This window comes from Sturnus vulgaris, chromosome 21 (genome assembly GCF_052056855.1).
Source record: "Sturnus vulgaris isolate bStuVul1 chromosome 21, bStuVul1.hap1, whole genome shotgun sequence".
Taxonomy (NCBI): Eukaryota; Metazoa; Chordata; class Aves; order Passeriformes; family Sturnidae; genus Sturnus; species Sturnus vulgaris.
This window is the reverse complement of record NC_142263.1, coordinates 10,837,494-11,117,522: the sequence shown is the minus strand read 5'-3', so window position 1 is coordinate 11,117,522 and position 280,029 is coordinate 10,837,494. Positions and strand designations below refer to the sequence as shown.

General features: G+C 50.9%; 11 protein-coding genes and 1 long non-coding RNA gene across 28 annotated transcripts; 2 read left to right on the top strand and 10 right to left on the bottom strand.

The window, feature by feature from the left end:
* Positions 1-67,709: 67,709 nt before the first annotated feature.
* On the bottom strand, positions 67,710-69,750 carry LOC148221526 (protein SLFN14-like; the record flags this gene model as incomplete). Its single annotated transcript, XM_088176831.1, has 3 exons — positions 67,710-68,224; positions 68,799-68,909; positions 69,342-69,750. Coding segments are annotated over 3 exons (900 nt in total), but the record flags the coding sequence as incomplete, so codon positions are not given.
* A 1,236-nt stretch (positions 69,751-70,986) lies between these two features.
* On the bottom strand, positions 70,987-75,230 carry BCL7B (BAF chromatin remodeling complex subunit BCL7B). Of its 4 annotated transcripts, none has more exons than XM_014881516.2 (6): positions 75,016-75,230; positions 74,626-74,701; positions 73,790-73,886; positions 72,674-72,859; positions 72,389-72,468; positions 70,987-72,008 (listed from the first exon to the last, which is right to left on the bottom strand). In XM_014881516.2, exons 1-6 carry the CDS (start codon positions 75,105-75,107, stop codon positions 71,916-71,918), a joined length of 624 nt encoding a protein of 207 aa, XP_014737002.1. In that variant the 5' UTR covers positions 75,108-75,230; the 3' UTR covers positions 70,987-71,915. The 4 variants fall into 4 exon arrangements, with proteins under 4 accessions (XP_014737002.1, XP_014737003.1, XP_088032980.1 ...); XM_014881517.2 differs by having other exon boundaries at positions 72,674-72,844; positions 75,016-75,200; XM_088176854.1 differs by lacking the exon at positions 70,987-72,008 and adding an exon at positions 72,065-72,307 and having other exon boundaries at positions 75,016-75,197.
* A 450-nt stretch (positions 75,231-75,680) lies between these two features.
* Positions 75,681-81,036, bottom strand: TBL2 (transducin beta like 2). Its single transcript, XM_014881513.2, has 7 exons — positions 80,590-81,036; positions 80,381-80,508; positions 79,942-80,126; positions 79,169-79,320; positions 77,974-78,100; positions 77,191-77,343; positions 75,681-76,233 (listed from the first exon to the last, which is right to left on the bottom strand). Exons 1-7 carry the CDS (start codon positions 80,717-80,719, stop codon positions 75,777-75,779), a joined length of 1,332 nt encoding a protein of 443 aa, XP_014736999.1. The 5' UTR covers positions 80,720-81,036; the 3' UTR covers positions 75,681-75,776.
* A 289-nt stretch (positions 81,037-81,325) lies between these two features.
* MLXIPL (MLX interacting protein like) lies at positions 81,326-99,214 on the bottom strand. 5 transcript variants are annotated; one of them, XM_014881465.2, is made up of 17 exons: positions 98,736-99,214; positions 92,588-92,694; positions 92,365-92,447; positions 92,098-92,187; positions 91,860-91,904; positions 91,415-91,613; positions 90,688-90,765; positions 86,767-86,939; positions 86,090-86,684; positions 85,509-85,582; positions 84,964-85,138; positions 84,227-84,339; positions 83,950-84,069; positions 83,619-83,746; positions 83,204-83,327; positions 81,947-82,076; positions 81,326-81,563 (listed from the first exon to the last, which is right to left on the bottom strand). In XM_014881465.2, exons 1-17 carry the CDS (start codon positions 99,023-99,025, stop codon positions 81,436-81,438), a joined length of 2,652 nt encoding a protein of 883 aa, XP_014736951.1. In that variant the 5' UTR covers positions 99,026-99,214; the 3' UTR covers positions 81,326-81,435. The 5 variants fall into 5 exon arrangements, with proteins under 5 accessions (XP_014736951.1, XP_088033096.1, XP_088033097.1 ...); XM_088176970.1 differs by having other exon boundaries at positions 86,767-86,981; positions 91,415-91,904; XM_088176971.1 differs by having other exon boundaries at positions 84,964-85,135; positions 86,767-86,981; positions 91,415-91,904.
* Positions 99,215-106,447: 7,233 nt separating this feature from the next.
* Positions 106,448-113,965, bottom strand: LOC106856267 (fibrinogen-like protein 1-like protein). The gene is made up of 4 exons (XM_088176830.1): positions 113,935-113,965; positions 113,265-113,411; positions 111,271-111,306; positions 106,448-107,298 (listed from the first exon to the last, which is right to left on the bottom strand). Exons 1-4 carry the CDS (start codon positions 113,963-113,965, stop codon positions 106,670-106,672), a joined length of 843 nt encoding a protein of 280 aa, XP_088032956.1. The 3' UTR covers positions 106,448-106,669.
* Positions 113,966-114,146: 181 nt separating this feature from the next.
* Positions 114,147-123,948, bottom strand: LOC148221525 (uncharacterized). The gene is made up of 2 exons (XR_015807913.1): positions 123,721-123,948; positions 114,147-123,576 (listed from the first exon to the last, which is right to left on the bottom strand). It is a non-coding gene; the product is annotated as an uncharacterized LOC148221525 (long non-coding RNA).
* A 368-nt stretch (positions 123,949-124,316) lies between these two features.
* Positions 124,317-167,505, top strand: BAZ1B (bromodomain adjacent to zinc finger domain 1B). The gene is made up of 19 exons (XM_014881485.2): positions 124,317-124,477; positions 130,635-130,751; positions 132,752-132,896; positions 133,720-133,918; positions 137,362-137,483; positions 138,287-138,484; positions 139,600-141,295; positions 142,650-142,788; positions 143,268-143,398; positions 144,708-144,819; positions 151,265-151,363; positions 151,781-151,958; positions 152,403-152,588; positions 156,672-156,819; positions 158,327-158,474; positions 160,622-160,740; positions 163,019-163,167; positions 164,802-164,905; positions 165,425-167,505. Exons 1-19 carry the CDS (start codon positions 124,365-124,367, stop codon positions 165,789-165,791), a joined length of 4,470 nt encoding a protein of 1,489 aa, XP_014736971.1. The 5' UTR covers positions 124,317-124,364; the 3' UTR covers positions 165,792-167,505.
* Positions 167,506-171,043: 3,538 nt separating this feature from the next.
* FZD9 (frizzled class receptor 9) lies at positions 171,044-173,202 on the bottom strand. The gene has a single exon (XM_014881486.2). The coding sequence runs from the start codon at positions 173,142-173,144 to the stop codon at positions 171,390-171,392; it is 1,755 nt and encodes a 584-aa protein (XP_014736972.1). The 5' UTR covers positions 173,145-173,202; the 3' UTR covers positions 171,044-171,389.
* Positions 173,203-188,242: 15,040 nt separating this feature from the next.
* FKBP6 (FKBP prolyl isomerase family member 6 (inactive)) lies at positions 188,243-217,684 on the bottom strand. 5 transcript variants are annotated; one of them, XM_088176995.1, is made up of 8 exons: positions 217,190-217,684; positions 206,597-206,686; positions 205,827-206,029; positions 204,561-204,680; positions 203,432-203,626; positions 203,034-203,143; positions 199,658-199,745; positions 188,243-188,772 (listed from the first exon to the last, which is right to left on the bottom strand). In XM_088176995.1, the coding sequence occupies exons 1-7, from the start codon at positions 217,236-217,238 to the stop codon at positions 199,670-199,672; spliced, it is 843 nt and encodes a 280-aa protein (XP_088033121.1). In that variant the 5' UTR covers positions 217,239-217,684; the 3' UTR covers positions 188,243-188,772; positions 199,658-199,669. The 5 variants fall into 5 exon arrangements, with proteins under 5 accessions (XP_088033121.1, XP_088033117.1, XP_014736955.2 ...); XM_088176991.1 differs by lacking the exon at positions 217,190-217,684 and adding an exon at positions 208,025-208,300 and having other exon boundaries at positions 188,243-188,664; XM_014881469.2 differs by lacking the exon at positions 217,190-217,684 and adding an exon at positions 208,025-208,299.
* A 68-nt stretch (positions 217,685-217,752) lies between these two features.
* NSUN5 (NOP2/Sun RNA methyltransferase 5) lies at positions 217,753-221,088 on the top strand. 2 transcript variants are annotated; one of them, XM_014881464.2, is made up of 10 exons: positions 217,753-217,873; positions 217,992-218,114; positions 218,201-218,375; positions 218,454-218,562; positions 218,822-218,960; positions 219,320-219,435; positions 219,763-219,941; positions 220,022-220,226; positions 220,298-220,450; positions 220,604-221,088. In XM_014881464.2, the coding sequence occupies exons 1-10, from the start codon at positions 217,781-217,783 to the stop codon at positions 220,707-220,709; spliced, it is 1,398 nt and encodes a 465-aa protein (XP_014736950.1). In that variant the 5' UTR covers positions 217,753-217,780; the 3' UTR covers positions 220,710-221,088. The 2 variants fall into 2 exon arrangements, with proteins under 2 accessions (XP_014736950.1, XP_088033116.1); XM_088176990.1 differs by having other exon boundaries at positions 217,754-217,873; positions 218,201-218,562.
* Positions 221,089-221,310: 222 nt separating this feature from the next.
* Positions 221,311-234,067, bottom strand: LOC106856243 (nuclear envelope pore membrane protein POM 121-like). Its single transcript, XM_014881463.2, has 13 exons — positions 233,798-234,067; positions 233,511-233,714; positions 233,091-233,255; positions 230,899-230,979; positions 230,448-230,619; positions 229,436-229,527; positions 228,651-228,721; positions 227,836-227,960; positions 227,331-227,433; positions 226,942-227,112; positions 224,895-226,631; positions 223,943-224,071; positions 221,311-223,731 (listed from the first exon to the last, which is right to left on the bottom strand). Exons 1-13 carry the CDS (start codon positions 234,043-234,045, stop codon positions 223,637-223,639), a joined length of 3,393 nt encoding a protein of 1,130 aa, XP_014736949.2. The 5' UTR covers positions 234,046-234,067; the 3' UTR covers positions 221,311-223,636.
* Positions 234,068-235,707: 1,640 nt separating this feature from the next.
* HIP1 (huntingtin interacting protein 1) lies at positions 235,708-250,128 on the bottom strand. 5 transcript variants are annotated; one of them, XM_088176988.1, is made up of 29 exons: positions 249,727-250,107; positions 249,190-249,246; positions 248,667-248,747; positions 247,936-248,012; positions 247,726-247,787; positions 246,399-246,539; positions 245,964-246,021; positions 245,099-245,174; positions 244,540-244,671; positions 243,862-243,959; positions 243,634-243,706; positions 243,228-243,411; positions 243,045-243,133; positions 242,839-242,955; positions 242,651-242,752; positions 241,743-241,937; positions 241,478-241,625; positions 241,300-241,386; positions 241,086-241,193; positions 240,577-240,713; positions 240,369-240,479; positions 240,192-240,250; positions 239,990-240,083; positions 239,542-239,642; positions 239,324-239,429; positions 239,071-239,194; positions 238,533-238,594; positions 237,901-238,012; positions 235,708-237,286 (listed from the first exon to the last, which is right to left on the bottom strand). In XM_088176988.1, exons 2-29 carry the CDS (start codon positions 249,202-249,204, stop codon positions 237,270-237,272), a joined length of 2,766 nt encoding a protein of 921 aa, XP_088033114.1. In that variant the 5' UTR covers positions 249,205-249,246; positions 249,727-250,107; the 3' UTR covers positions 235,708-237,269. The 5 variants fall into 5 exon arrangements, 3 of the variants coding, with proteins under 3 accessions (XP_088033114.1, XP_014736985.2, XP_088033115.1); XM_014881499.2 differs by having other exon boundaries at positions 235,708-237,600; positions 249,727-250,105; XM_088176989.1 differs by lacking the exon at positions 240,192-240,250 and having other exon boundaries at positions 239,542-239,635; positions 249,727-250,128.
* Positions 250,129-280,029: the final 29,901 nt, after the last annotated feature.

Sequence of the window (280,029 nt, the reverse complement as noted above, 5' to 3'; positions counted from 1 at the left end):
CCTAAGGCTACACTAAAGCCCTTTTTACCTTGCGGGTAAGAAATGCCATTGTTCTGGTGTGCAGCTAAAGGCGCAGCACAGGCAGGCCAGGGCAAAAGCTGGGGCAGTGCCCGTCTTCACTCCTTCGCTGTGCTGTACTCCATGCAGCTAGAGCGAAGCGAGAAGGACGCGAGGAAGTAGAAGGCCTTCTTAAAGTAGCCCTCTGGCAGAGGCCTGAAAGGCCGCATAACACACGGCGTCTCGCTGCCCTCCGTTCTACATACTCGCGGCTCCCTTTGCTGACTTGCAAAAGTTGCTACCAGAGCAGAGGCGGCCAGATTGAAGAGGCACTGCTTAGGTTCACCTTTTCCTTACTGCACGTAAGCCACGTCCAGCTCCTCGCTGCACTCTGGATTTCCCTTCTCCGCGGCACTTAGCGTGGTGCTGTGTGTGTGCAACTCGGCGCCTAGAAGTGACCGCCAATGCTTTCAGAGCGGGCTGCAAGGGAACCAAGGAGCAGCACAAGCAGCAGTGCTTCAGCTTGCTCCTTCCGACTGCTAAGGGCACTTGGGAAGGCAAGCGAGAGTCAACCACCTTCCTCTCCTAGTAGCCTCTAACGTGGTGCACACAAGCACGGCGCTTTTGCCGCTTCGTTCACCGCCCTCGCCCACGCCTACGCCTGGCTCCGCTTTCACTTGTCGGCGGCCAGAAGCCGCTGCAGGGGCGCCACATACCCAGCAGTGTGCCGGCAGCCAAGAGCTCGAGAACGCTTCTTCTGCCCAAGCCAGCCTAGGGCGTGCACCTTTGTTCTCAGAGCTCCGTGTAACAGTCTGCCTCTCTCGCAGTTCGAATGGAAAACGAAAGCTTTTCGCCTACGCCCTTCACAGAGATCCGTTGCCAGGACGAGAATGTCTTGTGGCTGGGGCTCGCCCCCGCCGCCAGGAAGCTGCTCTTAGCACCGCGTTGCAGGGACACGTCTCGCTTCTTGACTTCGTGCTTAGCGCTCTCCGAATTCGCTGCTAGCTCCGCGGTCCTTCTCAGCTTCAAGTAGCTGCGCTCGCAGTACATAGAGCTTCGCAAGGACCGAAGACCCGGAGGGACATATCGCACACGACAACGTGCCAGGACAGAGACGTGTTCTACATTGTCCCTTCTCGTCATCCAGTTTGTGCCCCTGCTGCTTCTGCTGTTAGGAATCGCTCCTTGAAAGACGAGCGAGAGCGTCTTTCTGGGTGCATTGCACTGAGTGAGTGCTCGCTAGGGACTTTGCACTCGGAGCCAAGGCAACAGGGCGTGCTTGTCCGCAGAACTGAGAGCACGCTGTTGGGCAGAGCTGAAACTGACCGCTGCAGTTCAGCTCTCTCCGGACGGCAGACGCCGAAGAACGAAGCCGCTTGCGAGCGGCGCAGTGCAGCGAAGAGCACACGAGCAGCCAAAGAGCTCCTTCACAATCGCTTTCACTTCTCAGTGCTCTTGCTGCTTGGAAAAGCAGCACACAGCCGTTGCACGCCAGGGCAAAAGCTGGGGCAGTGCCCGTCTTCACTCCTTCGCTGTGCTGTACTCCATGCAACTAAAACGAAGCGAGAAGGACGCGAGGACGAAGAAGGCCTTCTTAAAGTAGCCCCTTGTCAGCAGCCCTGAAAGGGCGCATAACACACGGCGTCTCGCTGCCCTCCGTTCTACATACTCGCGGCTCCCTTTGCCGACTTGCAAAAGTTGCTACCAGAGCAGAGGCGGCCAGATTGAAGAGGCACTGCTTAGGTTCACCTTTTCCTTACTGAACGTAAGCCACGTCCAGCTCCTCGCTGCACTCTGGATTTCCCTTCTCCACGGCACTTAGCGTGGTGCTGTGTGTGTGCAACTCGGCGCCTAGAAGTGACCGCCAATGCTTTCAGAGCGGGCTGCAAGGGAACCAAGGAGAAGCACAAGCAGCAGTGCTTCAGCTTGCTCCTTCCGACTGCTAAGGGCACTTGGGAAGGCAAGCGAGAGTCAACAACCTTCCTCTCCTAGTAGCCTCTAACGTGGTGCACACAAGCACGGCGCTTTTGCCGCTTCGTTCACCGCCCTCGCCCACGCCTTGCTCCGCTTTCACTTGCCGGCAGCCAGAAGCCGCTGCAGGGGCGCCACATACCCAGCAGTGTGCCGGCAGCCAAGAGCTCGAGAACGCTTCTTCTGCCCAAGCCAGCCTAGGGCGTGCACCTTTGTTCTCAGAGCTCCGTGTAACAGTCTGCCTCTCTCGCAGTTCGAATGGAAAACGAAAGCTTTTCGCCTACGCCCTTCACAGAGATCCGTTGCCAGGACGAGAATGTCTTGTGGCCGGGGCTCGCCCCCGCCGCCAGGAAGCTGCTCTTAGCACCGCGTTGCAGGGACACGTCTCGCTTCTTGACTTCGTGCTTAGCGCTCTCCGAATTCGCTGCTAGCTCCGCGGTCCTTCTCAGCTGCAAGTAGCTGCGCTCGCAGTACATAGAGCTTCGCAAGGACCAAAGACCCGGAGGGACATATCGCACACGACAACGTGCCAGGACAGAGACGTGTTCTACATTGTCCCTTCTCGTCATCCAGTTTGTGCCTCTGCTGCTTGTGCTGTTAGGAATCGCTCCTTGAAAGACGAGCGAGAGCGTCTTTCTGGGTGCATTGCACTGAGTGAGTGCTCGCTAGGGACTTTGCACTCGGAGCCAAGGCAACAGGGCGTGCTTGTCCGCAGAACTGAGAGCACGCTGTTGGGCAGAGCTGAAACTGACCGCTGCAGTTCAGCTCTCTCCGGACGGCAGACGCCGAAGAACGAAGCCGCTTGCGAGCGGCGCAGTGCAGCGAAGAGCGCACGAGCAGCCAAAGAGCTCCTTCACAATCGCTTTCACTTCTCAGTGCTCTTGCTGCTTGGAAAAGCAGCACACAGCCGTTGCACGCCAGGGCAAAAGCTGGGGCAGTGCCCGTCCTCACGCCTTCGCTGTGCTGTACTCCTTGCAGCTAAAGCGAAGCGAGAAGGACGCGAGGAAGTAGAAGGCCTTCTTAAAGTAGCCTACTGGCAGAGGCCTGAAAGGGCGCATAACACACGGCGTCTCGCTGCCCTCCGTTCTACATACTCGCGGCTCCCTTTGCCGACTCGCAAAAGTTGCTACCAGAGCAGAGGCGGCCAGATTGAAGAGGCAGTGCTTAGGGTCACCTTCTCCTTACTGCACGTAAGCCACGTCCAGCTCCTCGCTGCACTCTGGATTTCCCTTCTCCGCGGCACTTAGCGTGGTGCTGTGTGTGTGCAACTCGGCGCCTAGAAGTGACCGCCAATACTTTCACAGAAGGCTGCAAGGGAACCAAAGAGCAGCACAAGCAGCGGTGCTTCAGCTTGCTCCTTCCGACTGCTAAGGGCACTTGGGAAGGCAAGCGAGAGTCAACCACCTTCCTCTCCTAGTAGCCTCTAACGTGGTGCACACAAGCACGGCGCTTTTGCCGCTTCGTTCACCGCCCTCGCCCACGCCTACGCCTGGCTCCGCTTTCACTTGCCGGCGGCCAGAAGCCGCTGCAGGGGCGCCACATACCCAGCAGTGTGCCGGCAGCCAAGAGCTCGAGAACGCTTCTTCTGCCCAAGCCAGCCTAGGGCGTGCACCTTTGTTCTCAGAGCTCCGTGTAACAGTCTGCCTCTCTCGCAGTTCGAATGGAAAACGAAAGCTTTTCGCCTACACCCTTCACAGAGATCCGTTGCCAGGACGAGAATGTCTTGTGGCCGGGGCTCGCCCCCGCCGCCAGGAAGCTGTTCTTAGCACCGCGTTGCAGGGACACGTCTCGCTTCTTGACTTCGTGCTTAGCGCTCTCCGAATTCGCTGCTAGCTCCGCGGTCCTTCTCAGCTGCAAGTAGCAGCGCTCGCAGTACATAGAGCTTCGCAAGGACCGAAGACCTGGAGGGACATAGCGCACACGAAAATGTGCCAGGACAGGGACGTTCTACACTGAGTGGAGACAGAGACAGACCGAGAATTCTACACTGCCCCTTCTCGTCGGCCATCTTGTGCTCTGCTGCCTCTGCTGTGACGAATCGGTCCTTGAAAGACCAGTGAGAGCGCCTCTCCAGGCACTGAGTGTGAGCTCCCTAGGGACTTTTTCCACCTCCAAAAATACATGGGTAAGTCCTAAAAGTTTTGGTTTGATCAAGAATAGTTACTTCCATGTATTGCTGTTCTAAACACCCTTGGTTTCAATCAGAACTTAACTGCTTGTTTCTGTCTTTTTGCCTAGTGGCAATCTAATTCTAAGGTAACTAGATGTGTTGGATATCCATAAATTACATCTCAGGTTAGGTGGGATAATTGGCTCGGAAGAAAATGGAATTGAGAATTTGGAAAGAATCCAAAGTGAGCTGATGTCACAATCCGAGATTCCCTTGGGTTCCAAATCCTTTCATTTGTGTTTTTGTGGGCTTTTTTGAAGGCGGTGTGCAGTTGAAGCCATGATTTAGCTGCGGTGAGACCTGCTCTGCTTTAAAAGCATTATTTTCTCAGTGAGCATGGACAACAGTTAGAGTGTCGTCTTTTAAGATTCCCTGCACTCCACTTATGGTGGCAAAAGCAGTGCCTTGACTGTAATCATAAAAGTGATTACAGCTTCATTGCTTTGACATCATGGAGGATGCTTCCTCCATCTGCTGTGGTCAGCATTAAGTAACAGATTTCTCAGTTTCTAGGAAGAGTCTAGCAAACAATCACCTTGCTCCTTCTCTTGCATTTATTCATCACTGTTATGCTGCTATACAGACAGATAGTCTGTTTATGATTCAACAATTCAATGGGACATCAAGTAAATAGCAAAGCAAAACTATCTACCGAAAGCACTATAAGGGCCAGAGATTAACTTGGATCAAAACAGGTATTCTCCTAGCATTGTTTACAAACGACTCAGCATGTGAAACAGAAGGCACAATGTAGTTTGTGCCTTGTTTTGGGCATGCCCGGAAGAAGGAAATTCTGATTTCACATATGGGAAAAGAAATGTTGACATTTGAATGAGATTGTTCATACCCCAGAAAAGGTTGCTTTGAAAGGTTGTGGAAGTCCTGTGTGGAAACACGGCTTTACAAGTCCTTTCCACCAGGAGACAACAGCTGCAGAACATCTGGGTGTGCCAGTGTTGAGAGCACCAGCAAAGATCAAAGTGGAGAAGTTGGTGAACAATGGCAGTGGCCTGGGGGAGAGCAAGTGGGGTGCTGGCTGTGGGACCAGGGGAGTCCTGACTGATTTAGGAGGCGTGTGATGGTCTGTGCCAGCAAGCGGAGTAGTGCTGTGGTCTTGGCACACTGCGAATACTGGAATTCAGTGGGGTCACTGGGCAGGCTGAGTGTCTGAGCTGCTGGAGGGACCCAGGTTGCCCACATGTAAACATCCAGTCTCACTCTTGCCAGCCACAGAAAGGAGCAGGATGTGGCTGCTGGCGATGCCTGTCATGTATATGTAGTGTATATGCGTGCTATCCCAGCCTGCTGGGAACACTTCTTCTTTGGGACTGCTTGGGCTGAGGGAGAGAAAGCAGTGGTAGTTTCTGAGGTTTCGAGTTTGCTCGAGTTTCTCAGGCTGTTTCTGGAGCCACCCAGAGTTCTCTTCCTTGAAGCATTTCAAGTCCTGCTAATTTTCAAAATTCAAACAGACACAGCCCTAAGCTAGTTGATCTGACTTCAGAGCTATTCTTACGCTGAGCTGTTGGATGATCTGATCTCCTGAGATGTCTTCCATTTCAGTTTATGACCTGGTTCTTGTGAAAAATAGGATCTTTTAGCCTGGAGAAGAGAGGTTTCTGGAGAGACAGTATTGTGGCCTTTGAATATGTAAAGAGGGTATAAGACCAATGGAGAAAGACTTTTTAGGAAGGTTTGCAGAGAAAGGACAAGGGGACATGCTTTCAAACTGAGACTAGGTTTAGATTGGCTAAAAGGAAAAGCTTTTCTACAATGAAGCTGGTGAGACACTCAAACGGCTGTTCCAGAGAAGTTGTGGATGCCCCATCATTGAGAGTGCTCCTTATCAGTTTGGCTAGTCTTGAGCAATTTGATCTACTGTAAGATCGACCTGGCAAGGAAGTTGGACTAGGTGATCTTTAATCACAGACTGTTGTATGATTCCGTGAAAGACAGAATGCAATAAAGTTCATAATTCAGATTTTGGCGCAGACATATTTATAATTTCTCACTTTATGCATCATTGCAATGACAACTTGTTAGCTTTTGAAATGATTAGCTGAGATTGATTTCCTTCCTTAGTTTCATTTTCCCTGTTATTCCTTCACTCTTGGACTTTTTTTTTCAATAGATTTCTTCTTTCAGTAAACTGCCCTTAAGTATCACTTTGCTCCCCACCTGGCTTTTTTTTTTTTTTTTTTTTTTTTTCAATGACACCTTTTCACTGGTTCGTTTTGGGCCTTTGCTGCTTGAAGTCCAGCAGCCTCCTTGTCAGAGCATTACGGAGCTTTCTTTACAGCTTCATCACTATGCAAAAAGCCATAAATTACTGTGTTCCATCTCACATACCATCAAGTATCACACTAATATTCCCTCTGCTGAATAGCTGGTTGGCTTACATAGACCAGCCAAAAACCAGGAAATCCAGATGGCAGCAAGAATCTTGTAGACTACTCCCGCTGTTCATTTAAATTCTGGAGAAGTCACGTGAGGTATCACATTCTCTTGAAAGAAGTGTCTATCATCTCGGACATTCTAGAATGGGCTATTAATATTGTCGTGAGTTTCTGGCTAGACTTTTTAGTATGCCAATTCAAATTCAAATGATCTGAAATGATAGAACTTCAAGAATTGTTTTTGCCAGAATCGAAGTATGATGGAGTTATATAGGGAGAATCTTAATCTTAGTTATTCTATTCCATCTCACATCATGGCTGGGGGCAGGGAGAAGGGAGTATCTTTGGGGGACAATGGGTTGCGGTGTAGTCAGTAAGCTGGGCAGAGGAGCCATCAGGTATTGTCTGTTGTTGGGGGGGGATTCATGTGAACTCTTCCTTTCTTGTACCCTGCCACCAGTATTGTTGCTAAAATTGTTTGTTTTCTCATCCAAGTGACAAAATCAGCACACTTAATGAGGGATGAAGAGGGAGCAGCGACCTCGGAACAGGAGGAAGAAGAAGCAGAGCCTGCTGTCCTCCAGAAGAAAAAAAACGCTACCAGCCAACTTTGCATCATCTGTGAACTTCCTGGGCGTGTACTCTATCCCCTTGTCCAGATCACTGAGCAAGATATTAAACAGGACTGGGCCCAAGACTGAGCCTTGGGGACCAGCTGGATGAACTCTATTTCCCACCACTCTGTGGGCCTGGCCATCACCCAGTTTGTCACCCAGCAAACAGCCCACCCATGCAAACCATAAGCAGACAGTTTCTTCAGGAGAATGATGTGAGACTCATTGCAAAAAGGATCAGGGAGATGCCTAGGAAGAGTCTCAGGTGAATCCAGGAGACTATAGTGGAGGACTATTCAGTTTTCCAATCAATTTGCTTAAAAAAACTCTACAAAACCATAATAAAAAACAAAGAAACAAAGCAGACCAAACAAACACACAGAACCCCCCAACCAATAATCCCCAAAGAGACAAAAAAAGCCCCCAAAAAAGCCCACCAAAAAACCCACCCAAAACCGGGAAAAAAAAAAGCCCCAAACCCAACACAAAAAATCAGGGTGAAGGTTTTTAGTAACTTTAAAAATAACAAAACAAAACGAAACAAAAAAAACCCAGAAAGTCACATTTCTAAAGGTGCTGTCCCAGCCTCTTCTCTCAGCAGGGAGGACATCCTGAAGTGGAGCCAGTTGGAAGAAAGCGGGACGGGGCAGCACCTGGGCCATTGTCACAGGACGGCCCCGTGGCTGCTCCATTGCCAAAACCTGGACACATAAATCAAACACAGGTATGCACATGTGCTTAGACACAGCAAAAATGTATTTGTCTGAAAAGAATACAGGTCCATTTCTATCACTGGAAAGAGCATAATGCCTCGTCTCAGCTTTCTTTTCAGTCATTACAAATGTTTCGAAAATAAAGGAGTGCAGAAAATGGAAATATCCAAGATCAACAGGAGGACCAGTAACAAAGATTCCATTTTTGAAACTGCATTGGGAATCCTCTGCAGAAATTGACTCAGAGCTCTAAGATTTACAAAAAAGACCAAGAGGATTGGAGTCAATACAACACAGTGTCTGGAGACTTCAGCTGGTTGCCTTGATTTCTCAAATATGATGGAGGAAGCACCTTAGCAACTACAGCTGCCAGTTCTCTCAGGGCCCTGACATGCCTCTGGGTGGGTGCCATGGTCTTGCATGCTCAGGTTCCTCAAGTGGTCTGAAAGCTGACCTGCTACTATGGGTTAGAATCAAGTCCACCAGTCCAATAACCTGAGAGATGTGGAAATAGTGACTGGCAGTAAAAATTGAGACCAACACTTGTTGAGTACCTCAGCCTTCTCCTTGTCTGTTGTCACTAGTCCTGTCTGGCTTATGGGGGTGGGGGGGGGAATAGGGGAGGTGTGATAGGTTTCTTTTCATCTTCCTTTTCCCACTGAAATACCCGTAGGTGCCTTTATTATTCTTAGTTTTGGCATGCTTTTCCAAATTCAGCTTCAACTGAGCCTTAGCTATACTGATCCCATCCTCACACACTCATGTGTTACCACTGTATTTTTCCCATGATTTGTCTCGCTGTGTATCGTCTGCATATTACCTACTTGCATCACATCTATTAATTTTCAATAACCTTCTGGCTTTAACTTGTTTTCAAAAAAAAACCTTTTTGAACCTTTTCACCTCAGAAATTCACCTGGGAAACCCCAAATCCCCAAAATTCACTCCGAAGTCCCCCCTCGGATGCTCAGCACTCACCTGGCAACTCCCAAAATTCCACAAATTCACCCCAAAATTCACGGGGGACCCCCAAATCCTAGGGCTTCACCCCAAAATCCCACCTTCAACCCCCAAAATCCCTCAAATTACCCCCAAGACCCAGTCCCCCCAACACCTCCCAAATTCACCCCAAAATGTCTCCAATCCCCCTCAAAACCCGCCCAGATACCCCCAAATCCACCAAATTCACTCCCAGACCCATCTGGGACTCCCAAAAATCACCAAAATTCCCCGGAAAAGCCACCTGCATCCCCCCAAATTCATCCCAAAATTCTCCCATGACTTCCAAATGCTCACCTGGATACCCCAAAATCGACAGAATTCACCCCAAAATACGCCTGGCATCCCCAAAACTCACCTGAGAACCCTAAAATTCACACGTATACCCTAAAATTCACCAAATTCACCCCAAAATTCCCCTGAGATCCCTAGAATTCCACAAATTCCCCCTAAAATTCAACTGGGACTCCCCACATTCCACAAATTCACCCCAAACCTCGCTACCCGGGATCCCCCAAAATTCCACAAATTCTCCCCCAAAATCAACCTGGGACCCCTCAAAACTCACCTGGATCTCCCCAAATCCCCGCCCCTCCCCCCCCCCCCCCCAATTCACCTGGGCACTCCCAAATCCCCAGAATTCAACCCAAAATTCACCTGGGACCCCAAAAACCTCCAAATTCGCTCCAAAATGATTGGCAACTTTACACACTCCATTTTCCCACAAAAGGATCTAGAGCCCTGTGCGCTTTGTATACAAACTAAATGCAAAAAACCTTTCTATTCATTCTCAGCAAAAAGACGTCCTATTCCTCCTTCTTTTGGACAAAACTGCCTTCACTTTCAAACTTATTCTCTTGCTCGCTTACCTGCATAATGCTTAGTCCCTGTTCTGCATGCTCATTTTCTTTACTTTTACAAGGAATCCTCTCCTCATCTTCTTCTTCCTCTGCTTCTTCCATTTCCTGTGCCAAGATCACCTGTTTCTCTGCTAGATTTCTTTCTCCAGCTGATTTTTTGTCAACTATCCCTATCTTCTGGCACCGCTCGCTCGAGAGAGGCGATTGTCCCGCTCTGCTCTGGGCTGGGACTGCGCTCTCTTCAAGCCCTGGGGGCAATTTTGGATGCCACAGCGTCAGAAAGACCTCAGGCTATTGGAGAAATGTCCAAAGGAGGGACACAGGGATAGTGAAGAGGCTGGAGGGAAAGCCATACAAAGAGTGGCTCAGGGCATTTGGTTCAGCTGCAGAGAGGACACTGAGCTCACACCTCACTTGGGACCTCTCAGCTCCTCCCAAGGGCAGCACAGGGACAGCTTTGCTCTCTGCTCTCTGCGACCAGGGACAGGAGCCAAGGTAATGCCAGGAGCTGTGTCAGGGGACGATTAGGCTGGCTATCAGGGAAAGGTTTTTTTCCTCAGAGGCTGGTCGGGCACTGAATAGGTTCTCCAGGCAATGGGCACAGCCCCAAGGCTGCCAGAGATCCAGGAGCGTTTGGCCAATGCTCTCAGGGATGCAGAGGGTGGGACTGTTGGAGTGTCTGTGCAGGGCCAGGAGTTGGACTTTGACGATCCCTAGGGGTCCCTTCCGACTCAGGAAACTCTTCCCATTTTCCCCTCTTTCCTCTCCTTGCACAATGCTCTCAGCTTACTGTTCCACTTCTGAAACCTCCGCTACTTCTTTCCAGTTCAAGCACAGTTCTACTGGTTACAATCCAAAGATAGAAAGGTTGAAAAACAACCAAAAAGAAACACCTGTTTGGAATGTCGTGGTCTTATCTGCATCTCGAACTATGAAGTCGATTGTGCCTTGCAAGTTCTAAAAGCAAAACGACAACAAAAAACACCCACCACACCGTTTTAACATAGGGATTTGCCGCCTTCTAAGAAATCCATATCCCTTCTCAAAATGGATCTATTTCAGGAAGAGATCATCTTGAATAGATCACTTACTATCTAAAGAACCTGGAACACTCAAATCCGTAATGATAAGCCTGTTACCTTGTCGTTTTCTGTTCCAAAGGCAAATGCATTTGCTCAAGTGCCGTTTGTAACAAGGACAGAGCTCAAAGTGTGGCTCTGAGAAATGTTTTGGTTTCCCTCTCCTATCTCCATCAAAAACACTTTCTTCAATGGCTGAAACAATACTTGATACAGTCTGAATTTTAAAGGTCATGAAAATTTTCTCCAAAGTGAAAAATTAATATAGCAGTCAGGTTTGAAACCAACGGGAATTTTTGTTTTACCTGTTTGAAGATTCCCTTCACACTAAAATGCTGGCTGATGGATACCTAGAAGAAATCAATTCCCACAAAATGCTTCTGGGTAAGCCATTACGTCATCCATTACAATTTGCTTCAGTGTCCCGTTCCTGTCCAATTGAAGGTCCCTGTTTAAGAGACTCAAGTACGGAGAGAAATAAAATTAAATATGACTACAGTGCCTTTAAATCTAAATCGAACTTCCTGATCAATCTCATAAAACCTTTAGGCTAAATGTTGCCATTGATCTGTTTCTACTGAACACAATCACGTCCTGGCTTGTTAGAGATTAGTTCATTACAAAGAAAGAAACGCAGAGAAGTTAAAATATTTCCAGAGAAGCATTTGACATCCTTCCTTTTGGATGGGGAACCATTCCAACACTGCTTACATAAGAGGTCAAATGACTGTCTTCCATGTTAGTTCTGCACTGTGCTCAGCGGAGCCTTTCTGGTTTATTTGCCTTTGACTTGGACATAAAGCTGAGTCTTGATTCAAGAAAAATCAATATTCACACTTGTTTTCATTTACACAGACATTGGCTTGGTCTCCTAAACAAAGAGAATGATTGGGAATTTTTGTACGAGTTCAGATAGGTAACATTCTCTTTCCACCACCTGGCATTGTATTTTCACTTGGTCTGTTACCTCTGGCTTTGTTTTAACGGCTCAAATTATTAGGAAGAGTATCAAACCTCCAGCTCTAACCACAGTCCCACTGCGAGGTGTGTGAAGGTATGTGCATCTGCCCCTCAGGTCCACACTGCTCTTCTAATGTGCCTCTGATCGAGCAGGTAGGAAAGACCTCCTGGCTGTGTGAACAGTGCTGCTTCCTCTACGGCTTCAGAGCTGCTGCTAAGATCTTCAGGAAGGAGAGTGGCATTGTACCCATTTTTAGATGGTTTTTAAAGTTGCCGGTGCTTGGCTGTCTTAAACGTCTGAGTTCCTAGAAGTTTGAATGAGATCAAATCTATGAGTGAAGAGATGATGGTGCAGACCAACTTCTGATTCCGGTGATCCAAGAATCTGCACTACTACTTTTACCTTCTGAATAAGGCATGGATGTGATGGTATGCACAGTAATACTGATGTGCTATGGTTTTTGAATGATAGCAGTCTTCCTTTGTCCCATTCCTAAAGCGTGGGCATTATTTGCCTTAACCTTGTTCAGTAGGGACATTATTCTATATTCTTACATGAAGTGAAAAGCACTCTTTTTCCATACCTTCACACAACAGCATTAAAACAAGGCCTAAGTAGTACAACCAATGTTCAAAGATGCTCTACCTTTTAAGTTTACAAAACATACCAAATTCATACCTTGTTCTAATTTGATCTCAAGAAGAAAGGGTGTTCTCCAAATACTCCTTCAGCTCTTCCTCTTGCCTTTTTTCTAAGATTGTATCCAGATCACTTTCATTATCTAAGGCCACATAAAAAAGCTAGTAAAAATGGTTTCGTAGATACTAAAATCTCCCCAGCTCTTTAGGATTCAAGGAAGTTAATTATGCACATATCTTCTACACCCAGAAGAGAAAGCTACCTCAGCAAAACTCATCGCCTATGAAAATCTTCCTAGATAATGAACACCTCTGACACTGCCACCCCAAGTTGTTCTGAAACAATGAGAACCTCACATCCAATCAGACTCTAGACCTGCACAAGATCTCGTCATAGCAACTTGCAGCCACTTTCTACAGAAAGCAGCAGTGATCTCTATCACTGTTGCCATACCAACAATAAGACAGGACTGTCCATTCAGCGTGAATCAAGCAGTTAGCAAAAAAAATGCACCTGACAGAATGAAACTGAAGAGGAGAAATTCCCATCTAAAAGTCAAAGATTATATTTTTAATTTTATAGCAGGTATTTTGAATTTCAGAGGGCTCTTTGCATTAAGAAGTCCTGTCTTTATAGCACACCCTTGTTTTTATGTTTCTACCTGGATTATGGCCATTTAGCCGTCTCCTTCAAATCACTCCAAAGAAAAACATTCAAGTGAACAAGTTCTTTCTAAACTGCTGGAAGGTGAAATGAATGAGTAAGAGGATATGTAACATGATAAAAGGCTGCCTGGAATTTTACGACTGGTATCCAACATGGTGTCTTCTATCTGGAGAGTAAAAAAAATCAGTCTCCAAGTAAACTGGTAAGAATGCGGATTCTCAAAACTTCTGTTTATTCTGGCACCATAAAGCACCAAATCACATTCTATCATTTATCCCTTTAGAAACAGCTGCCTGACTTTTTTTATGTATAGAAAAGATTGGAAGACATTTGGGAGATCATTTCCAGCTCTTCCTGAAATCTGATCTTAAGCAGACTGGGCCATACGTCATTCATCGCTATCCTATGTATTTCAGATAGAAATTATCATAAAAATACAATCTATTTCTATTACAAATAATAAACACAAGAATTATGAACACTTCCACATGAAACTCTTCCACACCAAACTGTTTCTCTGGAGTGTTTTGTCACACTATGGACCTCTTTCTAAGGTGACATCAATAGCCTACCACGCAGAAGGCATTGCAGGTGGGAGCACAGGAAGAACAGACTAATCCCAAGGAGTGATGAAGATATATGTCATCAAATAAAAGAAACGTACATCCACGTGCTCCACTTCTTCTTCAAACCTACATTTTCTTTTCTCAGTCATCTGAAGCATGTTGGAGTGCACAACTTCAGCATCTTCTGCTGTGCAAATGTTCATATCCAACAGGGTCATCTGAAGGAAAAGAAGAACAAATTATTGACATGCACAGAAGAAATACTGTGTGGCTTTCAGAGAGCCTGGCTAAACGTAAGTGTTTCTTTTCTTGTGATGGACAGTGATAGACTCAGCCCCCTACATGCCATATTAGATTACTAAACAATACCATCTGGTTGGACACAAAGGGAGAAATTGAGGCAGAGGTGGAATTTCTTTCCCAAGAGAATACAGATTTAGCACAAGGGCTGAGGCTCCTTGCATCTTCCACATTCATGTAGGACAGCACTCCCTTCATTACTGGCATTTGTTACGGCTTTTCCACATTTCAAGTACAAATACCAACTACTACTGTGAAACCAAATGGATGGCTTACTTTTTGAACAGAGTAAGGCGGAGGTTAAAAAGGAATTCCACTTGTTATCTCACTGTCTGGTGCATCCTCAGACGCACTTTACTCTAATGACACATTGGACCACGGCTATCACAGCCAAAAGCTGTGGCACTCAACTTGCACATCTGCCCTTTCTCCTGACATTTGCCCTCGACCAGCTCATACTGGATGCTCATTTTCTCCACGCACTCCACATTAGGGCTGTCTGAATGATACAGAACAGACCACAGTCAAAATTCCCATCTTTCATAGTGCAGTGTGACATGGAAACATGACAGAGGCCTTGTGCTGAATCTCAGCACAAGGAACAGATGCCAGCAGTGCCTACAGACACCAGACACTACCAGCCAAAGAAATCAAGACATTTTCATACACAGCTGTTTATCATTATGCTTCAAAGTAGCAAGGTACTTACAATCGCTACCAACTTCTTTGCTACCATACAGGCTACAAACATCCCAACTGGATGTGCTCTGGAGCAAGAGAAGGCAGACACAGAGAGGGAAGGCATGCTGCAAGGACACAGAGAAAGGAAGTATCTCCAATACTTCCCCTCTTCTTCTCATACTTCCCCTCTTCTTCTCCAAGAGTTAAAAAGGAGTATTTTTGTATGATTGAGAAGGGATCCACGTCAAAATTAACTTTTGATTTCCCCCAGATTCATTCTAACCGAGCCAGTTCCTGCTAGATCTCCCCATGCACAGGTGTTTGTACTGGCCAAAGGAAAGCCATGCCACAGGCAGCTTCTTTGGCTCTTACTGCCACCTCCAAGCAACTGAGAAGGTATGTGGCAACACACGGAACAAAGAATAGAGCAAACATGCACTCTCAAAGCAACCGTCTGCCTTATCGTTGCCCAGGAGAAAAGAAAATATTGCTTGAATTCCAGACTGTTCTTAGGATTTCCCGACCTACCTAGACTTTTGCTTCAATTCTCCAGAGTTCTGCACCATTCGTTTCCATCGGATTTGGCACGTGTTGGAGGCAACAGGGTGCTATCAAAGTAGGAAACAAGAGTCAGGTATCCTAAAATACAAACCAGTCAGTACTTCAAATATAAAATTATGAATCCGAATATCCATACTACTGGGCTTTCTTTTATTTACAGCCATCTTGGCAATGAAAATAAACCTGAGATTGTTGTTGTTCAAGGCCAACTGTTTACTGCCCGATAAGGAACTAACTGTCATCTACCTTGTTCCTCCATCCACGGTAAAAAACCTCCCTGTAAAGATCGTAATGCATTGCACCCACACCTATGTGTCTTGTGTTCAGGATGGATATTCAAACGTAGCAACGTTAGATTTCTATCCAGACTCCTCTCTTCATTTATTCTGCAAATAAAATCCCACGCCATGGAGAAAAAAAAATGCCTTGACAAAAGCACCAATTTCAAGCTCTCCACCCATCTTTACCCATTTCTACTATGTTTCAAGATTTACTTCTGCATTCCTCCATTTTTAGAGCCTGATCGCCACCTATTAAGTGTAGCTGGGGCACTGAAAATCAAGAATGCATTTTTTCCATTCAAAAGGGCTGTACAGAAATAGATGTAGACCCTGCCTTACTGCTGCATTTAGCAATCACACATTGACAGGAAGCAAAGTGCATTTTGTAGCCAAGTCCTTCATTAACTCCAGCAACAATTGTTTTCCTTTATGCTATACCCTCTTTTGCCATACCCGATATATTGCAAAACCTTCAGTCTCTCTTCACTGAGTACCATCTGCTCCTTTATCAACTTTTCCATTTCCATATTCACAGTCGGGGGATTCTGTATTTCTTCACTTGCCATAAATTCTCTGCAGGATGGAAAGTAGATATGTAGAATGGAATCACATGATATATGTGATATCATACGTGGTATCACGTAGAAAGAAAAAATGATCAAGTATTACTTTGATAGAAACCAAAAATGAACACTAGCCTCTTGGTGTTGCTCATTGTCCAAAAGAAGACTGCCAAATTTCTGACCTGAAACTCTGAACTACACACTTCTTTTGCATGAGCTTCCAGTCCTTGACTCTCCCTTGCCATTGCAGTTGATGCCATTTTTCTTTCTCAAGCTCTGATTGCATTCGATTCAAGAGTAGCTTGGCAGTTGCCCTCTCATTATCCAGCAGTGCTCTCTTTATATTCTGTGTATTAAAAAATAAAACCAGAAGTAGAAGCAGCATACAACATGCAGGAACAAAAAAGGAGTACAAGCAGCATACAACATGCAAAAACAACAAAAAAAATTTTCTTCTACAGAAAATGAGTGGAAAAAATGCACAGCTCTTTCTGGTTGTGTGTTTTCATCTCAGCAGAGTATTTCCTCCTGACCATCATGTGCTATGGCCACTCCGTGTCCATCTGCAAACCCCGGCACTACGGGACCCTCCTGGGCAGCTGAGCTTGTGCCCACATGGCAGCAGCTGCCTGGGCCAGTGGCTTTCTCAATGCTCTGCTGCACACGGCCAATACATTTTCCCTGCCCCTGTGCCAGGCAATGCTCTGGACCAGTTCTTGTGTGAAATCCCACACATCCTCAAGCTCTCCTGCTCCAAATACCAACTCGGGGAATTTTGGCTCATTGCTGTTTGTGTCTGTTTAGGACTCGGTTGTTTTGTGTTTATTGTTTTCTCCTATGTGCAGATCGTCAGGGCCATGCTGAGGATCCCCTCTGAACAGGGAGGGCACAAAGCCTTTTCCACTTGCCTCCCTCACCTGGCCATGGTCTCTCTGTTTATCAGCACTGCAGCATTTGCCCACCTGAAGCCCCTCTCTATCTCCTCCCAGTCCTTGGATCTGGCACTGTCAGTTCTGCACTCAGTGGTGACTCCAGCACTGAACCCCCTCATCTAAAGCCTGAGGAATCAGGAGCTCAAGGATGCTCTGATGAAAGCGATGACTGGACACTTTTCAGAAGTTAAAATCTTTGTATTTTCCTCTTCTGAGCATTTAATGTAACACATTACATGCCAAGCCTGCCTTCTAAAGGTTTTAAGAGTGCTACAAAGCAGGGGGGGGTGGGGATGACAACAGAGTTTTCTACTTTTTCCTTGTGATCATTTTCATAATGAAAATTTAGTCATCTTCCCATATTGAGTTCACGATCTGCCTCTTTAACTTGACTCACAGACTGTGTAAATTAGGAATCATGCTCTGTGTGTGTTTAAATAAAGTAAATGTTCTTGCAGAGGCTTATTTGTCAAAAGTCTTCCCTCTGTTAATGTCTTCTTCAGCTATAGAGGCAGTGTCTGTGTGCAAAGGTCGAAAGAGAGTCCCAGCACAGCAGCACTGCCAGGGAGCAGCAGCACTTGGTCTTTTGAGAGCTGCACTTTTTCCACTTTCACCATTCCCTTTATTATCCTTGTCTGAGGCCTGAGTGCTCTGCAGTTCAGTCCCTGTCCTGTGTGTCTGTGGTGTGACTGCAGGCAGGGAAGGCCATTGGCACAGCTGGGACACAGCCGGGCTCCAGCACAGCAGTTCCATCAGCAAAGGGGGTTTCCTCAGTGCAGTGCCCAAAGGGTTAGGTCTTTTTACTAAGTTAGTCTCCAGGAGAAGCCCAAAGAATGGATTTTGCAGAGTCTCACTGCTTTGCATGTTTGTCCCTGGAGTCAGTACCATGAGATCAGGGTCCCACTGTGGTACTTCAGGTACTTCACTGAGGGCAGGGTCAGACATTTTCTGTTAGTGATCAGTGGCCATGGAGATGACAGATGATCTCCAAGTCACCTGCCTGGGGCTCTGAAACTGTGATGGCTCTGGTGGCAGGCAAGCACTTTTCTGTAGGAAATCAGAACCTGCCAGGAGAGCACAGAGGATCTGCAGGGACAGCCTGTGAATGGAGGCCTAGAGCAGAATCCTGCCCATGGTGGGGTCACCCAGAGATAAAGGCCTGAATGTCTGCTGGGAGGCAGGAGAGCTCTGCAGCCCCAGGGACACAGTTGGCACGGAGAAAGGAGTCTGGGGACTGACTCCTCTGAGCCTCAGGGAACTTCCCCAGGAGGATGCAGGGCAGCCCCAAGGCCATGGGGCAGCCCTGGAACAAGGCAGGCAGCTCTGAGCCCCTGCAAGGCCCCAGCAGAGCCTGTGTGGGAGGGGGTCAGTGCAGGGAGCACCATCAGCTGCCTCTGTGTCCCAGGCTGAGCGGCAGAGCCCAGCAGAGGCAGCCCAGGGCCCCGGGCAGCACAGCCCCCGTGCTCTGCAGAGCAGCAGCCCCAGCTCAGGGCTGCGGGGAGCAGGGCAGGGGCTGCAGCAATGGCTGCTCAGGCCAGCACAGACATGTTCCCCTGGCAAAGGCTCTGTGGACAGCTGGCATGTGCCAGGAGCAGAGCAGGAACCTGTGGGGGTACAGAGGAGCCCTGGCAAGAGGCTGCCCTGTCCCTGGGGCAGCAGCAGCTGCCTGAGGAGTCCTGGGGGCAACTCTGCTGCTATGCTGGGCAGCGGGGCTGGCCCTGGGGTTGCAGCAGCTGCCCGAGCAGAGGATCTCCTGAGCATTCCAGACACAGAGTGGCTGTCCCTGACCCGCAGTGCCTCCAGTTCCTGCTGCAGGAGGTTACCATGACTGGGTCAACTGCACTGCTGAGCTGGGGCAGAGGCAGGGAGAGAAAAACAAGGGACTCTTGGTAATATAAATCCCTGCAGTGTCAGAATGGTCCCCATGGTTCCATGGAGCCCGACAGTGTCACAATGGTCCCCTGGTCACAACAGGCCTTGCAGTGTCACAAGGCATCTTTGGTTCTATGGGGCCCACAGCATCTGCTTTGCTGGTAGGCAGGGTCAGCACCAAAAACACAGACACCAACTTCAGGAACTGAGTAATTTATATGATGCAAAAGTGCAAAGAATTACAAAAGTAATTATGCACAGCTATGTTGGTTTGAAAGTAAAACCAGTGCGAGACTCCAAGTCAGTAATACAATTTAATAGGAGAAAAGAGAAAAAATAAAATACATGCAATAATATAAAAGAAAAAAACACCGACAAAGTCAGAAATACAACCTGACACCCTGTCAGTCAGGGTGTTGGTAGCAGTCCGTATAAATGGTGGCTGCAGTCCTCCTGGATGACAGATGTAGTTCAGTTGAAGCAGTGCTGCTGTAGAAGGTGCAGTTTTCCTCTGAAGATCCAGCGATGATGTGGAAATGGTCCGACTTTCCTCTGGGATGCAGTGGAAAGGTCTGCCTTCGCGTCCCAAACCCCAGTTTTTTATCTAGGTAGGAAAGGCTTGGCTCCTGCCCCTGGCTGGGGCATCTCCCAATGGGATGATGTAATCTTATCAGTCACACAATAGGACTTAACGGCCCATTAACAGAATATATCTTGTGGAGGAAGGATGGGTTGTGAAAAGATAACGATGATCATCCCCCTGATCTTATCAGATGTCCCAATTGCAGCGGATATCTCCCACAGAGATAAGGATCACCACCCCTCCCACATTCTAACAGATGGTGATAGAATACACATTTTTGCATTGTACCCCAGGACAACAGCAAAGCACATAATCATCAGAAAATAATTACAAAAGGACAAGATCAGCAACGCACCCAATCATCACTACCAAAGATTGCCTGTAGTGATTAAAAAACAGACAGCACCAGTTACCCCCAGACTTTACCAGCACCCAGATGTACACATCAGCTGAGGGAAGCTGTCACAGCCAAGGACTGGAGAGCCCCTCCCAGACACTGGGAGTTCCTGCAGGTACGCCTACCTTTGCAGGCAACGAGGCTCCAACCTCACTGTGAGAGGGCCCAGCTTCTACACTGTTAAACAAACTGACATCACTTCTAGTGTGGGAACACCTGGGTTCATTCTCAATTAGGTTTCTCCCAAAGCCTGGCCAGGGCTCATGGAGAAACCAAGGGAGGTGACTTTGATCATACACGCCCAAATAAATGTGGCCAGATGTGACCTTGTCCGGTTTCTAAATACAGAAAGATAAATCCATGTTTCACCAATGCACATATACAGAGACCATATTGCTAACAAAGCGTCATTAATGAGCAGATAAAAATATAACATTTGGTTGGAAGATTCATCTAGAGGACAGCTTTAGCTCAGGGCTGTTGTTGATGCCTCACTCAGAGCTGGGTGTTCAGGCCTCAGTACTTCAATCAGTGCTTTGACCTAGATATGAACTACAACCTTCATAACAATCCTTTCCATAATACAGAACCTTAGATTTAGGTATTAGGCATGAAGGTATCGCCTCGTGTTCTTCAATTAAGTGTTGTTCCAGTTCATTACTCAGAGCTATAATTCGTATTCCTTTTAAAACGTGCCTAATTAGTTGCTATTTTCTAGGTTCTTTGTCAAATCCCACTTTTCTTGAGACTGTGTCTCTTGGTAGAAAAGTCTCAGTACTCCATTTCCCAGCACAAAGTGTCACAACAGCTCTAGCATGGAATCATAATACACCAAGTGCTCACGCTTCAAAGATTACAGTGACTGCCACAAATTCATTTCACAGCAACCTCCAATTTGGAAGCCAATCCCACCATGAAGAATTTTCTTCTTTCTGCCACTCTTCTGCTGCTCTATCGAGGGGATTCCTGATTGTTGGACTTCAAACCCAGCACTGATAGACATTCCTGCAACATTACTGTCCTAGAAAAGCACAGGTTCCTCCCTGGCCAGCAAGCAAATAATCCAAGGCCATGTGGCTCTGTAGAGCCCCAATATGTGTTTGTTGGAGCTCAGAGGATGTGCTATTGGATATTTTAACAGCATCACTTTTTACTTCTTCTAATAATTGATTTAGCTCGTTAATGTAAACTCCACAGAACGAGGCAGCGCACATGGGGCACAGGGTGATACAGAATCTTTGGCTTTCTGAAATCAAAGGCACCCTTTGGGTGGAAAATGTTCTCCTGGCCCCAATTCTTCCTAGTGCTTGTTGCCAAAGTACCTTCAAGGGAGGCATCAAGACTGCCTGGAAACAGAACCCGAACTATCCTTTAGGAAGCCGTTTAGAGGCAGTCTCCACACACCCAGCAGCTCCCATTCCCAGTACCAAAGGTCTGATTTCCTGTTTCCCACTGTGGGCTGCTGACGGATCCAGGGCTCCTCCCTGTGCTCCTGTTGTGTCCCTGGTGCCTTTGGGCCACAGGAATTTCACAGTGGCCCTGCAGCTGGGAGCGCTGTAACACTGACTCTGACCAGCTCCAGCACCCCGAGTTCTACTGACATTGGGAGCGATGGTAAAGCACAGAAATCCTTTCACATTGTGGCCTCTAACTGTAACAGGGTTTGGTTTCTCCTGAAGGGAAATCATAGTGAATCCTGTAAAACTGGTAATTGTATTCCTTTGTTCCACAGCGCAGTTTCTGTTATGAGTTAGGAGTCAGAGCCCATTGACAGATTTCTGGCTGCCCCACAAAGTGGGCCCTCCAAGGGAACCCCATTCCTCCCAGCATCAGTTGAGAACATTCCCAGCAATTAGTTACATTGAGTATTTTGGTTACTTTGATCTTTAAATTTTCATAGGAATTTCATGACTCATCCCTTGGAGAAACTCTAGAGGTGTTTCTGGCAAGCAAAGATTCTGGCTGACTCTCAAGACACAACTTGAACAAGACAGTACTTTAGTGACAAGGTTATTCATTCTTTTTCCTCCATCTCATTCAGGTTAAGAACAATAATTCTGTTGTCCATGGAGTTGGCACCTTTTTAATTCCACACTAACGTCCCCAAGGTCCTTTGCTGTCCAGCTTTACCGCACTGTCTGTGGCTGACAAGGCTTGGTGGGGTCCTTTCCCCTCTGGCTGGAGAGACGCCGGGTCCCAGCTCCTGAGGGCACCCAGGCTCCTGGATGGAATTTGTGTGGAGGTCCCTCAGTGTCACATCAGCCTTCACATGGAGCCCCGTGGATCAGAGCATTTTCCAAAGGGGCCTGTCTTGGTTTAATTTTGACTTTCCCGGCCAATGCACCAAATTAATGTCTTGAGTTGGAATAAACTTATTTTTCTTGTTGTGAGACAGAACCAGGAGCAAAAGAGCAAGGCAGGCCTAAAACTTGAGAGAGTATAAAAGAAAATTTATTAACTACACAAACAAAAGGAGAAGGAAAAAAAAATTCAGAAAAAGATTTCTTTAGATCACTCCTTCCCTCCCTCTCCCAATCTTCATAACAACAAAACAAACATATAACAAATACTTCGGTCAGTGCCCAATTTAGTCTTTCTCAGTTCACTCCTGGAGAGAGAAGCTTCTTCTTGTTGAAGTTGTAGGGATTTTTCCCACAAGAAGGAAAAAAACCAGTTCTCTTGTGGTTTTATCTTTCACGATTTGCATCCGCCCGGGAACCTGCAACCGTGACCCTCCTCCCAACTCTACAGCCGTCCCAAAGCTGTAGATGTGGGCCATGTCTGCTCCATGGGGTATTATTTTTAAGAATGAAATGTTCAACCGCAAAGATTCTCTCTGTCTCCTTTTTCTCTGCTCAGGCTTTATCTTTAGAAAACCAAAATCCCCTTCTTTTCTCAGGACAGAAATTCTCAACACAGGTGCTCTTTAGTCAAATCATCTATTAAATGGAACATTTCCATCCCCCCATGTCTCTTTCCATGGTTTATAGGAATATTCAGTACATCAGTTCATTCCTACAATTTCACAAAAAGATTTTCAGCCATTTCAGCATCTTCTCATTCTCCTTCCATCTTAAAAACTTAGCTCTTACATCACTGACTTCAGAAATCTTCTTATTCCCTTTCATATTCAAAGGAAAGGCTGGAGGCTTTGCAAATCTTATCTGAGCACTAAAGAGTTAAAGTTTAACACAACTACTAAAGTTGGGCCAGGCTCAGGCCGTGCTGGGAGTGGCAGCTGAGGTGTCAATCAGCCTTTCTGGGGCTGGGCTGCAGCCCCCACACTGCTCATGGCCACCCGGGCAGGCCCGGCCCCTCCGGCAGCAGCAAGAGTCGGCCTCCCCCCACGCCAGAGCCGCAGGCCCGTGGAGGAGGAAGCCGTGAAGGTCTTAGCACACAACTTTTTCTCCCCCCGGCCATCGGGTCTCCCTCGTTGGCAAACGGGGCCCAAGCGGCCTCCCGAGCCTCCCCCCCCCCCGCATGGGGGAGGGGGAAGCTCGGGTTGATGTTACCTGCTCAGCCACCGGAAGACCAAGAGGGTCAGTTCCGGATTACCTCCTTCAAAATGTGTGTTCACGGAGCGAACTAACTTTCTCTAATTGGCTGTTGCAGGTATCCCAACCCCCACAGAGGAAATTCCCTTAGGGAGAATCTCTTCTGAGTTTCTTCTTCCTAAGTCAACCTATCACAGGGCCGTTGGGGCAAATAGGGAGATTTGGTCTGGCAGGATCTGTAAAACAATATCCCATAACATTCACTTGTTCTGGCACAGAGCACTTGGCTGCAGAGACACATTCCCATTGCTTCTGCCCAGGTTTCAGGATTCAAACAGTGTTGTCTTTTCCCCAGAGCTGTTCCTTCAGCTGGCTCGGGAGGGCCATTGGGCCTCTGGACCCACACTCTGGCTCCATTATTAGGACCGCTGGATCCAAACCCTCTCTCTCTACAAACAGAGGTGGATTTGAGGTGGAGCTCCTTCTTTCACAATTGTTGTTAAAACTGCAATATCAGTAACTGTTCCACCCCGCCATGGGGCTGAAAAATCCAATCTTGTTCACTATTACTTAACAGAATTACTTAAATTTCTCCTAGATAATCTGCATCAGTTCTTCCTTCCATGACATGAACGCTTTGTAAGGCCAAGCTCCAGCGAGCAGTTATCAAACCAAAGTGTCCTGGAGGAATCTGAATTCCTGTTCCTGTATTGTTAAGTCTCATTTGCTTCTGATTTATCCTAATTAATTCCAATGCATGAAGGCCCAGCCCTGCAGCCTCTGGGGGGGGTCTTGTCAGGGGCCATCGCACCCAGAACCATTTCCCAGTCAGTCTCAGTGTCCATGGCTGTATTTGCAAATTGGGTGCAGCCATGCACAGCCAGGGGGTTTCCATTTCCCAGTGGGCCCACTGTTAAGGGTATGGAGCACATCTGTGAGATGGGTTCTCCACTGGGACAGGTTCCTAATCTCCTCATATCTTCAACTACTCTTTTAACAATCCCTTCATCTGTTCAACCAATCCTGCAGCTTGTGGATGATCGGGTATATGAAAAACCCTTATGTCTTATTCACTGTATTTTTCAAAGGAACACACAAAGCATTCCACATCACAGTACCAGCAAACCCCATAAAAATAGCCAATTTCATCCCTTCCTCCTTTATTCCTTGTATACAATTCCCAAAGTTTACCACTGATGTTTGGGTCTTGGCTAGTCCTTTTCTGTACGGTATTTAGTGTCACAGTGAGCAGCCAAAGGAGACATATTAGCATTGTCAGCATTATTTCACATTATTAATTTTTAATGATATCTAAAAAAAAAAGATCATGTTATATTTTTATATAACCATTACTATGAATAATAATATTATATTTCACTTGAACAAATGAACCTGAGCTCAAGATTTAAACCCTCCTCTGTCACTCCCTGTGGGAGTGTTCCAAAACCAATTCTTCCTTCTGTTGGTGCTGTTTCCAATGTGCTGTCAACAAACTCCATCCTTGTCTTCCCAAACCTACAAGTTCTTTTCCTTTTCTGAGATGCAATTTTTGGATGCTTTGATAGTGCTGAATAAACAAACTGACAGCGCTTTTAGTGTCGGAACATCTGGTTTCATTCTCATCTTGGATCCCTCCCAAAACCTGGCCAGGGCTCAAGGAGGAACCAAGGGAACTGACTTTGACCATACAGCCCCAAACAAGGCCAGATGTCAGATTTCGTGGCCTTGTCCAGTTTCTAAACGCAAAAAAGGTCAATCCATGTTTCGCTAAGGAGTGGATGCATCTATCACAATGCTACTGATCCTGCATATTTCAGTCATGAGTGGATACAAAGACAACCTTTGGTTGGAAGGTTCATTGAGAGGTCACCTTTGGCTCAGGGCCTGTCAGGCCTCACTCAGGCCTTGGCACTTCAGGACTGGGTTTAGTGCTGAACTTGACACTGCTGGGCTGGACTGGATGAACTCACAGGTCTTTCCCAACAGAAAGGATTCTATCTGCTGCATTCAGCTAGGTCCATGTTAGCAACATTACTTAGGTCCAAAAGTCCCCTCTTGGTCAGCTCTTGTGGCCTAAGGCTTCAGCTCCTTTAGCTCCTGGTGCTGAGCTGCTCATGCTGAACAAGATGGTTCAGCGAGAAGAACACAGTTCATCCAATTCCTTCTGGGATACTGAGGGGCTGCTGCCCAGGACTGTGGAACTGGCACAGATCAAGGGCTCCAGCCCCTTCTTTTTCTGCCCTTGGAGCTGCCTGCCCACAGCAGTCTTTTCCATCTGGAAGCTCCACACGGAGAGCGAGTCCTCACCTCTGTTCCCTTGCACAACCTCAAGGAGCCCAGGGCTGCCATCTCAGGTCCCTGCTGGCCCTGGGGGCTCCCAGGTGCCCCAGGCTGCTGTGACACCACTGCACACGGGAGGGAAGAGTGGCAGAGGCTGTGCTGAAAGTCAGGTCCATGTGCTGCTGCTGCTGCTGCTGCTGCTGCTGCTGCTGTGGGGGTCATTTGTCCAGCCCTGCCCCAGAGTCAGGGATCAGATACAGGCACTGCTGCTGCTCCCTCGGGATCAGCCACAATTTGGGTGCTGTTGTCAGTGCCAGCAGAGATGTTGGCTGCAGCAGCTGGTGCTGAGAGTGTCCAAAGCCCTGGGGCCAGAGGGACTGGGGGGGAAGCTGCCCCTTGTTCTCCCTCTGCCCCACACAGAGCTGGGCCGGGCACAAGTGGGGCAGCACAGCAAACAGGGAGCCTGTCAGTTGCTTCCAGCCATGTCTGCTCAGAGTTTGGGCCTTGGAGCTCCAGGTGGACAAAGGCAGCTGCTCCTGGTCCCTCTATGTGTCCCCGTGCTCTGCAGTGCTGCTCCACCAGTCTGTGCCCAGCAATGGGGAAAAGCCTCAGCCCTGCAGGGCCAGGAGCTGCCGGGCTCTGCCTGAGAAGCTCAGCCAGTGGGAAGGAGATGCTAAACATGGGAACCAGAAGCAGAGGACACTCCTATTGTATGGCATATTTTCTGGTTTAAGGAAAAGAAAAAGGAAAAAGAAAAGGAAAAAACCTATAAAATGTGAAAGATAAATCAAAACCCAAGTGTGCAGGGAAAAATCTTCTGTAACTTTAAGAGGTAACTGATCTTTTGCAACAGAAAACTCAGTTATTCACTTTGCAAATGAGTCAATGGCATTGATGCATCTTACTGGCCTCTGTAACCTTTTTAAAAAAGATTTTGGGATTTGTTTCCAATATTGTTATTTTAAATTGTGGTGAAATTGGTGTGAAGCAAGAAGAAATTGCTTTGTGTCCTGCCAGCTCCTGGCAGGACTGGCAATCTCAACTCTGTCACCACCCAAATCTTTTAGAAGATGCCCTTCCTTCTCACCCTGTGAATGAGCTGCACATTCCCTTTGAAACTGTCAGAGGCTTCTTAAAGACGCAAAGTCCCACTTACGGCTTTTTGCTTGGTTTGGAAGTGCAATTCTCCACCATCAGCTCCAGACTGCACTGCCTTAGGAACACGGCCCCCTTGCCAGGTTTTGCCCACTCGTGGCACTTCTAGAGGAGGAAGGAAGTGCAATTGCACAATTCTAACCAAAAAGGAATGACAAGTGGGACACTCTAAACATCTTGTGGAGATCCAGGCGTTCAGCTGGGACTATGGAGAGTTTGGGTTCTTGCCAACTGGATGTGTGTCCCTAACTGCAATCTCTTGGCCTGCAGGAGAGTCTCACTCACCTGCAGAAGCACAAAGCTCAGGTGGAGTGCTCAGAACGGGCTCGTCTGAGACAAAGCTCTCAGAGCAATGTGAGGGCAGGGCCGGCCCAGCTGTGCCCAGGGCTGAGACCAGCAGAGCCCTGGCAGAGCCCAGAGCAGCCTCAGCATCTGCTGAGCCCGGCTGCAAGGAGAGAAACCAGAAATCACCCGTCAGCTGAAGGATCCTGTCCCCCTTGTCCCAACAGCCCACAGTGCCCAGGCCATGCTGGCCATGCCCAGAGCTGGGCACAAACCTCCCAGTCACTGCTGCCTCTGGGAGTAGAGCAGGAGGGCAGGACTGTGCCCAGCCTGCAGCCAGCCGTGGCACACCCAGCCCCTCAGCAGCTGCCCAGAGCCAAAAAGCAGTTTGGCAGCCACTGAAGAATTCATTGCATCTGTCCCAGCAATTGGGGAAACCTTTGGTGCCCGGCCAAGCTGTGCCATGCCCAGATCTGGCAGCATCCCCCTGGCTGTGGGCTCACCTGCAAATTGGGTGTGGAGTGTGTCTGTGAAGAAGGTGCCAGAATCAAAGTCGATCATCTTCAGCTGGCCAGGCTGAGGAAGAGATTCTTGTCATTGAGGGTGTCCTCAGTGTCTCCGGCAGCAGCCCCACTTGGAACAGCTTCTCTAGGGGCTCCTTCTCCTTCCCTGGGGGCCAGAGCAGGCTGTCAGTGTTCTGCCCAGGGCCCCAGCCATCAGTGAACCAAACAAGCAAACCTAGGGGGGATGGTGTCCACCAGTGCTTGCCACACCAGGTCTCCAGCTCAGCTCCAGCCCAAGAGCTGTGTGTTTCCTTCTGATGATCCCTGCTCAGAGCTACAGGCACTCTGGTTTGCTTTGCCACTGATTGCCAAGAGATGTGTGCAGCTGTTACCTGCCAGGCCTCTGGATCCAGCTGTGCACGTGGATCTCTCCCATCTTCTAGGGCAGATGAACACCCTGAATCCAAGGATCGCGCAAAAGGTCTTCTAAGGATGGCCTGTCCAACGGTTGCATGGACAAACACCTCTTAGTAACATCTTGGCACTCTGAAAAGAGAAACCAGAAATCACCAGTACGTTGCAGAAGTTGCCGCCCCTGCCCCATTCCCGTGCCCAGGCCATGGTGTACACCCAGGCCTGGGTGTACCCAGGGTTGTGCCTAAACTTCCCCATGGATTTACTGTTTGGAGGAGAGTAGGAGAGCAGGACTTGTGCCACCTCCTCAGCAGCTGCCAGAGCAGGATGCTCACAACCCCGCTTCTGTCTCCCAGCACTGCTATTCCCCCCTGCCCAGAGATGAGGATCCACCTTGAGAGAGCCCTCGTGGGAACAAGATCCGTCCCCAGATGATCTCCTGGCCCCTCCTGAACGGCTGCTTCCCCACGACCAGGTGGTACAGCAGGAGGCCCAGGGACCACATCGCTGCTGCCTCGCCGTGGTAGTGCTGGTGGTGGATCCACTCTGGTGGGCTGTAGGACAGGGTTCCTATGGAATACAGATGGAGTTCAGAAGGATGCTGCTGCTCCCAGAGCCTCGCCCCATCATCCCTGGGCATGTGGGAGATGTCCTAGTGGCACATGGGGTGACTCGCTGCCCTCTCACCAGCACTTGGGACTTGCCTACAGACTCGGGACTGGAAAAGAAGCCACTGGTCCTGTAAGACGGCAGCAGAAGCCTTGAGAAGGTCCAACCACGACACGCAAAAGAAAAACCCTCCCAGGGGTGGAGAAAACCCACTCTCCTCCCCGCCTGCACGGCCCTCAGAAAATGTTAGTAAGCCAAGGCAAACAAGGGGAGAGGTGCAGTTCGAGCCCTTCCTCGCCTGCACACCAAACCAGCCAGGGCACGCAGTCAGACCCACCCCTCTCTGCTACCTCCATGGGGGTTTCTGTCGGCCTGGCTGCCCCAGCTCCAACCCCAGACCAGGGAAGAGTGGGTGATGAAGGCTGTCGGCAGGGCTGGGAGCCGGCCCCCTTCACACCCCCACCCAAATCAACTTGGCTCAAGCATTAATCCCATCCCGGCTCTAACAGGCAGAAACCTCGGTGCTGCACCCCGGCTGGGCCAGGAGATGCCCAGGAGCATCCCCTGGGAGGGCTCACCTGCAAACTGGGTGTAGGCTGTGTCCTGGAGGAAGGCGCCACAGCCAAAGTCGATCAGTTTCAGCTGTCCGGTGGCCAGGTCGAGCCGAGGATGTTCTCGGGCTTGATGTCCCTGTGCAGGACCCCGCAGCTGGTCTCCAGCACCTGGCGGAACAGACCCCGCGCCTCCTCCTCCGGCAGGAACCTCCGCTCCGCCAGCAAACACGAGAGGTCCTGGCACCGCTCCGGACGCTCCAGCACCAACAAGAAGCTGTTGGGCAGCTCAACCCACTCCAGGAGCAGAATGACAGCAAGACACCCAGAGGACACCTTGTCCATCAGCACGATCTCCAGGGGCGCACGGGCGCCGTGGGGCTGCACGAGGACCACGATGCCGTCAGTGGGGCTGAGGCCGTGCCAGGGCTCTGGGACCCCTCAGCCAGCCCGGGATGCTCCGCATGCCCCGCTCACCCCACGCCCGCTCTCCCTGCAGGGCTCCCGGCGGCTCCCACCCTGCCGGGCCCCAGCTCCTCGCCGCCCGGCACGCCCCGCCTTCAGCCGCCGGCCCCGCTCACTCACCAGCTCGCCCCAGTGCCGGATGCGATCCCGTGCCACGCATTTGATTGCCACCTGCGAGCAAGGGGCGGCAGCGGCCTGAGCTTACCGCCCGCTCCGCTCCGCCGCGCCCCGGCCTCCTCCTCTTCCTCCTCTGCCTCTCTTCCTCCTCCCCTTCCCTCCTCCTCGTCGTCCTCTGCTGGCGCCGGCCCCGCCACTCACCGGGGCGCCGTCCGCGAGGCGCGTCCCCGAGTAGACGCTGCCGAAGCCGCCGCTGCCCAGCAGCGAACCCAGCCGGTACCGCTCCTGCAAGGCCTCTTGCGCCTTCCCTGCGGGCGACACGCGGCCGTCAGCGCTCGGCCCGGGGCCAGACACGGCCCCCGAGCGCCCCCCGACCGTCCCGGTCCGGGCAACCCCACCCGCCCCGGGCCCCGGCGGCTCAGGGCCGGCGGCCGCGCTGCCGAGCGGCGGAGCTCGGGCCGGGGAACCTGCAGCGGAGGCGGCGGGAGCGGCCACGCCGCGTGTGTCCTCCGCGGGCCCCGGCAGGAGGACCTGGAGCAGAGGTTTTTGTCTCCTTTCGTCGCTTCTCATACTCATGTGGTTTCCTTTCTCTGCGTTGGGCTGGACAAAACCATATTTTGGGATACCATGAATTCTGATGAAGGCAGGCCTTGGTTTAGGAAAGCTGGTATTGAGATGTATTTTTCCCCGATTAATCCTGGGTGCTTGGCCCTCAATGTCTGGGTGTTCTCTGGACTGTCTTCGAAGAGAGCCATCTCCTTGTGGCCACATCCATTAACTTGTTAATTTGGGCTGTCCTAGGGTGATGTTATGGTGTTTGTATCTCCAATCGTGTGTCCTGATTATGTTTGGTATTATGTCCTGTGCTTCCAGGACTGACTCTGAGAGTGAAGCTTTGTTTTGTCTTGTTATCAGCCGGCTCACCTCCCTCATGGTCTATGTTTAGGAGAGGTTTTAGCTCGGCTTGCTTGCTTGCTTGCCTGCTTGCTTGCCTGCTTGCTCGCTTCTGCCTCTTTTTCTTTCCTTCGCTTTGCCCTTGCTTTTTTTCTTATTAGTTAGTTCAGCTAGGCAGTCCAACTTTTTCCCTGGACTGTTTTCTCTTCCACCCCGTCCCCTCCCTCTCCTGGATACCATCTGAACCTGTTCCGGACGGGGACCTGGGAAACCCCAAGAAACACCGGGAGTCTACACTTTGTCACCTGCAGCAGTCATCCCCAGCGCCAGAGACTGATAACTGAGCGACCACTCGCCAGAGAGACTGAACTTGTCATCCCTTCAGAACGGTGAAAGAGTTTTTTTTTGTCAGCTGGTGTTGTCTTTTTTTCCCTGTGCTGGGGAGTGTCTTGCTTGTTAAATAAACAGGTTTTTTCTCCCACTCTTCTCCGAGGAAATTCTTCCCGAACCCGGTGGGGTGGGGGGGAGGAGTCGTGGGGTTTGCTGTCTGGGGGCTCCTTCTGGAGGTTTTCCCCCAAATTTGCCCAAAACCAGGACAGTTGGCTGCTACAATGTTGTGGTGAAGCAATCTGTGTTGTTTTCTTTTCCCCGCTTGTGGTTTTCTTTTTGGTTTCTGAGTTTATTTTATTGATACAAACACTTTATTAATTTACAACTTTACACGAATTACATCATATATTACACCCAGAAGAAGGGTATTTTTTTCTAATAATTACTAATCTATTCCCTTGGCTTTTGGCTTTCTTAGCAAGGCCATTTCCATCCCAGATTCACCATGAAGTGAGAACCCTGAACTTGTGGAAGTGCCTGAAAGATGCCGTGTTCCTCTGCAGGGACGCTCAGGCTGAAAGAGGAGCCTGAGGCCTGTGTGGGGAAGCCTCCTGGGAGCTGGAATTTGTGCCGTGCTGGGAGAGGAGGAGCAGGGGGAGAAGGCTGGGCGCTGTGTGGCAGGAGCAGGAGGTTTGGGCTCAGGACATTCCGCCTGCGCCGCTGCCCCGCAATGGGCGGCCGTGCCCGGGGCTCTGGGCCTGGCCCCGCGTGCGCTGAGCTCCCGACACTGCGGGAGCTGCCCGGGCTGGGCTCAGGATCCCGCTGGGGCTGGGCAGCAGGCTGGGCTCCCACTGGCATCAGCAGCAGCTGGAAATACCTCTGGACATCTACATTTCCTGCTGCTGGGAAGAAGCAATGAAACTAGTCGAGAAGTTCTGGTTTCTTTTCCCTGGTGGATTTTATAATTTAATTCCACACCACAGAGGCAATTTCTATGATGGCCTCTGTCAGTTCAACAGCGCCAGCAACAGGGCTGTGTTTGGGCACTGCAAACGTGGCCTGTGTGGCTTTAATTCCCCTTGATTGAGTGCTCAGGGGCTGGTAGGCATTCCAGTATCTGCTGATCTTTATGCTTGTGTTACGAATGATGTTCTATTTTTCCAATTTACCAAGCAACAAGATTAAATTTAATAGTAAATTTTTAATAGTAACAAAATGAATACAATCAAAGTATTGGAGATGACAATTAAAATATTGGAGATGAATACAATCAAAGTGCATATATTTAAGAATATACAAAATCTGGCAGTAAGTAATTTAGTATATTTGAGGTTCGTATAAAGCATAAGCAAAACCGACCTGAGAGGGGCCCCCCTCCGACCAGGGATATGGGGAGTGGCTCGCCATTCCTCACGTTCCGAAGCATTTGGGCTAACAATCCCACTTATATACTGTAGGCTACAGAAGTTTCCAGAAAACTCCTCCTAGTTTCTATTCCTAAAATCTGTGTCACTATGTTGTAGGGTGCATGCTCTACTAATGGGTTAGGGGGTCTCTCATCCTTTTGAGGGTCTTATTTCTGATGAAGGCTCATCATCTTCGTCAGTGTCCGCTGTGTAACCTGCAGGTAACGCAGGTGCACTATGTGACTGAGCAGATGTTTTCCATAGCAAGGCTTTGAGTCCCATGCTTGGAATCATCCCATTTTGGCCCATTTCAAGGTCGAAACTTTCTATTTCTAGATGTTGCTTGTCAGACCTATGTCCTTCTACTATTCTTGTTTGACTGTCTTCCAACCTCCTTCTTCGACTCCCAACATCTGGAAGATGTCCTTTGCCCTGTCTCACCCATTTCCCCCCCCCTCACTCTGTGACAATTGTCTTCTATTGATCTAAATACAATTTTGTTAATATAGTTACAATTTAATTAGCACGAATCACATTTATCACACTTGGAACAAAAGTACTGACTTCACTGTCATGGAAGCACTGTGGATAGCATGAATTAAAAGGGGCACTTTCAGTTTTATGGATTAAATTCAAGTGGCAAGCAGAAGAGGGGAAAGAGAAGCCATGATCTACAATTCTCAAGGCAAAGGCAACAACAGCCTCCTGCTGTCAGCTCAGGGTGTGTAAAACAGGGCTGAAAGCAGCGCTGGAACCCGACCCTTTCTGTCTCTGCAGGCTGGGTCAGGGCAGCACAGGCGGGCCCTGTGTGTGGGTGGGGCTGGGTGTGGGTGATTGTTGCTGTACTCCAGAATTGCCCTGGACAAAGGCCTTGGAAGCCGAGGCAGGAGCAGGTGGGAAGGGGCCGGCGCTGCTGCTGCTCCTGCCCGGGAGCCCCGGCTGGGCCGGGCCAGCGCCCACTGCGCTGCGGCTGCTGCTGCTGCCAGAGCCGGGCAGGACTCGGGGACAGGGAATGGACACGGGGGGACAGCAAAGGCCTTGGGGGCTGCAGGGATGTTGGTGCTGGGGCAGCGCCATCACAGAGCTTCAGCCTGCAATGAACCCTCAGGGAAACGCTGGGGAAAGGCTCCATTTCAGCCTTTCTTTACTCATTGCTGTGAAGGGACCGAAATAAAAGGAGAACAAGCAGGGCCCGACCCCTTCTCCTTTGGCAGGGGCCCCATACCTGGGGCTGTGAGTGCCCACAAGGGACCATGGGGAACTGTGAGGAGCAATGAGGGCCCATAAGGGTCTGTGAGGGGCTGTGTGTTGCATTCCTCAGGGATTCTCCCCTTTGCGACAACATTACCAGCTTAGATAAATGATAGCATGGCTCTAAAATAATAAAGGGAGGGGTGCAGTGGTCTGCCAGGATATCCTTTAATCCACATGGTCCATGAAGCAGTTTCCAAAAGTTATGTTATCTAAGGATAGGCAGAAACCAAAGACAGGTCAGGCTATTGGGTTCACAAAACACAGGGAATACCTGAGGGCAGAGGTCCAATCCCGAAGGACTTGGCCTTTTATGGCAAAGGTCTCAGACCAACCAAGAATCAGGGCTACAAATTAAATTTACTTTGGAATGTGCTAATTAACATCTCACAGTGCCCGGTTTGCCAGGGTTTCAGGTTTATGTCTCCTATTTCAATTGATTCAATTATTACAGCTATGAGAGGCCAGGCACCTCATGGAACCAAGGGGCTGTTGTGGCACAGCAAGGCCTTGTGGAACCAAAGAGACCATGGTAACACTATGGAACCTCATGGTACCACAGATCCATTGTTACACGGCAGCCACAGCAGGGTTGAAGAACCAAGGAGATCATTATGATGCTACACAACCTCATGGAATCAAGGCATCCATGCTACACTACTGAACCTCATGGAACCAAAAGTCCATTGTGACATTGTGGGAGCTCATGGAACTATGGAGACCATTATGACACTTCAGGATCCACTGGAACCAAGGGGCCGTTGGGACAATGTAGGGCCTTGTATAACCAAGGGGTATAACCATTGTTGCACGGTAGGGCCTCATGGAATCAAGGGGATCATAGTGACACTGTGGGGCTCCATAAGGGGCCGTGGGGCTCTATAAGGGGACTGTGGGGCTCCATGAGACCACAGGACCATTCTGACTCTGTGGAACCAAGGATACCATTGTTACACTGTGAGGCATCATGGAACAAAGGAGGCCATCGTGAACCAGCAGGGGAACCCACTGAGATTATTATTATACTTCAAGGGCCATTGTGGAACTGCTGAGCCTCATGCAACCAATGAGACCATTGTGACATCACAGAGCCTCATGGAAGCAAGGGGCCATTGTGACACTGTGTGGCACCATGGAACCAAGGAGACCATTGTGAAACTACAGGGCTCCTTAGAACTAAGAACTCATATAACAGAGGGGCCCAATGGAATCAAGGGGCCATTCCATACTTCAGGGCCTCTCCACCCTGTGGGGCATGCTCCCACAAGCCTAGGAAAAGATACTCCACTCATTTTGTCAGATAAGGAATGGCCCCAGAATAAGCTTCTTTTCCTGTACCCTCATTGGTTTAAATTTGACTGTAGTGTTCCCACCTTAGTTCTTCCCATTGATTGTCCTCCTCGACCCACCCCTTTGCAGTCCCCTGCTTCTCTCGTAATTGAACCTAAACTCCACCCATGCCCTGGCATATAAAACCCATGACTCTACCCTCATTCTTGTCTTGGTCCCTAGTTCAATAAAGGATCCTGGGTTTTGCTAAACCAAGACCCATCCTGTTTACGTCTTTTCCTGTTGGTCATTAATGGCTGCCTGAGGTCCAAGACTCCAGGGCCCAGGGAGTTGTTGCGCCCCTCACTGCAGCGGAACACAAAACCAAGGGACAGTTGTGATGTCACGGCCCAAGGGTACAAGAACATGGAACAGGTCTGGTTGGCTGGGCCTCCTGAGGGCTGCCTGACTGGTCCAGGTGACTTGCCATGTTGGGGGCTATTTCTCATCAGCCCCTGAAACGCTAGAGTTCAGTGCTTTCCTTCCTGTGGGAAAGAGCTGTCCTTCTCCTCCAGGGGTTCATGGCCAAAATTGGGATACCTCCTCCAAATTTGCTTTTATCCAAGGATTATTCCCATATGAAACCTGCCAGAACAGACAGCTCTGGCTGGCCTTGGCCTCTTGGGGGCCACCTCTTATCTGCCTTCAAAACACTGGGGATCTGTGCTTTTCTTCCCATGGAAAAAACATCTTTCAAGTCCGGGCATCCATGGCCAAAATTGGGAATCCACCTCCAAAATTCCAAGGATAGGTCCCAGACAAAAGCTGCCAGGACTGTTTAGGTTCCCTTGGCTTCCTGTGGGCTAGCTCTTGTCTGCCTTTGAAACACCAGGGCTCCCTACATTCCTTCTTAGGGAAAAGTCCTTCTCATCCAGATGTCCATAGACAAAAGTGGGATTTGGCCTCCCAAATTCTGTCTGTTCAAGGATTCCTCCCTGACAACAGGTCTGTCTGGCCTTGGCCTCCTTGGGGCTGCATCTAATCAGCCTTTGAAACACTGGGACTCTACCCTTTCCTTCCGATGGAGAACTGTCTTTCTAGTCCAGGAATGCATGGCTGAAATGGAATTCCACCTCCAAAACTCCCCATATATCCAAAGGTTGCTTTTGGACAGAAGCTGTAAGGACAGACAGGTCTGGCTTGCTTTGGCCTCTGGTGAGTGCTTCTCATCTGCCTTCAAAACCCTGGGGTTCTGTGGAACCCTATGGAAAAGAGCTATCCCTCTTGTCCAAGGGCTCTTGGGCTCAAGCACTTGACCACTGTCTAGGGACAAAGAAGCTCTGTGCTCAGTGGAGTGGAAACTGAGGACAGCAGAGGAGAGCCCTGGGAGGGATTGAACAGTGGTTTCAGAGATGGTGGATCCTTTTGACATACTGGAAAACAGCCTGAGAAAGAAAGAATTAATGCCAAGGGCAGCTGGGGAGGCCCAGGACACCAGGAGAAATTTCCCTCCTGTGTAAGGGCTGTGGTGCAACATGTCCCCCAGAAGGAATCTGGAGCAGCCCAAGGCTTTGTGTGGGCAGGCAGAGGCAGGCAGGAGGCAGAGCTGTCAGCAAAAGAAGGGGCCAGCGAGGTGGGGCAGCCGGGGGATGACGACAGCCTGCAGGGACAGAGGCGCAGGGCATGGACACCGTAGGACAGCCTGGGCTGCAGAGGGCACAGGGATGGGCAGCAGCTGAAAGGTCCTGACACAGCCAACTCCTGCAGCACTTGGGCCATGCAGGCTGGCCCTGGGCCTGAGGCCAACAGGGGACAAGTGAGCCTTGCTGTGCTGGGGCCTCATTGCCTCCTTGTCCCTGCTCAGCAGCCTGGCAGGGGCCGCCCCATGGTGCTGCTCTTGGCATTGCACATCCCCAGAGCCCAGTGCCCCAGGAAGAGCCCTGAGCAATGAGGAAGAGACGGGATCTGCCTTACCAGGAGCTGTGGCTCGGTCCTTGGCCCTTTGGATTCCTGAAATACATTCAAGTGTGCTCAGTACCAGTGACACATTTCTCTTGCTTGTCCCCACGTGTCATCAGTGCCTCCAGTGTTCTGCTCTAACTGGAACCTGGGGACAATTTCACATGAGTTGTGTCCCTCAGTGGGACCCATTAAAAGTTAAAGAAACTTTGGGCTTTGAATCTGACTTTGAGTTCTTGAGAAGTTTTTTGAGCGTGGTCTGAGTGACTGAGTCTGATACAAACAGCACCAAAGTTCTGAGAGGGTCATTAAAGTCCTTGTGGCTGTGCCCCTGAGCTAGGCAGGGTTCCTGGCACAGAGGGAACTCTCAAGTTCTTGGCAACCAACAAGAGCTTCAAAGAGGCAACTCTGCCCAGGAGCAGCTCCTCTGCACAGCCCAGCAGAGGTGAGGGCACTGCCTGCAGGTACCTGGGAGGAGTGAAGCAGAGAGGTGGTTAAAGCAGCTGGAAGGACAACTCTGAACTCATTCCTGGAGAAATCTTCACAGCTTTTGACACAGTAAAACTCTGGTTGCAGGGATCTTCTAAAGCCAACCCATGACACGACTGATATGAGTGTAAGGATGGCTCTGCTGCCATTTCTGGTCTGGGGCAGGATGTGCTGCAGAGCAGGGCTGCCCTGGGCACCATCAGAAAGACAGAGCAGGACGGCTCCTGCTGCCAGGGATGGCTGCAGGGGGTGAAGCTTGGGCTGCAGCCAGGGCTGCCCAGGGCTGTCTTGCAGAGCAGCTCCTGCAGCCCTGAGGGCTCTTGGCCAGTCCAGGGGATGTGCCACCTGCCAGGGGCAGCTCTCAGCCTGCCTGGGAACTCCCCATGGATGGTGGAGTGAAGCTATGGGTGCAAGGAATGAATCCTGTCAGGGCAGGTCCTGCTGCTGTGCAGAGGGTGCTGTGTAGGCCAGGACTGCTCAGTGCTCCAGCTCATGCCCAGATCATTTCCAAGGGAACTTTTCATGAGCTCATTCAGGGCAGTGGTTTCCTGCTTGTGTCTCTGCTTTCCTTGTTCCCCCAAGGCCTTGCAGTTGTAGACAGGGCACTATTTGTTGGGATGTTGCTGTTTTCTTTAGAAGAGCCAAGCAGCTATTAGTTGCTATAAAGTTGTTGATTGTAAAGGCAAGTCAGTTCCAAAAGGTAAAGAGTCAAAAGCGTTAAAGTCTATGCTAAAAGTGTTGGTATAGAATCTTAAATAGAAATAAAGTTTCAGTTAGAAGTAGAAGCTGTTTTTGTTGAGATCCTGGGAGTGCCAATGATGCAGCTGCAGCTCTTATTTTTTTCTTGGGATGATGATAGCAGTGAAGGGAGACGAGGAAGAGAGAGAGAAAAAGATGTGTTTCTCCCTAATGCAGATTCTTATAAACAAATTACCCAATAAGCTAAAAACATGAATCCGAAACATTTCTTCTAAACCTATTAGAATTCTAGCTTCTTAACACACCAGTTTACATATAAACTACACATATAGTCTATTTGTTCTACCTAAAAAATGTGATCAATATTCTTACCATATTTTTATTATGTATAAAATTATGTTCTTCGAGCCTTCACTGAGACTTGTTTTCAAGACTTGTTTTCTACACTGATATTTAGGACTATGTTTTTGAACTCTCACTGAAACTTGTTGATGTCTCTCTGAGGAGCTCAGAGTGGCCTCTTTTTCAGACTCCAACATGCAGTGTCACAATGGATCCTTGGTTCCAGGAGGTCTCGCAGTGCAGCAATGCTCTCCTTGGTTCCAGAGTGTGTCTTGGTCCCAAGGGGCACCACGGTGTCAAACGTGTTTCCTTCATTCCATGACTCCCTGAGGAACAACATTGGTCACTTGGTTCCATCGGGCTCTGCAGTGTCACAATGGCCTCATCATTATATGAGGTCCTGCTCTGTCACAATGCTCTGCATGGTCCCACAAGGCCCTGCAGTGTCACAGTGGCCTCTTGGTTCCATGAGGCCTCTGAGCCCACCATGAATTCCTTGGTGCTGCAGTGTCACAGTGGAGCTTTGGTTACACAATATCCTGCAGTGTCACAAGGGACTCCTGGTTCCAAGGGGCACCACAGTGTCACAATTGTTCCCTTAGTTCCAAGAGTCCTTGCAATGGCTCTCACAAGGCTCTCCTTCATTCTGCAGTGGCACAATGGCCCCTTGGTTCCAAAAGGCCCTGCAGTGTCACAGTGGCCTCTGTGGTTCCACGAGGACCCAGACTGTCACAATGGACTCCTTGCTTCCATGTAGCCCCACAGTGTCACAATGGCCCCTTGGCTCTGTGGTGCCATGTCATACACAGTGTCACTGTGGTCCTCTCAGTTCCACGAGGCCCCGCAGTGTCACAATGGCCCCTTGCTTCCCCAGGGCCCTGCAGTGTCACAATCATCACAGAATCACCCAGGCTGGAAAATACCTTTGAGAGCATCAAGTCCAACCTGATATGTATTATCACCTTGTCACCCAGACCATGGCACTCAGTGCCACATCCAGTCTTTCCTTAAACACTTCCATGCATCCTGGGTAGCCCATTCCAATGGCCAATCACCCTTTTTTGAAGAGTATTTCCTAATGTCCAGCCTAAACATTTCATAGTGCAGCTTAAGGCTGTCTCCTCTTGTCCTAACACTGTTCCCTGGGAAAAGAGCCCAACTCTCACCTGGCTGCACCCTCCTGTCAGGGAGTTGTAGAGAGTGATGTCTCCCTTGAGCCTCCTCTTCTCCAGCATAAGCAACTCCAGCTCCCCTCAGGTGTCTTTCCTGAATTGTGGGTCCAGAACTGGACACAGCACTTGAAGTGCTGCCCAAACAGTGCTGAGCACAGGGGAAGAATCACTGCCCTGGTCTTGCTGGCCACATTGCTCCTGATCCATAGGAGTCCTGGGTGTTGGATGAGGGCTATGGCGGGGAGGAGATGTGGACAAAGTGTTACTGATTGTCAGCCATGAAGGGTCTTGATTTTCATATCTATTCAGACTGCATTAGAGACTGCTGGGGGTCAATATCAATTGAACATTGCTGATATCAATCTATAAACAGGAAAACTTAACAGGATAAAACAGTTCTCTCTGCTTTGTTTTCAATAAAATATTTTCACTTTGAAGACACTCCTGAAATCTGTCTAAATAACCACAGAAGAATTGAAAAATTATTCCCAGGGGCTTTTCTTGCTTGGGTTTTAGAGCAAATGTTAATGAGTTTTTCTCACTGAATTTTTCAATTGAAGAGCTCGAGAAAGAAGAGGCCTCTGGAGTAGTAAAATTCATCAGCAACCTCCAAGTGGCTGAGGATCCATCCTCATCAGAGCAGGAAAGAACAGAAACGGGTACAGCTTTCTGGCTGCCCCAGCTTTGGGATGGGCTCTGGACCTGGAGCAGGAGCAGCTCTGGAGGGCCCCAAGGCTGGGGCTGTTGTCCTGGCCTGGGCAGATGGGATGGCAGGAGGGGCTGCAGAGCTCTCAGGAGCTCAGGGAGAAGGGAGCAGGGCACACAGGGAGCCTCCTTTTGCCTTGGCCAAGCACCTTCCCCATGGCTGGGGCTGAGTCCTCTCTGAGATGCAGCTGCTGCTGTGCCCTTGGCAGGGGCTGAGGCCGTGGGGCCACTGCCCAGAGCCCCCTGGCCTGAGCAGAGCTGTGGGGCCAGAGCCGGCTGGGCTGTGCTGGGGAGAGGCCCTTGGTGCTGCACAGAGCTCAGGGCAGCTGGCACAGCTTGCAGGGAGCTGGGCTGGCCTGAGAGAGCCTGCCAGAGAAAGCAGCAGTGTCCATGTCAGCCTGGCTGAGCGGGCAGGGGCAGGACTCAGCCCAGGCCTTGTGGGGCAGGGCCAGCACCTGTGGAAGGCATTGGAAACAGGCAAGTGGCCCAGAGAGGAGGCTGCTCTGTGCCCTTGGTGGCATGCACAGAGCAGGGAGGGGGCCAGGACATTTGCAACCTCCAGCCTCTGTCCCCAGCCCTTGCCAGCCCTGGCTGCTGAGCCCAGCTTTGCCCTGGGCTGAGTTTGGTGTGGCCCAGCTCCATCCTCCTGCGGGGCTCAGGGCCTGTTGCCGGCCATGGCCAGCCCTGCCCGGCCTCTGTGCTGGCCCAGAGCCCGGCAGAGCCCGGGGCAGGGCTGTCAGTGCAGACCCACAGGTGCCACGGGCTGTGCAGGAGCTGGCAGAGGCTGCCCAGCAGGGAGGCCATGGGGCACAGTTCCCACCTGCAATGCTCCTGTCCTGGGCTGGGCCTGCACAGTGGTTGGGCCACCATAGCTGGGCCAGCGCTGCACAAAGGGGCCACGGAGCCGCTTCTGGGGCTGACAGCAAGGCCAGGCACACACAAGGAATTGCTGAGCATGGCCTGTGCTGGGCAGGGCTCAGCTGGCCTTGGTGGCTGCAGGAAAAGTCAGGAGCCCAAAGAGCCTCCATGGCTGTGCTGGAGACCAAGGCTGGAGGAGGGAAATGCAGAGCTACTGTGGAATCGGGAGGGGATTGAATTCCAGCAGACACATCAGTGTTCAAGGTGCTCTGCTCTCCCTCATCTACTCTCTGAGACATCCAATCCCAGCTCAGCACCACAGGGTACTGGGGCCCTACATGTGGCTCTGCCTGTTCCTAGGCACACAACTGATGTCTGCCTGGAAAGGGGCACAGGTTTTAGCATCTGTACATTTCATAATATACAAGCAAATCTTTATTATGTGGGTCATTGAGTACTTTTAAGAAATGACAAGGTTTTCCCACCAGGAACAGGAATTTCCTGGATCTACTGGATTCTTCTACTGATGGCAAAAGAAGAAATATTGATCTTCCCCTCTGCTTGTGTCACCAGTATTCAGTTTATTATTTCCTCCTCCTCTTCCTTCAGGTATTTCCAGTTCTGCTGTTTAAATAGCCATTTCTAAGGACATCTCTTCACTAGACCAGCTGGATCCCCATACTTCCCCTTGCTCCCAGATTTCCTCCTGCAGCTGTTTTCTGGATATTCAAGTGCCTCTCAACTGACTGGTTTTGTGCTTTGAGGTTCAGGAAGATGCCCAATCCTTCTGAAGTTTAAGAAAATCATATTTGTCGACATCTTAATTGTGTTTATATCTATCACAGGTTTTCCTTTTTTTATGCCTTTGTCTAAGGCTGTTCCTACACGGAAATCCCCTGGGGAAGGTGAACATGTCAGATGCTGCTGGGACATCACAGAGAGCTGAGGGAGGAGCTGTGATGGTTATTAAATTGTATCATGTTCAACTTCTGTTGTTTGTTGGCAAGAAACCTTTTTTGCCTCTGAGTCTCACCAGTCCTTGGGCCCCAAAGGACACAAACCTGATGAGTTGTGGTTTCCTCTCCAGTGGCACTTGGACCTTGGCTCTGCACAGGAGAGCTCTTCAGCCACTTTCTCTCTTTTCCTCCCTCTGGGTATGGAGGGAGCTCGTGACTTCAGCATGTGACTCGTGTGTACAAAGAGAAAATCTGGGCAGCATTGGGGCAGGGAGGTTTTGGGGCATCTTGGGATCTGTGCTGGGCGCAGAAGGTGTTTTCCATTGGTCTGAGACGGTCTGCTGTGAAAAGTGGATTTAATATTCAGCAGAGGAATGACTTTTGCATTTTATGGAGCTGTGCCTTCCCTTGGTTTTGTTGGCTGACAATAAATGAACATCCCTCTGTATCTCGGGTAGCTCCTTCTCCAAGGAAAGCAGGATGGAGTTGGAGCCAAGGAGCTGAAAGCTGCAGGTCCAGCCTGGGGTGGAGTGAGCTCAGATTTGCACAAGGCTGCTCTGAGTTCCAGGGGTTGGATGGGGGAAATGGTGGGGTGGGGGTAGGGACAAAGTCTGATTGATTGTCAACCATAAAGGGTCTTGATTTTCATATCTATCAAACTGCATGAGGAGGTACTTGGATTCAGTGTCAATTGGAGATTACACATATCAATGAATTAATAGGAAAAAAAGAATAAGCAGGACGTAAAAAATCTTTTCTCTTGTCTTTGTAGATATAATACATTCAGTTTGAATACCCTTCTTAAATCTGCCTAAATAACAACAAAAGATTTGAAAGCTTAAATCAAATTATTCTCAGAGCCTTGGCTTGTTAAGGTATTCTGAGTGTTAATGAGCTCTGGGACACTGAAGTCCTGAACTGAAGAGCTGAAGACTGAATAAACCTCTGGAGCTGTAAAATTCAGCAGCAGCCTCCAAGTTACTGAGGATGTCAGCAGCCCCCATTGAGGCCATCCCTGACCGTGGGGGAATGGGCAGACAAGTATAGTGTCCCTGTGAGTGGGGAAGCAGAACTCAGAGGCACCAGTATGTCCAGAAGGGAAATGGAGTGTGGAATGTGGCTTTGAAAACCCTGCTTGGGCTGCGTCAAGCAGGACAGACAAGCCCTGACTCCCATCCCCCAAGCAACTCTTTCAAGGAGACATTTAAAAGGAATTACAATTGTTTGTGTCCTCTGAGTTGGGTGTACTGGAGAAACACCAATAAGAGATTCTCAGGAGCTCAAAACAACAAAACAGACTTTACTGGCAACTTCAGAAAATCAGAGAAATTTTGGCAAAAGGTTTAATATGACATTCAATAAGAAAAAAAACCCCCACACCTCTCAAAGCATTAACTTGGCCCATTCTACTTCAGAAACTCAAAGCCCATTCAATTCTAAGTTACTCAAAATTTGCAAGAGGAGGGAAATAGAAGAAGACACAGAGAGAAAGACAAAAAAGATATGGAGAAACACACATACAGCTACGAACTTCTGGATTCCAGCGGTGTTCAGATCGAAATTCCAACAGGAGTCAGGGTCAAGATGTGTGCTTGCCTTGTGTTCAGCCTTAAATACCCTTTGGCCTTTCTGAGCCCTTCCCTCAGGTGGGACTTCTGCTCATTTGGTCACTCAGGAGCTGGGCTGGGGCTCCAGAGGTGGCTGTGGAGCATTGCCTTTGGTGTGCCAGGGACTGGCAGACACTGCTGGGCTGGGATAGAGGCTCTGGGGGATTAGGGTTACAGGGCAGTGCAGTGCTGGGGTTACAGGGCAGGGCAAGGCTGCACCTGCCCCTTCCTTCCCCACACACGAAATGTTTCAAGCCAACAATATCCTCTAGTCTTTCACAATAGACAATGTTGGAGGTGGAATAAAGGCTGAGAAGGGCAGTTCTTTTCCATAGGAAGGAAAGTACAGAGGCCCAGTGTTTGGAAAGCAGGTGAGAGCCTCTCTAGGCCAAGGTCAGCCAGACTTGTAAGTAATGGCAGATTTTGTCTGGGAGCAGTCTTTGGATATAGGGAATTTTGGAGGTGGAATCCCCATCTCAGCCATGAGTGCCTGGAGAAACAGGGCAGTTCTCTCCCATAAGAAAGAAAGCGCAGAACCTTCCCCATTGTTTTGGGACAGATGAGAGGTGACCTTCTTGAAATCATTGCCAGACAGATTTGTCCTGGCAATGATCCTATGGGAATAATCCCTGGATATAAGGAAATCTGGCAGTGAAATCCCAATTCTGGCCATGGGTGCCTGGAGGAGAAGGACAGTTCTTTTCCATAGGAAGGAAAGCAAGGAAGCCCCAGTGTTTCAGTAGCAGATAAGAAGAGACCCTGAACATGCCAAGGTCAGCTGGACCAGTCAGGTGGCTCTAGGGAGGCCAAACCAGCCAGACATGTTTTGTGTTCCTTTGGTTTCATTGGGCCCTGTAGTGTCACAATGGTCCCAACAATTCTATGAGGCCTTGCAGTGTCACAATGGTCTCCGTGGTTCCACAGGCACCACAATGTCATTTAACTCCTGTGTTCCATGAGGCTCGCAATGTCACAATGGACCTTTGGACCAGGGGGCTTTGTGGTGTTACAATGGTCTCCTTTGGCTCCACACTGTCCCAATGGACCATGGATTACAGGAGGCCCCTCTGTGTCACCCTGGAGCTTTAGTTCCATGCAGCCCTGCAGTGTCACAATGAACCCTTGGGTCGATGGGGTTCCACAATGTCACAATGGCCCCAAGGTTCCATGAAGCCCTGCAGTGTCACAGTGGTTTCCTTTGGCTCCACAGTGTCACAATGGACCTTTGGTTCACTGCAGCCCTGCAGTGTCACAAAGGCCTCTTGGCTTCACAAGGCCTCACAGCATCACAATGGTTCTCTTGGTTCTATGGGGACCTCCAGGGTCACAATGGTCTCACTGGTTCCATGAGACCTCACAGTGTCACAGTGCTTTGCTTATTCCATGAGTCCTCACAGTGTCACAATGGTCTCCTTCATTCCATGAGGCTGTGAAGTGTCTTAATGGTCTCTCCATGGTTCCATGAGGCCAGCAATGTCACAATGGACCTTTGGCTCTATGGTGTCTCGCAGTGTCACAATGGCCCCTTGGTTCCATGATACCCTGTCTTGGTTTAATTTGAATTTCCTGGCCAATGCACCAAATAATGTTAGAGTTTTGATTTGCCAATTTAAATATACTCATTTTCTGTCGTGAGACAGAACCAGGAGCAAAAGAGCAAGGCAGGCCTAAAACTTAAAAGGGTATAAAAATAAGTTTATTAACACAAAGAAAGAGAAAATAAAAGCAAATTCAGAATAAGATCTTCAGACCACTCCTTCCTTCCCTCTCCCAACCTTCAAAACAAAACAAACATAAAAAAACTGCTTCAGTCAGTTCCCAACTTAAATAGTCCTTTTCAGTTCACTTCAGAGAGAGAAGTTTCCTCTTGTCAGGCCATAGGGACTTCTCCACAAGGAGGGTAAAAAACAGTTCTCTTGTGGCTTCACTTCTCACGATTCGCATCCACTCAGGAAAAGAACTTACAAATCATGAGGCTCCTCCCATTTTCACAGCTTTCCCAAAGCTGTTCTTATGGGCCATGTTGAACTCATGGGGTATTTACTTTTAAGAATGAACTGTTTCAAACCAAAAATTCTCTAAATCTCTCTTTCTCTCTGTTCATGCTTCATCTCCAGAAAAAGAGATCCCCTTTTCTCCTCAGGGTGAAGGATTCTCAACACAGATGCCTTTGGTCAACAATCTATCAAATGGAACTCTCCAAACCCCCCCTGGTCTTTCACCATGGTTTATAGGAATATTCAGTGAAATATCAGTTCATCCCTACAACTTCACAAAAGGATTTTCAGCCAACCTTCATAGCATCTTCTCATTCTCCTTCCAGCTAAAAAACTTAGCTCTTGCTTCACTGACTGTATCTTTTCTGTTTTTTCTCTTTCATTCAAAAGAAAAAATGGAGGTCTGTAGGTCTTATCCAAACACTATAGAGTTAAAGTTTCACACAGAAGCTACAAAAGCTGGGCCAGGCCCAGGCCCAGGCCAAGCTGGGTGAGGGGGCAGCTGAGATGTCAATCAGCTTTTCTGGGGCTTGCTGCAGCCCACACTTCCCATGGTCACCCCTGCTTCCCAGACAGGGGCCTGGCTGCCTCTCCCATGTGGGTGGCTGGGTAGGCTTGGCTCCTCCAAAGCTGCTTTGAGCCAGGAGCAGGAGCTGGACCCCCCAGAGCCACGGGCCCATGGGGGAGGAAGCCGGGCTAAGGCCTTTCCTCCCCTGGCCATCAGGTCCCCTGGTTTGCAAATGGGGCCCAACGGTCTTCCGAGCCCCCCCTGCATGGGAGGGAGCCCAGGCTGGGCCAGTGTTACCTGCTCAGCCACCGGAAATAAAAGAGAACTTTTTCCCAGGTTACCTCCTTCAAAATGTGTGCTTACAGAGTGAACTAACTTTCTCCAATTGGTTTCTCAGGCTTTCAGTAACCAAACCAGCCTTCAATAGGTCCCATCAACTCACAAAGGAAGTTTACTCATAGAGAAAAACCTCTGAGTCTGTCCTTTTCCAGATGAAACAACCACACACCCCAAAGTGTCAAAATGGTCTCCACAGTTCCCATGAGGCCACACGGTGTCACAATGGACCCTTGGTTTGATGGGGTCTCACAGTGTCACAATGATCCCAACATTCCATGGAGCCACACAGTGTCAGTACAGTCCTCTTGGTTCCCATGAGGCCCAGCAATGTCACAGTGGTCTCCATGATTCCATGAGGCCCCACAGTGTCAAAAAGTCCCCTTGGTTCCATGGGGCCCCGTGCTGGTACATACCCCCCTGCCCTTCTCAGGCCACGCTGTGAGCTGAGCAATGCTCATTGGGCCTCACCCTTGGCCAACAGCCCCTGGGCTCAGCTCCTCTGGAGCTCAGCACAAACACTGTCTGCTCCCAGGCACTGCTGCTGCCCAACGAGCTCCTGGTTCCTTTAGGAGCAGCCCTGGAACAGTTTTTGTTCCCTCAGTGGCACAACATCCCTGTTCTCACCCTTCCAAATAAAGCAGCTAGAATGAATCATTGCTGTGTCTAAACCCCCTCTCTTGGGACCCTACAGTGTTCCAAAAGGAGCCCCTTGGAGCTCTCCTAGGCCAGCACCTCCCTCTGAGTGGGGCCTCTCCGAGCCAAGAACTCTCCTGTTCACTGCACTCGGGGCATCCCCGAACAACGACAGAGCCTGGGTGGATCCTTCCACTCCTCAAGGCTCAACCTTTTGCCTGCTGAGGAGATGACAAAGCGTTTCCCTGCCCTCCAGGGAAATTCCTCACAGGTCCCTTGCACTGACTCTTTCTCTCTGTGTGCACACGCATGTAGCTGTGCTCTGACAAATACGGCAGAAATGCTGCTCTCTGAGAGGTTTCAGTGTCTTGGATATCTGAGTCAATTAGGCCTGTAAGTAAGTTAAAGTCACAAGGTGTAAGCCAAGTTAAATGCTGCTAGGAGTTGTTCTTCTGCTGCATTCTGAAGTTTAATATAAGTTACACGCTTAGTTAAATACTCTCTGTTAAATTGTTACACCATCGGTTATAAATTAGGTTAAATACTGCTAAGTGCTGTTCTTTTGCTAAACTGTGAATTTGAAGGTATCAGTTAAGGTGAAGGTATCAGTTAAGGATAAGGTATAAGTTAAGTCCTGTTAATTTTGAGTTCTGTTAAGCTTTTAGACCATATTCCTTTTATTCTTACCCTCACTGTCCTTTTGTCATGCGTACACGCACCTAAACACACACGTGTGCACACACACAGAGGGGCAGTTGTCAGTTAATTTCTGGTTTGATTGCCTAGATATTGTTTGGTTTTGTCATTGCTTTGTTTCCTTGGTGTGCCTGACGTGTCCAGTCAGGAGTAGAGCGACTCTTGCCAAGGAACTTTGTTGTGCTGTTCCTTAATATTAAATCTAGTTTTTGCTGATCCCTTGCCAGGGATTTTTTAAGCACCCTCAACCCCTCATTTGTTACAGGGTGAGGGAGCCCTGGCCCAGACTCTGGCACTGGGGGACATGGGGATAATGCCAGGGGGTCCTTGTCCCCCTGTCCCACCCCCCACGGCCCCGGCCCCCTGTCCCCGTGTCAAGCTCTGGGGTTGATTTTGTTATGAATGATGTTCTATTTTTTCCAATTTATCAAGCAACAAGATTAAATTTAATAGTGAGTTTTTAATAGTAACAAAATGAATACAATCAAAGTATTGGAGATGACAATTAAAGTATTGGAGATGAAACAATCAAAGTGCATATATTTAAGAATATACAAAATTTGGCAGTAAGTAATTTAGTATATTTGAGGTTCGTATAAAGCATAAGCAAAACCGACCGGGGAGGGGCCCCCCTCTGACCGGGGATACGGGGAGTGGTTCGCCATTCCTCACGTATCAAAGCATCCAGGCTAACAATCCCACTTATATACTGTAGGCTACAGAAGTTTCTAGAAAGCTCCTCCTAGTTTCTATTCCTAAAATCTACCTAACTATACTGCACGGTGCATGCTCTACTAATGGGTTAGGGAGTCTCTCATCCTTTTGAGGGTCTTATTTCCGGTGAAGGCTCATCATCTTCATCAGTGACCGAGGTGTGACCTGCAGGTAGCGCAGGCGCCCTGTGTGACTGAGCAGATGTTTTCCATAACATGACTCTAATTAAGTCCCATGCTTGGAATCATTCCATTTTTGACAGCTTCAAGGTTGAAGCTGTATTTCTAGATGCTGCTTATCAGACTTCCGTCCTTCTACTATTCTTATCTGACTTTCTTCTAACCTCCTTCTTCGACTCCCAACATCTGGAAGATGTCTTTTATCCTGTCTCACCCATCTCCCCCCCCTTTCACTCGGTAACAATAGTCTTCTATTGATCTAAATACAATTTTGCTAATATAGTTACAATTTAATTAGCACGAATCACATTTATCACAATTTCATGGAACATTCCTCCTCTGAGGGAGGCTGTGGCACAGGGGGTGGGGAAGACCCGAGGGGACAGGGGACTCCGCTGTGCACAAGCAGTGTTGGACTTTTCTGAGGGGAATTGTGAGACGGGGCTGGGGTGGAGTGACCTCCCCAGTGACTTCACACAACCCCTGTTATGTCACATAGCCTCCATGTGATGTCACACAGACCCTGAGATTTCACGCAGCCCCTGTGATGTCACACAGCCCCTGTGATAGCACACAGGAACCTGTGATGTCACACAGTCCACTCTGTTATGTCACACAGGCTTCTGTGATATCACACAGCATTCTGTGATGTCATGTTGAGTTCGAACAGCGTGGGATCCGAGACAGAAAAATTCCACATTCCGCGATCCATGTAGCAAAAAGCCTTTATTTAGTTTTGACCTCGCTTTTTATACCCCTTTCAATGTTCCCAGGCAAGCGTCTGTGATTGGCTCACAGATCAGGCTGCACAGCCCTCCGACCAATAGCTGTCTGCAGCCAGGGCTGGAGCTCATTGGATTAAATCCTTGTCTGTCTCAAATTTTTGTCCTATCTCTGTTCTTTTGGGGCTGGCCTTTTAAGCCAGGCTGCTTATCCAATCAGTAGTTAGATTAACTGCCCAGTACAGGCAGGCCAGCTGTGACAATGTCGCACAGTCACTTGTGATGTCACACAACCTTGGCACAGTGCTGGGGAGCCCTGGGGCCATCCCAGCAGTGGCCTCTCCCTCCTGTCCTGTCTATCAGCTGGTACTGCCCTTGGGTCACTGGGCCTTTGGCTTCGTCTTCACCCTGGGCATCCCCTGCTGTCTGCCTGCCCAGGGTGTCCTGGGGAGCTGCTGGCTTCTGAGCCAGGTGCTCTGCTCTGCTGCACTGGGCACCCCAGGGCTCCTGAAACACCCCATAGACAGGGCAGGTGCCAGAGTCTCACAATGTCCCCTTGTTTCCATCAGGCCCCACAGGGTAGCAGTGCTCCCTGCACACCCTGAGGCCTACATCGCCCAGGCCATTGTCATGGTTCCAGTCATGCCCAGTATGGTCCCAGTGCCTCCCAGCCTCTCTCAATATATCCCAGTTGCACCCAGGATGCTCCCAGTCACTCCCACTTCCTCCCAGTTGCTTCCAGCAAGATTCCAGTTGCCCACGGCCACTTGCAGTCAGCCTCAGTGTGGTTCCAGTTGCTCCCAGTATATCTCAATTGCCCCAACTAATGCTGGCCACGTATTTATGTACAGAATCACGAATGGGACGGGACTGCTGTGGAACGCGTCTCAAGCTGTTTATTTTCCAGCATCAGTCTCATTATGGTTAGGACAACGGGAAGATGCCAGCAGCTCACATCCTTGGCATCAGCCACAGAACTCGGTATTACAACTCACTTAAAAGTTTTTGACCAATCACAAAAAGCAAAAGCATATTGACAGTAGTTTTATCCAACTACTATAAGTACATGTACCTTCAGTTAAAACAATGCTTGCTTATTTTGAATACAATACCTGCTTGTAAGCCTTAAAATACAATACACAGAGCTCCATTATTAAGCTTAGAACTTCCTAATATCTTGCTAGATATGCTTTTCTGCAGCTTAGGGAGTTATTCTAGCCAGGCGTTAATAGAGAGACCACTGTTCTATTTGTCCTTGCCTTCTACATCTCATATAACTTTTCTACTGACAAATCTTATGGCTACTGCTTAGCTCTAATTGCATTTCTGCTGTTTCTGAGGTCTGTTTTTTGCAGCTTTCTCAAAGCCCTCTAATTTTAAGGATTCCCACACCCAACATGGTCTAAACTGCCCTCAGCCTACTCCTAGTCGCACCCAGTGTGATCCCAGTCACCCTCAGTGTTGTCCCAGTACTACCCAGTATGATCACAGTTGCACCAGGTTGCTCCTGGTAAAGTCCCAGTCACCACTAGTATTATCTCAGTGGCACCCAGTATAGACATAATCACTCCCAGGTGTCCCCAACATGGTCCCAGTTGTTCCCAGTGTTGTCCCCTCCAGCATCATTCCAGACACTCCCAGTATATCTGTCACGATCCGCTGTTAATACAGAGCGGGGGTCGTGATGGTTCTTTTGATCTCAAAGGTGCAAACAGGCAAAATGCATGGGACAAAATCAGTTTATTCAACAACAGCAATGCATTTCATCAAATGCCAACAATTCAGTTATGGTCTAGGAAACAAAGTATAGGGAGAGAGGAAGGAAAGAAGGGGATGGGAAAATAGCTACCAATAGATGAGACGGGCGTCCTCACGGGCCAGCCAACAGACGAGTCTTCGTCCGTGGGGAGATCTCAGGGGTCTTCTCCAGAGGGTAGACGAGTCTTCATCAGTGGAGAGATCCCAAAGAGTCTTTTCCAGAGGGTTGCTCTCTTACAGCCCTTCTCCAAAGCGAGTGGCCTCTGGCTAAGAGGTGGGAAGATTTATGGACCATTGTGTGGTGCTGCAGGAGACAGGTGCGGTCAAGCAGTCCTCAGTTGGTGGTACAACACAACCTCTGGTTGTTGCCATGACAGCCCAGTCCAGTGAACACAATACACCAGCACACAGTCACAAGTATCCACCTTGGCCAGGCCAGGAAACCATTGTTCAGAGTCAGCCTGGGTGGGGGTCCTCGAAGTCGCCTTGCGATGGTTGGGAGGCAAAATCGAGGGGAACTTCAGACCAATCCTTACAATATCCCATCTGCCCCCAGCATGCTCATTCCCAGTCGCCCGAGTCCCCAGCATGGTTCCAGTTTCCCCCAGGATGATATCACTCATTCCCAGTATATCCCAATTACCTCCAGCATGCACCAGCCATTCCCGATTGCTCCCAGATGCTCCCAGTAGCCCTCAGTGTGGTCCCAGTCACTCCCAGTATTTCCATGTCTGTGCTCCAAGTGCTGCTCCCATCCCAGATCCATGGGGATGGGAATGTCCCTCTCCCTTCCCAGGGCAGGGTCACACCTGAGCCAGGTGTGCAGGACAGGACCTTGCCCTGAGCCCAAGCACTGTCCCACCTGCAGGATCTGCTTCCCCTCGGCCTCTTCCTCCTGCAGCCCCAAGTCCTGCTTGGTGCTGAACAAAGGGCTTGGGCCAGGGTCATCCCCTGGCGGGGGCTGAGCATCCCGTCTTCCCCCTCCCCAAATTCCCTTCCAGGGACAGCAGGAGCTGGGGCAGGAGCCCTGTGGGGAGGGAAAAGGGAGAGACTCCAGGATGGGGGTTACACACGCTCTGAGGGGGAGATACATACAGCCCCTGGGGACCCCCACTCACCTTTTCCCACAGTGCCAGGAGGATGAACCCCAACATGGAACCCTCAGACTCCAGCAGCATTTTTAGGGTGGGGTCTAGTGGTAGCTTTTTGGATCTATGCGAGTCATGAACACTGAAAACTCCCCTCCCAGCACCATAGCCACTCCTGGACCCCTCAGACCACCATACAACTCCTGGCTAGGACCCTATCCCCCCTCATCTACTAACAGTAGTTGAATAAAATGCACTTACTCATCCTTTCCACTCACCCTTTGAATAATCAATGACCTTTCTGACAATTTCCCTCCCTTAGGGATAACATTTAAGGTGGGTCGAGTAGCCCCTGTATCTACCAGGAAACACACCTGCTCTCAATCTGGACCCACCTTAAAAGTTAGCAAGGGCTCCAGTGTTGTGGGTCCCTGGTATAATGGGTGTCCCTGACAATCAGTCTCCATTATCCTCTGGACTTCTTCTAGTCCCCTTCACTACTCCCTCAAGGTATTCATTTTTCCATAGCTCACAACCATTTGTTTTTCCACTGAGCCAAACAAAACCTTTAAAAAAAATCCTAACTTTTTAACATACAATCTGCTTTTCCTGGATATTCTTTTCTCCTTGTGCTCACTCTCCTTATCATAGCCCATATCCCAGAGCTGGTCCCTATCCTGCCACAGTGTCCAAACGTGGCTCCTCCCCCCCAGCACTCTATCTGTCCATGATTCCATTGTCTCCCCTGTCTGCTCCTTTCTCTCCTTTCTCTTTTCTCTTTCTTCCATGCAAACCTAACTTTACACTTTCTACACATTTCCTCCCAATTTTCTTCCCAAATTTCCCAACTCCAGGGAACCAACTCCCTTCTTCCACACACTAAGGCAACAACAGATGCTCCTCATAATTCTCATACTCAGCCACTCTCCTCTTACTCTAGCATTGTCTCCTCCTTCATTATCTTTATTATATTATAACATTTATTATATTTATATTGTATTTTATCTATATTATTGTACTCACTCAGGGACCAGGTTGCATCTGGTGGGTGATGCAAAAGGATCGAGAGACCCAATGCATACCCCAAGGAGACCTTGTTTTAGGGTGAGCTACCTATGGTACTGTGCCTGTATCGGTAACTGCATGTATGTATATATAATTAAATGGTTTTAATTTGATGTAGCATGTTAATATGGGAAAAATTCAGGGGTGGATAATGTTGGGGGTAAGTTTTTCCCTTTTCTTTCTGTGGAATTTTTCCCACTGTTATGCTAAGTATTTGTGGCTACACCCTGGCTCAGATAGCTAGTAACAATTTCTCTCGAAGGGGGTGGGTAGCGGGGGAACGTTGGAAAAGGAGACGTGGGGCAGCTGCCTGCTCTCTCACTCTTTCAGTTGTAGAGTCGGAGGAAGACAGCCGGTACTGCTACCTACCACCCTCCCTGCAATCCCAACGCCAGGAGCCACATTCCATGCTGTCGAACACCACCCTGCTCCTCTCCCAGCTCACCCTACTACTTCCGGACACTCTACCGAGCACCACGACCGACACCATGATGGGGGAGTCGCTCCTCCATCCCTCTCACCCCTGGGCCGCTGCCGCCATCACCCAGCCCTCTTTGACTGCGCGGGACCTGCCCTGCCCCCAGCACCGGTAACTGAGCACAGAGGGAGAGGGAGTCTGCGGCCAAAAAGGGACTGGAACTGAGTTACGCTGTTCTGTATTGTTGTCAATTTTTATAGCTGTTGTTGTTTCTTGTGTTTGCCTTGTTAGATATATTAGTAAAGAGCTGTTATTCCTATCCCCATATCTTTTGCCTGAGAGCCCCTGATTCCAAAATTATAATAATTGGAAGGGAGAAGGTTGCACTCTCCATCTCAGGGAAGGGGCTCTTGCCTTTTCTTAGCAAATACCTGTCTTTCAAACCAAGACAATTATTTATAATTAAGATAATTTTTATAATTATGACAATATTAATAGTTATAGCTGTTATAGTTACCCCTGCTCTTTCTTTTCTCACTCTCCCAGCAGTTTGGACACCACTTACTCATTTTAGTGGATGTACAGTACCACTTTCTCTGGCAATTGACACATGCGCACAAAGTTCAAACCTCACAACTATTCCTACACCTTAAACACGGCATTTCAGAAGGAGCCAGGATGGAATGAGATGGGATTACATCAGAAAAATATTGGGGTCTGGGTGTTCCCAATCAAGAGCGAAAATTCTGCCTTGCCAGACAAATGACTGGGGACTGCAACCGCAACCCTGGGAGACTCTAATGCCAACCCTGGGGAATCTAACCCCAGCACTTAGGACTCCAACCCCAACCCAAGGGACTCTAACTCCCACCCTGGGGTTCTCGAACCCCAACCCTTTGGACCTGTAACCCCAACCCTGGGAACAATAATCCTAACCCTAGGGGATTCTAACCCTAACCCGAGGGGCTTTCAACCTCAAACCAGGGGACTCTAACCCCAAGCCAGGGGACTCCAATCGCAAGCCTGGGGGCTCCAGCCCCAAGCCCAGGGGCCTCCAACCCTATCAGGAGATCAAAATCACAAGAGAAGGGACAACTGAGAGACTGTTTAAAGAGATAGCTTATTGCCTCATGGTGTCAATCTCATAGAAGGGTGAGACATTAAAGGTGTTACATTCAATGCCATCATATCAGAAGCCATCTAATTCTTAGTTACAATGCCTAATGTTAGCTTTTTAGCCGATCACATACTTCTAAAAAACTTGGTAGCATCTTTTTACACCAGTCAGTACTTGTTTTGCTTTTCGTGGCTTTGCTGCAGAGTGATTTTTTAACAAATCATATAACACTTTACAGACCTACATTGATACATCTTAATCTTCTATCTATAACAGGTTCTATTACTAAACTTTAAAATCTTTTGCTCTCTTATTTAACAGATTGCTTTGCTTACATAATGCATATCTCTGTTTGTTTGAAACATATTTCTTCTTAAACTACAAACTTATATTCTTGTTTTATGTCTGCTTCACTTTCAATGTTCTAATTTTCCAAGCCTTCCTCAAGGTCTTAGGTCAAACATTGTATCCATCTCTATCTCTGAGTCGGTATGCACAAGGCCCTGCGAACTCTCTGTGCTTGCAATTCCCAGGTAACCCCCTTTCTACTGAACCAGGAATACTCCTTTGATAGCTTTGTCAGTCATTTGCCGTATACATTGAAGCAGACAAGGAACCATCATTAATACAAGTCTTAAGACAAGCAATATATATAGACCCAATTTTAGAACTTCTTTTAACCAAGTTTTTGTTAACCTTAATTTTGGACATCCTTCTAATTGTTGTATGCCTTTATGGATGGATTCCGAATGATCAGATAGGTTCATACAACACATTCCATTAAAGTCTTCACACCTGTGTCCATGTGCTAATAAGGGAAAATCAATTGCAGCCCTGTTTTGCAAAGTTGCATGTCTCACGTCTTTGACATTGGCTAACAGACCACTCAGTGCAAGAGAAATAGTGTTGGTTTGCTTACTTAGCCAACAGCCCAATCTATCAAATTGCTTTAATGCTACTGCAGAGGCAGGTTGAGGTAAGGGTACAGATGCTGAAAGTATTTTTCCAAAGCCCCAAAGTTTAAAGTCCTCTTTACATTCTGATTGTTGGGGGTTGGTTTTTCTTTTACATGTTGCCTGTGGAGTTTTTCCCATTGACTTGCTAAAGAGGCACTGATGGCTATTGAGACAGGGGAGGGGGAGCCAACCCCTCTGGTTTTTGGGAGTTTCTCTTGGAGGGAGGGACAGAGACTCCATGAGATGAGAAGAACGTAAAAGGAGAGAGGGGGCAGTTGCTAGCTCTTGCTCACTCTTAGATTGAGAGGAGGAGGGTCGCTGCTACCACTGCCATAACCTAGCTGGGAGCTGCATTCTTCTGCTGCTGCTGGACCCCCGCATCCCTGCTCTGCCAGGACGCCTTGCCATTTCAGCTTGCTGTTTCCGAGCATCCTGCTCGTGCACTGGGACCGACGCTGCCCCAGGGTTCGTGAAGCAAAGCCTCTCTTTTCCATCCCTTCCTGCGTGGGACACAGCACCCATTACCGCGTGCTCCCTGAGCCCGTGCCACAGCGCCCCCTGCTGCCATCTGGGGAATCATAGAACCTGCCCCGCCTACCAGGAGCCACCAGCGCTCCCTGCCGGCTGTGAGAGTAACTGCACCAAGGGGGAAAGTGCCCATGGCCAAAAGGACTGTTACTGGGTTCCCGGTTCTGTTTGTTATTAATTCCATATTAATAGTTGATGTTGTTTTGTTTTCCTTGTTATACATACTAGTAAAGTGCTATTATTCCTATCTCCATATCTTTGCCTCAGAGCCCCTTAATTTCAAAATTGTACTAATTCAGAGGGAGGGAGTTTACATTCTCCATTTCAAGGGAGGGCCCTGCTTTCCCTAGCAGACACCTGTCTGTCAAACCTACACATGCATACTGATGAACAAACCTTTTTCCTCTGTGTCTATTTTCAGTGAATATTTTTATACTCTGTTAGCAAAGTAAGCCTCCCCAAACTACATGGACTACCTATGATATGTGATGGAATGGCAGGCCAGGCTCCATCTTCACAAATAAAAATTATCCCTTGTGGCAACTGTAAAGGTATGTCAACAGACCATGCAAGTACTGGGGAAGTGTAGTTACACCAAGAAGTTTAATTTCTATGCACTTGGTGATGGGGGGAAACATTTTTGATCAGGAACGACTCTTTTCCTGTATAGCCGAATTTAACACAAAAATCTGCTTTTATTGAGCCAAGAAGATCTATCTCCTGAGGCTCTGAGAATGCCCAGGGAAGCTTTCTTGCCCAATAATTCCAGGCATCTACAGGATTATGATCCCAATCCCACATACTGCCAGTGCTTTTATTTCCTAAAGCACAAATGGTCTTCTCTTTTATTGGCCATGCATCCACAGGAACCCTACTAAAAAGTGGAAAAGGGATTTTCTGGAGTTGTGGTAGCTAAACATACAGTGTCCAAACCTGATCTATTTGCTGAAGTCACCCAAACATTTGTTCAGAGCTGATTAATGGGCAAAGTCTCACTACTAAAAGCAAGCACAACAATAAAAAAAAATAAGCCTAATATAATATTTGATTTAGTTCTGTGCTTCTCTTTTATCTCTAGCAAATCTTTTAACACATTCTTTTTTTTTTTTTTTTTTCCCCAAACTTGCTCTGGGACAGACCAAAGATAAGGCATTAAGTTATAGTTATTTCGTTTGCATTCAACTTTACAAATGTGAATATTTCCTATTTCTTTCAAAAATTCTTTTCTGAATTCTTCTGTAAGAGTGGAGATACGGGGGCTATTTCTTTCTTTGTGACCTACTACAACCAAAAATTCAATGAATTTATACCTTGTTTGTGGCTCTAAAATATAACATGATATACAGCAGGCTTTTGCTAAAGTAATTCTATGATACCAGTGATTTCCACACTTTTTACATTGACATAAAATCCAAGGTACACAATTTTTGCAGATAGGGCAAAAGATGGTTATTAACTACAGCCTTTGTGTTTCTCATATCTGAATGCTGATTTCTCTGCTCGTGGAGTTGTCAGCATCCTTCTGCACGTGATATGGCTTCACATTCTTTGCTGGAATACACGTAGGTCCTGTTCCTGTGGAAACACAAGCATACTCTTTACCTCAGCTTATTAGAGAAAACAGACCCTCAATTTGTCCTGTTCCGGGGTTTCTAATCAAAATGAAGGGATTTTCTTTCAACTTTGCCTGTGTACTATTAGAAAAATGTTATCTAATTCATACTTACAATGCCTTAAAAACTGACATATTTGGCTCTGCAAAGGAACTGTTTAAAAAATTAAAAGCATACAAAGCTTTATTTAAACACATCTGGGGAGTTGCCAGAGTTATTCCCCCTCTCTGTTTATCTAGAAGAAGTTTTAAAGTGTGATGTGCTTTTTCAATAATAGCTTGACTCCTGGAAGAGTAGGGAATATTAAAAGTGTGATGAACTCCTCAATCTATTAAAAATGTGGCTAATTTTTGAGCTGTATATGCAGGACCATTATCTGTCTTTATTTCCTGAGGTACTCCTAACGAAGCAAATGCTTGTAAAAAATGTTGACAAGCATGATTAGCTTGTCAACAATTAAATTGCCTCCTGTGTGTAAGGAGGCAAAAACTGCACTAGAAAAAGTATCTATTGATACATGGATATTTTAAAATTTTCCAAAATACGGATATTTGGTAGTATCTGGTTTTTATAATTGCAGGCTTTGCAACCCTTGTGGGTTGTCAGCTCCTGTGGACATAGGAGGTTGCACGGGTTGAAAATCAGGACAAGCATTTATAATTGCTTTTTCTTGATCCTTAGAAATGCAAAACATTTGCATAAGTGCTTGTGCATTTTGATGAAAAAAGGCATGACTTAATTTAGCTTGTTCAAAAATGTTAGGCCAGGTACCTGTAACAGTCATTGTCAATTTATCTGCTCTTGTGTTTCCTTCTGCTAAGAATTCTGGAAGTGAGGAATGTGCACTAATATGGGAAACAAAATATTTGTCAGTTCTCTGTTGTATAATTCTGTAAAGACATGTAAGATACTGATACAGATTATCATTACTATCATATTTTAAAACTGATCCTTCTATTCTTCTAAAAATATTAGCAACATAAGTGGAATCTGTAATTAAATTGAAAGATGTGGACACACACATTTAGAGAGCTAGGGAATTACAGCTTGGAAATTCTTTTCAGGCCTGGATTTCTCCTGACTCTCAGCTCCATTCCCAGGCTGACAAGCTGACTGCAGCTTCAGTTAGGGAGGAGTCTCCCAGGGTGATAACATGGTGACAAACAGAGTGGAATTCAACATAAACGTTAACACCTGGTGTCTTTCCCGTGGGATACATCCTGAGGTGCTGTCCCAAGGATGTTTTTCCCAATTGTCCAATGAGCTCCTGTCCTGTCCTAGCTGCACATAACACACTTTAAATCCGGGCTGTCTGTACAATAACGTTGGCCTTTTTTCCCCAAAAGAGCTCCATGTGTGTTGCTGTCCTTTCTCTCTCTTTTTAGCGCAGTAACCAGAAAAGGTTCTTGAAAAAACGGAAAACTTCTAATCACTGCTGCTATCTCATCAATTTAAGGAGAGCCCTCTACTGTTTGAATGTTAGATTCCCATTACTTAGTTTTTTGATTTTGCCATACTATTACTGATGTGTGTGTTTTCCCTGAACCATCAGTAAAGATTGTTAAAGCATCTAAAAGCACCTCACTCAACACAGGTTTTTGTCTAAAGCTCAGCTTGGCTTGCAACAACCTCAGAAAGTGGTTAGAACAAGCACCTGAATAACCTAGCAATTTTTAAGTCTTCTGAATTTTGTAAGGCCCAATCAAAATATTATTTTTTCAAGGGAAAATAAATCACTACAAACTCTTGGCCTGCTACAGTTAGCAATCATGCTCTAGCTTTGATTATGATCTGACTAATCATTTATAATGTTGTTAAAATTGTCTCTGGGGACCTGCAGGGCAAAAAAATCCATTATATTATCAGCAAAGCATCTGTTTCAGAAACGCCCTATTGAAAAATGAAACCATATAGTTGCAATTGTTCTCCAAAAATCCCTAGGAAGAAAGATTTTTAAAAAATACATCTGTGTGCTTGTCTTTGTTGAAGAACTTCAGTGATTTTTTCAAGAGCTTTTTGAGCTTCAGGCATAAAAGTTCTAGGAACTTTAGTATTGCAGTCTCCTCTTAACAAATCAAGAAGTGGTTCAAGTTCATCATCAGTAACTCCCAAAACAGGTCTAATCCAATTAATTTCTCCTAAAAGTTGCTGTAAATCTTGCCAAATGGTAACACTAGTATGAAGTTGTATTTTTTTGTGGCTTAATGGACTGTTCTGATATTGGCCATCCCAAATATTTCCATGGTGAGGTTTCTTGTATTTTTGACGTAAAAATTTCTAGTCCAGCAGTCTGAACTTCTGTAATAACACAGTCACGAGTTTCTTCCATCTCTTTTTTGTGTCAGTACTGCAATTAGCAAGTCGTCCATAAAATCATTGCTTAACGATATTTCTGTCTGGCATTCTGTTAACATAACCTTGGAAAATTCTCAGGTTGCTCAGTTGCTGCTACCTGTGTTGTTGCACGGTGGCACTGCGTGATTTTTGAGTTTCCCGAAAAGTTAGCATTCTGTCTCCTGTATCTTACTGGCATAGCTAAAAGTTTTTCATGCGCTAAATCAAGGTCACCATCTTTGATCACTTTATGCCTGATATCAACCCAATCTATACACTTTAAGTTGTGTTTTGGAGACTCTTTTACTTATACAGGAGTCAGGGAGTCTCGGGAACAGAAGAAAACAAATCAGTCTCTAGCTTTAAATCAATCTCTTCTTCAGAAGTAGAATCACTGTCTTGCTGTTGCATACCCCAAACAGATTGATAGTTTTCAAGTTCCTTTTCACTTTCCCCTTCATTAGCATTGCAAAATTCCAGCAACAGCTCGTTCACAATTACAGTCAGCTAAGATTGCTCTTGCCGCTTGAAAAAGTAAAGTGCTGTCGTTGGGATTTCATCACACAACTTGGAGATTAGCTCTTTTAAAAACTCTTAGTATTGTAGTCTGTGATGACCCAGTTCATAGATTTCCCAGAAAGATGCATTTTTGAAAGCATTCTTGAAATATCCCTTCTTTAAGTAGCCATGAAACTGTGCACAGCAGAGCATCTCTGTATGTTCCTTCTCAGATAGATATGTCATCATATTTTCTACTCTCACAGCTCCATTGCCGGCTTTCAGCACTCCTCTCATAGAATAAAGTTCTAAAAGCAAGTAAAAGAGAGTGCATAGCTGCACCATCTGCTTGCCTCACATAAACTGCATCGAACTCATAGATGCATGTTATTCCTACCCTCCACCACTGCATCTATTATTGTTTTGCCCGAGTCTCGCTGTCTAAAGTAAGTGCAATTTTTTCACAGAGGACTGGAAGGTAGCAGTACAAACAACTCTCATTGAATTGCTCCTGACAACTACCAAAGTCAATTCGGAAGCCACGCTCTTCTGGCAGCCAGCACACTGCACCCAGAAGCACAATGTTCTGTGGTTTCTCTCTGTCACTCTTTCATTCTCCTGTCACTCTTTCATTCTCCTGGAGGCAAACCGCTGTCTACTTCTAGCACAGAACACTCTGTTGGCAGCGAAGACCTCCTAAGTATTGCTTCTGCTGAAGCTTGCCTGTAGCTTTCCCTTAAAACTTGAGGAAATTGCACCACATTCAGTGGGCAGTCCTATTTCCTTTGCAATCTGTAAACTGCCACCAGATAGCTGCACTGTGCACGGTGCTTCTCTGCTCAAAGTACTCAGCTTCGTGAGGACTAAAGATACAGAGAGACGTCTCACACAGAAAAATGTGTCTGGACAAAAACATGTCCTGCTTACCCTCTTCTCGTCACCCAGATTCTGGTGTTGTGTTGAATGCCTTGAACATAGAATGACTAATCCAATATGTGCTTCCCTCATGCCACATTTTGCTGAGCAAAAGTTACTCGGATAGAGTGTACCTAAATCTGAAGAAAAGCCGTGCAGAAAACCCAGTAGTTCTGTACAGTATATGCGGTGAAAAGCAGCAAAGCTGAATGCCATGGCTGGGCTTCAGTTCTGTCCGGATCACATAAGGTGAAGAATGAAGCTTTAGTGTGCAAGCAGTCCCTGGTACCATTACGTTTGGATCCTGACTCTGTGAAACTGAAATCTTAGGACAGTAAACCTGAGAAGGAAAGTGCCCATTGCAGGGTGTGTGCTTTTAATTTGATGGGTGCAATAGCAATTGTAGGGAGCAAGATCTTTTTCAGCTAGCACTTTTGTGAGCTCAGTTTTTGCCAGATCTTTTCAAGTTCGTTAGTGGACTCTCGGAGGATGAAAATTTGTTAAAGCAAAGGAGTTTGTGTTTCCCTTTGAGTGTGCTGCAAAGAAGAGTATGGAGTTAGATGGGGAAGAGCAGTGAAATCTTTTTGTGCTGGCACTGTAGATTTGAGAGCAGAGATGTTTCCAACTTGACTCTGCACTGCAGGGTTTCGAGCTGGGCACGTTTCCTTCTTTTGAGAGTCGACAGCGCCATCGTGTGGTTGTTTTGATGAGCACTGACAGTTCCCAGGAAAAGCCAAGCGTTTCCTTGTCCCGGCCCCATTTATGTGGGGACAGTGCAGGGAAGAGCTCTGCTGTGGATGACGGCTTTTGGAGACTGACAGAACGGGCTCCTGCATGTAGCGAAGAAAGAAGAGGAATCTCTTCATTGTTGGCTGAGCAGTTTATAAGCTGCAAAAATAAGGCAATTGCAGCACAGCCTCTTCCTTCTAGAATGTTTTCTGTGTGATCAGCTATGTAACTTGCATGCATCCACTTGGAATTGCATCCACCTCCCTGGAGATATGCACTTTCTCTCAAGCTCTATGTACCATCCTACCCTCCCAGTCTCGCAGATGGCAACCCCCTTCAAAACATTGAGCAGCTGCTTGCAAAGAAAAAGTCCTACAACAAAAAAAAATAATGCTGGCTTTCATAGTCCCTTTGCAATCTGTAAACTACAGAAAACACACTAGTGATTGGCACTTTCCTTCTCAGCTACAGATTTAGCAGCAGTACATTTTCCCACAGTGGCAGTGTCCATTGTTACAGCAAAACATTTCCAGCTGCAGTTCAGACTGAGAGATGTAGCAGGACAGAAGGCATTTGCTGTCCTACCCTCTTCCCTGCGAAACCCAATATAGGCAGCTCAATCATCTTCACACATTTTCAGTGTTGCTGAATCCAGGCAGCTAGAGATCACATGGAGGGAAGTGTTGGGACAGAAGTAATTTTTTAAGTACCCCCTTCTCTTAGCAGCATTTAAGTTGAGCACCATGCACAGCAGCTCTGTATCTTCTTTTCCAGCTAGACCTGCTGTCACATTTTTCACTCTCACATCTTCGTTGCAAATGCCCAGCAGCTGCACCTATAGATAAAGGCTATAGAAGTAAAAGCCAGAGCAGAGCTGCACCTTCCCCTTGCTGCACATAGGCCACATCAAACTCACCAGTGAACTCTCTCTCTATCCGTTTTTAACTGAATTCACTAGGGTCTCCTCTGCATCTCAGGGTCTAAATGTAAGGACAATTTTTTCCACAAAGGGCTGAAAGAGGAATAGGTAGCAGCAAAAGCACCTCTTGTTGAACTTCATCCTACTGATTGATAATGTAAATAAGGCAAGTAGGGCAGAGGCAGCCACGCTTGTCTTGCAGCCTGTACACTGTGCACACCAGCCTGGTGCTCTCCTGTTCATTCCTCACTTTTGGAACCTCTCTTTCATTCTCCCAGACGCAAATCGTTGTCTACTTCTTGCACTGAACACTCGGCCGGCAGCGAAGGGCTCCAGCGAAATACTTCTGCCAAAGGACACTCGGTCCATGCACTTACCTACTCAGTGCTATGTATCCCCTACTGCCACTGCTGTGCTGTCACAAAGAGAGGGACGCTGGGGCTGACATCACTGTGGTGTCAGAGACAGGGGGAATGTTGAGGCTGCAACCGCTGTGGTGTCATAGAGAGGGTGACATTGTGGCTGCCAAAGCTATGGTGTCACAGCCAGGGAATGCTGGGGCTGCCCATTATTGCAGTGGCCAACAGCTGACCTGAAAGCCTCACAGTTATAATGAATCCTGATTTTATAACTGAAAGGGAACTAATTATATAAGCACCTTAATTATATAACTTGACCAGTGTGGACCGATGGAGAACAGGCCTAGACCATTGGGGATGTGAGCAGGTATTGGCTGGTTGACTGGGTGGTAACTGGTTCAACCAATAAAAAGTTTCAATTTTAAACAACGCAGGATCTTATGGAACACTTGGATAATGTCAGGGCATGTGGAACTCAGTGTCCATTGCGACACAGCACAGCCTCATGAAGCACAGCAGACTATTGGGACAATGGTCTGGAACCTCATGGATCCAAGGCTGTATTTTGACAAAGTGGGGCCCCATAGGACAGGTGCCACCAGGACATTGCCAGGTCTTGTAGAATTCAGTGTCCCCTGTGACACAGTGCAGCCTCATGGAAACAGGGGGATCATTGTGGTACAATGGAATCTCATGGAACCAAATGTCAGTTGTGAACACAACAAGGCCTCATGGAGCCCAGGGGCAACTGGGACCATGTCATGGCTTGTGGAAACAAGAGGCCATTGTGAAACTGCAGCACCTCTTGGAACCCAGAAGAACATTGTTGGGCAATGGGATCTCAAGGAACCAAGTGTCATTTGTCAACACAGCAGGGCCTCATGGAACCCAAGTGACCCCTGTGACTCCATGGAACATCATGGAACACACTGTTACTTGTAATACAGCATGCTCTCATGGAACACAGGTACCACTGGGACCTTGCCACTGCTCATGGAAGAAAATGCCCATTTATGACACAAACAGGCCTAATGGAACACAGGAGACTGTTGTGACGCAAGGGAATCTCAAGACACCAAGGCTCTATTGTGACACAGAGGGCCACCATGGAATTAAGATAACCATTGTGAGGCAATGGAATCTCATGGAAAAAGAGTAAGTTGTCAATACAGCAGGGCCTCATGGAATCCAGGTGCCAATGGGACATTTTCAAGGTGACCGCAAGCAAGTGTTCATTGTGATATAGCTGGAACTAATGGAATACAGGAAAATATTGTTAGGCAGTGGAATGTCATGGAAGCAAGTGTCAACTCTTTGACAGCAGGGCCTCATGGAACACAGCAGACCACTGTGATGCAAGGAATCTTGAGGATTTCAATTTTAAACAACATGAGGCTTCATGGAACATAGCCAGGCCACTTGGGTACTGCCAGGGGAAGTGCAACTCAGTGTCCACTGTGACACAGAACAGACTTTATGGAACTCAGCAGACCATCGTGATGCAATGGAATGTCATGGATCCAAGGTTCTACTTTGATCAAGTTGGGCATCATGGGCTGCAGGTGCCAATGGGACATTGCCAGGCCTAGTAGAAACACTGCTCCAATATTGCACATCACATCCTAAGGGCACCTGGGAGGCTACTGTGTCACAACGGAATCTGATGGATACAAGTGTCCACTGCAAAACAGAAGGGTCTCATGGCACCCAGGAGACCACTGTCATGCAATGCAAACTGTGGGAACCAAGTGCCAACTGCAAACACTAACCCTAATCCTAACTTGACTTGTATGCCCATGCCACCATCTTGAGTGTACCTATAGTGACTTCTGGCCATTACTGCCATCTTGAGTGTAGCGTGATGCAGTTTCCATTAAACCCTCACTGTCTTGAGAGTAGCACAAGTTTGTTCTGGATCCGCCATCTTGACTGTTATAGCATGTGATTTCCTGTCATGCTTGCCGTCTTGAGAGTGGACTGATGCCAGTTCCTGGCTCCTCTACCATCTTGAGCACCTTATCATCACAGAATCACAGAATCACTAGGTTGGAAGACCATCAAGTCCAACTCATGCCCTAACACCACCTCAACTAAACCATGGCACTGAGTGCCACATCCAATTGAAAGGAATGATGGATTTGTCTTTACAAACAAGCTGTGGATCTGCTGGTAGATAAAACCAGCACTGAGAGATAAAAGAAACAATGGGAAGGATTCCATGGATTGATGAATGGAAAAGAAGATATTTGCCTTTACAAACAAACTGTAAGTTTGCTAATAAATGAAATTGGATATTGAAAGATGAAAGAATAATGGAGAAAAAAAGTGAATTTCATAAGAATTAAAAATTAAAAGAGAGGGTTATACATTAGAGGGGAATCCTAAGTATCAGGTGTTCTGGGAAGTCTGTACCTCTCCAGTACCTCAGCCAATGGGGAAAGAGAGAGGGAAATGCAGCTGGGAAATCAGGATAAAAAGGGAGGCAGTGTCCTCCAAAAATTTGAGAGACCCAGGGGAATGTTTCATGACCTCTCCCTTTGTTCAAATAAAGTAACGGGACTCCTCTGTCTCCTTTTTGGACATAAACCTCTGGTGTTTGTGGATTAATTTTCCTGACACAATCTTTTTTTAGACACATCCAGGGATGGTGACTCCACCACTTCCCTGGGCAGATGATTCCAGTACTTCATCCCTCTTTCAGTAAAACACCTTTTCCTAACATCCCACCTAAGCTTCTGTTGGCACAGCTTAAGAATGTGTCCTCTCATTCTGTCAGTTGATGCCTGAGACCAATGACCACCTGACTACAACCACCTTTCAGGTAGTGGTAGAGTGATGAGGTCACTCTGAGTCTCCTATTCTCCAGCCTAAACAACCCCAGCTCCCTCAGTGTCTCCTTACAGGGCTTGTGTTCCAAGCCATTCAAGCCCTTCCTGCAGCCAAAGCCCAATGGCACACAGCAACAGCCCTGCTCCTCCTTTGGCTCACTACAAGCCTCATCCGCCACTGCTGCTGCAGCTGGGTCCCACACCTGGCGCTCCCAGGCACCACGTGTGCGGCAGGGCCAGCAGGAGGCAGCGGCAGGCACGGAAAGAGCCACAGCAGCACTCCGCTGACTCACTGCCAGTGTGCCCATTTCTTAGCTGCAGTAACGCTTTTAGTCTGCAGGTGACAGTACTGAGTCATTAAAGAGAATATATGCGCAGTGTGCTTCTCACAAGGTGGCAGCAGCAATTTAAGTCCCAACCCAGATCTCAGACAGTGGCACACAAAAAAAGCTCTGAATACACGGAGCTGTTACTATTGCCTTCATAGAGATAATATTTTCTCCCATTTTCAAGCCCTTTCTTGTTTAAATTATATATACAGAAGGTACATTTGTATTTTCAAACCCATATATCTGTACTTAGAATTTCTTACACTCTTAAGATCCGGCATATAAAACAGTAAATAAAGGGTTGCATTTGGAAACCAATTTTTATTAAAATTATATATATATATAATATTTATATATTAATTTATACATACATATGTATAAAATATAAGAAAAGTTACCATTTTTACTACAGTAACTACTACCCTAATCATTACCCCTTACAACTAGACTTAATCCAGCAACTCATTATCTCAGGAGCAGTTCAGAGGCAGCTCCTAGGAGCCCAAAGAGCCAGAGCCATAATTCCTGCTGGCTTTCATCTTGTAACAATCCTCAAACGTTCACAATTTCAGGAGGCAGAATCTCACTTTTAGCCCCAGAAGTGTGACTGTGAATGGCCCATAGGAAGGAAAGCCTCGCAACCCACTGTCTCAGGGGTTATTGAGATACAGCCCCTAGGAGTCCAAGTCCAGACAGAGCCTGGCACCTTTCATCTGGAAGGAATCCTCTGATATTCACAAATTTAGGAGACAGAATCCCATTTTCAGATTAGGGCACCTGACCATGAATTGATAGCCTTTTTCCACATGAAGGAAAGCCTGACAACCCAGTGTCTCGTGGGCAGTTGTGTTCCAACCCAAACCACTCCATGATTCTATGATTGGTAATGCTTACAGAAGTCCTGTTGAACGAGTTCAGGGATAGGGGTGCCATTGCAGGCCAGTAACAGCACCATTATCCCAGTGCCTGTGGCTGGCAATGGGTCAAAGGGCCCATTCTAAGTTTGGTGAGAACACTCAGAAAACAAGTTCATCTTTACTCCTGAACATTTACAGCACAACACAGAAATTAAGTTGACACTAATATAAATGCAGGTTTTATCTAGGTCTACAGCTGTCATGAGCTCAATCCATTTCCTGATGCTCAGCCTTTTGGTCAATGCCCTGTCCCACTCCCCCACACTCTCCTTCCTGTCAATGGCCAGCACCATCCAGGATTGAGGGTTACCATCAAACCCAGAGCAGCAGGACGGTTCAATGTGCACGGCACAGGCATAGCCCTGTGAACAGCCTGCTTGGTCATAAACACCTAGGATGTGCATCTGGATCTGCACGCCAACCCCAGAGCCACAGAAGTGATGAGCAGACACTGAGTGATGGCATCAATGGTTTGTTCTAAGGCTACTTTCTCCATGTTACTTTGGGTCCTGGTGACTTCACATTGTCATCCACACCAAAAAATAAATATCCACCATCAATGTTTGCAAAGACAGAGACATATTTAGGATGGTTTTTTCCTAATGTATTACAAGCTAGTCTTTCTACTGCATTCCTTAAATTCAATATGTGTTGGCTCTGTGAAACCCAGGACCTCCCCAACCAGCATTTCATCTCTTTTTATAAAGCTGGCCACAGCATCTTGGATGTTGTGCTCTTGGATGTTGAGAGGAGTCTCTTTTGCTCCCCCATCAAAACTCAGCTGAGCTCTTGTCGCGGTTTAAAAGACAGGTGTCTGTTAGGGAAGGCAGGGCCCTCCCTTGGATTGGAGAATGTAAACCCCCTCCCCCTGATTATTATGATTTTGAAATTAAGGGGCTCTCAGGCAAAGATATGAGGATAGGAATAACAGCTCTTTACTAGTGTGTATGACAAGGCAAAACGAAACAACAACAACTATGGCACTAACAACAAACAAACAAACAGATCCAGGGACCTAGTAGCAGTCCTCTCACGTGCAGACACTTTCCCCTTTGGTGCAGTCAGCCGGCAGGAATGAGCAAAGAATCCCGGGGTGTTGGACGGCAGTAGCTGCAGAATGTCCCGGGAAGGCAGGTGAGTGCTGGCTACGGCATGGAGAAACCCAGAGCAATAGCGAAGAAACAGCGGTGTTGGGCCAGCAGGGCCCGGCTCTGAGCAGGGCAGGGAGAGGCGAAGTTCAGGATTCCCGGGGCACACGAGCAAATGGTGACAGGTCCCTCAGGTGCTGGTGAGTTCTCCCCGCAGTAGGTGACAGCCTGGATGTCCTCCTCCAATGCCAAAGAGCGAGAGCAGAAAGATCCACAACTGCTCCAGCCCCTGTCCAGTGTCTCTGTCCCTCCGAGAGAAACTCCCAAAAAACAGAGGAGTTCCCTCTCCCCACTCCTCAAGCACCCAGCCATCAGTGCTTCTTAGCAACTCAATGGGAAAAAATTCTACAAGTAACAAGGAAAGAAAAGGAAAGAAAAAGATAAGAAAACCCAATCCCCAACAGCTCTCTCGGGGATTAGTCCATTCTCATTGTGGCACTTGGCACAGTTTTTCTTCCTCAGGAACTTCTCTGGAAGTCACAGGATAAACCAAAGTGTCGGATCTATAAAACAAACCAGTGGTGAAGCTGCAGAAGTGCAACTTTGTGGCTGCACCTCCCTGCTCCGGGCCTCCACAGCTCCGTGTTTTAACAAAAACCAGCAGGTTACTCCCCTGCTGCATCCATGCAAAATATTCAGAGGCCTTGTTTCTGCCAGTGCAATCCCGGAGATTCGTCTCTATGTCCCCACAAATGCCATGCTCCTGGAACAAGTAATTCTTGCTCTCACTCTCCATTCTCACTATCCCTCCTCTTGAATTCAGCAATGCACACACTGCTATGGAAAAGACCTTTTGTTCTGATTTCTGATTGCTAGACTTCTTTCTGGAACTCTTTCCTTAAAGTATTTTGCCAGTAACTACCTCCACATCAGGACTGTGTTCAAATCAATTGGTAGCTGCCCCTCCTGGCTGGCCATCCTGCTCGTGAAAGGATATATTATTAAAAACACTTCATGATTATCACAAAATTGTTAGGGTTAGGAAAGTCCTCTGAGACCATCGAGTCCAACTGCTCCCATAGCACTGCCAAGGCCACTGCTAACCCATGCCCCTCCCCATGTGCCACATCTACACATCTGTTAAATCCTTCCAGAGATGGTAATTCCACCACTGGCCTGGGCAGCCTGTGCCAGAGCTGGACAACCGTTTCACTGAAGAAACTTCTCCCCAGCGTTCGACCTAAACCTCCTCTGAGACAACTTGAGACTGTTTCCCCTCATGCCAGTCCTTGTTCTGTGGGAGCAGAGCCCAACCCTCACCTTGCTGTCCCCTCCTGTCAGGGAGTTGTGCAGAGCAAGAAGATACCCCTTGAGCCTCCTTTTCTCCAGACTGTGCCCCCAGGTTTCTCAGCCATTCCTTATCAAACGTGCTCCAGACCATTCCCCAGCTCCACTGCCCTTCACTGGACATGCAAAGAAGGGCACACACACGGTATCGGGACCAAGAAAACTTGGGGAAAAGGAAACATTGGAAAATAGAAGTGAAAAAATCATTTATTGCAAGGGCAGTCAGATCTGAGTGGGCTGGTGCGGAGACCGCGGGTTAATGATGGGAATTGCTGGGGCGCTCTAGCACTACCCTGAAGTGGCGTCCAAAGCACATCCCCGCTTCCCGCAGCCGCGGCGCATTCCTCCAGGCCCCTGCGGTCCCTGACGGCGAGGAGCAGCGGACAAAGCCCCCTGGGCGATCAAGGACCCTGGGGAGCGGGCAGAGCCCTGGGCCGGGGCCGCGGGCGGAGGCGCTGCACAGGGCGGAGGCGCCGCCCCGGGCTCCTCTTCCCTCCCACCCGCCCCGAGCCGGCTCCGCCGGGCGCTGCTGCCGCCTCGGCTCGGGGCCGTCCCCCGGCCGCTCTGAACAGCGCCGGCCACCGGCAGGGAGGAAAGTGTGGGGAACGGGGACCGGGCGCTGACCGAACTTGCCGGGGAACCGGGCTCAGGGCCGGCTCAAGGCCGTGGGCGCAGCAGGCAGTGACTGCCGGCACCGGGACCCGTTTAGCAGAAATCTCCCTACCCTTCTCTTTCCGCACCGCCCCTCCCCACCCGGCCCTGCGCGGCCGACATCGTGCTCTGCATCTGTATTTCAAACAGTTTAATTTTAAAAATATTCTATTCAGTGCTAAAATAACTTTCCACTTCCACGCGCGGCCGCGCCTCCAGCTTCACCAGGCTCGATCACGGAATCGGCGGGACATGCAGTGGCAGCGGGGGGAGAGTGGGGCTGGGGAGGGCAGCGGGTATTGGGGGGCGGCAGAGCCCCAAGGCCGAGAGCTTCCCGGGGGCTCCAGCACCCTGCCGCTTCCTTCCCCATCCCGGGGATAGCGGGTACCTAGGCCGGGGCAAGGGCCCCCAGCACAGGGCAGCGGCTCCCCATGTTCTGCCGGCTTCAGAGGGACCACAAATTCCACCCGGCTGGAGTTGTGCCCCACGGCAGAGCTGAGGCCGGTAAGTACCTGCCCTCTGGGAGGGGAAAGTGCTCCCCTCTCTCCCAGTATGAATGGCTTAAACTAGCAGCTTATTGCACAGCGTCCCAGTGGGTCCCTGCCGGCCTCCCCTCACTGCTCCCCACAACCACCTGCTCCCACAGCCGAGTGGACACATCACCCGGAGCAAGTGGAAGGTGGCTCTCTTGTTGCCAGCACCCAGGGGAAGGGCAGGCAGGGGAGCCACGAGCAGGCAAAGAGCATCTGCCAGTGTCCTGGGGACCATGGAGAGCAGGGAGCCCCATGGAGAACCCGCCCACACATGCAGCCCACCCAGTGGAGACCCCCAGCTCTAGGGCAGGGAGCAGGGAGAGAGGGAGCCAATAAATAGAGGCAAATTTGCAGGTACTGGCAGCAGCCCCATCCCTCGGGCAGGGCAGGGCAGGGCAGGGCAGGGAAGGGTGCACTTGATGCGAGTGGTGGGAGCCCCGACTCTGGGGAAGGGGCAGGCTGGAGGGAAGCGCTGGTCCTGGGGGGCCAGATGGCTCTGCAAGGGGCTGACAAAGGTGCCGGGCCAGGCAGGTTAGCTCTCCGAGGCCGTGTGGCACACAGAGTTCTGGTCAGCACAAAATCTCTTCAGAGGTGGTGCACCAGAGTCCTCCTCCTCTTCAGTTACCTGCAAGAGCCAGAAGGTCACAGGTAGTGACACCGAGCTATGCACACCTAGACAAGGTTGTGTCACACCATGGGGACACCCCCGGGTGGTCACCTATGCACAGACCCCAGGGCACCAGGAATGGAAACCCACTCCAGCCAGAATCGTTGTTTTCCCACACCCCCATATCCTTCCCTCACACTTCAACACCTGATCTGAAGCAGGGGATAAAGACGAAAGCTCAGTAAACCAGAGGTTCTGGGAGCTCCCGGGGGGCACTCTGGGACTGCAGAGCAACTCCATCCACCAAGATGCTTCTGCTACAGAAGCAGTAACAAGGGTCAAAGGGCCAATCTGGATCCATGCACATTTAGAGGTGCTTTCAATCCCCCTTCCTTTACCTGAGTCTCAAGGGGGACCGGCTCTTCTTTTGTGAGAGTGGGAGGCTCATCTGCCACTTCTGAGGAAGGCAGGGAGGGCTCTGGGGAGAACAGGTGGGTCAACAAAAATGCAGGCCCAGCACCCAGCTCAGTGCTGAGCCAGAACAGAACACCTAGCAAAAGAAGTCCCCAGCGCCCTGTCAGCTTGCAGCAGTGCCAAGGTCACCCACCGGACCACCAACCGCCCTGGAGGGGCCTTCCCTGAGCCCAGTCATCTGCCTCCGCCCTTCCCAGTTCAGCACCCACCTTCCAGGGTCTCCTGCCCCAGGGTGGGAGGCTGCGAGTCGTCCGTGCGGAAGTCGGACGTGTGGGCAGGACTCATGGACTCGCTCTGCTGAGGACTAGGGCTGGAGTTGGGGCTGCTGTCCACCTTGAGCTGGTACACATCAGACAGTGAGCTCTGGTTGCTGTTCTCATCTGCAGAAACAGCACCTGGTGAAGAAGAGCACCTTGACCCAGGGGCACAGACAGCCCAGGGCAGCACTGAAAGCTGGGGTCTTGCTGAGAAGGCAGAGCACAGTCAGAGATTCAGTCAGGGGATTAACTGTTCCCCATCAGCCCAAGGGCTGTCAGGCACAGGACTGTGCTCCAGAACACAGTGGGAATCATAAGCACAACTGGCCAATGGAGAGAGAATGCTCCTGCCCTGGGAATGAGAATGAGCACTGCCAAATCCCACATCTGCATCTTGGGACGGCCCTGGGCATCCGAGTGCAGGAATCTCCTGCTGTGTACCAGGGTTTTGTTCCTCCTCTGTGAAGCAACATGTGGATTAATGCTCAGCACCTGTCTTCCAATGAGGAGGCAGGCTTGGCATACTCCTCCCCAAACTGCTGACCTGCAACATAACTCCACCACATCTCCTCGAAGTAGCAGCATATTCCTGATTTTCCTTAGCAGAGCAGGGGTTGGGCAGATGTGTACACTCTACTTCAGCAGTGAGTCCAGCACTGCCAGAGCCTCTCCTGGCTGTACCACAGTGCCCAGACCAAGAGCAAGGCAAGGGACATCCTCTGTCCCTTCACCCTTGGCTGCAGGTGGCTACTGGCCTATCCCCAGCAGAGACTGGAATGGGGGGAGAAGAAAACCCCACTTTTCCAGTTAGCTGTGAAGCTTCCCACAGAAGATACCAGAAACCATTAAGATTCTCTGACAGCAAAAATGAACAGTTTGGACAGGGACAATCCAGAAGTGGATCAGCCCAATTCCACAGCTCAACTCCACAGCTCTCCACTCCACACCAGTGCTCAGAGGCAAATACTGCTCTTCCCCATACAGGCAGCACACAGAACCAGCAACGTCCCAGCTGCTGTACAGCCTTGGAGTCTTTCCCCACGTTGAAGGGAGCTCAGCCAGACCTACCTTGGAACTCCAGAAGGAGGGAGGAGTTGGCAGAGGTGTCAGCTGGGAAGCCATTGGGCTCTCGGGCTGTGCTGCTACTCGATTTGGATTTCTCTTTCTTGAGAAGAAAAAGAAAAGCACAAACACAATGTCAGAGAAACACATGCTGCTCCAGAGGAACCATTCCCCTTTCTGTCTCCAGAAGCCCAAAGGGATATGCTCCAGATGGTCTCCTCCCTTGGCTTTGGGGGCACATTCCTAAGTCAGAGGCAAAACTCGATCTATGAAGGGACTGGGAATCAGGAAAGAGACGCCCATCTAGGAATGACACCGAGTAAAGCCAGTCCTTGGAGGAGTCAGGCAGAGTCTTAGGGGGAGCAGGACGGGGTTCAAGGAAGCTCAAGGGGCTCGACAGGGGCTTGATAGTTCGGGGGGGGGCTCAGATCGGCTGAAGGTGCTCTTTGGAGCTGGGGGAGGGGGCCCAAGAAGGCTTGATAGGGGCTCATGGCGCTTCAGAAGGGACTCAGCGGGGTCTGGGTGGGTTCGGGGGTCAGCTTAAGGAGGGATCAGGGGCTTGAGGGTCTCAGAGGATCTCTACAGGGCAGGAGGGGCTCGGTGGGACCTCAAGGGTGCTCAGCAGGGCTGGGAGGGCTCAGCAGGGACTCGGGTGCTGGCTCGGGGAGGACTCAGAGCGGTTTTGTGGCGCTCGGCAGAACTGGGGGGCTCGGAGGTAGCTCGGGGGGCTTCGGTGGTCGGTAGGGCTGTGAGAGTCAGAGCTCAGCTTAAGCGGGGTTGTTAAGGGAGTTAGGCTGGCCGTGGGCGGTGACTCCGGGCTCGTCTCCACGCGCGGTACCCACCTCCTTACTGTCCGCCACTGGCACCCACTTGAAAATCCGCAGGGATGTGTCGCCCACCGTCACCCACTTCTTCTCCCTGCAGGACACAACGTTGACGGGCCGGACCGGGCCTGGGGCACCACGGCAACAAACCCCGCCACTCCGCCACGCTCCGGTTGGCCCAAAGGAGCGTCAGTTCAGCACCCCGCAGCACTTTCCCCGCCCCCCGCACTGTGATTGGCTGGACCAACCGCCCATCACGCTGGCTTCCGTCCCCGCCCCGCTCCCATTGGCCACCGCCCCTCCGCCTACACCCGCTGGTTGGGCGCGCACTCCCGGGTCGCACCCTGCGGCGCGGTGATTGGCTGCGCGCGGGCGGCGGGGCCCTCCCCCCCGCGGGCCCGCCCTCACCATCTGCGGACGCGCTCGATGGCTGCCATCACCTTCTTGATGTCATCCTTGGCGCGGCTGCGGGTCTCGGCCCGCACCGAGCGCCCCGACATGGCGCGCGCAGCCCCGCAGCACCGGCCCCACTGCACCCGCCGCCGCACCCGGCCCCGCGCACGCGCCCTGTGCGGCCCGCCCGCTCGCTGCGCGTTCTGCGTCACCACGCCCGACACGCCCCGGCTGCTGCGCCTGCGCAGACGTACACGCCCCACAGCGGGCACGGAAACGACGCTCAGACGAGGCGAAAGTGCGCTACCATCTTCCTTTGCGGCAAGTTGTGCTCCACGCCACCCTGAGACCGCGGGCCTGGGGCATGGGGCCACCCTAAGTCCGCTGCACCGGTATAGCACTGCGCCGTCCCCTGCAGCAGAATCCCCACCGTTTAGCATCTAAGAAGACTGAGCTTTGGCAGGTCCTCTGGAAAAAATAAACAACCAAGCAAAAAACCTACCCCAAATCCATACAACTCCCGTTTCTAAGCTCAGGAAAACTCATAAGCAATGCCTTAGCAATCACTTCCAAGGGATACTGATGATCTATGCCCGGGGAGGAAAACAACACAAGACTGTGACAATGGGAGACCCCACTGTCCCCAGCCCTGTCCCGCCCATACAGAGCACGAAAGGAAGGACTCGGGCACTCTTTTTTATTACTGATGTAACACAGCTATTAAAAAAAGACATCCCCAAAGGCAGAGCACAGCTGCCTCCGGGTGTACGGGTAGCTTAGTGCTTCTTGCCATAGATAGCAGCCAATGCTTTGAGAGCGCTGGAGATCTGCTGCTCCAGCCTCTCCCGTGTGGCTTTGTTCCCAGTTTTTTTCAACATGGCCTCCATCTCCTCCACCACAGCGCGGTGCCCAGCAGTGTTGTGGAAAACACGGATCGTGTGGTCCCCACAGGACACAACATAGCGGCCAGTGGTGTCAAAGGCAAGGTCGGTGATACGGTGGCTGTGCACTCCAAGAAAACGCTCCTCCTCCTCGCCACGCCGAGTGTTGCACACCACAATGTCTGTGCTGCCTGCCACAGCGACCGTGCGGCTGTCAGGAGACAGGGCAATGCGGCATGGCTCCGGCACTGCACACTGCCCTGTCAGAAGCAGGTATGGGTCCTGCTGCTTCTTGTACTCCACATCTGTGCCCCAGAACTTCCACGTACCATCCTTTGACACAGTCGCCATCCTGCAGCCAAGAGAGAGCCTGATGAGTGCTTGGAAAAAGGGCGGCACCTCTTACCCTGCCCTGCCCATGAACCAGGAATCCTCTGTGGAGAGATATCTCTTGGGAAGGGTGAGTCTGTACACACATACAGTCTGTGTTCTCTTTCCAAAGTAAAAAAGCCTACCACTAGACCAGGCTGCTCCAAGCCCCTTCCAATAGAGCCTTGAACACTTCCAGGGATGGGGCAGCCACATCTTCTCTGGGCAACCTGTGCCGGGGCCTCACCATCCTCACAAACAAGATTTTTTTCCTAATATCCCATCTAACCCATTCTGTCAGCCTGAAACCATTCCCCCTTATCTTGTGACTCCAGGCCCTTGTAAATAGTCTCTCTCCATCTTTCCTGTCAGTTCCCTTCAGGTCCTGGAGAGCCACAATTACATAACCTGAAGCCTTCTCTTTTCCAGGCTGAGCAATCCCAATTCTCTCAGCCTTTCCTCATAACAGAGCTGCTCCATCCCTCTGATCATCTTGGTGCCTCCTCTAGACTCACTCCAGCAGTTCCATGTCCTTCCCATGCTGGGACCCCAGAGCTGGAGGCAGCTCTGCAGGTGGGGTCTCACCTGAGTGGGGCAGAGGGGCAGAATTCCCCTGTCCCTTGTTGTCCACACTATGGGATCAACCCAGGGGAGTTTCTGGGCTGATCATGTCCAGCTCTCACCCACCAGTACCCCCTGGCTGCTCTCAATCTGTTCACTCCGAGCTTGGATTGATACCGATGGTTGCCCTGTTCCAGGTGCAGCATTTGGTCTTATTAAACCACATGAGATTCCTACGAGCAGGGAATATAGAGGAGTCAGATTTGGCTGCCAAGGGCAGTGCTTTACCCCCCATAGCTCAGTGGTGCAGCTGGTTAACCCTGGAAGAGATGAACTTACATGTCCTGAAGGTAACTCCGAGCAGCTAACACACACATACCTTCTTGAGTCGTTGGAGAAGGAAAAGGATTGTACACCAGCAGTGTGGCCTTTCAACTCAAAAGCCCTGGTCACCTCCCTGAAGTCTCCATTCTTGCTAAAACACACCTCCCACACCTTCACATCAGGGGTAAAGCCACAAGACGCCACAAACCTGCGTGAAGGAACAAGCAGAGACAGAGAGGTTGCCTCTTACAGAGGACCTGAACAAGGCAGGGCCACAGCTCTGCAAACCTGTCCTGACCCCTGCACTCAAGTCTGGCCCTGAATTTCCACTTTTCCCTGAAACCTGCCCTTCCCTGAACACTAAGAAAAGGTACCAGAACAACTCAGGAATGAGAAACTCTCCATCAAAGTAAAAGAGTTAAATGCTTTTGAGCCCAAAACTCCTCACGCCAGGAGCAAGGCAAATCAACCTACAGCAGCAAGTGATTTTCCTGATAAACAGATCTCCCAGAAATAAAATCTTTACTTTTATAATTAACCTTTAAGAGGTCACAGACAAGTTCAAAATGCTGTTTTCTTTGCATAGGCCATTTGCTCTGTCCCACCTCTGCTACCTGAGGCCAAAGCTATTCTCAGGTTACCAGAACAGCAGCGCTGAGGCAGAATAGCAACACACGAGTGCCTGAGCCTACAAAGCTCCATCTCCCAGGGGGCCAAAATACCTTTTTATACTGTGGAAGCCTCAGAAAACTGCATTACAGTAACAACTAACTGCCGATGGTCTGAACTGATGCTATTCTGAGCAAAGGAGCAGTCTGGCATCCTGCTTGTCACTCACCTCCCACAGGGTGACACTGTGGCATAGGCATTGTTCATCTGGTTGGTGTTAATGCTGGCCAGGACTTCTCCCTTTGGGGTCCAGATCAGGATGGTCGTGTCACTGGAAGCTGTCATGATAAACTTCCCTGGAGAAAAAAGGCAAAGATCAGGGGAGCCCCCAGACCCAACGCTGCCACAGACTCAACGAACCCCCAGGACAACCTCTCCCTGCAGCTGGAGAAAACCAGCAGCAGCACCGAAATCCAAGGAGTTTAAGTCTCCTAGGATAAAGAGCAGTATCGGAAGACTCAGCTCCTGGTTATGCCTCAGTACTCCTCTGGCTCCTGAGCAGGCAGCAGGCACTGAGTCCATGTGTGCCCTGTACTCAAGACCCTGAGCACCACGAGCAGAGCTAGGAGCCCCATTGTGTTGTGCCACAAACAGGAAAAAGCACACTCCTCCTGAGCTGCACGCCCAAAATCAGCTCGAGGATAAGCACCTTTCAAGCTGGGGATTGCAGGCAGGCAACTGAATCCCAGTCACACCACCATGATCCATGATTGCTGGTTGTGCCTATGCTGGACTCCTGCTTGTTCCCACTTCCCCTTTGCCAGCTCAGCCCAGGCAGGGAGTTGCATGTTTACCTTCCAGCTACTTGTTGCAGGTTTAAGTTTTCACTTTCACAGCTCCAGTCTGTTAACATTTTCCCTGCTCTCCTATTAGAGAGGTGAATTCACATCTACCTGCTTCCAACTGCCACTGGCACATACCTGATGCATTAATCCATCAAGCCCTTACTAAAATGTAATTTCCACCCACCCACCCTCACCTCTGTTCTAGATGATCCCAGAAGTTCAAGATAGACCATATGAACTCACTAGAGAGATTTATGACTGGTTAAAGAGAGACTGGCGGCCCAGAGAACAGCGATCCTCTCAATACTGAGACCAGACCTCTTTGCAACAGCATCCCTGAAAATGTAAATTAAGAGACTGTGCATATCGGGGACCTGGTTACAGGGACATAATTGGTGTGAAAATAACACCTTTTGGTTCAGTCGGTAGCAAATTATGTAAAAAAACCTAAGAGACTACCGAGTTCAGTAGTGGTGCTGTACACACACCTAAGAATGCCAAAGCTCCAACACCTTGAATCCAGTAGCTTCACAAGCAATTCAGAGCTGATCTGGAGAGGTGAGCAGGTCATTTCCATACCTGTCTCTGCAATTGCTATGTTAATGACAGGAGCCTTGTGCTTCTTTGGGAAGTCCCCAGCAGTCGCACTGAAGGTGAAGCTGCCATCATCCTTCTTGGTCATCTTGTAGACACGAATAGTCTCAGCATTGGCCAGCCAGACAATGAAAGCCCTGTGGAGAGACAGGCTCTGAGCCCCAGCTCAGCCCAGGTCACTCAGGGGCACCTGGGAAGAGGGATATGCTGGCAGGTAAAAATATTTACAAGGGCACCAAGTTCTCTCCCTGTGTTGGCTCAACTGCAACACTGAACAAAAAAGAAGGGAATTTATTATCCACACCAGGAAACAAAATCCCTTCCTCTCCTTCTAAAAGAGACTACCTCAAAAGGCAAAACACACTTTTCCACCAAATTTCGCACCCAGCAAGAGCTCCCCTGACCACCGGAGAGACTCAGCAGCACATTCCAGCTGCAGAGTCAGCTGGCAGTGACCTCAACAGGCACCTTCCATGGGTACAGCAAGCTGGGCACTGGGATATTTGCCCTGAAAAACACATTAACACACCAGGAGCTGGACTAGATGATCTCCAGAGGTCCCCTCCAACTCGAACTATGGTGATTCTGTGATTGAGTGCCAGCTGCTCTCAGGCCACCAATCAGTGATACTGTGATGACCCAGTGAGAGATGCTGCCTCCACCCATCCCAGAGCAACGCCACTGATCCCATCACAGCTCGGCCGTGAGACTGGCGGCTCTGCAGGACATCCCGGTGCCAGTACAAAGTCCGGCCGTACCGTGAGTCAGGGCTGAGGCGGACGAACTCGGCGTGGTCCAGCCCCACGTTGGCGCGCAGACAGCGGTGCTCCCGCCCCGCCAGGTCCCGGGTGCTCCACAGCCGCACCGTGCGGTCCTCAGAGCATGACGCCAGGTACTTGCCATTGCTGCTGAAGTCCAGGCAGGTGACCGGGCTGCTGTGGCCCTGCAGATAGAGAGTGGTCACGGAGGACGCGAGGGGAGGGAGAATGAGGGGAAGCGCAGTGAGACACCGGCACAGGCGAGACGCCAGCATTGACAGGGACACCTGTTTCGACCCCAGCAGGACAGCGGCAGCAGGTGGGACAGCGGCACCGGGAAGACACCGGCCTGAGCGCCGGCAGGACACCAGCATCGAGGGGGACACCAATACCGAGAAGCACACTGGCATCAGCAACAGGGAGGCACCAGCCCCGGTACCTTAAGGGCAGCGACCAGCAGCCGGTGTGCGAAGCTGTGCTGCTCCTGCGGCTTCTCCCTGCGAGCCCTCGCCGCCGGCTTCGCCTTTCGCGGCTTCTCCGGTCTGACGTGCCCGTTCGCCCTAAGTCCTGCGGGAGCGGAGGGGTCGGTGGGTCCGGTTCAGCTACGTCCCGCGCTGCCCGGTGCCCCACTGTCCGCACGGTACTCACCGTCCTGCGGGGCAGTGGGGGTCTCCCACGGAGCGGAGCGGTGCAGCGCGACCGCCAGCAGCAGGACGAGGATGAGGAGGATGAGGGCGCCCGGCAGCCCCGACCCACCCAGCGCTGCCACTGCCTCCATATTTCCGCCGCCGCGTCAGCGACCGGTACCAGGAGGGGGGAATTTCCGTGTGCGCATACGCGGCCCCTGTGATCCGCGCACAGGGCGGCCCCTGGCGCTGGTACTGCACCCTCCGTCCCGGCCGTTTTCCCTTCAGCCACAGACACCCCCGACCCCCTCCTAGCCCCTTTTTCTTAGCCCCTGCCTCCCACAAAGCCCCGTCAACCCTACAGACCCTCTTCTAACACACCACCCCAGCCCGTGCCTTCCACACAGCCCAGACTCCCCTCATCCCACCCCCAGCTTCTACGTCCCTCCCACCCCGGTCCCCCTCCAGTTCCTGCTCCCCCAAGCCCCGGCCGTCAATCCTCACCTTAACTCCGCCCCCTGCTCCCACCACCCCTGCCCGCACTGCCCTTCACCCCGCAGCCCCGGACCGCCCCCCCTCATAGCCTCTTCTCTTTCACTTGCCCCCAACCTCGGTTTCTCTCATCCTCCCCAGCCCCTGGCCCCCCTCCGAGTCCCGGCTTTCACCCCTTCCGGTCTCACCCCCCATCAAGTCCCGGTCCCCCTCCGCCCTTCCCGGCCGTGCCCAAAGTGGCCTCGGGGCTGAAGAACCACGCGGGGTCCGTGGCACAACAAGTCCTTTATTGCAGGAGGCCAGGGCGGGACAGCCCACGTGCAGTCCCAGCTCCCCACGCCGGTGCCCGTAGGACACCCCAGAGCCTCCGAAGCAGTCAGGTGGAGGAGGAGGTGCCGGGGCGTCCCAGCGCCGCCACTGCCCGCGCCGCCTGCTCGGGGACACGGGCCGGGTCGCTGAGGATGGACGTGGAGATGCTCAGCTGCCGCAGGGAGCTCAGGACGGCTGCGGGGACAGGGGACAAGGGGGCTGGAAGGCGGACCCATCCTGGGGGAAACGGCGTTGCCCGGCCCCGCTGCAGCCCCCGGAACGGTGGCACTGGTCGTTCCCGCAGCCCCAGCTGACGCGGTGAAGGGAAACCCACCCTGAGGGGCTTTGGGGAGGGCTGAACCTGCCCTGCCAGGACACGGGGTTAGGGCACTTCGGGCTCAGCTGGGGCATGGGTATGACAGGAGCACGGCAAATCACTGACCACGAGCTCCATTACATCCCGCAGATCAGCCCTGCCATCCCCCGGGACACTCCTGTCCCTTTCCCCTCTGCGTTTCCCTCAGTCCATGCCAACACAACTTGCTCAGGGTGCCACAGCCAGGCACAGGGCCACCTACTTGGCCGAAGCGCTGGGAGGGAACAGTGCTGGTCCAGCCAGGTGAGGGATGTTTGGGTGAGACTCTCCATGCTGGCTGTGGACACCATGTCATTGAAAGACTCGAAGAGTGGCCGGATAATGATACTGAACTGGTGGGATCAGAGGAGTTAAGGACCAGCTTTCCTATGACAATGGTCTCAGTCCTCCCAGGTGTGGGCATCACCCTCCTGTGTCAGCAGGAGAGACCTTCTTGTCTGGACATAGAGCAGAACTGCTGGGGCAGCACAACAGGCCATGGAACAGACCTGCTGAATGCCTTCCCAGCAAAGCACCACACCTAGCACCAGCCCAAGCTGCTGGGGGTGATGGAATGAGTGTCACCTGGGTAGGCAGTGGAAGAGATGCAAAACCCTGCATGGCTAGGGCTGCCAGAAAAGGTTGCTGAGACACAAGACGTGTCCTCCAGAGCACCTCAAGGAACCAGCTAGCAAAGTGCTCAGAGGCAATGCAGGACATCAGTGTGTCCCATAAGCTCCCCTGTTGCTTCCAGCCTGCAGGGACCAGCCTGGTGATTTTGTGCAGGCAGTAATCCACAGACACCTCCACCCCAAGCATGTCCTGGAGCCCATGTTTGCTTTATGAAACCCCATGTCCTGAGGAAGGAGCTCCCCAGCTCTGCATCAGAAGTCACCTCTGCCTTCTCCAGATACCCTGTGCTGGATGGCACCATCCAGGCAGCAGTGCCTTTTATCACACTGCCACTTGGGATTTCACAGACCTCACAGACTCTGCCAGTAAGTCCCAGTGTGTCTAATTCATGCTCACAGAGGAGCAGATCCAGCCCTTTGCCCACAGGTTTCTTGGCCCTTGCTCCTCTCCATCCCTATGTTTCCAGGGTATGCCATGCAACCACGAAGACCAAGCAATCAGGTCCCCAGCTTTGTGTCTGCACCTTCCCTAATCCATGGCTGCTGCCTCTCAGAGCCAGTTCCTTGTTATCAAGAGCAATTTCCTCTATAAACTTAGCTCCACTTCCATTCTCTCTGAGGACTATTTATCCAACTGTTTTTGATCCCTAGGATCAGAATATCCCTCCTAACCATAGAACATCAGCATGTTTCCACCATGTGACTTTGGCTGGGAAACATCTCCCTGTGGTCCTCAAAGCCTCCTGATCCTGAGGGACCCCAAAGACCCAGTAGCAGCAGATGAATCAGAGAACCTGGTGTCTGGTGGAGGGTGAGAGGGAGCAGCAGGCACTGACCCCAAAGGATACGATCCAGAATTTCCAGTTCTGCAGTGTGGAGGAGCAAACGTACTCGTCAAACATTCTGCGCATGTGGTCAAAGCGCTGGCGCGTGATGGGCACTCCTGTGGCTGGCAGCTGCTCCTGGCACAGACTGTGGGGCACAACCAGTGTTGTGGGGGCATGTTCGGGAGGCTGGGAGCCATGGAAGCTCAGCAGGAGTTGCCAGCCAGTGTACCACTCCCAGGGCAGGTGTGGGACCTGGCCCTACTCTGTCCTGCCTCTTAAGCATCAGCCTTCCCACAGAAAGGGTTTGAGGAGGGACAGTCAGCTGGGAGGTGCTCCAGGGAGACCTGCTGCTGCCCTGGCGCTGCTGCTTGCCCTGCCTGGCTACCCCAAAGCAGGCAGTGCTCTCCCTCATCTCCCCCAGCCACAGCCCCCTTACTTGATAGAGCCATTGAGCTCCTCGATCTGCTCCCGCAGACGCAGTGCCTCATCCTGCAGAGCTGCCCGTTCCTGCTGCAGCTTGCAGATGTACTCGGCTGTCTTCTGCAGGGTGGTGGCCTTGCTGACCTGAGGGCCATGGGGTGAGAGGGGAAGGGGGCCCAGACCACCCTCACACAGCCACACTGTGTGCCTGCTGTGTGCTCCAGCCTCCTGCACCACAGGCTGGGGTGCAGAAGAGGAGCTCTGTGCTGTGGGTCACAGCAGGGATGCAGTGTCTCTGGGTGACGTGCCATGTCCCTGCATGCCCAGGGCTGGCCATGGGTGCTCACCTTGATGCTGGGCTGAGCACTCAGTGTGCTCACCAAGCTGTGCAGCGTGGTGAAGCCAAGCTTGATGTTGAAGCGTCTCTTCTGCTCAGCGGAGATGTGTGTGATGCGGCGGCTCTCCAGCTGCAGGTCAGTGCCATTAGGCACCTCCCAGCAGCAGGGACAGCCATGGGCCACCAGCCCTACTGAGGACTGGCCCAAAGCTTGAAGTGAGAGTGAATGGTGTTTTGGGGGGAGGAGGAAAGAGGGGTGCATATGAAGTTGGCAGCTCCTGCAATACCTTGCTGGACTCAGGCCTTCCTGGACGGGTCACAGTCTGCTGTGGGGAGATGCTAGGGCCCAGCCTTGCAGTGGGGCCTGGGGAAGCCTGGCTGGGCTTGGGCCAGTCACTGCCTGAAAAAAGGAAGGTGCTGCTATAAAGAGAGAGATAGCAGACAAGGTGATGTCTCAGCACCTGGGACAGGCAGAGAGGAGCATCCCACAGTACTGCCCCCACCCCAGGACAAGCCACCCCACTCAGCTGATGGAGATGCTCCACTTCAGCCTCCAAGCACACATTATCCCAAGTCCCACTCATTTTACAGCTGCTCAGAAATGAGAACATCTGGCATTTGACATTTTAAATTCCCAGCATTTCTTGGGGTGGAAATTGCATGGAAAGAGTTGCAAGGGTAGCAAGGTTGTGGTGTGCAGCACCAAACTGAACTGGGAACAACACCAGAGGCTGGTTTCCAGCAGCCATGCTGGTTACTGCGGGTGAAAGCGGATGCTTCCTGCTCCAAAACCAAGCTCTGGGGTTTCAAAACCACAGTCCGACATTTTGCTCCATTTTTGTCTTTCCCTATTTCTGCTTTTGCTGGTGGAGAAAGAGGCAGGTGAAGGGGCACAGAATGCTCATCTGGATAAAAGGAAATAGCCAGGATTTAAGCCAAAATGAAAATTCCCACAGTGTTTGGTCCAAGCTCTCTGCAGGAACCCCAGTGCCCTCTGGAGCTCCTTGGGGTGCTCCAGACTCACCACAAGCCGAGGTGGGGGACAGTTGCTCTGCCTTGGGGACTTGCAGAGGGCCTGGCTGCATGCCCACTGTGTGCAGCAACACTTGGGAAGGGCTGGAGCCAGGAGCCAGTCCTGGGCTCATCTGGGCCATTCTGGAGAGGAAGGTGGCAGGAACTTTGGGGACAGTGCTCTGCTGCTGGGAGAAGGCAGAGGGGAGGGGAGTTGGGGGATCACACACACCAGGTTGGCCATTGCCCAGGCACTGGCAGCCAAACCCCCACGAGGGGATGGGGAAGGGGGATGTGCAGCCCCATGCCACCATCTGCAGGGGCAGCCCCAGCACCTCAGGAAAGGGGCCCTGCAAGCAGGATGTCTCTCACCTCTGCCCTGTTTTTTTTACAGGAAAAGAAACTCAGGCAACTCCTGCCATCCCCAGACACGTGGCCCCTCTTTCCCTCCATTTCTGTCCAGCCCATAGCAAAGTGTGACCCCCAGAGCCCATCTCTGCCCCTCCCCAGCAGCCAGGAGAAGGAAATTCCCAACCCAGCAAGTTGTTGAGTGCTTACCGGGGAGATAGGGGCTGTGGGCATGAGTCCTGTACCCATCGGGCGAGGGGTATCCAGCACCAGGTCCTGCTTGGCTGAGGGGGCAGGGAGCAGATGGGCACTGCTGCATGGGGCTGTTGGGGCGGGGTGACCTTCCCTGCCCAAGGAGACAGCCAGCCCCAACCTGCACCAAAACTCCTGCAGCCCCTTTCTTGCTGGATTGCCCCAGAGAACAGGGATGCACCTCTGGAGGAGGAGACTGTTCTCTTCACAAAAAGGATGTTCTCAGGAGCCTCGTGCAGGCAGGGAGCCCCAGCCCTTTGTACCAACAGGGCCATAGAGACCAGACTGGGGACACAGGAACTTCCCAGCAGTGCCCGTAGCCAAGTCCTGGCTGGGCTGAGGCCACTGAGGCCAGGGCAATCCCTCAGGCGTGGCTTCACCCCTGGGTTTGGAACTACCCCGCTATGGGGACCGCCATGTGCCCTGCCCAATATTCCCTGTGTCCCAACCCCAGGGAGAAATAGGGTCCCCACTCTGATCCCCACCTCGTGCCCCCCACCTCACCCTTCTGTCCCCCCACAGCCCCCCAACCCTGTTACCTGTGGTCAGGAGCTGGCTCGAGCAGGGGTTGGGCTCGGGCAGGTGGGACAGAGGATGTCCTTGCAGCCTCCTTGCCTTGGTGCCACTAGGCTTCGCCTTGGGTCGCCCATTCCCACCCTGGGGCAGGCCCTTGGTGGGGGCAAACCTGGGGTTGCCCAGCAGGGTGGGGGGAAGGAGCTGGGAGGCAGCAGGGCTGGGGTACCCCTGGGGCCCCATGCCTGTGGCACAGGCCAGCCCTGGGACGTAGGGGGCGAAGCAAGGGCTCGAGAGAGGGGAGGCAGGGTGGGTGACAAGCGAGGAGTCAGGTGAACTGCTGTACGGGAACTTAAAGCGGGGGGCCGAGGCAGGGGAGAAGGGGGGTTCTGGACTCAGCAGTGGTGCCCGGGGGGATGGGACAGGGGGGACGTAGTGGGGTGCTGGCGGCTCCAGGCTGAGGCACTTGCCAGGGAAGTCGTACTGCAGTGTGGGCTTGTGTCGGAGCTGGGGGCTGAGGCTGCTGGGTGCCACGTCGGGGGGATCGGGGGGCAGAGGGGCCAGGGGCAGCTCAGAGCCCGGGAAGGTGCTGTGGAGGCTGAGCTGGGAGGCGCCACTGGGCTGCAGAAAACATGGCAGGGTCAGGGCAGGTGACTGGTACACCACCAGTAAGCCACAGGCTGCAGGCTGGGATCCCACTCACCTGGAGGAGGGGGCCAGGTAGGAGTGGGGCCTCGGGGTTCACAGGCAAACCCCGGGCACCCATCAGGGACCCCCCACTGCTGAACAGGGGTTCAGCCATGGGCGAGAAGCAGCATGGATCCTGGTAGGCTGGTTGTGTCTGAGATGGGGGTGGCCGGTGGCTGGTGAAGATTTCTGCAGAGCCAAGTGGAGACACAGGGACTGGCATAAGCGGACCTGCCCGGAGAGGAGGGCAACACGCTGGCACATGAGGGGTGGAACCATGCGCTGTTACTGGCACTCTGCACTTTTTGGGACCAGGGCAGATCCAGCACATTTTTATCTAGGGCCAGCATTGTCACATGCATAAGGGCACGAAAACCCACTTGGAATGCCTTCCAAATGTGGGGACTCCATCCCTGACACCCAGCTGAGCTCCATGTGCTCCAGCCCCAGAGCTGTTCCCAGGGGTGTGTGTTGCTGCATCAGCCCCAGGCTGTGGCAGGGATTGTGACACCCTGGCTGGGGGGCAGCCACAGCAGAGGGGATGGACAATCAGGTCATGGCATCCCCAAGCCATGGGGATGGTCCCCTGGAGCGGTGACAAGTTCTGTGTTGCCCTCTCCAGTGCTGCTGTGCGTGCAGCCTGTGGCTAACCACATCCCATGGCCTTCCTGAAGCCAAGCCGCGTGACCCTGCCATGACTCCCCCTCCCTTCCTCTCTCCTTCCCACAACCCTGGTCCTTCCGCAGGCCCAGACACCACAGCACAAAGGGCTGGCCCCATACTTTTGGCAGCTGTCTCCCTAGGCACATCAGCCCCCTGAATGCCTTGGCTCAGTGCCTGTGTCAATGCTGGTTCTGGCATCGCCACGGGGCGGGTTTTTCATCGAGAGGATGACTGTGGGACATGGATGGCATTGCTGGATGCTTCCCTGTAGGACGGAGCAGGAGGGTTCACTGCATTTGCTGCCTGGAAGCCCCTGGCACAGGTGCAGTGTCTGAGCAGCCACTGGGGACAGGCACTTGCATCTCTTCTGGGAAGAACCCAGATGTGCTCTCCAGCCCTTGGCTGGCACTGGCAGTGCCAGCTCCAGGCCCTGCTGCTAGTGCCTGCCTGGTGTGGACTCCCATGCTCAGGGCACCATCTGTGGTCCAGGGTCCCTGGCTGGGACCCACAAAGCCCTGAGACCCTGCTGAACCTACACCAGAGGAGCAAACATGCCAGCACTGTAGGATGCCACGGGAGTGGGCACGGTGATGATTCCAGCATGCCACGCACTGCCATCTGAGGAGAACAGTGATGTGAGACAGAAGAGAGACACTGCTGAGATGTCCCAGTCAGCCCTCAGACTGCCCCTTACTCCTGCCACAACCATGGTGAATCCCTGACAGATGTCAGGGCCATCCCTGCCCCTCCACAGGCCAGCACTTTGTGTGTGCTGCAGTGCTGCCAGGCAGGAGCTTGGCCTTCCTGGATGCAGTCCATCTCCACATTGCCCCCACCTGCATTGGCATGCCCACTCCAGGATGTCCCTGCCACCAGCACTGAAGCTCTGCAGGTATCAGACCCTCTCATGCCTCTCACTGTGCTACAGGGATGGAAGGTGGCTGGCAGTCCCTGGGAGCCTCGTCCTCCCTTTCTCCCGCCCCTTCCTCACCCCATAGCTCTTGCCCATGCTCCTCCTCACTGTTGTATCACCCTGTTTTGCTCCGGGCAATGCAGCATGGCCAGGGCACAGCCTGCTCAAGGGAGAAGAGCCTGCATGGTGAGCAAACCATACCTTTGGTATCTTGCTCAAACCTGGGGATGCTCTCCAATGTGATTGGGCCTTCCCAACCCAAAGACCCTCCAGCACTTGTCCCAGGCTTTGGGGAGAGCCCTGCAGTACAGCAGGGCATTGCCACCCCATGGGATGGACAGTCCAGCCCCAGTGCCCAGCACCAATCCTACCTGGAGCACGGTGCCAGCAGGGCACAGGGTCGGACTGCTCCCTCGCCTCTGCCGTCAGGACTTCTCCATCTGCCTCACACCGCACTCCAGCACCCACCGCAGACACGAGATGCTTCCTCATTTGGGGATTGGTTTGCAGACACTGACTGACAGGCACTGAGCTGTGCCACACCACCCCACGCAATGACAGCCCTGTGACCCCATGGTGCCCACCCCACATGTCTGCCCTGTGTAGCTCTGCATGAGGCTTCTGGGTGATCTTTGGTCCCAAGTTGCCTGCCCTGCTGAAAAAGGGACCTTTTGGGACATAATTGGGTTGGCTGGCACCCAGCACCCCAATCTCCTCTCCCTACTCTCCCCACGGCCCCAGGGGTACCTGGCACGCACAGTGCCCATATCTAACACTTTATCACCCAGGGAGCTGCTCCACCCAGGACAAAACTCCCACCAACAGGTCTCCAAGCACACCATGGGATGCTGCTCTGTCCCAGGACACACTTGCCTGGCAGACCAGGGGCCACAGCCAGACTTGGGACCCTCCCCAGCCCCAGCAGTGTCCCTGGGCTGAGGCACTGCACGTGGTCAGAGCAGGAAGGGATGTTTCCTTGTGATGTTGTGGTCTGCAGTAAAACCCATCCCATTGCCAAGAAGCACCCTGAAGCAAAATACAAGCTTTTTCCTAGGAAAAAAAGCCAACCTGATTGACATATTGGTTCAGAAAGGAACCACTGTGCTCCTGCCATCTCCTACTGAGCTTGAGGCCATGCTGGGCCCTCAGAAAGGTGGTGGAGCTGCTGCTGTGACACCATACAGAACCTCTCGGGATAAGGGACACTTATCAAGTGTCAATTTGACCCACTTGGAGCTGTCACACCTTCCAGCAAGTGATGCCCACTTGGGGCACCAGGGGACAGAAGGTGAAGCACCAGCAACAGATCCTCTTCCCAGCACGCCTCATTCTGATGTGATCTCTGGTTGGAATGAGTTGAGAGGATGCTGGCAGGAGTCTTCCCACCTCATCCATCCCAAGAGCATCAATCCCAAGGGCACTCATGCCACCACTTGCCCTGGCACATAGAGTGCGCAGCCTGCTCCCTACCAGCATCTGGTCTTGCAACACTCCACAGCCATGGTGCAAGTACCCTCTTTTCCTGGAAGAAGTGGAAGTGGAGATGGGCCATGGAGCTCCAGGGTACTCACAGCTGATGCTGCCCAAGGCCACTAGGTATAGCTGGGTAGCCACCAACCCCCACCGGTTCCCACCCGGCACAATGTGTACAGGCCATCAGCTCTGGCATGTTGGAGGGCAAAGCTGGTCCCCAACAGTGCCTTGCCCTGGCATTTGGGGACACTGCTGGGACCAGGACATGTCCCAGCTGACTGCATGAACATTCACAGCTCAGAGCCCGCATGGCAGCATGGGGGAGTTTGCCACTGCCCACTTGCTGGTGTTACCTCAGCAGCCCCCTGCCCCAGCTGGACACCAGCGCCAGATTTGTCTTTGGGCAGCCTGGCAGGGACAGTGACTTGTCCCCAGGGGATGTAGCACAGCCCAATGCAGGGTCCCAGCTCCAAGCCAACCACCTAGGCTGCATGGGCAGTAGGTGAGGAGGGGACTCAGCAAAACCTACTCTGTAGAGGTTTCCTCTTCCTCTAGGGTACAATTGTCCTTCCTCTATCTGCAGCCAAAATGAGGGATTTTGGCACTCCTGGAAATATCCTCTTTTTGTAGAAATCCCCTCCCACAGCTCCTGGCCAAGCCCTTCCTGACCTTCTGTGACTCTTTCCAGAGGCAGGCAGGCACAACAAGGCTCTGCCCTCAGCCCCTGCCCATCCATGCTACTTTTCCCATGCCATTGGATGTCCAGTGCTTTCTGCCTGTCTCAGCACCTCCCACTGCTGCCAGGCCAAACATGTGACAATCCATTTTAGGCAGTCACAGGGTGCAAGGCTGGGTGGGATGTGGTACCATATCCAGGCTGTATCTTACCTGATATGTCCATGTCATCCAGGCTGGGCTGCAGGGGTGCCAAATCCGGCTGTATCATGTCAGCATTCCCAACATATGCTGGAAAAGGGCAGAGCTGGAATATCAAGGCCCAGCCAGTGCATCCCCAAGACCCACCCTGAGGGCTGCTCCCACCACTGCCCTGACACCTTACCTGGCTGCCACACCTCTGTGTCACCCCAGAGTCACCCTGTACCACTGCACCCTGCTCTGGGCAGTGAGATAAGTGCCTGTAGAGATCCAGGGCCATCCCATCCCACCACCGTCCATCAGCACCCCTAGGGCCTCATCCAGTTCCCAGGAACCCCAGTGAAAGGCTGATCCTTGGCACAGATTGGAGCTGCAGACGCCCAAGGGACAAGGCCAGGTAGGGACAGTGAAGAGTGGCCATGGAAGCAGGACCTTCCCTGGCAAAGTCCTTCATGGTGCCGGTGGTCCCTGGGGAGCTCAGCCCTGGGACAGCGCACACTGGTGCATAGAGAACCACAGGAGAAGGGAATGATCCCACCCTGCCTAAACACTCCTTAAGCATCCACTCCCTGGGATGTCCCTGGGCAGGACAGGAACATCCCCCTGTCCCATTAGGGCAGATGCCAGGGGACCCTGCCTGCCCAAAAGGACATGGCTAGTAGCTCTCAGGGGCTTAGCCAAGATACAGCATCTGGATTCCTCCTCCACATCCTGCTGAAGTATAGTCTGCAGCACCTACCATCCTCGGGGAGTGCCTGGTGGGTGCTGGGCATCTGTGTCATGGTGAAGAGGGTGTCAGATATGTCCGAGAGGAAGGTGTCCAAATCGAAATGCTGCCTGCTCCCGCGCTCCTCCTCCTCATCCCCGAGCAGCATGGGCACTACGTTGCAGAAGAGCTGGTTGCACCATTTCTCTGTTGGTCTCCAGGCATCCTCATCCTGCATGAGATAGAGCAAAGAAGCCGAGTGGATGCCTTTCGTGGGTAGGGTCCCTGTCTGGCTCCCTGGCTGCTCCCCCAGCAGCTTCCATTTTAACGCCTGGCACGTTGCTGCTCCCAGATGCTTAGCATCCCATTCCAATGGGCTTATCATGCCCTGGGGCTTTTCTTTGCCCTTCTGCCCACTGAAGGGGTCCAAATCGTGCTCCCCTTTCTCTCTCTTCCCACTCTTTCTCAGCAGACTCACCTTCTTTGGACTGGAGATCTCTCCGTCCCGTGTGGACTTCCGGAGCTGGAAGGAGAATGCCTATGTCAGCCCCCAGGCAGGGCGAGCTCAGGGAGCCAGCTAGCATCCCCCTGCCGCTCTGGCAAAAGCCTGACATGTCCCACCCTGTCAGCCATGGCTCCAGGTTTCAGGGCACACTGTTCCATCCCACAGCTGGCACTGCCACAGGACAGTGAGCAGCTTGGGCAGAGGCACTCACTCGTTTCTTGTAGTAGATCCTCCATTTGTGGTACTCCCTCATCACCACCTCAATCCGGCGTTTCCAGTAGTTGCCCTCCAGCACGACAGCCTGAGAGGCAGGACAGGGGGTCATGGCTGAGCTCCTTGGCCCCAGCACCTGCTTGCCTTGTGCCATATCAGAAACACCTTTTCCAGCAAATCCATGAAATGCAACATGTCCCCAGATCCCCACCGTGCCACACAGACCTGCTGCTGCCCCAGAGAGCTGCAAGGGACCCTGGCCTACCTCTGGTTTTCGGTGCTCATCAGCCTCCATGCCCTCCAGAGGGGTGATGAAGCTGCACACAGGGTTTTTCCTCCGCTCTACATCTGCACAGGGGAGAATACAGCTGGCTGTATCTATGCCCCATCCCTATCTCTGCACCTGTACACGGTCGTTCTGGTGCCAGACCCATCACACTGGCACAGCTTGGCATCAGCAGACAGAGTGGGATCTGGCCCATACTCACATTGGATGTACCACGCTCTCCAGATCACATTGTTGAGTCGAATTTTATCCCAGCAAAGCAGCTGCAGCCCCTTGAAATTCTTCCACTTTGGAGATACTAGCTTCCCACTGAAACATCAAGCAAAGGAGAGGCTGAGGGGCACCACCTTGAAAGATGCCCAGGGAGCAGGTACAGCCACGTGGCTCCACTGCAGGTGCTTGCCAAACACCTGTGGAAGCACCCACAGGAGCTTTCCAAGCTCCTGCACACCCCGGGAGCAGCACAGACCTAAATCCTGAGCTTCACAGACCCACAGGAGGCTTCTCAAACCCCTGGATTAAAGCACAGAACACCGAGGCATTGATTCCTTGACATTTGAACCCCACCTTCAAGGCGGGATCCTGCTGCCCCTGACCAAGCCAGCTGTGTCCTGGCCCTAAGGGACAGGAAGGCAAGTCTCCTGCCCAGGTGTGATGTGTGGTGACATGCACTGTAGTGGCTCTTGCCTCATCACAGTGTTTGGCAGCTAATTCTGACCCTCCCTTTAACACCAGGCAAGGCTTGGAAATGATGACTTCAGCTGGGGCAGTCAGGGGCAGCCATTGTCCCAGAAGAGTCTGGGAAGGCAGGACAACACTGGAGGATGTTCAGGATGTTAAGGAACACTTGCCTGTGCTTCAAGACAGACACAAAATGACACCAGTCTTGCCGTGAGCCAGAGCTGCCCTGGCCTCTTCTCCACACCGATCCCTGCAAAGCTGGCCCCCAGCCCGAGCTAGGCTCCCTGCTTCCCATTTCCTAGTTCCCAGAGGCAGCTATGCTTGTTCTGCAGCTCATCGTGGTGGTGGTGGTGATGTCCCTGATGGGACCTGCAGTGCAGGAAGCCTCATTTCGCTCCTTGTCTTATTTCCATCCAGCCGGGGGACACAACTGAGGGGTTCATGTGCAGCCACTGAGGAGGTCCCGAGGACCCTGCTGCCCCAGGAGCTCTGCAGGGGAGGTCAGGGTCCCTCTGGCTTACTTTGGGGTCCATTTCACCTCTCCAGCTCTCCCAACAATATCGCATGGCCTCGGGGCAATGCCAGGTGCTCCAGGTGTCCCTTTCAGATCTGGCTGCAGGCTGCATGGCATTCCTGCCTGGGAATCCATATCCCTCTCTAGCAGACAGTTTGCACCCTAAATATCTTGGTGCTGCTTGGACTCCCACTTTTCCTTGGTACATGTGTGGAGCAGGAAAGGTGGAGGCTGAGCTGATGTCAGGGTGCTGTATCCCCTGTCCCCAGCCCCTCCAGATGCCACCAGGCTGTGTTCCCAGGGAGTTGCTGGGGATAAGAGTGTATGAAGCCTCTGACTTGCTCATTCAAGCTTGTGAAACCTCTAAGTGTTCTCAAATAATGATTTTGGTGGGTTCTGTTCTGACCTGCCTTGAAATCTGGCTCTGGCAGAGGGGGAAGACTGGGAACCCCTACAATTCCAGAGCAGGGATGTGTCTAGGAGCAGGTGCAGGATTGCATGGGCATGGTCTCCCTTGGGAGATCAGCCTGACACATGGTCTCAGGGGCTGGGGAAGGACCTGTGACTCCAGCCTGCAGAGAGTTAAGGCTGATACTGACCACTCCACTATCACCAGGATTTTGAACTTTCCCCAGGCACACAAGGCAAACAGCAAGATGGTGCCAAGTGGAGGAGCCAATGGAAGGGACAGGATTCCTGGGCACATGGCCAAATCATGCTGGTCAAGGCCATGTTCCTCACTCACAGCTAGCTGAAAAGAGCAGCCTGAGCCTGTGGGACACACCTTGGCCTTGTGTGAGGCCAGTGGGCCATGGCTACGAGTTGCTGTGGGGCCTGGAGGCACCAGGGAGATGCCTTTCAGTTTTACCACCAAATGCCTTTTTTCCTCCCTTCATGATCCTCTCAGTTTTGGGGCTTAACACGCTGATCTTTGCTCCCTGCTTTGCCTTGAAAAGGGCCCCACCCTTCCCTGCAATTATCTCCACTGGGGATATGGATGCAAACTTCACATTGAAGTGTGGGAAGGGTATAGGGTGCCCCAAACAGGCTGGGAGTCCTGCTGCCCTACACTGTCAGAAGGAGGAAGACACAGATCCCGCCACTGTTGTGCTTGTAGGGGTGCTTGTCGGATAGGGTGAGGTGGCAACAGGGCTCAGCCTGGGTCCAACACTGGCATGGATCCAGCAGCACCTTGTTTGGTCTATGACTCATTTACCTATGCAGCAGTTTCAGTTGTTGCAGTCCCTGATTTCATGGCAACATGGGAACTTTCCTCTTCATCAGCAGCAAGAGGAGCAGGGAAGATAGGAGTGATCTAGAAAAATGTAGGACTGCACTAGCACACCAGCCCAGCCCCTCTGCACAATCCTTTAACAGGATCAGCTGCAAAACCTTGGGGAATGACAGAAGAAAAAAGTGCAAATCTTTGCCACAAATGACAACAGAGCCACAGTGCAGCACAGTAGAATGGAGAATGGAGGTTGTCTGCCAGAAAAAAAAATGGGGTTAGATGATGAACGCCAGTGAGTGCATCCCTGGAGTCTCTGCCTGGTGTTCAGTACCCCTGTGTGAGCATTTAAGGCAAAGAGATTTAAGAGAATCAATGCAGCAATTCCACCTCTCCCAGGGGAGACATAGGCTGACAAGAGGATGAATTAGTAGGGAATTGGCACACAAGATATGTTGTTTTAAATCACAAGAGAGGCTGAGTGTATACTCCAAGTCACTTCCCAGTCTGATGTCGCTGCCTGCCAAATCTCCTCTCTGGAGCACAAGACAGATGTTGCCAGGTAAGACTACGAGTGACTGCAGTTTGCATCTCCCAATCTGCCCCCAGTTTTCCTTTCTTTCAGGAGGATGTTCCCCAGGTCAGTGATTCCCAACAATAAGTCGCAGGAGGGGGTGTGAGCCCAGCAGGTCACACTGTGGTGATGGAGAGAATGGAGAGGATGGAGACGATGGAGAGGATGAGCCTTCTGGTGCTAAGGCCAAAGTGCGAGCAGCTCCTGAAGGAGCTCAGCTCCATCCTCAGCTTTTTGGGTAATGAGACACAGCCAGGTGGGCTGCAGGGAGAAACAACATTCTAGGAAGGGATTTGAGGAATGCAGGATGTTGCAGTAGAAGGAGTGAAAAGGATCATTAAGCAGGAAGCTGCTCTAAATGTCCTGGAATACAGGTAAAAAGGAACTGCTTCATCCTAGCCTTAGGAGGAAAACCTCAGAGAGGGGAGTTGCCTCTCTTTGGGGGAACTGAGGAAACAAGTTACTGCTGGAAGCAAGCCTTGATGTGGAGAGAACGTTTCTTAACCAGTGAAGGGTGATGCACAGTCCTGCCCATGGAAGGAAGGTAAGTCATATCCCCAGAATGGTTGCTCAGGCTGAGACAGGGACTGCTATAATGTCTGTGAAATGCAGGGAAGGAATGCTGGAGAGGGATGGAATTCTAGCTGTAGCCATTGAAAAATATTTAGGGAAAGTTTAGTGTGTTGCCTTTAAAGCGATGTGAGCCCAGACAGCAAAGGATGGGTGTCTGCAGCAGTCACAGCTCACCAGGAGACAGGATAGTTTTCCCCTTTGCTCCACACTGTTATGGCCAAGTCGGGACACTGTGTCCAGTGGACAAAGAGGAAGGTTTACAAACTGGAGTGATCCTGGAGGAGGATATCACGGTGGTTGGGGACTAATATACATGACAGGAGTGTGAGGGATGGGTTTGTTCAGCCTGAAGAAGATGAAGAGAGAATTACTGCCATCAGCTGCCCAAAGAAGGAGATGGAGCCAGACAGTTCTCAAATATGCACTGAGAAAGGCCAAGGTAAAATGGACATAAGAATTGGAACAGGTAATCTCCAAACTAGAGCCACGGACAGCAGTTCTCTGTGGGAGAGGGGCAGCCCTCGGCAGGCTGGACAGGTAGTGGGCTCGCATCCTAGAGCTCCGTCTGTCAAAGCAATGGCCCTGAGCAACCTGACCTGGCTTTGGATCTAGTTCTGTCCTGCACGAGGGTTGGATGAGGAACTCCACAGGTGCCTCCCAGATGACAGCATACAGTGGTTTCTCCTTGGTTAGGAAGTTAGTCTGAGCTTAACTGTGGGTGCTCTCCTGAGGGTTGGAGGATATTGGGCTAGTGACCCCAACTGAGGCTGTACTGCCTCTGGGAACCTGGCTGGGAGGGGAGCTGTGAAGTGGCAGGTGATGCAGAGAAGTATCAAATCAGACACTAAGTGTAGAAATGCACCAAGAACACTTAACTCCGTTTTCCCACCCCGATATCTTTCTCCAGCTGCTGCCCACAAGTGTGTCAAAAATGTATCAGCAAAAGAAAGGCTGACTGAGCTGAGGTTGTCCAGCCTGGAGAAGAGAAGGCTCTGTGGACACCTTAGAGCCTCCCCCTCCAAGTGCTTAAAGAGAGTCTGAGACAGCTGGAGAGGGCCTGGAGTGACAGGACAAGGGGGAATAATCTCACAGTGTCAGAGGGCAAGGCTAGATGGGATATTGGTAAGAAATCCTTCTCTGTGAGGATGGTGAGGTCCCAGTACAGGATGCCCAGAGAACCTGTGGCTGCCCCATCCCTTGTCCCAGGCCAGGCTGGACAAGGCTTAGGTGAGTGTCCCACTACACAGGAGCCGGTATCTGCACTGCCATCTCAGTGCAGGAAGGAAATGAGCCACTGAGAGTCCAGGGGGTAGGGAGAACTGGAGCAATGGAGCCCTGACTGCAGTGGAATGGCCAGCCCCCAGTCACACACAGTACTCCAACTGTCAAAGCCCTTGTACACTCTCCATTTCCCCTCTGCCTGGGAGTTCTGGAGCCCAGGGGTACACTGAAGCTGCCTCACACTTCATGAGTCTATAGCTTGAGCACCCTGGTGTGACAGTGTCTGTTTCTCCAGCCTCAAAGCTGCAGGGCTCAGGTATGGAAAGAATGGGGCTGGACAGGAGAGATCAAGGCCACCAGTGTCTCTATGTCCCCTGTTTGTGGCACTCAGGGGGGAGTGCCACATGCTTCCAACCAGGAAGCATGATCCTCACCTGGGTCACCCCACGCTGAGGCTCCCTGTGCTCCCAGAGACCACTGCCTTCCCCAGCCCCTTGGAGAAGAAGCTGTGCTGTGCTGGCTGCTGGCAAACTGGGATGATCGCATCCACCACCTGGAATATGGTGACGGGTCAGATGTGCACAGCTATGTGGGAACTGGTACCGTTGGAGTGCTGTCTCTGCCCCAAGGATGTCCTGGAAGTGACTACATTCCCTATTGCATCAAGCACTCAAGGACCCCAAGGCAAACCTGAGAGCTCAGCCACTGGATGAGATCCTGGATGAGGCAATGGGCACCTTTTCAAGGCTGCTTTGCTGAGGTTTTGCTTGCACATGGTAGGATATCATCATCTAGGTTTTCACATTTGGACATTTTGAGAAAGCTATGCAAGCAGTTTGGCACTGACTCCACCAGAGCAAGTCATGGCGATGCTGTGCTGGAGAGAACTCAAAATCTCGGGGCTTGGCAAAGGAGGGGAATGCCTCCAAGAATGAGGACTGTGGGCATAGGAGACACGTTGCAGTCTGTCCTGTTGACACCAAAGAGCTGTCACTGGGCTTTGGCAATTTGTGTGGCAGGGGAACAATGCAGTCACCCATGTGATTTTGCAGGAGAGAAGGAGGAAAGCTTTCAGGAGACCTTGGTCAAAACCTGTGCAGCCATTCCATCTCAAGTGCTACTGCATGTCATGGAATAATCTCAGGACATGGGGACAGAGTCAAGGACAGAAGGCAGGACTGCTGCTCTGGGATGGATTGCTAAAGAACTGAGTGTTAGTAGGGTTACTGTTGGTCTACAGAATGTGCTAGGTCTGGCCCTGGGGGAAATACAGCTGGGCACAGTGACACAAGATCACATGGGAAAATGGAGGCGACTCAAGCTACACGTGAACAGAGAAGCTTCTCACCTGGATCCATAACCAACAACCCAACATCAGCTCTTTCTCCCTGAAACTTTCCAGAACGGCAATTTCTGAGCATATGGCACAGCACAGCCCATGGAGAACAGGAGGAGGTCAGATGGAAACAAATTCCTGGCTGGGGAACAGGGCTCAGCTAGCCTCCTGCCTTCAGCTAGCTGGGGGTCCATAAGACACATGCAAGGGCTCTGGGACTCACCTGTACTCCAGACTCATGCACTCAAAGAGTCGGGTGAGGGTCGGGTCGATACTCCAGGGATCAGCCGGCTCGGGCTTGGCACAGCGGTGCCGTCGCCGGGGCAGTGAGTCGCTGTGTGGGCACGACACCATGAAGTGGCCACTGTGGATGACCTGGGAGGAGTTCTGTGCCGCAGCACTGGGTCCTGTGCCACCCACAGCTGTATCCTCTGAGTCAGAGTCAGAGACGGGGCAAGGCCTAACTGGAGGCTCCAGGAAAGGTCCCGGTAATCCCACCTGAGCTCCTGCCATTCCTGCTGCCTACTGGGAGCCCTTACGGATCCGACCCAGCAGGGTGATGCAAGTCCTGGTTGAGCTGAAGCCCTATGGGAGCTGCATTGGCATGGAGCACATGCTGCCGGGCTCCCCAGTCCAGGACTCTGGCACCTCCTCCTGGGCGCCTCCTCCACCTAGCACACACCGCCTGCTCCTCGCTCCAGGGCTCAGCGTTTGCTCCCCGGGGCGGATTCGCTGCCAGCCCTATTTATAGAGCTGGTGGCTGATCCCGCCCATGGCACACCAGCAGCAGGACACGTCCAATGGTGACCAGGCACCAGCCACGGGAGCTTCAGCTCCGCGCCACCGTCCAAGTCCAGCTTTCACATCCCCCACACACCTGGGGAGGAGCACTGTGGGTCCCCTGTCCCCCCTTGCTGTGGCCAAGGGTTGGCTGGCAGTCGGCTCTGTTTACCCGGAGTTAATTGCTGATCCCGGGCGCTGGTGGAGTGAGGAGCAGGCAGTATTTACCCAGTGCCTCTGCTTTAATGGATCTCCCTGCACTTTTAAGGGAACAAATACAGATTAAGGGACACAAACAGGTAAAATTATAGCAACGGACACTCAGCTCAGCACAACAGAGGCCAAGGCACTGGGCCAAGTGTCGAACTGAGAAACAGCCCCAGGAAAACCTGCTCAAAGCTGTGACCCAGCAGGAGAGGGGACACAAACAACAAATGTGACAGAGAACAGCTGTCAGCTTGGGTATGGTGGGATTGACACAACTTGTTGTCACGTAGTCCTTAAAGAATCGTCAAATCCTAGAATTATTTAGGTTAGAAGGGACCTTAAAACTCATCTCATTCCACTCTCCTTCCACTAGACGAGGCTGGAGCCTTCCTCTAGACCAGGGACACCTTCCACAAGAACAAGTTGCTCAAAGCCCTTTCCAACCTGGCCCGGAATACTTCCAGGGATGAGGCAGCCACAGCTTTTCTGGGCAACTTGTGTTGGGACCTCATCACCCTCACAAGAAAGAATTTTTTCTTAATATCCAGTCTAAATCTACCTTGGATTGCCTTCACCTCTGAGGTTTCCTGAGAGAGGCAGGCAGGCAGGGCTTGATGCACCAATCCCCTGCTCCATGACAGTGGATCTTGGATAAATACAGGATGTGGAAAGTGCCATCCCAGCCAGACTTGTGTTGCAAGCATCTGCTTACTGACGTGAGCCACAGAGGGACATAGCACATATAATTTCAGACTTAAACCACTTCTTTTCTCTCTAGTTTCTGGCAACTTCTTTCACAGCCTCACATCCTGGAAGGAGCACGCATGCCTGGAAAACACCCAGGCATAAATCTTAGGTACCTCCAATGGAGATACAGTATAAATGGCTGGGATAATCTCAACATACGTGGCTGCAGGCATTGGAATCCTAATCCAGTTTGTAGATGGAGCTGAATACTTTCCATACCACCCAGGTGAGTCCAAGAAGGGTCAGCAGCTATCCAGGGTATTTTCCAGAGCTGGAAGAAGAATATGCACAAAAAGCTGGTTTGGACAGCTTCTACACTGGTTGGTGCAAACCTCCCTTTGGGACCATTTCTTCACTTGAGAACCATTTCTTCATTTTCCAGTCAGATTTCTGTGGATCTGTAGCTTTTTGTCCCCTCTGTGATTCATTATAACCACCTCAGCCTTTCCCAAGCTGCCTGCCAAGATGTTGAAGAGAGAAGTAACTTTAAAAGTACTGTCTGTATACATTTTAAAGCAGTAATGGGCATGTGAGTGTCCAGGGAAACTAAGAATTAAGCAAGGCACAAAGAAACAAAAATATCAGAGATACAGAGGTTTTCTGGGCACATTCCACTCATGCTGTGCAAAAGAGATTTACCAGGATTTTGACAAAAACCACTTGCTATCTGTTCACCAGCCGCAGGCAGACTTCAGTCCTCTGGGACAACATCTGTTTGAGGGAAACAGAGGAACATCAGTGAGGCTTTTATGAAGATCACAACTCCCTCATTCCTGGTCTAGTACCTCTCGTGATACAGAGAAAGGAAATCCCATGGGCAAAGGGCATCCAGCCCAGAGAAGGGAGTGACAGATCCTTAGTCAACCAGAGAGCAGAGCAGGAGTCCTACACAGGGGCAGGTGGGCTGCAGAGCTGAGCAATTTTGTAAAAGGCTGTTTGGATCCTAAAATGTGTGATGCCAAGCACAGCTGTAGGGATGCAATACAGTCTTGGAGAGAGTGTGGCAAGGGAGATGTAGTCCAGAATGCAATGTAAGATGGGTGCCCTAAAGTTGTCCAAAAGATGTCCCAAAGGTGTGCTGACGCACGAGTGGTTAGAAACCACAGTCCCCAGAGCAGTCCTCCAAAATTATCCTGACATCACGCTCAGAGGTGTGAAAAAGCCTCTGCCTGTGAGGGGAATGGCTAGTACAGAAGGGTTGGATTTACTAGTAGCTGAAGAAACTGGGATTGAATAGGACATGAACAAACATGAAGATCTCCATGTGATCCAGACAGCACCAGGGCACTGGTGTGTGCAATCACAGAAGTGCTGGGTGGGAATGGTTGGGCTCAGACCTGCAGGGTTCAACAGATACAGAGGAGCACACAGCTTCCAGTCTGTTCCCCACAGGATGGGGATCCTTGGAAGTCCTAAAAATTAAAAATTCTAAAAAAAAAAAAAAAAAGCACTAAGAATGGAACTTTTAGCATTGTTTCCAAAACAATGTAGAGAGAAGAAATATATCATGAAAGCTTTATTAGAAAACAAGCAGCAAAGTGGTGGCCTGAGTACATCTTCATCAGGCGGACCAGGGAGACCGTATGGGTAGAAACAAGGAGAGCTTGTTAAAAGGAGATTAAAAGGAGCAGGAAACAGCAGCTCATCCATTTCCAATCCCCTGCTATGGGGACACCCTCCACCAGACCAGGTTGCTCCAGGTCCTGTCCAGCCTGACCTGGAACACTTCCATGGATTCTCTGGGTGACATGTGCCAGAGCCTTACCACGCTCACAGGGAAGAATTTCCTCCCAATATCCCATCTAACCCTGCCCAATGGCAGTGGGAAGCCATTCCCTTGTCCTGTCACTCCAGGCCTTTGTCCCAAGTCCCTCTCCAGCTCTCCTGGGGTCCCTTTAGGCACTGGAAGTGGCTCTAAGGTCTCCCCAGAGCTTTGTCTTCTCCAGAGGAGCACCCCCAGCTCTCCCAACCTATCTCCAGGGCAGGGGGACTCCAGCCGTCAGAGTATTTAAGTGGCCTCTTTTGGACTTGCTCCAACAGGTTCAGGTTTCTTGTGCTGAGGGCTCCAGTCCTGAAGGCTCAATTTGTCTAGAGATCTCCAGAAGTCTCATTACCTACTGAAAAAATAGCAATAAACACCAGATTTGTAGGGACTTATGAATAAAGGGAAATGGCAAGGCAAGTGGTTATGGACCAAAGGCTGCCAGAGCTCAAGGAACATTTGCACAATGCTGTTTGGAACAGGGTGGGATTTTGGGGTGTCCTGTGCAGGGCCATGAGCTGGACTTTGATGATCCTTGTGGGTCCCTTCCAACTTAGGATATTCGGTGAATCTATGATTCTGTAAATACAAAAAACTGAGGAAGAGTCAACATAGCTTTTAGCAGAATATTGTGGCTCGGAAATCTGTTCCAGCTGTTGCAAGAAGAGGTGGTGTGTGTGGACAACAGTGATCTGGTCAATACAGTGCCATCCAAAAACACTTTTAAGAAAGTCTATCATAGAGTTTTCAAAGACACTGAGCTGTAACAGATCAACAGCTTGCAAAGATAATGCAAACTGGTAAAAATTCAGATTTCCTGTTGGATCTCCACTCGGGCTGGAATTTTCAGCGTATTCATTATATGGAAAAAAGTCTGCAAATAGGATGATGATGGTGTTTCTGCTGGAGAAAATAGTTCAGAACTGTCACAGCTAAAGGTGGCTAGAGAGCACTGCAGAAGTATTTCAGGCTTCAGAGCTAGTGGGTGATAACATCAGAAATGAAAGTCAATACTGATAAGGGTAAAGTAAAGCACATCCCTCACTGCAGACTGGGGAACTCTAGATTAATGCCAGTCAAGTGTTAAAGGTAACTGTAAGCAGTTCCCTGAAAACATCAGCTGAAGGTTCATGAGTACTTAAAAAGTAAAAAGGGCTGCAGATATTGCAAGGAAAATATTAGTTGCCCTGGTATAAAACAAGCTCACAAGTCTGTGTGGCTTTGGTGCTTGGCTCAGAAAAGATGGAGAAACACTGGAAAAGGTCACAGAGACAAAGAAAATGGGTGGTCAGAAGTGGGAATGGCATCCTTGCAAGAAAAGCCATCAGGAAAGAGGTGTTAGGAAAGAAGTGAATGAGGTGACAGGCACTGACAGTGTAGACATGGATGCAGTAGGAACAGGGAATGGTTAGAGGTGGTTATTCAGCACTTTTCAGAGCTAGAGGTTGGAGTGGATGATCTCCAGAGGTCCCTTTGGACCCTGACTGTTCTGTGATTCTGGGGGCACCGAGCAAAGGAAGGGCTGGCATGTTCATCTCAGGAAGTTGTGAAAACAAAAGTCTAATCGGCCTTAATAAGGAATTGGATAAACTGATAGAGGACTGGAACTATTAAAATTCTTTATGTGTCCAAATCAAAGCTGACTGATGGAAACTTGGCACAGAGGTGCAAGTTCACCCTTGGCCTTCCCTTGCTCAGGTAGGTGTTTTTGGGCATAGAGTGAAATCTTCCAGACTGTCAGGGTGAGAGACATCCCTGGCTTGTCAGAGCCACCCGGGCAGCTGTTCCTCAGGCCCAGGCAGAGAAAGTCTTTGTACTTTCCATCTTTGGCTGCAGATGAATAAAAGATCTGAAAAAAATAAGGAAATTATACATTGTGCAAGCTTACCATGTTCCCTAGGAAACAATTGTGAAGTCCATATTAAATCCTTTGAAAAAGGTTGAAAAATCCTGATTCAGGGAAACATGACGTATTGTCTCTGCCTGGAAAGAAATTTTCTGCTATATATTTTCTGCTTGCCCAGAGAAGCTGTGGCAACCCATCTCTGGAAGTGTTCAAGACCAGGTTGGACAGGGCTTAGAGCAACCTGGTCTAGTGGAAGATGTCCCTGCCCTTGGCAGAGGGATGGAACCAGATGAGCTTTAATATCCCAAACCATTCAGTGAGTCCATGATTCGAGATCTGTGCAATGAAATTCTTGGTGCTTTTTTCCTTGGATGTCCTCACTCCCATTCTCTGTCTCAGGGAATCCTGTCCTGGTGCTGACAGGATCTCAACACTCCATGCAGAAGCAGGACAGAGTAAGGAACATGGAAAAGAAAATTGCAACCTGCAGCTAGACTCCTTATAGAATATTTCTAGGCTCTCCTTGTCTGCCAGACTTCCCACAGGAAGCTGCCTGTGGGACAAACCCTGGGCAAGAGCACCCTCTGGGGACCAACAGAAATGTAATGGTGAGATACACTTCTCAAATCCCTTCTTTTCACACTGATGTTGCATTTTAAGTGGGTTTCATGATGGTGATGCACGCCAGGTTGTTTGCCCAGAAAGCGGAGCCTGCTGGGGAGGGCTGGCTCACTACACCCCATCTCTGTACTGTGGGACAAGCTGAGCCTCCCTGGAGAGAGCAAGAGAGGCCTGAGGAAACACAGCAACCTTGGAGCTTGTAGGAAAAGTGAGGTATCACTTCAAAATATCATTAAATGGTTTGGGTTGGAAGGGACCTCAAGCATATTTCATTCCATCCCTACTGTCATCACCAGGGACATCCTCCACTATCCCAGGTTGCTCCAAGCCCTGTCCAGCTTGGCCTTGGGCACTCCCAGGGATGGGGCAGCCACAGCTTCTCTGGGCACCCTGTGCCAGGGCCTCACCACTCTCCCAGGGAACAATTCCTTCCCAATATCCCATCCATCCCTGCCCTCAGGCAGTGGGAAGCCATTCCCCCTTGTCGTGTTACTCCAGGGTCTTGTCCAAAGTCCCTCTGCAGATCACCTGGAGCCGCTTTATGCCCTGGAAGGAGCTCTAAGGTCTCCCCAGAGCCTTCTCTTCTCCAGGTGAACACCCCCAGCTCTGCCAGCCTGTCCCCAGAGCAGAGGGGCTCCAGCCCTTGGTGCATCTCAGTGGCCACCTCTGGACTGGCTTCAACAGCTTCACATCTTTCCTCTGCTAAGGACCCCAGAGCTGGAGGCAGCTCTGCAGGTGGGGTCTCACAAGGGCAGATGGGGACAATCTCTTCCACTTGACAAATGTCACACTGGTTAAAGATAAAGAGGGGACACGGTGCAGAAGAGATTTTACTGCATCTTGCTAAGGAGATGCACCATGAGGATGGATTATCCAATGGAATTGTCTTTCCTGTCATGGAAGGGAATTTGGTGCTGGGAGCAGAGGTGGGTGGCACTGCCCCTGAGCTGCCTCTCACCCTACCTGGATGCATAGTGGGTGCCCAATCTGGGGGGGGAGGCATTAGCAGAGGGTTCCTTTAATCATACATCTCCATGTGTATCTCAAGGAAAGAGACTTAGCCAAGAAAAAAAAAACAAAAATATTTCTAAACATGACAAGAAATTCCCAAGTTTGACAGCCAAGAACCTTTTATTTTGGTTATTGTCTCCTACACTGGGTTTAGTCTCCATTCTGAGCTGGCAGATGCCTACTCCCTCCTGTCACACTCCTCATGACTCACTGCAGAGGAGCAGGAGGCAGCAGGAGGCAGGGAGAAAAATCCCACATTTCAAGGCAGACATGCAGTAAAATGACAGTGTAAGAAAATCACACACAAGCCCAACAAAGTAATAGAAGATTTGTTATTGATGATTTTTATTTTCTAGCTTATGTCTCTATATTGATGAGGAAATAGCTTTCATCTCCCTGAGCCAAAGGCACTCCAAGACTCACATGCCACTGGAGGTGATTTTAGTACATAAATACCATGGAGGCTGGAATGGGTGGCATCTGCTGAAGGGTTCTGCCCTCAAAGATGAGGATGTATCCTAGAATTATGAGGGCTGGAAAAGTCCTCAAGTCCTACTGTTCTTCTATCACTGACTCTGGGAAGTCATCATTGCCCTGGCTCAGGGAAAAGCTGATCTGCAGTGCTAGAAACCCTCTAATGCATTAACCTCTTTGAGCACTTCAAAGGTCTGAAATAGACTTTCACAACTCAGACAGTTCTTTGAATACCAATTTATTTGACTATTTAACATCTATTAAGCGTTACATGCAGGAGGTTCGGAGTGGCAAGTTGCCTGTACACTTTAGTATTTGAGCAAGATCGTCAGCAAAATTAGGTTGTTTTCCTGAAACTAAAGATGTAAAATAATTGACAACACCACAGAAGTCTACTGGGTTGACCATTTCACATGTTACATGAAACACACTACCAGCATGGAAACTTCTGAGTTTCCAGGAGACTGTTTCTATTATTAATGCAATTAAAATTATCTGACTCTGAACTAGAGGACACAGGCGCAGCTGAGAAGTAGAGAAAATCTACAGGAGGAAGAAGAAGTGGAAAATGCCTTATTTTATTCAGTAGCTACATATGACCAACCTCTGCAAAGACCCCGTGGAACACCCAGTTTGGTTTTGCTTTGTTCCAATTCTTTGGAGAGCCAGAAGAAGCCCCAAGTTGGACAGAAAGGAAATGAAAATGCAACTAGCAGTAGGTGGTGGGCTTGATGAGGATGGCTGAGGCTCTGCAGTTCCCTGGGCAAAGGTTGCCCCATGTCAGGGCCCCTTTGTAGTTCAGACGCACAGAGTAACACGCCGAGTACCACCACCCGCCCCCGGAGCTGGCAGCACAGTTCCCACTAGAAGTGTCCTGATCTCGATCTTTAGCAGAGAATTTCATGTTATCGTGCATGGTGGTCGTGCCCTTGGAGGCCATGGCATCCTCTGCTGTCCCTGAGTGCGCTCCCAGCCTCAGCTGGTAGCCCTGGGACTCATCATCCAGGCTGAACAGGTTGTAGTCTGCGAACTTCTTGTTGTTTGAAGAATCCCAGATGACAAACCTGACCTGATAGACCTTCTGCCTGGTGATCTGGTGGATGTACTCGGTGCCCAGCCAGAACTCAGTGTGCACATTCCCAAAGCCGTGTTTGTAGGTGCTCCAGGACTCATCCCAGCTGACTGGTGTATCTTTATTGTTCCTCTGGATAACAGTCCAGCCTCCATCCTCCTTGCTTATCTCACAGTAGACAACAATGGTTTGCTGTTCTGTGGGCTGAATGATGTAGATGCCACTGGGGCTGCTAGCAGGGAGCTCACTGCAGTCCTTGGGCCAACCTGGGGCATGAGAGAACATTGGAGGACCAACGCACAACATCCCAGTCTGCTGTCCCTGCAACCCTGGCACCCACTGCATCCCTAGGGTCTGGAAGGAGGAAACCTCATTCCCTTAGCATTGGACCCTGTGGTTGGCTATGAAAGCCCAGCTTTGCTCAGAAGGGACATCCTCTGTGGACTTGTGGCAGCAGAGTAATGGCAGCAAAGTAATGGTAGCAGAGTCCTCTGAGATCACAGAATCCCAGAATGGGTTGGCTTGGAAGTGACCTTACAGCCCATCTTATTCCACACCCCCACCATGGCCAGGGACACCTTCCACTAAACCAGGTTGCTCCAAGCCCCATCCAACCTGGACTTGGATGCTTCCAAGGATGGGCCAGTCACAGCTTGTCTGGGCAACCTGTGCCAGGTCCTCACCACCTTCGTTGTCTGACATTTCTTCCCCATGTCCAACCTGACCCCACCCTCATTCAGTGGCCTTCAAGTTTGGAGGAGCACTTGGAGTTCTGCTGAGGCACTGGACTGGCTGCTCCCCAGGCTGAGTGCCAATCTGCCACCACTGTGCCTTCATTCCCTACAGCCCTCCCAGTTCCCTGGGGGATGTGGGTGCTCACCACTGCGGCCCTGTTCCTGCTGAGGGTCAGCTGCCCGGTTCTGGATGATCCCTCCAGCTTCACCTGCATCAGGAAAACAAGGAATGAGAAGAGCAGCTCTGTGCCACAGCACAGAGGTAAGTCCAGCCCCCACAGGATATTATTTCCAGCACTAAGTTTTTTGTAGGGCATTTCAATGATGCCACTTGGCTCACTTTTCTTCCTGTGTGTTAGTTTTTGGTTGGAAAATCTTCAAAGAGATCACAGACTAGGAATGGGAATGCTGCAGTCATTAAGCAGCTGCCTATTTACTCCTCTCAGCAAGGAGCAGATGGCATATCCAAGTAGAACCATGGAATCATGAATGGTTTAGGTTGGAAGGGACCTTTAAAAGACCACCTAGCCCAACCCCCCTGCTATAAGCAAGGACACCCTCCACTTGAACAAGTTGCTCAGGGTAGTGTTGATGAGTAGAAGGATGTGCAGGAGAGAAGGATCGAGAGGGAAGTAGACCATGGGTGCTCTCAGGCCAAGATCAAACAGCTGGAAGCTGTTCCTGTGAACCTGCTTTTCAGTGATGAAGGATTCATATGTTTGTTCAATTCATAAAGAGCTGCAGAAACCTTCAGAGTGTGAGGGAACTCATAGCTATGAGCGAACAATGCTCTGTTTAAGAGAAATCCCAGCACCCATCTCAGTCAGACAGTTTCCCTGAGAGCCTCTGGAATTGTGACCTCCATCAGTGGTGCGATGAGCTTTTAGAACCATTTAGCCAAGTGCAAGCTTCAGCAAGCATTCTGGTTATTCATTTATACAAAGTCTCTCTGAAGTTTCAGGGCTCTGAATGAACTATGCAAATATATATGGGAAGAGAATACATAAAGGAACAGAAACAGTCTATCTAGAAAAAGCTGCCACATACAATCTTGTCAATAACAAAGAAGATTGAATTACCAAATCTGGTGAAGTTTGGTTAAGATATTAAATTAGAGGAAGATTTGATCAGGATCCTTTTATTTCCACAAGAATATTTTCCACACGTCCCTTTCTGTGCAGAGGAGAGGGCTCCTGATATTTGCATGAACAGAGTTCAGGGATGTAAGACAGAAAACACATACCAGGAAGAGGCCCGTTGGAATGGATATTAACAATTTCATCTAAATTTACTTTCAATCTCTCCAGGTTTTCAATGTGCAGAGCAAGAAGCGGGGATAGCAGGGCCAGCACGGACATGAAGAACAGAGGACTGTAGTGATGAGCAGCTGGAGAAAGAAGATACACAGTGAATCTGGAGGAGAACTGGCATGTTGGGTTGTGGGCATCGCTGGTACCTAAATGTACTCAGGATCTACTACAGGAGGGATAAACAAAGCACAAGGGACCTAAGACCTTGGAAAGAAAGGCAAGGATGCCCAGCTGCACACAGAATTCATGCCATGCCATGCCATGCCATGCCATGCCATCCCATCCCGTCCCATCGCATCCCACCGCACACTTACCCATGCTGTCTCTGTTGAGACCCTGTGGAGTGGGGAGCTGAGTAGGTCTGGTCTGGTGGCCAACACTGATGTTATATAGAGCTCATTGGTGAGGTGAAACAGCTGATCAAATAGGAGTACTCATCCATTCCTGGAAATTTAGGGTCTGTTTGTCCTCTGCAGGTATCTCTGCTCATGCACCATCTGTCGTGTGTCTGTGGTAAGGGTTCCCAGCTGCTGGGGTTCACACAGAATTCCACGAAACCAAGAAAAGCTCCTGATAACAGCTACCAGGACCATGGCAGGGGCCCCTGGGGTCGGCCAGCAGGTCAGGGGGGAGGACCTTCTGGTGCTGCCCAAGCACTGAATGAAAAAACCCCACAAAACACCCAAACCACTTTTAGGAGAAACATGACAAAATGTAAGCACAGGCTGCTGCATGGTGCAGGGAAGGGGCTGATCAAGAGGTGACAAAGCCATTTCTCACCTTGCTTCAGGCCTGCACGGGCTGTCCCAAAGCTGCAGCTCCAACTACTCTGCTCCTGACTGTGCCCCGGCTCTGTCTTTCCTGCTCAAGCATCCCGAGGGCTGCTCAGGGATCCTGATGGTGATGGGCACTTTGTTCCCCAGAACTCCAGGTTGTGGCACCCTGGCTCCACCAGGACCTTGTCCTCCTGCCCACCGTGGTGGTGCATGAGCCCAGTTTGTGTGACCAGTTCCTAGGGCCGTGAACTGGGCACTGGGGCACAGTCAGGTTAGGGTGCAGGTGGTACACAGGGATAGTACCAGGCAGTGGTGGTACAACAGGTACAAGAAATCCTGCTCAATACTGTATGGAAAACCACAGTATGAAAAGCCAGTGCCCATAAAGGAGACAGAGTCCTGCAACTTCATTCGAATAAAGGAAAAAAGTTCACTGTGTCACACACCCATTGGGTTTTTTCTCTCAAGGTTTTGGAGGACGCAGCCTCCTTTGATCCTGTCAGGAAAATTAATCCACAAACACCAGAGGTTCATGTCCAAAAAGGAGACAGAGGAGTTGTTGGGGGTTGGATCTCCCGGTGGAATTTTTCCCATTGTAATGTTGAGAGGTTTGCGGGCTACATCCTGGCTGGTGATGGGGGTAGCGGGGGGGGGGGGGGGGGGGGAAGAGGAGGAACACCGCGAGATCGGGGGCAGCTGCGCTCTCTCGCTCGTCTGGCTCGGGGAAGGACGGTCGCTAGAAACTCCGCTCTGCCATCCCGACACAGGGAAACTGCCTTCCTTGGCTGTGGGATCCCGCAACCTCCCTGCTCGGACGCTCTCCCGCTGACTCCAAGCCTCCTGTTTGGCACACCGGGACCGACACTGCCCTGGGACCTGTGAGCAGTGTGATAAATGTGATTCGTGTTAATTAAATTGTAACTATATTAGCAAAATTGTATTTAGACCGATAGAAGACAATTGGTACAGAGTGAGGGGGAGATGGGTGAGACAGGGCAAAGGACATCTTCCAGATGTTGGGAGTCGAAGAAAGATGTTGGAAGGGAATAGTAGAAGGACGTAGGTCTGACGAGCAGCATCTAGAAATAGAAACTTTCGACCTTGAAATGGGCGAAATTGGAATGATTCCAAGCATAGGATTTAATGCTTTGGAAAACATCTGCTGAGTCACGTAGTGGCCATGCGCTCCCTGTAGGTTACACAGAGGACACTGACGAAGACGATGAGCCTTCACCGGAAATAAGACCCTCAAAAGGATGAGAGACCCCCTAACCCATTAGTAGAGCACGCGCCCTACGACACAGTGACACAGATTTTAGGAATAGAAACTAGGAAGAGTTTTCTAGAAACTTCTGTAGCATATAGTATATAAATAAGATTTTTGGCCTTGATACTTTGGTACGTGAGGAATGGCGAGCCACTCCTCGTGCCCCTGGTGGGGGGGGGGGGCGGGCCTCCTCGGTCAGTTTTGCTTATGCTTTATACAAACCTCAATTATACTAAATTACTTACTGTCAAATTTTGTATATTCTTAAATATATGCACTTTGATTGTATTCATCTCCAATACTTTAATTGTATTAATTTATAATTGCTACTATTAAAAATTTGCTGCTACATTTAATCGTGTTGCTTAATAAATTGGGAAAATAGGATATCATTCATAACAGCAGCTTCTCCCCTCCGCCCTTCTCATCCAGGACACAGCCACCATCAGTGCAGCACCCATGCAGCCACGTGCAATTGCCACATCTCTTCCCTGCAAACCGGGAGTTGGCCAGGGCTGCCAGCTGGGATGGTAACTGCACCACAGGGGAAAGGTGTCCACAACCGAGAGAACTGCGGCTGTGTTTCTGCTCTGTTGTTAATTTCGTCGTTACTGTTATTGTGGTTTGTTTGCCTTGTTTTATATATATATATATATATATATATATATATATATATATATCAGTAAAGAACTGTTATTCCTACCCCCTATATCTTTGCCTGAGAGCCCCTTAATTTCAAAATTATAATAAATTTGAGAGAGGGGGCTTTCTTAGCAAATACCTGTCTTTCAAACGAAGACAGGAGTCCCGTTACTTTATTTGAATAAAGGGAGAAGCCATGGGACATTCCCCTGGCATCTCTCCAATTTTTGGAAGATGCAGCTTCCTTTTTATCCTAATTTCCCGGCTGCATGTGCCTCTCTCTTTCTCCATTGGCTGAGGTACTTGAGAGGTACAGACTTCCTGAATTGCCTAATACCTAAGACCCCCTTCTAATGTATTCCCCCTTTTGTCTTTTCCTTGTGTCATTTAGAGGAATTCCTTATGGAATTTATGGTTCTTCCCATTGTTTCTTTCATCTCTCAGTGTCCAATTTTATTTATCAGCAGACCTACAGTTTGTTTGTAAAGACAAATCTCTCATTCCTTTTATCAATGAATGAAATAATTCCCATTTATTCCTTTGTCTCTCAGTATCTAGCTTTATTTACCAGATCCATAGTTTGTAAAGACAAGTCCGTCATTCCTTTCAATCCTAAACTCCTGGATGCATGTTGCTGTTGCCATAATTATTTTTTGCTTTTATATAGCCTCTGTGTTCTTTACACATATATTCTAGCTCTATTGTTGTGTAGTTATATGGTTCCTAGCCAGCCCCAGTACTCCCCCCCCCTCCCCCCGATAGGCAGAAAGACAAAACACATTCCAAGGCCCCTACTCTATCTTGGTTCTTCCTGGGAACTAAAGCTGAGACCAGCTATTTGAGACATATTTTCATAAACAAATTTTCGTTCCCATCTGAGGAGGGGGAGGTTTAGAAAGGGGTTGAACCGAGGAGGAATTGACTCACCACTTTGTGCTCCTAATTGGTGATTTTTGTCAGATAAGCTAATTTGCTAAACTTATAAAACTGCATTCACCCTGTGTGGGGGAGGGCATTTTTCATATCTGCCCCTTGGAGGCCTCCAATAAAGACCAGCCTTTATATTATCTCCTACACTAATATTATCTTGAAAGTGCATTGTTTCATTTCGAGATTCTTAAAGGCATCATTGACTTCTTCGTTTCCCGGTTGGCTCAGGTACTAGGAAGATGCAGCCTTCCGGAGCCGCTGATCACATATTCCTGAACCTGTCATTTTCTCCCAAAGTTCAGAAACTCAGGCTTGTGCCGACCCATTTGTCCGTTTCAAGAGTCAAACTGTCTGGGTTCTGTAACAAACCTGTGTCTCGAAGTTGATAGAGACATTAAGACCCATTTCAAAGAGGTTAAACACCCATACTCTCACCCACGGAATTGTTTGTAAAGACATTAGCACACATCTTTCCTATCAATGCCAAAAACTACATTGTCTGGCTGGGATTCTGCGATAACAGAGACTGCACACCCTCCTTCATCCCAGTGAAACCCACAGCCGTGAGCTCACCGCGCCCAGCCTCCCAGAGCGAGCGGAACGGGGGCTGGGGCAGGGGAATGCGCCGCAGTGTCGAGGAAACTTCCCACTGCGACCATTCACGACATTCTCTGTCAGTCACACTCCCAAAGCCAGAGACTTTCATTGCTGAGACAAAAGCTGCTCCACAGGGGGCAGGTTCAGAGGGCCAGCGTGTCTGTGCATTGACTCCACACACACTCCACTCACACGCAGTCAGACCCGGTTTCCTTACCGGTTCAACTCAGGTCTCCTTTAGCAGAGTCTCAGCTGTCTCGGTTCCATAAAGCCATTTATTTATGGCACAGTAACACAGAAACAGCTCGAGGAACCATCCAAGGAGGACATCCAACTAAGGAACCCCCGTGCTTTTCTACCCTCTCAGTTCTACTCACGCACAAGTTTCACTCTTCCTCCTGAGGCTTCTGCTCCTGCTCTATCTCGCAGTGACAATTCACTGACGACACCAGTCTTAGTCCCTTTTATCCAAAAGATTGGCAATTCCCGGTACCTGCAGTGTCTCTCAGTGTCCGTTCACTTGACTGGTGCCTCCCGTCTTCATGCCCACTGTTAACCAAAAGGTTGGCAGCTCACGGCGTCCTGTCTCCGGCTCCCACCCACACATCAATCTGCATCTCAATCTGCAGATTGAAAACCGACCCACCTGCACCAGATGTTTTCCTCACCATCCACATCGGTGCCCCGTTTCCTTTGCAGTCCTGGTGCACGTTCTGCTCTGCCCACAGCTACTGCGCCATCAGCAGCCGAAACACAGCTACGCTGGGGCTCAGGACCTATCACCCAAAGCACTGAGCACATGGACAGCTTCACCTGATGCCTGGAAAGGCTGACCTGGAACAGAGACTAGACAGGGCAAAAGGGATAAAACAGGTATTTATTGAAAGGATACACCTTGGGCAGTGCAAGAGCCCGGCCGTGGCTATACCCAAATCAAATCCAAGATGGATCCTGGTCACAAGTCTTTACACTTTTATAAGTTTTGGTTCATCTACACATTGGAGTCAATGATCCACCCACAGCCCCAGGCTATGAAGTCTCAGCCCCCTGGCTTGCCCCCTTTCCCTCGCTGTTATTTCTGCTTTTTGGGTACTGGTTGTCCTCAATTCTCCAGCTAAAAAGGAATTGTTTTGTCTGACTCCCCTGTGAAGAGAACTTACTTACATTTAATATGAAGAGTTACACACTAAGCAGCAGAGATTCTGAAAAATATAAAAGCTAAAACTCAAGGCATCATTTTCCCCCTTTAGAGGCTTGACAAGACCTTTACCTTGTCAAGTTTCTATTCCAAAGATCTACTAATAATAGGTATTTAATAACAGATAAGTATCTAACAATAGTAAGCAACTAACAACAGATAACGATCTAATAGTAAATAAATATCTAACAATGGATAAGTATCTAATGACAGTACATATCTAACAGTAAGTAGGTAAGTATCTAACAGTAGTTAACTAACAATAACAACAATAAACAACAATGAACAGTAATAAATATCTAACAGTAGTAGTGTCTTGCACAGTTGGCTATCATGTGAAGAAAAATAATGATTATCATGAATAGCTCTTTAGACACAGAAGAGGAATCATTTAAAGCATGTTTTCATCTGCATCAGTCTCTGTTTTTACAGTTGTTTCAGGAGCAGAAGCTTTCTAAACTCTGGAGTAGTGAATGTAGGGTCCTTTGCCAGCAACTTTGACTGTAGTGAGGTTGGTCAGCAGGATTTGGAATGGTCCTCTCCACTTGGTTTGTAGGGGATCACTGTCCCACCACTTCACACAGACCCAGTCTCCAGGCTGGAAGGGATGTGCAGGTGTGTCCAGTCCTATAGGTCTGCATAACACGATGTAATTCTGGAGCTTCTGCAAAGTGGAACCTAAAGCCATTAGATATCTCTGTAAATCAAGTTTCCCCTTCATGTGAATTTCACCAGGAATGTGTAGAATTTGATATGGCTGCCATACAGTATTTTATAGGGACTGATGCTATCCCTCCACCTCGGCTCGTATGCGGATTCTCAGTAAAGCTTTAGGCAAGGCTTGAACCAATGTCATGGATGTTTCCTTACAATTTTTGCTTATTTGTGTTTTGAGAGACCCATTCACACGTTCAACTTTACCACTCGCTTGGGGTCTGTAAGGTGTGTGCAGATCCCAAGTAATTCCCAAAATCCAACTAACTTCTTTAACCACTGTAGCAACAAAGTGTGGTCCCCTATCTGAGGACATCCCCAAGGGAACCCCGAACCTCGGAATTACATGATTGAGCAGAACTTTCACCGCTACCTTGGCTGTGCTAGTGTGACAGGGGTAAGCTTCCAGCCGTCCACTGAAGGTGTCAGCTAATACCAGTATGTACCAGTATCCCTCTCTGTGTTGTAACTCTAATTATCTAAATCTAATTGCCAGTAATCTCCAGGAAGATCCCCTGCCTTCGTCACTCCTTACTTTGTTACTCCTTTCCTTGTGTCGGGGTTGTTTTTACAGCCGATTTCACATTTACTCACTATTGATTGTACAATGTCAGTCATCCCTTTTCCTATTACTACCTTTTTTCAGATGTTCCAGATTTTCAACCCTGAAATATGTGTTTTCATGTTCTCTCTGAGCCAGCTCCCGGAGGATCAGGGGTGGGACAACAACCTGATTTGCTGGTGTAACAGCCCATCCACTTTATGTGATCTCAGCTTTAAGAAACTGTTATCGTTTAGGCTTGCTGATTTTAATATATTCATTTTTTGTTGTGAGATAGAACTAGGAGCAAAAGCAAGGCAGGCCTAAAACTTAAAAGGGTAAAAAAAAACTTTATTAACAACACAAAGAAAATAATAGATTCAGAATAAGATCTTCAGACCACTCCCTCCTCCCCCCTCTCACCTTAACAACAACATACAGAGACACTTCAGTCAGTTCCAGTTTAAGAGGAGTTAAATTAAAAATGTTAGCCAAGTTCTCTAAATCTATCAATTTTTCTCCCTTATATGCATATGTAAGCACTGTGATAAGCTTTGTTACTTATCTGGTGTCGTCAACATCTGGACATCATTGATCTCTACCTGCACCTGGCCAGGTTTGTGATGTCACCCCTTGGCACAGAAAGCACAAAGTCACTGCAGGGACTCAGAGATGAAACACAAGGACATTCGAGTTTGCCACTATTAGTGGTAAAATCAAGTTCTCCAGATGAATCTTTGTCATTCCAAACCCAAGGAAGGAAAAAACAAGATGATCCCATCATCCTGGAGACATCTTCCAAACAGGCACTTCTAACACACTTTTACTTTCAAGCCAGTGAGTTTTCCATATGCACTCGTGGTGAGTGCAGCCCCATAGCAACGCGGATTCCAGGACTCATCAGCTCAGCAGAACAGCATTTGTTTTGCAGCACTGCAACACTCGACAACAGCATCCTCTTCCCTCTGCTGAGAGCTTGGAAATATTTTGAGGTCAAGGCTACTTGTCTCATGAAATACCTTCCCAGGTGTTAGGCAACAAAGTGACTTTTCTTCCTACCCTGTCCTAATAATTTGTCTATGGCTGTAGGCTTGGCAGGTCTCAGATAGCTACAATAGCAGCAATTACTGCCCTTTCCAGTTTCCCACACAGGGAAGAGCCTGCAGGTCCTCTCTAAACTTTCCTCAGGAGGAATTCAATAGCGTTGTGGTCCAGCCCCATGGTCCTGCAGCGACAAGAAGTGATGGGTGGCCTAGGAGAGGCTCTGGTTCCTGGGGAACCTGAAGCAATTCTTTAGCAGCAACCTGGGACACCATGCCAGGAGGAGGCACCATGTCCCTCAGCTGGGGTCACCAAGCTTCCCCAAAAAGGGAAAACTGATGGAATAGCAGCTTGACATTGTCTCCCTTTGACCAGCACTGAGTGCTGCAGGGAGAGCTGTGGAACTGGGCTCCTGGATAGGTGTCTCTGGCGTCTCTCAATTCCCCAGTCACGGAAACATAGTGTATGTGAAGGAGCTTCCCTGCCCATTCCCCAGCCTAAAAAAATGCTGGTTTTAGGCCAGAGCAATTTTTCACCATGTAGAAGACAGCAAAGAGAGAGGAGAGGACCCTTTCCCAAAGGGATCGTTGGGTACCAAAGGGAAGGTGCAGATGCAAAGGCCACTTCTAGGCTCAGAAGCCTACAGCACTCTACTTTTTGCCCATATGGGTACAAAGGAGCTTCCAGCACATGCAGGATGCCCCGTGGCTGTAACTGATGCAAGGCAGGATTTCCCCTTGAAGACGTGCAGCTGCGAGCAGGTGTTTCCTACCAGGAATTTGGGAGGATTGGAGTTGAACTGTTGAGTAGGGTTTGGCTGTCACACACTCTTGGTGCAACTGCCTGTGCTGCAGCGCCAGTCCAGAACCCTTGACTCAGGAGCTACCAAAATGTGCTAACAGGAATGGCATTACTGGTGTGATAAATGTGATTCGTGCTAATTAAATTGTAACTATATTAGCAAAATTGTATTTAGATCAATAGAAGACTACTGTTACTGAGTGAAAGGGGGGGGAGATGGGTGAGACAGGATAAAAGACATCTTCCAGATGTTGGGAGTCGAAGACGGAGGTTAGAAGAAAGTCAGGTAAGAATAGTAGAAGGACGGAGGTCTGATAAGCAACATCTAGAAATACAGCTTCAACCTTGAAGCTGTCAAAAATGGAATGATTCCAAGCATGGGACTTAATTAGAGTCATGTTATGGAAAACATCTGCTCAGTCACACAGGGCGCCTGCGCTACCTGCAGGTCACACCTCGGTCACTGATGAAGATGATGAGCCTTCACCGGAAATAAGACCCTCAAAAGGATGAGAGACCCCCTAACCCATTAGTAGAGCATGCGCCGTGCAGTATAGTTACGTAGATTTTAGGAATAGAAACTAGGAGGAGCTTCCTAGAAACTTTTGTAGCCTGCAGTATGTAAGTGGGATTGTTAGCCCAAATGCTTTGGTAGGAGAGGAAGGGCAGGCCCCTCGCCGTACCCCCGGTCGGTTTTGCTTATGCTTTATACGAGCCTCAATTATACTAAAACACTTACTCTCAAATTTTATCCATCCCAAATTATACAACTATAATACTTTACTTCGATAGTATTTAGTTTCAATAATTTTTGTAATCATCTTTAATACTTCTGATTGTATTCATTTGTAGTTGTTACTATTAAAAATTTGTTGTTACTTTTAATCTTTGTTGTTTGTTTAATTGGAAAAATAGAAAACCATTCATAACACTGGCTTGTCCTAGGGTGACTTTATAATGCTTTATAATCCCCAATTGTCTGTTCTGTTTATGCTGGATATTAAGTTCTGCAGCTTTAAGACTGGTTCTGAGAGCAAGGAGTGGGAAAAGAAGCATTATTTGTTTTCAGAAACTGCACTTGCTTCCCTGCCTTCTCACAGACTGTGTTATCTGCAGCATGGACAGCAGGAGAGAGCTCTCCTGTACTTTTTAGTTAGTTTTATTTTAGCTAGCTGAGGCAGACAAATTCCTCAGACTGTGGCTTTTCTTTTTCTTGGAACTGATCGGCCCTGCTCTGGACTGAAAACCCAGAAAAATGCCAGGAGCTCACACCTGTGGCCCACTGGGGCCTGGGACACAGCATTTTCCAGTGCAGGAGAGACAGATAAGAGACTGAGCAAACAGTTACAACCCACAAAAAGGACTTTGTGGAATTGCCATCTCTTCAGAATAGCAAGAGGTTTTATTGTTTAATATTATTAAATTTTTTATGCTTGTGAACATTTTGCTTGTTAAATAAACAGTTTTTTTCCACTTTTCTCCAAGGAAATCTTTTCCTGAACCAGTAGGGGGACGGGCTGCTTGAATCTGCTTTCTAGAGAGACCCCTTTGAAAGTTTCCTCCCAAATTTGCCCTAAACCAGAACAGGCTTTGATTGTGAAACTGTGACCAAAAATATATAAAAAGATGTATATTTGCACCTGGGATGGCCACGTACTGCCTCAGCAAGACCACCAGCCGAAACACATGCTTCAGGCTCACAGGTAAAGCCAGAGCTTTCTGGTCCAGTTCAAATGTTCACTGATGTTAGAAAGGAACAAGATTCCATCTAGCTCTGGATTAACTCCAGGCTGCAGCAGGAGAGTTGACTCAGAGACACCTGGGGATGTCATCACCAGCAGCAAAGAGAAAGAGCATCTGCAGATGTCCCATGGAATCTGCAGCTGTAGTGTGTGCTACAAGCCACGACCTGGGCAGTGCTTGCTGCCTCACTGGGAGGTCAGTAATGCTGGGGATGTTTGGGGACATTCCCTGGAAGCCTGTTGTTTTCCCACCCCGGGAGGTCCTCGTGTGCTGCTCTGCCCACCCGAGCAGGAACCTGCCTGCCTGGCAGGGACACAATGTAACCTCAGCATCAGGCAGGCAGCCAGCTCTATTGGAAGTGATTGAGTGAAATCAATCAAGGAAAATAGTGTCAGAAACTTTATCACAGTCTCCTCGGAATATATCAAAGCAGCATCAGGTTTCTAGTAGAAAAAGTACTGTCAGCTGTCCTGCACATAGAAGCAGTAACGGAGTATGGCTTTCTGCAGGAGATGGTTTGATATATCTGGGCCATTTCTAACTAAATCCACTCTGAAGTCTCCTCTCTGTGAATCTTCCAGCTCCTCCAGGATTAATCAGCTCTCTCTTTTTTCTCTGAAAGACACAAGGCTGCTTGCAGCTCCAAATGCAAAGCCCTGCGGGAGCTCCCCTCCGGGGACATCAGTTGGGACAGCAGGGTGGCAGCCTTGGCAACCCACCCATAGCTGTGTCCTGCTCCCAAGTCCTGTGTTACTTATGAAGGCTCTTGTCAGCACAATGTCCAGACAGCTGGCATTGAGTCTAGCACTGTGTAGTCCAGCAGGCACTGGGGTGAGGGCAATCCCTGATTTTGGATCCTGGCAGCTACCTGGGGCGATGGGAGAGGCATGCTACGACCCACATGGCCAAAGTCACATTTAGGATCAAACTGACCTTGGAGCACTTGGGGCAGAGTTGGCTTCTGCTGGTTCATCAGCCCAGAGAAGCAGTATGGGGTAACTGGGAAGTCTGGATTGCCATGGGAAGGATGAGAAAACTGAGAAATTGCTTGAGGGTGTAGAACACAACAGGAAACAGTTTTCAAGCACAGATCCCAAGAACAGCTGACAGATCAGCAGGATGCTGTCCCCAGAGATTAGGCACATTGACTCTCTCCTGTGTCAGTACAGAGAAAGTCCATGACCCAGAGAAAGGGTTTGCAAACCACCAGGTCAAACACCTCCTAGTGTGTTTGGAAGCGGCTAGGAACAGCATCAATGCAGCACTTCCTCAGGTGCCCTCAGGCCAGGCAAGCCGGGACAAGAGCCCTGCAGCAGTATGGCCAGCCTAGACAGACTCATGTGTCACCTCTCCCACCACTCACCAGCTCCTCACTCCTCTGGGTCACCAACGCAGTCTCACTTTCTAAACATGCATATACCAAACTTGAAAATCTGCTTTTGTTTCTGAAGAGGGAAAATCTGAGAACATCCCCAGGGATGCAGCTTCATCTCCTAACTGTATTCAACTCATTTGCTCAGGTAAATCCCCTTAGTTCCACCAGTGTTTAACAGGAATGGAAGATTATTTTACATGAGTCCAAATGCTTCTATTTCCTCTATGTACACTGCTGATGAAGGCAAGGGAGGGTGAGGATTGAAAGGAAGGGCAAGAGCAGTTGAGGGCTGTAAGGGAGGAGCAGGGGGTCCAATGGCAATTTCCATCATATGCTCCCTGCTGGAATGCTAAAGGCACAAGCCATGGCTGAGAAGAGGCAGCCAGTGGCAAGGCTTCATCTGGGCTCCATCCTCACAAGGGTGCTTTCATCTGGCTGTGATTCAAGCCTTCACACATGGAGGAGCTGCAGCTCCATGGACCTCACATCTCCAGGTTCTCTCTGGTGATAACTACCTAACAGTGACATAACCAATATATTGCTGGACTTTGCACCATCAATATGCACCAGGAACGCCTGCCTGCTGAGCAGAGACTGTTCTCACAGCTCACCACCCCAGCTTTGGTATCTCCCAGAACAGGACAGATCACCAGACCCTGCAAATGTGGCCACTTCCCTCCCCAGTAGAGCCAAACAGGCAGCCCATGACTGGATTTTCCTCTTCAAGCAACCTCTGGTGCGTCTGTCTCCAGCTGCACACACTGTCCAAATGCAGGACTGCCATCTCCTGGGCACTGGGAGACGGTATACAACAGCCTCGGAAAACTACCCTGAAGTAATTCAGAGCTCTAGAGGCTGAGAAGCTGCTGCAACAGGCAGGTACTGCCCATGAAGATAAACCCAACCTTTGGGTACCTCAGCAAGCAGCTGTAGGGTCAATGAAGAACTCTCTAGTGAGTGTGTATTTAACCTGTGCCAGGAACTACACACGATTTCCCAGCCTGAAAAATGACTGGGGGACACCAGACCTTTACCAGTCCTGTATCGACACCAGAGGGTCGCCATGCCTCAGATCCCAATGGTTTGCTACGGAGGAACAGGCACATGGCTCGACGGTGGATGTGCAGGGACAGGCAGCTCACCCTTCCATCCCTCCCTGTGGTCCTGCCTCCCTCAGCTCCCCGTCTTGCCTATGGCTCCCCTGCCCAAGGACAAGCCCTGTACCTGCCCCAGTGTCAGAGCTACAGAGTAGCCGTATTCACTCAACACGCCTTTCAGCTAAGCATGTTCTTCCCAAATTATGCTGCTACACAGGTCTGTGTCTGCTCCCCATTCTCCCTAGGTTCATTACACTCCAGTTTTCCTTTTCCTCCCCACTTTGCCCTGTAAGCCAGAGAGGGAGACATACAGCACATAGAATTTCAGCTCAGGTGCTCTAATCTCAGCTTAGGTACTAACAAAATTTCTAATTTCTAACAAAATAACATGCAATGAAGTCAAGCTCAGTAAGTACCACAAGAATCTTTTTCACTGGCTGTGAGCTAACTGTGCTTTCAAGCAACTCCTACAGCACCTTAGAGGGGTAATGGGAATCCTCAACAACCATTCTTACACTCACTGATGGATTTATGGCATTACATATCTGTTCTGGTACTAAACAGAATCATAGAATCATGGGATGGGATGGGATGGGATGGGATGGGATGGGATGGGATGGGATGGAAGAGACCTTAAAGATCATCTTGGTCCATCCAAATCATGGACAGTGACACCTATCACTAGACCAGGTTGCTCCAAGCCCTGTCCAGCCTAGCCTTGGACACTTCCAGGGATGGGGCATAACTTCACTGGGAACCTGATCCATTGCAGAATACTACCACTACCACCAACAATAATGTAAGAGTGAACACGTATGTTACAGCATTACCCTTCTTTCCTGCCTGTTTACAATGCTGTGAAACATACAGATTTCCGATTCCAGCAGACACTGTGCTCTGTGCTCCATTATGCAACTGCTGTGTTCCAGGGACACTCACAGCACAAACTTCTTCCCAGAATTACACAACCTGTCAAATGAGTGTTCCCTCAGGGAAGTTAAATGCTTTTAATACTTCACTAGCAGAAATGATGGGATCCTCATTCCTATAATGCAATCTAGTAAACACACAACAATAATCTGATGATTACATCTGCAACCTGGAGAATACTGTTTAAGATGCAGTTACTCTCCTGTCTTCTAGAGAAATGAATGACACCATTAATTCTGTTGCTCCAGAGCAGAACTGATCCCAGTTCATACATCCCCTTGGGTTAAATCACCCAGCATAAATAGCTTTCCACATGCAGGGGGAAATCTGAGTATCCATCTGCCTGACACAGGGCATGGTTAGACTGGGTATCAGGAAAAAATTATTCCCTGTGAGAATGGTGAGGTTCTGGCACAGGGTGCCCAGAGAAGCTGTGGCTACTCCATCCCTAGAAGCGTCCAAAGCCAGGCTGGACAGGGCTTGGAGCAACCTGGTGTAGTGGAAGGTGTCCCTGCCCATGGAAGGGGTTGGAACAAGGTCCCTTCCAACCCAAACCATTCTGGAATTCTGTGATTCTAAGCAGCTTCTCAGGGCTGCTGCTTCTCATCCTGAAGCAGCCACAACAGGGCTGTATAAAGCAGACCTAGTCCTCACTAGGACAGAACAGAACAAACTCAGGATCCCTAGAATATATTTGCACATTAAACACAAATCTGCTTTCCCAATCCCTGGGAAAGATGCGTGAGATCACAGCTTCTGCTTTGACTGCTTTAGCCAGGCAGTGCTCGAGTTGCTGCCCCTCCAATCCTCGGTAAACGTTCACGCCACAAAAACTCTCCACACGTTTCCTATAAAGAAAAAATAAAACCATAAATCCATAATTCTCGAATTTTTGTCTTTCCTCTATTCCCAGGAGGAGCACCCACGGGGTGGCCGGGCCTCCCTCCCCACTGCCCCTGCAGCCCCCAGGCCGGGGCTCCCGCCTCCTCTACCTCTTCACCCGCCCCGGAGGCCGGCCCGCCGAAGCTGCCGCTCCGAGTCCCCGCATGGCAGAGGGACGTGGCGCCGAGGGAGCGCTGACAGGCCGCACCGGCGGGCCTAGCCCGGGGCTTCCTTAGAGGGCGGCGGCGCCCGCTACACAAACCCCAGCAACCCCACAATGCCCTGCGCCAGACGCGGAGGACAAAGCCCGGCGCGCAGCCCCGCCGCGGTACCCGGAGGGGCGCGAGGAGGGGCGGTGGCCGGAACACGCTCTGATTGGTGGCCGCGGGGCTGGAGGGGGCGCAGTGCGCTGTGATTGGCTGTCGCGCGGAAGGAGGGGAGGGCAAATAACGGGGGGCCACAAAATGGAGCCGCGCGCTGCGCCGCCTCTTACATAACGCGACCTCTCACCCCGCCGCGCCGGCGGGGCGGGGCGAGGCGGCGCGATCGACCGGCCGCGCGACCAATCCTCAGCTGGCGGAACCGGCGTCCAGCCAATAGACTGTCGGCGCCGCGGCACGGGGGGTGGGTGCTGTGGGGCGGGGCGGCAGGGTCGGGGCGCGCGCGCGGGGCCGGTCCCGCCGCCCGCCGTGAGGGGGAGCGGAATCTCCCGCCATTTTTCAACCGTCCTGCCCGGGCCCCGCTGGGTCTCATCATGGCGCCGCTACTCGGCCGCAAGCCGTTCCCGCTGGCTAAGCCATTGCCGCCGGGGGAGCTGGGCGAGCGGTTCGTCATCCCCCACACGCAGGAGGCCTTCCGCACCCGCGAGTATCCGCCACGCCGGGGGCGCGGGGGGGGCTGGGGTGGGTCCCGGGGCAATGGAGCCGAACAAAGCGACGGTGGGGCCGGGCGGGCAGCGGGACCGTGAGGAGAGCGTGGCAAGCGCTGCAGCGGGGTCGTTGTTCCCTGAGGAGTTCTGGAGCCTATTCCAGGCCGGCGGGGGAAGCGGGACAGCAGCTCCGCGTGGCTGGAGCGGGCGAGGAACGGAGCTAACGGGGACCGGGGACCTTCAAAGTGGCCCATGAGAGCAATTCAGGTGCTCGTGGAGCGGGAGCGGATATTGGGGTTCCGCGGGCCAGGAGCACACTGGCACCGGAGGCTTCCGCAGTCCTTAATTTCTAGAGAATTAAACAGCAGCAGCAGCTTTCCTGTGTGGATCTCAGGCTTTCGTTCTGAGCGTATCTTTTCCTAGGCTATTTTTGCATAAAAAACAGTTTTTAATTTTTTTTTTCCTCCCTGCGTGTGACAGCCCTTGATCGCAGGAAGTGGCCGAGGGCCAGGCAGGTGACTGACAGAGCTGCGCGGCAGCAGAGCAACTGTCTGGGTCTGCAGCAAGGCTAAAGGGGCAGGACCTCGGCGCTCTAACGTGCAGACTTGCTGCTTCAGAAGGCTGTGCTGGTGTTTGTGTTATAAAAATTAGGATCTGAGTTGAGAACTAAGGAAGGGCTCTAAGTGAGAGGGAATGCATGGATAGAGGAAGGAGATGTTGGCAGTGTGGAAGACAAAGGGGCTCCAGAACTTCCACACCCCCTGTGTTGAAAAGTGTCTTGTTTCTGCAGTGAGCAGGACAGGCAGAGGAAGCCCTTAGGAAGGACTAGGTGGCTTTTGAAGAGGAAATGCATCTCTTGAGTGCAGGTAGGCATGGTTAATGCACTCAGCCCAGTGGAACGAGATTAGGTACAGTGTTGGAGACTTGCTTTTTAACTGTGTTTCAAATGGAAACATTCCGTCTGTGACGCCAACCTGCTCTTTTGGTGTGCACAAACTGAAAGTAGCTCAGTCATCCACCTGACCAGGCAGTTCTTTCTCTGTGAGGATTGATCAGTGATCAAAAAGAGTTTAAGCCTAAATACTATTTTTATAAAAGAAGATGTATCTTTAAGGGTCATCTGCCTTGTTGGAGCAGCACACAGGAGTTCTGGGGCTCCTTCTGAGAGCATCTTTTTGTTGGGTGGCTCTTGTGGATCTAGTGAGTAGGTGGAGGACACTTGGGTGGTATTAAAATTAAGGAAAAAAAGACAGTTTCTCATCCTGAGAGGAGAGGGTGTTAGCTGTAGGATCAGAAGGAAAGAAGAAACCAAGGCAAGCACTGAGGTTCTGGAGAGATACTCTTTTCTTGGAGGAAGTACTTCACGGGGTGCTGTGGGAGGCAGCCTGGCATGTTCTAGAAAGTTCATGTTGGCAGACAGACGTCATGAGGCTATAAAGAGAAACCAAGCAATTCTGGGTTTCTGCTTTGCCTTGTTGACTGTGTATAATATATACTAGGCCAAAAGTGGAACAGAAAATTGCAAATGAGCCAGTGAGGTGGAGGGAGATGATACCCAAGGAAGATTTGGAGGGGTTTTTTGGCCACTTCTATTTATCCTAGATAGCATTGAAGAGGAGTGGCTCTGGAAGATGGGAAGGGTCCTACTGAGAGTGTGCCAGGAGGTACCTGAGTCTTTACTCAGTGTTACTTATGCCAAGACCTGACAGAATATATTTTCCCAAATTTTTTTCTATCTTGGAAAATTATTGATCATCTCTTTCCCTAAAGACTATTTAAGTTCTTCTACTGCACAGCTACAAGTGAGACATTTGAAAGACATCAAAAGTTCTTAAAGCTTTTTATTGTTACAATTTGTAGCTGCTGCAGATGGGGGTTGCGCAAAAAATGGACACTGTGGTGCTGTGCATGAGAAGAGACATCTGCCCCTTGGGTGTGTGTTGTGGAAGTGTTTGCCAGCAGTGGGAGTGGAATAAGCTGGTCAGCAGAGCTCAGGTGTTTATTTGGGCCTCTTTTTCCTTTGCAGCTTTACGTAGCTTCTTTTGACTGCCAAATCCTGCAAAAACCTTCTAAGAGAAGTCGTGCTGTGTAGAGCCATTTGCATCCTGGCAAAGCCTTGGGACTTTCTAATCGTGTGGGTGTGGGGACGGCATGTCATGGGGCAGCCAGGGATAGACTCATCCCTACGTGAGCTCAGTGGGGTCTGCCTTGAGCAGGAAAATGCTTTGCATGTGTATGGTCCTGTCACTAGTGCAGTGGGTGCTGAGCATTTGCAGTCTTCCAAATACTTCCAAATACAGTGTGTACCCTGGTGAACAGTCAGCTCAGCTGTGGGCATGTGGGTCTGCCACAGCATGGTTTGGAAAACTGCTGCCAGATCAGGAGAGATGCTGGGTTCAGAGAGCTCAGCCAGCCTGGGCTACTCCAGGCAAAGCTTTCCCTCAGCTTCCAGTACATGGTTTTGGGAAGCTATATTGTCTCCTCTCTGGATAAAAGCCTACTGTCTTTCTTTAGTTAATACTTGTGTATGGTATCAGTAAGGAATAAGAGGGGTTGGGTCCGGTTTGACAGGTTAAAGGCTACTGCTCACATCCTCGCATGTGATACTGGCCAGACAAACTCTACCTAGAAGATGGCCTTGGCAGCACCAAGGCACTATTGTGTCACACTCTCCAATTGCCAAAGAACTTTGCCACTCATCCAGGGAGTATACTGCACCTTATAAATGTACCCACCTTTCTGGGAAGTTTACCTTCTTGGCTAATATAAATGCAAATAATTCCGATAGAGTAAAACTTTTTTTGAGTTGATACTAGTGCTCTCCCAAAAATTACTAACTGAGGAAGAAGTAAACTTTTTATTCCCTCAGCAGTTGTTTTGTGCAGTGGTTAGCTTGGTTACTTCTAAACAGCTTTCTTTAAAAGGGTCCCTTTTTTTTACTGTAATTTTGTTTGTAGTTTAATTTTGCTACCTTTCAGCATTAGGTGATCTGCAGTGGGATGCAAACAGATGTGATGTATTAACAGCTACACAGTGGGTAGTCAACGGTTTCATTTAATATATATGTTATTCATAGCTTTTTGGGCAATGTTCACAAGTAGCTTGTGTCCAGGGTTTTTTTATTTATTCCTGTGTTGGGAATTTTTGGCAGTGGAGGCTCCAACTGTGTAGAGAGATGGGTTGGTTATGGCATACCAGGGGCATGATGACTTACAGTCCTGGATCAGAGCTGCTGAAAAATTTGAAGTTTCTTGGGTTTGTTTCCAGTCTGAGTGGAGAGGAAGAACAGTGTTTATGTAGTGGAAAGTTTGAGCTATAGTAAACTTTTCAGAAACATCGTCCTGCATTTTGGCTTTGTGCTGGCCCCAGGAATTCAAAGCAGGACCTGACCTGGAGGTCTTGGCAGAGCACAAAGGCAAGGTCAACACTGTGGGACAAGTCTGGAGCCTTGGGTAAGGAGTATGTCCAGGGTTAGTGTTAGATGAGCTGACCAGCTGGAGGTGGAATTAAATTGCACGGAAGAGGCAGATCTGAGCTGAACAGGGAATGGCCATATCTGTCTAAATACCAAGTTGGTCTGGGAAATGTGAGTCCTGATATGGTGAGGCTAAGTGTGTTCTCATAGGTGCGTACAAGGAGGGGAACATTCATAGGGAGAAGTCTCTTGGATCTTCCTACTGATACGGGAAATGGTGTTTGGGGGGAAAAAATGTGTCATTCAGTTACTCCACAGATACACAGAAGGAAACCAAGGGAGAATACAGAGGGATTGCTGGATGAAGCTGGAGATGACTGTTTAAGCTCCTGTCTGCTGTGAGGATTGGATTTAGTTTTAATGCTATTCTTTGTGGGAAAGGCACAGGAATAAATACTATTATTAGTTGCAACTTAGTCGTTATTAAAGTGATTAATTGAATCATAGACTCTTAGAATATTTTGGGTTGCAAGTGATCTTGAAGCTCATCTTGTTCCACTCCCTTGTCCCGTGGGCAGGGACAGCTTTCACTAGACTAGGTTGCTCCAAGACCTGTCCAACTTGGCCCCAGGGATGGGGCAGCCACAGCTACTCTGAGCAACCTGTGCCAGTCCCAAGTTGCTGTAAATTCATGAGGATTCCTGCTTTCTTGTTTGGTTTTATTTTTTATATTTTTTTCTCTCCTAGCTCAGCATCACTACAACAGGCATTGCAGTGACACTCCTGGGCTGGTTGGTGGGGCTTTTCAGATTAGCTCCCTATGAGCTGTGATTTTTCCTTGCCTCTGCTCCACTACAGTGATCACACTTCCTGCCCCTGAACCATAGAACCTCTTGTTTCTATGAAAAATTTAGCATCTTTTAAACCCTAAAGAGGGTAAGAATGGGCCAGAGGGCTAGAATGATAGTGGGGTGATGACTTGTCAGGTCTGTTCTTCTGCTGAGGAGCAGGAGACTCCACAAGCAGGATAAGCTGGGAGACTATGGGATTTCTTCTGGGTTTTGCAGTGTGCTCCAGGAAAAGGGACTACTGTGGCAGACTCTTCTGAAGTTGACTCTGTTCTTGGTTAATATCCTTGCACAGTGCCGCTTGCTGTGTCTGCAAGTCACCTGTACATCAAGACCCATAATGCACCTGCTGTACCTTGTTATGCTTTACATTGTGGCTGTGAGGAAACATCTAAGGAAATTTGCCTTGCTGAAGTTGTAGTTCCTAACAAAAAAGTCTTTTAAAAGGAAAAAAATAGGTTGGTCACACTAAAATGTTCTTGAATGACAGAATGTGTGAGACACGCCGAGTGCTTTGCTGTGGCTGGTGGCTCTGCCTGTGCAAGAGTGTAGAGCAATCTGCTGTTCCCACAAGACTCTGCAGTGGGCTGAGCTGTGGCTGTACCTAGTGTGCCTTCTGCTTCATGCTGGCTTTGCCACTGGAGAGCATATGCAGGAGAAGCAAAAGGTGCTTTTCTTACTTCTCTTTAAAATTTCTCCTCTTAACTTCCCATTAGAAGGCATGTGGCAACTTGATCACGGGGCAATTGGTGTGGATTTACATCACACTGATAATTGTGCCTGTTTACCCTGACCATTAATTACCACTCAGGTGGAGCAGGAAGAGCAGCCAAAGATGCTCACAGCAGAATGGCTAATGCTCTCTGCACCCCAGTGACTTGCCCCCTTTAATCATGTAATTCCACCTGGAATAACATAACCTCGAGGCAGGTCGTGACACAGGAGTGTTGTCACCTGAAGGGAGCCACCAAGAAAGACAGAGAGGGACTTTTTACAAGAGCACAAAGTGACAGGACAAATGGGAATGGTTTCAAATTAAAAGAGAATAGGTTTGGATTAGATATTAGGAAGAAGTTCTTTGCTGTGCAGATGATAAGCCTCTGGCACAGGTTGTCTAGAGAAGCTGTGGAAGTGTTCAAGGCCAGGTTGGAGCAACAGGGCTTGGAGCAACCTAGTCTAGACCCTGCCCATGACATGGGGATGGAACAAGATGGACTTTAATGTCCCTTCTGACCCAAACCATTCTGGGATTCTGTGACTCCGTGAAGTAGGTGATGTAGTTGATGAGAGAGAGACTTATGTCAGAATGCAAAAGGATGCTCTTGTTGGAAACCAAAGGAAAAAATGGCCTTTCTAGGAGTTTCAGTTTCAAATGGTTTAGGTTGTTTTCTATTTTTTTTCAAAAGATTGGGGTGATGGGTAGCCTGGTAATTTGCATCTGTAGCAACACCATAAGGCACCATAGTAGCAGTGCCACAACAGTTATTGTCGGGAATTTAGCAGCGATCCATGCTGTACTTCCTGCACGTGCCTGTGACATTGATTGTGCTGTTTTACAATGTATCAGACTGGAAAAGCTGAAAAGTAAATTAGCAATGCTGTGGAACCTTCAGCCATCTGTGTTCTCCTTGTGCAGTGCAGCTGTGCTATTGGTGATGTGGAACCTTCTGTGCCAGGATGAGCAGAACAGGCATTTTGGCCTCAGAAAGCACCAACACATTGGGTTTTAGCACAGCATCCTCACAGTGGTCACAGGATTAGACTGTACTGAGGCTCTCCTTAGCCTTTGTACACTCTAGTCATAAGAGTTGAATTAAATTTTACATTTTTGTGCTATGGTGATTGTGCTCTCCACTGCATGAATCCTGTTTTCCTGAGCTGCCACTCGTACAGAGAGTACGAAGCGCGTTTAGAGCGATACAGCGAGCGGATCTGGACATGCAAGAGTACGGGAAGCAGCCAGCTGACACACAAAGAGGCCTGGGAGGAGGAGCAGGAAGTTGCTGAGCTGTAAGTACCAGAGGAGACATGGGTTTGTGCCTTTCTTTAGGTGTTGGGGTGTAAGAGTGGGCTTGGGAATGTGTGTGGCTAGTTTGTGAGGTGAGGAGCTTTAAGGAGATCTGAGGATTCTGGAGTTGAAAGCAGATTAATGCAATTGGGTAATTTACTTATTTAGTGCTGTATCTTGGTATTACTTGAACCAAAATAGTTGAGCATAATGGCACTTGGCGTATTTTAAAGCCCCTGGAGTATTTGGAATATTTTAGAGGAAAAAATAACCAATCTTGAACAAGGTAAAGTGACAATAGAATAAAGAGTTGGTTGAAGCGTTTGAGATCAGCCAGGTCCACACCTGTAATTATTTCCTCCAAATCTGCATTGGAGTTGTTGCACTAAATAAGAAAAGGTTGTAGTGAGATTTTGGGGAATCTGCTCTACTTGAAACAAGAGTCCTTGCCCTGACCTCCTCTAGCCCACAGGAATCCTTGGATAAGATCCAGCATGGCTCTTGTCATAGAAGTGAATTTTCTGTAAAGATGCAAGTCCTTGTCTCAACCAACATATATAATTTACTGTGTGATTACCAAATCATAGGAATTGTGCCAAACAAGTGACATATTTCTCGATTCTGTCAACTGATGACTTGGACTTCTGCGACTTTTTCCCCCCGGATATAAACTGTGGAGAATGTCCACCTAAGAGGTGGAATTTTCTGCTGCCTCTCTCTATTTTCTAATTCTCTCTCATGTTTTTGATCCATCAGCAGAGTTCACAGCCTTCTCCTAAGGAGAAATTCACTATCATTTGTGGTTAACCACAACCTTAAAGCCCACAAATAAGAAGCCCATTTGCTAGTAGTCCTAATTTCTTTGAGGGGTGACCGGTGTTCTTGTTTGAGAGGGCAGGGGCAGTGCAGAGATAGCTCCATAAACTTAAAATCCTGAGTCAAAACCCAGTGGTTAACTGCTACTTTCTTTTGGTTACCTGTGTTGGGTTGATTGACCTCTTCTGGAAACATTAAGAAATGTCAGTGAAATAGAAGTGGCAGATTTCTCAAATTTCTCAATAACAAATTTAGCTATGGTCACTCTAAGGGGGTGGGGAGGGGGGAGAGGGGAGAAAGATTCTCTGAAATGAGATTTTGTCCTTGTCTCTTTGAAAGGGGATGAAAAGTTTCCCAGGAGTTTGCCTGCTTTAATACCCAACACTAAGCTGGATAAAAAAGTTCATTTAGACAGGTTGCTAAAGAGATAAATTTGCTTATGGCAGTTGTAATGAGGCACATATAGCTGAGGGTTCTCAGCCACGGATCCTGGAGTCTGAGAAGCTGAAAGTGCTTTGGAAAAATGGAGAATTTTTTTCCTCCTGATAGCCACTTGAAACGGACTTTACTTTTTAGCCAGAAGGCTTTATGCAACGTATTCCTTAGTGCCATTGTCGGCTACCTGAGGTCAGCTTTTAGAAGGGAAAGAAGGGAAGTAAATGTCACAGTCCTTTCTTTTCTTTGAATGGAGAAGTTTGAAGATCATGACATGTGAAACACAGGATACTTTTCTCTGGCAAGATAATTTGATTGTGTAAACCTGCCCCTATCTTTACTGCACTGTCAGCCTGTTGAGGGAGAAAGAAATGCTGAATCTTCATCAGAATCGTGGTGTTACTGGAAACAAACATTTTTAAGTAACGAGCCCCAGGAAAATGGCATCATCTTGATCTATGTTTAATAGAGAAACAGTAATAACCATAATGAAAGGGTTCACATTCAGTGCTGCTCTTCCTGAGTGGTTACAGTATTCCTTCTGGGATACAGGACAATTGGAATTTTCATGCCAGCAACACCTGGGAGAGTGCTGAGGGAAGGGAGGGGAGCAAAAAGCTCTTGGATATTTGCATACTAATGGAGCATCAAACGTTGTCCTGGCTGTTAACAGGAATTCCTGGAATTGGGAAATGGGAGGGTACTTTGCATTTGGGCTTTTATTCCCTGAATAACTTCTGTGCTTGCTCAGCTTAAAGGAGGAGTTCCCTATCTGGTATGAGAAACTGGTCCTGGAAATAGTCCACCACAACACTGTGTCATTGGAAAAGTTGGTGGATGCAGCTTGGTTGGAGATCATGACCAAATTCGCAGTGGGAGAAGAGTGTGACTTTGAGGTAAGGATATGTTTTCCATTTTATCCCATGCGTCTGCATAGGGCTAATTCCAGATAGCTAAAGACAGGAGATGGGAAGAATATGTTAGCTACTCAAGTGACTAGAAGGATGTGAAAATTTATTCTCTGGAGAATCCCAGTGACAGCACCTGCATTTGGATGGAAAATGGTTTTGTGGTTCAGCCATGCTTCTGGTGGAAGATGTTCCTATCCATGGCAAGGATTTGGAACTAGATGCTCTTTAAGGGCCCTCCAACTCAAACCGTTCCAGGATCCTGAAATAATAGCAAGAGAAAAATTACTGATATGTGTGTGCATGGGAAACAGATAAAATTGTTATACTGCTTAAATATGTGATGATCTGTTTATATATAAATACATTATTTCTTTAGAAGAAATTAAAAATAATCATCTGTCATAATCGTTTCACCTGACATATTGCCAGAAGGAGCAGTATTCTGAAACAAATGGAGCTTGAAGTCAAAGCTTAAAAATCTCTAAAAAGGCCCTAAAGATTTGAAAATTCCCTCCAAATCTGGAAATGCTGGTGAAAACTCAAAACTTTTTGAAAATGTGGAGGAGTTAATGTTGCATGTGAGCAATGTTTAGGACATAGTCTCTAAACTGGGGTTGCTGAGAACACACTTGCACCTTGTGCACATACTGTGTCCTTAGGCTGAGGAAGCAGCATTGGAAAACACTGTGGGTTGGGAGTTTTGCTTTTAGGTCATCTAAGCTGGTATTTTTTCCCTTCCTCATACTGTTAAAGCCTAGTAGCTCACCGGTCTTGTTCAGGTTCGGTCTTCTCCAATATTTTTGTGCAGGTTGGTAAGGAGAAAATGTTGCCTGTGAAAGTTGTGAAAATACATCCCCTGGAGAAAGCTGATGAAGAGGCCTCAGAAAAGAAATCTGATGGAGCCTGTGATTCTCCATCAAGTGACAAGGAGAACTCCAGCCAGGCAGCCCAGGACAACCAGAAGGAAGCTATCCTGAAGGAGGATGACAACAGAAGGGATAGTATGAGTAAGTAGAGAGACAGCACGGCAGTAGGTAGCACCTGGCAGTGAGTGTTGGAGTTTATGTATGTCTTGGGGCTGGGCTGTAAATGTCTAAACAGTGTTATGGGGTGAAAATCCAAAGTTGTCCTTGTTAGTGGTGAATTTTTGGGGCATCATGCTGTTGGCTTTCAGCTGTTCTTGCCTGATTTAAAGCAGAAGATGTGCTGTCATTCTAAGGTGTAATACAAAAAGCAATGCACAAAATGTATAAATGTCTAAAGTATAACAAGTGTATTTTTAAAAAAATGAGGGCAACAGCAAAGGTTTGTTCAGAATTGCAAAGTTCTGCTGCGATGTTCAGCCCCAGAGATCATCTCTAGTTCTAAAGTGTGTTCTTTTGGAGTCAGAGACAAGCTCTAATTCTTTGTCCATGGTTGTTATAAAAAATAAGTGTGGTTTTTTTCATTTTTAGTTTATTGTCTTTCCAATTTTCATATGTTGAGACAAAATAATTTCTATTTCCTAAGAGTTCAAAATAAAGCATCCTTTGAAAGCTTGTTCCTCTTTCATATGCTCTTCCATGGTGCAGAGCTAGGTAGTGGTGTCCAAGGCTTTTCTTGACTCTGAGGAAGTATTGTTGAAAGGAAAAAAAACCAAAAAACCAGCCAAACACATTAAGTTTATCCTGTGCAACTTCTTAAAATGGAATGATAAGATTTTTTGAAACAGATTACAAAAAGTGTTTTCAAACAAACCAGCCCCTATCCCACAACATAGTTCTAACCTGGAGAGCTTTAAAATAAAGTCTCATAAATGAATAAACTGTTGGCATTTGTAAATAGTGACTTCCAGCATACAGGAAAGTGTGTGTAATCTCCTCTAATGTCGGGAAGAGGAAACTTTGAAAATAGCCCAGCAAGCAAATAGCAAAGTCAAGAGTGGAAAAGAAGGTACACCCAGGTCTACGTCTGAGCTTAAAAGCTGTCAGCTCTTTCTGATGGGTACTGTTATGAGCTGTTCTCATTTCATTGCAGTGGTCTGTATAATCAGGTAGTTTAAAAAAAAGGTGTTTCAGAAGCAATCTGGCCTTACACACATCATTGGAAACGGATTGTGCTTGGAGAGGGGCTAATGATGCTTAATTTATACATGTATTTTTTATTGCATGGTGGTTCTCTCGAGATGCCACATAAGAGCCATGGGAAGTACCTTTTACTTCAAAAATGCTCAGTGATCAAATTTACAGTAGCAGTTTTGGATTTGGTGTTTAAAAAAATTTGCCATGATCCTTTGTGCATTGGTGTGTGGTATTCCAGCAGCTGTGGGCATTGCCACTGCAGCACTCCAAGGTCAGATACTGCAGGAATGAGGGTTCCTGCTCTTGTCTCAGTCCCTCAGTTGATTCTGGCCTGTGTGTAGTCACTTCTGTAAGATGGGACTGTCCTCCCCTTTCTGGAAAAAAATGAACCTCAGTATCTTCCAATTCAAGATGCTAGCAGTTATAACCTAAGCAGTAAACATGCACTCTTTTAATTATTTTCCTGTTCCTGTATGCTGTTACTAAAAGGATATTTTATTGCTAATGCTTTTATATTCTGGGTTATGACAGAACATAGGTTCATAGTAACTTCATTGAAACAAATTATTCCAGAGTGTGTTAATATAGTTATGTAACATTTCTTACAGTTACACAGCAGACTAGAGAAGTAGGAAATGCTGAGTTGGATCCACAGAGGTGGGGGGGAGGGGGGCTCCCAGCTACACTGACCTGGACTTTTTTCTCTCTAATATTGTTCACATGTGGCCACGTGATGTGGATTGAAGTCACTACACTAGAGTGAGTAATTGGAAGCAGTAACAAGCTCTGTATAACTGTGATGTAAGAGCTGTGTGTGCACGAGGGGGCAGAGCAAAGCTTGGCAGTTGTATTAATACTTGTGTCAAACTTGCTGGTTTTGTTGGAGGAGAAATGGGCAGAGAAAGATAGTTTCAGTCTCTCTGCTTAGGAGTCTACTCTACTTCAGAAGCGAAAGATAAGGCTTTATACCAGCTTTTTGTGCATTTGTGCAGTCTGAAGTGACTTTATATTTTTAGTTGCTTAGGGAATGAACTCTGGAAAATCTTCAGGAGCAAGGAAAGGCTAGATTGTCCTGAAAACTGATGGTGAACTGCTGAAGGCAGGTTCTGTAGCTTGAGCTGGACTTGGAACCTGCTCTGGAAAATTCAAAATAAAGTGAATACAGGAGACACTGCAACATAGATGCTTTAGGAACACAGAATCAGCTGTGTTGGAAGGGACCTTAAAGATTCTCTCATTCCAACCCCCCTGCTATGGACAGTAGACCTTCAGTAGACAATTTTCCTTAGAGCTCCATCCATCTGGCTTTGAACTCTTCCAGGGATAGAGGTATGTTTTACTATAATAGAATGCAACAACAAATGAAGTTGGCTTTTTAAAATTGACTTTAGGATGGAATGGAGAGTAATTTCTTATTCGTCACCCAAATATCCAACTGTGTGATGGAATTCCATATAGCCATCCCTATTTGTGGAGTCTAGAAAGTAAATCACAGAAGAAGAGGTCACTTGGGTTTATACTGTGTTAGGTATAATGGTGCTGGAGTTTCAGTGCTCTATTATGTGATTCTGAGATCTATATTTTTATTTAGGTTTAGGTTAACATCTATTTGTGTTCTCTATATATTTAGTAGATAATTACTCTTGTTCTCAGCTTGCTTTATTGCTTTTTTTGAATCCTAGGAAGAAATTCTTCCCTGTGAGAGTAGTGAGGCCCTGGCACAGGTTGCCCAGAGTAGCTCTGGCTGCCTCATCCCTGGAAGTGTCCAAGGCCAGGTTGGGCAGGGCTTGGAGAGTGCTGATCTGGTAGAAGGTGTCTCTGATCTAATGAAGGTGGAGGGTGTGTGTGGAATGAGATGAGCTTTAAGGTCCCTTCCAATTCAGACTATTCTATGGTAGCCACAAACATAAAATCATTTGGAGATTGCTTTCTTCTTAAGGCAAAACCAAGTCAGTGATTCCTGACATGGAACTATTTCCAAGAAGGTATGGCAGAGGCAGCCAGGGCTGTTGGCAGGAGTTCCCTAAGCAGATTTACTGATTGGGTTATATCTCCCCTTCGTAAATCTTATAGACATTTTCTACCTATGCATAGGTGGTTGCAGCTTACTGTCTGCAGAGAGATGGGTTTAAATGAAGATGGTCCTTTATATTCCTTGAAGATAGGTGTTCCCTCCTTAGTTCAGAGCTGGTCTGGGCCTCTGTTCCCAGCCTGTATCCTCAGGCTATTTCTAAAACCCAGTTTGGTTTATTTTCCTAATGTTCTAGTTTAACCAAACACTGTACAGATAGCAGAAGTAGGATGCCTCATCAGTAGTGGTCTGGATTTTTTTAACCTTTTTTTTTCTTTTCTTTACTGTAATAAGACTATGTCTCACCTTTTTTTATCAGATGATCGAGCACGTAGGTCTCCACGAAAGCTTCCCACTTCATTGAAGAAGGAAGAAAGGAAGTGGGTTCCACCTAAATTCCTGCCACACAAATATGATGTCAAACTGAAAAATGAAGATAAAGTGAGTTGTCTCCTTGAGTCCTTTCTATTATAACATGAATAGCAAGTTTAATTAATCACTGCCAGTGGTTATACAGCACATTGTAGTACTTTCTGCCAGAGTCATGGCATTGGAAGCAGGATAGTTGTCTGTGAAGCTGACCAGCCTGGCTCTCTCTATCTGTAATTAGGTTTTGTGCATGGAAGCACTTGGTACTACATACACTGAGTCACGGAGCTTTATCGTGGTTGCTGTTTAGTGCCTCATCTCTGGTCGTGCAGTTAATGAGACCAGTGAAATCATGAGTGGCAGTTGTTGCTGTTGTCCTGACTGAGCTGCTCTGAGTTGGAGGTAGCAGTGCTTTGGGAAGCTCTGGGTAGCTGCAGCACTGCTCTTGTGTTTTTTGTCTGCTCTTTGGTAATTTGACAAGCAAGGCAGCACTGACCTTGAAGAGTGCCATGTGTGGAGGTGCTCCTCTGGTCTCAGAGAAAAAAATCAAACGTGAATATGTAAAAGCTTTAAAGTCAGTAGCAAGCACAAGCTGGAGGAAGGTCAGAGGTAAAACAATGGGCTTTGGCAAGAAATCTGCATCATAAACTCATGGTTTTTACTGTTTTGACTATCTGGTTCTCCTACCAATCTCTGTGTGTCTCAGTTCTGCAAATTCTGTTTGATTTGAGTCTTTCCAAGAAAGCTTTGAACGAGTGAAGAGTTTTTGGACATGAAGCAGTCCAATGATTCTGGTTCCTTATAGCCATATGACGTGTATTTATAATGTGGTTAGAAGTTAATCATTAACAGTGGGTCTATTTGTTATCTCCAAGATCATCAGCAACGTTCCAGCAGACAGCTTAGTCCGTACAGAGCGTCCTCCCAACAAGGAGATCCTGAGGTACTTCATCCGTCACAATGCGTTACGTGCTGGCACATGTGAGAACGCCCCGTGGGTTGTGGAGGATGAGTTAGTGAAGAAATACTCTCTACCCAGTAAATTCAGTGACTTCTTGCTTGACCCACATAAGGTAAGAATTCCTAAAAGTACTTGCTTTGCTTTCCCACACATTCCTTAGGTCTTGGCAGAGACTTCAGTGTGCTGGTTGGGTTTTAGGATCACAAAATCATTAGGGTTAGAAAAGCCCCCTAAGATCATGAAGCCACTAAACCATGTCCCCAAGTGCCAATTCCACGTATCTGTTAAATCCAGAGAGAAGCAGAGCAGGGAAACATACTCTTTTGAAGGTTGACCTTTTGAGAGGTGACATGGCTTGAACATTTGAAACAGTGGTCTGCTTTGAAAATTTGAGATGCAACTCCCTTTTAGTTTTTCCAGTAGTTTGCATTACTTGTCTACAAGTAAAGATATGATTTCCTGGTGTAAGAGAAATGGGAGAGCTACAGTCTTTATGTAGTAGTATCAGATACTGGGCCCAAGACCTGGATGCATGTGACTTCATGAGGCCTGGTTCATGTACGGGCTACATTGAGTGATGGTAGATACTACAAATTTAGTACTGAATACATACATAGCATAAATGGGTTCTTCCAGCCCTTCGTGATAACAAGCCAAATACAACATTAACCAACTAAATGCCATACCGTTAAATATGCTGTTTTAAAATTCATCTTTTGGTGTAGAAAGCACCATTTTGTTCATTCAGTAAACTCACTTTTTCATAGACTCTGTCAAGTCTGTCTTCTAAAACTAGAAGATAAATATTTGTTCAGGACAAGGGGGAATGACTTCAAACTCACACAGAGTAGGTTTACATTTAATATTGGGAAAAAATTCTTTCCTGTGGGGGTGGTGAGGCCCTGGCACACATTGCCCAAAGAAGCTGTGGCTCCCTCATCCCTGAAAGTGTCTAAGTCCAGGCTGGACAGAGCTTGGAGCAGCCTCATCTAGTGGAAGGTGTCTGTGCCTGTGGTAGGGGTTGAAACAAGATGATCTTTATGGTCCCTCCCAACCCAGGCCATTCTGTGACTCTGATTATGGCTGCAGAAGCCTGTTACCCTTAATGCAGTGAGCAGTTTCATTAGAAAAAGCATTAAAACAAGGGCAAAAATAATTGACAGAGATCTAGATAACATTTATTTACCTTTCGGTATTAATACAAAATATTTTTTTCTTTAATTTTAGTATATGGCTCTCAATCCCTCAACCAAGAGGAAGAGTTCTCGGTCACCTGACAGAAAGCTTCCTAAGAAATCCAAAGCAGATGGATCTTCACTGGGCCAGCCACTGAGTCCAACCCTGTGGTGCCACGTGCATTTGGAAAAATCTATAATTGGCTCTCCGCTCAAGGTGAAAAACTCTAAGAACTCAAAATGTCCTAAAGAGGAGCTGGAGGAGGTGATGAAAATTGTGTCACCTGCTAAACTTGGTTCTAACTTTCACATTCCAAAGAGAGGCCGACTAGGAAAGGGCAACAACAAATCATTGGACAAAAAGCAAAAAGGCAAAAGGGTTCTGAATGGGCAGAAGTCGTCAGGGAAGGCAAAGTCTCCCAGAAAAGGTTTGAAGACTCCCAAGATGAAAATGAAACAAATGACTCTGCTGGACATGGCTAAAGGTACCACTAAGGTGTCCAGGGCTCCCAGGAATTCTGGAGGCACCCCTGGATCTTCCAGGAAACCCCAGAAACACCTGCCTCCTGCAGCGCTCCATCTCATTGCTTATTACAAAGAAAACAAAGACCGGGAAGACAAAAAAAGTGCTCTTTCCTGCATTATCTCCAAAACAGCTCGGCTGCTCTCCAGTGAGGACCGTGCCCGTCTCCCTGAGGATTTGCGTGGGTTGGTGCAGAAACGCTACGAGCTCCTGGAGCACAGGAAGAGATGGGCCACCATGACTGAGGAACAGCGGAAGGAGTACATGAAGAAGAAAAGGGAAAAGCTGAAAGAAAAACTGAAGGAAAGAGCAAAAGAACGGAAGGAGAAGGAGATGAAGGAAAAACTGGAAAAACAGAGGAGATTTGAGGACCAAGATCTGAAAGGGAAGATACTGCCTACTTTTAAACTGGTTGATACTCCAGAGGGACTTCCTAACACACTTTTTGGGGATGTGGCCATGGTGGTGGAGTTCCTGAGCTGTTACTCAGGGTTGTTGATGCCAGATGCTCAGTATCCCATCACAGCAGTATCCCTGATGGAAGCCCTTTGTGCAGAAAAGGGAGGCTTCCTGTACCTGAACAGAGTACTGGTCATCCTCTTGCAGACCCTGCTGCAGGATGAAATTGCTGAGGATTACGCTGAGCTGGGAATGAAACTTTCTGAAATCCCACTTACTCTGCATTCTGCATCCGAGTTGGTTCGCCTGTGCCTGCGCAAGTCAGATGTGCAAGAGGAAAGTGAGGTCTCAGATAACATAGATGAAAGTAAGGATTCAGCAGCTTTCGAGGATAATGAGGTACAGGATGAATTTTTGGAGAAACTGGAGACATCGGAGTTCTTTGAGTTGACTCCTGAAGAGAAATTGCGCATCCTCGGAGCGCTGTGTCACCGGATCCTAATGACGTACTCGGTGCAGGACCACGTGGAGGCCAAGCAGCAGGCCTCGGCTGAGCTGTGGAAAGAGCGCCTGGCTGTCCTGAAAGAGGAGAATGACAAGAAGAGGGCAGAGAAACAGAAACGAAAAGAAATGGTGGCCAAAACCAAGGAGAGTGGGAAAGAAGAGCATATGATGGGAAGAAATGAAAAGAAAAAACACGAAATGATGAAAATGGAGCACCGGGCAGAAATTGAAGCCGATGATATGATCAGTGCTGTAAAGAGCAGGCGGCTTCTTGCCATCCAAGCCAAGAAAGAGAGGGAGCAACAAGAAATACAAATGAGAGGTAAGAAAAATTGCCTAGTGAGTAGAGTGTGTGTTGTGGAATAAGTTCATGGCAAAAATAACAACAGCCTGTTTTCAGAAGCATTGTCAGGTTTTAAGGGATTTGCTCACTGGAGATTTATAATTTAGGTACTGTGGTTCCTGTGGCAGCTTAAACTTTGTAAATGTAAGAAAAAACAATACCTGCTTCTTGTTTTTTATCTGTGTGTGTCTTTTGTTCAGTACCTTTCTAATTGTGGTAGGCACAGAGAGGTTGGACAACACAGTATCTGTTTTGGGAACAGAAAACCAAAAATTTGTCTTATGTCCAAACATCATCAGATTCTTGGGTACAGAGGAGATATTTCTTGCCTAAAAGCAGTTCTTACTGCTGCTGCTGGCCCTGCTGCATGGTCAGGCTGTTGCCAGCAGCCCTTCTCTCAGATCAGGATTTGGGCAATAAATCTCAGTTTACTGTTTCTTGCTTTAAAGAATTAGTTATGGACCGGTATAAATATAAACTGTCCTCTCAAACCTCTCTAAATCACGTGTTGCAACACCAGACCTTGTCTCTGTGTGACTAATACTGTTTGAGGATTATGAATGTAAAGAGAGAACACTTTGGTATTACAATTTAGGGGTTTTATTGGTTGTAAATGTGGATGCTGGGCAGACGGAAGTGGACAGTGTAGCTCACCTGGATTATTATTTCCCTTCTGAAACAAATGAGGGATAAGCATCCCTCATGGAGCCTGGTTTTTGCACCTTAGCTGGCATGTGGGAGTATCTGTTCTGGGAGACCAAGAATCACAGAATTGTTTGGGTTGGAAGGGACCTTAAAATTGATCAAAGTCCACCCCCTCTTCATGGACAAGGACACCTTCCACTAGACCAGGTTGTTCCAAGTGTCATCCAAGCTGACCTGGCACAGGGTGCCCAGAGCAGCTGTGGCTGCCCCATCCCTGGAAGTGTCCAAGGCCAGGCTGGACAGGGCTTGGAGCAACCTGGGATAGTGGAAGGTGTCCCTGCCCATGGCACGGGTTGGAACAAGGTGATCTTTAAGGTCTCTTCCAACCCAAACCATTCCATGATTCTGTGATATGACGGTTTTTATCCATGGTTTCTTCAGCCCAGTCCATCCTTACACCTTGACTTCTTCTCATATATATATATATATATATATATATGTTTGCATTTTTTTTGAAGAATGATGGGCAGAAAGTAAACTGAAGAGTGTATGGTTGTAAAGAATGTTAACTAAAATCCCCAGTAAAACTGCTTTTTTTTTATTCCCATGGTGTAGTAAGATAAAGGACAATATTGATGTCTGGCTGTAATATAGAAAAGCTAATGCTGCTCTTTGCTGATTCTAACAGTGAGGATGGAGAAAGAAGCAGAGGAAGAAAGAATCCGCAGGCATAAAGCTGCTGCTGAGAAAACTTTCCAGGATGGAATTGCCAAAGCCAAGCTGGTGATGCGCAGGACCCCAATTGGCACTGATAGGAATCATAACAGGTGGGAAAGGAAATGGCCATGAGCTTCCATCTCTGCCCTAAGAGAGGGGCTGTGTCAGATACCACCCCCCAGGAAGGGATTGATAGGGAGGGTGTACGGAATTGTGGAGAAGGGGAAAGTATTTGTGTATATGGAGTGTAGTGGCTGGTTGTGTGCTCAGCTTTTTGGAGCCTCCCCACGGAAGTCAGGACTACTGGAGGTTCAGGTGCTGGCACTGGGTGCTCAGGAGCCTTGTTACCATCTTTCAATATTTTTTTTCCACGTTTGTTGCACAGGCATGCTCTTGGAATGGATTCTAAGCACAACTTTCCCTGTTTATCAATCAGCTGTGCTAACATAAAGATATGCATGCATTCAATTTTTAGTGAGTTGAGCACGCAGATGCTTCTCCCTTCAATGCAAATAAAAGTGTGTGTGTGTGTGTGTGTGTTTAACTAGCTAGAAAAGGAGACGGCTACCTATTAACACATTTCTTGCAGGTACTGGCTGTTTTCAGATGAGGTTCCTGGCTTGTTTATTGAAAAAGGCTGGGTACATGACAGTATAGACTACAGATTTACCCTTCCCCACCCGAAAAAGGAAGATTTGAAGAAGGACTACAGCCCTGGAGGTATGGTCTCTTGAGGGTATTTCCACTGCTCTGGCTGTTCGAATGGAGTCATGAGTGTGTAAGAACTGTCTAGTCTGATTGTTTTCGTGGGGATACTCTGATTTAAGCCTCCTTTTAACTCTAGAAGTCTGCACACAAGAGGTGCTGGTGATATTTCCCTTCTGCTGCTGCAGGTCTGGAGACTTGCCTGCAGTGTCCCATGTAAGGACCATGGAATTGAGTCTCCTCTCCTACAAGTAGTGAGGTTGATGTCACTTGGTATTATCCCTCTGGTTCACCCTGACCCTGCTGAGTTGCAGCATGCCAGACCCGTGCACAATCAGCCAGTTGTGCTGCAGCGTGAGGATGTCCATCACAGTGCTGATATCCTGCTGGTGCCAAGGCTCCCATATCAGCCTGTGGAATAGTAACAAGCAGGGCAGTCTGTTAGATACGCACGGCTTTGCTGATTGAGGTTGTTCTGGTGAACATCCCTCTTGCACTTCCTCTCAGCCTGCTCTTCACCTTTGCTGAATGTTAGGTGAGGTGCAAGGGACTTGTGCTTCCCCTGTGATTTTGCCTGGCTGACTTGGAACCTGGGTCCTGGAACCTCGCAAGTTTGAACAGGCACAAAAATCCGTCTGTACAGAAGGAAACTTAACAGTTCTGTGTGGAAATAGTTCTTGGGACAGAAGATCCCGCACTAATGTGACTCAGCTGAGTTTTAGTCGTGATCATTTCTTGCTTTTCTAACATCACATTCTGGCACTGAGTCCATCTACACCAATCCTGCGTGGGAGAGCTTATCAAGATTCAAGCCCTCACCTGGTAGGATTGTGTTAGACAAGGGACAAACTAGATACCTGTAGAAAAATGGAACGGGACAAACCTACGGTGAGATCCTTCATCCAGATGTACAGCCAACTGTGTCTTAGAGAATAACTGAGCTGGAGGTGCATCATTCCAAGCTCCTATGTTGGGTGTATTTTCCTACAAGAACTGTTTTCAAATACTGACCAGCTGTGTTCCTGATCAGCTCCTTGCTTCCAGCTGATTTAATCTCTCAGCTGCTACTGCAGCCAATGGGCAGGATTTTAGCATATTTCTTTGGACATTCAGGCCATAACAGTCAAAGGCCTGAATGAGAAAAGATTTAAATTCATGTCAGAATGTTGTCTGAGATGCTCAGAAATAAAAATTCATGCTGCTTATACTTCCTTTGGTTTTAAAAGTGCTTTGTCAGTATACAGCTAAAAAGTGAAGCTAGTTTTATGTATTTGGAATAGTAGAAAAGCTGCTTGGGAATCTACCTGAGCCTTTTCTTTTGCAGAGAAGCGGAAGAACACAGGCAGTGATGGCCGAGGGAACAAGCTGCACCGCTCCGTACCTGCCACAGACCTGCCTGCTGAGACCACCACTCCCAAGCAGGGCCAGAACTTATGGTAACACACACTTTCATGGCTGCAAAGTGCTCAGAGTATAGAGGTCAAGGAATCGAGACAGATTTCTTTTGCTAAAACCTGCTACAAACCTGTTCCTCTTTCAGTGCTGAGCAGTTGGGTTGGTTCAGCAGCTTCCCAGGCCTCTGTTGCTATTATTACTGCTCTGCTAACAGGGCAGCCAGTCCAAGAGCCAGTGAAACCATCATTCAACCTAATCACTAAAAAAAAAAATGTACAAAGCCAGTAGAAATCAAGCTATTAAAATGCTTCTTTGATGTATTGTTTTTTAAGTATTTCATTCGACCCTATTGACAGCCTGTTATCCCTTTAATGCTTCCCAATGCCAAGCAGTGTCTTCTAAGTGAGTCAAATCTACCTTTGAGCATGTTTGATTGTTACCTGCTCTGGTAACCGGCCCTATCAGTGTCCTTAAATAAATTCTCCAGTGGTGAATGTTGCCCTGTGTGGTAAGGAATGCTGAACAGTGTCCCCATGCCAGAAAACCCTGGCTAAGCATTACCTGTTAACTGCTGTTGAGTATTGTGTATTTTTAAGATAACCCCAAGGATAACTGTCAAAAAGTATGTGCTCCTGCAGCTCCCCTCTTAGCACCGTCAGTCCCACAGAGTTCCACTGCTAACACAGAGTGGGGTTGCTTGGTCTTTGATAAATAGAATTGAACTCATCTCCAAAAAATAGTTGCAAGTCAGAACTACTTTATTAAACATGTACCTGCTCCCCCACCAGGAACTGTAAAAGACACTGAAATTGTGGTTGTCTTGTTTTATCTGCACCATCAGCATTGAGTGCTGACCCTTGGTATTGCTCTGCTGCTTCTCTGTCATGGCAGCAGATCATAGGGTATCACAGAGTTCTTGTGCATTCCTTGACTGCCCCATCCTCCCATGACAAATCCCCACCCTGTTGCCAGTCTGGGCCTTTGCACATCTTGCCAAAATTCAGGCAATTGGGCTTTCCTAGGGAATGGGTCGTGCACAGGGAGTGTGATCCACAGGAAAATCCTCTGCTCTTCCTAACTGCCTCCTCTAACACCTGATCTTTACTGAACAGAGATGGCAAGATATGTTCCAGGAGAAGGACCAATTCTATAAGAAAAACAGTAGCTTAAATTTACAGAGCATGTTACTAACACTGAGGGTAGCATAGAGCTAAATTGAATGAGTTAACACAGAATTCCTTCAACTTGTGACTCCAGGCTGAACTCGGAAAAGCACAGTATTTCATCTGCTCATTCAGGTTAGCAACTCGCAACAAGATTCTGAGGGAGATCAGTGTGGTGACAGGGGCAGGAGTGCTGTATGGAGTAACCAGTCAAAGCCTGGGAGGATCAGCTCTTGGAACCAGGTCCTGGATATACTCAGTGCTGAATTACACTCTGTTGCTAAGAGCTGCTTTGTATGGAGTGACCATAATGTATTCTCCTTTTATAAAAGAAAGCAACAAAAAGAATTAAGAAGCTTCTTTAAAAAAATGCCTAAAGTGGCAGCCATAAGCCCAAAACACTTTCAAAGAGATTTGCCTTAGAGTTTCCATACTAAATGATTAGAGCAAGTGCTGCCTCTTAACTCTGGGGAAAAAAGGGGTTGAGGAACTTGGAAACAAGACTGAAGCAGCAATAACAAAACATTTTGAGTTCACATCAGGATAAGGAAGCTGCTGAAAGTAAGAAAGTCTACTTAAAATCTGTGGTGAATCTCAGTGAAATTAATTAAAAGAATGATAAAGTGAAGTACAGGCTAAGGTCAAAACAATTTTCTTTTCCTTTTGGGGAACAATCCTGCTTTACAAAATCTTGTTACAGGGTCTGCCTTTGGAGAAGAGGGAAGCTATTTGCATGAGAGAATAATTGGCTAAGAAATACTAAATAAATAATGGAAATACTCTAAACTTTTATGTTCAGCAGGGAGACGGAGAGTAATGCTAGAGGAAACTGGGGAAGTCTCCTAAAGAGTTTTTCTTTGATAGAGAAAAGAGGGACTGGGAAATAAAATTAGCAAATGGCTGTTTTGAAATAGAGAGGAAAGTGCTGCAGCTGAGATACACAACTGGCTGCTACCAACTGCTGTGGCTCTGTGAATTGCACCCGTTCAAAGCACCAGGGGCCAAACTGCTAAGAGAGGAGTTAATTGGGAAGTAGGGAAGCGCAAAGGTAATTGTCCTGGCACACAGAGGAGTCCTCAAACCAGCAGATGCTGCAGTCTGGAGGGGTAGGTTGAAGAACTGTCACTGCATACCTGCTCTGCCTTTTGGCCACTCAGACATCAGACACTGAGCTGTGTGGGGGGAGGTTTGGCCTGGCTGTTGTGCCATAGTGTCCTTAATTTCTGTCCTTTCTTGTCCCTGCTAGGAAGGACTTTTAAGTGCTGACAGTCACAGCACTTGCTGGTTTTTGACAAGGTGCTCGTGCCTGTGTGCACTGTTCTGCCAGGCAGGGGCAGCAGTGCAGGTGGAAGATCTGAGCCAGGTGTGGGCCTTGAGCAGGGGCACAGAGGCAGCTTCTCAAAGGACACATAACCCTTTCTAATTGAGTGTCTCTCCCTGACTGATAGGGCACCCAAAGCCATGCCTGCAGCTAAGCAATAAAGTCTCTCAGCTGAAAGGCTTTTCCTTAAGGATCTGAAACTCCTTAGAGTCTGCTTGCTAAGTACCTGTCTGACACCTGCCACCATTGACATGTAAGCATCCACAGAAAGCCAAGTGACAGGCTGGGAGCTGTTACTTCAGGGCTTTAGCCAGGAACTAGAACTTCCCTCTTAGGAAATCCACATTCATATTCCTGTATTTTCATCTGGGGCCATTGCCATTGGTCTCAAGGATTTCTCGGAGCATAAATGGTTATGGAAGAGTCTCCTCCTTGGGTGCTTTTTGCACACTGTCCTTGGACATCATGAGGAGCCCCGAGCCCACACTGCAGTCCTTGGATATCTCTGTGTCCCGTTGTTTGGATACAAGGATGTGTCCAGCTATAACTCATAATTTTGACATGTGCATAGGAAATTTCATTTATTTGTGTTCTGCTTTAAGTCCTGCTGTTTGTCTCTTTTCCTAGTGGTATGTGGGATTGAGTGGCCTCAGAGTACCTACAGAGCATTTTTAGCTTTACCCTTTTATACTTTAGAGCATTGAGGCTTTGAAATTAAACACCAGATTTACTCTGAATAGTTGTATTTTACAGTCCTGCCCCTTTTTGCCTTGAGGATGGGAGCTGGTAGGGCACTGATAAAGGGAGAAATAGATTTATACTTCTATCAAGAATTACATAAACAATATCTCATAGAAGTAGTTCTGTTGTCAATACTTTGTCCCCAAAAAGAAGATGGTCCAGTGTTCTGTCCTAAAAGTTCAGCATCATAAACACTTGGTTACTTCTGTCTTCTCCAAACAGATGGACCACTCCCTCTCTTCACCTTGTGCTCCTCTCGCACAGGTGTTAATCCTTATTTAAAATCTCCTTGTTCTGGGCACGTAGGCTCCAAAGAAGTCTCTGTCCATATCATAGTGCTTGTGAGCTGTGTACTTGCTGGTCTTTCCAGCAAGAACCATGGGGGAGCCACAGCCTTGGCAGGATATTAACATGCAGGAGACTTCTTGCTCATCTAGGTCAGAAAGGAGTTGAATTTTGGAAACACTGGCATCTCTGCAGAGTAACTGCCATTGTTCTTCATCTATTAGGAATTCAGCATGGTATGGCGGGTCCCCTCAGCAGACAATTTGAGTTAACCATGAATGGGTGCTGACAGACTCCATTCTCACGCCTATGCTCTACAGATGGAGTTCCCCTGTTTCCACCAACCCTCCAGAGCAGGTACTGGTCCTGGGCTCCTCTAGATGTTGTCCTCTCGATTTTGTTGTTCCTTAGTCCAGGTTTTAGACCTTCCTGCGTTCCTTCTGGCCTATAGCCTGAGAGCAGGTAGGAATATTCAGCCTGAGTGAATACTGGGAGCTCCTTTTGACTTGCTTGTGCCATTTGTGCCTTCTGTTCTGGTTGCTGGTCAGTCCGTTGGCTTGTGCTGCCGGAAATGTCAGGAGAGAACCTAGGCTGTTCTTTAGGAATGCAGAAAGTCCTTACACCAGTCAGGATTTCCCCCTTGTAGATCAGTTTGAAGACCCCCACTTGGTTTTGACTTTCCCAAAGGGATCTTTCCCATCCCTCTGGAGTGTGTGATTAACCTATGCTAGGCCACATTAAGGGCATCAACTGTCTTACCATCCCTCTCTGCAACACTCCCTTTTGCCTTCCCCATTTGAAATACCAGCCTGTCGTACCACATCCATGCTCCCAGCCTGGAGGTGGTTGAGCTCCAGGTGGATGTGCAGGTAGTTCTACAGGTAGGGGGTGCCTGGAGCTAGTTTGGGAAGCAGGAGCTGTGGCTGCACAGAGTAGCAAGGGGTCACTAATCAAACTAACATGGTGTCTCCAATATTTTTGTGTTTTGCAGATTAGGCTTAGGTTCAGTCTTGAGTTCAGGCTTAAGTAGATCAGTTCCCTGTCCCAGAAAGCAGTTCTTACTCTCAGAGTGAACTGGGAAGTTTTAATTACCTGTTGCAGATGCTCTTCCTTCCCTGTCCCATGTCCTTTTCAGCAGGAACAAAGTTGTACCAGGGCTTAACTCTGGCTTTCTTAAAAGGGTGGGAGCTGGTTTCTGCAGCTGCCCAGTAGCCTGTGTTGTCTTCCCCCAGAAATACTGGAGAATCGAAACCCTACATGGCGACTGTTTCCAGTACCCTTTCCTTTTTACAGTGTGACAGAAGAGTGCAGTGAATTCCCCCCTTTGATTTGTCTCCATGGGAGAAAGCAGGGAAAGCTCAGGTGTGGTCATCTTGAATATTTTTCTAGTTGGTTTCCATGGTGTATCACCAGCAATGTCTGATGTTGTTATATCACGACCTGGGCAACCCATCTCACGGTGTCTGGGAAATACTCCTGTGCTGGGTAACTGTAGGGCAAATGGTTTGGAGTGTGGTTTATGCCATTCCCAGATGGTGACAGATTCTAGTGGGTGAAGGATATCTGAAGCTGCTCTGTCCTGTTCCACAAGGAGAGGTGCAGAGAGTGTGGTGCCCAAAGGTTTTGATCTCAGGGTGCAGAGTGAGGATGCTCCACAGGGTCAGAGGTACTGAAGCAGATGACTGGCTAAAAACCATCCTCCTTCCATTGTTATACAATCAATCTTATGTTCTGTTAGAGTAATGAATTTCCTAGCTGAATGTGAATTGTGAGGCCATTGCCCTAGTAGGACCATACATATTCATAGAATTATGAAGTATTTTGAGGTATAGTATTTAGTAAGTATTTCTACCAGAAAAATAAGCATTGTGGAGACTGGTATTCCAAGAGGAGTCACAACACTATCTTTCTCTAGTTGTTGCGTGGTTCATCTGGGCTTGTGCCCAAGAAAGATTAGATCTCGAATCTTTTGGTAAGGATCACAGAGTGGTCCTTTGCAGTTGTTTCCAAATAAGGTTGATTCTCCTATTTCCTGTATTCACTTTTCTAATGAGCAGTCCTCTAATAGAAGATATGGAATTAGTCATATTTTCTGTAAATTACCTCTGAAGCTCGAGTTGAATTCAGATCCCATCAGATGAAGAGGGTCCATGGTTTCCTGGAATAGAGTTGGAAAGAAAAGAAGGAAAGCGCAGAATTTCAGGCTGTCTTAAAACTAATTTAAATGTACGACCCAGCATGCAAACAGGATTGTACTCTGGAATTGTAGAAAGAATATCTGATTTACAGAACTCTGTAGAAGTACTCCCCTTTTAGATTGGACTAACTGCTGATGGCCATCGCTGTCTTCAAGGATTCCTGAGCAGGAGGGTTTCAAGCTGATAGATATGGTTTTCAGATTCTATACTTGAGCTTTCAAGTTTGGGCAAACTTAGAGAGGAGGCCTTATGCACTTGCAGAGACAGAGCCTGCATAGGCACAGAGCTCCAGCAGCAGCAGTTGTGGGATCAGCCAGGACACCCCCTTTTTAATCTGGGGACTTCTGGTTAATGAAAGAAAATGTGGTAAAATTGCCATGCTGTCAGTGTGTTAGTCTTTTGTGGTACATCTGACACAACATTCAGATCACTTTAACTGCAGAGTAGTGAATGGAATCCCTCGGGTAGACAACTGAATTCAAATGCCAACATTTTAATAAACTTAATGGGGGAAATACTTTTATTAACCAGTTCTGTGTTTATTTTGATTGTTTTTCTTACCCTGGAATTTGCTAAATTTGAGGATCTTGAAAAGAAGCCAACCTGAGTCAGAATTCTTCTACCAGCATTCCTGGAAGTGTTTCACCTTGCTCCGTGGGGTCATGATATAGGTTACCTTTTAGTCCTACCTACTGATCCTTGGGAACTATTTAGAAGAAGAAATTGTATTGTCACAGAGATACCCTGGGTGATCTAGGTGCATTTTTCTATCTTTCAGGTTTCTCTGTGACAGTCAGAAGGATTTGGATGAGCTGCTGGATTGCCTGCACCCCCAAGGAGTAAGGGAGAGCCAGCTCAAGGAGCGCTTGGAGAAAAAGTGAGCCTGCTCTTTGTTTTAGTATGTATGCCTTCTCCAAGTCAGAGCATGTCCTTGGCACAGCAATCCTTGCCATTCCTGGGGCAGCTTCCCATGCTGGACTTTGATCGTTCCTGTATGGAAGAGGGGAGGACATTCAGGTGGAGTAATATCTGGTTTTCTTGGGCAGATTCTTGATAAATAACACTCTGAACAGTGAGGAAGTTCTGTCAGTTTTTAAATTGCTCCTTGAAACCAGGAACAAAGGCAGTGCTGGTTGCTCTGAGCCAGAACTGCCACGTGCTTTCATGTGTCTTTCAAAGAACGTTCTGCACTGGTGGAGCTCATAGCTCTCAATGGAGACCATTGTCCCAGAGCCTGCCCAGCTCCCAGGGGAAGTGCTCTGCCTGTACTCAAAGGTTGAGTTTGATTTTCCAGGTATCAGGACATCACACATTCCATCCATTTGGCTCGGAAACAGAACTTGGGCCTCAAATCTTGTGATGGCAACCAGGAACTGCTGAACTACCTCCGGAGTGATCTGATTGAAGTTGCAACGCGGCTGCAGAAGGGAGGCCTGGGATATGTTGATGTGACACCAGAATATGAAGCAAAAGTGAGTGAACAGGCAAAGTACTGAACAAGACAAGTGTGAGATGATACTTTCCGTGGAAGGTCTTAAGTCTTATGTTCTCTTCAGAGAAGAGGAGCAGGAAATCCGTTTTCTTGTTTGTCCTTTAAACAATTATTTCAAGATTATACAGCTGATGGCTTGAGGTGTAGGTGGGTCATAATGTTGGAGCTGAGTGTCCTGTTCAATTGTCTTGTTCCCATATTTTCATGACAGACTTCTTTATGGAGCAGAACTCCATAGCTGATTTTTATCTTCTATATTAAAGCGAGCATGTCTTGTTGACACTAGCAATATGCTGATTCCATAACCAGGTGTGGCAGGTAACCACACTGCATTAGGTACCACGGGTGTCCATTTGCAGACTCACTTCAAGCAGCAGAGAGAGTAATATCCCGCTGTAATGGGGTCATACACTCTTCCCAACAGGTGTACTCACTGGAAAGCCTGAAGGATTTTGGAGAGTGTGTGATTGCACTCCAGGCTGGTGTTGTTAAGAAGTTTCTGCAAGGTTTCATGGCCCCTAAGCAGAAGAGAAGGAAACACCAAGGAGAGGATTACATTGCCAAGGCTGAGGAGATAGATGAAGACAAGAAAATGGCAGAAGAAGCCAAGGTATTGTTCACCTCCGGGCTCTGTTTTGATCTTGCAGTAGAACTCTTTGACCGGTAACAGTACATTTCATGGGGTACTAAATCTTAAGCTGCTTCCTCCCATTTCAGATGTGTGGTTGAGTGTGTTTGGTGTTTGGGGCCAGGTGTTCCTGTTTATCTTGAAGAGTAAATATATGGGGAAAATAAAAATAATAGTGAGGAGTTACTTAATTTTCTGTCTATGAATAGGGAATGGGTCAAGTTCCCTCCATACAGTTCTGCTTAAATAAAAGTACATTATGAAGCATTTTCACAGAACTTAATAGGAGTTGTATCTGTCAGAGAGAATTGATGGTGCCTTTGGTCCACAAAGAGATGGAGAGACATGTTGAGGTTCTGGTGACTTCAAGGGAGTGAGATTCAGACAAATATCACATTTAGGCAAAGGGAGATGCAAGTTGTTGGATGTGTGGAGACACTTGGGGAGATGTCTGGGGAAACAAGCTGCATGTGCCTCCAGGAGAAAAGTGGCATTGTGGGTCTAAATATGTATCCCTCCTAATAAAAGGGATGGAGAGGAGCTGCAGAGTATTGGGAGCTTGTGCTGCACCAGTGTTATACCCTAACAGGGGTACTTGTATTCAGGGGTAGTTTCTGTGCACTAAGTCGAACAGGACATTAATGCCCCATGACAAGACTTTCCCCATTGCCCTCAGCTCTGCCCTGACTGATCACTGACTTCAGCAGAGGCAACAATATCAGAATTGGATCAACAGAAGTACTTGAAAGTCCCAAGTTAAAAAAAAAAGAAAGAAAGAATATTTCTTGACGTGTGTTTACCTGAAGGGAGCAGGCAAGTAACGTGGAGAGTGACTAATTTACAAGAGCATGTAGTGACAGGACAAGGGTGAATGAGTTCACACTGATAGAGAGTGGGGTTAGAGTTGATATTGGGAAGAAATTCTTCCCTGTAAGAGTGGTGAGGCCCTGGTACAGGTTGCCCAGAGAAGCCGTGGCTGCCCCATCCCTGGAAATGTTCCAGGCCAGGTTGGATGGAGCTTGGAGCAGCCTAATCTAGTGGTAGGTGTCCTTGCCTATGGCAAGGGGTTGGAATAAGATGATCTTTAAAGTCCATTCCAACACAAACGCTTCTGGAAATCTATGACTGATGCTGAGGGTACTTTTTTGGGGGGTTTTTTTAAACCTCCTGTCAGTAAATGCTGAACCCTTGTTTGAGCATCAGGTCTTTGCTAAGCTGTGCCATTGCTGTGTTAGTGGGATAATTTGGATATGCACTAGAAATTTTCACATTTCTCAGTTGTCCTGAAGTATTTAGACTTGGCTAATTTTGAATCTTTTATCCTAAGTGCAAGGGTAATGGGAGGATGCTGTATCCTGAAACCTCTCAGCAGAGTGGAGTTCTGTAAAAATCGGTGAGGTGCGAGACAGAAAGGGCTTAGATCAGCACATTTCTTGTTTCTACAGCAGCACGGTATTGTGCCTTACTCCAATCTGCCTTAGAGCTGTAATCACGAGGGCTGTACCTTACCTGTAGGGCACACTCAGGGTAGCATCAGATTTGCTGCAACAGAGCCCCAGTATGTGATTGTGCGGGTCTCCCTCCCCCAAGCACTGGCTTTAGTGTCATGCCAATCTGCCTGGAGCATTTATTTATGCAGTGAGGTGCTTACTATTTCATTCAGACCTTTTTAGACCTTCGTGGTGGTACGACCAATGTTCAACTTTTTTGGGGTTGTTCGTTGGTTTGCTTGGTTTGGCAATATTTTTTACCTCAGTTTACCTGGAATAAGCTTTCTTTTTGCCAAAGCAGAAGACTTTTACAGCTGACCTTGAAAGAGCAGCTGTAAAAGTTACATTCAGAAAAGCCCTGACTGCCAGCCAGACTGTTCTGAAGAGAAATCTACATAGGCTAAGAATTATGAAGCTTTTTGAGCCAGAACTGCACTGAGAGTACATAGCAGGTAAAACTGAGCATAGCTACACTGGAAAAACACAATCCATGTACTTCCAGACTATAGAGGAAGAATTGCAGCCCTGTGGTATGGCTATGTCTCATTTTCCCTGTGAGAAACAAGTTATGGCTTAACAGACACCCATTTGCTGACATAATTGTCTGTACTAAGGGTTCCTGCTGGCTCAGCTGCATTGCTGGAGCTCACATTGCTGAGTTGCAAAGGATTGCAGTGAGACCTGGCTTGTGGCTGCTCCTGAAAATCAGGCTGGTGCCTCTGTTGATGCAAACATTCCCATTTCCATTGGCAGTAGTATGCTGGACTGTCCCAGAACAGGACAGGGAATATGTGACCTCTTTGCAGCGTGACATTGCATCACAACAGCATGAGCAGAGTAAAGAACGTGGATGGGTTATCACCCCTGTGACCCGTGTTCAGTAGTCTGTGCAAGGGGAGAGTCAGTCTGCAGACAATCTCTCAAAGAGTGGCTTCACAACCAAGCAATTCCAGTTTCAGCTGTTCTGAGGGGTTTCAGCTCAGGGTGCCAGGTGAGAGCCTTTGTATCCGGAGGCTTGTCTACCTTTATCAAAGAAGGTATTTTCTATCAGTCTGAGGTTGACATGTGACTGAAGACTTCTTTTATTCTGGGGGTTGCTTTTTATTTGTTTTCCCTGCTAGATTGCTCCTATCCCATCAAGAGGGGATTTAAGTAACTTCTTCCAGTCTCCCATTTTGCCTTGTTGGCAGCTGGAACTCCCTTGGTACTGGTGCTGCTCAAATGCCCGAGTCTCCTGATGCTTGGGAAGCAAGGCTAGAAATCTGTTAAATTCCACAGACCTAGGAAGAAATATCTCAGCAAAACTTGCCAACAGCTTTTGCAGATTTATCTTGGCCCAGCAGTTACCCAGTACGTTAACAGCAAAACCCATGTAACAGTTCCTTGGAAAATCAATTACAGCGTGCGAAGCACCTCACCAATGTGTTGCAAAGAAAGAGCGCAGGGCTGTGTAACCTCTACAGTGGGCTGGGCAGCTTTCCGTTTGTCTCTGGTGATTCTCCAGGATCCACACCAGCAACAGCAGTACGGATATTGACATTTTAGAACAGTTTGTGTGTTTTTCCAAGCATCTAATATATGCTGTGCTTCCTCAAATTCAGTCAGAGGAGAATGTGCAACTCTGCAAAAGTCCTGGGTTTTGTTTGGCTCCCAAATTGCTGTCAGCTGCAGAGTTTAGATTTTCCCATCTGACACTTCACTGTTTGTTTTTTCATTCTCCTGGGATAGAAGAACATTAACTTGAGGCCTATTATGTTCCTGTCATGTCTGGGCCATTGCCTCGTTGTTGTAGAGCACAGGATTACCATTAGAGAGGGATATGGCTCTGGATAACTTCTGTCCTGCTGCATTTCCAATTTATCAAAATGGTATTTCCAAACCTCCTGAGCTGGATGTATGGTCTCCCATTGGCATTGCTCTGTGCATACCCTGGCAGCTACCCTGATGCAAAGCTCAGCTTTGATACTGTCACCCTCATTCCCAGTTTCTGGGATTTCAGATGAACTGAGGCCATCCTGTCTCAGGGAAGCAGCTGATTTCATATTTGGGGATCCAAATGCCTGTGCAATGTGATTGTAGCTGGTGGCACAGGGTTCCCTCTGCCACCTGAGCAGCTCAGGGACCACAAGGGTGTTGCTGAGGTCCAGGTGCCTATGTGGTACCCACTGGAGGGCAGCACAGACCGCTTCAATCCTCCTTCCACTGTGATTGCCAGCTGTTCTGCAACTTTCACCACACATTTTACAGTGCTAGATTTCTTTTATTTTTGTAGCCTGCTGATTATTTAGGTTAGACCTTCAGAGCAAGAATTCAGTGGAGTTCATGTAGGTTGATTCAGCTTGACTATGAAATGCAAAATGGTCAACTGTTACGAACAAACTGTCTGATCCAGGGAGACTGGATATAGATAAACCACAGCCAGAACTGCTGAGATGAAAGAAATAGCACAGAAAGAAAGAAATACCAAGACTTGAGCTATGGTTTTGAATAGTCTCAGCTAAGGAATATAAAAGCATCTTTAGACTGAAGGAAGCTGTATGTGTGCATCATTGTAAGCTGTTAAGTCTGTCTGCAGGTTGCTTCAGCCATGGAGAAATGGAAGACAGCAATCCGTGAGGCCCAGACCTTCTCCCGTATGCATGTATTGCTGGGGATGCTGGATGCCTGTATCAAGTGGGATATGTCAGCTGAGAATGCCAGATGCAAAGTGTGTCGCAAGAAAGGTACGCATTCCTGCCCACAGAATTCCTGTCTGTGCAGCAGTTGGATGTTGTCATCTCTCTGCTCTGTTTAGGCAATGTGTCTTTGTAATTTGTCACTCTGACCGTATTTTAAGTTCTGAATGTCAGGATTTACACTCAGCAGCACTGATCTCAGAAACGTTTGACCCTGACTCCAGTAAAACATTCTTACATAACCAGTACACAATATTGCAGAGCTGCTATCCCCTGGATATTTAGGGTACTTGGACAAAAGTAAGCTACAAATCCTTCTGGGAGCACTTAAGCAACTGTCCATTCCCTAGTTTCATGTTTGGAATGGTCTTCGGGTCTCTGAGCCTTGTCAGTTAATCCTATCTTTTAGAGAAGAAGCAAGCAAGGAGAGGTTGGGAAGGTTATTATGGGGAAAGTGAGGTGGGATGTTGCTGCTCTGAGGCCAAAGTGGGAGCAGAACTGCTCAATGAGCTGGGGTGGTCACCAAACGGGTGACAAGGGGATACTTTCTCTGTGTGCATTGTAGAATGAAGGGCTTTAGAATCTTCTAGGAGGAGGGCGAAGTAGAAGGGGTGTCAGCAGAGCTGGGATGCTGATATTTGTTCTGCCATAACCTCTCCTGTTGGATGGGAGCCTGGAGGAAAGAGCCTGGTGGTACATTCTGCTTCACCACTTTTATATTTGCTGAAACTGTAGTGGGAAATGAGGGCAGGCAGAGCTCGGGGGACTGCCGGACAACTTTTGTTTGCCACAAGATTTTGCCATCCATCTCTTCAGAGAAATAAGGGCTGAACTGGTACAAAATCCACCTTCACAGCAGAGCCTCAGCAGTATTCCAAACCAGTGCCAAAAACTATCCTACCTGCTGTTGAGAGGAGTTTCTAGGCGAAAGTAAGGAGGCACTCGCCTGAGACTAGCACAGTAGTTTCACAGAAATGAAGAATTGAGATGTTAGAAAAAGACAAGCTGGCAAGCCCTCTGCACTTTCTTTTTCCACTTCAGTAAAAGAAAGCTGGCTCAGGATTGTTTCCGTGTTCCCCTTCATCAGTTGGAAGCAGAGAGAGCGACTAGTCCTGCTGCATACTGATCTTCAGTGTAGCCTTGTTATCCTGAGTAGAAAGAAGATACCATGTAGGTTAACCAGGCTGAGCATAGAACAAGAATAGCTCCATTTATACCTTACAGCTCTGGGGCCCTGTTTGCAGCAGACTTCTCTTTCCCCCTGTTTGTCTGGGTGTGGAATGTCTTTGGAAGACTTCTGTCTTTGCCTCCAGTGAAATCTTCACAGGCAACGGATTTTGCATTGGTTTTGTTTTCAAATGCTGCTGTTCATAAATATAGTGGTGGGACAGAAAGAAGGATCTCCAAGGAAAACCATCAGAGAAAGGGTCCCTGCCCTCAGAAGGGACTCTGCATCTTTCTCTTGGTTAGTCCTGCCCTCCAGCACTGCAGCAGCTTCTGCCTCTTGGGTTGAGTGAGGCCATGGCCTTGTTACAATTGAGCTACACTTTCCTAGGTGAGGATGACAAGCTGATCCTGTGTGATGAGTGTAACAAGGCCTTCCACCTGTTCTGCCTGCGGCCAGCACTCTATGAGATCCCAGATGGGGAATGGCAGTGCCCAGCGTGCCAGCCTTCGACAGCGCGGCGCAGCTCACGGGGCAGGTGAGTGACCTTCTTGCCCATAGCCTTGTAACAGCACTGTCCAGGGCCTCTTTTCACAAGACCCAAAACAGCCTGGAGCAAAGCCCCTTTAAAAGGTTTAAAATCACCCAGTAAAAGCAGCACTGGAACAGAAGAAAAGCAATTTCAGGGTGTAAGTTTAGCACATCTGTGTTGTACTGATGCATTACAAGTTCATGAGTTCTAATTAATAACTTTGGTTTGGAAATGAAAACATGTACAAAACACCCACCAAAATTAGCTGCACTAAGGATTGTTGTTTCCTTTGAACAGCTGGTTGAGTTGTTTCTTCATGTAGTTGGTGGCTGCAAATCTGTGGGTCCCTGGACTGGGTTACTGGAGTGTTCTTGTAAATTAGAGCAGACATTACTCCAGTCTGCAGCTCAATCCCTACTCTTACTACAACAAGACAGGCTACAAAATGCCATTCTAATGGTTTTCTGTACCTGATAACCTTAGCAAGACAGGAGCACCTTATAATGTGACAAAGGGAACGTGATCTGGGGAGGTGTGGCAGATATAAGTAGTTGCCTCCTGACAGCAGGGTATTTGATTGTTTTTTTGAGTTGCAAGCTGGAATTTAAGCACTTTATGGTGAGTGTCCTTTGCTGGTGGTGATTCTGCTGCATCACTCTGTCAGTGAGGTGAGGCTGTTGAGTGGCACCTGATGCAGAAGCAGCCAGCTGATCCTCCCTGACAGAGCGGCAGCACAATAGAGGTGTGCCAGCCAGTACTGTGCAGGTGGTGTATGGCCTCAAAAGTATTACTTACTCCTGGACACCGTTTAAGAGTTCCTCAGACTAGTACAGAAATGACAGGGCATAAAGGCAGCTGTTGTAGCCTGAGTTCAGTTACTTTGATGTGTCAGAGTTACCTGCAAGCTGCTCAGCTCCTGGCCTAGAGCCATCAGGTGGGGAACACCTGTCCTGTTTTCTGCTTTCTGCTCTTGTCTTTCTGGCTGAGATAGGAAAAGAATGTCAACCTGGCAAGTCTTTTGCCCTCTGTGCTTTGGAAGTTTTATTCCTCTTATTGCTCAAGATCCTATGTATCCAAGGGATTTAGACTCCCACAGCAGCTTTGCCTGTGTCCTCTTTTGCCTGTGCGTGCTGGTCTGAATGAGACCCCACCTGCAGTGCTCCCTCTAGCTCAAGGATCCCCAGCACAGGACATTGAAGGACATAGGAAGGACATCGACCTGTTGGAGCAAGTCAAGAGGAGGCCACCTAGTTGATATGAGGGATGGAGCATCTCTGCAGTGAGGGAAGGCTTAGAGAGTTGGGATTGTTCAGCCTGGAAAAGAGGGGGTGACCTAATTGCAGCCTTCTAGTACCTGAAGAGAGCCCGCAAAAAAGATGGAGAGACTATTTACGAGGGAGAATGGCTTCCTTGACATTCTTTCTTGGCAGAAGGCAGGGTTAAATTGGATATTGATTGGAAAGAGATTCTTCCCTGTGAGGGTGATGAAGCCCTGGCACAAATTGCCCAAAGAAGTTGTGACTGCCTCGTCTCTGGAAGTGATGGAACTTGGAACAACCTGGTCTAGTGAGAGGTGTCCCTGCCCATGGCAGGGGGACCAAAGCAAGGTGGGCTTTAAGGATCCTTCTAACCCATACCATTTTGTGGTTCTATGAATGATTGAACAGACACAGGTGAGAAGCCAGAATGTGCTGGGCAGGGAGTCTGCGTGGCTTCTGACTTCAGCACGGGAGGAGCCTGACATTCTGCTCACCAATCTGTTTCCTTTAGTATAGGGAAAATATTCCAGCAGGAAAAAATACCCCTGTTGAAACTCTTTAGGCTGGGCCTGCAGACCTGGGTAAATAGCAAATCGTCCTCTCAGGGAGGAGTAATGACACAGCAATCAGTCTTAAAATCCCCTGTCCCATGGTCATGGTGCCTAGAATACCAAAAAATATGCAGATTCAGCTCTTGGGAATTTCCAGCCCAGATGTTTAGCTGGGGAAATGCCCTTTGAGTTGTAGCTATAACTCAGTAGTCTGGAATACAGCAAACTGCTTTGGGCTGAGCTTGGTGCTTGTTGTGCTGCCCAAACACCAAGTACCAGGGCCTCCGGGGCCACTGATTCCCAGGCTCTTGTACCACAAATATGTGTATCTGCCTTGCTCTAGGAACTATGCAGAGGATTCTGCTGAAGATGAAGGTGAAGAAGGTGAGGAAGCTTCTGATGAACCAGATGCTGAGGAGGAAGAGGAGGAAGAAGAAGACTATGAAGTTGCTGGACTAAAATGTGAGGCTTTGACTGTGTAGTGAAATAACAGAAAAAAGTAACCCTCCTGCCTTCAGTGTCTGAAATACTGATCCTCTTTAGGATTTGTGCTTTTCCTCATGCAGAGCAGGTATAAGCCTGGGAGATGTCACAGGGGAAGGCTGGTGGCTGTGCTGTGGTTACCTGGGGAGCTGGAGTAAACCCTTGGCCATTTGTGATGGGGTCAGCACTAGCAGAGATTGAAACTACTCACTGCCCGGTCACTCCCTGGGGACAGTGATGATACTGTTGGGAGGGCTGAGAGGGGTCAGTAGAGACTGCAGTGGGGTGAGGGGGTCAGCAGAGCCTGCAGAGCAGTGGCAGCACCAGCAGTTCCTGGGACTGTCAGTCTCTGCTCCTACAGGATTTGTTGTACACTTGGAAGCTGTTTAAATGCTTATGAGAGCTCTCATCACAGCCCTCTCTTTTCTTTTTCCCATCAGTTCATAACCCCTTGAGTGCAGGACTTCTGGTGATTTGACAGAAAGGCATTTTGAAACAGGGGGACTAGCGCTTCCTCTCTTTATTCCGGTGGGAACGCACAGTGTTCCAGGTGTAGTGTAGCCTGAACCACCAGCACCCTTTGATTGCATACGGAAACCACTTGGGATGCATAACTGGAGCATTTCTGGGCAGCTGGGAGGAGTAAAAGATTGTTTCCTAGACTCCTCTGTATCTGCTTCTTCACCTAAACATATTTATGTTTAGTATGTGTATCCACTTTGGTTTTAGGAGAGTTTGATTCAGTGTCAGTTGGGCAACTTGCTGCACTGAAAGTCTCAGTCTGGGAATGGCACACTGCCAGCATTTGCTTTCTGTCAAACTGTCCTTGACTGACATAACATTAACTGCAGGTTGTCTTAAACAGGGCAGATGGAATCCAGAGACTGGAACTCAGAGGATTATCCCATGTTCTTTTGAGGGTTTCCATCCAGGCCTGAGCCTTCCCTTACTTTATTCTTGTTTCAGGGAGGCTCACTGATACCACGGCTGTGCACACTGCTTGTTGTCCTGCGGCATATCCATGTCCACACTTGGAGTGTGTTTGGCCTGTGTTGCATGGCCAAGGCAGGAGCTGAGCCAAGCTTTCCAAACAATAGCAAAAGAGGGTTACAGTCACTAAAAATAAAGTGCTAAATGCAACCCCTGGCTTTAGAGAGCATTAACATGGAAAGGTCACTGTGGAAAACTTTTGTTTTAATAGAGAAGTCACATTGATCCTCATGGCGTTTATCCTGAGGGATCTAACCTAGAATGTTGGATTGTCTGACATTTAGCACGTGCTGCACGCTTGACACACAAGTGGAGTGACAGCAGGCGGACGTCCTGTGGACCCGCTGCACGCCCAGCATGGGGGGCTCAGCAGGATGATTTACGGGACAAGGCTGGATCAGAGGCTGCAGCTGAGGTATCCAGTGTGCTGGATACAGCTTGCTCAAGGACTTGGGATCAGGTGGATGGGGTTTGACTTGGGGAGGCAAACACATTCTCCTCGTACAGAGGGTCATGGGAGAAACTTAAGACAAGGGAGTGCGTCAGCATGCTTGCATTGCCACCACTGTGGAGCTCTGAAAGGCAGACTCATGGACGAGTGCCTTTATGTAGGATGTAATGTGGCAGCCCCAGTCTTGGGGAATAGAATCACATTGTTTCCCACTTGCAGCACGTGGAGCAGCTCCCAGCTGCAGTAATTTGACACTCCCTCTGCACACAGTTCTCTTCTCCGGGGGCCTTACCAGCTAGCTTATCCCACTGTGTGGGCCACTTGGAAAAGCACCCATCCCCAAAACTGAGGAGCAGAGGGGCAGCAGGAAACTGAGGAAACTCCAGTTTCTGCTCCCAGTGCTTTCAGAGGGTATGTTGCAGTGCTGTTGAGACAGCTGCCTGTCCTTGCATTGCTTTCCTGTCTCTCCCTCAAGCCTTGATGTGTTGGGGTCTCTTGGTGCTGCAGGCAGAGGGGTTTGCTGTGACCTGCAGTGGATGATCCAGGAGCTCCCAGGTCTCCCTCGGAGCTTGAGGATCTGCTCTATGTGAGTACCCTTTTAGCAGCAGGCTGTTGCTAGCCATGGCCTCTTTGGACAAGAGGTGATGAGCCACAGATCTCCTCTGGAGAAGGTGTGAGAGTGAAGCTGAGATGAGGCTGGGTGTCCCTGGGCTCACCAGCCTGAATGAGGCTCAACCTGGTGTGGGAGGCAAAGGGCTGGTGGTGTCTGCTCCCAGATGCACCCAGGCCTCTAAGCCCATGGCTTATCTCTTTCAGTGAGGCCAAGGAAAGCAGCCCGGGGCAAGCAGGGCTCCATATACTCCTCGAGGCAGGGAAGGCACCAGAGGAAGAAGCAGACGCTGCACGCTGCACGGGGACCCCGGCAGCGCACAGCACCTGTCAACGGTGCAGACATCGATGAGCTGGTAAGAGTGAAATTGCTCCCTGGAGACAGCTCACATCATGAGTTATAAACCAAACAGGTGGCATGCTTCCTCCCATCCCTTCGCAGAGAAATGCCCTGAATCCTAGTGAAAGCCTGGACTGGGCTGGGTTAACAAAGGAGACATATCTTTAAGGGCCTGCTGCAGACGCAGCACAGATATGCCAGGCATCCCTCCCCAGCCGCTTTCACACATTGTCCCCTTGAGCAGAAGGCAGCTTGTTAAAGGGTTTTAAATAGTATCCATATGTCTCTGCAGAGAGGTGGGGGAACTGAGGGGGTCCTGGATGGCCAGGGAATGCCAGCAATGCTGGACCCTTGCTCCCCAGCCTTGGCCGTTTTCTGACAGTTGTCACTCCTCAACTTCCAGGACATAATTTAGCTGGTTTAGGTTTCACTTGATATTTAAAGAATAAAACCATAGGCTTTTGCACAGAACAGTCTGTGCATGCTGGGTGGGGGGAGCTGCAGCGACTGTCTCTGGGGAACACCACGCCATAGGGGATACATGAGGATACTTCAGCCCCACAGCCACGTCACAACGCCCTGCAGATCTGCCATCTGTCCCGTGACCAGCACTAGTGGTGCTGGTGTGTCCTGTCACTCTCCTTGCTCATGATCTGTTGGTTCACTGCTGCTTATGCTAGGTCTGACTTGTGACCTGTGCTAGACATTGGAGAGCAAGCGAGCCCAGGATAGGCACCCACAGCCAGCACAAAGGGATATTCCAGTGAGGGAAATCTTACTGGAACAGCACACTGGATCAGAGAAGTGGACTCTGCCAGGATTTATCATTTGTCCTGGGAAGAGACCAGAGCTGGGTCAGAATAGTGAGTACCCTCTGCTGTGGAGCCTTCCTGTCATTCAATGTTTCCTCAGCAGTGATGTCCCATAAGCTATGCTCTGGGAGCTATGGGGATGTCCCCATGCTGGTTGTGACCTGTGCTGGGTCCCTGGGCACATGACTGACCTTGTGCCGAGCCTGCGCAGGGACGGCAGTGCTCGGGGCACCAGCTGCTCCCTGGGATTTGAAATGGCACAGTCAGCTCTGCCAGGGCAGAACGACAGCACAAGTGCTTCTCTGTCTGCCTCCCATTCTGCCCACCACAAGCTCAAGAGAAGGCAGGGAGAGGGAATTCACATTCTCCATTTGCTGGCATTTATTTTTTGGCTGCTTGTTGTGGCCATATTGTCTTTGAACTTATTTTGAAAAAGCCACCTGCCACCAGAGGAGAGCTGGGCAGTTGGTGAGCTGTTCCCACCAAGCTCCTGAATGGGACTGCTGTCCTGAACCCAAGCGGCTGCTGCATGTCATAATCACAGAATGGCCTAGCTTGAAAGGGGTCCTAAATGCATCTCATTCCAACCCCTCTGCCGTGGGCAGGGACACTTTCCACTAGACTAGGTTGCACCAAGCCCTGTCCAGCCTGTCATTGAACACTTCCAGGGACGGGGCAGCCACAACTCCTCTGGGGAGCCAGTCCAGCTCCTCACCATGTTCAGAGGGAAGAAATGTCCTGGCTTTGCTAAGAATTAGCTCCTTTGGCCTCAGGGCTGTTTGTTGAGCCCCAAAGCCTGTAGCAGTTTCCTCCTTTTACCAACACTCTGTGTGGGCAGGTCCTTCAGACAAAGAGAACAGCGCGTCGCCAGAACCTCGAGCTCCAGAAGTGTGAGGAGATCCTCAGCAAGCTGATCAAGTACCGCTTCAGCTGGCCCTTCAGGTGAGGGCAAGTGGCGTCCTCCTCTGTGGGTAGGACTGGCCGCAGGCAGTGTGGGGGTGTGGCCTGGCTGTGGTGCAGTCCTGCCAGATCCACCTGGGAAACTCAGAGCCCCAAAAGCAAGTCATAGCTGGGAAGAAGCTGCTCCAGAATAAACCGCCATGTTCTCAGTCTTCTGCTGGACTGCAGATGTGGTGCCCTTCTGAGGTGGCAGGCAAGGGGCTGATACAGGAGGGGTAGCTGTTCTCTCTGCTACCCCCAGGATTTTTGGAGCACTGAGATGCTGTGACTGAGGGAAGGTCTGGACCTTCCCCATGCCTGAACCGGCTCCCTGGGCTCCTGTACTTCCCATTCCCATGCCATAGGGCTGATGTATCTCTAACACGGTCGAGGTATTGCTTGGGCTTGTTGCAGCACTGTGGGGCTGCAGGTCAGGGGCAAAGGGGTGGCAAGATCCCACTTCTCTACAGTGGTGCCAGGGTTGGCATCCCCTTCCTACCCCTGTGTCCCTTCCTTTGACAGGGAGCCAGTGACCACGGAGGAAGCTGAAGACTACTTTGAGGTCATCAGCAACCCCATGGACTTCCAGACTATGCAGAGCAAGTGCTCTTGTGGCAATTACCGCTCTGTGCAGGAGTTCCTCTCCGACATGAAGCAGGTGTTCTCCAATGCCGAGCGCTACAACCAGAATGGGAGTCACGTACTGTCCTGCCTGGAGAAGACAGAGCAGTGTTTGATTGACATGGTGCACAAACACCTGCCAGGCCACACGTATGCGCGCAGGAAACGCAAGAAGCTCTCTGCCAGGTGCCAGGGACTGGAGGAGCAAGAAGGGGACAGTGAGTCAGAGCCCCTTGATCATTCCCGGGGGCGGAAAAGGAAGAAATGAGGGATGGGGAGATCCAGAACTGGAGCAGGCCTTCTGGTGCTGCTAGGCAGTCAGATGGGTTGTCTGGAGGGAGTTGAGAAGCAGCGGGCACTTCTCTATTAATCCAGCCTTCCCTTGGGCCCATCCTTGTTTTAATTTTTCTGCAATTTCCTCAAGTATTTGGTCATCCATTGAGTGGCGATGACTTAATGCTTCCTACAAAATCCACAAAGCTCTTCATGACTCTGTCCTGCCAAGAGGGGAAGGTGGGAATGCCTGGCCAAGCTTGGCTGGGCAGAGGAATACCAACCTGCTCCAGCTCAGCCAGTCAGTTTGAATGAATCACTTCCTTGCCTCTGCAAGCAGCTGGAGTGTGGTGGGACCGTCTGCTGCCAGTCATGAGCACACCAGCCTCAAGCTGGTGCTGGGGGAGATCATGTTTGCTCCACAAAAGGCCTGGGTGCCACCAGGCCAATGGGCTACTCGGGCTTGTATGTATATATTTATATGGTGTTAATTCTGAGCCCCAGTTTCAGGCTGCATGGGGCGAGCAAGCACTTAGGTGTACTGCGGTCTGGCTTTCACCAGCATCCCAACACCACTGCTCCGAGGTGCTCCTGCTTTCCCTTCTCCTTGGGGAGAAATCCCTGGGGGTCTCAGTCCAAGGAGGGCTCTGAGCTCAGCTCCCCATCTTTACACACCAAGAGGAGGCTCCCTGCTCACATGGGCCTGCGTGTGGTCATGCAGCCCTTTGGGTGCCCCAAGTGCCAGCAGCAAACTGGAGAGTGTGGGTGTCTGCACAGCCCAAGGAGAGCTCCAAGGCCAGGGGAACAGCAGAAATGTGCTGTGTAACTTTTTAAATTAATTTTTTAGTTGAAAGTGGCTTGTTTCTAGCTGTGATCTTGTACAAAGAACACCTGTAAGATACCCTCGTCTTGCTTTGGCACATGTACAGTTTATACAGAATCGTGTTTGCTTTATATTTTGCCCCTCTTTAAAATTCATTTTCCTACCAGTAGCAGGAGTTACATCAGGGGATTTGGGGGGGGGGGGGGGGGGGGGAAGAGGGGGATCCCACTCCCTGTCAGCCACACACTCACGACGTTTTGTAGTAACACTCTTGTTCCTGTGCCATAGCCCAGCACCAGCTCCTGCTGCCTCAGATGCTGACTTTTCCCTAAGAAAAGGGTTTGTTTTCTCATTCTCTCTTCCTCTCCATCATGACAGGTTTGGATCATACAATCAGGGCTTGAACTTCTTATCCCAGAATTGTTTGAGTTGGAATGTGGGCCACGGGGCTATTCAGTGCTGGTTTTGTAACAGAAAAGCAGAAGCAGCTGTTGTAGCTCTTGGGGTTTGAGAAGAATCATCAATTACAAATTGCAGCCTAGTTTTGTGAACATTTTAGGTTTGAGGTTTTTTAAAACAGGTACTTGTTTTCAGTTCTGGACTGTCAGTGACCGCAGATGAGGCAAGTTCCAACCCCTTCCCTCTCCTTAGCCTCACTCCCTGCCCCACAGAATAGCACTGACATTTGTATCTCGCACGTCCCTTCAGAGGCTGTTTTGTCTTGTTTCCTAGAGAACATTTCCTGCAGGTCCTACATGGTGGAACCTTTGGAACTGCACGTTTTCTAAAAATCAGTGTAATTTGGGGGGAGGAGGTTTCTGCGAAGGGCTGTACTTGTAATAAATTGGAAACTTAAGAATAAACATTATGTACTTGTGTTTGTAAATGTGGCTTGTGTGAGTTCTTTGTGGGTCCCTGTGTTGGTATGGGATTGTCTGAGATGGCTGTCCTCTGCCTTCCCAGAGCCACCACTGGAGCTGTGGAGTAAAGGAATGGTGAGTCAGGATCAGATCAGCTTCTGGGACTGTGCTGGTGTGTTGTCACCCTCCCCAGGGACAAGGAAATAGAGCTGTGCTCTGCCTGCCCCTGGAGTGGGGAGCAGTCCTTGGTCCTTATCCCCTACAGGGTGCCAGTGTGACACTTGTCCTCCTGTTTCATTCAAGAGTGGCACTGGGTACCCGTGGAGGGTAATGGGGAGCTGGGATGTCTGCTCTTTTGCCCCAGGGTGGCCAGGCTGCCTCCAAAGCCTCTTCCCTCATGTTGGGGTGTGTTTTGCAAGCCAAGCCCTGCTTGCAGTAAGGATTATTGCTACTGTGTCCCAGGCCCCCATCCTGATCTCCAGCAGCCCAGCAGGGACACTTGGAGCTCCAAGGGCAGCACAGCTGGAGCAGTAATGCACCAATGCTCGTGACAGCCCACAGCTGTAACACAAAGTGTTTGGCCAAAGCTTTACTTGTTTTTGCTGGGAGGACGAGGGTTCCTGGGTGTCTTCATCCTGCTCCTCATTCTGGATCTGAGCTGAGAATGTTCCCGTCAGGCCCCATACTGCTGGGCAGGGAAATCTGGATGGGTTTGAGGGCTTGAAGGCTCTTTACAATGGCAGATGCTGTTTTCCCTGGAGAAGCCTTATCCTCTCTCCACAGGAGTTGGTTTGGCTTGCTGGCCATGCAACAGGACCTGGGTGAATCTGAGTGACTCCGGCTGGGACATTTCCAGGCCTCGGCACGGAGATCTCACAGCAGCATCTGCTCCAAGACCTTTTTGGAGACTTGCTTTTTATAGCAGCCCCTCCATGGCATCAGTGTCCTGTGCAGGGCTATAAATAGCTGTCCTCACACCTGGCAGGGCAGTGTGGGGGCTTGGTGGGCAGCCGGGGCCCTGCTACCACCATCAGCAGCCCTGCTGCACCCGCTGCCTGCAACAAACCCCAGGGGCTCTTACGATTATTGGAGTTCCAGCGTGGCCTTGGGAAAACAAGACCCAACTTTGGTCCCCCCGGGTTTCCTCATGGCTTAATTCTCAATTAATATTCTGGGTAACGGAGTTTTTAGCAGCTTCCCAGAGCACAGTGGCTTTTCTTTTGCTATTCAAACCTGGAGGGAGTGTCCATCCATGTGAGGGTGGATAAACTCCGTGGCTCAGGAAGTGCCAGGACTTGCAAGACTCCACTTCTCCATGCTGAGCTGGACCAGGACCTCAGGGTGTCCTGGCCCTTTTCTCACGCAGTTGGCAGCCCCAATTCACCCTCCGCAGCCATCCCACCTCAGTCTTCACAGCCATTCCAAGTCAGGTATTGGGCATTGCTGAACCCCACTTGTCTCTTACTGGGGCTTTATTGGGGGCAGGTGTTTGGTGCGCTTGGGGCTGCCCTGAGGAGGATGGAGATGGGATGCAGGGATGAACTTGGGTGGAGGGGTACAGAGGGAGCCTGAGCCCCACAGCACGGGATTGAAAGAAGCTGTGACTAGGAGCAAGTGGTGTCCCTGGGCCAGTCCTTCCATGTGACAGCTCTGCTTTGCAACAGGCTCTGTGGTGCTGTGGCCATGCTCAGCTCTCAGGACTGGCAGCCTCCACTGGAGCCAGCTGGGCTGCCGCGGCCGATAGTGGGCAGTGGTGGGCGCTGGGGGCCCCTCTCAGGCGCGGTGGGACGGGTTATCTGGATGAGCGCTCCAGAGGCAGCCGCTCCTTGGCAAGCGCTGGGTGCTCAAGGGCAGCCTGTCCCCAGGGGTGCCGCCAGCCGGGCACCAGCACTGGGCTGCGTGCCTGGCACACAAGGTGAACCGAGCTGGCTCTGGGCTTAACACCCGGGGCAGAACACAGGGACAACACGTGGCCCTGTGCCCCCTTTCCAGGCAGCCCCTGCCCAGAGCCATGCCCAGCTCCCTAGCTGGACTTTGGAGCCTTGTCTCGCAGCCAGTATTGACTCTCCTGCCCCAGGTCATGGCCCTTTTCTCTGCCCAAAACAAACTTTCCTGTCTGTTTCCAGCCAAGGGAGCTCCGGAGGCTGCAGCCCACCAGTGCTGGGGCTAGGTAGGGTCCCTGCCCTAGCACCATCATCACCACCAGCCTGGGGAAGGGGCTGGATGCCCATCAGAACAACCAGGGGTACCTAAATCTGGTGAGAGACCCTCGGTGTCCCGCCAGCGACACCACATGGGCACTGGGGGCTCCTTCACACCTCGTCCACCACACTAGCTCCTGGGGGATGAAAAGGCTTTTCTCAGCTCAGTCATGCGACTTCTCCTGCCTTCCTGGCATCCGGAGGGTGGCAGGGAGCAGATTAAAGGTGCTTCACCACATCAGTCCCAGCATCCTGGCAGCACAAAGCCCTGGCACAGCTTGATGGTGGGTGAAGGGCCCTGACCCCAGCCCTTCCCCCACGCCAGCCGTGGTAGTGGGGAGCCTTGCCCTGTCCTCCAGCCATAGTTTGATAGTCTGGGCCTTAAGGGCTTCATCAAATGGCAGCCGAGGGCTGTTGAGGTGAGCAGTGGGTGCCAGGTTGCATGCTGGAGAGAGGGTCTATTGCTGGATTGTTGATTCCTGGACAAGGGTCGACCCTGCAGGCTGGCTAATTAGATGATAGACAAGTCTAAGCATCACTTGAGCTGTGTTGCCCCTACAGGTCCTGCCTGCCACAGCCCCTGTGCTGCCTATGCCTCTGCCACAGACCCCTGTTCACTTCCCCAGCATGGGAACCCCTAGCACATCCCTGGGGACAGCCAGTCAAAACAGCCCCACCAAACCCTTGCAGAGATGAACTGGCCCCTGCCTGCACCTCAGGATGTCTCGGGGAAGAGTAGGCAGTTCCCCTTCTCCGAACCCCTGCAGAGCCACCCTCCTGCCCTCCCTGTGCCCACCAGCCCCGGCTCCCCCAACCAGCCCCACCAGCACCAGCTGAGGCTTAAATTTCCCTCCGGACAATGGGGAAGGCGAGCTGGGATTGTAACCAGAGCGGGGGATAAATAAAGCAGCCCAGAAGTTTCCATTACCCGCATCTCGGGCTTCTGCGGGGGGACATCAAAGCTGAGCCCTCTTTGCCCCAAGGTCCCGTGCCCCCAGCCCATCTCCCTGGCCTGCCCCCTCAAAGCCCCTCAGCCTGGCACCGAGGCCCCAACAGCCGATGGCACCGACACAAATCACCTTCAGGGCATGGAGTGGAAAAGATGATTCGTAAGTGTGACAGCACAGGAAAACCCTCCTCCTCTTCCTCCTCCTCCTTGCTGGAAGGCAGAACCGGCCCCAGGGAAGCCACGGAGGGGAACTGGATGGTGGCACCCGCTGGTACCACGCTCCTGCCAGAGACAGAGGCACCCCAGCATGGCCTGGCATGGCTGGAACTGACATGAAAGCCCCCAGCCTGGTGTAGGGTCCCATGGGGAAGCTCTTGACCCCCTGGAATCCCTGCAAACAGCACCAGGCTCGGATCAAATAACACATCCAGGGTTTATTGTTTTTTCCATTCCTCGCAGCTAATGATCAAAAAAAATTTAAAATAAATTACAGAATTAAATAAACACGGATGGATTATTCCTCTCCCTGCCCCATCCACACCATCCCCCAAAGAAAGCGTTAGAAGAGTCACTGGATTTGGCAACAGCAACAACAAAACAACCTCTAGGAAAAAGCAGCTACTTGTCAGTGAGTGGTGGTGGGGGATCCTGCAGCCTTTCCCCCCTAAACGTGGGAGTGTCCCTCCTGCCGCCATACAGCCCTTGCCCTTGCCCCTTACCCGTGAGGTCACTTCTTCCGCTGCGGGGGCAGCCTCTGTCTCTAGACGTGAGTTGGGTTGTCCAGGTACGGGTCCGTCTTGGTCATGTGCAGCATGACTGTGGGGGCTTTGTAGTGGCAGTGTCCCCCGCCACAGCTGACCCCGCTGCAGGGCTTGCCCCGCGTCCTCATGCCCAGCCGCCTGTTGCACAGGCTCTGCCAGGTTTGCAGCGTTTTAGAGCTCCACACCCACACCCCGCTGGTGATGCCCACCACCAGTGACATGAAAATCTTTAGCATGAAGACAGCCACAGTGGGCACCGAGGCCTCAAGAGAGCAATTGGCGGCACGGCGGCCAGGCAGGCGCAGGCAGCCATGCTCCAATGCCCGCAGCATCCAGTAATCCATGTTCAGACGCTCGTAGAAGTAGCAGACAATGACACAGGTGGCTGGGACGGTGTAGAGGATGGAGAAGACCCCAATTTTCACCATCAGCTTCTCCAGCTTCTCCGTGTTGGTGCCACCCGTCTTCATGATCTTCCGGATGTGGAAGAGGGCAACGAAGCCAGTGAGGATGAAGGAGGTACCGATGACCAGGTAGCAGGAGAGGGGGATGAGGACAAAGCCGGTCAGGGCACTGACGTCCATGCTCCCCACATAGCACAGCCCCGTGAGCTCATCCCCCGCCACCTTCCTCATGGTGAGAATGACAATAGTCTTCATGGCCGGGATGCCCCAGGCGGCCATGTGGAAGTAGCTGCTGTGAGCCTCGATGGCCTCGTGTCCCCACTTCTTCCCAGCAGCCAGGAACCAGGTGAGGGTGAGGACAACCCACCAGAGAGAGCTAGCCATGCCGAAATAGTAGAGGATGAGGAAGACAATGGTGCAACCTGTGCTCTCCAGCCCCTCCTGTATGATGTAGAGCTCACCGTTCTCCCTGTCACAGGCAATGTTCTCAGCCCCGGCCACGGAGCGGATGATGAAGGCCACAGAGTAGACGTTGTAGCACATGGAGAGGAAAATGATGGGCCTCTCAGGGTACTGGAAGCGGTGGGGGTCCAGCAGAAAAGTGAGGACGGTAAAGGCAGTGGAGACAAAGCAGAGGGTGGACCAGACAGCCATCCAGATGAAGGCGAAGTCCTTGTCCTCCCGGGACCAGTATACGTCCACCCCGGGGGAGCACTTGGGTGCGCATGAGAGGCTCTTCTCCACGTACTGGAACTTCTCAGGGTTGTCGCAAGCCCCCAGGCCATTGGGTCCCCGTCCCTCGGTAGCGGTGCCAGGTGGCCAGGGCCGGGGGGCCACGGGCAGCATCCCATGTCCCTTGTGCGGCTCAGCAGCTGAGGCATTTTCAGGGGCCTCCATGCAGAGGGCATTTGGGTCGTTCTTGGTGGGCAACCTGCCACAGTCAAGTGACTCAGGCCAGCCGAAATTGAACTGTTCCATGATGGGGACGCACTTGTGGCGGGCCTGCTCACACATGGGGCGGCAGGCAGGGATGCTGGCGCTCACCTGATCGGTACACATGGGTGCGTAGAGGGAGCAGAGGAAGAAGCGCAGGTGAACGTGGCAGCCGTACTCCACCAGCGGGGCGAACTCGTGCAGCTTCAGGGCGGCCTCACGCTGGCTCTCGTGCCCCAGCAGGTTGGGCATGCGGGTCAGGTTGTACCCGATCCCCCGGCACATCGGGATGTCCACGGGCTGGCACCGCGCAGCGCGCCCCCTCGAGCCCTCCAGTCCCGCCAGCTCCAACGCGCGACCGCCCACCCCAAAATGCCACAGCACCCACAGGGCCACCCGCAGCCGTGCCGCCGCCATCGCCCGCCGCCCGCACCGGCCCAGCGGCTGCTACAGCTCCGCCATCGCCCGGCCACGCTACCCCCGCCGCTACGGGGCCGATCGCTGCGGTGCTGGAGGCGCCGCGCCGGGGCAGCCCCCGGCCCCGGCCCCGGCCCCGGCCCCGGCCCCGGCCCCGGCCCGCGCCATGCGGCGGCAGCCCCGCCGAGCGCCCCGCGCCGCCCCGCGCCCGCCGACACCGGCAGCGCCCGCCGAGCGCTCCCCGCCCGCCCCGCCCCGCCGGGCGTGTCCGGGAGGAGGCCGGACGGGACGGGGAGGGGCGGGGGGCGAGGGGCGGGGCCCACGCGGGGAACCGGCACCGGGACCCGCGCGCGGCCCTGGAGCTCCCCGGCACTGGGGACACGCGGGCGGGGGAAGCGCGGTCACACACACACATGGACAGACACGCACACGTGCACGAACAGGACATTTACACAGGTATAGATACACACTAATGAGCACGTGTTCATGTGCACACGCACACCTAACACACACACTGACATGCACACGCTGCCACACATCCATGCATGTGCACACCTTAACGTGCATGTGCCCACACACACGCACACACACTATCACACATTATCACACACTAAAGCACACTAACACGCATTAACACACACAGACATATCTACACACCGATGTGCACAGGCACACACACATTAAACACGTGCCCAGACCGTGTGCATGTTGTACACACACATACACGCACATGCCCACGCACACGCAGACAGGCACAAACACGCCAACACACGCCCCCACACACACACACATACAGACATACCCGTGCACATATATTCACAGACACACATACAGACATGCCCGTGCACATATAATGCCCACACACACACAAACATACCCGTGCACATACACTCACAGACACACACACGTGCACATCCGCGCACCGCCAGCCAGGCCCCGCACACTCACAGGGCCGTGCACAAGCACACGAGTGCACACATACACCTGGGCACAGGATCACCAGACCCGTCGGGTGCTGCCAGGCCCCCGTGTGCCCGCAGGGTGTGCGTGAGCGGCTGAGCACACCTGGGCACACCCCAGGGCTTGTTGTCCCTTGGGGGACGGACTCTCTCCCCGCAAGGTCCCTCAGTTTGGGAGCACAAACGCCGCTTTGGTGCCGCCGCTGAGAACTGGGGAACTCACAGCGTGCGCACACGGTGCCTGTGCCCCTGGGATTGGGGAGGCGGTAGGACAGTGGGGACTCCGCGAAATGGCTCAGCTCCAGTGTCCACAGCACAGGCCAGGAAAGCTGTGTCCCCGGCGGAACGACAATTCAGGGCAGGTACAGGACAGAGGACAGCAATGTCACTGTAAGTCCAGGGCAGCTCTTACGAAGTGACATGTCAGGGTGGTCAAGCCGGGCTGCCAGACCCCGAAATCCAATGTCCCACTCACAGGGCGAAAAATTATATCCAAGGCACGGGGAGGTTTTAAAAACACTCTGGGAGTGGCAGAGTGTTTGTAAAACCTCCTGAGGTTTTACACCCCTGAGGACAGGCTGTGCTGCCCAGGCCACCGTCACAAGGTGCCAGCCAACAGCAGCCCCCCACTCCTAGAAGCTGCCGATCCCAGGTCAGACCGGATTGCTCCGTGCCATCTCCAGCACTCCTTTTGGAGCAGCTCGTCCACCCGGGGTGATTCCAGCAGGGTCCCTTGAGTGTCCTGCAGGACACCCGGCATCCAGTGCCTGGCTGGCGCCAGGGGGTCCGGGCGTCCCGCCATTCCCAGGCATTCCCACGGCCCTGTGATTTCTTTGGTAACAGCATAACAACCTGTCAGCGCGGCCCCTAATCGCTGACACCCACTGTGCAGGATCCAAACATCCCGGTCCGGCGCTACAGGGAAATTCCATGGGAGCTGCTTATCAGCCGTGTAACGGAGAGGGAGATAAGGCGTCGCCCTGGAATTTCCCTCTAACACGAGGTGTCTGCACAATGGGCTCCGAGGCCCTGGGAAAAGGGTTATTGGGGGATATTTGGGATTATTTGGCATGTTGGGAGGGCTTTGTCACCTTGGCCACCAGCTCTGGGGTATTCCAGAAATCACTGTCCCATGTGCCCAGCGACACGGAGCAGCTTCAGGGGGCTTCGTGCCGTGGGTTAGGGCCACATGCTCTAAGAAATGGTTTTTTGGGGGTAGTTTGTGCTGTGGTGCAGCAGTCCTGGGGACAAACTGTCACGCATTGCTGTGTGACAGCAAAGCATGCATGTATGAGCAGCAAAGTAATGGGGATGGAGGTGGCACCCCCACTGTGCTGGGACCTTTCCCGGGGTCCCGCATACCTCCACCCCCAGACCAAGGGCAAGTGTCCCATGTGAGGTAGGGGACCCAAGGTTGTCACTGCCTCCACTTCAGGGCACCCCAAGCACAGCTGTGGCCACTGAGGCTTCCCTTCCGAGAACTGTTTCCTAAGGAAAGCTGGGAAGCATCACTTGGATGCAAACCTGAAACGTCTCTGACCCAGCCCTGGCTGCCCAGTGAGGGTCCTGAATGGGTGGTGGGCACAGGCAGGGGCTGGATGAGACGCGGGGTCCTAGCCCCACCTTCCTGGTTCACCCCCCTGGGTGCCCTCCATCTGGACTATGAAAGGTTAAGGGGGGGCAGGAGGCACAAATAAATATATTTTAATTTAATTTTGCTTTAATATATAAAACTGTTGCTCTTGGCTCCTGTTACTGCAGCCCGGCCAAGAGCAACACGGAGATTTTTGGAGTCAAGGGGCTCCTTGTAGAGGTGCGGCTGCCCTTCACCTCTGCCCTGCACCTTGGCGTGCTCCTCCCTCACCCCACCCCCCTCAGGTACTCCACGGGGTGCCCAAGCCCTGCCTGAGCCCCAGAGACCTTCCCGGAGCTTCATCCCACCCCAGAGGTGAGCAGAGGGTATCGGGAAATACCACCAGTACCCCAAGCTTTGGCCTTGCACTGTTCCACTGCCTGTGCCTGATGGAGAAGTGACCTGTCCCTGCCCGCCCGCACGCCTGCGGAACGCGGTGACAGCGAGGAGGGGGCAGTGCAGGAGTGGGGATATCCCGGCCACGCACAGAAGCCGAGATCTCCAGCATGTCTGGGAGCCCCACAGTGAAAACAAGAACCCCAGGTAGAGCAACACAGAGATTTACGGTCTTGGAAGTGGCCCTGCGCTGTGAATCCAAGATCAATAGCAGAAAGAAAGGGCTCTCAGAACTGCACAGGAATCCTGCCCGGGAAGCGGCCAGGCAGGCGAGCGGGACGGATCGCCGGAGCCCGGGAGCCTGTGGTTCCTGGCAGAGCTTTGCCCCATTTCCTTTCTTCCCGTCAACAGCGCCTGAAACCTGCGCGAGAGCCTTGGCAAGGGGAGGGGATGGAGGGAAAAAATCCCCTGGCTGCCCCCCCGGGTACAGGGGGCCTGCAGCAGTGCCCCTCTGGCCAGCCATGGGAGGAGGGAGGGTGTCTTTCTGGGGGGAAGGGCTTGGGGGGGATCCCCTTGGCACCAGAGATGGGACAGCCCTGGTGAGAGTCAGGGAGGGGGCAGTGGAGTGGGGAGGTGATGGAGCAGAGGAGGGAACGGTGGAGCTGAGGGAAGGGTGATGGAGCAAGAGAGGAGGCAATGGATGTGGGGAGAGGGAGGGGAGGGAGGATGGGGAAATGGAACTGGGTGAGTGATGGAGAAGGGAAGAGTTATAGAGGTGGGGAGGGAGCAGTAGAGTAGAGGAGGGGGTGATGAAGCTGGAGAGGGGGGCAACAGAGCCTGGGAGAGGCTGACGGAGTAGGGAATGGAATGATAGAGCTGGGCAAGGGAGAAGGTGATTGATCCAGGGAGGAGGTAATCGAGCTGGGAAAGGGCAACGAAGTCTGGGAGGGGTCAGCGGGGCAGGGGAGGGTGCAATACGGCAGGGGATCGGAAGATGGAGTTGGGGAGAGGGCAATGGATTTGGGAAGGGGGTGGTGGAACTGCGGCAGGACTGTGGGTGCTGCTCTGCCCAGCCTTGGCCAAGGCAGCAGGACTTGTTGAAGTGAGGTGAGGGGCTCCATGCCAGCACTGCCCTTGCCTCTGCCCTGCTGAGCCCCCGGATCCCAGTGGTCCCAGCTCCCACCAGTGCCTCGCTCGTAAAGAGAGGCAGGGGCTGGGGCAGGGAGAGGAATCCACCCCGTGAGGACAGACCATGCCCAGGGTGAGCCAGGGCTCCAGGCACCCCGTACCCTCCCTGCCAGCTTGGAGGCGGGAGATGGGCACAGTCCTGCAGGGATCTGTGAGGGATAATTTTCCCTTCCTGAAGAATTTCACAGGAATAGCTGCGCAAAAGGCCAGTGGCTTCAGTTTCAAAAGGATGCCAGTGCCAGGCCGGATGGGCTGGGGAGCAGGTGGAGGGGTCCATCCTGGGAGCAACCCATGGGGCTGTGGGCTGGCACCCACCCGGCCAGAGAGGCAGATTACCCCTGCCCTGGCCACCACCTCCTTGGGGACACCAGGAACACCACCAGGAGTGATCCTCAAGCCGAAGCTCCTCCCACCCCGGGCACAATCCTGTGTGATACCAATGCACACGCATGTGCAACAGAATGTGCCCACCATAGGACAGCTGATCTCTGCGCCCCTGGGCAGGTTCTGTGCCATGGGCAGGTGCAGTAGGGGGGAAGATGGGGATTTTGGGGTCTGGTCCCCAAACAAGCAGGTGGAGTACAAACAGTGTCCCCAGGCAGTGTCCCAGTCACCTCCTGGCTCTCCGTAGGTGTTTGTGGTTATAACCCAGCCCATGGTGCAAGGACACTGTGGCCAGGACTCAGGGACGCAGGCTGACATGTGTGACATTACCAAGGGTGCTCACTGCAGCCTTGTCACTCCATCACCCCGCAGCTGGGGACTTGTGGATCCTGCTGCCAGTCAGCCCCCCCTCCCCAGCCCTGGCTACAGGATCCCTGGGCTACGATATCCCCATTCACAAAGTACTGACACAAAGCAGAGATGAGACACACGGCTCAGGGCATGACCTCAACTCCAGGATCCCTGGGAGCCTGAGGGACCACAACAGGGATGGGGACCACTTGCAGCTGTGGGACTCAGGGGATGGGGCAGGAGGACAGTGGTGTGTCTCAGGGGAGCCATGGTTGGGAGAATGAAGGATGAGAGAGACAATGTCCCTACCTCACCCACAGTATTTCATCTGGTGAATGCGGTGGCAGCACAAGGGGCTGCTTTCAGCTCCTGGCAGCACAGAGACACTTGCCCCCAGCAGTGGGGACATCTCCCATCAAAGGGGAACCTGGATTGAGCCACATCCCACCTTCAAGTCACCTCGTTCACCCCTGCAGAGCCCTTCTAGGGGGACAGGAGCCAGGTGAGCCCTGGCCATTCACTCTGAACCCTACTGATGGCAGCAGCTGCAGATTGGAGCAGCTGCCTGAGAGAGGCAGGTGAAGGGTTGGAGCTCCCTCCCAGCTGGCTCAGCCCCGGGAAGAGCTGCTCATACACCCCCATGCTGGGCCATGGGCCCACCATGTGCCCCCCCAGGTGATCTTCAGTGACCATCTCTGTTTCCTAGCAGCCCAAAGATGGGGAGAGGAGGTTCCTTGTGCTGGGAACAGTTTCCGAGGTGCTCCCAGACAGCATCCCAAGCCAGCACAGCAGCCCTTTCCTCCCCTAGCCCTGCTTGCCCCCTGAAGTTTCTTCCCCGGGATGCCCCATCCTGGGGCGGGTGCCGGCACCAGGTCCTGGTGCTCACATACACACTCAGCCCTTTCTTCAGCTTCAGCCACAGGCTCGGTGCTGGCAGGAGGCTCCATGCTGCACAATGCTCCTCCTTGTTCGCCCAGGCCAGGGCTGGCTTGTGGGGAATGGCAGGGAATCGCCTCCATTTCCTGCTGGAGTTTTATTACATTCACCGTATAAATAAATAAATACGATCCAGAGGAGAAGGGGAGAAGCATGGGGCAGGCTGGAGCCAGGCAGAACATGTGCTGGGACTCAGCCCCACAGCACTAGTACGGGGGGCACCCTGGGAGGGGCAGGAGATGTCCCACAGCAGCTGTGTCCTGGCTTGTTCATGCTCCCTGGTCCCTCATGCCTTTCCAAGGAGCAGCAAAATCCAGGAGGCCACTGCCCGATCAGGGATTGTCGTCACCAGCCCTGCTGGTGGAGACTGAAGAAGAAACCTTCTCTCAAGCTATTTGGGAAGACTAGGAGCCCCCTCAAGCCCTGCCACCTCCTGATGAATTGCTGTGTCACACTGCATGATGCCATGGGCCAAGAACCTCTGCACAGGTTCAGGCTTTTACAGAATAACAGGCAGGACACAGTCAAAGCATTCCCTGGGAAGAAGGAACATTCTTATAGAGCTGAGCCCCAGCCCACCATATGCTGCAGGAGCAGGGAGGGCTCTTGGAACCTGCTAGAAATGGTTTTATCACACCACTGACTTGGCCAAGCTGTCCACTTGGTTGCCAAGACCACCCACATGTCTCCAGTGCAACCTCAAGGCTCTGTCACCTATCACTTCCCCTGGATGGCCCACAGCCATGAGCTTTCTCCAGGTCCTCACCTGCTGGCAATGCCATTGATGCTGTGGTTCTCCAGCTGTAAGGACCAGGAGGAAGAATCCTGGCTTTTCCAGGGCTCTTGGGTTGGTGTCAGCTCCTCCAGCAGAGCTGGTGGGCCCAAGGGAGAAGGCAGGAGCAGCCCCAGCTGAAGCTCTCCTGTCTCTGATAGCTCTGGGTGAGCATTTCTCCTCCCAGTTACTGGACAGTTATCAGTGCTGGGAAGCCTCATATTAAATTTTTCCCTTTCTTCCCAGACCCCAAACACTTCTAGTAGGTGGCATCTCGGTCTACCGCAGGAAGTTGGAACAAGGATCTTTAAGGTCCCTTCCAATCCAAACTAATCTCTGGTTCCATGGAAGCATGTTCACATGTTCAGGCATCATTCTGATGGTTCCTACCCAGGTTGGGTCATTCACTCCGGACAAACCATCTGGCACCAGCATCCTCCTCCCTAAGCTGGTTCCTCCTTGAGTACTACCTCTTCTCCGTGTGGAGAACACTAGGAGATCCTGCCCTCTCACCTGGCCAGAGGACAAAGGAGTAGGTTCCTCATATATGTCTAACCTGTTCATAGAGAGCTGCTACAGTGCAGCAGTTCCATCCTCACCTTCCCTGGGCCCTTTAGAAGAGGAGTTGTTGTGGATGAGCTGCAGCTCAAGGACCTGAGTTCCCCAGAGCCTTATTTCTCAAAGAACAGAGCCTGATGTCCTGGCACGGCCAGTTCAAGGGACACGGAATTTTGACAAGTTTAGGGCAAAGAAGTTTTTGCTCTGCTGGAGATGGACCCAGAGCCCTTCTGCCCCTCTGCCTCCCATCACCCACAGGGTTTGAGTTCATGGCCAAATGGGAGGTTCCTGATGGGTCACTCTGCTCTTCATTGTCACCAGCTGGTCAAATGGGCTCTGACCTCAGGGATCAGCAAACCTCTCACCTGCCTGTCCCCCCACACACTCCACTGGGAAGTTCAGACCTGATCCCGGTCTCCGTGGGGGAGATGGCAGTTAGGCAGAAGGAATCCAAACCAGCAAAGAACTACACCCCAGATGATCCAAGTGTGTTCCAGGAAAGCAAGGTGACCTCCTGCCATTCCCTGAAGCATCACTCAGACCAGGCAGGAGCATGTCAACTCTCCCAGCACCCTGAGGCCCCCATCTCTTGGGGCAGCACTGGTGCAGACAGGGAGCTGGAGGGGTGCATTCTACCAGGGAAGGACTTTGTACTCGAGCAGCACCAGTGTGACTTGTTTCTATCTCAAAAACACCCTAATACACCAACATCTCTTAAAATATTCAAAAAAACAAAGTTTAACAAAGAAAGCAAGCAGCACCATGGTGGAGGAGCCAGCTGCTCTTTTTCTTTTCCAAAAAATATCTTCACAAGATGGGGCAGTGCCTTGTCAGGTCTATTGTCATCATCATCATGGTACCAGGAGCTCAAAACAGCAACTTGGAGTGGAAAACCTCAGGTATGTCAAACAAAAACACAATTCCCCATTCGCTGGCTAATCCTGTTCTCCTTGAGGGGAAAAAAACACACAGCTCCCAGATTTATTCAGCCAAACTCAGCACTTTTGGGTTTTGCTGATGGTCTAAATATAGTTTGTGAGAAACAAATAATCTTTCAGGGATTTCTGCTACTTCCATCTCTCCAACCACCTTGTTTAAAGGTCAGTGACTGCGGTGAGGGCTCACTGGAATCACTGGGCAGGAGCCTGGAAGTGAGAAAATGAGCTTTTTCCCCATCTCCAACTCCAGCCTGTACCTCTCCTGGCCCTACTAATAGCACTAATTTCCCTGTCATGTGCTGGTCAGTGGAGGTGATAGGGAGAGCAAAAAAGCTGTTATTGGGGAGGCCAACAGCTAGAGGTGACACCCCTGGAAGTGTTCAAGGTCAGACTGGATGAGGCTTGGAGCAACCTGGTCTAGTGAAAGGTGTCCCTGGCCATGGCAGGAAGTTGGAACTGGATCATCTTTAAAGTCCCTTCCATCTCAAACCATTCTGTGATTCCATGATTTCATAATAGAGCAGCACCAGACAATAGATCCTAGCTCTCTGAGTGCCCTGCTGAGCCTCTTCCCCTGATGTTAAACCTGCATGTTCCTGCTTTTGCCGTGCCCTAGGGTACCCTGAGTTACCTTTCCCCTTTCTCCATCCCTAATCCTGCCCTGTTCCACACGAAAAGAGCAATGGGCAAGGGAGTTGGTGCTGGCTAGCAGACCTGAAGGTCTCACTAGCTCTACATACTCCCAAAATCCAGGGCTGGAAAACAAACATATCTCCAGGTCTGCAGCAGAGCCTGGCCTGAGGGAACACCACATCCCATGGCCCAAGGAAATGTCACATCCTATTACCCTGCTGTGGCTGCCTGAGGGTTGTGTTGGCAGCAGAGAGGGCAGAATCCAGCTGCCCTCTTAGGTGAGTCCAAGTGTCTCTGCAGCCAGCTCATGGCTCCCAGTAATACAAGTTTGCTGCAAACACCCCAGGAGCAGCACTGAGGTGTCTAATTGGGATTTGAGATACCTGTGTGCCATGGGGGATGGCTTTGGGTGGTGAGTGGGAGCTGCAGTACTGCAGCAAACCTGTGTCCAGCCCTGTGCTCTGTGTTCTGCTGTGTCTCCTGGCACCTCTGTAGCATTCCCATCACATGTCAGCTCTGGGGAGCCAGCTCCTCTGCTTCCCAGCAAACTCCTGTCCCCAACCACCCTGAGCAGGGACACTTCCCAGATCCACTGGGCTTTAGTGTGTGTGCCATGTCCATGTTCCTGCCATGGGCTCTGCCCTGGCAGGCAGGTCACATCCCAAAGCCCCCAGCGGCCTCACTCCCTTCTCTTCCCATCACATTTTCCACCCTAACTGCAAACATCCAGTGAAGAAAAATGTGAGGCCATGGTGCCTGTCAGCCAGGCCACGTTCCTCCTCCTCCTCCTCCTCAGCCCCTTGACTCTCAAACCACAGGTTGCCCAGCTCCAGGATCTCCAGTGTCCCACTCCAGCTGGTTGCCCACTGCCCCTGTACAGGACCCAGAGCACCTCAAGCTGCAGGGAGCCTGTTTTGGAGCACACTGAGGTTTTTGTGGAACAGCCAGAGCTTCAAGGGTGAGAGTGCTGCTGGTGAAGCCCCAGTGGTTCCCCCATTCACCTTTCCCTGTGTTGCTCCAAGCCCACGTCTTGCATCAGCTCCAGCCTCCCTAACCCCACATTTGGGCCTGGTCTCTCTGGCATCTGACATATGAGGCCAGGGAGACAGCACTGTCCCTCTCCTCTGGCCTCACCAAAGGGAGCAGAGCTGGGAATCACCATGTTCCTGACCCTTTCACACTGGAATGACCACAACCTTTCCCCCAGCACTTCTCATTCCTGACCCAGGTCAGTATTCCACCCTCAGCTTCCAGATCTATGTGCCAAACCTGAAGTCTTCCCTTGCTTACATAACTCCAGAACCTTCTCTATTACCTTCTCCAGAATCAGCCTCCAGAGCCTGTCAGGCATAGTTCCTGTCTGGCTTTACACAAGAGGATGCTCTGCACTGTGGGAGAGGAAGGGGAGGCACCAGGATACACTGAACACAAGATGTCCATGGGAAGAGGTGGACAAACTAGCAAAACCATAGCGAAAACAGCTTAAGTCTGATTTAGTTTTTCCCAAAACCTGGAAAAAGAAGTGCAGGGAGCTCCCACTTTCCTGCCAATGTCAGGACCAGGTGAGGGGTTGAGGATGCACAAGCTGGACCCCTCCCAAGAACATCCTTACCTGGGAGCTGTGTCATCCCTAGGGAGCTCCCTTGGGCCCTGCTCAGATGGGAGTGCTTCTGTTAGCTTTGGAGCCACAGCTGTGCCCTGAAACAAATGCTAATTGTTCCCAGTTAAGGACAGACCTTGGATACTCATCAGCACATGGTACCAGCCCTAATGATTTTCCCAGGATGGCTGGGAATGGGGGTAGTGGAGCAGGGGAAGGCTCCTGCTGCTGGTGTCTGCCTGGAGACAGGAAATTTGTGTCTATGCTGCTTTCAGAGAGAGGGAAAACGTGCTCCACTGGGTTTTCATAGCAGCTCCTCCAGGGATGGAGCAGAGGTGTGGAGGTCCTTAGGGATCCCAGTGCCCCACAGCAGTAGTGCAAGAGCCAGCCCAAGGGACCCTTTTGCCCCACCCAGTGTCCCCCCCACCTCCCCCCGCTGTGATTTGCTGTCTTAGGGCATCCCAAAAGTAGCTGGGGCCAGGGCTGGGATGGCACAACCCCACAGGCAGTTCCAGCCTGGGATATTCCCAGCTGGACTGGGCTGAGGACACTGAGTGAGAACACCGGGGTCTCCATGGCCCTGCAAAACCACCCAAATATGGTAAACAACTGAACTCAGAGCTTGGCTGGGTTGTGGGTGCCCTTCAAGGAACTCAGACAAGAGGGAAGCAGAGCTGTTTCCCCTGGATGCCAAAGGCTGAGCCAGGCTGGATGCTCTGCGTGTGATACCACTGTTACTGCTTCCGCAGCTTACAGGGATTTTCTCAATTTGGAGGAAAAAACCTTATGGAAGCTGCAAAGTCATAAAGAGCAGCAACACTGCTGCTGGCAGTATGGGGGCCCAGTTGCCCTCAAATCCACCCAAGAGAGAATAAGCTTCCAAAACCTGGCAGATGCTGGAAACACTTTCAGCACTGAATGGAGACATGTGGGAATCCCTGTGGCTGGGTCCCAACTCTGCTAGAGGGGTTTGCACCTGGAAACACCAGTTGAGGGCACTGGAAGCCCCTGGGAGCATCTGCTCTGCTTGGGAGGGATCCCCTTGGTGACCACACGGAGGGGGAGGTGAGGTACCCCAATCACCCTGTAAGCAACAACCGCTTCCTCCATTACACAGCCAGCACTGCCTGCACACAGGGGAAGAAAGGAATTTCTGTGTAAATCCCATTTACTGTCGGGTTTCTCACTTTCTGCCCAGTAGACAATCCCAGCCCTCAGTGCAGCACTACATGAAGGGGTGGTTTAATGTATTTTTGGAAGGAGAGGGGAAAAAAAAGCCTTCTCTGAAAAGAGCCTCTTTCAGCTAATAATGAAGTGAATATTATATTAAGAGTGAAAACATATTCAGGGGAACTTACAGAGGTAGACAGAAAACCTTTTCATAACACCCTGGCCACAAACACAACTGCCAATTAAACAGGCTTCTCTCTCTGGCTGGTGCCAACACAAACGAGGGGCCAGGAGCAGAGCATGGAGCTGGCGCATTCCGTGCCCGGCTGGCAGCACAGAGGGGTTTCTGCATCCATGACTTTCAGAGCCAGCCATTGGAATAAAAAGGTCTGAGTCCCTTGTCCTTACCTGGAGGAACGGGTGCCCAGTGAAGCAAGGGACTCCTGTGCCATGGGGGTCCTTCGTCCTTGTCCCAGCCCAGGGGCTTCATTGCATGGGAGTTGCTGGTTCCCATCTCAACCCTGAACAGGGTGCTCAGTGACTCAAGGGGCTCCAGAACCCCAGGGAATCCTGTGGCCCTATACCAATCCAGGGGATCCAGTGCCATGGGGGCCCTTGGTCCCTGCTCACAGCCTCCCCTCTGCCCTGTCAGCAGCACAGGGATGGTGGCAGGAGCCTAAGCCCCCAAGTGACCTGGGATGAGCAGGATTGCTCCTGGTCAAGGGGAGGGTGCTGAGCACTCAGCCAGGCTGAGCTGATAGGATCAGCATCCCCACGCATGCCAGGAAGGTTTGGAGAGGTGCTGCATCTCCCACTGCAGCACCTTGTGACTTAGAGGAAACCTGTGATCAGCCTGCATCGCAACAGGAGGTGCCACAACGTGTAGCACCTTCCAGCATCCCTATTTCACGTGCCCTGGATGTCTCAGCGCAGGCATCCAATATGGTTTGGTTGCTTTACAGTGGTCTCAGCTCACCCTTATCCCTGGCAGAGCACAGCCCACACCGTGGGGGGCACAAGGACACCCACTCACACTCTCCAGGGTTTCTGCACCAGTTGCCAGTGGAGGGAACAGGCATGGAGTCGGGATCTCACTGCCCTTATGTGTTCTTGGGGTCAGTGGTGTGCAGGGGAGGAAAACAGGATGGGAGATGCTCAGGTGACACACAGGGTGACACACAGGGGTTAACATTCATTGATTTACTTTTGCAGCCCAAGGAGCTGCTGGATTGATGAGTTGAAGGTGCATGGCATTTCAGGTTTGGATAAACAGCCATGCCAGGAAAACTTCACCTGAGATCAGATAATGTTGGAATTGAGCAAGCCCAGCACAGCTGCAGAGATGCAGGTTGACATTTGAGAGGCCAAACTGGAAATACAAGACCACTGCCAAGTCAGGACCAACCTTTGGAACAGCTTCTCCAGGGAACACATTGAAGATTGTCAAAAACTATTTCATTGAAAGGGGAAAGGGAGGCATTTTGGCCAAAATTTTAAATTCCAGCAGGAAGCTTTTCTCCGATTTGGTATTTTTTGGCTACCACCCCAAAAGTGTGGTTCTGTGTAGAGATTTTTGTCTCTTTTGCTCAAGGACTAGTATTTCTGCTTTAATGCCAAATTAAGATCCCAACACACCAGCATTTTGCCCAGAGGCGAAAAGACTGCATTGCCTCCTTCAATAACAAAGGAGAAGAAGGAAGAAGGAAGAAGGAAGAAGGAAGAAGGAAGAAGGAAGAAGGAAGAAGGAAGAAGGAAGAAGGAAGAAGGAAGAAGGAAGAAGGAAGAAGGAAGAAGGAAGAAGGAAGAAGGAAGAAGGAAGAAGGAAGAAGGAAGAAGGAAGAAGGAAGAAGGAAGAAGGAAGAAGGAAGAAGGAAGAAGGAAGAAGGAAGAAGGAAGAAGGAAGAAGGAAGAAGGAAGAAGGAAGAAGGAGGAGGTGGGAGAAGGAGAAAAAGGGAGAGGAAGAAGAAAGAAGGAAGAAAGAAAGAAAAAAAAAGAGAAGAGAAAAAAGAAAAAAAAAGAAAAAAGAAAGGAAAGGAAAAAAAATTGGCCATAATTTGGTAAAGAAAAGTGCACTTCAGCAAGATCTACCTCACCATGGAAAGTCTCTGACAGCACCAAACCCCCTGTCAAGCTGCCTGTCAATGGAGTCCGGCTAAAGTACAATGAACTGCTGTGGCCTGGGTGGCAGGGAAGGGTGGCTGCTGTTGCTGCACTATGTGCCACAGGCAGCACGACTGGAGAGGATCTTCCAGAGGCTTGGAAAACTCCTCACTGGGCCACAGCAGCCACACCACTCTTACACTTCAGATTTAGCAGATGAAACGTCTTCATCAAAGTGCTTTGTCCCCACAGTTTGGGGTCCAGGACATCCTTTCCAAGGTCACTGGTGGACAGGGATGTGCCAGGTTTCTACTCATGGATGCAGCTGTCCACGGTCATTTGACCTAAGGGCTGGCAGGGAAGTGCCAGCACGGCCCATATCAGCGAACTCCAGGGAGGCACAGCTGTCCCCTTCTGGAAAACTTGCCTTGTTTATGTCTTCAGAACTATCTTATCCCAGGAAGCACAAAGTTCTCTGCTTCTTGTAGGGAAGAGGCATCAACTGCCAATCAGAATTACCACGGAATTTATGCAGAGAAAGACAGACAGCCGGAGTTAAAGGCCATCAGAAAGGAATCCCAAACACCAATGGGAAGGAGGCATTGCCATCTAGTGTCAGGCTAGGAAAAGGCTCAGGAACACACTGGCCCTGCAGCAGGAGTTGAACTGGGTAATCTCAGTGGGTCCCTTCAGCTCAGGATATTCCATGCTTCTACAATTCTCTTAGTGCCAGCCCAACCACTACTGACTGGGAAGATTTAGACCCTTCTGCAAAAGAGCAAGGCCAAGCAGATGGACAGACAAGGCCACCTGTGATGTATGGATGGCTGGGAAGCCCTGGCTGGTATGGCTGTGGAAGTCAGAATCATGGGATGTTTTGGGTTAGGAAGGACCTTAAAGCTCATCCTGCTCCACCCACTGCCATGGCAGGGACATCTTCCACTATCCCAGGGTGCTCCAAGCCCCATCCAGCCTGGCCTTGGGCACTTCCATGGATGGGGCAGCCACAGCTTCTCTGGGCACCCTGTGTCAGGGCCTCACCATGCTCACAGGGAAGAATTTCTTCTCAATATCCCACCTATCCCTGCCCTCTGGCAGCAGGAAGACATTCCCCCTTTTCTTGTTACTCCAGGCCCTTGTCCAAAGTCCATCTCCAGCTCTCTTGGAGCCTCCTTACACAGAGGAAAGGGCTCTGAGGTCTTCCTGGAGCCTTCTCCAGGTGAAGACTCCAAGTTCTCCCAGCCCAGCTGCAGAGCAGAGGGGTTCCAAGTCTTAGAGCATCTTTGACTCTGCATTTATTCAATCCCAGCCACAGCCCCATGTTCTGAGCACATGGAGTTCTGGAGTTTGCTCCAAAGCTGATATTATTCAGCAATTTAAAATCTAGCATCAACATACACAGGAACGTTCAGCCAAAACAAAAGAGTATAACAACCTGTTGCCCATGAAGGGAGCCAGTTCGACAGACCCCATTCCAAATTCCAGCTCCTTTCAGGCATTAATCACTCTTGCACAATAAATTGGCACAAGTCCTGCCAGCTTTAGTGCTCGGGTTGTTTTATTTCCTCAGAACAAAAATATCAAACATAACTTTTTTAAGAACAATCTGTGTAAACAGAAAACTTCATGGCATCCTCCTCCCACTTACAAATTCCCTGAAAGTAGCTTGTAATCTATCTGCAAGAGGCATGACATCAGGAAAGAGCTTTCTTCAAACTGTGTGCATGGGAGACGAAAAGGAATTTACACAGACCCTTTCCTCTCTCCAACAGCATGGACTTCATTATTCTGGAAATTGCCTCAAAACATGGCAAGCAAACCAAACTTCAGGAAAATCAGGTTGTGTATAAACACTGAACCTTCACTTCTATCTCTCAAAGTAAGACAGTGCTCCTGCTCCTTTTCCCAAAACTTGTATGTGATGCTGAGATCTCCACGTTCCACTGGACAGCTGGAACGGTCCTAGGATGACAAAGTATCACAGTCAGTGTTTCCCCAGCATCACCTGTACAGTTTATTTAATTTCAGCTCTCAATGGTCCATGGTTACCACCACACACTTCCAGTGGCCCTGAAAGAAACACCCAGAATTCCTACATTAGCACAAGTGGAACAAACACAGTGAAATCCCCCTAAAATCCATTCAACCTCCTCATGAGACTTGGAGAACAGAGAGTATTAAGTGACAAAAGTTAAAACGAGCCAGGTTCCCTCAGGGAAACCCCCAGAGCTCTCTTTGGGCCACCTCCCTTCCTACACAGGGTCATCCAAACTTCCCATCACTTATGCTTTTCCACCCGGTTTTAGGAAACTGAAGCCTGGATACTTACTCTGCCTTTGGGATTCTTGTATAAGACACAGGAATAAGTTCTTCTCAGCCCAGATTTCTATTGTTCCTCCCCATATTTCCCTGCTCCCAGCTCCTTCCTGCTACAGGACAGGAGTACTGGAAGGCCTGGCCATCTGGCTGCATCCCAGCAAAGGATCACAGAGCACCCCCACACTTTGGGCAGTGGTTACTTCACCCCATCACTCCCACTTGCAGTTGAGTCCTTGACAGCCCTAGAGCCCTGGCAAGGAGAATGAAAATTTCCACATCCAGCAAAACCTCTTTCTTTCATCTTGGTCTCCACCCATACCTCCCCTTCTTTAGGGTAACCAGAAGGAAATCAGTATCTTGGTGCAGCATCAGCTTGGTCTGGATAAGAACCAGGACTTTTAAGTGGTGATTCCTCCATCCTCAGCTCTAAATTTCAAAGGGGAAACTCTTTGGTCACTGATCAGGACTTGGCTCACCTATCTCACCTTCTAATGGTTTCACTGACCTTGTTGCCACCAGCTCCTCCAGTGCCTCTCCCAGGTGGGCCTTCCCTATGCTCCTGCAGAAGCAGCACCTTGCCCTCCCTGGTCCTCAGACAGAATCAGCACCTTCCCTTCTGGTGCCACAGGTCACACCCTGCTGTTCTTGAAGTAACTGCAAGTGGCTCCTCTCAAATACCAACAAAGAAAAACTCATACTGGAAGTATTTCCCCAACTTGTGAGCACAAAAGGCACCAAAATACTGTTAGAACATAAGCCTTGTCCCTCTCTCATCCATATGATTACCAGCAGAAGGAAAAACAGAATAAATGAAAAATCAAGTAAATCCTTGGAAACCTTTCCCCAAAACAACCCAGTATCTGTCTCCTACAGAAGCTCTGAGGATCAAAGGATCCCATCCAAAAGGTGCATGACCTGCTCACAGCTCAGGAACACCAGAAGCCCAAACACATTTTTATACTCTTCCATTATCCACATGCCACCATAGCTGGCCCAGCCAGCTCAGCTGCAGTGGCCATTCCAGCACATGTAAATCAAATTAGTGGTAGCAAAATAGGGAAGCCTGTTCCTTAGAGGATATTGAGCTACAGGCTGCTAACCAGGAGGCAAAAAACCCCCCAGGAACCGTGAGGGAAATAACCTCTTTACAGACTAAAAGAGAAGGTGAAGCATTACATGATACTCAAAATCCACACCTCATTCATTATATATCCTTGAAAAGCACCACAGGATCACAAGATAACTGGGACTCTGAGGAACATTAGGACTCTCCAGCCTACCCCCAATGACTCATCTCCCTCTGCTGACCCTGCAGCAGTGGGATCATCAGTCCATGGGCTCAGAGCCACACAGAACCTATGATCAAGGTCCACCCTGCCAGAAAAATGGGTCTGATTCAGCACAATGTGCCTCTTATGAGGCCTGTCCCCAATTTAAAGTTTGGGATAATAAAAGCACAAAAGACTTGAGGAGCTTTCACAACTGCCAGAAACAGGAGTGAAACTTCCAGCCTACCACAAACTGGGATTTAGTGCAGTCACTGTCCTGGTTCATCCACACTAACCAAAACCCATGTCACAGCCCCATTTAATAGGTCTCCTTGTACTGCCAAACCTTCCAAAACTTGGGGTACATGAAGTTCCTGACATACAAGATATCCACTGTCAGTCCAGGCTGGCAACACTTTCCAGGAAAAGGGGGAAAGGAAGTCCATAAAGAAGGAAAACAACTGAAGGACACTTCAGCTGATCTCCTCTTTGATAATGAATCAGCGAGAGAAACACTTAAATCATTTCTCCAGTTCACAGCAGAAAGTTCTACCAACCACAAGAAGGAAAGAAAGGCTTCAAGTGAGAAAAAGAAATCCTTATCCTTCATGTGCTACAGTGTTCTGTGCATTGTGAGACTAAAGCATCCTTGTTCCTCCTAAAATACAACTGACTTCCACTCTAGCCTTTGTCAGTCTAATCCCATCCCTATAAAGCAGCTCCTTCACATGTTCCCAATCAGAATACTTCAAAGCTGATCACTGTGTGCTCCCAGCAGCTGTTAGCTGTGGTTTGGGGTGTCCAATTTGGAACAAGCCTACACCTACTGAGGGTTCTTGTGCACCACGAAAATAAAGGATCAGACCAAGAGGTTTCTGGTTTCATGGCTGCTATTTGAAGTAATAAAGTCTTTATGTGCAGCTAATTAAAAAAATATTCAAACTGAAATCCTAAACTCCCTTTCAGGGAGTGTTTGATCAGTTTATCTCTTTCATTTCCACCCAATGGCTCCACAATCAAAAGAGAAGTGGAGGGGAACCACAGGGCCCTGCAGACACAGGAGCTGGGTGGGTTCTCCTCCTGCGTGGAAGAGAACAGCCCACTCCAACCAGAGCCCTGCTTCAAGATTTGTTTCTTCACTACAACAGGTTGGCAGCAACTCAGCCATGAAACCCAGCAAGGCACATTCAGATTTCGAAGGTCACTCACAAGCCAGTTGGTCTCAGCTATTTTAACCCATCCTTTGGCACTACAAAGCTGATAATCAATTCACAGGGAGTAACACACCAGGCCACCAGTCATTTATAATCACAGTCACCTTTATTCTGCATGAAAGCCACAATTAACAGTTAACGCTTAACTAAGGCTTCACAATTTATTTAAGCTGCTTTTCTGCATAAAAAACTGCAGGTGAATATTCCCCAGCTCCCCCTTTCCTGCCTCCATCTCTAGAAACGCTGTAGGGAAGCACCAAACACAGCAGATCAAGTTCCTGTCAAAACAGGAAGAAACTGGAAAACTCAGAATTGTGCACTTAAATATTGCTCCTGCCAGTTCAGCCCTCACTGCACCCATGCCTTGAGGCAGCAGCTCCCAGACTGCTGCACTGAGATAACCCTCAGTGAGAAGAACACTCCTCAAGGCAAGTATCCAAGAAATCAGGTTGGTGACAGTCTGGAAAGCTTTCACATCTCAGAAAAGTGACCTCAAAGATATTCAGAGAAATGCAGCCTCCTCTCCTAGGGGAAACAGAACACCTCCTCTTCAATACTTCTGTTCGGATCTAAATGGGATTCACAACTGAGCATGGAAAAGAAAGGAAGGGAAGTTGAAACTCAGTAACCAGAAGGATAAAGCACATCCTACACCACAGCTCCTCAAGAGCCTGGCTGGAAAAGCAGATGTTATGTGCACACATCAGCAAAGAGCCAAAACCATGAACAGCAACTGCCTGAGAAGTGCTCTTCACTCAGAGCCTGACCAGCCCCTACAGGCACTGCCACTCTGGAGAATCACCACTGCAACCAGGAGGGAACAATCTCGTGGACTCCACGAGAGGTTCCTGACAGGCTGCAGTGCTCTGGAGTGCTGAGATGAAATTCCAGCAGCACCAGAGTGCTCTCAGCAGCTGATAACACGTGCTGGGCAATCCACCCTGACACCAGGAGAGGAACAGCTATTTACAACACCAGCCTGTCCTGATTTATCTGGGCATTAGGCATTGCCATCCCAGCAGCTTTCTCTGAGCACGCGACATGCCTTAGGGGGAAAAGTCCCTAATTAGGGATCATTTATATGCTCTCTGTGTAAGTGGCTGTGCAGTCAGCCATGCCCTCCACTTTTCTCTGTCAATGCTCTTTAGGGATGTCCAGCTGTGAGGGCTTCAAGTGGCCGCTTCAATGGTTGAGGTGGCTGTGGATATATTCTCAGAGCACGGCAGCACACAAGCATTGACATTCATCCTTCCCACATCCAAAGGCAGAGCCTCATCACAGATACCCAAATCCACAGAGGAAAGTGGAAGGAACAGATATGCTGCTCCTCTTTTCTAGAGCAAATCTACATGAACTTCAACTGCCATCTGAAGATCTGCACTTAAACTCCTGAGGAAAAAAATGTGTGTTTTTTCCAAGTCAGACTTTTTCCAAGTCAAGATCCTCAGCTCTGCAAAAGATCCACAGTGAGTTCCAAGAGCTGCCTGTATACCACATAGACAACTCCGTGGTAGGAGGAATTCTCTAGAGATCTGTAACAAGTCTCGACTCCAAAGACCCTGGATACTGATAACGTGCACTACCATCCCAAATCTAAAGTGATGGAAGGAAGAGCTGTGAAGTCTACTTAGATCTGAGATAAGACAAGGATACATAAAGCAAAGAGGAAGAACATAAAGCAGAGCTCTTTCCCAAGCACACCTTTAAAATAAAACCCAAACCCTTAAAACAGCACCCAGCCAAAGCAGCAAAACCTCTTTCAGAGAAGCAAGAGGTCTCATAAGAGGAACGATTATGGGAAGGTGAAAGAAGTGATGAACTCTTTAACACACACTTCTGATTCAGGAAGGACTTCACCCAGCAAGTCGGGGCTGAAACTGATCCTTGGAGCAGCTCTCAGTCCTTCAAGTGCTCAGATAACCTTTATGACAATAATGTTCAGCATTCTATGGAATCAACAGCCCCTGACAAAGCAGGGTGGGCTGCAGAAGAGGCACATTAAAGTCATGTCTATCCTTACTGGAAATAACTCTTGAGCTCTGCAAACCAACTCTCAACAGTGCAAAGACACCTCCTACATCTGAAGTAAAAAGCCTTTCCTAAAGCTCATTCCCTAAATATGGAGCCCTTGTGGGGATTTCCTGGTGCAGACGGCCAAAAACATCATCTGTTTGCAAAGTGCTGCTGCCACTGTGTGCAACACAGCCACCAGTGCCCAGGTACTGTTCCAGCAGGGATGCAGCCCCCAATTCCATCAGGCACTCTGTGCTGCTGATAATGGAAAAGACACTCCAATATAGAGCAGCTGAGGGAGCTGAGAAAGTGGCTCAGCCTGGAGAAAAGGAGGCTCAGGGGGGACCTTCTCCCCACAACTGCCTAAGAGGAGGGGGCAACCAGGTGGGGGTCGGGCTCTGCCCATACGGAACAAGGGTCAGGACAAGAAGGAAGAGCCTCAAGTTATTCTGGCAATTTTTTTCACAGGATAGTTAGTCAGGCGCTGACACAGACTGCTTAGGGCAGTTGTAGAGTCTCCGTCCCTGGAGGGGTTTAAGATATGGATGTGACACCTGGGGACATGGGTTAGTGGTGGCCTTGGCAGTGCTTGGGGGACAGGTGGACTCTGTGATCTTGGAGGGCTTTTCCAACCTTAACAACTCTGGGATTCAGTGATTCCATACACAAGTGAACAAGGGTGAATGAGGCTTGGGAGCTCACAAGCAGATGAGTGTTTCTCAAAACCACAATGAACACTTTTAAGAGCCCTCAGCACTAATTTCATTAACCTCAGCTGTCCCTGTATCATCACAACTAGTGCAATGCCCAATAAGAGCATTTAAAACTGCTCAAGTTTGTCAGCGTTTCATTGCTCACTAGAACAAAGAGGTCTCAGGACTAACACCAACACCCTCTCATAATGAGGACAGCACTTCCCCTGAAGGGTATCAGGACAGTTATAAGCATCCATGATCATTTAAAATCCATGGATTAAAGATTAAGAAAAATAGATAGGACAAAGACATCTCTTTTGTTAGCTCAAAGGGAAAGTCTGGAACCTCCAAAGCAGCAGGACTGGTGCCTAGACAGGGCATAACTTGAGGGAGAAGAAAGAAGGCCTTAAAAATAGAAACTCGGAGAAAAAATTAGGATAACCATGCGCCTCCTTGCTGCTGAAAGTGAAGGATAGTGACTCTGCTCAGCAATGCTAAAACTTCATAAAGAAATTCTCATCTTATACATAGCCAATTCTCTTTAAACTCCACCTGCACGATAACCAGCTGTTATCACGGGAATGAAAAGAGCCCAGCACCTTCTTCATGTTCTACTGATTTGTAATACCAGAATATTTGATATTACAGCTTCTGGCAAAGGCTCTGAAAAGTAAAACCTCACACAGGGATATCCTTTGAGGTCTCAGTCTGGCCTTCCCAGAACGAGTGCCAGGTGACCTTTAGCAGGCAGGAGCTGGAGAACAGAATCACAGAAGGTTGGATAAACCCTCTAAGATCAAGTCCAACCATCAATCCAGCACCACCACATTCACCACTAAACTATGTCCACATCCACGCATCTTTTGAACATTTACAGGAAGGGTGACTCCCCTACTGCTCTGGGCAGTCTATTCCAATGCTTTACAAGCCTTTCCATGAAAATTTCCCATACATCCAATCTAAACCCGGTACAACTTGAGGCTGTTTCCCCTTGTCCTGTCGCTTGTCACCTGAGAGCAGAGCCCACCCACCTGGCTCCAACCTCCTGTCAGCAAATTTCCTTCCAGCACTACAGCCAGGAATCTGCTCCTACCTCGCCTGGGAGCTTTGTGTTTGAGTGCAAAGGGAAACTACAGGCTTTAGGCACTTCCTAAATCAGAGAGAACAGCTGAGGGCCCATCTTTGGATGAGGCTGGAAGACCAATACTTCACCAAAGCCTTGAAGGACAGGCACAGTGGGACACTGGGATATTGCACAGGTCTCTGTCCTTTCAATGTCACATCATCTTTTGGCTTCTAAGTCCTGGCCAGACCTCCCAGTCAGGGCAGCCCTACTGCATCCAGACCCATGTCCAGTACATCCACTGGGAAAATGTATCAGGGATTCCTAAAACCAGGCAGTAATTTCTTTTGTGTCCAGAAGAGATCAGAGCCCAGGATCCTTCCAGAGAGGTATTACAAGTACTACTGCAGGCAGAAACTGCAGAAATCCTCAGAAAAAAAGTGCAAGATGCCAGAACAGGAGAGAGCTGGAGGGAAAACAAACCCCCCAACTCAACAACCTCATTAAAGATTTTCTCCTTCCTCTGCTTAACAAGGAGAATGCTTAATTAAGTCCTCCTTCAAGCCTTCCCCCTCACCCAGCAAGGCTCAGCAGAAAGCAGAGATTTAACAACTTCCTCTGCAGCACAGGACTCCTCAGTGGGACAGGAATTTGCATATTCTAAAGAGCAGTGAATCGCTGGTTCTCTGTTGCTCAGACGCAGTGGGGAGGGACAAAATCAGCAGGAGGTACATTTCAGATCTGCTCAGGAATAAGAGAGAGCAGGAGGGGAAGGAGCAAGTTGCTGTTTATTCCAAGTCAGGACCTTTCACAAGGCAGGAGTTTGATTGTGCTATGCACAGACTTCTCAGTTTATTTGCAAGTCTCTTGCAGCTTAGTAGGTCAGTTCAACTGGCAACTGCTGCTGATTTTTACTCCAATAGTCACTTCTACCTGGTGACACAGCCTCAGTTCTGCAGCCAATTCTCACCCATTAATGCCTCCAGAATTGGTACAACTTGCTATTCACGACAATCACCAGTTTGACCTCAAAGTTACTGTTTCCTGTCATAATTTCAACCGTATTTATTTTCACTGGAACATCTTCCTGTGTGTTCCCAACTCCTGGGATCACTTCTCCTGTGTAGTGAACTGAGATACATATTAGAGACAAGCTTTCAACTCTGGCTCAGGTATAATCAAAACTGCCAGCTGAGAGACATCCTCCTGGGACAGAACTACCATCGAGGACCCTCTACTAGAATCCAGACATTCCATGGGAAGCTGTCCCCACTTGTCATGATTTAGTTCTCTTATGAAGGACGACAGCAACACAACAACGGGATTTTTTTTTTTTTGATGGGTCTTTCAACCAAAACAGAACAAAAGGCTCCAAAACACCAGAGGCCTCAGCCCACCGTTCTGCAGTTTAGGGGACACCAAGGAGGACTTCCAGCTCTGCACATTCCAGGAAACTGGGCTCTACATATCTGCACCACACAAAGTGAAAAGAGGCAGGTAAATAAACCAAACCCTAAGAAGGGCCAGCTTAAGACTCAAAGGATTTACAAGGAACTGCAGCAGGATGGATTTAAAAAAGAGTTTATCTATGCGCTTCTATGTCTCCCTCTGAGTACTTCTGAATTCCCCCCAAGAAGCACCACAAGCAGTCTTGCATTTCACCAAAGGGAAGATCTATTCTGACCCAAAATTCCATTGAAAAGGTAGGAAATGTGTTCTGAGCAAGTTTGTGGCAATTAGAAGACCTGGGCTCTACAGCTACCAGGGGATACAGAAATCATGGAATGGTTTGGGTTGGAAAGGACCTTAAAACCCATCAGTTTCACTCCCTGCCATAGACAGGGGCACCTTCCACAAGACCAGGGTGCTCAGAGCCACATCCAGCCTGGCCTTGAACACTTCCAGAGATGGGGCAGCCCCAGTTTCTCTGGGCAACGTGTGCCATGCCATCACCACCCTCACAGGAAAGAATTTCTTCCCTATATCCAATCTGAATCTTCTATCTTTTAGCTAAAAGCCATTCGTCCTTGTCCTATCACTGCAAAATCCCTTGCAAAAATACCAGGCAAAAGGAAGATGCTCAGGTGTACCCAGGTTTGAGTGTAATTATACAAAAGAGCCCTGGATTATTCAGTACAGAGAAATGAACTTTGTTCCTGGAACACGGAAGAGTTCACCAAAGGCACAGCAGTCCCACCTGGGAAAGAGCTCTGAAGCAAGGGATAGATGCAGCAATGCTCAGGAGGGAAGAGATGCCACAACTACAGCTTTGAGCCATTCAGGAGATGGACCACACGTCAGCTCAGTACTCCACAAGCCCCTGTCAGCTGGGATATAGGGAGGTTTTCTGTAACTTTTGTGATTCCACTGGTCCATTAACCATGGACTGCAGACAGCATTCCAGCCCATCTCCTCAATCAGTGTCTAACAGAGACTGGATGAAGCTGGCCTGCCAAGCTGCCCCCAGTACAGCCTGTGCCCTAAATTTAACTGGTACAAAGCTGTTGGAAAACACTAAAGAATGTTCTGCCTCAATTCTGACCAAATCCCAGTGTCTTTGCAAAGGAGCAGGAGCTCCTGCTGGAACTGCTTGCTCCTCTCTGAAAGTATAATGAAGTTCTAAAGCAGCAGCCCAACCTCCACCTCACACAGGGCCCTGCAGGAACCTCCTCCAGCAAAGGATTTATTTTGCCATGAACGAACAGCAGATTTTTGTTTGGGTCTCAGTGATTTATGTTCATCTGGGAGACTTAGTTTCCTTTTAATACTGCAACAAAAATCAACTTCAAGGAAGTTTGAAATATTTTTGACTGACAGCTATCCATCATCTGTGTAAGGTGGGAGAACTCCACACACAGGAAATTAGTGGATAAATTGGCTGAGAAGCAGTTCAGCCCAGTCCTCAACCTTGCCTACAGGAGAAATTTTACCCTTTCCCTTTGTACTTCTCAGTCTCCTCTAAGCAAAATCACTGGTTTACTTATACCAGATGTGTGGAAATCAGCGTCAAACAAGACACTGTTTGGGAAACAAGAAGCCTTTCCAGGGGGGAACCTGTCTGGTGCCCCAGCATATCACCACAATCATCCTGACTCCCACCACAAACCAGGCCCAGCTGATCCCAGAGCTGCACAGGAGCTTCTCAGGTCAGACATCACCAGGGATGAGACTCAAGGTTCTTACAGGCTTCCAAACTGCAACTTCCTGAAACGCAGCAAGTGAAAAATCAGACCCTCTTGCCTAGTCTAGAGCCACAGACTTTCTGCACAAGACCTCATCAGTCTTACATCCTCTTTCAGAGTTCCTTTCCTGGGGGCACGCACCTGCTGACCTAATAAGTCCCATCCCAAACCCAGGCAGGATGACTTGTGTTCTGAGGCCACATGCCCAGCTTGGACCAGAGCACAAGGGCAGCAGGAAGGGGAAGGCTCTGCAAGGAGGCATGTCCAGCCAGGAGAAGGTTGTGTTTCTTCAGGAGCAGCGTTAAATCCAACTTCTTCCTCAAACACTGCCTTAGTTTCCTCACAAGCACAAAGAGACAACCTTAAACACCAGAGCTGGTGGAAAAGCTGCCAATATTCATTTCTGCTAGCAGGGTACTGCCTGTATTGCAGGAGAGACAACAGCAGCAAACTGATGGCCCTGAGCTGGGGATGGTTCATGACAGAAGGATGTTGTCATTTTCCAAAACTCTTTCCCTAGGGTTTTCCCCAAAGCAAGAGACAAGAAAAGATTTCCACTCCTGCTTGAATCCCCCGGAAGATTTTGAGAAAAAAAAAAACAATGATCAAAGAGCCTTTGCTCATTTATAAACCTGTCAATTTTGCTAGAAGATTTAAGGCTTTAAAGAGTCCAAAACATCTACTTGAAATTTTCTATCCAAACAGACTTCTTTTAATACTTAAAAAAACCCCAGAAATAAAATATTTAGATTTTTTACGAAGTGAGGCATTCCAACAGCTCCAGACAGAAGTGCTGGATGGGAGGAGGAAATCCAGTTCTTAAGTTTGACGGGAGCTTTTTTTCCCCCCCCCTTTCTTTTAATTGGCAGAGAAACAAGACTACAGAGCTATTTCAGCCCCTGGCTCTGACCAGGAATAGCTAGGATGAGCAGCACAGGAAACAACAAACCAAACTTACTCAAGTGCTGGCAGTTCCAGGTCCCTGTCCCACACATGGTTTGCCTCACAGGAAGGATTCTCCAAGGTGATGGTGTAGCAGGATTCCACCCCACCATCCTGCCCTTCCTCTCCATACACTCCCACCACTTCCCATTTTGCCACCAAAAGCCTCCCCCGCAGAAAAGAAACATGTTCTCCACCTGAGAACACCACAGGTATGACAGGTTTTGGGAGAGCTCAGCCTTTTTCAAAACTTGGTTACCTTGATTTCTGCTCAGCCACATGAATTGAGAGGGTCAAACATCTGGCAGCACATTTCTTTCTCCATTTCCATGTACTCTTTGTAATATCTGCAAAGTAGAACACAGAATAGCATCAGAGGCTGGAGACTGACTGTGCCACCCTCAGTGTCACAACCTGAAAAGAATGTTATTTTTTGGATATAAATAAATTAGCACAATGGAAGAGTGTGCTGGCAGCAGCGACACAGCTCCTCCAAGCCCTTCTTTCTGCAATGTCAGGGAAAGAGAGCTGGAAATGTCCTGCCTCATCCTCAGACCTTGGGTCTCAGCTCTGCTCAGGACTAATTAGATTATTTGCCTTCTGTGAGACAGGTGCTTTCTACACTAGTTTTGGAAGTGTGGACAGTGCAGTGGACACCCCACGTGTGTGCTGTGGGACACTTTTGTGTGTCCTTATGCAAGTTCTTTTAGCACCCAGGAGACATTGTTCAAGTGCCATACAGCAGGGTATCTACCACAGATATAGGATCTGGATGGGCAGAGGATGGGCAGGAGACAGCAGGAATTTGTTTCTGGGACCAAGTGGACGACAAGGCTGATGTTTCCTCCTCTGTTCTCTCTTACTTGCCAGTGTCACAGGATGGCAAAAGCTTTGCATTTTTCTCCATTTTAACTTCTCAGCACAGCATCCTCATCTCCCTGTACTCTCACTCCAGTGGTAAGGAATCCCCGAGCTGCAGGGTGACTCAGTTTGGGAGCACTGTCCCAGGGATCAGTGTCTGCCCACGAGTTCGGCTTTCCTGCATCTGCTGCCATATAAGGCCAAAAGCAAAGGGTTTTGTGCAACATACTAGAACCAGCCCCAGGGAGAGGCTGGCTCAGGCTCTCTCAGCCCCAGCCCTTAGCACCCTTGGGGCTCAGAAACTCAGAGGGTATGAAATCCTGGCCCAGCAAATCTCTCCTAGTAAATCTCACACAGAAGTTGCTGACCAAGGATGCCCACCTGTAGGTGGCACATTCCGACACCTACGACAGCAGGAAATCCAAGAGTCCCTTGTTTGGAGGAACAGATTAATGCCAGACATTGGAAGAACCCCAATTCCTTCTAGTTTTGATGCAGTGCAAGCCTTCCAATAGAATTCCAAGATCCAGCAGCAGAATTTGCACCAAATCCACCACAGCTGGTACCAGACACATTCTACATTCTCTCACTCTGGATTCTTCCTGTTGTTCTCCAGGAGATTTTGCCAAGAACCTGTTTCAGCCAGTAAACAGATGCATTCCAAAGCTTTGTTTTAGACAGCAAAAGGGAGCTTGCTGATTACCACACAACACTGTTTTTAACAAAGTATAAATGTACTGAGTAAGGAAGTGAAAAGCCACTAAGAAGATTTTGATTCATATTCAATTTCTGAGGTATTTTTCAGATCACACTACGAGTTCTCAGGCAAGAGCAGACTGGCAACATTACATATTTACCCAGAGGTAAGGTCTCATTAAAAACACCCAGTAGCACACTTGCTTCATGTTTCACACTAATTCCACTCTTTTGTCACAAGCAAAAGACCTCTCCTGCAGTGCTGCCTCAGCTCTGTGATCCAACATCAGAAAGACACAGAGCTGCTGGAGTGAGTCCAGAGGAAGCCATGGAGATGCTCCAAAGGCTGGAGCCCCTCTGCTCTGGAGCTAGGCAGGGAGAGCAAGGGTGCTCACCCGGAGAGAACTCCAGGAAGACCTCAGAGCCCGTTCCTCTGCCTAAAGGGGCAGGAGAGCTGGAGATGGGCTGTGAACAAGAGGACAAGAGGGAATGGCTTCTTGCTGCCAGAGGGCAGGGCTAGATGGGATATTGGGAAGAAATTCTTCCCTTTGAGAGTGGTAAGGCCCTGATACAGGTTGCCCAGAGAAGCTGTGGCTGCCCCATCCGTGAAGTGTTAAAGGCCAGGTTGGACAGGGCTTGGAGCAGCACCCTGGTGTGGTAAAAAGAGTCTTTGCTCATGGCAGTGGAATTAGCTTTAAGGGCCCTTCCAATCCAAACCATTCCATGGTTACATGCAAAAAATATACCAATTTTAAGAGGCAGCGAAGCAGGAACTCCAAGACAAGAGTGGTTTAATGTGCACTCAATTCTGACACACACCCATTCACTACTGCTCTCTACAGAGCTTGAGCTGACAAAGGCAGAAATGCCTTGTTACTTCCAGGACACACCACCTCAACATCATTTAAAATTTTTTCTTTTATCTATCAACATATTTCAAATCTAAGTAAATACATGAGGCTTCTAGAATCAGGCCTTCTAGCACTGTACATGCACCAACCTCCAAGAGCAGACAAACAAATCTAGTTTAGAACTCCCCACCCTCAGTGGACAATTTGGAAGCTCCATACCCAGTGGGAGATCAGGATGAAGACAAAAGATTCATCTAAAATTTCCAGATCAGAAGCTAATACTGCCTTCAAGCTCTTTCGACTTCAGAAATAACAGAACAAATTTGAAGACTTGGTGTTATGACAGACTATTAAAGACAACATGGATCAACAGGACAGAACAGCCCTCTACCAACATATCCCCTGGCAGAAGGCACTCAGCCCACCAGACTGGCTTTTCCAGCAGCACCAACCACTCTTTTTAGGTGTTACTGCTGCCTTTCTGCAAGTGCCTGGCAGTGACATACAGAAGAGGATTCATACTCAAGGGCTGCTTTGCGAGCTCCAGAGCTGAGGACAGCATCACTCCTGCTTCAGTAAATAGTGCAAGGAGAACAGCACATGCTTTTGGGAAAACACTAATGCTTTTGGCAGTTTCAAAGGAAGAGCATCATGAGCATAATGAGACAAGCATTAGTCATGTTTTGGTGGGGCTGGGGCATGACTAAAGCTGGCGGGATAGTCCTGTACTCAGCCTGTGGGCAAAGGGAGAGTTTGCCTTCAGGGCTGTTCATTTATTATCTCCAAGATGGCAACAAATTTACTTTTAATGAGTATTAATATTGTGCATTGAAGCACTTGCAGTGCAGAAAAGCTGCTGAAATTAATCAACACATCTTAAAGGGAATGCAAGTCATACTTATTGAGAACATTAACAGCTGGAACACCAGCCAACTGTATTTCACTGGGTTTGAGGCATTTTAGTAGCCCCCACATCCCCCTCCTCACAAGTCAGGTAACACACATCCCACCAAAGAACTATATGGAAAGGGTGGGTGTTCCCAGCTCCTCACTTGCAACTCCTGGGCCTGAAAAACGTTTCAAGCTGTTTTCTCCACATGCGTTTTCCCAAGTCACTTATTAACCCAATAGTTTGGGGTTTTTTGAATATTTTAAATATTTCAGAATGGGTAATACAGCCTGTTCAAACACTCTATCTTCCCCAGGTATGGAAAAGAGAGCTCTCACCTGGCCAACTTCTTCAGCTCATTGTTGATATCAGGGTTGAAGGGCTGGATGCACTGAGCTCTGGCCAGGAAATCCTGGGATTTGCTGTACTCCCTCATGTAGAGACAAGCCTGTCATGGAAAGATGATAGATGCATCAAAAGATAAATACAGACCCACTGCCCTTTTTCAGGCCTCGTACAAAAACAAACATTCCTGAGACAGAGAAAAGTAACTCAGGAACGCCCCAGGAAAAGCTCCGTGTGACACATTTCCACAGATCCAGATTTTCCAAAATGGCAGATCCAGACAAACCACCCTGACTGCTGCAGCAGCCCAGAATTCAGAGATTCTCCTCAGTTCATTCTGGGCTCCTTCCACAGCCAGGCCAATATGTTCCATGATGATTTATTTGCCCACCTGGCCACACCTGAACAGTGCTTTGGCATTTCCTTGGTCCATCTCCAAGGCTAACTCCCCGTATTTCAAAGCTCGGTCAGCACGTTCCAGTTTCAGGTAAGTGAGTGAGAGATTCAGGAACAGCAGCAGTTTGGAAGCGTTGATCTGACTCTGCTCTGCCTTACTGGAAGAGCTGTGATCCAGGATGGAGAGTGCCTGAGCAAAGAGGAAAAACCAGCCAGTGCACAACAAATCTATCATGGAAAGTGAGAAATCCATCTCATCCAACAGCTACACCCATGTTTCTGTTCACCTAGGTCACTTAAAAGTAATAACAATCAAAACTCTAAATACAGGGCATGGCATTCTCAGCATAACTAATCATGCTGACCACATGACCACAGGTTTAGGAACTTACTATGGAATGCAGCAGAATAAAAACCAAAAGGATCCAGGACTCAGATTGTAAGGATAAAAATGGAAATCTTTCAGGGAAGAAGGCAAGTCAAATTACTTTTGTTTACCAAGCAAAAGCAACTTTCAAACATCTCTGCCTCTGAAAAAGTAGCAAATACCTTCCAGTTTGAGAATAACTGAGCCTTTACCCTGCCTGGAGAGGGAGCTGAAGAAGCCCAGCCCAGGAAAAAGGAGCAGGGAGTAACTTCTCACGCTCTAAAATTCCTGGACAGGAAGGTGCAGCCAGATGGGGGTCAGGTTCTGCTCCCAGGTAGCTGGACAAGACAAACAGCCTCAAGCTGCATCTCAGGAGGTTCAGGCTGAATACTGGGGAAAATTTCTCACTGAAAGTGTTCTCCAGCCCTGGCACAGGCTGTTCAGGGCAGTGGTGGAGACCCCATCCCTGGAGGAGTTTAACAGCCCTGCAGATGTGGCACTTGGGGACATGGGGTAGTGGTGACCTTGCAGTGCTGGGGGTGGGTCTCAGAGAGCTTTTGCAACCAAAATGATTCCTCATTTATCACTGCTGTTCACATAAAACCAGGTGTGCAAGCCCTATTCTGAAGTAATAAACTCTGCGTGGAAAATACCGCAGTTATTTGATCTCTAACCTGTACCTGTTGTGGTGAGCTAAAAATAATCCCTTCTTTCACAGCTTCCTCAAAGCACACCCCACATTTTCCTGGTGCCATACCCTCTTGTATCTGTCCTTGGCAATCCTGAAGCACTGCTTATAGAAGAAGTAGTTGCCAAATTCTCTCTCTGTGGCTGCCACTTTCAACACCTTCTCTAGAGGAAGTCTATCCCGCTGTTCCTGTGCGAAGAAATATCTGAATTTCAGCTCAAACTAAAGAAAACAGGCAGAGAACTCAGACAGGACAGTCCTACACAGCCCCCTCCTATTCACAGAGCAAAAGCCAGGTCCTTACCAAGGCCAGGCCACCACCATGTGGTATCTCCCCAGCCAGACTGAACATGCCAGTGTTCTTGTGCTGATTATTCCTAGTGAAGAGGTCAGGAAGCCCAAAAGGGGACTGAAAAAAGCAGGAACCTGTCTTTAAAACCTGTCCAACTCTTTCAGCACACAGCTCAGTTAACACAAATGCAGTCACTGGCACAAAGTTGCTTGGAAGGTTCCATTGCTCTAATTGCTCTCAGTCCAGCTCTGGGACAGCCTGACACTACCAAAGACACCAACCAGCAAAACAAAAACCCCACCAATCATTTAAAAAAAACCAGACAAAAATGGAGAGACAAGTTTCCTTCTAGGTCTGCAAGTTGGAACCAGCTCATAGAGAGAGGTCAGTCAGCCAAAATGGGTGGGCAAGGAGGGAGCACAACAAGTGTGGTTTGCTCACAGGGCTGGGGGGGAAAATTTGCCTGTGCAGAGGCTGGAGGGCCTCCGCCATTAGCTTCTGCCTCCACTCACTGACCTACAACCACAGCCCAAAGCCCTTGACATGAAAGGGTGAATTAACAATAGCACCACAACTCACCAGAGAGGAAAAAACAGGGAAATACACGTAGGAGAGGAGCCAAGAGACAGAGACAAAGGGTGGGGGTGGCGAGGCACTGAGACACTGCAGACTGAAGAGGATTGTTACAGACAGCTCCTCGCTGTTCCTTAAAGAAATTCCCGGAAATTGGTGCCCTCTAGTGCAACCATCAGGTTTCTGGTAAAACTAAAAATAAACGGAAGCCATTCCACTGACTCCATCCAGCACAGAGGAGCAAACAAAGGCAGATCCCGCCTTCTCCCTCTGCATGGGAGGGTAAACAGAGCGAGACAAGGAGGAACACAAAGGGCAGGCATCAGAGCAGAGCTGGGAGCCAAGGGACTGGATACTTGCACGAGCATTCACCTGAACACATGTAACACACAAGTCACAGCAACTGTGAGACAGGACAATGATGGTTCACCCTGCAGATTTCGGTCTCAAGCGGTATTAAGGGAACTCACATAAGTCAACTCAAAGAACGCGTCACACTCCTCCGAGTCTATGAAGTCCAGCACCTCCACCTTGAAGAGGACCGTGGTGTTTGGGGGAATGGAGGGAGGACAGCCCCGCTGGCCGTAGGCATATTCTGGAGTGAGGACGAACAGCGCAGCCTCTCCTTTGGTCATGGACAGCAGCCCGATCTCCAGCCCCCACAGTGTGATGTCTGTCACAATGAGAGGTGGGACAGGTGAGGTTCACGAACACCAACACCCTCACACACCAAACAATGATTTCTCCTTAAGCCTGAAGGAAAAAATCCCTGTGAGCTCCTGTCTCAGCAACTACAACAGCCTCCATAAAGGATTATCAGGGCAGCCTGCTGTGGGACTGAGCACATAGTATTGCAAATCCAGAGTGGGATGAGTTGGAACGGGCTCTAGAGATCATCCAGTCCAAGCATGCCATGGGCAGGGCCACCTTCCACTAGACCAGCATGCTCCAAGACCTGTCCAGCCTGGAAAATATCATCTCCTTTCAAGAGATTTAAAGCTACCCAAGGGCAGGTAGGAAACACCTCCCTATCACTCCCAGGCAGAGGGTGAGCAGGTCCAGATTCCATCTCCCATGTGAACCAGGAGGATTTTGTACTCCATGAACAAGTGTTAAAGGTTTTAAACAACATAAAGACACCAAACAGCATTTAAACTGAAATGCCTTAATACAACCCCAGGTCCCAAAATCCCTTAATACAATCCCAAGTCCCAGGACAAAGTCTGTGGCTCAAACCTACCTTTTCCAAGTTTCATCAGCCTTGGATACTTGCTGCTCCCGTTTGAACAGAAGTGCTTATTCCAATTTCCCAGGTACCCGGAGTACTTCACTGTAAGCCCAAAGTGAGGAGTGGGGAGAAGGGAAAAGAAAGAGTTTGATTTCATATCCCGTAATGGCAACATCAGGAGCACACCAGGAGTTGTAACCAACCAGTTATCCTGCTTCTCTTTTTCCGTTCTGCTATAGAACAGCAGAGGCAGCACAAACCCTTCTCTTTTACACCAAAAACCTGGTCACATCCAAGCAGCCAAGCGCTGTGTTTTAGCATCATTCCCAGACAAAGCAGCTGCTTCACAGTTCTGAGCTATTTAAGAGATGTGATTCCCCGCTTTTAAGACTTGGAAACTTCAGCTGACCAAATTAACATGCCCCAGTTATAGGCAGAAATGCTTAAAAATAATTCCCTAACCAAAGCTGGAGCTCTGGAAAGAGGAATAAGGGAATAAAATGTACCCCCACCCCAAGCTCTGCATCTGTAACTCCAGTAGTGCCTCAGAAAATACACTGTAATGGGCCTCTCTTAACACAGCACCCGGGCCCTGCACTTCAGGAACCATTTCCAGCTTCGAACTTCTCTGTGATCACAGGCAGGCCCTAAAAATCCTTCTTTTCCTCAAGGTCAAGATGCCTTTTCTTTTAATGTGTCAGCCACAACAAGTTAAACAGGGTATCCCAAGTGTTAAAATACTGATAAGGAGAAGAGACAGTCTCTGAAACAGAGACACACCATGGTATAAAATCAGCACTTTTAAGTCCTTGTTGTGGTCTTTGCCAGCCACCAGCACCTCAACATTAGAGTCTTGGGGGATCTTTCCCAACAGGCTCTGTCCTGTCCTGCTTCCCTCAATACCTGTGTCAGCCACACAGACCAAACCTCACACCGAAACACAGGTTACAGAGACGAGCACCAGACCCTCACATCCAAGGACTTTTGCTTTCTTAGTTCTGCTGAACACAGGCTAAACTTAACAATTCCTATTTAAAAGCTGCTCAGGAGATGGTCACTGGTGCCAGAACTACCTGTGAATTCAGGCACAACATTACTACAAAGCACCCCGACCGCCCTCCCCAGGCAGCCAGGCTGAGCTCAGGCAATCACACTCCAGGACACCAGCTCTGGCGAGACTGCAAGAATCATGGAATGTTTTGGGTTGGAAAGGACCTTGAAGAACATTCAGTCCAACCCCCTGCCCATGAGCAGGGACACCTTCCACTATAGCAGGTTGTTCCAGCCTGGGCTTGGGCATTTCCAGGAATGGGGCAACCACAGCTTCCTTGGGCAACCTGTGCCAGAGAACTGGGACATCCTTAACAGGGGTGCCCGGCCCTGGCCACGGGATCCCCCACGGCCCACAGGAGGTTCAAGAGGCCCCAGACACGGCTCTACCTGCCACGGAGGCGGATGGGGGCACAGGTTGCCCGATGCCGGGGTGCAGCTGCTTCTTGCGCACCCCTCCATCGCCGGTCAGGTCTTGCAGGGACTGGAGAAACTCCGAGGCCAGAGAAAAAGAGGGTGTCGAGGCCGGGGTCGGGGTCAGTGCCACAGCCCAAGTCGGAGTCGAAGCCGGATCCGGGTCCGGCTCCCGACACCCGGCCCCGAGCCCCTTCTCGCCGGCGCCGTCCGCCATCATGGCTGTAACGGGGCTCACGCGCTCCGCAAAGCACTACCCCGCGCGCGCAGCGCCTCCAGCCAATCACGCTCCGAGCCCCAGCCCCGTCCCAAGGCGCAGCTTTAGAGACACGCGGAAGTGGACGCGCCCCTGCGCGGCTCTGGACCAATGGAAGGCGGAACGTCACCCAGCGCCGCGGTGCACGCTGGGGAATGTAGTCCGCGGCGTGCACTGCTTTCTGCCCTTCATGAGAACAAAAAACCTAACCCAAACCACCCCAAAATTAAAAAACCAAACCCCACAAAAACAACGTCAAAAAACCCAACCAAACTACAACAAAAACCACACAACTACAAAAAAAACCAAAAAACACAAAACCAAAACTAACCAAAACACAATCAAACAAAAACCCAAACCAAAAGAAAAACAAAATCAAAAAACACCTCTCGACCAACCAACGAACCAACCAACCAAAAAAAGAAACAAACAAAAACAAAGAACCCCTCCCCCCCCCAGAAAAAAAAGCCAAACCAAACAACCAACCAAAAACCACCACAGGCAAAAAGTCCAAACTGGTTTGGAACAAGTTTGTAAGTTTGGCATTCCTCAGGCACCTGAAATGGTATAAATGCAAAACTAATGAGAATGCAAAATATAAGTAGAAGGAAACCCATATTTTTGAGAATTTTTGAGATCACCAGTAAAGAACATAAACCCAAGCTTTTTATTCACAGAAGGGGAAGGAAGGATTCCAGGACGGAAGGATTCCAGGAAGGAAGGAAGGATTCCAGGAAGGAAGGATTCCAGGAAGGAAGGAAGGAAGGATTCCAGGAAGGAAGGATTCCAGGAAGGATTCCAGGAAGGAAGGATTCCAGGAAGGAAGGAAGGATTCCAGGAAGGAAGGATTCCAGGAAGGAAGGAAGGATTCCAGGAAGGAAGGAAGGATTCCAGGAAGGAAGGATTCCAGGAAGGAAGGATTCCAGGAAGGAAGGAAGGATTCCAGGAAGGAAGGATTCCAGGAAGGAAGGATTCCAGGAAGGAAGGAAGGAAGGATTCCAGGAAGGAAGGATTCCAGGAAGGAAGGATTCCAGGAAGGAAGGATTCCAGGAAGGATTCCAGGAAGGATTCCAGGAAGGAAGGAAGGAAGGAAGGAAGGAAGGAAGGAAGGAAGGAAGGAAGGAAGGAAGGAAGGAAAGAAAGAAGTGTAACAATTGATAAAAGATTCGTGTTAATCACAAAAGCATTGTTATAAATGAGAGACAAAAGTCTCGATATTTAGCAAAATTTTAGATTGCTTTATTTGATATAGAAAGAGCAAGCAGCGTGCTGGGGAATGCAAGGGGTCACCGCCCACTCCACGCTCCACTCAACCTTGGTTTGCAGCCTCTTCTTATACTGTGGGTTCTCGTTGTTCACAAATTCACAAAGCCTTTGGGTGATAATCAGTCACAGATTGCCATCCGGTCCTTGTAGATGACCACCAGGGAAGTTCTGGAGGTCTGGTCTTTGTAGACAACCACCAGAGAAGTTCCGGGAGTCTGGTTTTTGGGATAGGCAGTATTGATTAGACAAAGGCAGGAAGGGCTATTGGGAAGTCCGATTTTGCAAGCTGGTAGCCGATACAACTTATTTGAAAAACATATAACATAACATAACATAACATAACATAACATAATGTAATGTAACATAATACAACATAATATAACATAACAAGGTGATTTTAAACAGAATTATTTAATCATATAATTTCCTTTATCTAGTGTCCATGCTTCACTTCAGAGCTTAGTATTCTGGTTTATGCAAACCCCAATGCTTTTGTAATTAACACGAATCTTTTACCAATTGTCACAGCATTAGGGTTTGCATAAACCAGAATACTAAGCTCTGAAGTGAAGCATGGACACTAGTAAGAGCGGTGTTTGGTTTCTTTCTGGTTTTTTTTTTTTTTTCCAAAAACATAACAGGTTTTCACCAGACAACAAAAAACCACCAGTTTAACAACAACAACAAAAAAATAAAATTGTAGTTAATAGCAAAGTTAACCTAGTTGAAAACAATATCTTAAAATCGAGTTATCTTAAATTTAGCCGATAACAAAGTGCTTTGGTGAGAACATTGTCTCTGTTGCAGGGAGGATAAGGGAAGTCCCACGGAGATTTGGGGACCCTGGCTGCTGTGGGAAGCAAACACAGCCAGTTCTTCTCTAGGTCCTGCTCAGTCATGTGCTGTGTGTGCTCACACATGGCTCCAGGTAGCCCTTCCTGGGGCATGCAGGGACAGGACAAGGGGACAAGAGCCTGCCTGGCTCTCCCTGGGAGCAGGAACATCCCAGAGGGGCTGAGGCTGCAGGAGGGGAGCCTCTGGGATCCCCGTCCTGAGAAGGAGCTATCCTGTCTCACTGAGTCCCATCAGCTTGACTGGGAGAAGCCGAGGAAAGTCCGTTGGGTCCATGCACTGGAAGAAGTGGAGCCGGAGAAATCTGTGCACGGCCACCTCAGTGGCTGAATATTATTTGGGTCTTGGGGAGGTGTTTCTCTGTGAGCACAGGGAGCACCTGAGGCTGGTCCCTCTGCTTGTGCTCGTGGGATATCTGGTGGACACTTGAGCTTCCCTTGGTTCACCCCACAGCAATGTGTGACACCAGCCCAGCTCAGGTCACAGCCTCCCCTTTCCCTGGGGAAGTCCCTGACTTCAGGTTTGTTTACTTCAGCTTCAAGGCCATGTGTTTGACTTGCCCAAGAATCTGGCAGTTCTGTCCCAACCATGAAGAGCAGGGAAGGCAGTGCTGTCTGAGCTTTACAGCTTGGAAACACACTGCCCTGTGCCCCCTGGGGCTGATAGGAGAGGCTGGGATTTCAGCTCACATCTTTTGGGGCAGAGCATGTGTTATGAATGATGTTCTATTTTTCCAATTTATCAAGCAACAAGATTAAATTTAATAGTAAGTTTTTAATAGTAACAAAATGAATACAATCAAAGTTTTGGAGATTACAATTAAAGTATTGGAGATGAAACAAAGTGCATATATTTAAGAATATACAAAATTTGGCAGTAATTTAGTATAATTGAGGTTCGTATAAAGCATAAGCAAAACCGACCGGGGAGGGCCCCCCCCCCCCCCCCCCCCCCCCCGCGACCAGGGATATGGGGAGTGGCTTGCCATTCCTCACGTATCAAAGCATCCAGGCTAACAATCCCACTTATATACTGTAGGCTACAGAAGTTTCCAGAAAACTCCTCCTAGTTTCTATTCCTAAAATCTACGTCACTATGTCTATGGCTCATGCTCTACTAATGGGTTAGGGGGTCTCTCATCCTTTTGAGGGTCTTATTTCCGATGAAGGCTGATCATCTTCCTCAGTGACGGAGGTGTGACCTGCAGGTAGTGCAGGTGCACTATGTGACTGAGCAGATGTTTTCCATAACAAGACTTTAATTGAGTCCCATGCTTGGAATCATCCCATTTTGGCCCATTTCAAGGTCGAAGCTTTCTATTTCTAGATGCTGCTTGTCAGACCTACGTCCTTCTGCTATTCTTGTTTGACTTTCTTCCAACCTCCTCCTTCGACTCCCAACATCTGGAAGATGTCCTTTGCCCTGTCTCACCCATCTCCCCCCTCACTATGTAACAATTGTCTTCTATTGATCTAAATACAATTTTGTTAATATAATTACAACTTAATTAGCATGAATCACATTTATCACACATGGAACACGGAAACAAATTTCAAGAGGGTGAGCTGTGCCTCAGCTTCCCAAATCCAGCCCCCTTGTCTCCAAGATAAATGTGCTTTTCATGTTTTCCTTCTGCTTCTTGCTTAGGTGTATCACTTGAGTGATGTCAGCCTTTCTGAGGACGTCCATGGCTGAGGTAACCCCAAAGAGATATGTGGGTTAAGACTGGGATTTTCAGTGGAAAATCCCTCTTGGCTGTGTCTGAGCCCTGGCACACAGGCACAACTTCACTGCAGCTTGACATCCCTGCCTGGGCCCAAGTGGGAACAACCTGGGGGTGACTGCTGACACCTTGGGCAGACCCAGGGTACATGGCCAGGTGTGGGCCAGGTGTAGCCACAAACCCATTATGGGTTAAAATCATCATCTCAGACTTTGTTTGGAGTTTTAAGGATGGGTTTGCAACTGTCTGTGCTGCTGATCTTGTTATTGGAACAGGACTCATCTCCCACCAGGAATCTGATGCCGTCCATCTTGCCACTTTACCCCCAGGAGCTGGATCTCTTGGGCAGGTCTCTTGACTTTGCTTTTCTTGATGGTGAAACTGGCTTCCAGCAAAACCTGGATGATCTCTCCTTTCTCAAATACCTCCATTGCTGTGTCCCCCCACACAATGATGTCATCAATGTATTGCAGATGTTCTGGAGCTCCACCCTTCTCCAGTGTAGCCTGGATCAGTCCATGACAGATGGTGGGGCTGTGTTTCCACCCCTGGGGCAGTCGGTTCCAGGTGTACTGCACACCCCTCCATGTGAAAGCAAACTGAGGCCTGCACTCTACTGCCAGAGGAATGGAGAAAAAGGCAGAGGCCAGATGGGGCTGTTGAAGGGTGAGTGGGTTTTGCTGACCACCCCTTGGCTCTCCAGCTCACGGATCATCCTGTGGATGGGGATCACGGCATCTCGATTCGTCCGGTACTGCCGGCGGTGCACTGTTGAGGTAGCAATTGGCACCTGTTGCTCTTTCACCCTGAGGAGTCCCACTGCAGATAGGTTTTCTGATAGCCCAGGCAGGGTGTTCAACTGCTTAATGTCCTCTGCTGCCACAGCAGCTATTCCAAAAGCCCACCTGAGTTCCTTTGGGTCTTTGTAATAGCCGTTCCTGAGGAAGTCTATGCCTAGGATACATGGTGCCTCTGGGCCAGTCACAATTGGATGTTTCTGCCATTCTTTCCCAGTCAGGCTCACCTCAGCCTCCAGCAAAGTCAGTTCCTGAGATCCCCCTGTAACCCCGGCAATTGAAACAGGTTCCTTCCCGACATGTCCTGATGGTATTAATGTACACTGTGAACCAGTGTCAACCAATGCTCTGTGTTCCTGTGGCTCTGATGTTCCAGGCCATCGGATCCACACCGTCCAAAAGATCCGGTTTTCCCGTGCCTCTCCCTGGCTAGAGGCAGGGCCCCTCTAGCCCTGGTTATTATTATTTCTCTCCTGGGCATACATACTGGAGGTTCTTTCAAGGGGATCTGACAGATCATCCTCTCTTCTGTAATACCCTGCACCTCCATGGGAGGCTGAGGCTACCTTCACTTTAGTGGAGTTCCCTCTGTTGGTGTTCCCCTCCCTGAGTTGACGCACCCGTGCTGCAGGACAGAAGTGGGTTTCCCATCCCACCTTCTCATGTCTTCCCCGTGGTCACGCAGAAAGAACCACAGGTCAGCACGTGGGGTGTACCCTCTCTCCCTAGCTGGGGGATTTTGGGGTCTGACTTTGGGGTCTGTGACTAGCACTGGTGCTGCATTGATCTTATTCATCTCCTCCCTCATCTCCCTCATCTCCTCTTTAAACTCCTGCTTGAGTTCCTTAATCACAGCAAAGATATGAGCCTGCATTGGGCTCATACTCTTGTAATTTCTAAGCTTGTTGGCAACAGAACCCACTGTCACTTAGTTGGTATCAGCATTAATCGTTGCAATAAATGTGGTATATTGAGATGAGCCCAGGTTTGCCAGATTTCACAACATCTCCCCTGTGCACCTGAACTTGTCAGGGTCATTGTCATGCTGTCCATCCCTCCCAAAGAGCACCTCCAGTACTGCCACTTCTCTCAGCTGTTGGATCCCTTCCTCAAGGGTCTTCCAGCACATTCTATGATGGTGCTCCTGCATCGTCTCTCTTTGAACAAACCTTTCTCTCACACTCCTTAAAAGCTCCCAGAGGGAAAGGGGCTCTGGATCCCTTATGAATACCTGATCCACCCCAGAGTCCTGGGTCAAGGATCCCAAATTCCTTGCCTCAGTACCATCCAGTTGCATACCTGTACCCATAAGGTCCCAGACTCGAAGTAGCCAAGTTGTATAAGCCTCATGCCCCCTTTGTTCAATGTCTTTTCACAGATTACGGAGACTCTCGTATGACAGAGACTCGGTGATGATTTCAACTTCTGGCTCCCCTGCTGGTTGTGAGGGCCCGCCTTTCTCTTTCCTTGTTTTCATCTTAGACTTCTTTGTTTCCACAGGGGCGACTGCTGCTGGCTGTGAGTGCCCTTGCAGTTCAGCTGGAACCTGGACAGATGTAACGTCTGTGGGTCCCACTGCTGCACCATCAGACTTTAGGGCCTTTAGGGCAGGGGGAAGGTTTCTCACCAGCTGAGAAAGTGTATTCCTTCAGCACCTGGTGTATCTTCTCCTCCATTACCCCCATCCAATCTGGGTGGTTTATTTCTGAGGTGGGCTTTGGGGTAGGGTCAGGCTGTGGGGCAGCACCCCTAGTCTCTGGGGCAGGTGTCTGTGTGGTTATCCAAGTCGACTTTACCCTGTCTCTGAATGCTAAATAGACTGGGACTAACAGCAACATTTGGTTAGTATCTAGAGAAAATTTAAACCTTTCAAAAGCTGGTGAGATAGGCAAAAAGAATTGAAGGGTTGAAGGGTTGGGAGAAAACTTCCCCTGCTGTCATTTCCTCATAGTAGGTACCATTCTAATGTAACCTCAAAAACATACATTTAGTCTCTGATAGCCACGTATCCATGTGCCTGCCTTCCAAAGGAAGTTAAAAATCCATTAATTCCTCACCTTGTCAATCCACAAAACAAACTGGATAACAGCTACAGTGGCCTTAGTTATAGGACCCATATTTAGATAAGGGCCTGCAAATGGGAGAGATATAGCTGTGACCATGTGGAGCCTGAACCAGGGTAAGCTAGACCACATGGTGCCACCTAATGAGGTTTCTATATTCAGCACACAAAAATCAGGTTGCTCAAGAACTGTTACTCCTTTTTCACCCTTTTTCTTTCAATGCCCTTGGGCCCCATGCTTGGGCGCCAAAATCTGTTGCGATTTGAAAGACTGGTAGGGAAGGCAGAAACCTCCCCTGGATTGGAGAATGTAAAACCCCTCCCTTCGATTATTATGATGAAAATGTCAAAGATATGAGGATAGGAATCACAGTTCTTTACTAGTATGTATAACAAGGCAAACAAAACAACAACAGCTATGGAATTAACACCAAACAGAACCAGGAACCCAGTTCCAGTCCTCTCGGCCGCGGGCACTGTCCCCTTGGGTGCAGTTCCCACTGCCGGCAAAGGGCGCTGGTGGCTCCTGGTGGACAGGGCAGGGACGGTGATTTCCCCCCGCCTGCAGGGGGCGCTGTGGGCAGGGGCGGTGATTCCCCCCACCCCACCCCGCGCCTGCAGGGGGCGCTGTGGGCGGGCTCGGGGGCACGCGGTGGTGGCTGCTGGGCCCGGACGGGAAGGGATGGGAGAGGCTTTGCTCACGAACCCTGGAGCAGGGTTGGTCCCAGTGCCCCAGCAGGACTCCCTTAAGGCAGCAAGCTGAAATGGCAGGATGTCCTGGCAGGGCAGGCGTGGGGGATTCAGCAGCAGCAGAAGAATGCAGCTCCCGGCTGGGCTATGGCAGTGGTAGCAGCGACCCTCCTCCACTGAAGCCAAGAGTGAACGAGAGCCAGCAACTGCCCCCCGCTCTCCTTCTACCTGCTTCTCATCTCCCTGTGTCTCTGTCCCTCCGAGACAAATTCCCAAAAACTACAGGGCTTCCCCCTCCACCGTCTCAAGTACTTAGCCATCAGTGCTTCTTTAGCAACTCAGTGGGAAAAATTCCACAGGTAACAAGTAAAAGAAAACCCAACCCCCAACACCAGCCCAGATTTGTGTGGAAAGGCGGCAGGATGGCTCAGAAGACGAGTATCCTCAAGCTGGAGGAGCAGCTGCTCTGTCCCATCTCTCTGGAGGTGTTGAAGGAGCCACTGATGCTGCAGTGTGGGCGCTTGTCCTGTCAGCCCTGCATACTGTCCCTCCCCAGGGTGTTGGAGGGGCAGCTCCCGTGCCCCGTGTGCTACCAAGGAGTGGCCTGCCGTCCCCTGGCACCCAGCATTGTGGGACCATGGCATCGAGGTGCTGTGGAGAGGGCCGAGGGCAGAGCCCACTTCAGAGTCTTGCCCAATGCACCCCACAGATGCACAGGCATAGAATCATGGAATGCTTTGGCTTGGAAGGGACCTTAAAGATAATCTCATTCTACCCCCCTTGGGCACGGACACATTCCATTAGACCAGGTTGCTTCAAGCTCCATCCAACCTGATCTTGGACATTTCCAGGGATGGGGCAGCCCCAGCTTCTCTGGGCAACCTGTATCAGGGCCTTTTCACACTCACAGGGAAAAATCTCTTCAATATATCTAACTTAAATTTCCCCTTTTTCAGCTTGAACACATTTTCCCTTGATCTATCCAGTTCCTGATGAAAAGTCCTTCTCCAGCTTCCTAGTAGACCCCTACAGATACTGGAACTTTCTCTTCTCCAGACTGAACAGCCCAGCTCTCTCAGCTTATCTCAGTTAAGGCTGCGGCAGAGTTGTCCTCCTATAGAAACCATGGTGCTGCACAACAAGGTCCATCAGTACAGGAGAATCCTGAATGTGCCTTTCCAACTTCTGGCCCTGCACAGACACCCCAGTAATCCCACCTTGTGCATGACAGCGCTGTACAAATGCTGCTGGAGCTCTGGCAGCCTTGGGGCTGTGAGCATTCCCTGGGGAGCCTGTGCAGTGCCCAGCACGCTCAGGGGGAAGAACCTTTCCCTGATACCAAACTAAGCCTTCCCTGAGAGCGACAGAGCTCCAGCCATTCCCTCGGATCCTGTCACTAGGATGAGATTCTTACACCATTTGATTGTTCAGGTAGAAGATGACTGATCCCCAGCACCCACTGCTAACCCTTCAGACCCTGCAAAGCAACTCTCACCTGGATCCAGGTGTTCCTGGAGCAGGTCATGCTGGAGTGACTGATCCATTGCACCAGATGGTTCTGGGACAGTTTCAAAGCCATGTCCAGGTTGCTGGGATACTGCCCTACGGTGGCTGTCCTGGGGTATCCTTTACCCTCCATATACAGCTCTGAGCTTCCCAGAGCAGATCCCCCTTTCTCAGAGCAGATCCCTTTCCGGGTGCAGACTCCTCTTTCCAGGGCTGGGCATCCTTTGCTCTGTTTGAGTGAAGCAGGAATACCACCAAAGTCTGCAGCAAATCCCTGCCAAACCATCACCCGCAGGGTATCACAGAGTCTCACAATCAGTAGTAACGTTAGTGTGCTTCCACATTAAGGGAGCGGATGGGGTGTCCGGGGCTGGTGACCAGGGTCACCGGGGTGACAGAGGTGGCCGGGCTGGCCGGGGTAACCAGGGTGACCGGGCTGGCCGGGGTCATTGCGAGGATGGTGTAGACCCTGGTCCCCCGCTCCGCTCCCCGCCCTCCGCCCCGGCCACCGAGCCCGGGGCGGGGCCGCGCTCGCCCCCTGTTGCCCCGGAGGCCCCGGCGGAAGCGGCGCGGGGCGCACATGGCGCTGTACAGCGCGGCGGCCGCGGTGCTGGCGGGGTTGGAGCGCGGCGAGGGCGGCCTCAAGAGCCTCGTGTACAACAGCGGCTTCCCGGTGCGCCCGGAGGGAGCGGGGGTGCGGGGCGGACGGGGGACAATCCCAGCCGGGAGGGCGAGAGGAGCCCCGGGGCCCGGCGCGGGCCCGGTGGCGCTCATGGCTGACCGCTCCGCAGCACGTCCGCCAGCTGTACGCGCTTGTGTCCGAGACCCTCCGCTACGCCTCGGTGCTGGAGAAGCTGCTGGATGGAGCCGCGCTGCTGCAGGCCGAGAAGAAGCTGGCGCCGCAGCTGGCGAAGGTACGGGCATCCGCGGAAACCCCGGTGTCCCTGGAGCCGCGGGGCTTGGGCAGCGGGCCCGGGCTCACCTCGTCCCCTCCCCGCAGGTCCTGGTGTATGACCTGCTCTTCGGCAAGGGGCTGAAGTGCGGGGGCCGCTGGAAGGCTCTGGCCCGGCGGCACCGGGCGCGGCTGGAGGCCGAGCTGGCCCGCTTGAAGGTGCGGCACAAGGTAAGCCGCAACGAGGACCTGCTGTCCCCAGAGAAGGCGGAAAGCGCCGCAGGTGAGTGGGCTCGGGCTGGGTGGCCGCCCTGTGCTGGGAGCAGTGGGGAGCTGTGTCTGACCTGTCTGGCCCCTGCAGCCTCCCAGGTCCCACGTTACGTCCGGGTCAACACCCTGAAAACTTGTGTAGACGATGTGATCGACTTCTTTAAGCGCCAGGGATATGCATACCTGGGCAAGGCAGCCAGGTGAGTATTTCTGCTATCCCACCTTTCCCAGAATGTCAGCAAGTCACATGGGATGAGGTTTGAAGAGTTTCTGAACTTGGTGCTCAGAGTGGTTGGGTTGGGGTCTCCATCACTCCTCACACTTAGATGCTGCCTATCTGGGTGCTGCCTGGAGCTGGAGAGGAGCTGTGGGATGAAGGGGTTTCTCAGTCTGGGCTCTGCTGTGAGCATTGGGATTAGGACTTTGAATGAATACATGCTTCCTGTGTCTCATGGACAGTGTGGAGGAGCTGAAGGCCCTTTCCGGAAAAAAATTCTTGTTGGATCTGCATCTCCCGGAGCTGTTGGTTTTCCCTTCACAGACAGACCTCCATGACAACCTGCTGTATACTTCAGGACACATAATTCTGCAGGACAAGGTGAGGGAACTGGAGAGCAGGAAGTTGCAGGGCAGGAAAACTACTGACAGGATAAAGAGTGAACTTCTTCCACAATGGCTCAGCTTGCTGCAGCATTTAAGGCTAAGCAAAAACTATGGGACTCCTCTGGGCCTTTGCTTCCATTGTTTGGAGGTTCAGGATGAAATCCTGAGGTATAGAACCCCTGTGGGAGCTGAGGAGGAGCAGGGGGCTGTGGGTTGGGCAAGGCTGTTGATGGAGAGTGTTGGTGGCCTTGGCCCTGTGTCATGGTGGTCCCTGTGACCCCACAGCATCAGCCATGCCTGAGGAGGGGCCAGGTGTTTCTGCCCCCTCTTCTGTCAGTCTTTGCCCTCTTGCAGGCCAGCTGCCTCCCTGCCTTCCTCCTTAGCCCTGTTGCCGGCTCCCACATCATTGATGCCTGTGCTGCCCCTGGAAACAAGACAAGCCACCTGGCTGCCATCCTGAAGAACAAGGGGTGAGGGCAGGGTTGTGTGCAGGGGTGGAGGGAAGGGGAGAGGTGGCCCTGGTTCCCCCGAGCCCACAGAGAGCACAAGAAGGTGGCAGGAGGAGCTGCAACCTGCCACCAACTCAGGTGAGCTGGTGGCTCTGACAGTTCTGGGCCACTGGAAGGACCTGAGGGCACATGAAGTCACACAGGGCTTCACTCCCAGCCCCTGGCCCTGTTCCATACCCATGCCAGAGGGGAGGCAGTTGTCAAGGTCTGCCTTCCTAGTATTTGAGTGTTCCTGGCGGCTAGGTGGTCTGTTCATGGCTTCTCTTGGGTGCTGGGCTCTGCCTTTAGACAGATCTTTGCCTTTGATGTGGACCCCAAGCGCGTGGCCACCATGAACACGCTGCTGACACGGGCAGGGGTCACTGGCTGCCAGCTGGCCCAGCAGGATTTCCTGACTGTGGACCCCAGAGACCCCAAATACAGCAGGGTGACCCACATCCTTCTTGACCCATCCTGCAGTGGTTCAGGTAATGTGTGAGGCTCCAGCTGCACACCTAGAGCCGGGCTGTGGGTGTGCAAACCCCAGGTGACAGATCCTGTCCCACAGGGATGGTGACCCGGGGGCCAGGGGAGGAGGCGGCCTCGAGTGCTGAACGGTTGCAGGCCCTGGCTGGCTTCCAGCGTCGGGTCCTCAACCATGCCCTGAGCTTTCCAGCTCTCCAGCGCCTGGTCTACTCCACCTGCTCCTTACACCAGGAGGAGAACGAGGATGTGGTGCAGGCTATGCTGCAGAAGTGGGGCTCGGCCTTCAGGTGGGTCTGGCTCAGGGAGCCTGGAGGGCTGTAGGGCAGGATTTGGTGCTGACCCCTTTTCTATGCTGCAGACTGGTGACTGCCTTCCCGTCCTGGCCCTGCCGAGGACTCGCTGCCTTCTCTGGAGCAGAGAGCTGCCTCCGTGCTTCCCCTGCAGAGACCCTCACCCATGGCTTCTTCGTGGCTGTGCTGGAGCGGTGCAAGGAAGGGGCTGCTGCCCCCAGGTGAGAGGGGCTCTGGAAGACTCCAGCTGCTTCTGGGGGGCCACCATGGCCAAGGTCAGCACTCTGGGCACCCTGGGGAGGGTGTGAGGGGTGTGGTTGTGGGAGCAGAGGGCAGTGGCAAATGTGGCTCAGGCTGTTTGCTCTTGTCCACAGCTCCCTGCCTGCAAGAGCCAAGGAGAACCCAGAGCCAGGAGAGGGAACGGAGCCAGGTGCCGCTCCCAAAAAGAGGAAAAAGAAAAAGCAGCGGGTGAAAGAATGAAACGTTTTCTGGACAAAACCCTGCACAGCTGGGCCTTGTGGGGAACACACACTGGTCTAAACACAAGTCAAGCTCTGTGCCAACTGCAGTCATAGTGAGAATTCTGTAACACCAGGACTGAGTGCCAACACTGGGACCACCCTGGTGCTGGGAAGGGGCAGCTGCTCACCCAGGGCTGCCCACTGCAGCCAGCCCCTGCCCCAGGTTTGCCCTCAAGGCAATCCCCACTCCACACCCTGCAAGGCTGGGGTCCTCTAGCTGGATTAAGGGTGGTTTATCATGTTCCCCCCTGAAAAATTCCAACCCCGAGCCTGATGTGGAGCTTTGAAAAAGCATTTCACTGCAGAGATGAAGCAGATTAAAAGTTTATCTCTCTTCACTGTCTTTTCCAGTGTGTTTGTGCAGTCTTGCCCTGAAATTGCCACTGCTTATAGCAGAGGCAAAGTGGGGGGAAAAACGTAAAATAATAATCCTGTCCCTGCACCTCTCTTTGAACCAGGGGAGCAAGGATACATGAGTCAGAGGGTGCTGCACCTGAACCTCACCAGCACCACCCTGCCCTGGGAATCCCAGCCCCAGGAATCACAAACTGGCACAGCCGTGTGAACACAGTCATTTTATTTTAAACCAGGGACATAAGAAGCAAGGAAACAAAAATTACACATTCACACTAAAATCCTCATCAGCCACACCAGGAATGATCCAAGTCTTCAGTCAGTTAAAGCCTAGCCTCCCCCCAAGCACAAGGGGCTCTCCCAGCAGGACCTGTGTGGCAGGGAAGGGACAGCCTGGCTCCTCATGGGTGTGTGGGCCTACGTGGGATAGCTACTTGGGGGGCAGGACCCAGAGCCAGGGTGCCCTCAACCTTGTCCCAGCTCATCCCCATCTTTGCAGAGCTGACTTGGCCAAACCCTGGCACCTCGAAGATGGGGAGTGGGTGCACTCCTGACCCGGGACCCTCACTGGGACAGAGGGAAGGACACACAGGGTCCATCCTGGCAGGCACTAGCCCCTTGCCATCTGCTTCCTCCAACCTCAAGGACACATTTTTCCCAGCCTGGCTGCTCTTCGCCCACTGCACCCGCAGCCATGGTGGTGGGTAATGGTCAGAACATTCCCACCAGCACCTGCAGGTCCTCTATGTTCCCTTATGCTGGGACTGTGTCCCCTCTGTACCACACAGAGCTCATCACCTGCCCTTACTGCTGGGATAGACACCTTGACCCTGGCACTCAGCACCATAGTGTGAGAGCTCCTGCTCCTCACCCTCAGAGAAATAATGAAAAAACTTTAAAAAACAAAAAAAGGTTTAGTCACATCCACATCCACATCACATTGAAAAGGAAGGGGATGATGTACAGTGGGGGGAGGGTGGCAGAGCCTGCAGGATGCAGCTGCCTTTCCCAGCACAATGCATTCCCGCAGGCACAGCCAGGGTGGGAACAGCTAAACACTAACAGCTGCGGGGAGGCAACTTCACTGAACCAAGCTTGAAGGAATTTGAAGGCAATTTATCTTAAATATAAAAATAAATTTTTATTTTGTTAAAAAATGTTTAAATATTTGTGATTTTTTTTCTTGTTTTTTTTTTTTTTTATTTTTTTTTAAATTTAGACCTCAGCAAACACACACACTCACACGGCTCAGAGAGTAAAAACCCGGCAGCAAAGCATTCCTGGGAATGGAGTGCCCATCCCTCACCAGGGACAGGGCTGGGGTGACTCTTTGGCGACCCCCAGCTCTGGCAGTCTCTTCCCACAGAAGCTCCAAGGCAGAGAAGAGTGGGATTCCCACTCCTGACTGGATGGGGACAGGGGAGGCAGCACCACAGTTCCTAGGAGCCAGTAAAACTCACTGGGATGGACATGAACTGAAAAATGAAAAACCACTTGGCTTTGGGATGGGAGGGAGAATGCATCTGCTCTGGACTCTTTCTGTGAGCAATTGCTCACAGAAATTCCAGAGCCCCCTGAAGTGCAGAAGAGGAACTAGGAGAGAGGGAAAGGGAGGGAGTGACTGCCATGGTTGGAACCCCCTGTCCTAGCTGCCTTTCAGTCACAGACATGGAAGGGACAACTCCCCAGCACGAGCAGCCACGCAGTGATGCTACTGTCAACACCCAATTAGCCGGGGCACGTCTCCCCCCAAGGACTGGTGCCCCCCCAAAAAAACTCCAAACAGCAAATCCGGCATAACCAACATGCCGCCACACACACGGTTCAGTTCTTCCTCCAAACTCGATTCAGTGAGTGCAGGAACAGAAGCATGGATAAAGCAGAACTGGGGAGTAGGGTGGGGGCAGCCCACAGGCCCAGGGAGTAGTGGAGACGGAACAGGGGTGGGGGAACCCCCATCCTCACCACCCTGTGCCTCCAGCCCAGGTCCCGGGCTATGGCATGTCCTCAGCTGGAGGTAGCAGGACATTAGGTCCCAGCAAGGGATATCACCCAGCTGCACCCATGCCAGTCACTTGGGGCACAAAACAGAGCCAGGCTGGAACCCGCCCTGCCTGTAGGCATGGGACCATGTTCACCAGCCACGGGTTGAACAATGGGAAACATTTCAGGACCTGGTGAAGGCCGTGTCTGACAGCAGCTCGGAACCATGTTGCCAGCCAGGCTCTGAGCAGGACATGGCCTTGGGGCTGGCTGAGGGCTGGGCAGGGCCACAGAAACAGCTAGAAGCAAATGGGGGAAACGTACACATTATTAAACAAGGCAAAACAAATTGAGGGAAAGAACATTGCGGATATGTACAGAGATTTGTCCAGCCTTGGCTCTGGAACTGTTCAAGTAACAAGAGTTTGGTTTATCCCGTCCCAGCATGGTCTCTGGTGGGTGTCAGGGATGGGGCCTGGTCCCACCATAGGGACAGCTCCAGGCCAGAGCCCCCCACATGTGGGCCAGTGGAGCCCAGCAGCACTCGGGTTACTTTTTGCGGGTGTGCTGTCTCCGTGCCTGCAGCCGTTGTCGAGTGCCCATCTTGGATCCTGCCCCGATGGAAAAGGTGGGAGTGGATGAACCTGGAAGCAGAAAGGTTGCTCACGTCTCTGTAGCTTTGGGATCAGTGCGATTCTCACCCTGTGAGGAACAGAAGGCTCGGCACCGCCCAAAGTCCAGCAGGTACCACCTGAGCCATCTCCCAGAGCATACCTGGCCCTACCACTGTCCCCAGCCCAAGGGGACATCATGACCCGTGAGCTCCCCAACACTGGAGCACCAACTCCCTCTTACCAAAGGAAGTGCCGACCCCTCCGAAGCTCGAGGCAGGAGTGCTGGGTGTCCTGAAGGAAAGGGTGCTGCTTCCACTGCCCACAGCTCCAGGGACAGGTGTGCCCTGCCCAAAGGTGGGCACTGGAGCTCCTGGAAAGCAACAGGTCACTGTGAGCCAGGGCTGGCAAAGCAGAAAGAGCTTTTGGGAGCCAGTGGCACCCAGAGGCACAGGATGCTCTCTGGGGGCTGAAGCACCACAGTCCTTCCCCCAGAATCAGCCTCTGCTCCTGAAAAGCCTTTTTAATGCGAAAGTTACATTCTCTGGATAATCCCTGGGCTCTCCGAACAGCAGGGCTGCATAGAAGGATTTGCCAGGGAGGAACGAAGACCTTGGCCTTTCTAGATCAAGGAGTTGTTCATTGGGTGCACTTCAGTTCCATGGGAGCCGGAAATATCCAGCGAGGATCTGAAGTGTTAGGGAAACCTAACAAGCACGAAGTGATGGCAGTTGCTGGCTGGCACCATTCCAGCTTGCTAAGGTGCTCCAGGTGGCTGCTAAGGACTCAGGTGATCTTGGCTCCTGCAGGACACTTGGATGGGCAGAGTTGGGGAGCTGGTGCCAGTGAACAGTTTAGGGACTCCCCTCCCCCGATGGCCAGGATTCTTACAGGGAGTGATGGGAGTGCCTTCCCTTTGCATGGCAAGGTTCTGCATAGCAGGAGCACTGGCCTCATCAGGGCTGTGGACCTGGGAACCTTGGCAGATCCATCAGTAATACGACTGCCCAACTCTCGACCCTCAAGATGGCCTGTCTGTCCCCACCTCATCCTGGAAATGTTCAAGGCCATGTTGGACAGGACCCTGGGCAAGCTGGTCTAGTGGAGGGTCTCTCTGGCCTAGGCAGGGGGGTAGATCAACATGACCTTTATGGTCCCTTTTCCATGACCCATTCCATGATTCCATGATGACTTACCTCCAAATGCAGGCTTGCTGTTGGGAGTGCTGGTCATGGTGAAGGCAAAGGGCGTGCTCTGGCCCTGTACTCCCAGGGAACTCTGTGGCAGAGATGAGCCAAAGGGCGTCACTGCCGGGGCTGCCCCGCTCTGCCCAGCCCCAAAGCTGAAGGCCACAGCCGGAGACCCAGTGCTCAGGCCCGGCGTACCCATCCCAAAGGCGCTGGTGGAGGGGCCTGGCTGGGTGGTGGCCCCGAAGGTGAATGGAGATGGGGTGGTGCCAAAGACAGTGGCACTGGTGCTGCTGCTTGTAGTCTGGGTGGTGGCACCAAAGCTGGATGTGGTGGAGGTGGCTGTTCCAAAAGAGAACACCGAGGTGGTGGTCCCGAATGCTGCCTGGGTGCTGCTGGTGCCAAAGGAGCCCTGGGCACTAGTTGTGCCGAAGGCTGGCAGGGCACCACTGCCAAATGCTGGCTGAGCCACTGACTGTGCTGGGGGAGCTCCAAAGCTGAATGAGGGGGTGAAGCTGATGGGGCCAGCAGCAGGCTTGCTGGCAGGCACCTGGCTCTCAGCAGCCCCAGTGCTGAAGGTGAGCTGGCTCCCAGTGCCTGTGTATGGTGGTGGTGGCTTTGTGCTGGCTGAAAAGCTGCCAAAAGCTGAAACGGAGGAGCCGAATGTCAGCGGTGCTTGAGCTGTGGTGGCTGGGGCAGAGGAGGTCAGTGTAGTGCTCCCAAATATGCTAAAGCCCACAGTGGTGGTAGCAGCTATTGAGTTTGTAGGTACCTGGCCAAAGGCAGGGCCTCCTGGGACACTGGTGGTGGCAGTGGCTGTAGCTGGAGGCGGCTTCCCAAACTGGAACACAGGCCCTGAGGTGGCAAAGCTGGCTTCTGTGCTGGGAGCAGAGCTGGTGAGGCCCCCAAACAGCAAGGGCTGTGTTGTGCTGGTGGAGGTGGCAGCGGTGACAGTCACACTGGGGGCAGGGCCAGTGGACCCAGGCGGATTCAGTCCAAAGCTGAAGACAGGTTTAATGGTGGCATCTGTGGAGGAACTCTGGGTGGTGGCAGTTGTCGCTGCAGTGGTGAAGATGACGCTGGGAAGACCTGTGAATCCTGCCAGAGTAGCTGTGGAGGCAGCTGGAGGCTCTGAGGCTGGCTGTGCAGTGGGTTTGAAGGCAAAAGGAGAGACTTTCGTTGGAGATGAAGCTGCAGTGATGCTGCCAAAGATGGGCTTGAATATGGAGGATGTGGAGGATGTTGAGACAGGGCCTGAGCTTGCAGACACGGTGGCTGTGATGGAAGTGACAGCCGTGCAGACTGCTGCATTCTCACTCTTCGGCACAGCACCAAAGATGGGTTTGAAGACGGGGGTTGTGGTGGGCATGGCAGTGGCCGTGGTGGGCACAGCAGTGGATGCAGTGGGTGCAGCAGCGGCCATGGTGGGCACGGCAGTGGCCGCAGTCAGTGCTGGCTGGCTGGCTGGAGCAGTGCTCACCATCCCAAACAGGATGCTTGGCTTTGGGAAGGAGGGAGGCTTGCTGGGGGTCTGGCCCAGCTCAGTGAACACAGCAGGCGCCAGGCTGCTGGGGGGTTGCACCGCCAGGGCAGGGGGAGCACTGGGGCCAGGTGTGCTCAATACAGGCACAGGCTTGGTATCAGCAGAGATGGAAGGCAGAGAGCTCGACTCCAATGACACAGCAGGAGCAGGTGGCTGTGCAGCTGACGGAGGTGGCTGGGATACTGCTGCAATTCCAGCGGAGTCTGGAAAGGGGAGAGAGCTTATTTAGAGACAAGAGGGCACCTTCAGAAGCCTCTGCCAGGTACCCACCCATTGCTGCAAAGGCTCCCGGAGCTCTCATCACACCCTCCACAGTTACCATAGCCTCCAGCAGGATCAGGGGCTCAGTGTCCCCAAAGGTGTCCCCTCAAGCCCTGCCTCCTAGCTCTGCTGCCAGCAGAGCATTTGAACAGAGCCCTTTGTCAACTGCCTCACACAGAGGCAACGAGGAGTTCCTGCTCCAGATGCCCAACTCTGCTGGCATTCCACTGTGACAACTCTCCTCCTCCTCACCTGGTGCTGTGGATACAGCTTGGCCGCTCTGCATCTTCTTCAGGCTGTCTAGGAGTGAGGAGCTGGCCGGAGCAGGAGCTGTGGAGGCAGGCATAGGCCCAGGAGAGGTCACAGCAAACACCAGCGGCTTGGACACAGACATCATCGCTGAAGTGGTGCTGGTCACTACATCTACAGGGAAACAGCAACATCTCAGGACCCACAACTGGCTGTAAGGAACAAACCCGTGGCAGAGCTTCCCAGCAGGTAGAACTGCACCTACCACCCTACAGTCCTGGGCAACCTCATACAGCACCACAAGGCATGAGATCTCCTCAGCTGGAAGGCATCAGGAGCACCCCCAGAACCAAGCTTGTTCCTACCCCTCCACATACCCAGCCCATCCTTACCAGCCTTATCCTCCAAGACACTGTTGAACCACTGCAGCACTGCCTTCTTCTCTGCGTCCAGGTCCTCTGAGGTGATGGAGTAGCCCAGCTGAGGTGGCGGGGGCTGCCAAGAGAGAGCAGCAGCAGCTTAGCTCCTTCCCAGGGAAGCGGGCAGAGCCTCTTTGAAGGTGTGCTGGCGACTGGCTGCAGCGAGCCCTATGAAGCAGGTGGTGATCCTGCAGCAGCTACCGCGGAGCTCCAGTCCCCAACTCTGGTGGGCCCCGGCGTGGCACTGAGGGCACGGCAGGCCTTCCCCAGGCCATTACCTGGTCCGGCAGCAGGCAGCACAACCACACACAGCCCACCACACATTGGGGCTGGGGAGAGCGTCACTTCCCACTCGGCCAAGGACGGGGCCTCCTTCCTGAGGGCAGGCAGGTCAGTGTGCCCCCAGCCCTGCAGAAATTGCAGTGAGCACATTCTATTGCCAGAGCGGGGCCAAAGGGGCTGTGAGACAGTGACGTACCAGCACCAGCTGGTCCCCACGGAGAGATGACAGCAACGGGATCTTCCGTTTGCGCTTCCCACTGCTCCCCAGTGCAGATGGCGGGCTCAAGGAATTCTGCTTCTTCCACACCGGTGACTCCACCACTACAGAAGGAAACAAGTCAGGCCAAGCTCTGGGCAGAGACGTGTTTGGTTCTATTGATGGGGCTGTCCCTTCTGACCCCGCTCTGGGTGGCCCTGCTCAGAGGCCAGGGCCAGGGCCCCAGTTTGAAGCTGATGACAAAGCTGTGATGCCCTGGAAGAGCAGCTTCACACACAGGAGGTCTGTGTGTGTCAGAGGCTAGTGGGGCTCTGTGGGGCAGCAGCCCCTTCCTAACTCCAAGGATGGTGCCAACACATTGCCTACCCAAACCACATGCCACAGCTGGCACTATATCATGGGGCTCATCTGCCATGGGCACAGAGAATTTCCTCTCTGTTTTAGCTAAGGAAGCACTGGAAAAAGCTCATACTGGAATTTTGTCAGAGTGCTACTCATGCCACAGCAGGCTGTGGATCAAGGCTGACACCTGACCCATGCTGGGTTGGGAGCTGGAGTTCCTCCTTGCAAGCCAGCTCCCAGGCATCTGCTAGCACCCCAATGCTGTCAGGATCCCCTTATCACTTGAAATCCCACTGGGGCCAGCAGATGTGCCACTACCTTGGGAGCAGCACAAGTCATCTTTCCAGGTGACCCCTCAAGCCAATCCCACTGCAGCCCTCAGCTGCCTCCTGTACTGCTCTTTTGCTTGCACCAGTGATCCAGGTGCAGTGTCAGGGCACACCCACACTTACCTTTCTCTGTCTGCAGCTCCTTGTCTGATTTCACTGGGGTGGAAGCGTTGGAATGATGTGACTCCTCTTCCCTGTAAAGCAAAAGGGACAGTTAGGGTTAACCCTGGGCTCAGCCCTGTCCCCAGGGAGCAGGATGAGACTGAACAAGCTGGTGTGTTTATCTGTCTCCTGCAAACACATCTCAAGACAAGAGCTTTGCCCAACTCCAGACAGAGGAGCTTGGCTGAGCCTGTGCACCCTCCACAAGATGAGCCAGTCTCAGGAGGGTAGCTGGGGGTCTCAGATGGCAGTCACTGCCCCTCACAGGTTGGGCCCACCCAGGTGGTTGTGTCAGTTTTAGTTCTGACATAAGCTCAGGCTCCTCTGACTCGGGAAAGAGGAGAACACAGGCTGTGCTCCAAGGCAGGCACAAAAATAGAGATCCTGGTATTTGACTTTGAGATGGCAAAAATCAAGGCCTGCCTCTTCCCAATGACCCAGCAATCCAAGGCCATGCCAATGCTACGAGGCACCATCACTACTGCAGCAACCTGTGCTCTTAAACCTCTGACCTGGCTTACGAGAGAGCCAGGGGATGACATTGCTTGGACACACCACAGCATGACATGATGACAGGGAGGCCAAGTGACACAAGTGGGTGTCTGTATCATTATGTCTAGGAGAGAGGCCTGGACTCTCAGCTCCAGTGGAAAGTGGGACTTGCATGCTAAGATGGATGGGAAAGACTGCTCTCCTGCTGGCTGGCCATCGGCGAGCAGGCACTTGCCAGGTCACCAGCTGATTACCTGGCTTTCTTGAGAGGCCACTCTGGTGTCTGGGGGCGGGAGGACGCTGGGCTGGACAGAGGAGACATGCTCACACCACTTCTCTTCCACAGCTGGAATGCAGAGAAATACCAGCAGTAACTTGGCATGGGTCTGGCAGAGAGCACAGCCCCCCTCCTCCCTGCTCACCCACACTAAGCCCCACTTCCCAGAGCCATGGCTGTTGAGCCCAATGAGCTTAGAGCTTCTCCTGCTTCACCACCTCTTAGACTCCCCTCCACATTTTAGAGAGCACAAAGTCTGGCCACCCCAAGCTGAATTTACATGAGGAACAAGTAGCCTCCAGTGCCTTTACTACCCTGGCTGACCACAGAGAGGGAGAACACTGCTGGGCCCGCTCTTGCCATTTTGTGACACAGGCAGAGGCCACCCAACTGCTTTGGACACTCTCATGTGTGGGGCTGCTCTGACAGGAGCCAGCACCTCCTTGCCAGGAGTTCAAAGCAGATGAATCCCAATGCAAAGGTCAGACTCTCTGCAGCCCCAGCAAACCTCTCCCCACACCGACAGAGCTCCAGCAGCCATGGCTATGTGTCCTATCTGCAAGCCCAGCCAGGCCACAAGCAGTGAGTGCTCCATCGCAGTCAGCAGGTGGTACCTGGGTCAGAGTGGAACACATGGCTCCCACACTGCTGACTCCAGCTGAAAAGATGCCAGCACAGCAAAACCATTTTGTTTTCTTTCACCTGGATCTATCCAGTCTCTCAGACTGGCCAAGAAGGAGAGAGGGAAAACAGTCTCATTCTTGGTTTGATGTAAAAGCAACAGTACAGCTCAGCCTGGGACTCCTCCAAAAGGCAGATAATTGCTGCTTGGCCCGTGGCCCACAGCCCACCTGATCCCCAGGGTGGTGAGACTGCCACACTGAGCCACACTGGGTCCAGGCACTCAGCCACACCAGTGTCTCCTCATGAGCCCAGAGCTGGCATTACATGGGTGATCCCAAAAGAATGTCAAGACACAGTGTCCCTACCTGTGTGAGGCCCCGGCTGGAGCTGTAGGAGCTGGCAATGGCGTTGCGGATGGAGCTGGGGATCCCACCAGCATAGGTGTTGTTGAGGGAGCTCATGGAGGAGGTGCGAGACCTCTTGTTGGAGCAGTCATCGGGGCACTGTGAGATAAGGCCTCTCTTCAGAGAGCCTGGCCTGAAGGGGAATGAAGGTTTGATGAGCTCCTCACGACTCTTGTCCACCAGTCCTTTCCACACAGGACAGATGGAGGAAGGCAATCCTGCTTAGAAACACCCCTCAGCAGCAGCACAGCCCTACTGTCACAGGGTGACAGACTGAAGGCACAACCAGAGTTTCTCTTGCTCTGACCTGAAGCCAGGCTCTGCAAGCAAAGCCCAAGCCTCCTTTTCCAGATCCCACAGACATCTGCTCCCTCCCATCCCAAGAGTTGCTTCTGGCCCGTTGGGCACTTACTTGGGTATGAGAGAAGCAGGGGCACCATTGGCTACCAGTGGCTCAAATGCTGACTGCCCACTTCCACTGCTGTCATGGCGCCTGTGGGAAGAGAGTATGAAAGCCTATGACAGTGTAGAAGCCACTTCCAGCGTGGAGAAAGGCAGGCTGAGCACCCAGAGAGAGATCAAACCTTGCTTTTTTCCTGGTACCCAATACCCAAACAGAGCTAACCCTAACCCTAACCACATCCACAATCTGCTGCATATTTTCTCTCCCTGTGGGCCTGTCCTCACTGACTCTCACCCCAAGCACCAGGAGCTCCTCCAGCTGCCAGCTGGGCACAGTAGTTTGGTGTAAAAAAAAAAAAAAAAAACCAACAAAAAACAAAGAACAAACAACTTTGCTTAAATCCATTATTCAAAGCCAAAATACTTCCAGAAATGAGTTACAGAGCCTTTCTGAACAGACCTGAGCTCTGCAACTCCCACCTCTGACCTTTTCCTAAGCAGTGCCTTGGATGGTTCAAGTCAAAAACTGAATTCCCATTCTCACTATGATTTCATGAGAATCTGAAACGTCAATATCACAAAAGACACCCTGCTGCAAAGTAGAGCTGGAGGTGTAGGACAGCCCTGTCACCTGGCCAGGTGCTCCCCTCAAGCCCAGAGCATGCTGACCCCAAGCCACACTCTTCAGCTGACACAGCTCCTTTCTCTCCACCAAGAACACGGAATTTTCTATCTAAAAGCATTCCTCATGCTTGCCAGACATTAATGCCTTCAAAATTAGCTTTTGTAGTAGAGCTGTGTATTGGGATATTAAAAACCAGTTTAAAGAAAAACACCCTGAGCTGATCCTGTCTGTGCACCCATTCTGCTGTCATCCTGACTAGCTCTTGTGGGGTTCAGATCCAATAAGCCAAGCATTCAGAAATGGGAATTCAGTGCTGGAGGAGGACGGTGTGCCCTGCTCTGCTCCCTAGGCCACCTCCAGCAGTAGCAGCCCTGGTGCAGGACAATGCCCCAGGCACCACCCAAACAGGGTCGCAGCTCCCCATCCCAACGTAGATAGAAGAGCCTCCATGGACAAAGCAACTGTTGGAGCAAGTCCAGAAAGAAGCTACAAATTTAGTAAGGGGACTGGAGCACACCTTCCCTATGGAAACAGGCTGAGACATCAAGGGCTGCTCAGCCTGAAGCAGAGAAGGTTGTGTGGAAATCCCAGCAGCCTTTGAGGATCTGAAGGGGCCTGCAAAGAAACTGGAGAAGGACTGCATTAAGAAGTGCACAGATAGGACAAGGGAGAAAGCCTTCAAATTGAAAGCAGGATAATTTAGGCAGGATATACAGAAAAAATTCTTCCCTCTGAGAGTGGTGAGGCCCTAGCACAGGCTGCCCACCCCTGGAAGTGTTCAAGACCAGTTTGGACAGGGCTTGGAGCAACCTGGTCTAGAGGAGAATGTCCCTGCCCATGGCAGGGGGTGGCACTGAATGAGCTTAAAGATCCCTTCCAACCCATATCATCCTGTGATTCTAGGAAAAGCAGGAGGGTGGGATAGCAAGGCAGTGCTGTGGCTGGGTGGTTGAAAAGGTTCTGGCAAATCGCCACTCTCCTTGTCCTTCCTAAGACACTGACAAAAACATGACACCCTTCCTCCATCGAACGCAGGGATGGAAGCTGCTGACCTTGAATAACAAAAGCAGCAGAGTCTCACTTGCTCTCTCTTGTTTCACCTCCCTCTACTAAATCAGATCACAAGGGAAGTGCTTGGAGTCCTCCAAGTGCAATTCTTCCACCTGGTAATCCCGTCTCTCCTGGAAGCCCGGGGCTGACAGAAAGACAGACCCCACAGCAGATACCAACATTTTCCACCATGCTTTCCCAGTCTGCAAACCCCCGTGAGGAGACAAGCTACTTCCCACCCAGGCTCCCCAAAACACATCCCAGCCAGGAAGGGGAACACACTGGACCCACACCTACACCGCCTTCCTTTGACTGCAAATGAGGACTTTTAGATCACAGGCTGGGTGATGGATGGGGTGTGCTTCCTCTCTGCAGTTCACTTCTCACAGTACTTCTCCAGCCCTGACTCCAGGTCTCATGGGGCCCGGCATGCTCTGGGACACATCCCATTTGTCATCTCTGGAGCAAGAATCCCATTTGTGACCTTCCCACCACACTGGCTACAACTTGAACTGCTCCCTTTTTACCTTCTTTTGCTCTCCTGATCATTCCCAAAAGTCTGGTCCTCCTCCTCCTCTTCCTCCACAGCCCTTTTCCTGTTCTCCCTGATGGCATTCAGCACAGTCTCCTTCGCGCACGGGTCAGGGCTGCTGGTGGCCGGGAAGGCCAGAGGCGAGACCAGGTGCTCTAGACTGTTGAACAGAGCAGAGTGAGGTGTGAGACAGGCTGGGGTCCCCAGTCTGATCCTCCCACGGAAGACACAGGTCTCCCATGCAGCTTCCCGGACGTCTTGACAGCCCCATCCTCCCAGCCACATGGCAGCACTCGGGATGGGATGCTGCTCCCGGGTACAGCACAGATGTCTGAGGGCTCCCCCCGTATGTCCCGACCCCCACTGTGGCTGATAACCGAGCTCCCCCAGGTGTCCCGGCCTCCCCCGTACTCACGCCGGTGAGCGGGCGATGCCGGCAGCCGGCGGGGCGATTCTCACGGTGACGGGGCTGCGAAGCGGGCCGGCACGGCGGGCCCAAGGCGCGCTGCGCGGGGAGCCGCCCTCCCAGCGGGCGGCGGGCAAGCACAGCGGCACGGCCGGCCGGCCATCAGGCAGCGGGTACCGGCGGCGCGGGGCCTGCGGCCGGCAACGCGGGACCCTGTGGGGACAGAGCGCGGTCAGCGCCTCCGACGCGGTCTGGGGCTTCCCCACCCGTTCTACCCCCATCTTCCCCTTACTTACGCAGGCTGGGAGCGACGCGGCGCGGCCCTCGCGGCCGGGCCCCCGTTTGCCGCGGCTTTGCCGGGCGGGCGAGGCGCGGGCGGGCCGGACCGCATGGCGCACCAGGCGCCCGCTGCGCCCAGCGCCGCCGCGCCCAGCAGCACGCTCCGCAGCAGCAGCCAGGCCAGGGCGAGCGCCAGCGCGGCGGCCACGGCCAGCGCAGCCCTCACAGCCCCATCCCGCCGGCCGCCCGCCCCCGCGCCCGCCATCGCCGCGCGCCCGCCGCTCCCGGCGTGCTCTGCGGGGCGGGGCAGGGCGGGCGGGGCGGAGGCGGGACCTAACGGCAGGGCGGAAGCTGCCCGAGTGGGCGGAGCTCAGGGGGAGCGCGCCCGGCCCTCTCCGCACGGACGGCAGGGGCGAGGCTCAGAGGGAGGGACACGCCCGGCAGGCGGGACCTCCGGTCTGAGCGCGACCAATCCTGCCACCATGCACGGAGGGGGCGGGGACCCACGGGTAGGCAAGGCTTAACGGGGAGGGCGGGGCCGGCCCTCAGGCGTCAGCGGGGGGCGTGGCCTCATGGGGCGGAGCTTCTGTGGTCAGCAGCGCTTGTAGCGCTTTACGGGGTGGGCGGTCCCGGGTCACCGCCGCCCTGTCTCCATGGGCTCCCGGCATGCTCTGTGCGGGGCGAGGCTCCGGGCCAGCGTCCCCATTCCACCCCCTTGACCCCTCATGGCACCCCTGTTCTTCCGTCTCGTCGTCCATCTCCCCTGACTCAGCCCATGTTCCCACCCGGACCTTCGGGCCTGCCCCATTCCCATCCCGTCCCCACTACGTCTCCCCCACGCTCATTTCAATTTCCCCATCTCTACTCAAATCCGCAGTCCTGTTTACCACCGCAATCCCCATATCCTCCCTCTTTCGTTCCTTGTGTTCCTATCCTGTCTCTTAACAAACCCCCTACATCATTCCAGCCTCTGTGTCCTCCTCTCTGCCCCTCCCTGTGTCACTTTCCCCATCCTGTCCCCCACAGCCCCTCCATGCCATTCCAGCCTCTGTGTCCCGCTGTCCCAGTCCCTGTGTGTCCTCACATGTCCCCGCATCTGACCGCATGTCCCACGTGCAGGAAACTGAGGGCACAGTCCTGCCTCTCCCCAGCCACCACCATGTCCAGCCTGTCCCCTTGTCCCCGCTGAAGGGTATCACTGCCACCATCCTGCTCTCAGGACAGGGCTGGGAACTGTGGGAAATTCTCTCTGGTTGACTATGCCCTTTGGGTCCCCAGGAGACATGGCTATCCCTGGGGATATCCCACCCCACTTCCAGTCAGCTGTGTCCTGCAGAGTAGGGACCATGGCACACAGGGACAACAGCAGGGAAAATGACAGGGACGATGGCAGGGACAGCAGTTGCTGTCACAGGACTTTCTGCATCCCAGGGGTCCAGGTAGCCCTGGCAGGGCTGGAGGACACTATGTGCTGCCCAGGGTGGGTTAACCATGCTTAGGAGGGGACATTCTCGTGAGATCCCTGTCTGTGGACTTCATGGGCCACCCAGCAGCAAGATCCCCTTGCCATGGCTCTTCCGGGCTGACCGTACATGACAGGATGATCTGCATGGCCTCCCCACTGCAGCATCAGCCCCCCCAGGAAGGGAGGACAAAGCCACCAGTGCTCCTCGGGGCTGGGCAGGGACCATGTCCTGGTGCCTTCCCAGCAAAAAGAGGTGACATGCAGGGCGGCCATAGGGACATGCAAGTGTGGGACAGTAGGAGCAAAGGCTGGAGGTCATTACCAGGACAACACCCGGGTCACCTCAACACCAAGTGATTTTGGGGGCCACTGAACACACTGATGAGGGCAGAGCCCACGACCCCCTTGTGACACAGGTCTCCTGTATCTCCCCCCACCCCCCCCCCCCTCAAGCTGTGGGGCTGGGCTGAAGGCTTTATTGAAAAATCCAAAACAAACAACGTGGTCATTACTATCATACAATGAAAACTCAAATCAACTCACCCTGCAGTGGGGAGTCACCCCCACCATCCCTGTCACCAGCTGCCATGACAGGGGACACCACAGGGACTCTCTGCCCATGCCTGGCTGAGATACAAAAGGGACAAATGGATCTGGCCTACAGCAATGCCACTGTCCCCAAGCCCCCACTGCCACTGTGACCCCCATGCCACTCCCCAGCCCCAAGGCCTGAGGTAGTTGGGCGTGCAGGCGAGGCTCCCCCCACATGAAGCGGGGAGTTTTGGGGCTCCCTGTGTCCTGCAGGAACAGGATGGTTGGTATTGCATCCGAGGGGAGCCAGTTGGGGTTGAGGATGGGGAAGCAGCAGGACCCCCAGGGGGAGGTCCAGGTCCCTCTGGCAGGCTGATGCACAGAGCGGGTGGTCCGGCAGCAGAGCTGGCAGGGGACATGGGAACAGTGGGCCCCTGCATGCTGGATGGCTGCATGGAGGGGTGGCAACTCTGAGGCCACAATGGTGGCAGGTCCCACTGCTCCAGGTGCCAGCTGCATGCTGACGGGTGGGCGTTGCTGGGAAAGCACACAGTGACAGCCCAGCCCCTTCCCAAAGGGAGAAAGGACAAATCCTGTCCTCAGCACCCCGAGTGGAGGGACACTGGCCCCAGCAGGGGCACCAGCAGGACCATGGGGGATGGGGACATTGCTGCATGGTCTGACATTACTGTCTCCACTGCAGCGAGATGAGCTGGGGGGCCTGGAGGTGGCTGATGCCCCCTGCTCTCTGAGCCCTCTGCTCAAGGCACAAAGGTTCCCAGGCTGGTGCCAGCCCCGTGCCCACAGCCACAGCCAGGGGCCCTAGTCCCCCTGCACCCAAGAGGGTGGCAATGACAGCAGGGTGACACCAAAGTGAGCAAGGACAGGGAGCTGCTTACTCTGGCTTTGGGGTACTCTGGTTTTGGGGCACCCTGGCATTCCCCCCAAACCCTCTGTGCTGCTGCCCTAGAGTCACCCCTCCGTCCCCAGGAGCTGGTGGCTTGTGCGGTAGCACCGTGGTGGCCCAAACCCGCACCCAGCTCCTTGCAGAGGGTTTATTGCTGGCATGAACACAGTGAACTGTCAGGGCAGAGCAGCCCAGCTCGGAGTGGGGGGGGGGGGGGTGCTTGGGAGGCGTTTTGGGGACTTGGAATGAGAGGCAGGAGCTCATGGCAGCATACCTTCTGCTGCTGCCCCTTTCCTAGCTGTTCCTGGCACCCTGTATAACAGGCCAGGATGTCCCATGACAGCACCACCTCTCAGCCTGCAGCGGCCAAAGGCACTCAGTGTCCCCGCCAGGGGGAGCACACTTAGCACCAAGCCTAGCAGCACCCCAAAAGCTGTCCTCCACACGGTGGCACCCCCGGAGCCTTCAGCACAGCTCATTCCTGGGCGCGGGGGACGTTCATGTTGAGCACAGGGGATGGATTAAGGCTGGAAAAGCAGTGAGAGGCAAGAGAAGCCCGACCACTCCTGCTCAGCCAGAGACGGCTCTAGGAGTTCTCAGAATCTGTGCAAAAACAAAACTAAAGGGTTAAAGACCCCCACGTAGACACCTCCCCCCATCCCCAGCAGGTCTAATAAATACAGGTGGGGTTTGCACCCTTGCCCTGGCCCCAGGGTCTCGCTGGCCACTCGGTTCTGGTGCTGGAGGTGGCTCCTGGGGGGGGAAACAGGGGACGTGTGCTTCAGGGGGGCCTCTGCACCACTTCCTTGGGGATCTTCTCAACGGACTGCACCAAGTGGGGTCCCAGAGGTGTCCACCGCAGGGTCCCATCCCAGGTGCCCCTGTGGGCTGCTTCTACCACTGGTGCTAATCTGCAGCTATAGGTGGGAAGATATGGTCAGGGGGTGTGCTGTCCACCAGCACCCCTTTGCCCCATCCCTCTGGGACCAGAGGGCTGCTCTAGCAGCACCAGAGCCCCCCGCCTGGGGATGATGCAGATCCCACATGTTGGGGTCTTTCCTGTGGAGAGACCCCATAGGATTTGCCCACGTGTGCCAACTATCCCCAGGCTTGTGCCAGCTGCAGCAAAACCTCCTCACTGCCATGATGGCAGGCAGGGCTTCTCCACACTGCCCCACCTTTTCCGGAAGCAGCTGCCCAGCTGGAACACCACTCACCGTCCTCCTCCCAGCCCTCCGCCACACCAGCCAGCTCGTAGTGCTTCTTGCGCAGCTCCCCCAGCTTCTCCCGCTCCTTCTGCAGCTGATTCTCCAGCTCCAGCACCCGTACCTGGGGACATGGCCCAGGACACGTCCACCCTGGCACGGAGCTGGGCCAAGCACTTCCCTTTCACACCCGTTATGCCCCTAATATTGAGCCCAAAGACCACAGAGGAGCATCCCACGAGAGCTCCAATGATGAGTGGATCTGGGGAGGGGATGGAGCTCAAGTGAGCACTGCTTGTGCAGGCAGGTGAAGGCACAATGATCTGTGTGGGCATCCCAGGCAGGGGAATTCTCCAGAGCTGCCCCATGCCAGGCAGAGGTAGGTGCTGCAGGTAGCACACAGGGGGCAAGGGTGGCCATGGGCTGCTATGTCATGATGGGAACAGCATGGGGGAGGCATTGAGGACCAAGTGCATGTGACTCCTGGGCAAACCCATCTGTTGCCTTCACACCCTGGGCTTCACCTTTGCTTGTGCTACCTGGGGGCAGTTGGGCATGGTGTCCCCAAATTTGATGCCCCACTCCAAGCAGCCCAAGAGAGACATGATCAGGTGCATTTCCCAAAACATGTGGGAATCTCCTACCTGCGAGTCCATCTCCTGACGCTTGATCTGGGTGAGTGTCATGTTGGAGAAGTCCATGCTATCTGTGGAGAAAGACACCACCAGCCCCCTTCAAGCTCTGCTCCCCCAGTCAGACCTCCCGGCAGCTCCCATGCTGCTGGAAGGATCTGGCACCATAGGATATGCAGGGAGGGAGTGAGGGGCAGCCATGGGCAGAGACCACGGGGCACAGACAACCAAGAGTGGTGAGTGCCAAGAGCAGAGGTTTTGGGGCAGGTTTGTGCTCCAAGCTTTAGGACCAGAGGAAATGTCCTCAAGTTGTGCAGGAGGAGGTTTAGGTTGGATAAAAAGGAAAATTTCTTCATGAAAAGGGTTGTTCAGCACTGATAGCACCAGGGTATGGTAGTGTCATAATTCCTGGAGGGATTTAAAAGCCATGTAGATGTGGCACTTGGAGACATGATTCGTGGTGGGGGAACAGTTAAACTCAATTGTCTTAGAAAGCTTCTCCAACCTTAGTGATTACATGATTCTAAGATCCCTGCAGCCCAACACTTACCTTTCTCCTCCACCTGAGACTTCCCAGCCTTGGTGGAGGCCACCACGCTGGCCGTGGCCTGGTTGACACCCCGGGAGGCTTGCTGGAGCTTGCAGAGGTTGGCGCTGTCTTTGTCTGCCTTCACCTGCCAGGACAGTGAGAAGGGAGTCACACCCTGCCAGGCAAGCAGAAGACCAGCCCCATGATCTGGGGTGACCACATGGTGCCCCAGCATCATCCTGAATCATGGACAGAATAGCAGCCTTGCTCCTACCTTGGAGGCTGCCACCAGCTGCGCGGTGCTGGCTGCAATCTCCCGGGAACAGACCATCAGCTCCTCGAATGTCCCCTTGCCTTGCACTACCAGGTCAGCGGCATCACTGCAGGAGAGCAGAGAGGAACTGGAGCACCATCCCACCACCTATGTCCGCTCTCCGTGGTGATGGCAGGACTCTGCCATCCTCTCCCCACTTGGGTGACAGTAGCACTTACACCATGACAGTGGCGCCCCAGCCCACTGCCTTGGAGGCAGAGATGAGACCCTCGGTCCAGCGTGAATTCTTGGCATAGAACTCCTTGGGGGATGCTGCACCCTGCCATTGGTAAAGGCACAATTAGTTACCAGGCAACCCCAGACCCCTGGTCTGGGGTGAAAGGGGGAGATCAGGGTGTCATTCAGGATGTATGTGAGAGGTAGGGACACACTGAACTTGGGGGCTGTGGGGGAAGGGAGATCAGGGATTTCCACGACACCCCAGGAATCATAACCAGGGTGAGCCCCTGGGGTTGGAAAGCAGCTCCTGGCAGCTGGTGGGGAAGTCCCAGTGGGACAAGTGTTGGAGTAGCATGTCCCAGCAAGTGTGCTGTGACCCCCAGCTAGACAAGCACCCCTGTCTTCATCCTTGTCTGCTCCCTTGCCCCCACCCCTGTCCCAGCTCACCCGTCCACTCTCCACAATCTCTCTCTGGAGGTCCTTGGAGGCCAGAACCAGGACATGGATGGCCTGCATGAGGCCTGTGCAGGAGCCCAGGATCCTGCAAGACAAACACCACTGAGCCTCCCCGTAAAGCAGCTGCCTTGCCTGCAGTACCTGTCCTCATCCTGCCTGCCTGGCTCTGTTCAGTGCTCCAATCCTCACTCACCTCTCGTTAACTTCCAGTTTGACCCCAGTGTCACCAGCCCGTGCCTTGCTCAGCATCTCCTGGTTGAAGGGAGAGAGGCTGTTCTGAACCCAATGCACCTCTCTGGCCTCTACAGCAGTCCCAACAGTCCCCAGTATGGTGGCCTGCGGGCACCTCTCTGCTCATGGTGACCCTCACCTCAATACGGGCAGATGCTGTTTCAATGGCCGCGGCCGTTGCTGCCATCTCCTTGTCCACTAGGTCACCCAGCTCCTCCTGCTTGATGTCCAGACCTCTGGGACGCAGCTCCTGGGGAATAGGATGGGATGAAAGGGACCATCCAGGAGCATCTGGTGGTGCCTGCCATGGTCTGATCCCATCCCACTAGCCCTCCTGGGCCACCCACCTCCCCGATGGCGCTGATCTGGCTCAAGCAGGCTGTCATCAGGCTGCAGTCAGCACTTGCCACTGTCTCTGGGTCTTGCAGAGCGCTGAGGTAGCTCACAGCCTCACTGCCACACTGCTTGCACAGCTCCAGCAGACCTGTGTGGGCAGCATGGGGGGCTGAGGGGATCACATATGGAGAGGAGGTGTCGGTTCCTACCCACCCCAGCATCCTGCCTGTGCTGTCCTCTGACTGCCCTGGTTTCTGCCCACTTCAGCACTGTACTTGCCCCAGCATCCTGCCATGACCCCTGCACACCGTGGCCTCACCCTAGCATCCTCTTTGCCCTGACCTGCCCTGGCACTTTCCCACTCCGACACCTGCTCACTCCAGCCCCTGCTCACCCTGATCCTCTGCCCACCTCAACCCACGCTCACCCTGATCCCCTGCCCACCCCAACCCACGCTCATCCTGATCCCTTACCCATTCTGACCCCTGCCCACCAGCCCCTGGCCTGGGGCAGCACTCACGGTCAGCAGGCTCCACAGGGGCCACATGGGAGGTCGCACTGCCCTGCAGGAGGGTGTTGCTGACCAGGTGGGCGAAGAGGGCCAGGCAGGGCAGCAGGGAGCTCATGGCTGCAGCAGGACAGTAGGCACAGGCCTCAGCCCCCACTGTGCTGCCCACTCACTCCGCGTGCCGGGGCTGCCCCTGTGCCCAATGCCCAGGGCTGCCACCTCTCACCTGTGCCATCCAAAAGGTACTTGCTGTGTGCATCCCGCAGCCGCTCTGCACACTCGGAGGCTGCCAGCGTCTGGGACAGGAGGCAATCTGCAGGCAGACAGCAGGCAGGACTCAGTCAGGACCAGAGGGAGCAGGCAGGCTGGGATAACATCAGGTTTGGGAGTAGCAAGGGCATCACCTGCTGAGCCGGTGCAGCTGATGTGAGCAGGATCCTCCATGCGAGCCACGGCATCCTGCACCATGCGCTTGGCCTCTTGTATGGTGCCCTGCACCAGGGATAGCTGCTCCTTGGCCAGGAGCTGCTGCAGTGCCTGCTCTGTGCTCTCCTGCTGGGCCAGAGATGGGCTCAGAGCCCCTGCTGGGCCACTGGGCACTCCCTGCACCTGGCCCACCCGAACCCCTCTGGTCTGGCCAGATTAGGGATGGCAGGACCCTCATGGTACCTTGTCTCTCAGCTGGGTCTGCAGCATTTCCAGCTCTGTCCTGCTGCTCTCCTGCTCGTGGCTGAGTGTGTCCCGCAGCTGCTGCAGCTCAGCCTGCAGAGCTGCCATCTCATCCCTGTGCTGCTCTGCTGCTTGGCTCAGTCTGTCCCTCTCCTGCTCCAGGCTGGCAATCCGAGTGCTCTGCTCTGCTCCTGCCTGGGGTGGGGGGGCGCATGACACGGGGCTGTGCCGAAGGTTAACCCTCCACTTTGGGGACTCATTCTTGGTCCAAAGTTGGGCCACGCCAACTGTCCCTGCTGGGTGCACCATAACCTGCACAAGCACAGCTCCCCACATGGAGCAGCACTGATGATCTCATTATCTGGTGACAATCGAGGCTCCTGGGGAGCCTTTTCACTTCGATCAGTGAAAATGCATTTTTATCACAACTGTCACCATCCCGGTGGAGGAGAGGATTCAGGGTGCTGCCTCTGCCCCATCCCCCTCCTGCTGCCAAGTTTGCCCACCTCATAGATGGGTGACTGCATTTTCCTGCCAGCTTCTTCCTCCTTCAATAAGCCCAGGCACCCCTGCTGTCTTCCACAGCTCTGTAAGCATGGGATACCCTCTGGCACATCTTGCAGTATGATGCAACATTGCTACATGGGCTTACAGCAGGCAGAGCTGCTGACTGACCCTGTTCTTGCAGGCATTTTATTCTATGATCCCTGCTACTGGAATCCGTTGCTCCACATACTACCACACTCAGGAGTGTGAAACTCCCCCGTGTGACATCAAACCCACTCAGATGTGGCAAAGAAGATGACAGGTAGCTGGTTTTGGGGCCAGTGGTGGGTATCACCTCTTGATTGGTTAAGGCCTGGCTACCCAGCCCAGAGGGGTGCTAGGGACCGCCCATGTGCTCTCACCTGTGTGCTGGACTCCAGTGTGCCCTGAAGGACCTGCAGCTCCTGTCTGCTGGTAGCCAGCTCCCGCTTCAGGGTCTCCAGCACCTCTGCCTGCTCCTGAGACTGCAGCAAGGGGAGAGGTTGGCAGCACTGGTGCCCCATGGGGAGCCCCTGCTCATCCCTGGTGTGTCCCTTCCATTCCTACTGACCTTCCTCTGCGCCTGCTCGCTCACCCGCTGGAAGGAGTCCTCCAGCTCCTTCTTCTCCCGCTCCACATCACCCTGGGCCTGTCTGGCCCCTGTAATCTGCTTGGTCACCTCTGCATTCTGGAAACGTCAGAGAATGAGCTGAGCAGCCCCTGGTATCAGGGGGCACGGCTAGGGAAGGGGATGCTGAGGGGGTTTGGGGAGCCCACCTTGCGCAGCAGGTCAGCGTGGTTCTGCACGAGCTCGCTGTACTTCTCCTTCAGTTTGCTGTACCGCTGCTCATTGGCCTGTGCCCGTCCTGCCACACATGCAGGGTCACAGAGCTGAGCACCTGGGACCCCTTGCCTGGGGCCCACCCCCATCCCACGCCGGTGCTGGCACTCCCTGCTCACTCTCAATTTCCGTCAGGCTCCGCTGAGCCTTCTCCGTGTCCTCCCGCTGCTTCTTCAGCTCCTCCAGCTCTGCACGCAGGAACTCACTCTCGTCCTGTGCCTGCTGCTTCAGGTGCTGTTGCTCGGCCAGCTCAGCCTCCAGTTCGCTGGCACGACCACGTAGCTGCACTGCACCCCGTGCACTCTGCAGGGATGGGTGGGGGCTGATGGTGCCCACTGGTACCATCCAATGCCCACCAGTACTGTCCAGCAGCCCCCCCATGGGTACCACCCCCTGTACGGGGGAAGCCACTGGGAAGAGGGCAGGACAGAGATGGAGTCACTGTCTTGTCCACCCAGAGACACAACCACCAGCCTATCCAACATCTCCAGTGGGTCTCATCCTGCCCACCTGGTTGTCACCCACCTCAGCCTTGAATTTCTCCAGCTCCTCCTTCAGGGCTGTGATCTCCCCATAAAGCTGCTCAATTAGCCGGTCCCTGGGAAGGAGAGACAAGAGGTACACCCTCAGTGCCATGGGGACACAGCTTGGGAGGGGAGGTGTCCCCTGTGTCACCATGGCTGCAATGCTGTTCCAGGCAGGGAGCTCCCAGTACAATCCTGGCCATTCTGCAGTATTGCCAGGATTGCTTACTTGTCATCCTTGCTCATCCCATTCTGGCTGTTGAAGTTGAAGGGGTCGCAGCTGAAGGAGCTGCCAAAGATGTCATCAAACTTGTTGTCAAACAGGCTCTGTGGTAAGAGCAGGACAGATCTGAAGTGACCCCACCATCACTTGGGAGCCCTTGTCCCTCCATGCCCCCAGTTTCACTGCCAAGCCAGCCTATGAGCTGCCTGAACACTGGGGCTGCTTCCTCCACCCCCACTTCCAGCACACTGAATGTGATGAACTTAATGAACATGGAGCATCTATGGCCCATCCCCACCTAACTCCTGGAGGGAGAAGATCCCCAAAGCTATGTCACTGCATGCTCCTTCCCCTCCCCATTCAATTCCTGAGGACAACCCTAGGTGGAGAGGAAGGTAAGATCTAAAGGTCTCCATGGCAATGCTCGAAGCCAAACCTCTCCTTGCTCATCACTGGAGGGCACCACATTACTGAGAAGCACTGTGAGAATTCAGGCTAGTTCAGCCCTAGCAGCACCCAGACGGGACACCCAGCACTCAGACGGGACATCCAGCACCAAACCCATCTCTCTCCAGTGACACTCCCCAGTTCCCGAGGCCATCCCCACTGCCTCAGGCCTCACTGCAGCATGGATTTGGAGAAATAACCCCGGGCTCAGAGCCAGAGAGCCCCCACCATCCTCACCTGCGAGGCTGCGTCCATCTCCACCAGGTCTGTGATGGGCTCACTGTCGGGCGAGGACGCCTCGGCGGGGATCACCACCACAGGGCTGATGTGCTCTGACAGCGCAGAGGCACGCAGGAAATTGGGAGGGTTCTGAGGAGGGAAGGGAGCAGGGCTGAGGGGGAAGGACTGGCACCGCTACTGGGCTGAAGGCACAGTTGGTTGAAATCCTGCCCTGGAGCTGAGCTGGCCATGCCTTGACCCATGAGAATAGAGCCAGGACCCATAGGGATAAAGTCAGGCAGAGGAATAGAATCAGAACCCACAGGATAGAACCAGGACCCAAAGGGACAGGTCTCAACAAGGGCTATGGATCAGTGAGAGAGGGGATCCCAGCTTCCAGCTCCATCCAGATGGATACCACCCAGTGAGGGATAAAAGAATGATCCTCAAGGCCCAGGAGCCCCACGTTGCCACCAGACCTAAGAAGCTGGGCAAGGCAGCAAGAGGCTTTTTTGGGCCTTTTGCCAGTGCCCCCACTGCTGCCCCTGGGCACAGGGACAGGGAACTTGGGTCTCACCTCTGGCAGCTGCGGGATCTGAATCAGCCGCTTGAAGTACTGCAGGTTGCTGGAGCGGTAGAAAAGGTCCTTGAGCCTGCAAAGGCCAGGGAATGGTTAGGGATGGCTCTTGTCCAACCTGGACAACCCCTTGCCTGTCTCCAGGGGGTGTCAACCGGCTGTCGTACTGCTCTGGAGGGGAAGGTGTTTTGTGCTGACACCAAACTCAGGAAGTCCTCCCACTGCTGAAGGGTTTATCCCATAAATCCCAGGCCTGATGGGCAGGGAGAAGGACCTGGAACTTGAGCGACCTGGTCTAGTGGAAAGTGTCCCTGCCCATAGCAGGGGGTTGTACCTGATGACCTTCAAAGGTCCCTTCCAACCTAAACCACTTCCTGTCTACCCAAAGTTTTCAGAAGCAGGGGGGTTTCCTGCCTGGAGCCAACACCCTCAACTTTAGCTCCTGCAGGAGCATCTTCCCTAGAAGCAGGGTACCTCCCTCCAGGACCTACAGTTTTGGGGAAGAGGGACAGTGCCCAGCCACACCACTCCTAAGTCCCACCTCTCCCAGTCACCTGAGCATCCCAGTCAGGATCTTGGCACTGTTGAACCCTGTCCCAAGGTTAGCCCCTGTGTAGGACAAGCACAGCGAGCACTGCTATCTGCTCTTTGCAGTTTGTGATCTTGAATCAAGCTCCTCCCTCAGCACCATGATATCCTCCCCCGGCACCTGACATCTCCTCCCTACTCTCGGTGGCCGGTTTTTGTTTGGGTTACTCTAAAAAATCATGTACCAGAGACCACAGCACGTCCCTGCTCACTCATTTTTTATCTCAGTGCCTTGGTGCACTCCCAGAGCATCAATGCTCTGGGTCTGGGCACTTACTTTCGGAACTGTTCCAGGAAGCGATCCCGGTGGCCCTGCAGTGTATCTGCCGGCAGACCTGGAAGAAGCAGCAAGTAGAAATGTCAGCAGGTGTCTTCATGGATCAAGGAACAACCCATCAGCACAGCCATGTGGAGATGGCTCTTTCCCAGAGATGGCCACCCTCCTCTGGGGGTCTGAATACTCCATGCAGTGTCCTGCTGCAGGAGGGGACCACACCCCCAGGGCAGAGAAAAGTGTGGGCTAGTGGCTGCCACAATGCCAGATCCTGAAGGAGTTGGGTTTTGCACCTCCTTGCCATAGTGATCCCCTCCATCTCCCAAAAGAGGCTGGAGAAGAGGTGATGGTGAACAGCTCAGGCTGAGCAGAGTGGTGACCTCGGCACCTCCCTGTGTGTCCCCCCCTGTCAAAGGCAGTGGTGCTAGGGACACTCACAGGAGTGGAGCTTGAAGAGCAGCTTGACAGTGTAGTCATAGAGGTGGCTGCAGTCCAGGATCACCTGGATGAGTGGGGCCAGACGGCACTGCCCTGCTGCTGTCACTGACACTGAGCGCGACATGTCCAGGGAGCTGAACACTGCAGGGAAAGAGTGCAGCATCAGAGGGTGCCACGCTGTGTCTGCCAAATCCACAGATGTCATCCACAGCAAGACACTCACAGGCCCTTGGGGATATAGCCTGCTGCCCTGCAGCTGTGTGTGAGCTCACCGGGAGGGGAAATTCCCACCCAGGTCTCCCACCCAGGCCTGGGAGTACTCCAGCCTGGCATCATAGATCTCCAGTTGGGACTGAGCCCCAGCTGCGTCCCTGAGCAGAGCTGACATGTGACCCCTGTGTTCTGCCTGTCACTGCTGTCCCACTGGCCACTGGAGTGTGTTGGGTGTGCCAGAGGGAAGGTGCTCCAGAACCTGCTTGGAGGAGCAGAACACCATCTCATTCCAACACCTTGCACTAGACTAGGGTGCTCCAAAGTTCTATCCAACCTGGCCTTGAACTCTTCCAGGGATGGGGCAGCGACAGCTTCCCTGCACCTCTGCCAGGGCCTCACCACCCTTACAGCCAAGAATTTCTTCCCAAATTCCCACCTAACCCCACCCTGTGGCAGTGGGAAGCCATTCCCCCTTGTCCTGTCACTCCATCCCTTGTCCAAAGTCTCTTTCTGGGGCTCTCGGAGCCCCTTTAGACACTGGAAGGGGCTCTAACATCTTCCTGGAGCCTTCTGTTCTCCAGCTGAACATCCCCAGCTCTCCCAGCCTGTCCTAGAGCAGAAGGGCTTCAGCCCTCAGAGCATCTCTGTGGCCTCCTCTGGACTTACTCCAGTAGCCCCATGTCCTTCCTATGCTGGGACACCAGGGCTGGAGGCAGCTCTGCAGGTGGGCTCTTACCTAAATGGGGCAGAGGGCCAGAATCACCCCCTCACCTACTGCCCACGCTGGGGGATCAGCCCAGGGCACGGGGGGTTTTGGAGCATACTGGCTGGGGCATGTTGAACTGCTCATCCTCCAGTATCCCCAAGTCCTTCCCAGCATGGCTACTCTCCATCCCTTCATTCTCCAGCCTGACCAGGGGTTGCCCTGACGCAGGTGCAGCATCTTCCACTTGTTCAACTGTTATTCAGGTGAAGTGCCCATAGAAGAGCTGAGCTGTGGTGCCCTCAACCAACATCCCTGTCAGCCTCATCCAACTTGGATCAGCCTCACAAAGGGGCTGGACATTGTCAGATCTCTCACTCCACCATGTCTCAGAGTAATGCAGGGCTTTACCTGTCTGGAAGAGGTTCAGCTCACACTCCAGGTAGTCAAACATCTCCACCGTCAGCTGAAAACTAGGAAACAGGGTTGAGGATGGTTGGGGACTGTCCCCAAGGCCACCCATGAGGAAGGATCCTGTCCTGGCTTGGTCATGCTGCCAGTGGGGGTTGGGCAGATCGTGCCACCCACCCCCTCCCTGACTTTCCTCTGCCCTGCACTCACAAATTATTGACGTCGTTCTCCCCAGCCTCATCAAGCTGCCGGTCAGACATCTGCAGATTTCCAGGGAATCGGGGATTCTGTGGGGAAAACCAGAGTCAGGAAAGGGTTCCAGAGGATCTCCTGGTCTGGCCACAGCTCTGGGAGCACCAGGGCTGTGATCCTGCAGCCTCAAAGTCAGCTCTTGGATGACCCAGGGAAGCGATGTGGGGGGAAAGGGACACAGCACAGGTGTCTGAACCCTGGGTGACCACAGCATCTCTTCTCTTTCCAGCAAGAAAATCTGATTCTCCCTGGGCTGAGAAATCTGCCAAGCAGGGAAGAGATAGGGCTGCCAGCAGAGAGCTGGATGGGATGGAGTGATATCTGCCCCAGGAGGTACCTGCCCTGGTATTTTGGGGAAGGTCACATAATACTTCCAAAACAGGGTGATGGGCACAGAGAACACCTCTTTCCAGCAGTTTTACTCCCTTTTCCTATCTAGGACAGCTGGGGGAGAACGGGGTGTGTGTGTCTCCTACTACTTGTAGCCTACTCCCAGTCCAGCCCAAGGAGTCCTAGGCCACCAGGAATCCTGCCACCTCCAAAGCATTGGTCCTTGGGCCATTTTTGATGGCCACTGGCAGCTTTGGGGATACTTCATGGAGGCAGCAGGATGGCCATGCTGGTCCCTTGCTGTCACCCCAGTGCCCACCCCTTGTTACAGCCCTGGGAACAGGGACAGGGGGGCTCACCTTGGTGTGAAATTCCATCTTGGTTCTCAGCAGTTTGAGGTAGATGCTGCAGAGCTGACCATAGCCCTCATTCAGGTGGCCCTGTGGGGACCCCAAAAAGCTGTTCAGATCCAGGGCAGGCTGTGGAAGAGCCTTTTTCTGCTGCAGAATGGTTGATCCCTTCCTTATCTCTCCAAAACCACAGCCAAACCCTCCTCACTGGCACCTGGATGCAGGGTGGCTGTACTGAAGGGATTTGGTTAAACCTTCTCATCACTTACTTTCTCTGCACGTTTCAATGCTTCATTTTACTGCCAGAGCCAAGTTTTTATTTTTTGCCACAAAATAGGAAGGCAGCATTTGATTTTGGTGGAAGGGAACACAGAATCCAGCTGAAACCCAGCCCAGGTAGGTGATGACAGTCACAGGTCAACCTGGCTGTGCTCCGCTTCCTGGGAGAGGGAACCTCCCAAAGCCTACACCCCCAGCCTGGCCAAGGCACCCTCAGGGTCTCCCCCCCATGCTGGCAGAGTTGGTCACTGACCCACATCCTGCTCATGTCGCTCAGCTCATTCTTGTATCGCACGGAGTCCTTCAAGACCTGGAGGAACGATGGTGACAATCAGTAGGCAGAGCACCAGGACACAGTGTTCCATATTTGAAACCACAAACTGGGTGACAAATGGGAGGTCTTGATGCATTCCCAACCCTTTATTGCCACCACTAGCCCCGAATGCCTCCGCTTCCCCATGGAAGATACTTGCTGATGGCTCCTGCACCAATGCCATTGCCGGGTGCTGAGCAGTTTCCTCTGGCACTGGCATTGCCAATGGCACTGGGGTTTAAGGCACACTGGATTTTGGGTGCCAGGAGGGCTCTGGCACCTAGGATTCACCTGCAGGAGGGCACTGACCCTTTAGGAGAGCTCCAGCTCCAGGCCCTACTCAGGATCGACCCCTAGGAGGCCAACCCTCCTCCAGTCCCCACCCCAGAAGGAAACTGACCCTCCAGCATCTCCCAGCACCTAGGGCAGCCCTGCAGGGGAAAGGATTTGGCTCCAAGCTGAACTTTGGGCACTCACATTGGAATGTCCATCCCGGAGGAGCTTGTGGAACACATGGCAGAACTTCCAGCAGAGCACGGCATTGCCAGACAGCGGCAGCCGGTTCACCACTGACCAGAAGGTCTGTGCTCCCTTCTCATGGTGTGTGCCCAGGATGCAAGGTGCTGCTGGTCAAGGAAGCACTCCTCTGCCCTTTGGTGATTGAGAATGGCCACACAAAGACAGCTGCACCCACAGAGCCCGGGGGGCCAGGCCACCATAGGGAGTTAATGATGCCCAGCCCAGGCATATGGTGTCCCCAAAGTGGCATAAGCCACCCTCTCCCCCCCAGCCCTGCTCTGGGGATACCATAGCACATGCAAGGCTGGGTCTGTGCCTCTGCTGAGCCTTCCCAGACGCCTTGCTGCGATGCTGGGGATCCACTTTTGGTGGCAATGTTCCAACCTGCTGTGGGCACCTTCCTCTCCTGCCTTCCTCTGGGATGGTAGTGCTGGGAGCACCAGCCTGGGCACGTACCAACATTTAAAGGCTGTGACAGCAGCAGCAGCAATCCTGTGCCGTGCTGGAAAAGTATCCAATAGTCCTGGCCTTCCCAGCACCCTGGGCACCTCTCCTCACACACCCTCTTGATGCTGCCCCTTTTCCAGGCAACCCCAGCCCTGCTCCCACACTCCTTGTCCCACGACCAGCTTTGAGAAGGATATTCCTGGCGTGTTTCTCCTTGACAGCCACTTCCTGTGCATTAATGGCCTTATTGATGCTGACGGTCTGCAAGAGAGAAGTAATTGAGGGGCTGAGATGGGAAGGGTTGAGGCTCCCTCACAGCTCCCCCCTTGCTCACTGAGACCCTCTAGCTCTGCAGTGGCTGGGTCCCATCCAGGTCCCCAATCCCTGCTTGTGCCAGCTGGATGCTGACCTTTCCCGGATGCCTTTCTGGGATGCAGTTGGCATCCACCAGGTTCAGCTGCTGCCAGGACTCATTTACTCAGGATAATAACGAAGCAATTAAAGCAGTGCCCACAAAGAACCCTCTGCTGCCCTCAGAGTGGTGGGACAGGCAGAGGAAAGGCAAATCCCTCCCCTGCCCTTGGATCGTGGGCAGCAGCTCCTACCCCACTTTTGGGGGTGCTGAATGGGGAGGACAATTTGGAGAGCACCAAAAATCAGGCAGCAGGATGGCAAGACCGCTGCCAGGGCTGCCTGGCAAAAGTCCTGGCTACTCCATGGATTAGAGGGACAGGAGTGGAACCCACAAGCAGGACTTGCCACGCAGGTGTTGAGAACCTTGGGGAGTCCACACTGAGGAGCCTGAGCACAGCCAGCCACCATTTATCCTACGGAAGGCAGTGGCAGCCACTGGAAGCATTTTCCAGGCGGGATTTTTAACTCTACCCCATTTCGGATCCTTCATGGGGACACAAAAACTCCAGCTGAGGGTCATCCTCTCCCCAAGCTCACACATCACCAAGTATTTCTTTGGCACCTGCTTCCATGAACATCCCGCTGCCAAGGGAAGGAACTGTCTGGCTCAGCACTGCCAGAAGTAGCTCATTACTGATATAAACCAATTAAAGCCGTGAGATTAATTTCAGTGCCTTTCTCACTACAATCCTTGCTGCAACCCTGCTTCCTGGCCCTCTTTGAGGTGGCCCCATATGGCTTCATCTCTACAAACCCTGAGGAGTCTGTGCTGAATGGGGCTGGAAGGGCCCACAGGCCCCAAATGTGGTGGAGTACAGCCCAAACCCCCCAGGGAGTCCCTCTGCCATCAAAACATGTGCCAGCTGGAGCAGGAATGATGATGGCCTGAGACAGACAAGACCCCACCCACAGCTGCACTCCCAGCCCAGAGCCAAACATCCCCTTAGCTGAAACTGTGTCCAGATGTCCCAGTATGAGCCAGGTGTGCTGCAGGGGCGCCACTACCAAACACTGTGGTGTTTGCAGCCCTATCCATACTGGCTCTGGGTGGTGACCAGTAAGGACCATGGAGGTGACATGGGAGGACATCAGCAAGATGCAGGAGGCTCATGTTGAGGTGTCAGGGGAGCTGAATTGGCAGTTGCAAGACATCCATCCCAGGCACCCAGAGCAGAACCTCAGGCTGTTTTTTTAAGGAGAGCTGAAAGGAATACCAGCAGTGGAGAGACCTATCCATCCCTTCCTGAGGGACTGGATGGAGGCTACAGGTTCCAAGCACGAGGACAAGAGTGGGAAGTCACCTCTGCAGCTCTGCCTGTCCCAGCAGCCACAGCCCCTTGTCAGGAACACCATAAAATTAAATTTAAATTTAAAAAATTTAAATTTAAAAAAATTAAAAAATGCTTGGGAAGGGGCCTCTGCCAGTCTGGAGAGGGATGCCCCTGTCCCAGAAGCTTGGAGCAGAATGTCTGCATCCCAACAGTCATCTGTGACACGTGCCATGTATCCAGCTTCAGGGGCAGCTTGTCCTCATCCAAAATCCCAGTCTGCAGCCCCAAAGCCCCCAAGACTGTCAGGGCAGATGTGATGAACCAGCCAAAACAGTGAGGAGTGCCAGGATCAGCATTTGAATGCACATTCCACCTCAGGATGGAGTCCTGGACCACAAGGAAAAAGCCAAATGCAAAGCCAGAGCTGGGGAGCAGAAGCTCATAGCCAGAGTCAGGATGCAGGCACCGCTCTCCCAAAGCCGCTCCTGCCGTCCTTCAACGACCGGAGCAGGGGTGGTCTCCGGAGGGAAGCCGTGCTGTGTCCCTGGGAAAGCTAGAAATGGAGCTCCCAGTTTAACTGCTCTTTTGTGTCAGCTTTTCCCAGCAAACCAAGGACAGTTTTTTCCAAACAAGGAAGCCCCAGTGACCTCCCAGAGTGAGGAGACACAGTGGAAGGGTGATGGAGGCTGGCAATCTCCTGGCTCCAGGCAGGGACCAGCTGGAGCTTCCATCCCCAAGTTCCTCAACTCCATTTGAAGCACACACATCTAGAAAGCAGAAAGGTTTCCGAGGAAAGCTGGATCTCACTTTCTGGGTGTACTTGTGGACACCCCGCTTTCACACTGTACCCCCAGGAGTGCAGGGCAGGGGTCCCATCCAGAAGCCACTTGAGACATGCCCAAATTGCTGTAACAGTGTCTCTGGCAGTGCCCACATCAGCAAACTGTGGGAGCACAGTGCAGCAGCAGAAGACCATGGCTGGAATTGTTACCTCTGGGGGACAAGCGGGGTCAGGGAGGGTGATTTGGCTGCAAAATTGGGTCAGAACAGAGGGAAACTTGGGGCTGCCTGGACAGCAAGTCCAGACCCCTTTCCCACAGAGGGTTTTTCAGCCTGACTCAGAGATGCCACTCCCCACCTGCAGTTGACAGAATTTTAATTTAATTATGAGCTTCCAACCTGTGAGGGCGACTTCTGACCCACCAGGACACATTTGGGCAGCACTGCCAGTGCCGGTCCAGTTTACTGACCAGAGCAGGGGACGTCAGAGACATGGGACAGTCCCACACCCTACTCTGCCGCTGGGACAGGAAACCCCAGAGTTTCCTCTTGTGCAACAGGCCAGGCAGGAAGTGGGAGGACAGTCCAGAGGAGTCCATTGCATAAGGAGATGTGCGAGGGTGACACTGCCATCCGGCCACTAGCGTGTGCATGGAAAGGCACAGGCCGTTTGGGAGAGGAGCAGTCTGGGACTATCTATCCACGAGCAATGGGATTTTTCCAACAGTCCTTTCCTCCCTCTGCAGCACCAAGGGGATTCCCAGAAACCTGTGGAAGGTCTACTGCCCATGGCTTGACAAGCCACCTTAGCTATGTCCCACAGGAATTCCCAATCCCTGATCCAGCCCTTCTCACAAGAAGATCCCACAGCAGGGCAGAGCATCAACAGCTCCACACTGGGTTACCCATGGACAGGTCTCATGTCACGTCTCCAGGCCTGTGTCTGCAGGTTCCAGAAGGAGGAGAACAAAACTGCATGGAGGAAGAGGGTCAGGGTGACAGAGGCTTTCTGAACCCTGACACACACACCCTCACTCCCCACCAGTTCTCCCCAGATTATGCTCTCACTCTCTGAATGTGAAATTTCCCATTTGGAGGCAAAGAGCCAAGCTTGGCTCAGGAGTAGCACAACGCCTTCCCGCTTCTTTCATTTCCAAAAGGAAACGAGTGTTGATTAAAGAATCCAGAGCTACTGCAAATTATTTGGAGAAACTGAGTAAGTCGCAGTGCAAATCCTCTTAGTAATGCTCCCTCATTTCTCCTTAATTCCTTTCTATAAATGGAGAGCTGGGATGGCGTGTACCTCCAGAAAAACGTTCACAGGCCCTGCAGATGCAGGAGCTTCGGAGAAGGGAGTGAGCAGGAAGACTTGACTACAACAAGCCTGCAAACAAAATCCACGGGCTTAATTAAAACGAAAATCCCAGTAAAGCAAAGCTTGGCTCAGGCCCTGGAGGCGTGCAGGACATGGGAAGCAGGCGAACACTCCCAAGGGCACATCTCTCTTTAAACACCACCCACCTCCAGCAGCTAATGTCAAATCCCAGCCTCGATGGGACTCAAGGAATGGTTTTGTTCAGCAAAATCCTGGAACAAAGCCAGCTGGATAACACCTGGGGTGGTCAATGCTCTGCTCCTGGGAACAGCTGGGGTGGCTGCGGTCCCCCCATGCTTGGCACCTGTAGCCTGACAGCAGCAGCAGCAAACAAGCCTGGCTTTGTGCCTGCCAGCAGCTGGAGGGAAAGGGAGGCAGGAAAGCAACACTGATACGCCCGACCAGCCACACGGGATGTAAAATCCAGGGATGCATTTCTATGTATTGGACAGGAGGATGCTCAACCTGTCTTTCTGCTCAGTCCCATGGGCTTTTGGGGAGCAGGGAGTCAGGAGATGTGAAAAATACCTTCCTACCACTTAATCTAGGCTATCTGGCTGCATCTGCTGCTGAATCCATGCGTTTGGAAAACAAGTGCTCCTCTCCTGGCTGGCTACATCCTGGACCTGCTCTGGGGATGAAGTTCCTTGTCCAGGCTGTGTGAGCATACCCTGGAAGATGCTGCCACTCTTCTCACCTCCTGCTCCCTCCAGATGAAAACAGTTCCCAAAATGACACAAGTCTCAGATTTCCCACTGCTTGGGCCATAAAAACAACCATTTCCCCTAAACCAATGACATATTCCAGTGACAGAGATGCCAAAACCTCACTGCATCCATTGGGGTCCCTCTCCAGGAGAAGATGCTGATGACACTAGCCCAGATGCCAGCAGGGGGAGGACCAAGAGACAGCCTTGAACCCCAAGTGATACCAGTCTAGGTGTTTGGAGTCACCTTGTCCCATAGCCTGCACATGGAACAGCCCAAAAGAGAGTCACCAGGAAGATGGCAACAGGATCCATGAGCCATGCTGGAATCCAATGACATGGCCATGATGCTCTTGTTGGCAGAGACCTTGCTCTGGCATTGCTGCCTCCAAGTCTGCTCTCCTGAGTTCAGCAGTATGATGACTTCAGATCAATGACACCACTGGCCCCTCTGGCACTCAGCAATGTCCAATACAGGAGAGTTATGGAGCTCTTGCAGCACAGATGCATTTCCAGGGAAAAAAAAATATGTGGGCCAGGAAATGGAGTGGTGGTGTGAGGTTCAGAGGTCTCCAACCACAAGGACACATGTGAGGCTGAAGACAACTGCTTTTGCCTTGAGAACTGTAGTGCTGTTACCCCAGTAGGAAAACCAAAATAAAGTTGTAGGATGTCCATTACGTCCATTTGGAGTGAGCTTGGAAAGCCCACTCCATCAGCTGCCAGCTCCTCCTGAGCATAGCAGAGAATGGGATCCACAGGAAGATGCACTCACGAGCTGTGTATACAAGGACTTGACCCAGTGTTGGCTCTTCCAGAGCCTCCAGTGAAAATCCCAAGAGCACACCATCAGGAGAGATGGGGTAGGATGAGCCAGTGTGATGCAATTGCTCCTCCACCTTCGAGGCAAAGGAAAGAAGGAAGACAACCAGCCAGCCAATCTGTGGTAGGTACTAAGGGCTCTAGCGAGACACTCGATTACCAGCAGGGGAGAGCTGGAATGATCCCAGGGAGTGTTTGGCTCCCAGAAATGAGAGCTCACCACAGTGAGCACATCACTGCCCACCACAAGGAACCAGCACCTGGAGTGCTGGGCAACTAGATTCCTCCAGCCATAAACAACTGAATGCAGTTTAATTATTTGGACATGGAATTTTCAAAACTGGTTTAAGGAATGTGGACTTTTCCAATACACAGATAAACGTTCCTGCATCCCTCCAGGAAAACATGCACATCAACCTATTACTCTTCTCACTTCATTACTGCTCAGGGCACTCTGTCAATCCTGCCCCACATGCCCAGCTTGTTTGGCTGTGGCTGGAGCCTTTCCCATGAGCTGCCCCGATAGCCAGGAGACTTTATGCCACAATAATCTCTTCCAGCAGTGGTGATTTCTGTCTGGGGAAGGAGTGTGGCTGTGTCTGACAGGGTCAGCATTCCAGAAAGGTCTTCCACAACCTTCAAACGTTCCTTAAACATTCCCAGTCATGCTGTCCAGAGTCTTCTGCTTCCCCACAGATGCAAATATTTGGGCATTTTTTGGAACAGGAAGAGATAAAGGACTGAGGATGGAGGATTTGGGGAGCAGATGCAAGGAGCTCATCCAGATGTGCATTTCTATGATCATCTGTCATCCAGCACCCACCTTTCTTGGGAAGTGTCACCCCAGCAGGAACACGGTGGTGTGTATCGCCCTAGCAGGATATTCCAAAATTAAGCTCGGATCTGGTATCGGTGGAAACTGTTCCTTGCAATGCTTCTGGGTGAGCAGCAACTCCTGGGAGTAGAATGGGGCATCCCTCCCCCGTTATTCCCCCAGGATGTCTGATCCCGCAACGGTGCCAAGAGTAGCCACGACCACGTAGGCTCAATGCTGCATCTGAGGGATCTGGAGGACCACCGGGAAAAGCCAAATCCCTCTTCCCAGGTGAGCAGCACAGGGGTGAACATGCTCTCTGTAGGAATAGTCCCTACAAAAACCCACTTCTTCCCCCAAACTTGTTTCCTTTCCTTCTACCTGGGCTCGAAGCAGTCCCCACGGGCCGGAGGAGCTGTGACAGCAGCACTGGGCATGAGGACACAGGTGCATCGCGATACAGGTATGGGGGGACACAGGCGCTCGTGGGGACATGGCAACATGGATGCACGGAGACACAAGTGCTCGTGGGGACACGGGTGCAATGGGGACACCAACGCCCGTGGGGCACGGGTGCCCGTGGCACGGCCTGAACCCGGCCAAGCGGGGGATTGCTGGAAGACGATTCACAAGGGCGTGTGGGACCGAAGCCGCCCCGACCGCAGCCGCACGGGGAGCTCCGCAACACCACAGAGACGAGACCCCCGTACCCGCCGGCAGGTCCCGCCGCCACATGAATCATCCCCGCTCCCCGCGATGTTCCTCCGGGAACAGCCGGTATCGAGGGTAACGAACTCCCCCGGGAAGGAGTTTCCCGGGATGCGATCCCGGGAGGGGCGCGCGGGTCCCCGACGAGCACTTACCACCTTGCCCAGCTCCATGGCGGGGGCTCGGGGCGCGGGCTCAGCGCGGAGCGGTGCCCGTGGCGCTGGCGGTGCCCATGGCGGCGGCTCCGCGGGGCGGCGGCGCTGGAAGGTTCCGCCAGGCAGCGGCGGCGGTGCGGGGCGAGGGGAGCGGGACGGGGGCGAGCAGGCTGAGGGGGAGCGAGGCGCGCTCCCGCGAGGGGCGACACGGCCGGGACGGGAGGCGCGGCTGCGGCGCTCGGCCGAAATAACAAAGGAGCCCTCGGGGGGCGGGCGGTTCTGTGGGACGCCCCCCGGGCGTGCCGCCCTCCGCGCCCGCCCACCCCTGCTACGCCCCCGCGCCCGCTTCGGGGTAGCGGCAGAGGGCGGCGCTGGATGACGGCCAGACGGTGGGCAGGTGGGGAGCTCCGCATCCCTTAGCGCAGCTGCCTCAGCTCTGCTGCCCTGCTCCATCTCCTGCCCCACTGCTAGATATGCTGCCCCATCCCTGGCCTCCTGCCCCATCCTTTGTATCACCTGCACCCTCCTGCACCATCCCCTAATTAATTAATTAATTATCCCACCGCCAGACCCGTCTCTTCCTGTCAGACTCCCTACCCCTGTGTCTGCCCCTTCGTCCATTCCCTGCCAATCCCCCTGCTCCATCTCTGTGCCTGCGGATGAAGCTACACCGGTAGGTCTGTCTGGGACCTGCCCAGGGTTCCCTTGTTCCAGAGCCCACTCGGCTGCTAGCATCTTGGTTCCAATAACAAAAGCAATTAAACCAGCGTGGTAACAAGGCCCTGATCAAAGCCCATCCGATGGGCAAGCAGGCACGGTACACTGACCACCATGACCACCTCACCGAGAGACAGGAAAGCATCCAGGCAGGAGGATTTTTTTTTTTCCCAGCTCCTCCTTGTGCTCAAGGAACATTTGCTGATGGGAGGCACAAAAGAAGCCCTAACAATTCTTCTATCACTCAGTGAATCTCCTGAAAGCAACCCCAAAGCACTGCCCAGTCCCTTGGCTTGCCGGCAGAGGAGATGCTTAAGAGCACAAAGAACAAAGTGCTGCTGCGGGGCCAACCCAGCCAACACATTAATCCAACACACTAAACCCTCGGGATTACTGCAGTCTAGTCACGCCTCAGCCACTTACTCTGGGACGGTGACTTGGCCTCTCTTAATGAGATAACAGGATCCCACATCCCTGAGGGGACAGAGCGCTGCCACCCCTGCACTCTCCCAACGTCCAGCTCTGCAACCACCCCGTTCATCCCAGCCTTGGGGGAGCTTTTAGGGCCAAGTCCAGCTTGTGTTTTCCTCAGGTGGTTGTTAAAGCCCCTGTGAGATCCCCGGGATGGACGGAGCACCGCTCAGCAGCACTGCTTGTCTCAGAGCACACAGCTCACAGGTTTTTTGCTGGACTAAATGTGTTTTGCTAGACCAGATGGTTTCAACTAGCAGCCAAATTCCTTCAGGAGCAGAGTCTGGATGTTGCTCTGAGCCTGGCTATGAGCATGGATCAATGCTCTGCAATCAGGGCAGGCACCTACCCCTATTGAGGGTACCTGCTCCTGTCACAGGTGCTATCATGGGGCCAGGTTTTGTGCCCTCCCCGCAGTGAAGCCCCTCAGTGAGCAACTCCCAACTGTTTTCTCAACATGAAAAGTGACAGCTTGGATGCTTGCTGTGCAGCCCACCCTCCAGTCTAGCGTTACCCCCGCTTAAAGGGATCCTGGAATTAATTAATTCCCCTTTAGCTGAGTTTAGCATCACTCTGAACTCAGTGCCACAACCGCTGTTGCCTGCTGCCCCAGGATATCCTGGAGGTGCAGAACTTCCTGGGCACCATCTCCAAGAGTAATCAAGAAGCCAAGCCACAGCATCCAGAGGCCACAGTGCTGCAATGAGCACTTGGTCATCAAGTATTAATGGCTCAATTGCATGAAGAGACCTTATGGCAGGTACGCAAAGAGCACAGCCAAAAACAAAGAGGATCGGAACTACACCCAGTCCCTCCCACATGCACAGGATAGATGAGACTTTCTCTACAATGTCACCTGCATGAAAAATAGCCTCTGAAATAATAAGCAGGATACATCCATTTTTTCATAGTCACTGGTGACATACTGTAATGCCACTGGAACCTGCTTGCACCCCCCACTCACAGGCTTTGTGGTCGCAGCATCCCTATTCAATCCCCCAAATTAAAGCTAGCTCATCATCATTAACCTTAATTTTCCAAATCAAGCTTTCAGACAAGCTCCCCCCTGAACAAAGTGCTCAACTCAGAGGGAAGGTATCCAGGGTCTCCTGCAGAGCTGGGACATCCAAGTATTTGAGGCCACAGCTGCAATGTGGTTCCTCATGGCTGAGCTGCTCCATCTGGCAAAGCCCAGAGTCTGGACACCATCAGGAAGCAAAGGCAGAGAGCTCCAAATCCACCTGGGTTTACAGCATGGGGGGAGCTTCATCCAGGGGGGAAAAAATCAGACCAAGGCAGCTCGAGGAGAAAATCTGAAAATTAACCTAAAAGCAATTTTGGGAGGATCCTCAGGGCAAAGGGAAACCTCAGGTCCAGAGGGACCAGGAAAGCTGGAAGCACCAAGCAGATATGACAGCACTCAACCAATCCAGTGCTCAAAAAAGGCTGGTGAGGCCTATGGGGACAAATCCCACCACTTCAGGGATCCACTGAGGTGGAAGGAATTTCATGCTCTTCCCAGGGGAGTTCCTTGCTGTAGTTCACTGCATCACTTTGAGGGTGAAGAAGCATTCTTGGCCCCAGGGTGCTCTTGGGTTATTCCCAGGTGTGAAAAGCAGGGGATACACAGAGTATCCCAGTCAGATGTGCAAATCCACATGCTTCATCCCAGGCTCCAGCAACCCTCTCCAGGGCTGCATCCCATCGCAACAATTTGGGATGTGCTTGCAAAGGCCCTAGCAAGCATCTCCAGGTGGGATAGAGGGAATTAGGAGACCAATGATGGGGCTGCTGCACAACTGCAGGGCATCACAGGCACTGCCTCCACTGGGGTAGGAAGGAGCCTATCCTACAGGGAATAGGGAAGGCAAAGTGAGAGCTGCTTTCCTGGAGAAGCAGGGGGGAGGCAGCTCCTTGCTTCACCCTGTACCCTGAGGGCCTTCATTCATCATCCTCTGGTCTGATCTGGAGAGGTGCAGATCCTCCCCCGGCTGTACTGAATCTTCTTGGGTGCTTCACTCCAAGTCCTTTTTCTCCACCCTGGAAGCATCCTCCACCCTCCTGCAGCTCCATGATTCTCCTGCCAGCTCCAGGATGATATGTGTGGTTTGGATCACGACAGATGAAAAAAGAAGAGACATTCAGCATCTTCCCCCACCTGCCAGAGGCTCCGCAAGCAGCTTTTAAACTCTATTTCAGCAATCAGCTCCCATTAAAATGATGGGAATTAAGGTGAAATGTCTCAGCAAGTGTGGCCTTTTGTCACTGCAGCCCAGAGAGGCTCCTTGGAAACGCTCTCTAAGGCTTCGGCTTCTACTGCTTTTACATCTCTGATTTCTGCTGGGGCAAATCTCTGCCTGAGCTGATGCTCAGGACGGGAGTGGGAAGCCCGGGCCAAGCTGCTCCAGGGAGCATTTACGTACCTCTCAAAGGTCTCCTTCCCTCTTTTTTCCTCTCCTTCTGTTCATTTTACCACGTCTAAAAATACTCCACTAAAAACCCTCTTCCCCTGCAGCCACCTCCCTCCTGGATGACTAATAATATCTGTTGCTCCTTCTTGATCTCTCTGTATTTCCCAAGTCTTCCCCAAGGGAAGAAACCAAACCAGAGCTGTGCTCTCAATCAGTTCCTTGGATTCAGACTACTACATAAATTTTCCTCATAGAATGGTATTTTTTCCCAGCTCCTCCAGTGCAGCAGCAGTTTAAACTCAGCTCACAATAAACTAATCCTGCTCCATGGCTTACACCTGCCTAATGCTGCTGAAGCATTCTTCTGGTATGGGAGCTCCAGGATCCTGGCATTTTCAGAGCTCTAGGGAGAATAGCAGGTTCACTGGGAAACCACCAAGCACTTAGAAAACAATTCTGTTTTTTCAGGTTTCAGTTTTTTCCAGCAGCTTTTCAGCCCTGGAGCACTCCCTTGCAGGATGTGCTGAGGAGGCTGGGTTAGGCGCCTGGTCCTTGGAGCTGGATAAACAGCACTGGCTGTGTGAGGAGCTTGCATTTTAGGAGCAGGGGGTGAATGCTGGGTATTGGGGGTGTTTGGGATAGTGGGACTTAGAGCAAAAACCCACCTTGCTCTCACCACATTGGAGGCAATGGCTTTTCTCCCCACTGAGTGGGATGTCAGAATACTAACAGGAATTGGCTTTACTGCACTGCTCCATGTATCTCCAAAACAGAGCCAAGACGTGCACCAGGCACCCTCCCCACTGCCAGCACCACATCATGAATTAGTCAGGATACAGGGATGGAACAGCACTGGCAGGAGCTGGAGGTGTGATGAGTTTCTCTGGACCCAGATACTGCAGTACAGCCAAATCCCTCAGGGCTCAGCTCACCGTGATTTTCCAAAGAGATCCATCGATGAACAACCTTTGAAAAATCCTCATGCTAACACCAGTGATGTAAAAAATGGCACCAAATGGTCATAGTCCTGGTGAACCAGCTACTTCCAGCCCCAATCCTGCACTGCATGGAGGAAGGTTTAAAGGGTGTTTGGCTGCTCCAACACTACTGGAAATCCCCCTGGCTGGCTCATGACCAGATACCTTTGCAAATCTTGATTTAGGAAAAATATCCGCTTGGGAGCAGTGCTTAAAAAGCTCAAGGCCATTTTCAAATCCTTGTAATGCTGCAGTTTCCTGGACATGTGAAAGCGAGAGGAAAAAGCAGATCAGGCTGAAGCAGGCACGTGGCCAGGGCTGGCAGCTGCGCCCAGGGCTGTGCCGGCATGGAGCAGACAGGAGTGGGCAGCCCAGGGGTTATTTCAGCACCAAGCTCCCTCAGCTGCTCACCACGACTGGTAAGCACGGTGAGCAGGGAGGAGAGCAGCCCTTCCTCATCACCCCAGGCAGGAGATCCAGAAGGGCTCCCAGGGCAGACCACAGTGATCCCCACGGATAGAGGGGTGTGGGTGAAGCTGCTGCTAGCACGGTGTGTGGGCAGGGAGCCGAGCTCCACTACCCCTACTGCCTTTACAGGCAGCCACTTGGTTGAGTTGTCAATACAGAGATTTTCTAAAAAAAAAAAAAAAGTCGGGTTCATGGTGCCATTATTGATCATTTGGTATTTTTAGCTCCTTGTTCAATCCATCCCTGTTGGTGTTACAGCAATTGCACACCCCCGTGCAACATGGCTCAGTGGGGCTGCTCCAAGGTGAGCAGGAGCTCAGAGAGCAGCAATACAATGCCAACGGGATTAAAAATGCAAGAGGGAAAGGGGAGAGGTGGGATAAGCAGCATTCTCCCCCCTGCTGCTTCCAGCTGCTGCCAATGTTCCAAGGAGACAGGCAGATAGATCCTCCTATCCAAACCAGAGGCAGATGAAACTCCTGTTTCCAACCTGGTGTGGAGGGCTGGGAACCCATAGAAAGGGAGAAACTGAACTGAGTGGTGCCATCGACAGGCTGGAGGGAAGGGAGGGCATCCAGAGGGAGCTAGACAGGCTGGAGCAGTGGGTCCATGGGAGCTTCATGAGATTCAGTTAGGCCAAGAGCAAGATCATGGACCTGGGCCAGGGCAATCCCTAGTGCCAGCACAGACTAGGGAGGTCTGTGGGGAGCCCAAAGGTCTGTGAGGATAAACACCCTCAGCATCTCTCTCCATCCATGGGGCCATTTACCCCCTCCAGTGACCCCCAATGTTGTCCTCTTGTTTCCACTTGCAGGCCCTCCATATCCTGGATCCACTGACTCTATAGTGATTCAGTATATTCTACCATTACTGATGGATGGATGGATGGATGGATGGATGGATGGATGGACGGATGGAAACAACTAGGGGATTCTGGCACATGACAAATGTGACATGATCCAGCCATGTGTGCTGACAGCTCAAAAAGTCAAGTGTCTTCTGAGACCCCCTGGGAGCTGCCTGCACCTCTGGGGTACAGGACAATGATTTTAAACTGAACAAAGCTTGGGTCAGGTTAAACGTGGGGAAGAAATGCAGGACCACGAGGGGCTGGCACAAGTGAATCATGTAAACCTGCACACTTAAGCTAACACTTAATGGGAGAATGTGCTCATCATTGCAGATGTCTCCTGGGTCCCCTGCGGCCCCATCCTTACATGCAGGTTATCTGGGTACCCTCCTAGGAACCCCAGGCTGGCTCTTCCTTTGCACAAGCACAACGCTTTGCTGTGGTGTTGCTTCCTTCTTGCCTCATGCTGACACCAGTGAGATGAGCCAACGCCCAGAAGAAGGAAACAGGGTCAGCAAAGGAGTAAGCTGCAGTGGGAACTGCCTCATCCTACCATGTCTGACCCTCACTGCTCCCTGGGCTCACAGGGACTGGAGCTCTGATGTCACCCACCACCTTGCAAACCCCAAAGTTTACAGGGGTCAATGCCCCCAGCAGCTCTCCCCATCCATGGGGATGTTTACCCCCAGCCATGACTCCACTGACCCCTCCATCAACAATACCCAACTTTGTCCTCCTTTCTCTGCTTGCAGCCCTTCCATATCTGGCTCAGTGCCACCAGTGACTCAGAAGATGGTTGATAAATCATAGAATCCCAGAAGGATGTGGGTTGGAAAGGACCTTAAAGCCCATCTCATTCCACCCCTGCCATGTGCAAGAACACCTTCCACTATGCCAGGCTGCTCCAAGCCCCATGCAACCTGGCCTTGGACACTTCCTGGGATGGGGCAGCCACAGCTATTCTGGGCAACCACCCTTACAGGGAAGAATTCCTCCCTAATATCCAATCCAAACTTACTCTCAGTTTAAAGCCATAAAACACATCTCCCACTCATTTCCTTTTAAAGTTGCCAAGTTCTACCCTGGAGACTTCATAAATGGGGAGCTGAGGCTTCACACGAAGCACAGTGCCAAAACACATTCAGCGTCTGCCCTCAGGTGCCTTCCTCCCTCCCCCAAAGCATAGCGAGGCCCTCCTGAATCTCCAAACATTTGCCTCAGGTGATCCTTGAATTGCCCCATCAGAAGAATCACTTTGTTTATCTGTTTTTGCTTGCCCCTTGAATTGAGACAGCAGAGCCTGGCAATGTCAAGTGCCATGCTCAGCTCAGTGCCCAGCCCATAACCACCTCCCAGGAGCTTCCCAAACCTTCTCCTGAGCTTTACATCCATGTGAACCTGGACAGGGGAGCAGGAGACTCTGTGGATGCTCCAGTACAGGCACACACACCTTAGCACCTCCTACAAGTCCTAAATGTGAACGGTTTTGTTGCAGACAAGTAGCAAAGGGGGAACAAACTCGCCTGAAGTGAAACTACTAGATGCAGTAGGTTGGGAAATGTCACAGCATGTGTCTTCCCTGCATCAGACCACGTCCTATGAGGCCAGCCCCTGCCTGCAGCCCCCTCAGCAGTGCTGGGGCTGTGGGGGGCATGAAGGTGCCGTGCCTGCCTCTGGCTAATAGGCAGCAGCTGAGGTATTTATAGGAAATATGCAACATGCTTGGGGACAGTTTCCAGCCCTGAGCTTGCTCATATTGAAGTGCCGCATGGTTGCAGGGAAAGGCTGGAGCAGAGCAGGCAATGCTGCCTCACAGCAATGCTGCCTCCTCCCAGTGCTCCCACAGGCTTGGCTGCTTGCTTTGGCCCCAGAGGCCACTTCCCAGCTCTCTCCCCCCACCCCAGCCACCAAGACCCCATCCAACTCCCTATGGCCCAAACAGTTCCTTCCCAGAAGGGCTGTGGAGCTCTGGAGAGGTGCAGGCTTGCAGAGGGGCCAAAGGCTGGTAATGGAGTAAACAGGAGTCCAAATGACAGCTAAAAATGACATGGTAAATTCCCTGCCTGGCATCTCCTCATATGCACCAGTGCCAGGATGAAACCCTTTGAGTGAACCTTGAGGACTGGAGCCCCTCTGCTCTGGAGACAGGCTGGGATACCTTGGGGTGTTCACCTGGAGAAGAGAAGGCTCCAGGGAGATCTTAGAGCCCCTTTCTCTGCCTGAAGAGGCTCCAAGAGAGCTGGAGAAGGACTTTGGACAAGGGCTTTGGAGTGACAGGACAAGGGGGAATGGCTTCCCACTGCCACAGGGCAGGGCTAGATGGGATATTGGGTTGGAATTATTCCCTGTGAGAGTGGTGAGGCCCTGGCACAGGGTGCACAGAGAAGCTGTGGCTGCCCCATCCCTGGAAGTGTCCAAGGCCAGGCTGGGTAGAACTTGGAGCAACCTGGTTTAGCGGAGGGTGTCCCTGTCCATGGCAAGGGGTGGAGTGAGATGGTCTCTAAGGTTCCTTTCAACCCAAACCATTCCAGGATTCTCTGCTATGGGGGTTCAAGCTTTCCTTGTGCTCTTTTAACACTCCCTGTTCCTGCGTCCAACACCTCTCCAGTGCCTGTGGCTGTTCCTGCCACAGGTGATGCTCCTGCAACAGCCCCATAACTTTGCCTGGCTAGAAGCACCTGGCAAGCTGCCTGCTCCTTGGGTGTGAGAAGGGCCTGAGGAGCCGGCAGGGCTAGGCGACCAGGGTGGAGGCCGAGGTGAAAAAAACCCCAGCACATAAAGGAAACTGTGTTTCATGTGTTATTGCTGACTGTCTGAGATGATCGAGGAGGGAATAGCAGGCACGATTCCACGCAACAGGCTGCAAAATCCCTTCCTGAGATATAAATATTTGGTTTTCCTGATTTTCCTTGTGTGGAAATAAACACCGCTGTCTGGAGCACTGCCAGCATATCCCTGGGCTCATCCAGGCCAAGGAGAAGGGTTGCACTGTCCTGCTCTGGCCAGCCCCAGCACCGAGGCTGAAGGGGCACTAAGAGCATGAAACCACACTCTGGATGTGCAAAACATGCCTGTGCCTACTGGAAGCATTGGGGAAATGGATGGGAACAGTTCCATCGGGAGCTTTTCCAGCAGCAGGGGATGCCCCACGTGTAATTCCACACTGGAACGGGCTGGGCGTGTCTGCCACTCTGTTCCCTGCCTCCTGTGGCCCTATGAGCAGGATGATACATCTTCCACAGCAGGATGAAAGTCGGAAGAGGGGTGCCTGAAGGGTTCTGCATCCCGGGGATGCCCCTGCTGGAGTTCATCAGGGCAGTGGGAAGGGTAGCCCCAGGATTTCCATGTTGTTCTAGGGGGTTTAATGTGAGAGTGAAATCTCTGCTCTTGAATGCAACTCACAGGAGCACACACAATACCATCCATGCTGGCAGAGGGGCATATGGGACACCCAAACACGAGGAATTGGCTCTGAGAGACACTAAACACACCCAATTTCGTTCTCTTCCAGCAATTCAGCAACTGTCAGCCACTGTCAGGCCGGCCGAACCCAGCACAGGGCACCCTGGTCCTTATCCCCCCCACCCTCCCCTGCCCCCAGAACATCCTCCTGCTGGGGACATATTGAGCTGGGACGTGACAGGGTTGGGTGGAGTGACACAGGGACAAGGCTCTTGGGACACAAAAGCCACGAGAATCAGAGTGGCCTCAGTGAAGGTGATGGATGGCTAAGCCAGGCACCAGCCCGAGGACTTATGGGAGCTGTACCCAGTAGTTCTGTGGAGAAAATCCTTTGTGTTCCGATGATGTGTTTTTTTTACTTTTTTTCATGAAAAAGAAAAATGTGCAAGAAATCTGGTGTATGATACTATAAGAAACAACCCAGAGTGCCCTGAGCACAGCTCAACCACCACGACCAGTTCCTCCACTGTACTCTGGTGAGGCAGAGAAGCAAATCCATGTGGGGACAATTGATGGGAATTTACAAATGCTGCTTCCTTCTGGAAGAGCATATTGAACATAAACACAGAACCAGGAACATCTTCGAGGGGGAAGCAAACATCCAGGTCCTGAAACACCCAGGCTGTGGGACCAGCCAGGGATTGCTGTGGAAGGAGCTGAGCACCATTCTTACCCTCCAGGGCTGGGAAAGATGCAAACACCCATGGGAAGAAGAAGCAGAAGACCTCACCATGACTACACACTCTGTTCACGAGATGCTTGCTATTTCCCCAAGCAGGAATCACAGCACTTCCTACTGCAGCTGGAAAGAAAGAATCCCTTGGAGGTGCTGGGACTGGGTACCCAAAACTTGCTTATTGTCCAATGAAAGGGCCTGACAGACTTCACCCCTCTGACAGAAATCCATAGTTCTTAGCATTCCCACAATGTGAAAAATCTCTTTTCCCTGTGGATGGGAAGATAAGTTGGATTGCAACTGCTCACAGAGTTAGTGAATGCTGCAGAAAAGGAGGGAAAAGGGTTAAAATTATAAAAGCTCTAACAGGGACACTGGCTAATTCCATGTGATGGCTGATTAGAAGAAAGATTGGTTCAGATTTGATCCCAGATTTATTTTTCCCTGGCATGTCCCACTCCCAGCTCACAGAGATGCTGGTGCACACACATGGCACTCTGGAAGCTGACAGACAAGGGTCAGCAGGGACCCAAAATGGTTTTGTGTTAAAAAAACTCTCAGAGGGGAGATTGCAGCTAGGGTATGCCCCACAATGGTGTCCAAGTATTAAGGGATTAATGGAAAAGTCTAGATGTGACACGGTTAATTATATCCTGCTCCTATGGGAGAGAGGAGCCGACCTCAGGATGCTGTGGATGCTGTCCCAGGGCAGCCCAGATGCCAGAACCCCACATGCCCCTGCCCCAGCATAGCACCACAGCCAAAATCCCAGATAATAATGGGCTGGAAACCACAGGTTTTGTCCAATAATTTCTCCTCTTTGGTCTGGTTTATTTGCATTCATGCTGCTGCCAATGCTTTGCTTCCCTCCCTGTAGGCAGAAAGTGCTGGATATTTAGTCTGAGCTCTTTGCTCACCACTCAGAAGCTTTGGCTGGTACTTATTTCTCCTCCACCCCCCAGACATTACTAATTCCTCAGGGAGTTATCCTGCCAAACCAGCTATGTTGAGGGGTGAAATCTGGGGGTTACAGAAAACACAGGCAGGGCTGACAGACCCCATTTGCCAGGAAAATCATCCCGAGGGGGCTCAGTGGCTGGTGTGAGGGCACTGGAAATAAAGCAAAGGAGAAAGAAGACTCAGTGTGAATGGAAAAAATGTGGATGGTTCCCAGTTCCGTGCCTGCGGCAATGGGACTCTTCAAATTCGGACATTTCAGCTAAAAAAATAAAAAATCTGGAATGCAGGAGCAGAGAGCAGCCCTATTTCTAGCTGCGACTCCTCCCTATGTGCTTGGCCTCCAAGACGTTTCAGAAACTCAAGGCACTTCTTCCCGAGCTATAAAAAGAGCTGGAGTGGGACTGCAAGAGCCAGGAAGACAAACAAGGGAGTAGTTTGCCCTCCTGTTGAGGACATGGGTAAAGCCAGGAGAGGTTCTTGCTCAACCCACCTTTTGAAGCACCACCAAGGAAGGAGAGCTGCGGGGCACGGCAGAATTCCAGGATGGATCCCACCCACCAAAATGTTGTCTGTGCTGTGTCCCAAGGCATCCCACCACCTCCCACCCCTCCTGTGTGAGGAAAAGGTCTTGGACTGGTCCCATCCGTCACCCCAATACCATTCTGGGTTCCCTGTGCTTGGGGAGGATCAAAGGTACCAATGGTAATCAGGGACAGAGCATGGAGCGTCCCCTGGGACCACAGGGTGGAAGGAGCTCCAACAAAATACAGGTCCCCTTCCACCAGGCTGCTGAAAGGGTTTACAGCCTCACCTGACACCTGTTCCATGAGTCCTAGAAGGACAGGATGGACTATGTGAGTTCCAGGTGACCATAAAATTCAGCAAACTCAGGAATACCCACCTCTTCCCTCTCCAGACAAGTATTTACCTCTGCAGAAGCAGCCAAACCTTGGAGACTGTTGGAACATTTAATTCCCAGTTGTGAAGTGCACAAAACATTCCTGGCTGGAAAAACACCACCAGGTCACTGACTGGAATGGCACCACCAGGACAGATGAGATCTTCAATGGCTTCACTGACTTAGTGCAGAAGAAGCATCTCTTCTGGCACAGCCATTCCCAGCCTACACTGACTTCTTCAACACCCAGAAAGTTGAAGTCTTCCTCTGCCACTACTTCAGCATTCCCTTCAGACCTCAGAAAATCTCCTCACACCACTAATTGGTGCTGTGGGACTTTCCTCCTGAGCAGTTCCAAGGGTTGTAGAGCTGGACTGGCTGGTCCATATGAAGCAACCTGAAGTTGGCACACTTTGTAACCACGGTTCAGGACAAGAGACAATAGATAGGATGAGAGGGCATTGCCTCAAGCTGAACCAGGAGAGGTTCAGGTTGGACATCAAAAAGAATTTCTTCATGGAAAGTGTTGTCCAGCATTGGAAAAGGCTTCCCAGAGAGGTGGTGGAGTCCCCATCCCTGGAGGTGTCTAAGGAATGACTGGACATGGCACACAGAGCTCTGCACTGGGTGACAAGGTGGGAATCAGTCACATGCTGGACTCAATTACCTTGGAGGTGTTTCCCAATCCAAAGGATTCTGTGATGCCCACATCAGCAAGGATCAGCAAGGTGAGGGCCAGCACTGGTGTGACCTGCTGCCAAGCCCACGGAGATGCCAGAGTGCTGATCCATGCTTTATTCAGTGGGATGCTGAGGTTGCATTTAGTTCACTTAGAGATGGGATGCAGGGGTTATGGATGAACTGTGACTTCACCAGGATCAGGTTGGGGATCTGAGGGTCATATCTGGCTTGTGCAGAAGATGCCGATTGTTCTTTTCAGCAGTTCAGAGCCCTCCTGTGCCCAGGTGCCTGACCCCGGAGAAAGATGTCCCTGCCCATGGCAGGGGATTGGGACGAGATGATCTTTAATGGTCTTCCAGCCTAACCCCAATGTTTTAAAACAGTCTCTTAGCACATGGAGCTGCCTTTTGTAACTGTGGAATCTCAGTCCCTTCTTTCGTGGGACGCTTCTCCAGCTTGCCAAGCCTCATATCAAAGGAAAGCATGTCCTAAGGGTTGGTTGTGATTGGTGCTGTGCAGTGAGGATCTGTATCTGCTGCAGACCTGGACCCTGGCCACGGCTTCTAACGACATCTTCAGGGCAACACAGGGTGTCAGTCCCCACCACGGGCTGGGCTGGGTATGTCCATCAGCTTTGTCCTGGAGCCCGTGCCCCCCACAGTGCTCAGCACTCACTCACCAATCCCCTCCTGCCCCTTGGTTGTGCCAGTTTGGTGCTCCAACAGAAAGGTGCCTTTGTTCCCACCAATGCAGAAAGTAGCAGTCCAGTGGCTGGAAACATTGTGGACTGAGGAATCAGGCAGCTCCAGAGTTGCTCTAGCTGTACTCAGCTCATAGGGAGGTTGCCAGGCTGGTTTGATGGTTTGGCCATGAAACTTAGGTTCAAGGGGACCTAGGGTTGCCCTAATGTGCCATTCTCAAGTCTTGAGGTGAAGAAGACCCTTTGTTGATTGGCAGTAGAGCAAACTAATATAACCCTGCTGAGCTGTGGCTACTTTGTTCCAAGACTTCCATAATTTTTGATGCTATTTTTATTTAGTCTAACTAGTAGCCAGCTTTATGTGATGACAATAAATCCCAGTTTAACACCATCAGACTGTGCCCTTCCCAGATGGGTATTTAGTCATGTTGTGCCAAGTGCTCGCCATTCCGGAAAGAGGAAACTTTCATTAGAGGAAAGGATCCTTTGGGAGAAGTGACTTGTCTCACCAGGGACAGGTTGGAGACTTGTTGCTTATTGTTACTATTTGTCTCTTTTATTGGAATAAAAGACAGATGTGAGCAGCTCAGCACTCTTGAGAGAGCCTGTGGCATGGTGCTTTGTTTGAATAACAGATGCTGGTTGGAAAATAGTTTTTTCCAGTCATTATGTTCACATGAAAATGAACAAGAACACAGGGTTTTGTAAGTGCAAATTGTGTTGCAAGGTGCTTGTCAGAACCTTAGGGAAACCCAGGAATTGTTCCTTCTCCTCCTAAGAGCCCAGGAAACAGGGGATGGCATCAGTGGGGAGACCTCAGCAGTCATGGCCCACTGGGTCACCTAAAGAGCACAAGGAAAGCTTGAACTCACATAACACAGAATACTGGAGTGGTTTGGGGTTGGAAATTACCTTAAAGATCACTCAGTTCTAGCCCCTGCTAGAAGGTGGACAGGGACACCTTCCACTAGAAGGAAGGCCAGGGTGCTCCAAGCCCCATCCAACCTGGCCTTAGACACTTCCAGGGATGGGGCACACACAGCTTTTCTGGGAAACCTGTGCCAAAGCCTTACCACCCTCACAGCCAGGAATTCTTCACAGCATCCTGTATCTATCCACTCTCTGTCAACCTGAAGCCATTTCCCCTTGTCCTGTCACTCCAGCCCCTTTTCCAAAGTCCCTCCCCAGTTCTCCTGGAGCCCCTTTAGGTACTGGAGGGGCTCTAAGGTCTCCCCAGAGCCTTCTCTTATCCAGGTGGACACCCCAGGGTATCCCAGCCTGTCTCCAGAGCAGGGGGGCTCCAGGCCCCAGCACATCTTCATGGCCTCCTCTGGACTCACTCCAACAGCTGCCCTTTAATTCCTGGAATTGTCCAAAGCCAGGCTGGACAGGGCTTGGGGCAACCGGGTCTAGTGGAAGGCATCCCTGCCCATGGCAGGAAATGGAAGAAGCTAAGCTTTTAAGGTGCCTTCCAATCCCTCTCAGTGAGTCCATAATAAACTATTCAGTGTCTGTGTATGCCTTTGAGAAAATAATTCACCTTTCTACTGTGGACTGGGATCATTTACCCTGCCCTGTGATTAGTCCGGAACAGCACACAATGTATAATTAGTCCAGCCGTGGGCTGGACTCGCACATCCGGGCTAAAACACCGGCTGTTTCTGCTGTCACCCGGGGAACAGACTGTCCCCAGGACGTTTTCTTATTTGCTGACTGTGCAAACTAAATCAGCCAAGCTGGTGGCAGGGATGAGGGCAAGGATCCAGCCCTTCCTCCAGTCCTCATGCTGCTGTATGACCCCCAGCTGCTGACTCTCTGTTCCAGGTTCAGAGGGCAGGCACAGAGGCAGCAGCGGGTGATGGGATGAGGATGGGCACAGGATCCAGGTGCTGGGGCTTGTGCTGGAGTGTCATGTGCTGGACAGTGCTGGAGCAGGTGATGCTCATCCTGGTCGCATGTCATGTACATGGGATGATGCAATGGGCTGCAAATGGTACCTTCTCCCCATCCTTGGATTCTCAGTCTTTCAGCCAAAATTGTCCCTCCTGCAGCTCCAGCCCCTATCCAGAGGTTTTTTCTTCTGGGACAGCAAAGCTGGGATGAGTCACTCCCTCTTCAGGACAGGTGCCCACATCCTAGGTGCCCTTCCCCACTGTTTTCGCTGGACTTGTGTCACAGCCAGGGGCAGCAGAGGGGACCACACAGTCCAGCCCTCTGATGGGGAATTTAGTAAAAACCCTGCCTTCCTGGCTGTTTCTCCTCAGCTCTGCAGATGGATGGAGTAAAGCTGGATAAATTTCAGAGGGCAAGAACCCCCCTGCACCCCTCAGCATAGGACATCCTTGGTGGTGAAGTACATGCTGAATGAGAGGGAAAGGGGTTTCTGGGGCAGCAGCATCCCCCAGCATCCCTGTCTTCCCACTCAGCCTCTGGTGTAATTCAGGGCAAGGTTCTTCCCCCTTGTCACTTGGTGGTCCAAAACCATCATGTTTTCCCAGCTACAGAAGCTCCTGAACTTCGTGGCAGTACTTTCAGCACCAAATCTCTTAATCCTCCTCAGGCTTAGCTGCTTCTGGAGTCCATTCCCACATTAAAAAATTCAGATATTTCTGCATCTAAAATAGATATATCTAAAAAAAACCTCCCAAACCCCTCCACATCCCTGTGTGCACTAACGAGAAAAGCAGCCCCGTATCTGGTACAAGATAAACTATTTTCTTTCCCTGGGGATGGAAATAAGTTTCTAAGAGGGACTCTGAAAAGATATGAGATGACTCATTACTTCACTGCTGAAGCTGCATTCAATCGCCAGCACCTCTAGTTCCCAGTAAAAGCCAGGAGACTGAAAGCACAGGGGTTCACACAGCACAAAACCCAGGAGCTCCTTTTCCTGGCGATGAAAGGGCCATGAATTAATCCCCTGTATCACCTACTCCCCCAGGATGGGCTCAGCTGCCATCAACCCTCGCTCCCCACAGGCAGGAGCTATTTTTTCCTGTTCTTGCTAGTGTCAATATGTTTCTTTAAATATCTTTTTGGAGAGGCTGTATATATATAGCCCCACTCTGGTGCTTTGAAAGGAGCCTCATTTCCTGTGTAAGAACTGAAAAAACTTTGGCAAAGCTGCTGGTGGCTGCAGCATCTGAACCACGAAAATTGTTTTTTTTCAGTAGTAAATGGTATTTCCTTTGCAACTGTGAGTTGGACCAAGCTGGGTCTGGTCTGAAATCAGCTGTTTGCTGTGTCTGAAAGATACAGGACCATATTCCCGATTATAAAAACGATGGGAGAAAAGGTTTAATTGCATTAATGGGGCTGTGATGGTGGCCCAGTCCACGACAGGGACAGGATGGGCAAAAAGCTGCTTTTAACCTGCATTTGGCTGTGAAAAAGTTGGGTTCACATATCAAAAGGATTTATTAACTGACACTAAGGGAGAAAAAAAATCAATTTCATTTCCATCTGATACTTTTTATCTTTCTTTTGCACCATCTCTCTGCACCTGGTTTTGAAGAAGGCTCCTCCAGCAGCAAGGTAGGAAGCATAACAACTTTGCAGTCCCTGCGGGATGGCTCATGGATACTAAGGACATTAAAACCTTCCTGAGATGTGGCATCAGCTGCATTCAGAGTTCTGCATCTCCCTGACATGAAAATGCCACGCCTTCCCACTGGGAAACCCTTAGCAGGTCTGACATCCCCAGTACCACCCTGGGGACTCTGATGGCAAGAGTGGAGATGTAGCCAGGTCAGCAATCACTTTCTGCTTCAAATATGTCTTTGCAGGTTAATTTCTGAGTCATAAATTGCTTTTATTGCTGCACACAGTCCTTAGGACCCAGTGCGTAAATGTGCCAGAGGTAGTGGTGGCCGTGGGCAGCCCAAGTGGTCCCTGTTTCCCTTTGCTACTCCCTGAGTTTCCCAGAAAAAAACTGCAGCCAAAGAACCTAAAATGCAAGTTTTTTAGATTTTCTGCAAGAATTTTAAAGAAGTGTCTCCTCTCAACCCTCACTTTGTCAGGATGGATTACCCTTGGAATTGTCCCTATGGCACAGGGACCATGCTGGGTATGCAGACAGATCTGCTGGTATAAAGCTCCAGCAGCCATGAGCTCTGGGAAACAACATGGAATTTCTGTAGCTCCTCCACAGACCCAGGCACTGTCTCCACCTCATGTCCTCATCCCTGGCACACAGGATGGACTCAGGACAGGGCAGCCTGCAGTGGTGTGGGACATGATGGCTCACGATGGAGCACAGCTGGGCACTGGAGCAGTGCTCAGGATGGGAGACACAAGAGAGTTATTACATGACTTTGCAACCCAGGAGATGACAACACAGCACCACAACATGCTGCTTCCCTTCCACCCAAAACCCACAGGGCTGAGCTGTGTCAGGAAGGAGATCTTTCCACACCTCCAGCCTTCCAGGAGTCAGCTGCTGCTTTGCTTGGAATGTCACGCACCACTTCTGGAAGTCTGCAGCTGCACCTGCACTGATGCCTTGCTGGCCATATTCCTGGTGGGAATGAAGGGAAATATGCCATGGCAGCCCAAAGCATGAGTGAAGGAGCAGGAGAGCCTGGGACATCAGCCCTGGAGCACCATCCCTGCCCCAGTGAAGTCCTGTGTCCTTCCAACTCCTTTTTCATCCTCAACACTTTGGCTCATCCAATTGTTGGAACATCCAGTCTTTGCCAACCAGCCAAGCACAGAAAGAATTTTACTCCTTGGGTCCATCATAACACAAGGATGTCTGCTGTGGACAATCACAGTGAGTGAAGAGGAAGGAGAGAAGGCGGGAAGGTCCCAAGGAGGGGAGATCCTAAGCACCAACCTAAACAAAGAATACCTTCCCTGCTCCAGCACCAGGACATACCCCTTAATCCAACCAGGAGAACTTGGAGGAGTTGTAAACATCAGACACCGTGTGAAATACAAACATTTATCTTAAAATATGGCAGAATTTTCACTTTTGGTGTTTTTTCTCCTCTGTTGGTGACCTTTGCTGTGCCCAGAGATTTGTGCTGAGGTTGAGGTGATGAGCGGTGAATCACCACGTGAAACATCAACAAAGGGGGAACAGCCATTGCAATACTCATACTCCCATGGCAGAGCTGCACCCAACTCATCCCAGTGGCAGCAGAACTGCAGGATTTGGTGTCCCTGTTGCTTAACTTCCTATGAAAACTATCAGCATTGACAGGAAAAGGAAAGAGGAGCCCTCGGCTGTGTCTTGTTCTCCCTGAGCTGCTCTTGCCCAGCAGGCAGCAAGGACAGCATGAAAGGAACATCGTGCCTGGGCATGTCCTCAGGTTTCCGACATTTGCATTCCTCGGAAAATCGAGACACCTGAACAACTGTAGGAGCAGAAGAGAGGCCACCAGGGAATTTATTCCTGTTTGTCTCCAAGCCAACAGATGGATGTTGTCAGGGCAGAGTCGTTGTGCAATGTAATGACCACAATGGAAGCGTCCCATCACCATGGAAGCTTTCCACCACCAGAATATCCCACCACCATAAGAGCATCCCACCACCATGGAACCATTCCATCACCAGTTTACCACCATCATAGAAACATCCCACCACCAAATGTCCCCACTATTAGGGTGTCCCACCACCACTACAGCTTTGTAGGATGCTCTTGTTCTTCCAGACTGAGCTCAGACCACAGAAATTGGGTGCTTCCAACCCAAGCAGGTGTCCCCAGTGGCCCATTTGGACACACTTTCTGCCTGTTTGGGCTCTTTTAGACCAAAATAGGCTTTGCAATGCATGTGCTGCTGTCCTGAGACAGGCAGGACTGGGAGGGAAGGAGTCTGTACATGCTGAAACACAGGGAAAATTTTCATTTTAAAGCCATTTAACAGATGAAACTTTTCTTAAAAGTTTCTTAAAAGAAGTCACTTTCAAAAAAGAAAAACACCCAAACCCACAAAGTTTCTCTGAAAAAAAACTCAGAAAGAAGAAGTTGAACAAAAACTGTATGACTGAGACCTAAGGGGTGCCTGGCAAGTTCTCTAAACTGGAAAGACAGAATTATGAAAAAAAAAAAAAAAAGAAAGAAAAAAAAGAGGGGGGAGAATGAGTGAGAAAGGCAATTGCATGGAGCTGAAGCACAGAAGAAGGAAAAGCCAGTCAGGGCCGTGCTGTGTCATTAGTCTAGAAATCAGATGAGGAAGATGAAATCCAACTCATAGTGATGTGGGCAGCGGGTGCTGCTCCACTGCCTTCTCCACTCTGCCCTTCCCGAGTCTCAGGGGGAGCCTGTGAGAGCTCCAGGCCCATGGGGCTGCTGCTGACAAAAGGAGCCAGAAGGTTCCAGGAGCAAACCAGTTCCACTCCTACCTTTAGTGCAACAGTAAATAATTGATGTCTGAGGTAACCTGAGTGGGAAGCTGAGCAGAGCCCTGCACATGATCCTGCATCCAACTTCACAACATGCTGGTGGGTTTTCTTTCTACAAAACCTCCTCAGACCTGATCCTTGGTGTTTATTTGCATCCCTAAGCCATCTCCCATGTGTTGTTCCCACTCTGGGGTCATCCAAGTCTGCTCCCACTGGTCCCACTACTACCCCTGCTTCTGCTTCAGTTTCTCTTCCTCTCCCACAGTAGGTCTGGACAGCTCTTCTTCACTGGTACCTTCCATCCCTGGAGCTGTCCCCAGCTTGCTCTGCTACCATTCCTCCCTCTTCACCCTCCCCATGCCTTGTCCAGGCATATCCCCAGCTGCTCCAAGTACATCCTTTCCCCATATCACCAGCTTTTTCCACCAAAGCACCCCTGCTTCCCCTCCAGCTTGGCTGCCACCTTTCCTCTGTGCAGGACATCAATCCATTGCCTAAAAACTAAGTGAAGGGCCCCATCCAGATTCTCTGGATGCTGCTGAGGAGCAAATTCTGTCTGCTTTTCCACATGTCAGTGCCTCTTCCCAGGAGCCACCTGCAGGGACAGACCCTGTCCCCTGCCCTGTCCACACCTGGTGTCCTTGAGTGACATGGGAGCAGAATCCAGTGGGGCGACTGATTCCACTGGCCAGAGTCACTCCATGTCCCCTCCAGCCAGTGAAGACACAGGCTATATGTGCCCAGGGTGGTTCCAAGGACAGGGTGGCACTGTCCTGGGCATGATGCCCGGCTGTGGCATCAGGCCAGCGGGTGAATGTTCTCTAGCCCCACTGGTGGGGAGCCCAGGCTAAGCAGCCATTGCTGGGCTGGGGTACTCCAGGGCAGGGTCAGCCCCATTCCTGTCCCCCCATGGGAACCCACCGTCCTCCTGGGTGGGTGGGGCCAGCCCCGCCCCATCAATCTCCACCTACCTGGCACGGCCCCGCCCACTGGCGCCAACCCCGCTCCCCTGGCCAGGTCGCGCCCACCCTTCCAAGTCCCGCCCCTTGTGCCAAAACCAACCTGCCGAGCAACTCGAGCTGTCCCCGCCCCCTGCTCACCTGGCCTGACCCCGCCCACTCACATAACCCTCGCCCACTTGGGATAACCCCGCCCGCTCCGCACAGCCGCGCCCCACTGTACCCACTCCAGGTACCTCTCGGGCCGTTTCCATCGGACCACGCCGCAGCCTGGCCCAGCCCCCTCAGCTGGCACCTTCCCTTCCTCGCCGTTCGCATCCCCCACCCCACCCTGTCCCGCCCGCACCTGGGCGCGCTCGAAGCTCTCCCGCTCCGCCTCCAGGCCGCCGCCGCCCCCCCGCCGGCTCAGCACCTTGGGCAGCGGGTTGGACACCTGCTTCATAGTGCTGCTCACGCGGTCCATGGCCGCCCCGAGCCCGCCACCGCCCCGGCCCCGCCGCCCCGCGCAGCGCCGCCGCCGCGCGGGCCCAGCGCCATTGGTCCGCCCACCTGCCACTCACGGTAGGGCACGTCCCGCGGGCACCGCCCTTCCACCCGCAGCTCCGCCCACCGGCCCGGCTTCTCGCTCTCATTGGTTTCCGGCATCGCCACTGCGCGGCAACCGCCAAGCTCATTGGTTCCGATGGACATCAGTCAACGCTGGCTCCCGCCCCCCCAGAGAGTCCTCTGCCCTCCGCCCCTCCTCCAGGGACCGCGCCCTTAGCACCGCCCACTCACGCGCTGTGCTCACGCCTTCGCGCCGCTCCCTGTTGTAATTGGCCCATGGCCTTGCCGCTCACCCTTCGCTGTCCCGCCCCTCCTCTCACCGGAGCGGGGCGCGGCGCCCCCTGGCGGCGGTGGGGATACCGCTGATGCCGGGCCCGCGCAGGAATCGCGGCGCGCTCGGGCCTCTCCGGGAAGGGCTCGGCCATGCACGGGGCGCCGCTGCGGGTCCGCCAGGCCCGGGCGCCGCTGTCGAACGGCTCCGAGCCGCGGCTGAGCCATCCGGGTCCGCAGGCCGCAGGGGTCCTTGTAGTTCGTCTGTGCGGCCTGCGAGGCTGCTGCCCCTCAGCCGAGCCCGGAGTGTGACCACGGGGGTGACACGGCACGACTGCCCCCTCCCTGCTGCCTGTCCGTCTCAGGCCCAGCCCGGCCCGTCGCGGGGCTGAACCCCGTTGTCAGGCTGTGCTTGGCGAACCGGGTGGTTCAGGGCTCCCCAGCCCTGCCTGGTGCCGGGGGTGCGGAGGCGGCTCCACCGTCTGTCAGCGAGGGCAGGGCCCTGCGGCCTGCGGAAGGGTTGCTTGGGGCTTTTCCTTTGGGATCCAGGCTGTGGGTGGGAGGTGTGGAGGGCGGTGCTGCAGGCATAGCTGGCAGAGCCCAGCAGAGGCGCAAAATGTGGTTACAGGTGTCTGAAAAAAAGAGAGGAGAGGTGAAAGAAGGATTTTGCTTCCCCTGAGCAGCTGGACTGTGCTTTAGCATACCCTGATCCCAACCTGTGTCTCTGGTCCCGTCGCTCAGATCAGAGATTTGTGTGGGGTTAGATGGGATATCGGGAAGGAATTCTTGGCTTGTAAGGGTGGTTGAAGCCATGGCATAGGTTGCCCAGGGAAGCTGTGGCTCCCCTATTTCTGGAAGTTATCCAGGCCACATTGGACAGCTTGTAGCTTGGAGCAGCCTGGGACAGTGGAAGGTGTCCCTACCCATGGCAGGGGGTGGAACAGGACTGTTGGAAATGATACAACTTATGAAATTTTAAACTAACTTTAGTCAGGGGTTTTGTTCATCTTTGCCTTCGGGGAGGGGAATGGAAATTTCTTTTCAAGAGACTGTTCCCTGGGCAAGGCATGATGAGCTTAATAGCTCAATGTTGGATCTGCCAGAGGATGCACAAGAGATAAGCGACCATTAACGCACATCAATGCCTGAACATCCTTCCCGGTGTGTCAGAGACTCCTAGCCTGGGAAAAGATCATAAGAGAAGAATGAGGACCTGATTAGCATCGAAGGTGAAAGGATCAATAACCAATAGGAAACCAAATACTAAGAACTGTGTAACTTGGGACTAATAAACATTGAATCAATGAATTTCTCTGGGTTTTGAGGATATGAGTATGTGAAAAATCTAGAAAAGAGACGTGTGATGGAATGATTTCCT

Coding starts and splice junctions, on each gene's coding strand:
- BCL7B (XM_088176854.1), bottom strand. CDS start 75,107: ATGTCGGGGCGCTCGGTGCGGGCCGAGACCCGCAGCCGCGCCAAGGAT. Junction 74,702..75,015: donor ATCGAGCGCGTCCGCAGATG/GTGAGGGCGGGC, acceptor TGTGTCCTGCAG/GGAGAAGAAGTGGGTGACGG. Junction 72,860..73,789: donor CCTCCTTCTGGAGTTCCAAG/GTAGGTCTGGCT, acceptor CTTCTTCACCAG/GTGCTGTTTCTGCAGATGAG.
- TBL2 (XM_014881513.2), bottom strand. CDS start 80,719: ATGGAGGCAGTGGCAGCGCTGGGTGGGTCGGGGCTGCCGGGCGCCCTC. Junction 79,321..79,941: donor CGCCTCAGCCCTGACTCACG/GTACGGCCGGAC, acceptor GTCTCTCCACAG/GGCTTTCATTGTCTGGCTGG. Junction 78,101..79,168: donor CATAGCAATTGCAGAGACAG/GTATGGAAATGA, acceptor TTTTTTCTCCAG/GGAAGTTTATCATGACAGCT.
- MLXIPL (XM_088176970.1), bottom strand. CDS start 99,025: ATGGCAGGAGCTCAGGTGGGATTACCGGGACCTTTCCTGGAGCCTCCA. Junction 84,340..84,963: donor GTCCCCCACCTCGGCTTGTG/GTGAGTCTGGAG, acceptor TCCTTTTTTCAG/GCAGTGACTGGCCCAAGCCC. Junction 83,747..83,949: donor GTGCTCAGCCCAGCATCAAG/GTGAGCACCCAT, acceptor CATGGCCCTCAG/GTCAGCAAGGCCACCACCCT.
- LOC106856267 (XM_088176830.1), bottom strand. CDS start 113,965: ATGTGGATGGTGAGGAAAACATCTGGTGCAG. Junction 111,307..113,264: donor GCTCTGGGAGGCTGGGCGCG/GTGAGCTCACGG, acceptor CTGACCGAGGAG/GCCCGCCCCCCCCCCCCACC. Junction 107,299..111,270: donor CACCAGGGGCACGAGGAGTG/GCTCGCCATTCC, acceptor CTCATGCCCCAG/GTTGGCCCAAGGACTGCAGT.
- BAZ1B (XM_014881485.2), top strand. CDS start 124,365: ATGGCGCCGCTACTCGGCCGCAAGCCGTTCCCGCTGGCTAAGCCATTG. Junction 138,485..139,599: donor TCTTGCTTGACCCACATAAG/GTAAGAATTCCT, acceptor CTTTAATTTTAG/TATATGGCTCTCAATCCCTC. Junction 164,906..165,424: donor CGCTTCAGCTGGCCCTTCAG/GTGAGGGCAAGT, acceptor TTCCTTTGACAG/GGAGCCAGTGACCACGGAGG.
- FZD9 (XM_014881486.2), bottom strand. CDS start 173,144: ATGGCGGCGGCACGGCTGCGGGTGGCCCTGTGGGTGCTGTGGCATTTT.
- FKBP6 (XM_088176991.1), bottom strand. CDS start 208,268: ATGATGGCGGACGGCGCCGGCGAGAAGGGGCTCGGGGCCGGGTGTCGG. Junction 206,030..206,596: donor GCTGATGAAACTTGGAAAAG/GTAGGTTTGAGC, acceptor TCATTGTGACAG/ACATCACACTGTGGGGGCTG. Junction 204,681..205,826: donor CGTTCTTTGAGTTGACTTAT/GTGAGTTCCCTT, acceptor TTCTTCGCACAG/GAACAGCGGGATAGACTTCC.
- NSUN5 (XM_088176990.1), top strand. CDS start 217,781: ATGGCGCTGTACAGCGCGGCGGCCGCGGTGCTGGCGGGGTTGGAGCGC. Junction 219,942..220,021: donor CCCATCCTGCAGTGGTTCAG/GTAATGTGTGAG, acceptor CCTGTCCCACAG/GGATGGTGACCCGGGGGCCA. Junction 220,451..220,603: donor GAAGGGGCTGCTGCCCCCAG/GTGAGAGGGGCT, acceptor TCTTGTCCACAG/CTCCCTGCCTGCAAGAGCCA.
- LOC106856243 (XM_014881463.2), bottom strand. CDS start 234,045: ATGGCGGGCGCGGGGGCGGGCGGCCGGCGGGATGGGGCTGTGAGGGCT. Junction 233,256..233,510: donor GGCATCGCCCGCTCACCGGC/GTGAGTACGGGG, acceptor TCTGTTCAACAG/TCTAGAGCACCTGGTCTCGC. Junction 227,434..227,835: donor GTGGGGACCAGCTGGTGCTG/GTACGTCACTGT, acceptor CTCTCTTGGCAG/CCCCCGCCACCTCAGCTGGG.
- HIP1 (XM_088176988.1), bottom strand. Junction 241,626..241,742: donor AGACCCAGCTGAGAGACAAG/GTACCATGAGGG, acceptor CTGGCCCAGCAG/GAGAGCACAGAGCAGGCACT. Junction 238,595..239,070: donor GTCTCAGGTGGAGGAGAAAG/GTAAGTGTTGGG, acceptor CTTTCTCCACAG/ATAGCATGGACTTCTCCAAC.